Genomic DNA, 288,358 nt, shown 5'->3' on the forward strand with positions numbered 1-288,358 from the left:
TTTCACATAATCCATCCCAGTATGACAAGTATTTATAGTGCTGATTCAGCAAGGTATTTCTAGCTTCTGCTGAATGTGTATGACAGGAATACCCAGAGCAGGTCATCATTATAAAAATGGATTAAAAGTAGACCCTAGGATGGCTGAAAACTTCAGTCAATAGAAGCTTCACCCCGTAGTTGCACTTGTGAGCTAATCAAAGTCCATATTTTCAGAAACATGTTTTTCTATGTATGCCACCACAAGCAGAAGTGTGTTTCTGAAAATCTGACCCCAAATTGTTCCGCCCCACTCCCTAATGATAATGCCTATTGCTCTGTACCAATGCTAAATATATTTAAGGCCTGGAAAAAGAAAACATGCTATAATTCCCAAGAGTGCTAAACCAATAATGTTGTGAAATTGGCATAGGAAGGCAAGGTAGTGATCTCTGTCAGCTACTGCTGCACTGTGTCTTCTGAGAAGTGAATGCAGCTCCTTAGCAACTTCAATGAGTACACAAAATGCTAAAAAAGGCTTTGCTTTGGTATTGAGTATCTCATTTGCAAATCCCAACCACCTTTACAGGCATTAATTTAATTAATTTAGTTGCACATTTATATGATACTTCTGTTAACCCTGTCAAACAACTTTGAGTTCACTGCAAGTCCTAACACATGTTCCCATTAAAAATAATGAGCATGACTCAGATCTGAAAGATTCCCATTTTTCCAGGGGTTCATCAACTGAAAGAGCCCGCCTGGCAACATCACCCACAATCCCTCCTCTGCCAGAGTGCCTGGAGCTGGCCTATCTGCCCCAGCAATTGGCACTGCTGCTTGAGTGTGGTTACCAATGCACCTGAAGTTTACTTGGATTCAGCAGGTGGAGCCCTTGTTGCCCTTTCAAGCTGCCAACCACAAGTGAACCCACAGGGTAGTTCAGTGCTGCAAATGCTTCCTGGGCTCACCTGGTGACGGCACCATTTATTGGGAGGTAGGGGGCCAGTAGTCCCACCCCCTAGTTTGAACCCCCTGGATTTCATACTTGAGGTCTGCTTAAATCTAAGTACCCTGATTCCAGAGACAGCTCTTAAATGCAACAGAGTTTGAGCTGCTTGCAGCTTTGCCTTTGGGGCAGGGAGTTTGTTATAAAAAGTGGGAGGCAGGTGATTAAGTTCCTTTTGTGTTTTTTGTAGAAAGGAATCTTTATATACTGTTGTCTCAGTCTAAATCCCACCAAAACCAATTGAAAGTCCACCAGTGATTCTAGGAGTTTAATTCTGCTCTCGCTGAAGTGGCAACACAACTCTGAGTGCAGACTCCTTTTAAGCCTCTTGACTGAGGCCATATCTCCCTTTACCAGAGGATTGATGCTCTGCGGTTTGATTTAAGGGGTCTAGTAAGGACCCACTAAGTCAAACACTGAGGGCTTCCCTGTCAGCATTTCTCCCATCAACATCCCACTGTGGAGACAGTGCCAAGCTCAGCTTAAGATATGTCAATTCCAGCTACATTATTTACATAGCTGGAATTTGTACTTTAAGCCAACCTTCCCCCCACAGTATAGGCCTGGCCTGAGACTGACAGCAATATGTAGGTTCCAGACTATACCATTCAGCACCTCTCCTTAGAAGTTCCAGGATTCTCCAGCTCTTTGAGGTCTGCCTGAAATTACCTGCCCAACAATCTTTGGAAAAAAATAGAATGAAAAAAGAAACAATTTGCTTCTCCCACCTGAATTTACTGTTCTCAAAAGCTAAAGTACATAAGGTATCTTCAGCTTTAGTTATGGGGAAAATAATGAATTGGTTTCATTCTTTGAAAACACTCCATTCACCTTCTTTTGTGTGTGTGCGCTCCTTTCCCTTCTCCCCGCCAAATTCTGATTAGCTTGTCAATATTGTGCAGTCTAAATAGAAAATCTCCTGTCCCCATCCCTAGTTTTCAACTGATCTACCCATCCATTTACATAACTATACATCCTGCTTCTTGCTGTCTGTGACTTTCCGTTATAAGCATCCATTAAATCCATCAAAGTGAGGTTTCATTAGCATTTACGCAAAAGACTGATTAGGAGTTTTGTTTAGGGGGAAGGCCACAGGACCATTATCTAATCACTTCTGCAAGCTCCTCCCCAAGAAAGAGATTGAACTTTTTATCTTAAAATAACAAATTATTGACAGACCCTTGATCCTCTCTCACAAGTACATAATGTACATTTTAGGACACAGATGTGAGAAGTGGCCACTTTTCATGTTCAGTTCCAAATGTATTAAAAAGGTTGAGTTGCAGGAAATTTGAAAAAAGTATCGAACTCGCCTCGGAAATATGGTGGGGGTTTTTGTTTGGTTTCTTTTTTTTCTTCTTTTTTTGCATAGACGTAAGGACTCTAGGGAAAGCGGAAAGAAATGCAGGAGAAGAAAATATAACTAAATCAAAACTACATTGCATTTCTGTACACTAGTTGTCCAAAGTCATGCTGGGTAGGTCTTCCTGGTACTGTCACATCAGTACACCAATGCCCATCTGTGAAGGGCATGGAATGTACAGAATACCAGAAGTGAACACTGTCTTGGGCATCTGCTAGCATAAGGGGCACAGCTTTCCCAAACCACCAGACATGGCCCCTCCCACACTGCCCCCAGAATACCTGCTGTAGGCATTCTGGGGGCGGAGCATTATTCTCAGCACAGCATTATTATCCTGTGCTCTAGGGCAGGGAGGCTTGGGCCACATGCCCTCCCCCTCTCTGGTGTTCCAGGCTGGTGAGGCTGGGTATGTGTCTCTCTTCCCCTCCTAGCAGAGGGGGCAGAGTTGTAGGTGGGTTTAGGTCTCCCCCAGACCAAGCTGCATTTACCCTTGGACACCGTGCTTTACAACATACATAAAAGGGCAACATAATTGTTCTAAGAGGCCTTAAATGTTGATTAGCAGTGTTCTTGCAGCCAGTTAATCCCAGGATATTAGACACACAAGGTGGGTGAGGTTTTATCTTTCATTAGAGTATTGTGTGCAGTTCTGGGCACCACATTTCAAGAAAGATGTAGAGAAATATGAGAAGGTCCAGAGAGGAGCAACAAGAATGATTAAAAGTCTGCATGACCTATGAAGGAAGTCTGAAAGAATTGGGCTTGTTTAGTTTGGAAGGGAGAAGACTGAGAGGGAACACGATAGCGGTTTTTGGGTATCTAAAAGGGTGTCACAAGGAAGAGGGAGAAAAATTGTTCTTTGACCTCTGAGGATAGGACAAGAAGCAATGAGCTTAAACTGCAGCAAGAAAGGTTTAGGCTGGACATTAGGAAAAACTTTCTAACTGTCAGGGTGGTTAAACACTGGAATAAATTGCCTAGGGAGGTCATGGAATCTCCCTCACTGGAGATATTTAAGAGCAGGCTAGACAAACATCTATCAGGAATGGTGTAGTGGTACTGGATCCTGCCGTGAGGGCAGTGGACTGGACTCGATGATCTCTCGAGGTCGCTTCCAGTTCTAGTGTTCTATGATTCTATGATTGGGACTTCTGCTGGTGACAGAGACAGGTCTGTAATCAGAGGGCCACCATTAACTACAGTGTGAAACAGATTGCTTAGTGTAATCCACATACTTAGGCTACAGCTATACTGTAGCCTTCTTCCAGAGAAGCTTATGCAAATGAAGCATGGCATGGAATATTGCTGCACTTCATTTGCATAATTAATGAGCAGCCGCTTTTGCACACATTTTTTCAGGAAGAACAGCTATTGTGCGGGGGGGGGGGGGGCTGTGCAAAAAGGAGCCGTCTACGCAGCTCCTTTTTGCGCAAAAGCCTCTGGCACAAAAATAGCTGCTAATCAATTATGCGAATGAAGCACAGCGATATTTCAGGCCATGCTTAATTTGCATAAGCTTTTCCAGAAGAAGGCTACAGTGTAGCTGTAGCCCTAGTATGGTTCACCGTCCCATGCAGTGGCACCTAGACAACAGCAATAGATAAGAACAAGAGACCTTTACAGCCTGGGCTAAAAGCCACCTGGCTTTTAGCTCAAAGGATAGAGGCTCCTATACTAAGCTCCCAAGATCCCAGGTTCAAATCTCCTGGATGCGGTTGCATTAGCGTTATTTGTTAACATATATTTCAAGGGTCCATTCATGGTGACGTGGCCGATGTTGAAAAGAGACACTAGATATATGAGGGTATGTCTATATTACAGAGTTTTGTCAGAAAAACAGCCATTTTTACTTCCTCACTGAAATCGCGTTCTTTCGAAAGTAAATCAAAAGAACAGAGGGGGTTTTCTGGCATTGGTAATCCTCTGGCTATGAGGAAGAAGCCCTTTTTTAAAAGAGCTCTTTTGGAAAAAGGCATGTGTGGATGGGGAGGGTTTTTTTTCTGAAAGAAGTGGCCTCCAGGAAACAAAGCAGGTGCTCTGATGGCCACCCCGTCCAAATTATTCAGGACTCTAGAGTTCCTGTCTTCTGGACCCTCTCAAAGCTGTAGGCACCCTGGATAAGCTTTGTGGCAGAAAGCCAGCCTGAGAGCAGCACCTCACCGTGGGGTTCTCCCTGCCACAGGCCTTGCCAACCATGGCAGAGCCTCAAGCCCCCCACGACCTCCCTGGCCCTTGCAGGTAGCAGCCCCAGGGGTCCCAGGACCCACCCAGCGGGACCAAGAGGTGGGCACCCTCCTGGTCTGGAGTGGAGATTCTGTCCCTCCTCAAGCTGTGCAGTGAGGAAGACACCTTGCAGGATCTCCGTTCCAAGCGCCACAATGTGGAGACATTCGAGTGCATGGCCAAGAACCTGGCGGAGCATGGACACCCACCCCGGACCTTGAAACAGGTCCAGAGTAAGGTGAAAGAGCTTCATCCAGGATATGTCTGGGTCAGAGAGCGCAGCTCACACTCAGGAGCAGTACCCCACACCTGCCCCTACTACCAGGAGCTGCACTAGATCCTGGGGGGTGGGGAAACGTGGTGGACCATGGCCTCCAGACCCTCTTTGTCACCAGGTCAGAGGTCACAGAGGAGGAGAACCGGGAAGACCCGGAGGAGGAGGAGGAGGAGACGAATACCATCACCATGTCCCTGGAGCTGGTGCCAGTCAGCCAGGATGTCTCCCAGGCCTCATCAGACACCGGTCAAGGATCTTCAGGGTAGTGGTCTCACTTTGTCACACACACGGCAGGGGAGGTGGGCGCACAGCGGGAGAGATGCGAGTGTTGCTCGGGCTGGACATTGTGCTGCCGTCTGGGCATGTGAAACCACGTGTAGCATTAGTGTGTGGCACGCGGATGCAGCAGGCAGCCCCTGAGCATGGGTGGGATCCTGCTACCAGGCTCAGGGAAGGCCACACACATCTGGCCACGGCGGTGGGGGGCTTTCCAGCACCTGCCAAGGCTGGAAGCAGGCTAGCCACAAGGGCGTAGGCAGACCGAGGAGTGCTTCACACAGCATGCGGGCATGCCTGCACATGCGAGGCAGGTGTGTGTGCGGACAACAGGGAGGGCCAGGCTGCTCCCGGCTCCTCTGATGCCCATGAGGCAATCCCACTGTGGTTGGATACTTCCCTTGCCTGCTTGTCTATGAGCTGGGAGGAAGGGACCACTGGGAAGCAGGCAGCACAGTCCCCTGGGCATCTTGGGGTCCCGTGAGGCATGACCTTGCTCCCAGGACATCCCCCTCCTTTACTAAGAGGACTGTTGGTCGCTGCTCACAGAGGAGGGCACGGCCTCAGGGACAGTGTCTGCAGGATGACTGACCACCTCTCCCTCTTTATGTTCTCCACAGCCGGACCAGCCGGGACTGAAGGCAGAGCCACACCACTCAAGCCAGCCACCAGAGCCTGGGGGACCTGAAGGTGCACCATGGTCAAAGAAGACCTCATGCACCAGCACATCAGCATCCTGCGCTACATGCAGCAGACCCTGGTGCACAAGGTCCGCGAGGACTTGGAGTGGCATAACCGTGCATGAAACCAGCTCATACAGCGGTGTGATAACATATGTGCCATCATGTCACACATGATGTCACACCTGCCTGCTGTCACTGCTCCGGGTTTCTACCTTCCTGCCCTGCCTGCTATGCCCTTTCCCCCTCTGCCTGTCCCCCCGCTATGCCCATGCTCCCTCCCCATGCCATGCCTACACCCCCTTCCCAAGTGATGCCTATGCCCCCTCCTCCAGGCCCCCTTCCATCCCTGACCCTGCTGCAGCCTTTCCTCTTGTCCACCCCCTGGGGTTCCCAGACCCACCCCATGCGGGTGGCACATCTAGCCGCCCTCCTCCCCCTCCATGTTTTGAGCCTCCCTCCCGGTTTTGAGTCCCCCTCCCCCTGCACACCTTTTTTTACTGTAATATAAATGCAGACTTCGTTTTGTTGGCTATAACACAGGAGTTTTTATTGAGAGATCAGGGAAGACGTGAAGGGAGGGGTTGTGGGGAAAGGGATAGGGCAGCAAGCCAGAGGCCCCTATTGGGAGGCCCTGTGGAGAGTTACTGGGGTCTTTGAGAGACTCTCAGGCCCTCCCAGATGTGTACCCCGGCCTGATGGGTCTGGAAAATGGCAGCTGTCCTTGGCTGCTGGAAGGCTTGCCCCTCGTAGCCAACATCTGCCCCCAACCTGGGAGGAAAGCCTCTCCCTTTCTCTCCACAATGTTGTGGAGGACACAACGTGCCACAACCACCTTGGGGATGTTGTGCTTCCCCATGTCCAGGTGGGTCAGAAGGCGCATTGTACTTGGATTCGGGCCTGACTGAGGTGAGCATTAAATTGGTCCCAGCTGGGATCTAGCCTCTGCATCGGGGGGGGGGGAGGGGGGGGCGCAGGCTGCGTCCCCACGATGCACAGTGGCATCTGCAAGTTCCCAATAGCAAGTTCACACCGGGGGAAGAATGTGCCCACCTCCAGCTTGCCGTAGAGGCTTGAGTTCCTGAAGCTGCAGGCGTCGTGTGCCCTGCCCAGCCACCTGACAAAAATGTCCGTGAACTGTCCACAATGGTAGACCAGGGCCTGCAGCACCATTGAGAAGTAGCCCATCCAATTACTGTACTGGGCCGCTTGATGTTCAGGTGCGCGGATCAGGATGTGGGTCCCATCAGTCGCTCCGCCGCAGTTTAGGAACCCCAGGGCAGCAAATCCAGCCACGATTGGGTCCACGTCTCCCAGGTAGATGACCCTCTGCAGCAGGATTGAGGGTATGGCCCTCACCAGCTGCAGAAGGAGACAAACAAACACACAAAATGGAGAATGAGAGAGGGAGTGCCTGAGCCCTTGGGAGGTGCTGCAGGTGGGTGTTACATCTTCGGAGGGCGGGGCCGAGCCAGGCACACAGCTCCCAAAAGAAGGCCTAGGCTTTGGTTGCATACATCAAGAAGTACATTGATCACTTCTAATTATGTGGTATAGTGATGACTGGAAGCTTTTTAGGGTGGCTTTTGGATTATTGTTATCACCCTTCTCCTTCATGTTCTGGTCTGTTTGTATTTCAGATGATGGAGTACTTACATACTTTTTCATGTTTACTAACTTGCCATGACTACCACAATAAAAGGCTATGTAATATAATCAGCGTCATAGCCATTTGAAAACCCATTTGAAAACTTTGGTTCATCATAGAAGGGCATGTGTGTTGATTCCCTGCATGCTCTTCTCATTTGGTCTTCCCTTATGGGGTGGTAGACAATGCTTGTATATGCTAGCTTCTCCTCCCATAGGGATCAGCCGGAATCTGGAAAGGGTCACTCCAGAAACACTTTGCATCAACAAATTGGTAAGGAAGGCAAGATAAATGATGGGAAAAAAATGTACTCAGAAGCATTACTAGTTGACTTATGTCTCCTTCTCTAAATCCTTACTGTAGCCTCCTCAAAGGATCTTTAGGGCATTCAAGAAACATAGCTACCTGTTGATGTTATTTATATGGCCTCCATTATTATAGTGTATGAGAGCCTCACAACCTGTAATGTATTTTATCCTCACAGCACTCCTATGTGGTAGACCTTTGCTATTAACCTCATTTTACAGATGGGGAACTGAGGCTCAGATGCACAGAGATCAATGGAAGTTGGGACCTTAAATATCTCTGTGAATCTGGACCTACATGATTTGCCTGAGGAAACTCAGGCAGTCTTCTGAAGAGCAGGGAATTTAATCTGTTTCCCAGGTTCCAGGATGGCATCCTCCTTTCACTCCCTGAAAACCTGTTGGGTTTCTCCTTGCACACCTGATGTCATCCTTGAAGAAAGCGAGGTGTGAATATGCTTCTAAGAAAACAGAAGCAACTGAAGCCCAGTTAGCTATATACTTCCCAGATATAAGAAGGACCTTGTTCCCTTAATGCGAGCATTTCAAAAGTAATCAGTTTTGAATGGGAGCATCATAAAAAAGCAGGCCTCTAAACAGGCAACCTTATGAACATCTATTTGTTCCAGACAAAGCTCTAAACTCATAGTACAAATGCCCCAAATTGATATGGCAGTGACAAGTGAGAAAAACAAAACAGAAATCCTCATTAGAGGTTTTTTTTTTACCTTAAAGACCTAGGGTCTAATCCTGGCCCAGTGGATGTCAGTGACCCCAGGAAGACTGAAGGAACACTTCAAACAAGCTATGATGCCTCTGCAGCCGATCTCCCATTATTACCTCTGACAGCTGCTTTGCCAGAACAGCTCTGACATTGTGACCAGCTTTAAACATTTCTTTAAGGCCAGCCACAATTATAATTCAACTGTCATAACTATTTCCAGAGGGATAGTTAAATTGGCAAACAAAAAACAGCCATCCTAAAAATCAGCAGCAGTTAAAAATGCTATCCAAGATCCAATTACAAAGTTCTCAGAAAAACTAATGAAAATTCTGAAGAATAAAAATTCATAATGACCTCATTGTACAGGTCAGCCAAAATTACTTCATCAGCCTTCTGTTCCTGGGATGATAAAAATTGTCAAATATATTATGAAAACCTTTTAACTTTGTCTTAATTAAGAAAAATAAACTCAGTTCCATCTAAAATACTATTTAAAACTATCTTTGCTCTAGTCTAGATTAAGACTTCAGAAACTTAAATCTTGAGGCTCCAAAAAACCAAGTCAAAGATCTGAAATTCATTTTCCTTTTGCAAAGGCCTGTCAAATTTTGGAACTAAGATCTTAATCTAGCAAATTAGTCAATGGGACTACCTATGGATTTAAAATCAAGCATGTGCTTATGTGTTTTGCTGAATCGGGGCCTAAAATAATATCTAAAGAGTCTGTCCTGTTACCAAGTGACCGTGGAACTTGAAGCCTTCATAAACAGTGGAGAGCAGAAGAGTTTTTGCTCTGTGATTGTTCTCTAAGACTGTTTTTGCTGCAAAATTGTATTGTCTTTCATAAGGGATTTAGCGTTGCTATCTATTTCTTCAGAGCTTCCCTTTCTTTACTTACAGTTAGCACATATAAAATCTGTTTCTAGTTTGTAATGAGCAAAAGAAGATAAATGTTAAGCACATTACAAGTGCACAGGGCTAGATTTCCAAATGAATGGTGCTGTACCTAGAAAGGCAACAGACTTAAAAAACCCAAAACAAATAGAGTTTATTTTTGTTGCCTGAATCCTTGTGGTGCCATTTCATGGAATACCTGTGGGGTGTTTTATGAGATAATGTAGGGTCTTAATAAAACTTGGGACACTTTGCTAAGTGCGTTCTTCAGCCTGTGGTGTGAATTTCTGCAACTGGGTCAAGTTCATCATCTGTTTTAGCTGACAGTGTGTGTATATAATGTGCATAAGGAAAGACAGGCAGTGGGGAAAGGACTATTACATGAAATACTCAAGAAGAGATATTCCATCAACTCTGACCACTGAGGGATAAATTAATAGACTGCACAAAATATATATATTAGCCACTTTCAAGTAAATAATAAAAATATATTTTTCAAGCTAATACAAATATGATGTGCCCTTTGAGATAATTGACAAGTTTTAAAAATAACAAGATTTGAATTTTTTGTAAAATCAGAAAATGAATCATTCATCTATCTATCTATCTACCTATCTATCTATATCTATCTATCTTTATATATATCGGAGCATGTCTGTCTGTGTGTCTCTATGCAAGTCTGTTTGTTCAAGAACTCCTAAACCATAAGAGCTAGACCATCAAATTTGGTAGGCAGCTTCTTCTTCTAACGCAAAGAAAGGTTGGAGTTTGGTTGTGCCAGGACAACTGGAAGCCCTGGAAAAAGGATGTTTTCCATAACATGCAAAGCGAGGGACCCCTGTTCAGAGAGATGTGATATGAGAGTGTCCACTGGGGTGGCAGCCATACCCCCAATGAAGTAGCCAGTAGGGCTGGGGCTCCACCATCTTGCCTGCCAGCACACCAAGTATGTAGCCCCCCTGCTCCAAACCCTTGCTCCTTGGCCACAGGGGACAGAAAAAGGTCCCGGGTAGCCGGGAGGGATCTGTGAGAGAAAAAGACCCCTGGTAGCTAGAGTGAGAAAAAAGGCCCCTGGCAGCTGTGGGTGCAGTTGAGGGGAGAGAAAAGGCTTGTGTAGAATGGAAGTGGATCCCCCAAGCCTCTCCTCACCCCCAACCCTGATTCCTGAGCTCCCCAGCCTCCTGCACTCCCCTCCCCTCCATATCTCCAGACCCCCTATCCTGACTCCTGCACACTATATATCAGCGGTTCTCAAACTTTTTTGGCTCTGGAGTAAAAATTTATGTGAGTAAAAATGTATGTGGAGCCCCAGCGGTCCACTGATTGTATGTGTTGTACCTATCGATGTTTCCAGTTTGTCAACCTCGCGGAGCCCCTGGAGATGTCTCGCGGAGCCCTGGAGCACAGTTTGAGAAACACTGATATATGAAAGGTAAGAAAAGATAAGAATATATACTTACCTTTTCATATAAAAATTCAGTTGTTAAATGCAGGGGAGATTGGCTTTATAATGCAACATCCAATAATGCCTGTTCAAGTCCAGGGTAACAGTGTCAAATTTGTAGATGCATACCAATACCATACACTCTGTAATTGGCTGGTGAGATTCCTTTGTAGAAGAATGGCTACTTTTAAATCCATGATTGAGTGACCAGGCAGGTTAAAATGTTCCCCTACAGGTTTGTGTGTGTTACCATTTCTGACGTCTGATTTGTGTCTATTTATCCTTTTTTATAGTGACTGTCCAGTTTTGCCAATATACATTGCAGCGGGGCATTGCTGGCACTTGATGGCATAGATCACATTAGAGGATGTGCATTTGTATAAGCCCCTACATTGTGGCTTTTGCGGTTAGATCCTGTGATGGCATATCACATTTATAGATTTGTGGACAGAGTTGGCAATGGCATTTGTTGCAGGGGTAAGTTCCTCGGTGAATGTGTCTGAGGAGTGATGTGTGGTTGTGGGAAAGTAGGAACATTGGGGGGTTCTCTGTAGGCAAGAATTGGCCTCTCTCCCAAGGCCTGTAAGAGTAAATGATCATTTTCCAGGGTAGGTTACAGATTGTCGCTTTCCAGGGTAAGTTGTCAATGATGCACTGAAGGGGTTTAAGCTGTGGGCTATAGGTTTTCTGTTATTTCAATAAGTCCATTCATCTGAAGAAGTGGGTTGTGCCCATGAAAGCTCACTATACCATTTACATGTTTTGTTAGTCTCTAAGGTGCTGCTAGACTGTTAGTTGGTTTTTAAGTTTTTCCAGTTACAGACTAACACGGCTCCCCCTCTGAAGCTTTTGTTATTTTCCTTGTTGGGCCTGTCTTGAAATAGTTAATTTCTGGGTACTTGTCTGGCTCTATCAGTCTATTTCCTTACTTCCTCAGGTAGTTTTAAGAATGACTGCCTGATAATGATCTTGTAAGTGTTTGTCTCTGTAGGACTGGAGCAAATCTGGTTGTGTCTTAGGGCTTGGCTGTAGACAATGGATCATTTGATATGTTCTGGATGGAAGTTAGAGGCATGTAGTTCAGAGTAGCAGTCAATACGTTTCCAGTATAAGGTGATGTTAATGTGACCATCATTTAATTGTACTGTAGAGTCAAGCAAGTGTATCTTTTGTGTGGACTGGTCCAGGGTAAGGTTGATGATGGGGTGGAAATTCTTGAAATCCCTGTGGAATTCTTCAAGGGTCTCTTTCTCATGGGCCTATATGATGTAGATGTCATCAATGGAGCATAAGTAGAGGAAGCATGGTAGGGGACGAGAGCTGCGGAAACATCATTTGAGGTCAACCATATGGTGCCCATAGCAGTGCCACTGACTTGAAGATATAAATGTCCCTAAATTGGACATGGTTGTAGGTTAGGACAAAGTCACATATCACAGTCACCAAGTATGCTGTGGCATCATCAAGGATAGTGTTCCTGACAGCTTTTAGTCCATCCTCGTGGAATATTGGTGTAGAGCGCTTCTACATCCATGGTGGCCAGGATGGTGTTTTCAGGAAGATTACTGATACCCTGTAGTTTCTTCAGGAAGTCAATGGTGTCTTGAAGATATCTAGGAGTGCTGGTTGCACAGAGTATGAGGAGAGAGTCAACATAGCTGGATAATCCTGCTGGGAGGATGCTGATGCCGAGATGATGAGACATCTGGAATTTCCAGGTTTATGGATCTTGGGTGGAAGATAGAATACTCCTGAACAGGGCTCTGGGTGTGTGTTTGTCTAGATTTGGTCCTACTCTGTAGCAGAGAGTTTCTTGAGCAGATGGTGTAGTTTCTTTTGGTATTCCTCAGTGGGATCAGAGGAAAGAAGCCCATAGAATGTAGTGTTGGTGTATTTTCTGGCAGCCTCCTGTTCATAATCTGACCTATTCGTGATGACAAGCACCCCCTTTGTCAGCCTCTTTGATTATAATGTTAGAGTTGTAGGTAGCGTTGCATTCTGCACAACTAAGATTATGTGTCACATGATATTGTTTGTTCATGATGTTAGCCTGTGAACATTTGAGGAAGAAATCAGTGTAGAAGTTCAGAATCTCATTATGGCCATCAGAAGAGGTCCATGTACTTTTTTTTTAAAGGGTTGGTAGGTGGGATCTTGAGGGCCAGTAAGTTGTTCAGTGCTGTTTTGGAAATATTCCTTCAATCTGAGGTGGTGAAGTACGGTGTTTACCTTACATTATTTTTTATTACAAATATTTGCTCTGTAAAAAGAAAAAAATTACACTTTTCAATTCACCTAACACAAGTACTGTAGCACAATTTCTTTTACCATGAAAGTTGAACTTTTAAATGTAGAATTATGTACAAAAAAATCTGTATTCAAAAATAAAACAATGTAAAACTTCAGCACCTGAAAGTCCACTGAGTTTTACTTCTTGTTCAGCCTGTTGTGAAGACAAACAAGTTTGTTTATATTCATGAGAGATAATGCTGTCTACTTCTTATTTATAATGTCACCTGAAAGTGAGAACAGGCAGTCACCTGACACAAGATATTTATGTGCTCGATGTGCTAAAGATTCATATGTCTCTTCATGCTTCAGTCATCATTCCAGAGGACATAGATCCACGTTGATGATGCTTGTTAAAACAATGAGTTAATTAAATTTGCAACTGATCTCCCTGGGGAAGAACTGTATGTTTCCTGATCTATTTTACCCACATGTTGCCATATATTTCATGTTATAGCAGTCTTGGATGATGACTCTGCACATACTCATTTTAAGAACACTTGCACAGCAGATTTGACAAAATACAAACAAGGTACCAATGTGAGATTTCTAATAATAAGTACAGTACTCAACCCAAGGTTTAAGAATCTGAAGTACTTTCCAAAATTTAAAAGGGACGGGATGTGAGCATGCCTTCACAGTTTTTAAAAGAACAGCACTCCAATGTGTAAACTATAACATCCAAAGCACCAAAAAAGAAAATCAACCTTACGCTGGTGGCATCTGATTCAAATGATGAAATTGAATATGCATCAGTCCACTGTGCTTTGGATCATTATTGAACAGAATACATCAGCAGCATGGACACATGTCCATGGAATGGTGGTTGAAGTACGAAGGGACATAGGAATATCTGGCATGTAAAATATCTTGTGGTGCCAACTACAGCAGTGCCATGTGAACACTAGTTCTCACTTCAGGTGAGATTGTAAATTAGAAGCAGGTAGCATTATCTCCCATAAATGTAAACAAACTTGGGTTTGAGCAATTGGCTGAACAAAAGAGCAATTGGCTGAGTGGACTAATAGGCTCAGGGCTGGCCCGAGCCCTTTTGGCACCCTGGGCCCGGGCCCGTGGGCCCACCCCCGGAGTGCACGGCGCATGCACTGCCTAGCCCGGCCTGGTCTGTGCTGCTGGCGTGTGCACCGGGCAATGTAGGGCCCTGCGGCTGTGGGGGGAAGGGCGCTTCTGGCCGGCGCTGTGGGAGCCGGGTGCAAGGTACCTGATGGCAGTTGTAAGGGACGCCGCGTGCCCCTTTCAGCTGCCATCAAGCATCCCCCATTGGTTGGTGCCCTGGGCAGCTGCTGGCTCACCCATGCCTCTGTCTGGCCCTGAATAGGCTATCAGATTTTACAGTGTCTTGGTTGTGAGCATAGTTATGCAACAAAACAATTCTACATTTGGAAATTGCACTTTCATGAGAGAGTGCACTACAATATGTGTATGAGATGAATTGAAAAATACTATTTTATGCTATTTACTATGCAAATATTTAATCAAAAATATAAAGTAAGCTCTATATGCTTTGTATTCTGCATTGAAATAGAAAACAATATATTTGAAAATGTAGAAAATCCAGTAATAGTAAATGCATTACAGTTGCTATTCTATTGTTTAACAGTGTGCTTAATTGTGATTATTTTGAGTTAATCATATGAGTTAACTGTGATTGACATCCCTAACTAGAATATTATTTATTTGCATTACAATAGCATCCATTGGCTCTAGCTCAACTTGGCATCATTGTCTTCAGCACTACCACATAATGACAGACAGTCTGATGACTAGTGAGTATGGGTTTGCCTTCCAGTTTTCTGTTCCTTGTTCCTGTTTTGGTTCCTGGTTCCTGAACTCAGTCCTGTTCCTGTTTAAGTCTCTGTGTCTGTGTGTGGGCGGGTACACGTAACTTTTTTTGAGGGGGGGAGGCGTAGTCCTGCCAATAGGGAAGGCAAAAGGGGGCAACTGACTCGGGGTCTGGGGTGCCCAGATGCCACTTCTGCCACAGCAGCCAGGAGCCTTTAGACCCTTTCAATCATAGAATCATAGCTCACTAGAACTGGAAGGAACCTTAAGATGTCATCAAGTCCAGTCCCCTGCCCTCACGGCAGGACGAAGCACTGTCTGAATCATCCCTGATAGAAGTCTAACCAGCCTCCTCTTAAATATCTCCAGTGATGGAGTTTCCACAACCTCCCTAGGCAATTTATTCCTGTGTTTCATCACCCTGACAGTTTGGAAGTTTTTCCTAATGTCCAACCTAAACCTCCCTTGCTGCAATTTAAGTCTATTGCTTCTTTTCCTGTCATCAGAGGCCAAGGAGAACAATTTTTCTTCTTCGCTCCTTTAATACTCTTTTAGATACTTAAAAACTGCTATCATGTCCCTCCTCAGTCTTCTCTTTTCCAAACTAAACAAGCCCAATTCTCTCAGTTTTCCCTCATAGCTTGTGTTTTCTAAACCTTTAATCATTTTTTCTTGCTCTTCTCTGGACCTTCTCCATGTTCCCCACATCTTTTATATGAAATGTGGTGCCCAGAATTGGACAGAGTACTCCAACTGAGGCCTAATCAGCACAGAGTAGAGCTGAAGAATGACTTCTTGTGTATTTCTCAAAACATTTGTGTTAATGCATCCCAGAATCATGTTCGCTTTTTCTTTTCTTTTTTTTCAACAGCATCACACTGTTGACTCATATTTAGCTTGTGGTGAACGATGACCCATAAATCCGTTTATTCCTTCCTCGACAGTCACTTCCCATTCTGTATGCGTCAAATGGATTGTTCCTTCTTAAATGGAGTACTTTGGATATGTCCTTATTAAACTTCATCCTATTTCTCTCAGACCACTTCTCCAGTTTGTCCAGATGATTTTGAGTTATGACCCTATTCTCCTAAGCAGTTGCAACCCCTCCCAGCTTGGTATCATCTGCAAACTTAATAAGTGTACTCTCTATGCCGTCATCTAAATTGTTGATGAAAATATTGACCAGAACAAATCCCAAAACAGACCCCTATGGAACCCCACTTACTATGCCCTTCCAGCATGACTGTGAAGCATTAATAACTACTCTCTGAGAATGGTTATCCAGCCAGTTATGCACCAGAGGAAAGGCCCATGTGGCACGCTTTAGTTGGAGCAAAGGGCTGGTGGGAAGCATGGCGCAGTCTGGGCAGTGCTAAGGGCTGGCTAGCCCCATCCCTTCTGCTCAGTGCTCTACCTTTTCCAGAAGCACTAACCCACCCCCCTTGTTCAGGGGCCCCTCAAATCTGTTGGACCTCCTGCACGTGTGCAGCTACTGAGAGTCCACTTTTAATTATCTGTTCTTCAGACTGTTGTCATATTTAATTCAGACTACTGCTGAGCTATCTGATTCATGGTTATTGAATGTTTTGACTGAAAACATACCTGTGTGCATTCTTTTGTTTCTTGTGTTTTGGATTGCTATTCTGGGGTACTTCAACACCTAACAGTTCTTGCCCCCAAATAACAGGCAGTCAAAACAGCTAATGGGAACAAGAAAGAGAAGTGCTTAAAAAACAATGACTTTGGCAAAGTTGCAGATCCGGTTAGTGCTCAAATAAGGAACAGAATTAAGGTCTCTCCAGTCCCACCTAAGTATCTGAGTCATTACACCCTGCTGCTGTTTACAACATCTGGCTCTGTAACTAATCGTTAATTCTTTTCAGTACAGTTGTATCTATTTTAAATGCCATTGACTGGAGATTAGAATATAGTTTTATATGTTTCCTTCCATGTTGAATGCCCACCCAAAGGTAATTTAAAATGCAATGAGGGTAGTAACAAATGTAACCCCCTTTCTGCCCAAACTGCTATAGCCCCAGTTACAGAGCTTTTACACATATAGACACTCTTGCTCTGGAGATTCCCTGGTTGCATTTCCAATGCAATGGCCAAAATAGTGGCTGAAAGACAAACCCAGTTAAAATTTGTACTATATATTGAAGTCTTACAGCAGCCATGGAGTAACAAGAGACAGGCTGTGCCTTGAAAAGCTTCCAGTCTGAGTGCTCTGATCTTGGCACACAGCTTAGTCTCCCGAGGCCTGAAATACTTTAGTCTAACTGAAGTCTTAGAGCTTAATATAGCGGTAGCTGGGTGAAAATTAATGGCCTGCGATAAACAGGTCAGACTTGATGATCTAAAGGGCACTGCTGGCGTCTATGAAATACAAAGCCCCATTGAAGTCACTGTTGCTGTGTGCACACAGAGCAACCCTGTAGCACAGGTTACAATGCAGAGTCAGAGACTAAATAAGTATGTGCTTAATGCTAGCTCACACGCAGCCAAAGGATGCATCTCAGTAAACCTGATGGCAGGAAGTGTTGTCCGGAGCTATTTCCATTCTCCTTTGGGGAAATGTCATGACATGTTTTCCTTCCTCCTGGGCAACCATCACAAAGGGGCTTTATATTAACGTGTCATCTAAAGATGGAAATAGCATCCCTGCTTCTGAAGGGCGTGTGGGCCCATTTCTGTGTGGGCCCTTTGCACCCATTGATGTTAATGAGAGTTGTTGGTTCTAGCACCTTGTAGAACTGGGCCCCATGGACACTGGCTGTTGGAGCCCAACTCCTGGTGAGGACCTCAAATCTCTAACCTTCTTGCTTCTAGGAAGCTAACAAGAATGTTTCCGGGAATGATTTATGGTCAGCCAGCCAGCAGAGAAGTTAAGGGAGATCAACTACTGAGGTCTGCCCCTGACTGAAAGGAACTGCTAATACTGCAATGAAAAGGCAGAAAAGGTGCCAAAGCCAGAATCCATTCAAATAATAGCAAACAGGGACGATGGAGGATGCCCCTTCCCACACATGCACACACTGACATTTTAGCTCTAGGCAGTATGTTGTGGGAATACACATGCTGTTGTTACTATATTCTATTTAGATGATGGTAGAGCCAACAGATCACAGTCAGGATTCAGGACCCCCATGGTTCCAACTGCTGAATAGTCCCTGTCCATAATGGCCATACTGGGTCAGACCAGTAGTCCACCTAGCCGAGTATCCTGTCTTTTGAATGTGTCCTCTGCCAGATGTTTTCAAGGGAATGCACAGAACAGGGCAATTACTGAGTGAATGCTCACAGACTAAGGGCCGCATCCTATGAGATGGAGAGGACCCTTAATTCCAGTACCCGTTAAAATGAAAAATAGACAAAAAAGGAGTGGAGAATATAACCAACAAGCAAAAAGAACAATTCAATGGCCTCTTCAGATCTTGTTGGTTCCATGTTGCCCTATAGCTATGTAGTCTCATGCTTAACTGCTTACCAGCTTATTTTTGGTCATACACTTGTGTTTGTGTTTATAGAAAGGATCAGGAATGATGGGAGTGAAGAAGCCTAGAGAGATATCTACATGAATTCTTCATCTTCTGGGCAGCTGTGCTGTTTGTGGCAGCAGAACTGGTTGGTTTGTTTCATTTAATGATACTGACCTTTGTGTTGAATAGGTTGGCCTATTGCAAGCTAGGATCTTTGGCCTTTTGAGACTACAGTTGCTCGGCAGGTTGAGGATATTTTTTGCAATATTGGGTCCTGAGAAACAAGCATTAGGTGACCCCAAACTGCCCTTACAATTCATTTGTCCTTTTTGATAGTCAAAAGATAGACACAATATTGAAAAAAATAACCTTTAATATTTAGTATTTGTTAGATGAAGATATTGAACAGAATGGGTCCCAAAAGGCTGTGTCCTTAAAAAAGTTCAGGAATAAACGGTTTCCTATTCTAAAGAATTGTTTAATATTTTTAAAAAGCCCTTCTTTTTAAAACCACTAATTACTGTGCTGAATTCTTGCAACTCTTTGAGTATTTAGTTAGCATTAGATTTTAACGTGTGCCTTTTGGAAGTGAAACTATTCCTCTTTTCATAAAGTAAACAGGTTTATTTTTAAAAAATGGATTTGCTGGATATTTTTGTGTTCTATAGCTGAATTATCTCCCATAGCAAAAGATTAAATGGAAAAATTGTACTCATTTCTGCTCCTGTGGGAGAAATCAGATTGCCTGTATGAACTTACGATGCATTTTGCTAACATGTAAAGTCCCCGAAAATCATGATTAAAAAAACCAAGCTGCTCTGTATAGACAAGTCCTTTTGAATCCATATAGGCCCAGAAGCCACCGCTCTGGGATAATTTTGCAGAGGATATAGAAATAACCTTGTTTGATTTTTAGACCCCTCGATAATGGTCCTGATCCTGCAAACACTCATCCGTGTGCCTAACTTTAAAGATGTGAGAAGTCCCATTGATTTCATAGGACTACTTTCCCATGAAAAGTTAGACACATATTTACGCATCTGCAAGATCAGAGCCATTGTCTGGGATATAGAAGTCAAGCTGGGTTCTTCTGGCTCACATTTCATCTTCAGTAACAAGGGTTTTGCAGGCGAATACCACCCCCAATTACACCTGTGGAAGCAAGCTGTTTTCAGTTTGTTGTTCAGGTGTAATTGAGGACATAATCTAAAGATGCTGAGATTGTACAGGTGGTCCTGCAAATGGAACTTAGTTAACAGCTATGTAAATGTGCAAGCCAGAAAAGTGTCCAATTAACTCTCCCACAGCTATGGTGATTCTGTAGGGCTGAGAAAGTAGTAAAATCTTACATTTTCCACTAAATTAGAAGCTTCTAACTTCACACAGGGAGGGGGTCTGCTGAGTAAAAAGGTGCTAATTTTACAGTCACTTTTCACAGCAGAGTTACACTTTAAGAGCCAAAATGGATGAGAACAAGTCATTCTTTGATTCTAAGAGTAAAACCAATATAATGAAAAATAGGTTACAATGCTAAATTATGCAAGATGGACTTTTTTTAGATCTAGAACTAGCTCAAACTTACGGCCAGGTCTTCGATGGTGTTAATTGGAATAGCTCCATTGCCTTCAGTGAAGCAGTGTTGATTCACACCAGCTGAGGATCTAGTGCTAAAACAGCACTTGGCAACCTACTGCCCATCAGAGTTTTCTGTGTTGCCTACAAGACATTTTATTTACCATTGCCCGAGTGCAGGTTTGCCTGATTCTGCTGGTTTCCATCCACATTGTTATTTCCTCCACCGGTATTACAAAAATGACTTGCACATAAAGCAAGGGCATATGAAGTATGGTGCTTGCTGATTACACACAACATTGAATGTGAGAGCAGCAATCCAGGTGCTGCTACGGTTCAGTCGGCACACCGTGCAAATTCTAGGTACACCAGCGTAGTTAGCAAAACTACCCTATCCCAGGAGACAGTCTCGGTTACAATAATCCCATGGTCCACTGAGATAGAGTGGCCCACTCACTAGCTTAGGTTGCCTGTCTCTGCTCTAAAACATTACCTACTAATTTGCAACAGATATACCCTCATATAAAAAAGTGTGGCAGACATTTCCTGTCTGATATCCTGGGAAACAGTATTTAGTTTTGACTCTGACATGGTATGGTCTTTCTCTTTGGGTGGTGCCATTTTAAAAGCAACTGAAGTGAGATTATATCTTAGCCCAGATCTGCACTAGGGAGCTATGATGGATAGGAGTGCTGGCCAGTACTCAGGGTACGTCTAGTTTACATGCCTCTGCCAACAGAAGCATGTAAAATAGGCTACCTGACATAGTCAATGAAGCTGGAATTTAAATATCCCCGGCTTCATTAAAATAAAAATGGCCGCCACGTTGTGCTGGCTCAGCTGATTGTCAACACAGTGTGCGAGTCAAGACGCAGATCGGTCGACAAGGAATGCCTTTGTGAACCACTCCCTTATGCCTCGTGAAACGAGGTTTACAGGAGCGGTTGACAAAGGCTTCCCTTGTCGACCGATCCGTGTCTTGACTTGCGCGCTGTGCCAACAATCAGCTGAGCTGGCACAGCACGGTGGCCATTTTTATTTTAATGAAGCTGGAGATATTTAAATCCCTGCTTCATTGATTATATTGGGTAGCCTATTTTACATGCCTCTGTTGGCAGAGGCATGTAATCTAAATGTACCCTCAGTGACTAAAGGATTAAACTCAGATAGCTAACAAGGGTGTTGGCAGGAGGCCAGAAGAACCCATGAGATACAGTGCTGAAATTTGAATTGGATATAACTACCTGGTCTGCTCTTCCTTTGTGTGAATTCCAAGAAGGGCTGGAGGGAGCAGATGCAGTACTCAGAATTACCATGCCTAATTACCAAGGAACATTGGATGTGGGAGTGAACTGGGTCTTGAAGTATGGATCAACATGGATCATGGGTAGAGGGAAAATGTTTATTTAGACATTTTTCTTTGTTTTGTTTTGTTTGTTTGGTTAAACTCTCTGTGTGAATCTATGCCTTCCCTCCACCATTCACTATCTAAGAGCATACCCACAGATGTTCTCTGTGTTTTAATTTGTTTTACTCAGTTGCTCTGTAACACCTAGCAACCAAATATGCTTTATCTAATACAGTAAAACTCCACTGGTCTGGCATCCAATGGTCCGGCACTCCTGATGGTCCGGCACCATCTGGAACCTGGAAGTGCTCCGGGCAGCTGGACCATTGGAGCTGCTCTACCCCCGGCTTCCCCGAGACAGTCTCTGGTCAGTTTCAGCAGCGGCTGACTCAGGGATGCCTGGGGCAGAGCAGCTGGGGTGCTGCTGGGTTGGTCCCCTAGCGTCGCCCCTCGGCACTGTGGGACCAACCCGGCAGCACCCCCCAGATGCTCTGCCCCGGGCTTCCCGGAGTCAGCCACTGGTCAGTTTCAACAATGGCTGACTCAGGGATGCCTGGGGCAGAGCAGCTGGGGTGCTGCCGGGTTGGTCCCCTAGCGCCGAGAGGTGCATCCCCCCCCACTCCATCCCAGTCCCCTCATAGCCCCCCTTCCAATAGTCTGGCAAATTTGACAATATAGCACCCCCCTGGGTACTAAAGGTGCCAGATTATCAGTTTACTGTATATCTTTTTTATTTTGTTAATAAAATCATTGTTTTTAAGGTGATGTTTTGATTCCTGAGTCCTGGAAGGAAACAGGAGGTCTCTGTGCGTGTGCAAGCCTAAGACTAAAAGGTCAGCTACCAGAGACTGCAGTTTGTTTTATCTTTGTTTTTCAAGCTCTCTTGTGGTAAAGGAGCTTGGGGGTACCTCTGTGGAAGAAGTCCAAGTGCTTCTTCATGGCTTCAAGAAAAAAGGGGTTTTCTTTCACTTGGTGGTAACAGCTACCTCCCCAAAGTCAGTGAATCTGTGACTCTGGAGAGTTTTTGTAAGCAGAGCCTATGCAAGCCCCCAGCTTCTGCACTCAGAGTGCCAGACTGGGGAACAGCCCTGACAGCACCTATTTCAAAATAACCCCCCTTCTTTCAAAATAATATGAAGAGTGTCCACACTACGAAGCCCAGTATTTCAAAATAATGGGCTGGTTATTTTGAAATCTGTACTCCTGCTTTCTTCAGGGAATAAACTTATTTCAAAATAATTTTTCTGGGTGTTGTTATTTCAAATTTAGTTATTTCAAAATAATTTTCTAGTGTAGACATGCCCTTAGTCTTTTCAAAGACTTGTGTGTGCTTCTAACTCTGCAGAGACCAGCACACTCCTCCTTCCTTCCAATTTGGTGCTCTGGAGTTCTGGCCACACCTATATGGTAATTTTCCCACCAGCTGCGTGAGGAGGGAACATCCCAGAATGCTGCATGCTTTGCTGACGGCAGGTCAGGAGTCAGATCCACAGCAGCCCTCATCTTCAGGCAGCCTTATCAGTGCAGCTGGCCTACAGCAAGCTGCTTAAATGTCCACAGCACCAGCCGATTGGATAGAGAGGCCAGTAAACTGTTTGGTAGCTGACTCCAGCCCTGACCCTAGTCTTTGGTTCCCAATGTCTGCTCCAGCCACTGGGTCTGACTCTTGCTCGGACATTAGGGCAAGCCTGTCTGATTGACATGGTACTTCTGCCAGACTACGAAGGTGGTATGCTTGTTGCAGGCTGCCTTGCTCACCTGAAAGTGCTGTGAGGAGCTTTGCCAGGAGGAAGCCGGAAGAGAAATGTGCTGTATTGGTTTCTACTGTTTCAGGTGGATTTCCAGTCACATGTTACTTATACTAACATGCCTTTTCTCCAAGACATCATAGTGGAGAGACAGAGTGACAGCTTTCCAAAGGACAAATTTGAAGCTAGAAATTAGAGCAGCCTGTCTCGCTTTAAAAAGGACCTAATGAGGAATCAAAAAAACATATTTTTAAAATGCCAAAATGTCAGGAGCTGGTGTGCAATACCATATTCGAGTTCCAGCCCATGCACACCGAGCAAGTAATTGTCATATGTGACACACAAACCGAAGACAGAGCTGCTCAAAGTAAGCCAGGTCTGCATTGCCTCTGTTTTATTTTAAACTAGAAGATTTACCTGGTGATGCTTGGGTACTAAATTATTTTTTGTATTTTGGAAAATAAAAAGTCAATGTACACACATCATTTGAATCATTGCTCTGGGGGAGGCTGGGGATGGGGGTTGGGGTCAGTACACAGGATGCCTGAGGGACAAAGGAGCAACTCCAGTGAGAAGAGACAAGAGAGGGGTGCATATCCCCTGGCTGGGGCAGGTCGAGGTTTGTTTGTCTCCTTAGATCCCCAGCCCACAGTGAGCAAAGCAACAAATTGTACTCTTTCACCTGGCTCCAATGTTTCTGTATAAATAGTGGGAGTTTCAGCCCCCCCCCCTCCACTGAAGGTCACCTGGGAGTGGGAGGGGCTCAGGGTTGAGGCAGTTCTGGATGTGGGGGGTGGGGTGGAGGGAGCGCTCCCAGCCAGCCCCTTTCACCAGCCTAGTGATTCTGTTCCGTTTTTGTATGGTTTTCTGAGAAGCAATCCCATTCCAGGCACATCCCATTTTCTTAGCACAACCAGCCCTTACCTTACTTTATGTAATGATAAAAGGAATCTGCATAACAAATTGGATGGTCCTAGCTTTTACATTTAGGAGGAGTTCTTGGACAGACGGACAGACAAACTCTCTCCAATATATAGTAGATGTTTCTGTCTGGCAGAGGAATAGATATCAGAAGAGCTGAATTGACCCCTCTTCTCAAGGTGTCTCAGTCAGCTGCCTCTGGGGAAGGGGAGATGTGGATCTGAGGGAGTGACAAGTTTTGCTAAATGATACTTCACATATCAAAAGCTCAATAGCTCCTTATTTAAGTTTCAGCTTTTAGCTGTGTTAATCTATGGAAAATCAAAGTGAAATGAGACTTCTCTGGCAACTGATAACTTTGGGTATGTCTACACTACAAAGTTAGTTCGAACTAACAGTCGTTAGTTCGAACTAACTTTCATAGGCGCTACACTAGCGCTCCGTTAGTTCGAATTTAATTCTAACTAACGGAGCGCTTAGTTCGAACTAGGTAATCCTCATTCCACGAGGATTAAGCCTAGTTCAAACTTACTAGTTCGAATTAAGGGCTGTGTAGACCCTTAATTCGAACTAGTGGGAGGCTAGCCCTTCCCAGCTTGCCCTGGTGGCCACTCTGGCCAACACCAGGCAAACTCTACTGCCCCCCTCCCGGCCCCGGAGCCCTTAAAGGGCCACGGGCTGGCTACACAGTTTGTGCCAGTTGCAAGGCTGCCAGCACCCGTGCCAACACACCCTGCACCTGACACCCCATGAGCCAGCCACCCGATGACACCCAGCCCTCCCCCTCTTCCTGAGACCAGCCTGGCGGGTCCCAGGAGCCTGCCTGGGGGCGCAAAAGGCGGGCACCCGCTTGGTCAAGTGCGGAGATCGTGGACCTCATCGAGGTTTGGGGGGAAGCCTCCAATGTCCACGATCTCCACACTAGCCACAGGAACGCGGCTGTCTACGGCCGCATGGCTGACAGCTTGGCCGCCGGGGACCACCAGCGCAGCCGGGAGCAGGTACGCTGCAAAATCAAGGACCTGTGGCAGTCCTACTCCCAGGCCTGCCTGCCAGGGGCCAACCCGGAAGCGTGCCCCCACTTTCATGCCCTGGACCACCTCCTGGAGGCTCATGCCGTCCCTGCCCCCCGGGACGTGATAGACCCCGGGGCAGAGGGACCGTTGCAAGAGACCGAGGAGGAGGAGGAGGAGGAGGGCTCTGAGAGCCAGGAGCCTGCCGCCAGCCTGCTCAGGACCCGGGACCCCCGAGGCACCCCACAGAGCCGCTCGCCTGTGTCGTCCGAAGCCGGGGAGGTGTCCACATGTGAGTACCATCGTGCTCCCCTTATGTGTATGGTGGGTTAGGGCGAGAAGGAGCCCCGGGACTGTGCGCCTGGGCCTTGCCCACCACGGAGCAGCAGCTGGGGATCCTGCAGGGGCCCTGGCCTTGCAGAGGGGAGCTGGGTTTCACACACCTGGGCCCCTGGGGTAATTGACCGCTGTTCTTGTTGCACCACAGCCGCAACACCTGGGACTGCAGGGCGCACCACCCCGCCTGCAGCAGCCGCCCGCGCCCGGGCCAGCAGGAGAGCCAGGAACTAAGAGGAGTACCAGAAGCGGCACCTCCGGTTCCTGGAGCAACAGATCCGTATCCAGGACCACTGGGTCCAGGAGGACCTGAGGCTGCGCCAGAGGAGTTTGGAGGCCCTGGAGGAGCAGGGCTGTGCCTTGCGAGGCCACCTCCAGAGCCTGCTGGACTGCTTCCCAATTCCTCCTGCTCCCCCTCCTGCTCCTCCTGCTCCCCCTGGTCCCTCAGCTCCCCCTCCTGCTCCCGCTCCTGCTTCCTCCACACCCCCTGTCCCTCCTGCCCCACCCTCCACAACCATTCCCCAACAACGCCCCCGGACCCGCAGTGTTGCGAGACGGGAGAGGCAGCCGGACCCCCACCCCTGAGCTTTCCTTTCCCTTCCTCCCTTCCTTCCCCTTCCTGCTCCCTCGTCCCAGGTTTCCCCCTCCCCTCTCCTACCCTTCTTCCTCCCTCCCCCCACCCCAGTTATGTAAAATAAAAAGACGTTTTTGTTTGAAAAACAGGTGTCTTTATTTGACAGTAGGTAGGGAGGAGAAAGGGGAAGGGGGGTTGGGTGGAAGAAGGCCCCAGTGGGACATGCAAGGAAGAGGTCAGTCCTCCTCCTCCACCAGGAAGCTCTCCCACAGGGCTTCCCGGATCCGGACGGCCCCCCACTGGGCTTCCCAGATGGCGGCGGTGCGGGGCTGACCGTAGTGGCCAGCCATGCGGTCAGCCTCAGCCATCCAGGCTGGCAGGAAAGCCTCCCCCTTTCTCTCACATAAATTGTGGAGCACACAACATGCTGCCACCATGGGAGGGATGTTATGCTCGGCCAGGTCCAGACGGGTGAGGAGGCATCGAAAGCAGGCTTTCAGTCGCCCGAAGGTCCTCTCCACCACGATGCAGGCCCTGGTCAGCCTGGCATTGAAGGCCTGGCGGGAGGGATTGAGGTACCCCGTGTAGGGCTTCATCAGCCACAGCTGCAGTGGGTAGGCAGCATCCCCCACCAGGCAGACGGGCATGTCCACGTCCCCGACCCTGATGTGGCGGTTGGGGAAGAAGGTCCCGTCCTGCAGCCGCTGGCACACGGAGGAGTTGCGGTACACCCGGGCGTCGTGTGCTTTGCCGGACCAGCCCACATTGATGTCCGTGAACTGTCCCCAGTGGTCACACACGGCCTGAAGGAGGATGGAGAAGTACCCCTTGCGGTTCAAGTAACGGGACGCCTGGTGTTCCAGGGCACGGATGGGGATGTGCGTCCCATTGATGCCCCCCCCCCCCGCAGTTGGGGAAGCCGAGGGCGCCGAATTCCCGGATGACGGTGTCCAGGTCGGCGAGGCGGACCACCCTGCGGAGCAGCACCCAGTTGATGGAACTGACCACCTGCGGAGAGAGACACAGCAAAGCGCCAATCAGTGGGGCGCCCGGGTGGCTGGGAGCATTCGTGCCCTGGCAGTACCCCGCGCCCCACTCCCAGAAGCAACCCCCCTGGCGGTGTGTAGTACGGCCGGGACAGACCGACCCCTCCGGTGCGGGGCGTTTTCACCTCCTCCCATCCCCCCTTTGTCCCTGGGGTGGCCCATTCCATCCTTGCAGCCCCCCTCCCCCTCCAGCGCAGTGGCCGACGAGTACCATACCTGCATGAGCACCGCTCCGACGGTGGATCTCCCCACGCCGAACTGGTTCCCGACGGATCGGTAGCTGTCCGGCGTGGAGAGCTTCCAGAGGGCGATGGCCACCCGCTTCTGGAGGGGGATGGCAGGCCTCATGCGAGTGTCCCTTCTGCGCAGGGCAGGGGCGAGCCACTCGCAGAGCTCCAGGAAGGTGTCCCTCCTCATCCTGAAGTTCTGGGTCCACTGTCGGTCTTCCCAGTGCTCCAGGACGATGCGGTCCCACCAGTCGGTGCTGGTGTCCAGACGCCAGATGCGGCGGGGCACACTGGTGCTGGGGCGCTGCCGTGGCTCCTCCACGGCCCCCAGGGCGGCCAGGTGGAGAGGCAGGGGGCTGGCGTGCACCAGGTGGTGCCAGGCAGCCTCGAGCCATTGCTGGCAGGCTTGCAGCAGCAAGTCCAGAAAGTGCACCAGAAGGTGCAGGGCGAGCTCTGGCTCCATGTTGCCACCTGCGGCAGCGTCCCCGAAGGGAAGCACCGACACAGACGGGCATAGAGACCAACGCTTTGCTGTCCCTCGGCGAGGTTGGCAAGCAAGCAGGAAAAGCTGAGAACCGGCTGTCCAGGGGGGTCCCTTTAAGCACGAGCCTCAGATAGCCTCAGACAGCAGCCACACAACGCAACTACTGACCTGGTGCCCTGCCAGAACCGGTTTCAGCTGCCCTTAAATGCCCCCCTGCGTCCAATCAGTGCTCGGCATCTGCGGGGGGCTGTACCAGGAGTGCGCGGTGTGCACACAAGCCGCGCTGGGGCTGGGAACGCTGGCAGCCCCGCCGGCGCGCGGCCACGACGCGGCAGATGGGGAGGGTTAGGGCGGGTAGAGTTTCCCCGCCCTGATGGACGCGTCAGGCAGCCAACCCGGGGCCAGATGGGCGTCACTAGGAACGCCCGGCCGATGCCGAGAGGGGGAGGCGGAAGCCCGGCGGGAAGTTTAAAAAGGGAACCCCTTCCGCCCAGAAAGGGGGGAGAGAGAGGGCAGGCGCTAGCGGGAGGGGGAGTGAGGCCTGGGAGAGGGGAAAGTCGGCGGACCTCCCCGGAGCACAGATCCGGCCGCCACCCAGGCTACCTAGCCCAGCCCCATCGCTAAAGTGCGGGGGCGTACAGGACCGACAGGCTGTCGGACAAACTAAAGGTGACTGACCCCCGGGGGGGGGCACTGAGGGCGGGAAAGGAAGCAGCCCAGGGCAGAGCTCGCTCGAGCTGGCGGGCTGACGAGTTACGGCAGGAGCCCCGTCAGCCGGACCGGAGCCAGACAGTTCCGTGTCCTTAGGGCCCTGGGCTGGGGCCCGTGAGTGAGGGTGGGCCCGGGCCCCCTTTTTCCCCCCCCCCGCAGGCATGGGAGGATTATATTGACGGCCGGGCAGCAGCGAGGCGCCCGAGCACGTAGCCGGGAGCCGAATCCCCGCAGCTGAGTGGGGCAACGAGATACTGTGTGGCGCCGTGCCCACCCCGGGGACGCCCCCAAGTACTCAGGGGACCGACGGGTGCGGGCACACTGGTACAACGCGCTAGCTCGAATTAGCAAAACGCTAATTCGAACTAGTTTTTAGTTCTAGATGCGTTAGTTTGAATTAACTAAGTTAGTTCGAATTAGCGCTGTAGTGTAGACGTACCCTTTGTGAGTGAATCATGGGGAAGAGTACTGTACACAAGGGACATTGTGAGACGAGGTTGTGGTTATAAGCTATTTGCGGGGTAGGCACAAACCTGCCATCTGTCATTAACACATGGAAAATGTTAGCTAGCCCACTCCCTCTTTCTTGTCCATACATGCCTTTTTGCAGAAGAGCTCTTTCGGAAAAAGTCTTCCTCCTCGTAGAAAGAGGTTTACCAGAAAAACCCCTCTGTTCTTTCGAATTTTTTTTTCGAAAGAATGTGATTGCAGAATGGACATAAGTGACGTTTTTTCGGAAAAATGGCTGTTTTTCTGAAAAACTCTGCAGTGTTAACACAGCCCCAGAGAGAAATCCTTTTGATTAATTTAGTCTGATCACCTGAATTTCTCAGAACACCTAACTCCATTGTGATTCTCATTAACCTCATTTAAATATTTGATTTAATTACACCTCGATTGCCTTTGAATCTATTACTAATTATTTTGAGGCTAAATATGAACAAAAAGCTAATTTTTCCTTCTATACGTTCAAGTCATTGCTCCTTTTTGTCACTTCTGAGTCTTGGAATAATTTTTGTCCATCATTTATATAGTTCCCTTGAAGGAAGTTATAACTAAGCTATGATCATCTCTCTCCTGAGTCATCTCTTTTCTACATTAAAAAGCATTAGCTTTCCCAACCCCTTTTCCTGTGTTACTTCCTCTAGTTCATTTTCATTTTTCATCTCTTCTCTGTAATGTTCGTTAGCTTTTCTGCTGCCATTCAGACTTGATAACTTAGCTAGTTTTACACGTCCTTCTCTCACTTACACCTCCCAGGACAGATATACCTAGAGCTAACTCAGCAATGGAAATATATTTCTATAACATTTTCTTTGGCTTTTTTTTATCACAGTTTTAATATTGTTTGATATTGTTCACCTAAGGACAGTCTTAGTTTTGCTGCTTTCCAGTAGCATTTTATATCCAATTCCTTCTGATTCCACATTGGTACTTATTTTGTCCTGCTTCCACGCAGCCCACTTTTTCAATCTTTTTCAATCTTGTCAAGTCTTTATACAGCATGGTTCTCTATCCCTGTGTATTCATTCAGCTTCTGATTGCAGTTTCATCCAAGCAGGTAGTCAGGTTTTATATTAGATAGTGGGAATATGGTCTCTAGTACCGAACTTTGTAATAACTTCCTGTGCTGCTATTTGGTATTCTTGCCTCATAAGAAAGTGGGCCAGATTCCAAAAGATACTTAGTTTTTTAAACATGCAGATAGGCATCAAATGGGAATTTTGAAAGTGCCCAGGTGAGTTAAGTATCTTACTCCCGTTAATTTAATCTTTAGGCCCCTAATTTCCTTTGGGATTCTGGCCCTTTGTATGCTGAGTGGGGTAGGCACTCTCATTTGCATATCTCTGTACCCTGCCCAACACAACAGAGCTCTAAGCTTCTAGTCACTTCTGCCACTTCTCTGGCCTCTAGCCACACAAATGTTGGATAACAGCAATACAAAACAGGAAAGATTCCTGTAAGACTATGTGATAAGAATCACAGTGGTGTTAGAAAAGAGCCATTTGATAAAACTAAAAGCCCTCTTGAAAGACATTTATGCTACTGATGAGAGAGAAAAATGGACTGAGACACAAAAATACCTTAGTTATAATCAGGGGTGGTAAAGCATTTTGTACAGTGAGGGTATGGAGAGCCATTGAACCAAACTGTATCCCTTGTATATAATGGAATCACTTCAAGCTAGTGGGTGCAGCAGCATCCCTAGTTCCAGAAGTGTTGTTTATAATTCAAAATGAGTTGATAATTCTGCTGCTTGATTCTGGACAATTTGTTTGTGCTCCTTGTGCCTCAATCAATTCTTCTGGGAAAATGAGAAAAAAATAGACTTAGTAGACAAGGGAGGGGAAGGGAACAAGAAGTCCGTGTGAACTGAGGTGACCAAGGAAATTATATATTTTTAATTTAATAGCTTTTAAACAGGTGAAGTACCAGAGTTTTCTGACTAGTCTTTTCACCAGTATTACACGTCTCTGCCCTAGAAATGGGCTTGAGTTAAAAGATGTTCAGTCTTAGCAATGACAGGAATCTGCTAAGTTTCTTTCCCAACTGACTGATGCAAAATATGTCTGCTCTGAAAGAGAACCACAAAACAACAAATACAAAAAGAGCTGGTGGAGTTTCAAAGGTGTGTGAGTGAGTCATTTTCCCCTGGAAATTCTAGTTACAGATTCAGCCACTAATAATACATTTTTTCTAACAATGACACAACAGTAAATTACCAATATCTCTGCATCATCAGGTATCAGAGGGATTGCCATATTAGTCTGTATCCACAAAAACAACAAGGAGTCCAGTGGCACCTTAGAGACTAACAGATTTATTTGGGCATCAGCTTTCATGGGTAAAACCCTACATTGCATCTGACAAAATAAATCTCTTAGGGTATGTCTACACTACAGCACTAATTCGAATTAACTTAATTCGAATTAGTTAATTCGAACTAAGCTAATTCGAACTAGTGCATCTAGACCTAAAAACTAGTTCGAATTAGCGTTTTGCTAATTTGAACTAGCATGTCCACATTGAGTGGACCCTGAACCGAGGTTAAGGATGGCCGGAAGCAGTACCGGCAGGGCATCAGATTAGGACTTAGAGTGTGGAGCTGCTGTCTCAGACTAGCCGACGGCGGTGCTTAAAGGGTCCTGACCTCCAACCCAGACAGACAGTTCTCAGGGGTTCCCCGCTCGCTTGTCTAACTCGATGAGGGACAGCAAAGCAGTCCTGTCTTGGAGTGCCCTGAATGCCCACACTCGGCACATCACAGCACTCGGCCATCAGCCCGGCTGCACTTGTCGCAGGCTGCCATCCGGGGTGGGGGGTCAATTGGGGGAGCTGCAGGAGAGGAGCCCGCAGAGCCACCCCAGTCCTCCCCATTGGGGGCTCGTACCCCATTCATCCCTCACCTCCTTCCACTTACCCCTCCCTAGCCCCCCTTCCTGATGTACAAAATAAAGGACACGTGTTCAAAAATAGAAACTCTCTTTATTGAACAAACCTTGGGGAGACTGGGAAAAGGAGGTGGGAGAGGGGAAGAGAGAGGGTGGGAGAGGGGAGGGCAACTAAAATGATCAGGGGTTTGGAACAGGTCCCATATGAAGAGAGGCTAAAGAAACTGAGACTTTTCAGCTTAGAAAAGAGGAGACTAAGGGGGCATATGATAGAGATCTATAAAAGCACGAGTGGTGTGGAGAGGGTGCATAAAGAAAAGTTCTTCATTAGTTCCCATAATAGAAGGACTAGAAGACACCAAGGGAAAGGAATGGGTAGCAGGCTTCAAACTAATAACAGAAAGTTCTTCTTCACAAAGCAAATAGTCAACCTGTGGAACTCCTTGCTGCAGGAGGCTGTGAAGGCTAGAACTAGAACAGAGTTTAAAGAGAAGTTAGATAAATTCATGGAGGCTGGGTCCATGGAGTGGTATTAGCCAGGGGATAGAAATGGTGTCCCGGGCATCTGTTTTGGAAGGCTGGAGATGGATGGCGCAAGACAAATGGCTTGGTCATTGTCTTTGGTCCATCCCCTCCGGGTTATCTGGTGTTGGCTGCTGTCGGCAGACAGGCTACTGGGCTAGATGGACCTTTGGTCTGACCCAGGATGGCCGTTCTAAGCTCAGGACTCAGGGTCGGGTGTGTCACTGGACCACCTTGATTTTCATGCAAACCTGCTCCTGGATGGCCAGGCTGGCAGCTCTCCTGCCCTAGACAGCCACTTTCCTGTGCCTAGTGCGGAGGTCGTGGATGAGGTCCACGATGTCTGCACTAGACCAGGCGGACGCCTGGGAGCCGCGAGCCTGGTCCCAGGAAGAGGCGGAGGGCTGGGTGGCAGTGGGTGGTTGGCTCATGCCGTGCCAGGTGCAGGGTCTGCTGGCTGGGTGCTGGCAGGCTTGCACCTGGCACGGATACCGTGCCCCTTTAAGGGTTCCGGGGCCAGGAGGGGGGCAGAAGAGTTTCCCTGGTAGTGCCCAGAGTGACCACCAGGGCAAGCTGGGGAGGGCTAGCCTCCCACTAGTTTGAATTAAGTGGCTACACAGCCCTTAATTTGAACTACTTAATTCGAACTAGGCGTTAGTCCTTGTAGAATGAGGTTTACCTAGTTCGAATTAAGCGCTCCGCTAGTTTGAATTAAGTTCGAACTAGCGGTTTGCCTGTGTAGCGCCTATCAAAGTTAATTCGAACTAACGTTTGTTAGTTTGAATTAACTTTGTAGTGTAGACATACCAGCTACGTCTACACTGGCCCCTTTTCCAAAAGGGGCATGCTAATTTGACAGGTCGTAATAGGGAAATCCGCGGGGGATTTAAATATCCCCCGCGGCATTTAAATAAAAATGTCCGCGGCTTTTTTCCGGCTTTTAGAAAAGCCGGAAAAGAGCGTCTACACTGGCCCCGATCCTCTGGAAAAAAGCCCTTTTCCGGAGATCTCTTATTCCTACTTAGATCCTTTTTCCGGAGGATCGGGGCCAGTGTAGACGCTCTTTTCCGGCTTTTCTAAAAGCCGGAAAAAAGCGGCGGACATTTTTATTTAAATGCCGCGGGGGATATTTAAATCCCCGCGGATTTCCCTATTACGACCTGTCAAATTAGCATGCCCCTTTCGGAAAAGGGGCCAGTGTAGACGTAGCCGGTACCCTGAATCTTTAAGGAGTTACGGGACTCTTTGTTGTTTCTGCATGGCTTAGTGCATTTGTAATTGGGAATTCAGGGAGCAGATTCTGAAGTCAACGAGAACTGAATTGTCCAAATGTGTAAAGTAACTGAGGGACTCTATGGAAGGTAATCCTGCTGGTTTCTGGGATGATAGTCATTTCAAATCACCTCCTTATTTTCCTCCAGCTGTTACTGGCTGCTATATTGTTTCAATGTTGAGACACCCTAGGCATCGCCACACAATGAGAGAGACTAAATGACAGCCCTGAGATGATTCAGCCAGTGTTTTTGATCAGGGGAACTGTGTGAGAGCACTGTACTTAATTATATTGATTTGTCGCTGTGAGCTCTTTCTGCCACATAAATCTCAAAAATCTTTAAAGATCCTACCCCAGAAGATCACTGTTTTCTTTCTTAGTAAAATGAAGCAGAGTGAGGAATTCATTTCTCAGCATTTCAGCTAGAATATTCCATTTATGAGCCTGCTCTAAATGCATCTCTAATTTTATGTTCAGAGCATTTCAAAACAGCAATATGCTTTATGATTAAGCTTTATATACAAGTAGCACCACAAAGAGCTGTATCCATCTCCTCTTCCTTTTTTCTTACTTCAGGAGGCCTGAATAAAGAAAATTGCCTTTCTTTAACATGATAGAATGTGAGCAGGTATTGTGTTTAGTGTCTCAAGCTTTTGCTATGATGTGCACCACATTTCAGATGCACTTTTTAACTAGAGTGGTGGAAGTGGTATGGCAGTGTTTCCCTGATGAATTGTATTTTCAGATAACTAAACTTTAAAAAAAAATCAGATTAACTGAGGAGTCTATGGCATCAGCTAGAGAAGTATGAATCATATATATTCACTATTAACATAAACAAATTCTCCGTATAACTAAAAACGGATCTTATTCATAAACTGAATTTGTTATCCTTCAGAGACCCATTGGTGTGTAGTTAGCTTTATTATAAGGAAACAAGAAGTTTACATATTAATAACTATCACTATTAACTATTAATGATAAGGAAATGAGATGTAAAATGTCTCTTACATCAATGGCATCATTTTTAGAAAACAGCTATTGTCTGCAGATTAATCAATAACAGAAAACAGCCCGGATCAGGAGGACAAATAAATATGTGAGTATCCAGTATGAGAATGAGCACTCACGTCAGAAGTATCTGCAAGATAAGGTTTTAAGTGTTTCAATAATACGAAATTGTTGGTCTTTTTTTTAAACTTCTTAAATAAGCTTGTAATTATTCCTAACTTTGTCTTTGTGTTCTCTGAGGCAGTATCCCAGTGGCACCTAGCAAGTGGAAACATAGGACTACAAGGGAGCTTGACAGTTCTGGTGACTGAACTATATGACCTGAGGCAAACCAACCCTAACAGGTAGGTGTCTAACCTGCTCTTAAAAACCTCAAATGCCTGAGATTCCCTAGTTAATTTGTCCCAGTACTTAACTACTTTTAAGGCTTGGAAAAATATGCTAACCTAAATCTCTCTTACTGCAGTTTAAACCCATTACTACTTATCCTGCCCTTAGTGGCTAAAGAGAACAGTTTATCACTCTTCTCTTTATAACAACCTTTGGTGTACTTGAAGACTGTTATGTCCCTGCCTCAGGCCTCTCAGATTCAGACTAAACAAATCCAACTTTTTCAATCTTTCCTCATAGGTCATGTTTTCTTGAACTTTAATCATTTTTTGCTGATCTTCTCTGGACTTTCTGGGCACTGTTCTCCAGCTGAGGTCTTATCAGTGCTGAGCGGAGTGGAATTTTTACTGTCTTATTTACAACACTCTCCCTAAGCCTGTGTCTAGATTCAGGCTTCTTTTGGAAGAAGCTTTTTGGGAAGAGATCTTCCAAAAAATCATCTTCCAAAAGAGAGTGTCCACACTGCCAAAGCGCATTGAAAAAACTATCTGCTTTTTCGAAAGATAGCGTTGACACTTAATGGACGGTATCTCTCATTTAAGCTGTGATTACTATGGATGGAGTGGCCACCAGGGTACCTGTGATTTTTCCTCTTTCCTCTTCTTTCAAAAGAACTTCCTTTTCCCCATCCACAGAAGCCTTTTTCCAAAAGAGCTTTCAGAAAAAGGCTTCTTCCTCATAGAACGAGCTTTACCAATGTCGGGAAAAAAAACCTCTGTACTTTTGATTTTTTTTTCAAAAGAACGCAATTGCAATGTGGACGTCAGAGAAGTTTTTTTGGAAAAACAGCTGTTTTTCTGAAAAAATCTGCAGTGTAGACATACCCTAAAACACCCTGTTCGCTTTTTTGCAACAGCATTTCACTGCTGGTTCATTTAGTTTGTGATCTACAACAACCCTCAGATCCTTTTCTCCAGTACTCTTTCTTAGGCAATCATTTTCCATATTGTATTTATATTCTTTACTAAGTGGAGCACTTTATATTCATCCTCATTTAATTTAGTTCAGACCATTTCTCTAGTTTGTCTAGATCATAATGAATTTCAAACCAGTTGTGTATACACATTCATCTAAGCTATATTTTTCTATTTTGTTTATAAGAAGGTCAAGTGAGATGGAATCAAAAGTTGATGAGTTGATAAAGTTGAAGTATTCCTTCATATCCACAAGGGATGTTACTCTGACAAAGAAGTATATTAGGTCGGGTTGTTGTGATTTGTTCTTGACAAATGCATGTTGGCTATTATTTGTCACCTTATTTTCTTTAAGGTTCATCGAAATTAGTTTTTTATTATTTTTTCCAGTATCTTTCCAGGTACTGAAGTTAAACTGACTAGTGTATAATTCTCTGGTTTGTCCTTATTCCCCTTTTATGAATAGGTATGATATTCATCCTTTTCCAGTCCTCTGGGATCTCTCATGGCCTCCCCAAGCTCTCAAAAATAATTGCTAATAGTTGCTTGAGGGCCTCCAAACAGGATGTGTCTAGACCAGTGGTCCCCAACCATTTGAGGTTGCCGGGTGCCAGGGGGCGTGCGCCCGGGGCCAGCGCTCTCCCTCCCCAAGCACTGCGCATTCGGGGCCGGTGCTCTCCCCCCCCCCAAGCGCTGCGCACCCGGAGCCGGCGCCCCCTGCAACTGCCCTGCGCCCAGAGCGCGGGGGGCCAATCCACGGCGCTCCCGGGGCCGGCGCTCATTGTGCGCCATGTGCCCGGGGCCAGGCCAGCCCCGAGCACTTGGCGGGCGCATACAAATGCCCCCGTGGGCGCCATGGCGCCCGCGGGCACTGTGTTGGGGACCACGGGTCTAGACTACAGGGATTTTTTGAATAAAGTAGCCTTTTTTTGAAAAATCTTTACCTGCATCTAGACTGCAGTTTTTTCGACTGCGGAAAACCTCATTTTACGAGGAAGAACGCCTTTTTTCAAAAGAGCTCTTTTGCAAAAAGGCTCCTTCCTCATAGAATGAGGATTACCAATGCCAGAACAACCCCTCTGTTCTTTTAATTTTCTTGTAGAAGAATGCAACTGTAGTGTGCAAATTCCTCAAGTTTTGTCGGGAAAATTCTGTGATGTAGAAATACCCTTATCTCCTTGCACACTGGAAGACAGAGGAAGGCCATGCATGCAAGACAGACTGCTCTGAGCTCCTTGATGTTTATGTGCAGCATCATCTCTTCTGGAGACTACAGGCTAGCAGTCTTGACTTCCACAAGTCTTGACTTCTGAGGTCTGATGCATCCAACACTAGCTCTGCAGGGGGAGGGCAACTCTGGAATGGGATGTCTTGAAGGGTATTCAGTACATTGACCCACCACAAAGAGAAAGAAGTACTGTTGCAGGAAGCATGAGAACCTTGTCCAAGCAATCTCTGGACTGGGAAAAGACTGAAGCCAGCCACATTTGTAGAGGAAGCAGACAAAGTCTGGCATAGTAAATGACATGAACATGAGTGCATGCCACCATGTGTTCTAAGATATGCAGCCACACCTTGGCTGTCATCAGGGGAAACTTGGAAACCTCACTGATGAGGTCTGTTAGGGCTCTGAACTTCACCCTGAGGAGGAATGCCCTGGCAAACATGGCATTGAGTACCACGCCAATTAATTCTATTCTGTGTACTGGTATCAATATGGACTTTTGGCATTTACTAATAGGTCTTGAGCATGGCAAGTGGACAGCAGGCACATGATGCGACTCTGCACCTGGGAACTGGAGCTTCCCTTGACCAGCCAGTCAAAGTAGGGGAAGATCTGGACATCCTGAAGCCTGAGGTAAGCTGCCACCACCAACATGGATTTGGTGAAAACCCTGGGAGCTATGGATAGGCCAAACAGGAGGGCTGCAAACTGGTCATGCTCTTGACCTACCATTAAGCAGTGGAAGCATCTGTGGCCTTAGAAGATGGAAATATGTAAGTAGGCATCTGAAGAGTGAGGATAGCATAGCAGTCTTCAAAGCTAGAGAGCAGTGCCTGGACCCTGCTCTCGATGGATTGTGGCATGGTTAACGTATCAGTGGTTTAAACAGTAAAGCAAGTGTGGCCTTCTTGTATCTGGATTCCTCGTACCTTCTATTTATGCTTCCATCTTTTCTTAGAGAGAGACCTGAATGATAAAGTCTGATGGGATGTTTGGGGCCAGGCGGTCTCATTCCATCCACTAGGAGGATGGGCCTAGGGTTCTGTGGTTTAGAGCCTAGGTTCCAAAGGTTTTTTCAATGAATGCTTTCTTGAAAGACTAGTAAAGAACGTTTTTAAAAAAATATATTTCTATTAGAGGAGGTTTGAGGGTTTGTTTGTTCTTACAGACTGGAGCCATAATTAGGAAATGGGTTAAGTTTGTTACCAATTAAGATAATTGGCATGAAAAAAAATTGATTGTGTCTTGAGAGAAAGAAGTTCCCCAGCTGAGCTGCAGACAGAGCTGCTTTGTGTAAGGATATAGGTAGAAACAGATGTTTAGAAAAACATGTAAAGGCAACCGCGAGCAAATGTTTTTGTTTGTTTATTAATTAAGATGCATGGATGAGCAGACAGCCAAGAAAGTTCTGAATTAAGAAAAGGAAAAGCTTCAGCAGGGAATTCAGACAAAATTGTGAACAGGCTACTGTTGGTATTTTTAATGAGAGATAAAGGAATAAGTCATCTCAGGCCCTTAGGAAGTTTCAGATAAGTGTACCCCCATGTGTACACTCTTCCTCTTTCTGTCCCTGTATCCACAGGTCTCTTTACATTTGCTGATACATTTCAAGATGCATAGTGGGAACTTAGTGGGTTGAGAGAGTGAATATCTGCAAATATTTGTGTGTTACTTTAGGTCAGAAGTGCATAATGTATGCTGGAACAATTCTGACAAGGAGGAGAAGGGATTTGAAGTCTGCAGTCAAGACTAGACCTGCTTAAAGCCCACCTTTGGTTTGGTGGGATTTCAGAAAAAAATGGGCAGCTGAAAGGTGGACAGACAGCTGTTGAGTATCTAATTACTTGACTTGGATCAGGTTGGGGAATGTAAAGAAGACAAAGGGTATGGATGTGTGCTAAGCAGCTGATTGCTCTCACTCTAATCATGCCAACTCCTCTTTTCCTCCTTTCTATTGCAATGTGAAACAGAAAACATCTATTGATTTCAGATAAAGATGTATGATGATTGTTTTACATCCAATCCAAATGTTCTGAAGTAAACTGTGCCTACTGTTAGCACTAATAGCACCAAACATTTGTAACTTCTCTTCACAGGTTACCAGCAGTAAGAAAAAAGAAATTTGTGACGTGGAGGTGTTGGTGTTTAATACAATGACTTGTGAATAGCTTTGTAATCTGAAGTCTTGAAATCATGATTTGAAGACCCCAGGAACTCAGCTAGAGGTTGGGTTGGGGTTTATTACAAGAAAGGATTGGTGAAGTCTGGGGCCTGCAATGTGCAGGACGTTAAACTAGATTTTCATAATGGTCCCTTTTAGCCTTAAAGTCTGTCTATCCAGTGTTTTGAAACATCTACCAAAGAATGGGAGATCACGGTGATTCTCCAAGAGAACCCCAGAAAGGTTTGGCTCTTGCTGAAAGTGCTGTATTTAATGTGAAAATACGACTGGTCTACATTTGAGAATGCATAAGGAGGAGATGGAAAGAGATGTCCTCATCAATACAAAAGTGAGAAAAAGCAGTGTGTGGTCAATCTAGCTCCTGAAGAATAGGGTCAAATGTTGGCCACTTCCATTAGTCACCTGCACAATAGGTCTTAGATAGAGATTAAAAAGTGTGTGAAATCTATTGCTGTTTTGAATTACTGTATCTCTCCAATAATCAGAAAGTAGAAGAATTTTGTTTAGTTAACTTGTCCCTGTGATAACCTGGATGGGCGCAAGGAGGCATGAGTGTGATTTGATTTGAGTTTGGTTACTACACAGATAAAATGGTGACTGCAAGTCTGGGAACAGAGCATTTTACTGTTGGGATGCCTTCTGTTAGGGGTTTCGTTCGTGATGAGGATGTTCCCTGGTAAGTGAGGTTTAATGGAATGGGAACGAAGTGTGAGCTAATGGAAACAACTGCTAGCTGGGATTTCACTCCCGAGGCACAGAAAAACTGGCCCCGCCATATTGACCCATCAGCCTGAACATCTTTTTCTCCTCTTAGGTGCACCAGCAGCCTCACCTCCCTGGTCCATGACTCCCACCCTATCCCCACCAGATTGAAAATGGGACAAACCAGAGGCTTTACCAGGAGGGAGGGATAAGGAGCAGGGGAGGGGAGGCAGCCATCCTGCTTTCCTTACCCCTCCCCACTGGTAAGCCTCATCCATCTGGCTTCCTGGATCCCTCAAGGGAGTCCCTCTACCTCAGAGCCCCTCTCTTGATGCTAATAAGCATGATTCATAGGTGACAGATTTTTCTCACTTCCTCGGTGGTTCCCACTGCTAAAGAGGAGCCACAGTGGTTTCAGCAGCCAGTGGGCAAAGGCCTAGCACACAGAGAGGGACTTCAGCATTGTCCAGGCTGCCGCACCCTCCCATCCATGACGTGTACCTCCTATAGCTAAGATTCTCTGTGCATAGCAGCATGTGTACAGATGGCATGGTACATCTTTTGAACTGCTATAATGAAATATTTCCTTTAAGGGAAATTCTGCTTGTATAAAATGTGTCAGTTGAGGTTTGTGTTCATCTTCAATATATGGTCATCCTAGGCCTTATGCCAAAATTCTCTGAGACTGTCTTCTAATGAAAGAGAAATAACCAAGGAGTAGCATGTATAAGTGTATTACATATGACTGCTCTGCTATGATCTTCATACGCTTCCAGAAGAGGGACATTCCACACCCATTACTGAAGCAAAACTCCTACTGACTTCAATGAAAACTTTTTCTACCTGAAGTCATCTATAAACATAAGTTGCTGTTTCAAACCTTATACTTTTGACCATATGATGGTCATTCCTGTCTTCTTCTTCTAGTGAGGGTCCCTAAGGGAAAATGACTCCTTATTGAATTACATCATTCTTCCTTGGGGCCCACCAATCACAAGAACAGCCTACTTGCTCTCTGTGTGTTAGAAGCCAGGCATTTTCCAATAAAATTTGATGGGTTGAGGCAACTGGCAGCAATATCAGGATGGTGGGGACACATAATTATTTTAGAAGATTTATACTATTATTTTATGTTAGCTTTGTAAATACAGACTGTAAACTGAGAGAATAAAAAAGGCACATTAGAAAAAAAAACAATTTATTTAGTATCATATAAATAACTTGTTACAAAAATTGATTTGCAAAAAGGCAAATTCACTCCTCCTGTGAGAAATCGCTGTTCAAATTGGTTTCTCATTAAATCTTAACAACAACAAAAAAAGCCATTACAGTGAATAGAAATATAAGGGGGGAAAGAATGCACATTTGCCAGCTGACTGTAACAAATGGCCCAGCCATGCTGAGATAAAAGTAATTGTTCCAGCATGGGGCTCTTTGTAATACAGAGAACTTTCCAGATGTAAACTTTTAAATGATGAAAATCTTATCACCCACAAATGTTCCTCTATGCTGAGCAGTGACTACTTCCATCTGATTCCACGCTCTCTCTGCAGAACAAGGGAATGACAACTGAGAGTAACTGCATGACTGGAGCACTCCAGCTAGTAAATCTTCCTGGGCAATGGCATCAATTTCAATTTATGCTTGGAAGTATTTTTAATTAAAAAAAATCAATACCGAAAAATGTTTATTTTAGGGGTTGAAAAAAATCACAAATCACAATAGGAGTTTGCCAGATTGACTTAGCTCGGCAGCACAGTTAGAATGCACATAGCATTTATTATAAGGCCCATTTTTTAAAGTTTAATTTGCAAAGCAATGAATGTAATCACAGAAATAAAATAGTACAGTGGTTTTGAAGAGGTTTGGGGAATATTTTTGTCAAAAACAAGAACAATGTTGTGTTTGCTATGTTGTTCTTGTGTTCACCGAATGTCTAATAAGTCTATACAATTTGTTTCTTTATTAAACAGTAAACTAATAGTTTATAGAAAACTAAAAGCTTATAGAAAGTGTCTCCAGATGTATTTACATCAATAGTGCAGTCTTGTAGGAAAGGCTAAACAGGCCACGGCTGTGGAAAAGATTTCCCTAAATGCTGGGTTCATGCATTATTTGTCTAATCAAACCTGTTGAAGGAGAAATTGAAGTCTGAAGTCCTCCTTTAAAATAAATACTTGCCAAAAATTATAGTTATTGTAAAACCTCATATGGAATCTAATAACTCTAAGTTTAATGTGGTAGCTCTGCTTTTAGTGTCACCATGGTCCTGCTTAGCATGCAACTGACTACTTAGTTTTTCTCCCCATTTTCTACCACCCCAGCTGCAGCTCCCCCACTCTCCATCTTATTAAAAAACAAAACAACCTCCCTAAACATTCATCATGACCACCTGTTGCTGAATTCCCTGACGAGCCAGTCAATCTCCCTTTGACTTCAACCCTGCCATCGAGGAAAGTTTTGCATGTACACAGAATGCAGGACCAGACCATGCTATTGGTATTGCAAAATGGTGTGCAGCTTAAAGATTGTCTCAGCTATGCCTAAATTAAACTGAAAAGAGAGGGACCATAAACCAATCTTTATTTTTAAGATCCTTTGCTGTATTAATTTTTAATAAGTGAGCTAGCTACTGTATTTTCCTCCTAATAGAATAAGTCATGAAGCCACAGACATTAAATATGGTGTGTTTTACCTTTTTTAAATGGAAAAATCCTCTTAGAAAATTTCCGTTTCTAACTACTGAAAGGAAATTTAAGATGTTGCGGCATCAGTATTCATTGGAGTGGAAGGAAGCTGCTGCATCATAATTCTTGAAGGGCCGAAAGGAAAATAGCCCTTTCAACATTTATGAAACAGTTTTCACCAGACAGGATAAACACAGCAACTATTAATCTGTCAGGTCTCATAATTTGATAAAGAAGTCCAGATTGCAGTATTAATTTAAACACAATGGACCATTGGGACTTTGGACCACCTGTTAGCAAGGCAGCATCCAGATAAGAGATTACAGAGCCAGAGGTGATGTTTAAAATTAAACCATAATTAAAAAAAAGTAAATGTTGTCTTACAGAAGTTTAAACATTCTAGTGGTGGGTTTTTTTTTTTTTTTTTTTTGGCTAGAGCTTTGCACTACAATGGCACTGATTCTGAGTTATTTTTCCTGTACAAGACAGCTAGGAGTCTGTTTTGGTCTTTGCACATGCAGAACTCCTATTGGAATTCTGAAAGTGTAAGATCGGGCTCCAAGGAATTAACTAAGCATTCATTACTGTCCTCAATGAAGATAGAAATAACTAACTTACAAATGTGCCTTCTTTTTAAAATGTTTGTTATTTCTTCGCTCTCACACATAGCAATACACAGACTTCCATACCCAATTCTACCTAATTGCCTATTAATATGTAGCTTATTATTTGCTACAACCATGAGAACTATAAACACCAAATTTCTTTCTTTCTGCATAAATCAGTATGAGAGAGAGATGCCAACTCTGTGTCTCAAGATGTAGCTTGGTACTTGAAAATTTAGGAGAGCTGAAAATGGCTTTTTTAAATGTCTTCATGGTTAACAAATATGAAATGTGTGTGTATGTAATCAGGAAAGACCTGGTAGCAAACAAACAAACAAAAAAAGTTTGCCCCCCTTTTAAAGTTTATTTAGGAAATGTTGCTTTTGGCATTGATGGCCTTTTAATAGGGATCTCAAAACACTTTCTATAGGGGTGTGAATAGTATTCATCCTACCTTGCAGAAAAGCAAATGGAAATAACCAAAATCACGTGACTTTCTCATGATCAGGCAGCATACATCAGCAATGAAGTTCATGGGGTTCTATTTGGTCAGTGTGATACATCCTGCACTGAGCTCATCCTGCACTGGTCTCCTCCTAGGGCTTGTCCACATGGGAAATTTCCTTCCTAGCTGTAGCAGAATAATTATTCTACTATAGATATTCCTGTTTGTTTCCCCATGTGGGCACTCTTCTGGAATCAAAATTACATTCTGCTGGAATAAGTACTCCAGTAATTTTTTCTGATCTTGCTATGCCACATTCCTCCTTTCCTTTCACACTTACCTCATTAAACTATTTGATTCCATTCAACACTTTGACTGTTATCAGGTCATCTAGCTTGTCACTAGCCAGACTAAAAGCTGATTGTGTAGCAGCTCTTCACCTTGTGTCGTGTCATCTCCTAGCATCATTTCAGGGGTTCTTTCCACTTGAACAGGTATCCTACGGCAATGTCTACACTACCCCGCTAGTTCGAACTAGGAGGGTAATGTAGGCATACTGCACTTGCAAATGAAGCCCGGGATTTGAATTTCCCGGGCTTCATTTGCATAAGCCGGGCGCCGCCATTTTTAAATCCCGGCTAGTTCGAACCCCGTGCCGCGCGGCTACACATGTCACGGAGTAACTAGTTCGGATTAGGCTTCTAATCCGAACTAGGTGTACTCCTCATTCCACGAGGAGTACAGCTAGTTCGGATTAGAAGCCTAATCCGAACTAGTTACTCCATGCCGCGTGTAGCCGCGCGGCACGGGGTTCTAACTAGCCGGGATTTAAAAATGGCGGCGCCCGGCTTATGCAAATGAAGCCCGGGAAATTCAAATCCCGGGCTTCATTAGCAAGTGCGGTATGCCTACATTACCCCGCTAGTTCGAATTAGGAGGGTAGTGTAGACATACCCCTAGTGGTCGGGGCACAGTCTACTTCCTTAATGCAGTCCAGAAACCCATTTTGCAGTCTATAATCTGATATTTCTTTGTCTATAATGGACAATTTTAACATCCCAGCCATTCAATAAAAATTGTGTGGTGCAGTGGTTTCCATCTTCTGCCAATACAGCTCACAAGATGCAGTAAAAATATTACTGCAAATATTTTATTTACTGCAATATGGCAATTTAAATGGCCCTGTTTTCTTTTAATTGCACTTTGTGGTGCTACAGAGGAAGAAGACAAGACTGAATTGTAACCTTCTTTGCTATGTGTGAGTGATGGTAAATGAATCTCATTTGTGCAAAATTCAGCACTTATAAGCTGGATGGATAAACTAATTCAGACATGAGCAATAATGCACGTGCCTCATGAGAATTTCTTACAGGAATTCATTTGCTATTCAGTTTGTCACCATCATTTTGGTGTCAGTAGATTACATATTTTTATACATATTTACACCACAGGTTTGTATGGCCCATTCTCTGTACACTATGTCAAGTTCCTGACAAGATAAAGCCATTGGTCAATAAAACGCAAAATTCTAGTCTGAACTGCTACTAAGAATCACTAATTTAAGAAAAACGTCTTAACAAGAGAATAGGAAACACACTTCAACAGAACAGACAAATAGCTTGTTCTCTGCCTCACTCACTGCCATACCATTTAAAGGAAGACATAAAGGGACAGATCTATAAAGGTGCTTAAAGATACAGATAGGCACCTGGTGGGATTTTTCAAAAGGGCCTAATTGCTTAATTCTCAATTGTGCAGGGCTAGACAAGGGGAAGTAGATGCCTTCCTGATGTAATCTTATGACTTCATTTGCTGCCATTTAATGTTTGTCTTGCCCTTATATTATTGGAAAGGGTAAACTAGAGCTATGGACTGGTGTTTAAACTAACTTCTTTATGGTTTGAAGGAAAGAACACCAATACCTAACAATTGCAACAGATTACATAACATTCTACTATGCAAATCATACTGCTTATACAGAATAAGATGGGCTGTATATGATCTATAAGAAGAAACTTCGCTCTTTCCTGATAAGGTGTCATAACACTATCAATAATATTAGGGTTGTGAAAGCTTTAACTCTATTTCAAAATAATCTATTTCAAATTACCTCTTCTGAAACATAATTCAAGACATATTCCTCTTGTCACTGTAAAACAAATAATACACTGCTGATTACGATTGTGTCATGTGTGAGAGTTGTAAAGAAGAGACGCTGGCCTATACGGAGTTCTATGGCACCACTGTTTTGGCTTGGGCAAAAATGGCAGATACGGCAAGGAAATTAAGAAAACCAGCTAAAAGTTCCATGTTTAAAATACCATCTCTTGGTGTAACTGGAACCTTTGGTTCTAGCAACCAGAATAATTAAAGTTTCTAATTTACCTGGGCATTTAGGACTCAAATCACACATATACACCCCACACTCACCTACCCCCCCCAAATTAGGAACAACTTACTGTGATAAGAGTTTAGCACATTCCTCCTCAAAGCAATGTTCAAATTCACTCTCTCTAACCCTTGCAACATCCCTGTGAGGTAGGCATTATTTTACCATCGTACAGATGGCAAAACTGAGATAGTGACCCACACTATCCACACTTGCAGGGGAGTAAAGGGTGCAAGGTATCTCCTTTCTCCTTTGCCCTTGCTACCAATGTCACAAGGAAGATGGTTGCTTCCTTATTGCTGCTACTCCCCTTCCATGTGTGGGGTGGGCAGAAGCAGAAGAATGGGTGGAGTCTCACTCTATCTCCCTACACAGAGCTGAGCTGGTATGCCAGGTGAAAGAGATCTATGTCAGAATAAGATTATGCACAACTACATTCTGCTCCTTGATCGAGTCTTGTTTCAAAACCACAGTCTAATCCAGAGTGATTAGTGACTTGCCCAATGGTACAAAGTGAGTCAGTGTTAAAACTTGGATAGTACTTAGCAATTCTGTGCTCTGATCTACAGACCGCACACATCGCTCTGTGAATGCTGGGTAAGAAGGATACTGGGAGCGTGGTCCACACGGAATTTTATACATGGTGTTGGTATGATTTTATGTGTTGGGGATCAATAACAGGTTCAAGAAAAATATTTATAGTTAAATGGCAATTAGACATTTTTAAATTAATGAAAAAAAATTACTCTCATGTTGTCTTATAGCCTTGCCAGCTGATTCTATTAATTTTATAATAAATTCCTCCCCCACTACTTTTTACTATAATATTTAGGTTAAACCATAATACCTCAGTACATTAGGATGTGCAATACAAAATGGACAGAGCAATCATCTGAGTTGAATAATCTGAATACAGTAAGAAGATTAAGTGAGCTGGAACAGTAATATACTCCAATTTACAATATAAGCAGAACAAGTACAAATATTGCTTCCCACCATTCCTGTTGCCCTCCCCTACCACTGTGTCTGTAAGACTGGCTTGGTAAACTGGATGCATTAAAAAATGGAAAAAAAATGCCTCTTGGAAGCTCATAAAATTATACTAGAAAAAAAGTTTTCTGACATTTGATCCACACAGACTGCAGTCATTAGACAACTGGAACTGATAGAATAGAGAGCCCTATCACAGAGCCATGGATAAATAGAAAGAAATAGCTACTTCACATATCTCAATGCTGTTTCTGGAAATCAACAAAGGCAACATATTAAGAGTCTTTATCACTGTCCACGCTGCCATACATATCCGCCAGCTTTTTAAACCGAGGGCCCCAGTCACTGAGGTAATCGTAGTCCTGATCTCCATCTGTAGTCACCGACTCTAAGGAGCTGAGGGATTCTGCCACAGAGCCATTACCTTCATATGCGTAGGTCGCTAACGAGTCATATGGGGGAGCAGTAGGATCTGTATCATTTTCCTTTAACCTTTGGTTAATGAAATCTCTGACATCGGTGTTATCTCGTACCGCAGGAGTCCGGCGCGGCACCAAAAGTGCTTCTGGCATAATGTCTCTGCGTAATTTATTGTCTTCTATGGCTTCAGGATTTCTCAATGTGCCAATATCAAAAGCTTGAGTGTCTTCCTCTCCACCTCCTTCATCATTGTAACTGACAATGTTGTCTCTGATGTCCTCTTTGGAAATTATCAAAGGTTCTTTCTTCCGCTGCCGTCTCAGAGCTGCAAATAGTACCACTGTAACTGGGGGAAAAATGGAGACACAGAGTTGGGGGGGGGGGGGAAGGGAGAGTTAATTTGGCACTCAATTAAATCAAGAAAGAAATATTGTGTTGCTTGAACTCTTAATTTGTAGAAGTTGTACTGCAAATTAGAATTTGGAGATTTTCTGATTGTGCCTTGTCTGCCTCTGATCACTTTGGGAGCTGAGAGTGGGATAAATATTAGAAGAAAGAGGATTTTAAGCTAGCACAAGAGTCATATTTTCTCAGTGGTTGCATTTTTCCTTAGTGGCATAGCAGCTTTGCTCACTTGAAATTGCCAGCCTAGTCTCAAGGCAAACCCCTTCCACAAAATATTGTAATAGAGAGTGCAAATTAGTCTGAGCACCTAAAATGCTACAAAACTTGCTAAAAGGACAAGGCTAGTACCATGTGATGAAAGGTTAATAAAAGCTACATAGCTAAACTTTTTTTTCCAGCAGTTTTTTTCTTTTCCTGGAAAGAAGTGAAGAATGCGGGGAAGATGCTCAGCTAGTGTAAATTGTAATAGCTCTCTTGACTTCATGGAGCTGTGGCTCAGTCCCCAAAGAACATTTTTTAAAATTAATATTTAGCCACCCCAAAAATGCCATGACATTTCTGAAACTCCGTGTGCATTTTTTAACGCTTTGGTGAATAATTTTTTTGTTTGTACCTAAGGCCCTGATACTGCAAAATTCTTTATATGGGTAGAGTCCTGAACCAGCATACTATCACCTTAGCATCATTGCAGTTCTTCAGTGGCGCAAAGGTCCATTAGTACAGCACTAATTGCAGTGCTGCAGCCTAAGACAAACATTTCTATTATCTTCTGAAGACAAATTTCAGTTATTCATCTGGACTCTGCTTTTCTTTTTTAAAAATGTTTACCACTGAATACATACCAACACTAACAATCTCACACTGTATTCTTACTTGTATTCTAGGATGCTGTCATGGACCAGGGCCCCATTGTGTTAGGTGCTGTACAAATATGTTACAGAAAGATGGTTCTTACTTCAGTGCTTATATATGCATGTTCAAAAATACAGGTGGGCAAATCACAGATTTTTCAGGTAATTGGCACTTCTGAAAACTTGGGAAATACTTTGTGGTTGAACAAACCATTTTTTACTTCAGCAAATTGAGAAATAAAAAAATGATTTCAGTCAAATGTTTTATTTTACCCCCAAATGAAAATTTATGTTTTCAAGCTTTTTAAAAAGTGTTTACATTTTCCAAAACAGAATTAAAGGAATTCTGTAAACTATCATTCTGAATTGAAAAATCAAAATGTATCAGTTGGAAAATGCTAGAACAAAATGTTACAATTTTTTAGTTTTGCCTTTTAAAAAATGAAGTGCAATGAAATCAACATGAATCTGTGAAATATTTTGGTGCCATTGAATCAGTTGTAAAAAATGCAGTTGAAAATTTTTGTCCAGCTCTATTAAATACTATGCCATACTTAAAAAACCCAACCTTTTATATAACGTACCCTTCTGGGACTGACTCTGAAATCATTTATTGACTCATTATTGTGTATGCAAGCACTTCAGGGATCCAGTCCTTATTTTGTGGATCATCTTTCAGGCCAGCTGTATTCTATGATGTTTTACATATCTAAAGGACATAATACAAGAGTCCATTTCTGCAGCCCTTGTGCTACACTCCCATCAGAGTCAGTGGCAACTCTATCCACCATATAGGTACAGGCTCAATTTAAAAAAAAACAAACCCTGTTATGTCTTTACTATCTAAGTGGTGTTGGTAACAGAGGATAGTATCAACCGTGATTTGAAAAGAACTGGGTTAGCTTATGAAACTGGGAGAAGTGCTATTGATGAAGGCTGGCTTCAGTGGAAGAAACTGCAGACTCTCACATATCATGATGATGACAAAGACTTATTTATATTATGGTAGCCCCTAGAGGTCCTAATCCACTCTGGGAACCCCTGTAGGTGCCACAGAAATGTATCATTAGGGATAGTTCCTGTCCTAAAGAGGATGCAGTCTAAAGGCATGTCTACACAGCAGGGCTAAAGTCAAATTAAGTTTTGCAACTTCAGCTAAGTTAATTGCGTAGCTGAAGTCAAAATAGCTTAACTCAGCATTAGGCATTGTCTACATTGCAGGAAGTTGAAGGAAGTACACATCTCAACATTATTTTGAAGTAAAGGCTTGTCGTGTAGATGCGCTCTTTGTTATTTTGGAATAATGTCAGTTATTCCGAAATAATACTGCTGTGTAGACGTACCCTAAGAGACTATGTGGAAGGTGATGTTTGATGAAAGAAGCAATGCGGTGGTCTAGGGGAAACCAGGAAGGATTTGAAAAACAAGGAGATCAGTTTTTGAATGGGATTCTGAAATGGAAACTAATGGAATTTCTGAGGAGAGGGATAATGTTGTCTTTATTCTTTGTAGTTTATATATATATATATAAATATTATTGGGCATCTGGTAACAAAATATTACTACACAAAGGGATAGCAGAATGATACATTCATTAAGAAGAAATAATACCAGGTGAAATAATACCAGGCACTCCAAGAATTTTCTTCTATGCTGAAAATACAAATAAAAACCTCAGGAACAGTTAGACACTAAAATCAAAGTGCAGTCGAGCTATCCAAACCAATTTTAACATTATCTGGGAGCTTCTAGGAAGTTGTCTGCACTTTCTCAAACTGCAATTAAAATCACCAATGTGGAGGCACTTTGGTTAAGATATAAATGTTTGAAATTGGGGTTTGGATCTGCCCAGGTCATTGCATCACATGGAGTAATGTTTGCACATACAAACCCTGCAGCTACATGGAAAACAGAAAATGATAGAGTCTAGTTAATTGAAAATCTGCTGATGCTGCATGATGGCATATGCAATAATTGACATAAAGTGCTGCTGAGAGCAGGAAATCAATTATTTTCAATTGACATTAAACTGGAAATCGTTTAATGTCAGATTGATATTCCTGAATGCAGTTGTACCAAACTCATGCAAAATGGTTTGTAGCATAGGGTATTTTTTTTCTGTTCAAGTAGGTTGATATTACTCCACCGTTAAAAGTAATGACATCAAGTTTAAAAGAAAAACTTGAATAGCAAATTAAGGGCAAGTCGGTCATTTAATAATCTGTCCTGAATAAGGGGTAGTGCATATTTGTGAAGACCATGTGGAGATCTACCATGTGGTCTGTGGGTTCCCTCCCATCCTCCTGCTCTAGAAAGGACACATTTGCAGGTTACTTCCTTGGCTAAGGTGATTCAACTGTGCTGTCCAACATTTTTGAAGGGGACAGGTCTGAGCACTAGTGCCATCTACTTCCCACCCACTCCTGTCCATTTTCAGACCTCTTTCCCACCCTCTCCCATGCGAATGAGGGGTTATTTCCCTGCAGGTGGGTAGAGCATTTGACAATGTCTCCCTAAGAGTCAACGTTTTAAAATTGCATCAATTTTCAAAATTCCTCATATTTCTGAGGTTGGCACTGAGGGCAGTGAAAGACTAAAGGTATGTCTAGGCTACAAGCCTCTTTCGAAAGAAAGCATCTGGACAGCAGCCTCTTTTTTCGAAAAAGCAAGTTGCTTTTTTGAAAGAGAGCCCCCAGCCTGGATGCTCTCTTTCGAAAAAGCACAGTTTGCATTATATAGCGCCTTTTTCCGAAAGAGCACTTTTGAAAAAAAGGAGTTCTTCCTCGTAAAATGAGGTTTTCCGCGGTCGAAAAAACTGCCGCGTTCTTTTGATTTACTTTCGAAAGAACGTGGCAGCAGTCTAGATGCAGGGGAAGTTTTTTCAAAAAAAGGCCACTTTTTTTGAAAAAATCCTGTAATCTAGACACACCCTAAGGGACAAAGTGTTCCTGGGTTTGTGTGGAGTGTACTGTACAAGGAATGTACTGTACAAGGAAAGGAAAAGTTATAAGACGAGGTTTTTTCTCTTCCAGCACTACTGTTTTGCAGGGGATAGCCAGAATTTCAGTCCTCATCTGGAAGGGAAAAGGGGTTTCATGCCCCGAAAGCCAGCTAGGGCCTCCCCCTCCGCCTCATTTGTATCTACTAGTGCTGGAAGGAGAACCCCCACTCAATGTTTCTCTAGAACCCCCACAGGTGTCTACTTTAGCATGCTCAGAATCTACAACGCAGTACTGTAAAAGCAGCATGATATACCTGAGGGCTTTGAATTGTATATACCGTTTTGCAGTGCACCTTGTTTAGTCATTCGCATCTGCCCAAAGTTGGTATAAAATGCTACTGCCTATGCAAGTGAAGGATTGAGATCTGGTATTGACTTCCATCTATTGGGCACTGATTTTATAGGCTTTTCTTTTTTACAGAATAATTCAGGAGAGATCTCCTCAATGCGTCTTTAATGTGTAATGCTCCCTCTGCCTCCCTGCAACCCCCACAATTCTATTACCTAGCAATATAATGATGCAGAGAAGAATAGCAATCAAAGCCCCAGTGCTAAGGCCAGTTGGATGGATCAAGGCTTCTGCATTACAAGACTGCATCTTCCCCCGATGGTCACAGGCGCACACTCGGATTGTCACTGTTTCCGTACTGCTCTGGACTGGGTAGTCACTGTCCGATATCACCACAGGCAGGAGATAAGTACTAATTTCATGTCGGTTATATCTGTTTTTTCTGGTAAAGATCCCTGCCGTGTTGTCTGAAAACACAAAGCAAATGGTACAGGAGATCTCAACTGAGTGCTGAAAAAAAACAAAGAATAAATAACTAAATAAAGTCATCCTAGGAATTCACCTCTGTTGTCCTGGACTGTAAAGTTTGAACCACTGGTTGCCTCGGGTGCCAAGGAGAATGAAAACTGATGTCCATTGAAAGAGTCATCCTTATCAACCGCACTTAGGGTCTGTATCAGCTGAAATGATAACAGCAAAATTACTCTACAGTGACTGTGGGCCTGATTCTCATTTACATTGAGGCTGCACGCTCCAGAACTTTTAAGTGGTCTTACAATAGGGGTAGATATAGTTTTCTTCCACTTTAAGGCCCCTGAGGCTGCCAGAGGGGCCTTCCATGAATGAAAACTGGGCGTCTGAATGTATCACCACGCTATCGTACTGCAGCTCAGAGGACTTGGGCAGTGGCACAAAAATTCTCCAGAGTTGCCCTCCCAAAAGGATGGAAAATCCCCAGTGGCAACAAGCTGCAGAAATGACGGCTGAGACAGCAAAGCTGATTAGCCTATTTAGAAATACAAATCCTATTAATTTTAAGCAGGAGTTATACGGCTGAATCCTCTGAATCAAGCAATTGGTCTTGCAGCTGAGAACTAGACCAATGTGGCAGCCTGGAGCTTTTTTAAAAGGCAGGACTTTTGTCCAGACCTGTAACCGTTCTTCAAGAGAGATGATGGAAGCACCATCACAAACAGATGCAGAATCCCATATTCAAGGGAAGAATTGGGAAAGTAATTTATTGCTAGCTCGACACACTACAAGAAGCAACCACATTTAACTATGTAAAACACACTGACACTTCAGATACAAGAATGCTAAATATAATCAGATATGACACAGTCGCTGTTTAATTTAATTTTGCATGGTGACAGTCCATGGCAACACAAAGTACACCTCCTGACGAGGTGATGCACAAAGTAATGCCTAAACAGAATTCATTTTTAATAGGTTTTATATTGTGGAATGCAAAGAATCAACACACCTGTTCTGCCTTTGCATTTTCACAGACAAAGGTTTCGTAAAACATAGCAAATTCTGGGGCATTGTCGTTTACATCCAGAACCTTAATGAACACAGGGACACGACTGCTTTGTTTTGGGTTATCTGCAATGATAAAAACAGAAAGAAAGGGGAAATTGTACAGTGTGTATAAGACTCATTGCTAGGAAGAAAAAGGGCTAAATCCTTACTCATACAGGGCAATGTTGTTCATGCAATCTGTTGGCATCAGTGGGACTAAAGATGAGGTCACTCCTTTAAGCATGTGAATATTATGTGTAAATAGGTCCATGGTATTAGGACCTATTGGATAGATTAGTTGGGTGAGTAGTGAAGGTGTAGGAATGGGCCTCGTGTTTGTTTATGAAGTGCTTTCAAATAAAGTGCTATATAAACACCAACTATTCTTATGACAAAAGGTTTCTGATCTTTTGTGGATTGATCTTTGTTTGCTGCTATTCCAAAGTTTGTACTAAAACACATCAGCTGAGGAACCTAAACCTTATGCAGTAGATTGTTTACTGCTCTCATAGGAGCTGAATAAGGCAGCAAAAGTGATAGACTGAAATATACTCTTAAAAATTCTTGAGTTTAAAATATTTACAGAAATACTGTTTACTTCATAAAAAAGAAGCAATTGGAAAATTCTTATGCATCCAAATCCACTTAAATGATAAAAAAGAAGAGCAAGCAATGAATTCGGCTCTGCTAGTTTTAAAATAATAAATACAATATTTTGTTTTAATGAGAACATCATCACAACCAAAATAAAAATCTGCGACTACAAATTATCATTTATTTTATTGGGATTTCTCCATTTCCTGAATTGGTTTACAAAGACCTGCACTATGCATAATAGTGACCATAGAGACCATGAATCTGAAACAAGGCTCAAATGCAAAAATATTCTAATAAGCCAGATGAATAAAGTACAGCAATTATTGAGCCTTTTGTATATCTAAAAGCATGCACTGGTTCTGGTAGAATTTGATTTTAATAGTCACTTGCTATTTTATTTCTTTATATTCATAACATTAGAACTGCTTGCTCTGTACTGTATTAAACTTAATGATTTGCGCCAAACACTGTGCTTTAAACCTCTACAGTTGCAGCGAAGATAATATGATTAAATTGGATGTAACACTTTTTTTAAATTTAGACCATTGGACTAAATTCATCCCATGTGTAAAATAACACACAGAGTCTGAGAATATAGACTAAGCTGAAATCCACACTAAAATGTAGAGACAAGCGTTAGAATTGGCAAAATCCCAGCTCCTATTTTTAATTTGCATGGCTATGAAGGTTGAACACTAACATATATTTTCTTGGAATTCACCCAAATATATGTGAGGGTTTTCCTAGCAAGCTTAATTATAGTTATTTGGCATGCTGCATTGTATAAATAACTATACAATTTTTTTTTGTTTCTAGTTGTCTCTGAATAAAAAATAATGCAAAATAACAATACAGTAAATAGAAAAAGTTCCATGAAAAGTATATCATTCAAAAGCACACACATTTTCTTCAGAAATACATAACAGGTATGCAGATCCAACATATTTATGCAATCTTCAAGTGTCTCTGCTTTCTTTTCTCCTTCCAAACCCTTGTACATTAATGAATAGGAGGTGTAGCTATTTGTTGACAATCACTTAATTGGTATTAGACTATCCAGTAAACAGTGTTACTGTATTGCATAACGTTAACACATCTCCTTAGTTTTGGATGTAGCTTCAGCCAATCCACAGACTGAAATCCTAGAGCTGGAGATGCTATTCATCTGTAAACAACAGGTCCAAAGGCCCAGATCCTCAGTATTTAAGGGTATGTCTACACTACAAAGTTAGTTCGAACTAACAGACGTTAGTTCGAACTAACTTTCATAGGCGCTACACTAGCGCTCTCTTAGTTCGAATTTAATTCGAACTATCAAAGCGCTTAGTTCGAACTAGGTAATCCTCATTCCACGAGGATTAAGCCTAGTTTGAACTTACTAGATCGAATTATGGGCTGTGTAGCCCCTTAATTCGAACTAGTGGGAGGCTAGCCCTCCCCAGGTTTCTCTGGTGGCCACTCTGGCCAACACCAGGGAAACTCTATTGCCCCCCTCCCGGCCCCGGACCCCTTAAAGGGGCACAGGCTGGCTACGGTGCCCGTGCCAGGTGCAAGCCTGCCAGCACCCAGCCAGCAGACCCTGCACCTGGCACGGATCGAGCCACCCACCCCATGTCCCCCAGCCCTCCCCCTCTTCCCGGGACCAGGCTGGCGGCTCCCGGGAGCTTGCCCGGGACCGCAAGAGGTGGGCACCCGCCTGGGCTAGTGCGGACATCATGGACCTCATCCACGATCTCCGCACTGGGCACAGGAAAGTGGCTGCCTAGGGTAGGAGAGCTGCCAGCCTGGCCACCCAGGAGCAGGAGTGCATGAAAATCAGAGTGGTCCAGTGAGACCCCTGAGCCCTGAGCTTAGAATGTCCGTACTGGGTCAGACCAAAGGTCCATCTAGCCCAGTAGCCTGTCTGCCGACAGCGGCCAACTCTAGGAACCCTGGAGGGGATGGACCGAAACAATGACCAAGCCATTTGTCTCGTGCCATCCCTCTCCAGCCTTCCACAAACCTTGGGCAGGGACACCACTCCTACCCCCTGGCTAATACCACTCCATGGACCCAACCTCCATGACTTGATCTCACTTCCTTTTAAACTCTGTTCTAGTTCTAGCCTTCGCAGCCTCCTGCAGCAAGGAGTTCCACAGGTTAACTATTTGCTTTGGGAAGAACAACTTTCTGTTACTAGTTTGAAGCCTGCTACCCATTCCTTTCCTTTGGTGTCCTCTAGTCCTTCTTTATGGGAACTAATGAAGAACTTTTCTGTATGCACCCTCTCCACCCAACTCCTGCTTTTAGAGACCTCTATCCTGTCCCCTCCCCCCCCGTCTCATCTTTTCTAAGCTGAAAAGTCCCAGTCTCTTTAGCCTCTCTTCATATGGGACCTGTTCCCAACCCCTGATCATTTTAGTTGCCCTCCCCTCTCCCAGCCTCTCTCTTCCCCTCTCGCACCTGCTTTTCCCAGTCTCCCCCAGTTTTGTTCAATAAAGACAGATTTCATTTTTGAACACAATTGTCCTTTATTTTGTACGTCAAGAAGAGGGGCTAGGGAAGGATAAGTGGAAGGAGGTGAGGGAGGAATGGGGCACGAGCTCCCGATGGGGAGGACTGGGCTGGCTCTGCAGGCTTTTGGGGTGGAAGCTCTCCTGCAGCCCCCCTGATTGCCCCCTCTCCCCAGATGGCAGCCTGCGGCAAGTGCAGTCGGGCTGATGGCCGAGTGCTGTGATGTGCCCAGTGTGGGTACTCTGGGCACTCCAAACCAGGACTGCTTTGCAAGCGGGGCACCCCTGAGAACTGTCTGTCCGGGGTGGGGGTCGGGACCCTTTAAGCGCAGCCCTCGGCTAGCCTGAGACAGCATCTCCACGCTCGAAGTCCTCCTCTGATGCCCTGCTGGCACTGCTTCCGGCCATCCTTAAGCCTGGTTCAGGGTCCACTTAATGTGGACATGCTAGTTCGAATTAGCAAAACGCTAATTCAAACTAGTTTTTTAGTCTGGATCCGTTAGTTCGAATTAGCTTAGTTCGAATTAACGTTGTAGTGTAGACGTACCCTAAGTACCTAACTTCTATTGATTTCCATTGCCTAAATATCTTTGACTACCTGGGTCAGAGTGTTTTCAGGGGACTACTCCAAAATTGACACACCCAAGCTTATCGGATATTTTAGAAAATATTGTCCGTAATCATTCTGGACCTCTATGGTTCTCTCCCTCCCTTCCCCCTGTAAAATGAGGATAACTATACTCTGCATTGTAAAGTGTTTCTCGCTATTGGTTTACAAATGGACTGGTAATTGATGTGAAGGGAGTACACTTCAGTGGGAATGTACTTGCTTACACTAATTTGTCTCAATATTTCTTTTAGTTTAGCTCAATGAACTGCATTAGCAATTTGATGGAACAGTCTGTCACTAGCGCCAATTGCTGATTTGCTTTAGTGGGGACTGGGTTGAGGAGTTGTAAAGCTTGCCGCCTTTGAAAGAGTTGGCCCTGCCTTGGAGCCTGGACAGAGATCCTTTTCAGCTACATATCTACATGTGTACGACATATGAGAAAGTAGGGCCTATAGTTGCTTTGTGCCGAGTTAAAAATGAGTGCTTTGAAGCTTGCCAGTGGCATCCAAACTTTTGAACATTTCTACAGCCAGTGATCCATCAATTTCATCATGATTCAATCAAATCCAGCCCTACTGTAAGGGGATTCAACTCCACAGAAATGAACAGGCTTGTACCCACTGATGCCAGTGTTTGCAGCATGCCTCAGGAGGAAAGGAGACATGTAATTAAAATATTAGTACCGAAGGTATGTTTGTTTTGAGATTGCCTCTCCCACCCACAGCTGGTATGCTTCTCTGGCTTTCTAGCTTGCAAAACAACACACACGGTGTCACCAGAGATACAGACTCTCTAAATCTGGGCCTGAAATAATGGAATGGGTTAGTATCTGTGGATCAGAATTTCAAAGGTTTCTATGGGAGTTGGATTTGGCACCTTTTCATTCACATGAAAACTCCTTGGCAGTGCTACAGAACTGATTTTGGCCACACTGTATTTTCCACTAAACTTCTTTGCTGTATACAACTTTTCAGAAGTCAGCAAATCCTACTGTAATTAAAGAATGGCTATGAGCATTTTTCCAGTGAGGTTGATTCAGAAATATAGAAGCATTAACTTTCTGCCTGCTTAGGTACAAAAGTGGTCTCTTCAGAAGCTGTAGCCCTAGAAAAAAGAAAAGGAAGTACAGAGCATCATCTTCAGCCTTTCTTCTTGCTTGATGAGTATTGAGCGAACCCATCCATACAGCCTGACATCTTCCCAGCAGTAGTTTACACACACTCAGCTAGAAGGCTAAATTCATTACATCAGGGACAGTGGTGGTATTTAGGTTTGACTTACTGATCTCTGCTGCTATTACTGTAATGTTGTGCCATAGCAATGTTTCCCGGTCAAGGGGTTTTGAAGTAAATATTGAACCATTTCCAGAATTGATGTTGAATACTCTGTCCATATCAGTATGCCGATCCACAGAATATCTGAAAATACAGAGACCCTCGTTAGAAAAAGGCCTTTACTTTTAATTTCTGTTTTTAAACTGTTTCCTAAGACTAGTCATCAATACCTAGAAAATGAGCTGCCTTTTTGTTTTCAATGAAGACTTTGGCATCTTGATATATTCACACAAAGAGTCTTTTCTGAGCTGTTGGATAATGACATGTTGGAGGGTTTGCTTTAGAGGGTGGGGCATTGTCACTGAATAAATGATTTACTGTAGGATTTATAGACTTCTGAGAAGCATCAAAGGTTTGCCTTTTAATGAGAAATGTGGAGTCTGTATCTTGAAAGATATGACATTCATTTATTTTAAGACTGGATTGACTTTCCCATTATAAATCCAGCCTTCCCCAAATGTACTGGTTAAAAAAATAACCCAGAAAAGATACAAAGATCAGTGTAGTTGATGGTTCATTCCTTGGCAAATGCTATGCAAATGTAAGATCTAGTACATTAAAAGCTAATCCAACTTATTTCCTTGGCAATAGAGATGGATTTGAACACCACTGAACTTTGGGGGCATTAAGAATCTGAATATGGATTTGAATTTCTTACCTAGCCTCTTTCTCTTTTTTTTATTCTGAGCTCAATCTAAACCTCGGAGATGAATGTCCCTGAGGCTTGTGAGAGAGTTCTGACATCTAGATCCAAATGTTGTTGCTCAGATCCATCTCTTGTTGAAATGAAATTGCCACATAACAAAGATGTGGCAGGAAAAATTCCATTCATATCACATTCTGCTCTTGCTCTGGGCTCAGTCATGAGCCAGCCTATATACTTATGCATGTGAATGAAAAGGTCTTACGCTCCTTTGTGGGATACTTGTAACACAGGTCACCACAATCCAAGGAAAGGAACCACAGTGGTATTTCCTCTGCAGTGGAGAAGATAGAGGTATGGAGAGAGTGCGCAGAGCCTTAGCTGAGCCAGCGTGTTAAGGGAAGTAAGTTGTGCCAGGAAAATGGCTGATAAAGTTTACTTCTCTTATAGATTCAGAATTTCCAGCACACAGAAAATGTTGACCTTTCATTTTGATTTGGAATTTCAAAAATTGGAATTTTACAAAGAACAGAAACTCCCTTTTTTATACCAGTGATAGTAAAATGGCCCAGTTTCAGCAAGAATCTTAAGTATGTGCTTAGATTTAAGCCTTTGTTTCCCACCCTACCTCATGCTTACAGTTAGGCATGTGCTTAAGTATACTGCTCAGCTGGGGCTTTAGTGTAGTGGGACACACTGATCATGCTCCTTACTCTAGCAAAACTTCCAGGATTTAGTCCTACATGAGGCACAGTATCTGGGAACAATAGAGAAACCTTTTGTATCCAATTTTTGAGCTTTTCTGAATTTAGCACAGCCATCACACTAAGGCTTCCTTCAGTATATTCATATTTATTATTTCAAAATATGTCCCAAGTCTCTACACATATTAGGTAGTTTGTACAGCAGGAGGTTAAACTCAATACAACAATAATAGAGAACACAGTGTCTTGATAAAATACTAATTTTATTTCTTCATAGCCAAGCAAAAATACATTCAAGACCAGTGCAGTTACAAATGTATTCTAATTATGCCATTAACCCTGACCTAGAAGTTTGTTTTTAATAAGCTAGACTGTCATTTCTGTCTCTCAGTTTACATAAGCCTGGGTCTCTTTTGATCAGGAACTGCTAATTATGTGGAATTGGTGGTGATATTCTGATTTATGGATCATAACCTACTATGAATTAAGCAGACAACATCAAACTCATTTTTACATTTATTTAATGAAATTACTGATGTGTATATGTCATGTTTCAGGATTTTAAACCCTTCAAACTGTGAGTAACTGACAAGTTAGAAGGTTAATGAATATATGTATATTCCACTGTACCCTTAAACATACATGTTGGGAGGAAGATGGAGAGAAATACCAATATATGCAAATAAACTGTCAGTAAAATAAACAAAATAAAGTCTTGCATTTATTTGCAGATTATTTTAGATAAATCAGCCACAGCACGGAGGCATTCCCAATACATGATGAACTACATTATGCCTCTGAGGCGTTACAACAGCAAAAAACTCAATCAGAGATTTAAAGAAAGATCCGATAATGCATGAAGCTGCACAATTTATTTATTTTTTATATGGGAAGAATTCAGAGGTACAAAATATTATTTCTTTTTATTCTTACTGTAAGCACTATGGAAACAACACATTTCCACTAACAACTGGTTGATGGAATGTTACGTAATACTATCATGATTTTCTGTGTATCAGTATTGGAATAGCTATGCATACATTAAAGGTATAATTTTGTCCTTTCAAAATGTAATGCAGCTAGCACACCTATTGGTTAGGTCTAGGCTGATGAAAGTTCACTTCTTCAGTTTTCTTTTGCTTTATTGTCTTCTGATACTCAACAGCTTGCTGTCTAATGCAACCACAAGTCAAGCAGATTTGTGGGTCAGGAAGGTATGTGTGTGAATTTTTCATAATGCATTTTCATTACGATATGATGAAGGATTCTGTAATGGAAAATCAAAGAGTCTTTCAGCTAACTGAGTTAGGGCTCATTTTATTTAAAAGGGAAAATTCTGCACTCAGATGGGGAAAATGTAAGCTTTTCACTGTAACATCAAGTGTCTGCAGATTTTATTTCTGACTGTCAAGGGCAATTGACAAGAAAGTGACAAGTCATACACATACAGTAAAATTGCATCCTCCCCCAACTCAAAGTGGAAGTCAGATTTAGCATCTATACTTGTGATGGGGAAAAAATCACCCTGTCAAAAATATGGAACCTCATCCTGTCCTCCCACATCCTGGGAGATCCCACAAGATATCAGTGCCATAAAAGCCCCATTAGGATCACTCCTTACTGACAGTCCCACATTTCTTAGGCTAGTGGTTCTTTGGTTTCCTCTTCCTCCCTTGCTCTTCTTTTTGTTCCTCCCTCATTTCCTTCCAGTGTCTCATTCTCTTCTTCATTTCTCTTTTTCCTCTTGTTGTTTTCAGTTCAGACAAATCAGTAAGATGTTTAGTGATTTTCATTACCCTATTCTCTAATAAGGGGATACCCTACCTTTGCAAATTAAATGCTCTTTCATCTACATAACAGTCACCAGCAGCTGCACTGTAAATTTAAATATTTCCCTTTGATATTTTCAATCCATTGTTATATTTGCACATAGTATTAGTGGGTCAGGCCCTCTGCTGGCACGAGCCAATTCTCCTTCTGCAGGCTCTGCTATGGAACAAATCATGGTTTGGCTTGCCAGGGCATGCATGGGAGTGAGGACATTTCTACCCCTTTATGCAAGTTATCCATGCCACAGAGTTACAAGAATGGTTTATAAAACAGTTATGTTTCAGTTATAGATAGAGCTCAAAACTATGCAGCATAATTCCTGGTGTTTGTAGGGCAAATATAACTTGGTGGTGTGTGCTGCAAATGGCTTTGTACGTGAAGCACTTAACATACAGCAAGGAGAGTCCACAGAAGCACTACCACAGGGTGGGAGATGATTAGAGGAGATGGGGACTGGGTGGGTTCTTCCACAAGCCAGTAAGTCTGTCTGCTGACATGCTGGAGAACATACACTGTGTCAGGTACAGACCCAGTGCAGTGTATTTCTCCCAGGGGTCTTCCAGGACCAGCACAACAGTGCACTGCCCCTTACAACAGGCAGAGTGTATTGTTACATTGTAGCTTTCTTGAAGCTTGTATACTGTAAGATTTCATAAACCAAAATACACCTTTATTTTAAAAAATGGATCAGCAACATGGTATTAGAGGGTTTGGCACAATGGTGACGGAGGACAAAGGGCCTGTGTAGTACCATTCTTTCATCATGAGGTGGTGCTGATTACAATTTTTTTCTCTAGTACATTTTTATTTTTGTCTTCATTTACCTTGTCACTTTATTCTCCTTGGACAAAATTCAGAAAAAAAATTAGAATTGCAATTAGAATTGCAAATTACAGAGAAGGGCAACAAATATCCTATGGGATATGGAACAGCTTCTGTATGAGGAGAGAATTAAAACAAAAGGTGACTGTTCAGCTTGGAAAAGAAAGAACTGAAGTAGGATATGATAGTGATATATAAAATCATGATTGGTGCAGAGAAAGTGAATAAGAGACTTGTTATTTATCTTCTTGTGCAACACAAGAATCAGGGGTCAACCTATGAAATCAATAGGCAGTAGGTTTAAAACAAACATAAGGAAGTACTTCTTCACGCAATACTGGGCAATTCATTGCCAGGGAATGTTGTGAAGGCTAAATGTATAACTGGGGTCAAAAGAGCATTAGTGATAGTTTCATGGTGAAGAGTTCCATCAGTGGCTATTAGCTAAGATTGTCAGGGATGTGGAAACTCCATGCTCTCAGTGCACCTAAGCCTCTGACTGTCAGATGCTGAAACTTGATGACAAGAGCTTGATCGCTTGATAATAGCCCAGCTATGGTTACTCTCTCTCTGAAGCATCTGGCACTGGCCACTGGATACTGAGCTAGATGAACCATTGGTCTGACCTAGTATGACTGTTGCTATGTAAAATTTGTCATATAATAGGAAGGATTGTCTGGGTGGTTAAAACAAGTGTGGGAATTAGCCTCAGACATAATTACTATTTTACCATATTATTATTTATTCATATTGCAATAGTACCTAGGAACTCCAATGCAAAGCAGGATCCCCTTGTGCTGGGTGCTGTATAAACACAGAACAAAAAGATCTCACAATCTCTTTTGCCTTAGTTTTCTCATCAGTAAAATGGAGAAAATATTTACCTCTCTCACAAGGTTGGCTGAAACTTATTAATATTTTAAAAGTACTCTGAGATGTGTGACTGGATGGTACTAGTAGAAGTACAGTGTATTATCCATAAACTTTAATTTTATAACCTCTTCTTTTATTTCCCTGACAGTTTTAGGAAAATATTGAATGTTCCCACCCATGATAGCTATAAAATCAACATGCGCTTATATTTTAAATGCTGGTGCCAATGTACCTTGCTATAGCCTGTAACTACAGAACATCTTTTCTATGACCCATCCCGACTGGTGACATATTATAATGAACTAACAAGAGCGTGTCACTTTGAAATATTCCTCTCTTGTCACATGTAATATAAGAGTCTGATACATTTTTAAAAACTGATCTCTTTTCTTAAAAAGACCTTCATAGTATAAACTACTACTCTATAGTTGTATTCTTGTTCATACCATGTAATGGTTCATGAAGAACAGAGGCTCAGCTTTAATGACTCTGAATTTCAAATTTCCTCTAGTATTCAATAGCCTAGTGACTTACATAATTTACAACATCTGTGAGGCTGATTGCAAACTTATGTACTAAAGTGAATAACATCACTGCCGTGAACTGAATTGAGTGGATATAAATGGGGTCAAATTCTGTGACATTATGTAAATCTAAGTTTGTACACATAGTGTACCAGAACTATTCAGTTTTGCCTTTCTGCAACTGGAAAATGGAATTGTGGTATCCTTTAAAATTTCTCTTTTTGTCAGTTAGTGTAGCTAAATCTTACAGAGCAATAAGTAGTTATGAAATCAACTGAAATACAAATCAAGTGTTATGTAATGAGCATGCACACACGTCCATGTATATACAATGTGTGCATGATTAATGCCATGTACAGTATATAACAAAACACTTGATTATTAAAGGCAATGTTTTTCGCATGCAGATGTTCACATTAGAAACAAATGTAAAGAATTAAAAAAAACAGCAACAGTAAGCTGAAATAGTCTATGCTTACTTGACAGGATTTTTCGCAACATCAGGATCTTGAGCTGTTACAGTTCCTATAACGCTGTTTATGTGCACATCTTCTTTCACTTCCAATATGTATGCTGGTCGGCTGAACATGGGGGGTTCATCCACATCCTCCACCAGAATTCTGACTGTAGTGGAGTCCTTGAATGGTCCCAAGTAGAGGAATCGGGGATCCACATGGGTGTTGGTAGCCTCTACTTTTAGAGTATACAGCTTTTTCTTTTCAAAATCTAAAGCCTTGTAAAATAAATAAGAATCGTGAAACAAAACCCGATGAGACCAATCATTTAAAGCCACTTCAGGCAGCATATAAATATATCAAATGAATTGCTGATGTACTGAAGAGGGTTTTGAGAGTTCAAGGATGGGCCCCCTCCCCCACTTCTTAACATTCTATTACTAGACAAAAGGGGAAGGTTGGTATGAGGTGCTTTTATTAATCCCTGCTACTTCTGGAGGCATGCTATGCCTGAGACTCATAAAATTGTAGGTCAAGCCAATACAGAACACTGACATCCTACCGGGTTGTGCCAGCTGTCAGGTATTTTCCATTCGATTCCAGGAGGATGCCCCTGACTCTCATCACCGATTAATGGTTTCTCTGTCTCTCTCACATGTACCCAAACACCCTTCTCAAATTAAACTCTTCAGGAGCAGTGAATGTGTCTTGCTTCATGTTTGTATAAGGCCCACCAGAAGGGAGCCATGATCTTGATGAGGATCTCAGACTACTACCACTGGACAAATATTGTAACATATGATGATAATACTGCACAATATATAGTTGTACCTCATTATTTTTATTATGGTAGCTCACAAAAGTCCCAGGCCATGTCTACACGAGGAGATTAGTCCAAATTTATGAAGTTAGACTTCTGGGCACCTGATTTTACAAATTCTAAGTTCTGTGTCCTTATTACAGGGAAGAATCAAATGTAGATCAAGGCAGGCTCCGTTAATGTGGATGCACTACCTCAGAGCCACAGGAAGCTCTCTGGAGACTGGGGGGGCCTCATGGAGGCCAATTAATTCGAATTAGTGGCACTAGAGCATCCACAGTAATGATATTTTGAACCTAAACGTTCAGGAATAGTGTTATTCCTCAGGAAAAGCAGGTCTACAGAGTTTGCATTCCGTGGCCCCTTATTCTGGAATAATGAGCTTGGTAGTGTGGACACATCGCTTACAAATTCAACCTTGGGAGGCTAATTTCGGACTAAGGTCCCAGTGTAGGCCAGGTCCCAGTCAGGTTGTGGCACACCGTGTTAGAAGTTGGGAGTGGACACAGTCTTGCCCTGAAACACTTAGTATCTAAGCATCAGATTGTTGGTATAAATAAGTATAGTTCCACTGAAATCTCCAGAAGTAACCAGTTGAAGCAATAGCATAGTGCTGATTTGTTCAAGCTGAGAATCTAGCTTTGAATATTTGTCAGGAACAGTACACTTCATATACATTCTTTTGTCAAATTAATTTGCCTCTGGATCATTCTTGATATGAGACATAATTATTGGAAAACAAATTCCTTAATCTGGAACAGCTTCACCATATTTACTGTTTTTTCCCTCCTGCTCCTCACATACCACAGACTCAGGGCAAAAGTCTTTGTGAGAGTGCAGTGCTAAAAAAATTGGCTGCTTATTACTGAAATGTAACACTGTGTCATGTGGTGGCATAAGTGATTTAGGGTGACTGATCAAATGGAGTATCATGCTATGCAATTCGAATGCCTTAAAATTACCAAAGAAACAATATTTGGGGGACCATGCGGGTGCACACAGCAACTTCCGCAGAAAGTAGTCATCCCATTTTTTTTTCCATTTTGTTTAACAAGACTAACAGAAACAAAGCTGCTGTCTGAAACAGATAGTGTCATGAATAGAATGAGATTGATATCAGTGATCAGCCGCTAAATGGCATTTCTTAAGGGACATGTAATGACGGGTGTCATCCTGATATTAACAAGCAAAGTGCATGTTTTGAAAATTCACAAAATGTCTATTTCATGTTGAATGAACTTGAACTGATAGAAGTTGGTATCTGTAACCTTATCGAGCTTGCCTGATAACTCTCTAAAAACACGATCATCCAAATCCTTTCTGACAGCCAAAGTGCAATCTATTAGATGATGGATATTGTAATCTAATAAGGCACTGTGATTTTTTAAAAAAGAAACCTGAATGTACACTAATGGGATTATTAATTAAATTATATGCAAAATGTACAGCAATAAATAATGTGCTTTGATTTATAAAAGCCTATATAATTCAACGCCTTTCAAGAGGTCAAAGATAATTTAAATAGGAAAAAGGGACCCCGATTATTTCTGTTGGCTACCCTGGACCTTTCCTAATAAGTAGAGCAAATGTTTGGGGACAAAAAGCACAACGTGAAGATACCTTCTTCAGCTTTTGCGATGTAGAACTTTCTCTTTGGCCTGTTCCACTTTATGAGCTAAATGCTGGGCCTTCCCATTCAAAATCTGTGCAAGCAGGCTTTGTGAAGGGGTTCTAAGAGGAAATGGGACTGGGGAAGGGTGGGAAGAGGAAGGAACCTTAACTGATTTGGTAAAAGGGACTTTGAATGGAACATTTAAGGGAAATTCCTAATAAATAATGTGTTAACTGCATGACAAAGTAAACATATATCACATAAGGCTCTTAAAGGGACTCTAAATTTATTAAAATGCACACCTTTTTGACTGTTACAATTCCCTCCTGTGTGTCCTTGTCAGTCATAATCCCAAACATGTCTGAGCCATCTCCTTCAGTGATGCTATATTCGATCTCAGCATTTTCACCCACATCAGCATCATTTGCTTTTATCCTGCCAATTGGTGATTCAGGTGGAGCAGACTCAGGTGTTTTGAACTGGTATGTGCCTACAGGAAATGAGAAAGATGATTCTGTCATCCAGGACCATAGTATATTGGAATCTATATATAAAAGCGGCATTTGCTTGTGAGACAGAGACGCAGTAATATTCTGATCAGTAGATTTAAATAGTTGCTGATCTCCAGGCCTTTAGCAAGAAATAAACTTCACCCTATGTCTTAGTTTCATAAAAATACATCTTTTGACAATGAACATTTATTTTTCTACTTGCAAGTGATGTCAGAAATGTATGATCTTTTCAGACATTATTTTGGGTTCCTTTTGGCCAGCTGAAGATAGAATAGGAACAGAAAACCCCCCAGCAACTTCTAGATGTGAAAAGAAGCACAAAAATATAGAGAACTGCCAGTAGCCTGTGTGATACAGTGACATTAAAATCGAATCCAGGCCAGTCCTTTGTGCAAATGTGCCGCACTGCAAACTGCGCCTAAAACACCTAAGAGAAGTTACTTGTGAAATTGGGAATGCATTGATGTAGCACTGATTCAGACATTAGAGATGCCGATGTGCAAAGGTGTGCCATAGACATTATGGGGCAGAGTTATATTTGAACTTAAGAGCACCAAGTTAAATGAGAGCTGCTGACCCACAGCTAAAGGCACACTTTGGTCCTAAACAACAAGTTGCTTTCAATAACATTTTTGTTGACTTAATAGTCAAAACTTTCAAATTTCTCTGATAGTATCTAGAGTTAATTCCTCAAATAGCTGCTCCTGCTCTTGGCTCAAATGGCAAAGGTTAGGTAAAGCAAAAAAAAAAAAAAAAAAAAAAAAAAAGGGAGATTTTTGAATCAGTTTATGCTCATAATCAGTCAATAATACTGTACAAAGGAATGTTTCTTCTAAGGGCTTGTCTAGGTAGTGGGGTAATGCACTTTATGGTGGTGTAATTTCTAAAGCACACAACTGTGTTGCATATTAAGGCTACATCTACAATACAAGGTTTTTGTGCAGAAACCGGCAGAGCATCCACACCACAAGTGTACTTTTGTGCAAGAAAACTGAAAGATCAGAGGGCTTTTTCCAGTAGACTTATTCCTCTCACCATAAGGAATAACTCCTTTTTGCGCTACAGCTCTTGAGCAAAAAGGCAGGTGTGGACGCTCTTTCTTGCGCAAGAAACCCCAAACGGAAAAAGCACAGGTGCTCTGATGGCCATTCTGTGAATGGCCATCAGAGCTTTCTTGCACAAGAGAATCCACGCAGTGTGGACGCTGTCTTGCGCAAAAGCACATCGCTTTTGTGATGCACTTTGAGGTCTGGACGTGCTTTTGTGCAACAAGTTTTTGCGCAAAAACTCTTGCGCAAAAGGCTTCTTCTGCAAAAACCCTGCAGTGTAGACAAAGCCTAATTGATAGTGTAGACATGCTGGTACACACTAACAGTTTCCTAGTGCACTTTCACGTAATACTATTTCAAGTAGCCCAATGTAAAAGCACACCACAGCAGGGAAATTCCACTGATTTAAGTGGAATTACTCCAGGGATAGATTTGACTCATTAAATTAATATTGTTCAAAAAAGTTAGTAGAACAGAGCAGAAAAATGTGCTAAAATAATTGCAGACACATGGTAACACAAAGTGTATGTCAGGAGGACCCCAGAAGTACTGTTTAATGAGAAGAAAAAAAAAAGGATGGTTTCTGTATCATAATGCTCATATCAGATGAGCTCTAGCAGTGAAAACATTACAAAAATATTTTCTATCCACTGGAGTTAAGCACTAGTATCAAGACACTGCTCTCTCTCTCTCTCGGAAGCCCTATACTCAGTAGGCAACAGTTTAGGACAGCAGAAATAACTGAGAAGAAAAAAATCAATTTCTCTCTAAACTCCCTTGAAGATTTTCAAAGAAATAAAAATGTTCCATACTTTGTGGGAATCGCGGTGGGTTGTCATTGACATCAGTCAATGTGATGTTCACTGTGGTAGTTCCTGAGAGTCCACCCATCTGGCCACCCATGTCCTTGGCTTGTATGACCACTTGGTACTGCTCCCTGTTTTCTCGGTCCATGTTGAGCAAAGCAGTTTTGATAATGCCTGGAAAGATGAGAAATAAGGAGGGGAACATAGCTGGTAGTGTACTGCTTTTGACAGAAATGATTATTAAAAAAAAAAAAGACTCTCTTTGTGTACTCAGTAAACTTTGCCCAGTATAAATATTTACTGTTACAAGATTGCACATTAAATTACTGACTTGTCATACAGTACCTCAAGCTGCTGCCTGTGTGACAGACACAATATTAACAACATCCCCAGAAAGATGTTAAAGTGATTTGCATGAATTGTTATTTTATATGACTATTTATCCCTCTTTAACTCAGTGTGAAAGTCTCTTGTTGAACTGGAAGAAGGGTTGTCTCTCATTATAAGGTACGTCAGTTATTTTCCACATCCCATCAACTTTTATTTTGACAGACATGGTAAAAACACGCAAACTTCAGCAAGGCATCATTAAGAGGCAGAACAGCAACACTAAATGGCAGGGAAATTAATTATGAAAGCAGTAAGCACCCAAGCATACACTATCTATTTCTATTTATACAGTGATTGAAATGCTCCTCCTAAAAACTTTCTTATTCATAAGTATAAATGTCAGTTAGGCACCTAACTCCCACTGAAATTCAGTCGTTTCTATTTATAATAAAGTGAAATGTTTATATTTATCTGTGCAGACACCAACTCAAAGCAACACTAGACTCTGCCAGAACAACAGATGCAAAACCTGCAGGTAGATCTTCTTTGCTACAACAATCAATGCCCACACAACACAACTTTCAAGATCCATGGCTCCTACACATGCCTATCACAACATGTGGTGTATTTCAACCAGCTCACTAAATATCTCCAATAAACATTATGTGCATGAAACCAAACAATCGTAACACTTGAACTAACACAGGACAATGATAAAGGACAAAAACACTCTGTCATCTATGGTGAACACCTTTTCACAAAGCGTCACTAGATTTGACCTATCAGTCCTCATCCTTGAAGGAAGCCTGCAGAACACTTTCAAAAGAAAAGCCTGGGAGTTTAAATTCATAACTCTTCTAGCAAAATACAGGACTATGTAGCACTTTAAAGACTAACAAGATGGTTTATTAGATGATGAGCTTTCATGGGCCAGACCCACTTCCTCATATCAAATAGTGGAAGAAAATAGTCACAACCATATGTGTTCTCTCTTTTTTTTTTAATTGTATCCTTTCGTATATATGGTTGTGACTATTTTCTTCCACTATTTGATCTGAGGAAGTGGGTCTGGCCCACAAAAGCTCATCATCTAATAAACCATCTTGTTAGTCTTTAAAGTGCTACATAAACCTGTATGTTGTTTCAGCTACACCAGACTAACACAGCTACATTTCTAGACACTAAAAATCATGGACTGAAAAGAGATCCTGGATTTATGGATTATTGCAACAATCTGTAACTCACTAACTCCTCTCTTTTTGTCCTATGACTAGAGCTGTTAATGAGACACTCCACCTTGAATAGTCTCTTATGAGATGTGTTAACTACTTATTCTAAACAATCTCTTCCAACTTGAGCTTAGGTGTGACATTGGGGCTATGTCTACACTGGCGGGTTCTTGCGCAAGAACGGCCGTTCTTCCACAGAGCGTCCACACTGCCCATTCGCTCTTGCGCACAGGGGTGGATGAGAGTTTTGCAGGGCCCAGAGCGCAGGGCCTATTGAAGAGCGGGGCTCAGGGCAGCACAATTTCGTGCATGCATCACAGCCACAGCCGACAGGTAGTAGTAGTGCGTGCACGGGGCCTATTGAAGCGTGGGGCCCAGGGCAGCTACCCTGCGAGCCCTGCCCTATATCTGCTGCTGCTTGCACAAGAAGATTTACAGTAAAGCGTGGTAAGAGAGTGTTTCTTGCACAAGAGCTGCGCTCTTTTCTAACAAGTGTAAGCTCTCTTGCGCATGGATGCTCTTGCGCCAAAGCACATGGCAGTGTTGACATGTTCTTCCACAAGAGTTCTTGCACAGTGTAGACATAGCCTGGGGGTTGCTTTCCGAGGCCCGAAGAAGAGCCCTGTGTGGCTTAAAGCTTGTGTTTTTCACCAACTGAACTTGATCCATTAAAAGGTGTTATCTCACCCATCCTGTGTCTCTATATTTATCTGGTCTCTTAAGACCAGATAATTTCCTCTTTTGTAGTCAGTGGGGATGAAATTGTAGTCCCACTAAAATCAATACCAAAGCTCCTATGCGACATCTACACTGCAGCACTATTTTGGGATACCAGATGTATCCCAAAATTGCTATTCCACGTCTTTTGAGAGCACCCATTATTTTGAAATATAACAGGCTTGCTATTCCAACATCCCTGTAAACCTCATTCCATGAGGACTAAGGGACGTTTTGGAATAGCGATTTATTTTTAAATACGTTCGGTATAGATAGTGCCAAATTTCAAAATAAGCTATTTCGAAATAATATTGAAATAAGATACACAATTTGAGCTATGCAAATTGTATATCTTATTTCCACCCTCGGTGCAGTGGAGATGCACCTTTACTGACTCCAGCGGACCCAGATTTTACCCTAATTTTGCTGTTGACTTCAGTAGGACCAGGGTCAAACCTTTGCTGTATCTATTTTGCCCTATACACTGTGTCTGCCAAGAAACCACTGCACTATCAGCTATGGCATATGATCCCTCCTCTTTATTATCCGTTTGGATAGAAGAATGGAAGATGTACTATTCCAGATCAGAACCATTGGTCCATCAAGAGAAGAATCCTACCTCCTTCAGGAGCCAATACTTTATGCTTCAGAGAAAAGGGAGCCCACAGCCTCCTACAACTACAAGGGCTATTGGACGTATGATTATCTGACCAGTCATGTTACAGAAGAACTATACAACTTTTCTTTTTTTTAATTTTGGGGAGAAGGTGCCTATAATTAAAAATAGCAAAATAATTGCTGAATATTATGTGTACACTCATCCACTTCTAATAATAGAGATAAATGAGTTTTTGTTCCAAACTTGGTGTTTCCTTTATTTATGCAAGCCGTAATTTGTTTGGGGGTGAGGATATTTATTCCTATGCTGAATTGATATCCCTCAGAGGACAGAATTAAGGCTCACCAGGAAAAAAAAGAATTCCGTTTTATGAACAATTTTGAGGTATCAAAATTTGTTTTTGTTACTCATCAGAATGATACCAAAACTTTTCAGAATTTTGCATGAAGAAAATGAGAGAGACCCCTGCTAGAACAGCCAAAATCCCAGTGACTTCAGCACCCACCTAGGTTTCCCATGAACCCCTGAGCTAGTCTGTGGTGTATGTGAGTCTCTCTCTCTCTCTCTCTCGATATAGATATAGATATACACACACACACACAGCAATTCCATCTTGGATTTGAGAAACCTTAGTAACAAAAGTACCATTGAGATGGATACATTTCTACAAAAAGTTTCAGTTCTGAAAAATCAGGATTTTCTGATGAAAATCTCCCAACAAGCTCTAGACAGAACTCAAAAAAGCTGGGTCATGAGAAATATTATGGTGGGTGGAGAAACGCCAAATACACCTGTTCTATTATTATTAATTATTATTATTATTATTTCCCTCCAAAAGATTACCATAGAATGTATATATACATTGCAGATGTACAGAAAAATCAATTTAATCATGTTATTGGCACAAGTTTTAAGTAAGCTCCAAGAAGAAAAGAAAACGTAATTTAATTCAGCAGTTATGATAATCCATGTCCTCCCTTCTCCTTTCCCCATTACAGCCAAACTTACGAACTGAACAACACTTGGATTAATGTAAGGCTCTGCAAATTGTCCGTGCCGACATGGACAATGACTGAAAACTAGTTCACATCCAGTTCTAATTATATTTATTAGGAGTTGATGTTAAGATTAAAATAATGTAGGTGTCATGTTTACAGATGTATCGCTCTATTGGGTTTGTCAGATTTTGCACTTAGTAAAATGTAATCTCTTTGAAGTTTTTGTTTAATATGTCCTAGCTTGGCTTAACATGTCATTTTAAATTACAGACACTGTCAGAGAATGACAGATAAGGTCTCCTGACCTGACTCAGACTCCACTGAGAAATACGGCTGTCCCTGGAGAATGCTGTACACAACTTTAGCGCTGTTTCCATAGGTAGGATCATCGGCATCGGTCGCAGTGACTTGTACAACAAATGAACCTGCAATGATAAATAAAAGCCTTCATTGTTTTGTCAGTGGACAGAACAATTTATAGTATAGATGCCTGTACATTCATCCAGCTGGATGTGCTTTCATGTTCCTGCTCTTTTTGTAGTTAGATTGCTACTCTGACAGGGGTCAAAAATGCTTTTAAAAAATTTCAACAACCACCAATTTCTGTGGGTGAATAATATTCCTTCTTTGTACCTGCTGCTTGCTTGTTTATTTATAGAAAACATTTGGTATGAATGTAGCATGTTTACTGCAATGCAAATTCACAAACAAGAATAATACTGTGATATTGGCCTTTTAGAAATCTGTCTCCCTGTCCACATGAGCATTAAAGTAACTTGACTCTTCCATTAAGGAGGATAATTTTTTAAGGATGGGATATTGTGCATATAGAGCTTGTCTTTCCCAGTTGGGATGGAATAATTAGTCATTTCTGAGGTTCCTCTGGTGTGGAAAGGACTTTGAAATGGGTGAGACACGATTTCTGTGGTTAATCTCCTAAAACTGTAATTCAACCTTATGCTGTATGATGATGATGATTTATTTTATTTATTATGTGCAAGTGAAATTCCCTTCATGGGGATTCTAGAAGTATCTTGTAGCTGATAAAACCTCCAGGGGGCCATGGAGGGACCTAATATGAATGGAATTGCACAAATGGCTCTCTGCCTCCAGGGCCTTCTGTGATTTCTACAAAGCTTGGGGATTGGAGTGCTGGTGAGAATCACCATGTCTCCCATGAAAGAATTTGGGCAAACCACATATGACCTTTCAAATACCCACTTGTGGATATTTTAATTGGGAGCCAAAATATCAAGCCCCGTTGCATTTAATGTATTTATCATAAAGCATTGAACAGCTCCTTCTCTATCTGCAATCCAGAAAAATAGTTTAAAGTAGTCCTGAAGGAATCTCAAAAAGATCAAAGTTGGATATATATTATAACTAGATGGGTATCATAGACCTGGAAAACTGCTCTGGGAATTAAAAAAAAAGCCTCTATTTATTTGTGACACTTTGGCAGTTCCCCTTCAAGTTCCAGTAAGAACCTGGGAGTGTAGCAATATGGAAAAAAGGAAAGAAAAACAATTACATTTGTAAACACAGATTTTTTTATTTTTTAAATATGAAGTTCTGGTTAAAGAACTTAACCTGGTTAAAAAACTTAATCTTTGACCGAAACATCAAGTTTCGGTCAAAGATTAAGCTACCTTCTTACTGTATCTAAGTTTCTGTATCCATTCCTCTATTTAAAGGACAGCAGCCCAATACTGTAGTGAAAGAAACTCCAATTGCTTTCAGAGCCATAAAACGTCCAATGGTCTAAACTCTTAAGCTTAAATTCTGTTTAATATTTTCTACAGTTTGTACAGTTGTACCAAATCCAAGGATCTGAACATCCTCATGCTGGTGGATATTTCACATTTGAACTGAGTCAAGAACTGAATTTTGCAAAGTGTAATGGATCAAGCCAAAACCTTGGACCTGAACAAGCCTGGTGTTTGAGGGGTTTATCCAAATTTGGAATTCTGACTCCATCTGCCTTAGAAAAATAACCACCATTCAGTTCTAAAGGGATTGTTTAGAACAAAGGGACTGAGAAGAGATTTTTGAACAACGTATCCACTCCACAGATTACATAATGCCATATACTTATGTAAAATGTTAGGAGTATGCTCCAACTTTAATGGGGTTAAGATTGCATTCATATGACAAACTCCATGACTGAGCTGAGAGAAGATGCCTGGTAGTTCTTTTTTTTGCATATTGCTTGAGGTTTATTTTAATACTTTACTTCAGGGCTACTCAACTTTGAAAGCCCCAAGGGCCACACTGATACACACAGCACATGCAGAGGGCCACAACTTAAGTGTGGTTGCATATACATGCAAATATATATATATACAAATATATGCAAATAGCTTCTTTCACACTGATGGGCATGAATATAAAGCACTTTCCACAATGCTCCGGCGCTCCCCGCACCTCCTACCTGGGGGCTAGAAACACCAACGCCTGTAACCCTCCTGTTCCAGCCAGCCTGTCTGCTTGCATTTTTCAGTGCTCACCTGGACTGGGAGACGCCTCGCCATTGTAGAGCATGTTCCTAATGGAAGCCACATTCAAAGGATCCTACCTCCAGGCCCTGTGTAAACCCAAACCATACCGTGGGCCATAAACAAATGAGCTGCGGGCCACATGCGGCCCGTGGGCCATGTGTTGAGTAGCCCTGCTTTACTTGGTACTGCTTAATTAATGTTTCTGTCACTGGACATTGTTTCAGATTAGCATTGCGCTGTGTTGCTATTCAATCACTTAGCTCTCTCTAAAAAGAAACAAGGAAAAAAATTAAACCCCTGAGACCCTCTAAACTCCTGAGTCTCTAGAGGTGAATTTTTAATCCATTCATCTGAAATCAGTGGAAAGATATGGATTCACTTCTGCAGGCAATGACGCATACCCTTTGTGTTCAATTAGAAACAAAAGATTATGAAGGAACAAAGGGAATTTAACAAAATATCACAAAATGAAGGACGAGCTGATAGGTACAGTGACTTTCTCTTATTCATGTCCCTTCCCCCCACTATTTTCCCAGGGTATGTCTACATTGCATTCCTCTTTTGAGAAAGGAATGCAAATGAAGCACGAATTTGAATTTCCCGTGCTTCATTTGCATAATTGCATCCAGCCGCTTTTTCGAAATGCCCAGTTTTGAAAAAGAAACGCTGTCTAGATGCAGTTATTTTGAAAGAAAACCCTTCTTTTGAAATAACCCTTACCCCTTATAAAATGAGGTTTAAGGGTTATTTCGAAAGAAGGGTTTTCTTTCAAAATAACCGCGTCTAGACAGTGTTTATTTTTTCTAAATAGGGTATTTCGAAAAAGTGTCTGGACGCGATTATGCAAATGAAGCGTGGGAAATTCAAATCCGTGCTTCATTTGCAACTTCTCTCTGCATTTGCATTCCTCTCTCAAAAGAGGAATGCAGTGTAGATAGAACCCCAGTCTGTTTCTGTCCTAAACCAAAAACAAGCATAGCTGAACAGCAATAGGAATTCTGTTCCAAGTCCAGACCATATTCTTTTCAGAGGATCTGAGTTCTCCATAACTCCAAATGAACTCAATAGCAGGTATTTTCCCAACACTTCTGAATAATGAACACTGAATCAATTCCTCCAAAAGAACCCAGAACACAGTGAGCTTCCACCTACCGACGTCTGACATTTCTGGGACACTGGCGTTGTAAACATCCTTTGTAAACATTGGCTCATTGTCATTGATGTCATGGATCTTAATGATGAACTCAGACTCTGGCTCCACTGGTCGTCCAGTCCTCCTGTTTACAGCCTGGGCACGAAGTATATAAACAGGCTTCTCTTCCCTGTCTAGTCTCTTTGTGGCCTGTATGTCTCCAGTGTTTTCGTTGATAATGAAGAGATCTCCTGCACCATCTCCAGAAAGGATGTACTTAAGTGAGCCATCTCCTCTGTCCTGGTCTGAATGCAGCTAGTAATGAAATGGGAATAATAATAATAAAAAAAGGAAAAATAAATAATTGAGACACTATTATATGGTCTATATCTGTCATTATGAGGCATGATTTAACAGCATTCATTTAATGTCTAAGTGATCTATATGACTTCTGTATTGTATTATTCATTTGTATCCTCTTTAGTCCTTTCTCCATAAAGCCCTAAAAAGTATGTCAGATCAGCCAAACTTCAGTAGGGTGATATTTATTTTGAAGGGCATTGTTCTAGAAAGAAAGTGGCTAATGCAAGATCCAGGAAAATGCATAACTCCTAAAAAGAGGAGCAATCTCACAGAAATGTTACATGGAAAGAGGCTAGCATATTGCTGGGGTTCACTTTAGCTGAAGGTAAGTGATACATATTCCAGGAGTTTTCACGGTGCAGCCTACAACATGACAGAGCGAACTGCAGCAATGCGCCATCAATGCTTCACATGGGGGCAAGGGGACTGCAGCTTCAGATGGGAATTAGTGAGCCAGATGCACTGCTGCTTTGAATTCAACAGGATCGAACCGAATTATACCAGCAGTGAATTTGGTCCCATTTCTTAACTATGATAGTTGGTAGGTAGTGACACTAAAGAGTACAGGGGACCACAGTGTACTTTCCCCCAAAGAAAGACTCATGGAGTGACAACTGGCTAACTGGCCAAGAATGCTGGAGGGCTGCAGAAGAGGCAAGAAATCCTCTGGGAAGGAAATTCCCCAACCTCTGCCCCTCAGCCCTGTTTGTCTCTTCCTTTGGTATCATGCTACTGTTGCTGCTTCTGTGGCCCCTCTCACAGGAACCATGCTGCCATTGAGCCACCAACTCATACCATTGCAAGATCCTCTCTTTCCGAGGAATGGTCAGGTGGAGAAACCTGCTTAATTGTGCTTTTAATATTTTATCATTAAGACTTCCTATCCAGTACTAGGATACCTTCAAAAGAAAGAATGCTCTGGTGTACTACAGGAGGATCAAGGGAGTGGCGATGATGCAACAGTGGGGGAAAAATCATATTTTGCTGTTTACTTCTTTCTCAACATCTTTAGACTTTGTATGGCTACAGAACTATAGGAAACTTTCAGGGAAGCAACAGAACTTGAAACCACAGCTCCAACATCAAAAGGCTTTAAAAGAGTGGCAAGCGAAACACAGGTCACACTAAATTGTATCCTTGCTGGTAAGCAGATCTGGAGTACAAATAAGCAAACAAACAAACTACATTATTGCAGCATCTGTTTGAAGAGGGGTACCTTAATGCAACCTATAAACCCTATAGCTCATGCTCACAGAATCCACACAGGGACATTACCGTACAGCACTTTCATGTGCACTGCTGTTGACAGTAAGAATGTAAATGGGTAACCAGTTTATATTCCTACTATAGCAGGTCCAGCCCAGCCGGAGCAGCTCCCATCTACGATACGGCTGGGGAGGTGGGTACGCTGCACCATGTCATGTGTGTGTGTGTGTGTGTGTGTGTGTGTGTGTGTGTGTGTGTGTGTGTGTGTGTGTGTGTGTGTGTGTGTGGCGGGTAAGCTCCCTGCTCACCTCCATTTAAGTAGTTAACTGGTTAAACATAATGTGATGCTCACAGGTTATGGTTAACCGGCACGGTGGATGGGCCGGAACAGCCAGCCACATCGTGGGTGAGGGGCACTCCAGCATGGCTGGAGCAGCCTCCCACCCATCCCTGTTTAAGCAGTTACCTGGTTACCAGACATTTAGCTGGTTAACTGATTAGATGGAATTTTACATCCCTAATTCACAACCTCCTAGTCCAGTGGTCACCAACCAGTAGCTCGGGATCCATTGGTAGATCTTGGAGCCCCTGACAGGTGATCCTGACTGGTTTGGCCAAGAGGCTATCAAGTGCCAGCACTCCAATTGTCCTTCATCCTGCTACTGTGCATCTCCTGTTCTTTGCCTTAGAGCTTGTCCCCCACCCTTCCCCCGGAGCCTCCTGTACAGAGCAGGGAAGGGAGAGGAGGGGGCACGGATGTCAGGGTGGTGGCCCCTCTCCCACCTTGTATTCTTTCTTCACAGAATGGAGCGGGGAGGGGAGAGCACAACAGGGCTTGGGATGGTGGGAGTTTGCTGGCTGCTTTGGAGAGTGGTGCAGAGCCCCGGCTGGGGTGAGCCTGCCTTAGCCAGGAGCCACCTGAGGCAAGCAGTACCCAGCTACAGCCAGCTCCAAAACCCTGCCCCAGTCATGAACCCCCTCCTGCACTCCAAGCCCCTGCTCTAGCCCTGAGCCCCCTTGACCCAAACTCCCTCACTGAGCCTTTAGTCTGAACCCACTCCTGCACCTCAACCACTGCCCCAGGCTCAGCACAGAGACCTTATCACATTCCAAATCCCTTAACCCAAGACCAGAGCTTGTGTCCTAACCCTTTGCCCCTGCCTGGTGAAAAAGAGGGAGGATGGGAAGGGAGGGAGGGAGGATGCAGTGAGCAGGGGTGGGGCCTCAGAGAGGCGGGGCACAAAGGAGGTAGTGTAGGGTATTTGGATTGAGATAGATCCTGGATTGTACTTCAAAAAATGATCTTGTGCTTAAAAAGGTTGGAAACCCCTGTCCTAGTCCAAAGTGTGGGACACTGTAAGACAAGCTTTAAAACACCATATAATGTCCAATATTCCAACAAGAGAAGCAACAAATAACAAGAAGTCAGCACACATGGCAGGCGGAACACTGAGGCATCTTGGGTCATTGGTGCATGCCAACATGAAAGGTCAGAAATGGGTATTCCAACATCTTTATTTGAAGAGAAATGAGACCGCTAGACCCTTGGGCTGCATCTAGACTGGCATGATTTTCTAGAAATGCTTTTAACGGAAAAGTTTTCCATTAAAAGCATTTTCGGAACAGAGTGTCTAGATTGGCATGGACGCTTTTCCGCAAAAGCACTTTTTGCGGAAAAGCATCCATGCCAATCTAGACGCGCTTTTGCGCAAAAAAGCCCCAATCGCCATTTTCGCCACTGGGGCTTTTTTGCAGAAAACAAATCTGAGCTGTCTACACTGGGCCTTATGCGCAAAAGCTTTGCACAAAAGGACTTTTGCTTGAATGGGAGCAGCATAGTATTTCCACAAGAAGCACTGATTTCAGACAGTAGGAAGTCAGTGTTTTTGTGGAAATTCAAGTGGCCAGTGTAGACAGCTGGCAAGTTTTTCCGCAAAAGCAAATGCTTTTGCGGAAAAACTTGCCAGTCTAGACAGAGCCTTGGAGAATCAAAGGGTGATGGCAGATATCAGAGTACACAGTATAAGCTACTGTTGCCCAAATCATCCTCGTTTCCCTAGAATTTGCCTTTCCAGTCAGAAGATGAGTTAAAAAAAAAAAAAAAGCCCTCCTGCTATAGTACAACCACCAGTTGAGCTGAATTGCTAGTAGCGCTAGGAGGAGCCCTAATGCAGACCGGGCTAAAGGAACTAGTCTCACTTTTATCTTATTGATTAAGCATGGTTTTAACCATTGTCGTGGTAAAAATAAATCTGGTCATGGAAAATTGATCTATGACTGGGCTCCCATTATTCCATTGGGATTTTTTCTTAACATTCCCTAGTATAAATATAGCCTGTAATGACTGGAGAACTAGTGAAAACAGAATATTCCCAAGAATGAAGAGAGTGAACATTTAAAATGTGAGCTATTTTGTCACAATGTAAAATTTTTGTTGGCGTGTGGGTTTTTGTTAATGCCTGCAATGATATGCTCATCTTGATATGTTATTCCCCTATTAGATATCTCTATCTACTATAGAGATCAGTATCAGTAGAGCCCTCCAAGTCACAGATATCCACTTTATACCCATGGGTATCTGCATCCATAGATACGGATGCAGCTATCTGTGACTCATTTTTGCAGCTACAAATCAGGTCTCTACAGTCTTGACTGCACATGAGAAGACAATGCAACCTCATTTTTTCCTTTTCAATAGTTGTTTAGTTTTCTTTAATAAATCCCTCCTGTTTACAATGGACTGTGATCCCATACACCAGTACAACACATATTTGAATTCAATAATTAAATTGTTTCATGTCTTAGTTAAGGATTCAGTACCTCTACCCCCTCAGCTAAAGTATTAAAGCTCAAAATGAACATGTTCTGAAACTGCCAACAGGTTCCCTTGCAAAGCTAGGAAAGACAAGACGAGTTGTGACATGCCTGTTTCTTCCAAGGTAACAAAATAAGCATGAAAAAGAAGAATCTTTGATCATGTAAATGACTGACATTCTATACTATTCAGATTCTGGTGCATCAAGCAATATCCAACCAGCATATGTTAAGGATGAATTATTTCAGGAGACCTGTTTTTGTTTAAAATTTAAACACACACATTTATGACTAAGCCAGATTTGTAATTGCATCCAGTCTTGAAACTTTCCCAAAGACCCGAGAGAATATTAAATAGTACCAGTTTGTTGGCAACAGAGAAGAGCAACAGATTACAATCCATACAACAATGCAAATTGCGACAGGGACATGTAGATTAGACTACCCAGCATAGGAAAATGAAGCGGCAATTTAAATAATCGCTGCTTCATTTACATTTAAATGGCTGCCGCACTGAGCCGATCAGCTGTTTGTTGGCTCAGCGCGGTAGTCTGGACGCTCCGCGATCAACATCAAAGGCATTTGTCGACCTCCCAGGTAAACCTCATCCTAGGAGGCATACCTGGAAGGTTGACAAATGCCTTTGATGTCGACCGCGGAGTGTCCAGACTACCGCGCTGAGCTGACAAACAGCTGATCGGCTCAGCGTAGCTGCCATTTAAATTTAAATGAAGCGGCGATTATTTAAATCACCACTTCATTTTCCTATGCTGGGTAGTCTAATCTACATGCCTCTGTCGCCAGAGGTATGTAGTCTAGACGTACCCTCAGTCTTCCCTTTTCTAAACTAAGCAAGCCCAATTCTTTCAGTCTTCCCTAATAGGTCATGTTTTCTAGTCTTTTAATAATTTTTGTTGATCTTCTCTGGACTTTCTCTGATTTCTGCACATCTTTCTTGAAATGTGGTGCCCAGAAATGGACACAATACTCCAACTGAGGTCTAATGTTCATTTTTAATGCAGCTACTGAAGACTGAGCTTTCTACTATGAGTAGTCTCCTTGAATCTCATTCATAATATTCTAAATCTAAAAGATTCTATAGTAATCTCTTTAATTCAGTAAATTGGGACATTTCCCTAAAACCTTGATATCAGGAATTTGAGGGACATTTCTGTAAAATAAGTCTTGCATCAATTTTCTCACAGCAGTCAGGATCCTGAATGATGGAAGGCATGACTGGTAACAGGATTTTTGGGAGGCCAGAACTGAAGCCAGGCGCCAGAGCCAATATCAGGGTCAAACACCAAGCTAAGGATCAAGCCAGGTGTTAGAGCTACAGCATCAGGATCAGGCTGAGGGTCTATACCAAGTATCAGATTCTGTGTTGGGGGGTTTCAGGGGTAGATCAGGAGTCAAAATTCCAAGCTAAAGGCAAAATCAGTGCTCGGGGTTCAGAAACAGAAGTAGGGCAGTAGTGAAAGCTAGCTATTCACATTGTTGACTGGGCACTTTGTACTATGCCCCATGGTCTTATATAGTCTCAAGGAGTCAATCAGGGATCTCTAAGACAACCACCAATCAGATCACTCAAAGAGCAGTGTCCCATGGCATACACTTGTTACTGTGGCTTGTGAGTTGCATAGAGAAGCCAGGTTATGACACTGTGGGGCTGTTAACTATCTAGTAGCTGTGTAAACCTGCATTCGATTTCTGATGACCTTTAGAGCATCAAAACAGAATTTTAATTATGTATCTTTGATATTGTTACATTTGTTTAATAAAATACACTTGCATATATTAGAAAATAATAATAAAAAAACCCTCTCTAGAAAAGAAAACTTGCTACAGAGGCTACATTTGTAACGTTCTCTTTTGGGAAGAATGTCTGAAAACCTGATGTGTTATTCTAGATTCTGTTATCTACATTTGTCCTTGACTATTTCTTTGGTAGAGAAGTTTTATTCAGGCAAAAACAATCTGTTTCTTTTTTTCTTATGTGTCAAGATGTCCTAACAGTGATATGCTGTTTAGATGACCTATATGATGAGGAAAATTGCTACTATAACCATGAAGAAGAGCTGTAAAAATAAAACTTCAAAGGAAGCCAAAGGAGTATGTCTGAACATGCAAGTATAACATCAAAGGACATTCTGTGCCCACACATTGCCTAGCATAATTGCTGGTATGCAGAGAATAACATTAATAAATAATAAAATATACTTCTTAACATGAAGTCATTTTCCCCTATGGAAGACTCACTGTAGGAGGTAGTTCACTATACCAGATGTGCTTATTCACCATCATCAAATGCACATAGTCTACTGAGGGCCATTGTGCTAGCATTGTACCTGGCATCCTACAATGAAGTTCCCAGTTCTCCCTCAATCATGAGAGTTTCTGTTGTGGTCCCACTGGTGTCGCCAGGTCTGGTCAAAACGTGCACCACTTTGCATGTGGATGGAGAGTTTGAGGCATGGCATGTTGAGGTGTTTTTGCTCCATCCTGGCAACATGCCTGAAAAGCATGCAAAGCTAATTTTGACTGTAGTGAGTGATTGGAAGAAGGCCAGAATACTGTAAGGTTTTGTCATTTTGAAACACTTTCTGTTCAGAATTTGGCACTGATAGTGCATATGGAATGCCTCTAGCTTCTCCAAATCTGCCTTGAAATGAGTCCAGACTTCTGACCCATATAGCAGTGTGTACAGAACACAGTTTGACAGACTCTAAACTTTTTCTCAGTGCAGAAACATTCACAGCCATGGGCAAGACATGGACTCCATCAGGAGGCAGTGAAAGCTATTCATCAGAGGACAGCTGCTTTACTGTGACTGATTGAACTCTGCTTGCACAGATGTAGATGAAAGTGTCAAAGCCCTGCATTACATTTGATCCAACCTGAACTGAGAGTTCTGATCTTGGGCTTTTGCCAAGAGATGTTTAGCTTGTTACTGTGGTGGAAAACTTGAAGGACGTAGCTGAAATACTCTGGTTTTTCCACAAGAAAGATTGTGTCATTGACATAGTCTGGTTGATGAACCAACCTTGAATCTGACATGTGGAGCAGAAAGTCCTAATATTCAGTCAATAGCCAAACAGAATAGTGCCTGAGCAAAAATGCATCCCTGCCACACACCTGAGAATGTGCAAAAATATGGCAAAAGTACACGAACCAACACACACACACCCTTGTATCATTAAAGGTCTGAAGACTGCATACCAGATTTAGAAGAACACCTGGGATGCCAACTCCTTTCAGTGCAGCTGAAACAAAAGCTGTTTTGATGTCAATGTATACCACAATTAAATTTTCAGTGCAGTTTGGCCAGAACCCAAAGGTTAAGAGCAGTGAAACCTGATTATGGTGAATGAGGATGTCCGTAAATGAATGGCTGCATCCTACCAAGAAGAATATGAGTGACGACCTTTATAGGGAATTATAGCAAGGAGATCAGCCTGTGATTGCTACACTTGATGACAGATCTTTTACTTTTGCATAGGGACCGTAAAATGCCATCTTTCCATTCTGCTTGTACTCTTCTTGATGCCCATCTGTGATTGGATGGACTAGATCATGATGCCCCCTGCTGGAGGCCTTGCTGCTCTGTCTCATTCTACCACAGAGAAGAGGAGAGGTTGTGTATGTCCTTCAGACAATCTAAAGTGTCTTCAGGGAACAGTCACTCTGAAGGACTGCTAGTGTAGCAAATCAGGGGCTTGAAGGGCCACAGTAAAAGAAACAGCAGAGTAAGTAATTGATTGCTGCATGGAGCTTGAACAGGGAAATACCAGAAGCCTGGGGAGTTAAAAGAGCAGAAGGACTGCAGATGACTCATGGCAAGCCGGACTGAGCTCAGGGAAAGCTGCTGAAGACCAGCTGCCTGGCTGGCTGGAAGAGCAGCAGGACCATGGACAGGTCAATTTGGGAAGGCTAAGCCCAGAGGACTGAGCCCAGAACCAAGGCAGACTGGATGACTATACCATGATTGACCCTGCTAGTCTTACTGAAGTCTGAGCCCAGGGAGGGCTGCTGAAAGGGCACTGAGATGGATACCTGTTTGGCTGTTAAAGAACAGAATGTATATTAGAGAAGGAAGCTTTGGTGTTAAGGCCCCATACAACACGGTGGGAAAGAACTAGTGACTGAATACCCTGGGGGAGAAGAAGGGAGGCAGCATGTCTGAGTAAGCCAGAGGGCTGAGCCAGAGAACACTCAATCACAAAGGGGGTGCCAACAAGAGGTGGGTTCTGCCTTGGTCAAAATTGAGTGATTGCAGGCACACATTGGCCAGGTACTGACCCCGTTACACTGCTCTTTTCAGAACAGATAATGCAGGCCAACACTCATTGGTTCCTGGGTACCCTTGAACAGCTACAGTGGAATATCAATAGGACCCACAGCATGTCTATTCCACAACTTTTGGATGTCTTTTTGTACTTGCTAGTAATGGAGATCAGTGTCCATCCATGGGTTGGCCAAGTCACATAGCTCAGAACACTCATCAGCAGATGCATGGTTCATTACATTTTCATACTGTGTTTTCTGTCTGTTCAGGACCTCATCCACTGGTGAGCAGGGAGAGAATGTTTGAAGGCTGTTTATGGTTTCCAGCCAGGCACATGATAGTTCTGGAGGCAGAGCACAGATTGTTGTGCTTTAGGCAGTCATCTGCTTCATTGACCACAGAGTTGATGAAGATTTTATGGTCACATTTTTTGCCATGGCCCAGAAAATGCCTTTCAACTGTTTGTGTTCTTGGACATCTCACTGTTTGGATGCCTGTGTCTTTTTGTTAATATATCAAAGGCTCTTCAGAAAGCCAATGTTTCTGGTGTGACCGTCTGTAGCTAATTGTTTCAGGAGCCGCATGTGATAGTGTTACCTATATCACTCTGTTATCAGAGTGGGTACCTAAGTTACATATGAGATTCTCAATGGCCTGCATGTATTGCACCAGGAGCTACAGAAAGACATTGCACATTTTACTGTTGATGGACATCTGCCTTGTGAGGAGTTGGAAGATGCAGTGAGAACTGAGTAGCAATTAGTTTATGGGCTCGAGTTTGCTGGAGCTACTCTGTGCCACTGAAGACCCAGTGAGATTACATGATGGAACAATTTATGATAAGAATATTTTTTTCCATGGCACAGCCATTGTTCGAAATTCAGGTCCATCAGTGGCCATTGAGACATCTGAACCAGGAGCCCATGACAGACGAATTGTCAGTAGCACACAATGTCAAAAGCTGAGGGGTAGTATCACTTGGGGAACCCATACCTAAAGGGCCTATCAAGTTTTCATAGCCAGTTCAATCATAGCCACTTGTGCCACTGAAATCTCTGAGCACTAGCAATGTGCCATGTGGTGACGTTTCCTGCCAGTTGATGGTAGAATGAGCATTACAGTGCACGATAGCATCCTCACAATAAAACAGATTCTTGACTGGTGTAACTTGCCATCACTCCATTCAATATGGTGACTTTAATGAAGCTGTGGCAGTTTCAACCAGCTGAGGATCCACCTCTAGAAGAGAACGTCCGTTAGCAGTTGTGCATTAGAAGAATTTGGAACTTTCATTTTGGTTCACCCTGAACTGGATTGTGTGAGTGCTTAGAGCCCCCAGGAGCTGCCATTCAGCACCTTCAATTAAGTCAGTAGGAGCTGATGTTGCTCAGCTCCTCCCAAAGCTGGGCCATACCTACCCAGGTTCATTTTAAGGGTATGCTGTATAAACTTACTCTAAAATTACCTAGGTAAGTGGAAATGAACTCAGAATATATCATCACCTCATTCTACAATTTATCCTTCTTAACTGCATGGTTTATCCTTCTCAGTCCTTAGAGATGTGTCATCTCCTATGTCCCCTGGTCCAGTTTCTAAGAGGACATGTATATGCATGTAAGACCAAACACAATGGAAACAACCCTGTTGGTCCTATAAAAGGTATTATCTCACCCAGTTTGTCTCTCTAATACCTTGGGTCCGATATTTTTACAACAAAACCAAATAGTTCTGTTGTGTCAAACACCCAAGCATATAGAGCTACTTGGGAAGTTCTAGGGTCTGCATGGTTTCTATACTCTGTGGGATTCTATATCTCCATGCATATTGTGATGGATTCTATGGCACTCTAGGGAGTGGAAGGTGCGAAAGTTAAGGGTGGGATGGCAAATGAGTTGGAGTTGTGCATCACATGAAGAGTTAAGTAACATGCTGGAGAAGTGTATTCATTATTTGCCTCATACCCTGCTCAGCTATGCGGTATCTCATTATTGTTTCTTTAGTGCAAAGCCATTTCAGCCCAAGCCCTTTGTAACTCTTCTTCCTCTATATAACTTTTTTACAGGAAGTCAATGTTACTTATCAGTATTCACTTCTCAGTGCAAATGAACTGGATATGACAAAGGAAGCCAAGGGGTGAGAATCTCTGCCAATGGTGTTGCAGTGAAAAGTGAATGAGGAAGCAAGTATATCTTACTCATATTACAGTAAATTAATTTGCATAATATTCAAACTTTAATGGGATTTTTTCACTAAATCACCAGTCATAGTCAGTAGAAAAGATTGAGGATGAACAACAAATACAAGATTATATGATATGACAGGCACACTTTCACCTAATTTTACTTTAAAACTATGGTTACATTAAACTATCTTGTTCACTTTTCATGATTCACTGTCAAATAAAAACTATTTACCCTTTCATCTTACCCAGAATTCTGCAGGGCCAAAAAGTTCAAATGTGGGTGCTTAAAGTTTAGGCTCTTTGATCCAGATTTAGCCACCCCAATTAGATAATTCTATAGTTGTTTAAATATGGATTGAGGAACCTAACTTTAAGCAACTACATTTGAACTTTTTTCCTTGTGAGGTGAAAAACTATTTAAAAAAGTAGTACCATTTCAAAAGTGACTGCAATCTGAGATAACGAACAGCTTCCTCCTCAGAAATGTCACTGGCAATTTTTGCCCTACAGCAAAAGTAATGACAATGACATATGCACAGAGATACAAAGAATGCAAGAAAAAAAAGACAAAATTTGACCAAAGTATCTTTGCTACTTTTTTCAGAGGCATGAATATATTTACAGCTTGTCTATTTATCTTGAATAATTTCACTTAACACAAAAATTCAAACAACTTTAATGAGATTTTAATGAGATTTCCACCAAGCACAAATGGAAAATATTGCAGCAAAGTATGTGGAAAGAGTTTAAATGTGCCTTTCATATACTTGTGGGAATAAGATAACCCTATTCTAATATGTTAAACCGCTCCTTGTATGTTAAAAACCAATGTGAAAAACCCTAAAAAAATCATAAGAATGGACTCTGAGCTGCCAGGATCATTCTGCTCCCTCCACTTGCAAGCTGAGGAAGAGGCTCCTTTCTCTTTCCCCATCTCCTAGTATAAAAACTCTTGGCTGCATCTAGACTGGCATGATTTTCCGCAAATGCTTTTAACGGAAAAGTTTTCCATTAAAAGCATTTGCGGAAAAGAGCATCTAGATTGGCACGGACGCTTTTCCGCAAAAGCACTTTTTGCGGAAAAGCGTCCAGGCCAATCTAGACGCGCTTTTGCGCAAAAAAACCTCGATCGCCATTTTCGCGATTGGGGCTTTTTTGCACAAAACAAATCTGAGCTGTCTATGCTGGCCCTTTTGCGCAAAAGCTCAGCAGTCCCGCCACCTCGACCTCCGGGGCGAGAAAAGCTGCTCCGGGTGCCCCTGGTCTGCTGGGGACCATCTCCAGCAGACCAGGGACACCTGGAGCAAAGCCGGGGAGGTGGAGGGGTCCCGCGCCTCTGAGGCTTTGCTCTGGCAAAGCCGGAGAGGCGCGGCACGACGCTGCCGCTGCCGCTTTGCTCCCAGTGTCCCATGTCTGCTGGAGACAGTCCCCAGCAGACCAGAGGCACGGGGAGCAAAGCCGGGGAGGCGGAGGGGTCCCGCGCCTCTGAGGCTTTGCTCTGGCAAAGTCAGGGAGGCGCGGGACTCCGCCGCCGCTGCAGCTTTGCTCCCGGTGTCCCTGGTCTGCTGGAGATGGTCCCCAGCAGACCAGAGGCACCGGGAACAAAGCCGGGGAGGCGGAGGGGTCTCGCGCCTCCCTGGCTTTGCCAGAGCTGTGGCTTTGCTCCCTGTGTCCCTGGTCTGCTGGGGGGGGGGGGGGGGGGAGCGCAGACCAGGCTTTTGTTGTGGACCCTGGGGTAGAGCAGCTGGGGTGCTGCCGGGTTGGTCCTGCAGGGACCTACCTGGCAGCCCAGCTGTTCTGTCCCAGGCTCGAGATTCAGCCGCTGTTGAAACTGATCAGTGGCTGATTCCAGGAAGCTGGGGGCAGAGCAATTCTGCCTCCAGCTTCCTGTAGTCAGCCCCTGGTCAGTTTCAGCAGCAGCGGCTGAATCTGGAGCCAGTTCCGACTTACATACAAATTCAACTTAAGAACAAACCTATAGTCCCTATCTTGTACGTAACCCGGGGACTGCCTGTATTAGGATGGTCCCTAGGAGCCCTGGACATGGACACACGTGCTAGCTACTGTATGAACACAAAACAAAAAGACAGTCCTTGCCCCAGAGAGCTTAAATCCCAAGTTCAAATCTGCCAATGGGGAGTGTGTGGGGAGAAAGAAGGCAATTGCCCCTGGTGACTCAAAAGGACTAAGGGCTCCCAGCCACCACCACTACCACAGGAAGAGTGGCAGCAGGTCCTTTAAAGAGCCTCTGTAGTGCTGAGGGCTGGCAGGGGTGGGTAAGGCACTGTGGTGTGACATGCTCCAGGTGGCCCCATCCATTCCATTCCACCCGAGCCCCCGTCCATTCTGGAGCCATACCTCCCCCACTTGTCCTGGGGCCTGGCAAGCCTGTCAGCCCTCTCCCATGCTAATGGCATATTCAGGTGTCGAGTAGCAAACAATTTGTGCCACGCTCTGTTCTAAACAGTGTAGCTTATCACATTTTTAAAATGGGTTTAAATTGCATGGCAGCTTCCTGTTTAACTGTCACTAGTGCCATATACTGCTTTACATTTACATTGCCTGGGAACTTTATAGGTAATGTTGTTTTCCACCCTTTTATGTGAAACCAAATTCAATTTCTTCTTCCAGTCTTCTCATTAAATCTCAGAGCAGTTTCTGCACTTCTTGAAAGGTCAAAGTCGGTCCTTCTAGGACACCACCACCTAGAAATCCAGAAATATATTGCAGATTATGTCTTATTACTTACTTACCTTTATCACATATAGTTACTACTGTAGTTCTGCTGTAATCTAATATTTTGTCTCTCTACTAACCTGAGAGTGAAGATGTGCCCAACTACTTGAAATATTAACAAGACAATAAGTAGGCAGATAGAATCATTGGTTCATTCATAGCAGGACTTGGAGTCACTTGTGCACTTGATTTTCCAGCTGATGCCATCATTTCAAATGGGATAGTTACAGAGCAACAGACTGCTGTCTAGCTATGAACTGATTTAACCCTGTGTGTAAGATGAGGTTCCATGGCATTCAGAAAATTCAAATATTCAAAGTGAGATCTGCTAGCACTATGAACATAAGACGGCCATACTGGGTCAGATCAAAGGTCCATCTAGCCCAGTATCCTGTCTGCCAACAGTGGCCAATACCAGATGCCCCAGAGAGAGGAAACACAACAGGTAATCCTCATGTGATCCCTTGCACTCATTTCCAGGCAAACAAAGACTAGGGACACCATTCCTACCCATCCTGGCTAATAGCCATTGATGGACCTAACCTCCATGGATCTATCTAGCTCTTTTTTGAACCCTGTTAAAGTCCTAGTCTTCAAACCTTTCCTCTGGCAAGGAGTTCCACAGGTTGACTGTGTGCTGAGTGAAGAAAAAAATATAGGCAATTATACCTGCTTTCTATTTAAAAACCATAAACTCTTCCCAACATTCTCTTGCTCCCTTGATGCTTGGCACCCAGGCAAGCATTAACCCTTCCCTGCCATGAATCACTTCAGCCAGCATAGATTCCTTTCTTCCAATTTGGCAGCTGGAAGGGATTTCTACTAAACCCTTGAAAATCCATAAATGCTTCTGTATTGCCTGCCAAATACATGCAAATACCTAAAAAACTCATTTAAATACTTGATTCCCAATCATGTAAGATTGATTCTCCCTACTAAGGTGAGTTTGTCTCCTTCTCAGAGCATAGGACCACTAGACTCCTATATTCTGGGGTTATCTTGACCCAATTTATGCTACTGGAGCCAGGAAATAAGTTCATCCTCTTTTCATCATAGAGTTATTACACAGTATCTGGAGAAAATGGCAGCCAATGTATAAAATAGGGTGTTTACAGACTGGGGATCTGAGAAGCCACTGAGTATTCAGAATTTTTAAAAACCAGACTGTATATTTAAGTGACCTTATATAAACTTAGGAGCCTAACTGCAGGCACCCAGTTTTGAATATTTTGGTTTAAATCTTCAGCAAACATGGAACAGATGGCATGGATTTGGGTAGCGAAAGGGAGGAAGTTACTGCTCTGCTTCCACATGTTTCTGTAGCAAATGGCATTGCAGAGAAACACTGGAATATGTGGACAGTGTGGAAGCATTAGACAGTTGCAGGAACAGGGTTTGAAGTAAACAAGACTCAAGTGTTACTTATTTCCTCATTATTTAAAAAAAAAAACCCTGGCAAGCTCAAATGGGAAATGCCAAATGACCCAACCTTCCAAGAGCTTGAAAAAAAGAGCTAAATTAATGGCCATCAGACAAAGATGGGCCTAAAGAGATGGGGCTGCTGCATATGAGGGTGTGACAGAGTGTTTAGCCCTTTCAAAGGGGGAGTTAGGGCCTGTGCACCTATAACTAGTCAGCTACTCCCTAACTGGGGGTATGTCTACACTACCCCGCTAGTTCGAACTAGGGGGGGTAATGTAGTCATCCGCAGTTGCAAATGAAGCCCGGGATTTGAATTTCCCGGGCTTCATTTGCATGAAACCGGCCGGCGCCATTTTTAAATGCCGGCTAGTTCGGACTCCGTGCCGCGCGGCTACACGCGGCACGGGCTAGATAGTTCGGATTAGGTTTCTAATCCGAACTAGCTGTACACCTCATTAGAAGCCTAATCCAAACTAGCTAGTCCGTGCCGCGTGGAGCTGTGCGGCACGGAGTCCGAACTAGCCGGCATTTAAAAATGGCGCCGGCCGGCTTCATGCAAATGAAGCCCGGGAAATTCAAATCCCGGGCTTCATTTGCACCGGCGGATGACTACATTACCCCCGCTAGTTCGAACTAGCAGGGTAGTGTAGACATACCCTGGGTTTTAAGAGAAGGCATCTGGGCCATACAGGTGGGAAAACAGAGTGGATCATTCAGGAAACTGATGGGGGAGAGCCAGAAAGCAGGGGATTGGGGGAGGTTTTTTGGGGAAGCTACAGGAACAGGAAAGCTCTGTAGATCCTTCCTGCCAATAAGGAGGACCTGTCCAAAAGCCAGTGGGTCTTCCTAAGCTGGGAAGCTTGTGATGGAGGCTGGAAAGGACTGAGTTGTTGGCCTGCGTTTCGGTCATCAAACTGGCCACTGTCACTGGTTGACTGGCTTGGAGAGTGCTGCTCTGGAACAAGGGCAGAAAGGAATTGGGTACCAAGTACTGAAATGATTCCCAGGTGATTGACATGGAAGTGAAATCTTTGGAGAGGTAAACCAAAAATGTCTGTATTTTGAAATGTTTTTAATGCGGCATAGAAAAATAACTCTTTATCAAAAGGGCTCAATGGATTACTGGAACAATACATAAATTAGTCATGCCTAAAGGCAGGCCTTTGAATTGGACAGTGGGAGAATGCTCTCTTTATAGCTGGACCAAAAGAAAACTGAAGCAGACACACCTGTTGTGCAAAAGCCTGCAGCAGGATGGCTAACATTTCCCTCCTCCCTCCCCCGCAAAATAAAAAGCTATCATAGCATACCACCACACTGCATGATGTCAGAAAAGCTAAAGGTGCTTGACAGTGCTGATGTGGGTTTGTGAAGTATAAAAACAGAGCTCAGAATGTACTACAGGTTGAACCTCTATAGCCTGGCACCCTTGGGACCTGACTGGTGCCAAACCAGAGAATTTGTTGGACCACGGGAGATCAATATTATTTATCAGCATTCCCAACACTGTCACTGCTTACTGGGCTCTTAGAAGACATTTAGGAGTAAATTAGAGCTAAATAACAGCACCGAACACTGAGAGCCAGGACTGGTGGCTGTAAACAAACTTTAAGGGACCACGGGAAACTTGGCCATATCCATGATAAGTGGACATCAGGCTAACTAAAATCATGCCAGACTATGGATGTTGCCGGACCAGAGAGAGCCAGACTAGAGGGCTGTGTCTACACTGGCATGAATTTCCGGAAATGCTTAAAACGGAATACTATTCCCAAGATATTCAACCTGTATCCTGGTCACGTATGAATGTCACTATTTAATACAAGGGTTGTATGTGTGAATTCTGTAACAAACACAGTAAACAGAATGAAGGAAACAGAGACTATAATATTCCTGTTTGTTTTTGGTGCAAGTTTGACACAGCTGTTTGAAGTTAACAGAAAAGATTTGTGAACTAGTGCTTAGTTTTGTTGTGTTTAAACTGACCTGCTGTCCAGAAAATCAAATAGTAATATTAACAACTAACTGTAGGTAACAGGTAAGTGAATTCCCTTAACAGAGAATGACTTACAATTCTGGAGTGACTCAGTTCGGCAAGTCTAAAACGTACCACATCAGACTCTGAGTCTGCGGAGTCAGATGGGTTGGTAGAAAAATCAGTGCAAAAACTACATTAAAAAACAAACAGAAGAAGAAAAGAAAAATAGTTTTTAGAACTGCATATGTACAATACAACTGAAAATGCTTTACTAGGATCATCACTTCGGAGAGCAGCAATAGGTTATAATAAGAAACATTAGTACTAAGAAGCAAAAAAATGACAGACCAGCCTCAACAGTTGAACAGTACAGAGAAGAAAGATAGCTTTGAGGCCATGACACGGCTATGTGATTAGAAGGGAAAATCAAATATGGCAACATTTGAGTTTCAAAAGAAAGAAAGTGGAAGAAGAGAAAAAGGGAGCAGTAACAGTAGCCATTTGGAATTAGAAATGCTCGTGACTTTTGCAATGTGATAGGGATAGTAGTCCTGTCATGTGACTGGGGCAAGGAAATAGACAGAAGTCTCTCAAAGTCCAGCTTTGTTATAGCTTCTGGGCACACTGAAAAGCCTACTCCTTTTGTTCAGGCTGCTGAGGAGGTTGAGGGCTGAGAGAGAAGGGTAAGGAAAATTTTTGTTTATGATGTGTTTGTAGGGTTGCCATCTTTCTAATTGCAGAAAACCAAACACCCTTGCCCTGCCTCCTGCCCTGCCCCTTTCCCAAGGCCCACCCCTACACTCCATTCCCTCCCCCCCCCCCATCACGTGCTCTCTCCCACCCTTGTTCACTCACTTTTTTTGAGCAGGCAGGTGCAGAGGTTGGGATGTGGGAGGGGCTGAGGGCTCTGGAGTCGGGGGGATGGGGATGGGCACCTATAGCTCAGCTTAAGAATTTGAATCAATCAGTAAATATTAGTATAGGTTGCACCTCCCCTAAACCAGGACTCTCTGGTTTGGCAACATCCATGGTGCAGCAGGATGTTCCTGGATGAAAGAACCCCAGGGCAAGAAGGCCAGTAGCTGAGAGTCCCACACAGGGTAAGCCTGGTGGAAGCAAGCCGGGGCCTTGGCAGCCCAGAGCAGGAGCGGAGCTGTGGCAGTGGGGCAGTGGTAGCTGGGATGGGGCCTCAGCAATCTAGCTGGGGCAGCCCAGCAGCCTGATTGGAGCTGCCTGATTGCCCAGCTGAGGCTGCATGCTGCCCAGACACCAGCAGGGCCAGGTCAGCTGTGCTTCAGTGCTGGCAGTGGGGCTGAAGCACCCATTCTGGCAGCAAGGCCAGGGCAGCCATGTTGCCCTGGCAGCAAAGTGGCCCAAGATGCCAGTGGCAGGGAGGAGTGGCAGGCTGAGGTGCCTGTGGCAGGGGAGCTCTCATGTTCCAGCAAATTCCTTCATCCAGGACTGCTCATGTCCCAAAGTTGACAGATCAGGGAGGTCCAATCTGTATTCTGCTGTGTCACACCTTTATCACATCCTTCCCTCAGCATCACAGCAACAAATTGGCCTCAACACTCCTCCTATTCCTATTTCCGTACGTGAAATCCAACACGTACGTGCATTTCACTGTGAATTTTGCTGTTGTTTCTATACATTATAAAACTTAAACTTACTCGGTCAAAGGCATCCCTAGTGCTACTGTGCTAGACCCTGGATGAATCTGGCCGATTTTCTTTCCCTTGTGTTTCCTCTTCCTCTTCTTTCTCATTTTCCCTTCCATCTATTGTGCATCTTGGGGTATTGTTCTTGGTTTTTTCAGAGTGCTTTTCTTCTGTCAATAATCTTTTCAAGGTAAAATAACAGTACTTGGCTCTTAAATAATGTTTTATAGCTTCAGTCTCAAAGTGCAGTGCAAACATTAACTTATCCTCACATCTCCCCTGTAAGAAAGGCAGGTATTATTCAGATGTTTGTTTTCTCCACAAGATTATTCTTCCTTCATGTTGCCTTTCTCTCCAAATGCTCTTCTCTTTTACTATTCTGCCTGCCTCCAGCATAAACCTCAGGTTCCTCGTTTTCCAGTCTCTCTATTTTGTTCTTTCCTCTTTTCTTTAATTACACTTCTTTCATTGCCATTACCTCCCACTTTCCTTGCATCACATCCTTTCCTTTTTTTGCCTTCCCTTTCTGTGTCACCCTAAATCTTTCCCTTTTGTCACATCACCTTCCTCTCCATTCGTGCCTAGGCCTTCATCCTGTCTTCCTCCTCTCTCTTCTTCCTTTTCCATCCCTTTCTCTCCCCCTTACTATGTTTCCTCTGTTGACCTCATGCAGCCTCCTTTGTTTACCCTATGACTCTGGAATACTAGGTCCTGAGAGGGTAGCAAATTAAGAGGAAGGATGGCCTAGTGATGTGGGTTCAAGTCCCTGCTCTGTCACAGACTTCTTGTGTTACCTTAGGCAAATCATAAAATGCCCCTGTACCACAGGTCTCTTACCTCACAGGGACATTTTTAGGATTCATGCTTTAGCTGTTCCAATATAATGGCAGGTGTGAGGGTCATATAAGTACCTCAGACCCAAAGGTAAAATTTTCTCTTGGGAATACTGCTTTTGATTTGATGGGTAGCTGTTGTTCTTTCAACCCCTCCACCCAATAATTAGTGGTTGATGTAGGTGTTTTTATCCCTTTTCCCATGGAGTGCTGTGCATAGGTGAGGAGGAGCTACCTGCCTCTCAATTCTTCCTGGTTTCCCATGGCACTGCACTGAATTTGTCTAACCTACACCTCTGCAATGAATGTCATGATTCCTTAGGCAGAGGCAGGCCATCCTGTCTTTTCACCTTCGGTTGTGCTCTTGAGAGCCCATCTATGCCCAGAAAGTTCAACAGCTACTCAGGGTTACTAGGATAGGGCAAGAAAGCAATTAGGAGGTGTCAGCACTCTCACTTCCCTACTCTTTTCTCTCTCTTGGCTCAGTACCTGGTGTGATTTAAGCAGTGACATCACCCGGGAGTTTTCTGTTCTGCACAGCCCAGTGCTGATGCTGTGCTCATATGTACTCCGTAACTGATGAGACTAAACCGGTGTTACATTCTAATTGGCTGCCTCTGGTGGGCCAGATCCTCACCTGTACACAAAGAATGTTTGGCATGGCTGAATTTTGACCCACAAAACCATCTTTGTGTTCTCCTGATCCTAGGGCTGCTTTGCGCTGTTGTGTTTTCCTGTGATCTGTTCCAGCTAACAACAGCCCTGAGCTACTGTAAGAGCCATTATAAGTGGGTTATCCAAGCCATGCCCCATTGGCTAAGAGCCTTTCCCCCTCCAGGGTTTCACAGATTGTAAAAGCAGAAGGAATTGTTGAGATTATCTGGTCTCCCTTCTTGCTTGCACAGGCCACAGTCATTCACCCAATAATATATCACAACAAAAGCTACTGATGGAGTTATTACATATTTTTTAGAAAGACATTCAATCTTCCTGTAGACTGCAAGCGACAGTGAGTACACCACATCCTTCTATTCTGAATTTGTCTAGCTTCAATTGTCCAGCCACTAGCTCTTATTATCCCTTTGTCTGCTAGTTTAAACAGTCCTCTACCATTATACATCTTCTTCTCTTGAAGATACATTTAGATCATGATTAAATTACCTCTTAACCTTCTCCTGGATAAACTAAATAGATTGAGTTTCTTCTATGGGGTTCTATAACCCCAGGGTTCATGGGCCAGGACCCCATTGTGCTAGGTTCTGGACAAGTGAATGAGGGAGGTTAAAGTTAGCCAATCAAAGGGTGCAGCTGACCTCTGGATGCCAAATTATAAATAGGGTAGGGATAGGTCATGAAGGTCCCTGAAAGTGAAGACAAGTTCTGTTTGCTACAACAAAGGTGATACAGCGATGGAAAGAGGGTGACCTCGTCAGAGCAACAGGCCAGGAGAATGATCTCTGCTCTGCCACAGATTTTCTTTGTGACCTAGGACAGTTACATAATCCCTCTATACCTCAGTTCCCTTATTTCATAGGGTATGTGTGGGCTAGGACTGCATTTGTCACAGCCAGAAGGCAGAATGTTACAGTAACTGAGGGTGTGTCTAGACTACATGCCTCCTTCGACGGAGGCATGTAGATTAGCCAGATCGGAAGAGGGAAATGAAGCCGCGATTAAAATAATCGCGGCTTCATTTAAATTTAAATGGCTGCCCCGATCTGCCGATCAGCTGTTTGTCGGCAGATCGGGGGAGTCTGGACGCGATGCCCCGACAAAGAAGCCTTTCTTCATCGACACAGGTAAGCCTCGTGAAACCAGGCTTACCTGTGTCGATGAAGAAAGGCTTCTTTGTCGGGGCATCGCGTCCAGACTCCCCCGATCTGCCGACAAACAGCTGATCGGCAGATCGGGGCAGCCATTTAAATTTAAATGAAGCCGCGATTATTTTAATCGCGGCTTCATTTCCCTCTTCCGATCTGGCTAATCTACATGCCTCCGTCGAAGGAGGCATGTAGTCTAGACACACCCTGAGATGTGATGAGATCCTCTATGTTTTTTTTTCTTTCTGAATGGATGAGAAAGCAATATCATGGAGTTGTTATGTAGAAGGAATTGACAAGATCTAGATATAGGCTAGATATGAGGACCTTGAAAGATCTGAGATGACAGGCAGGATAATGGTTGAGAGAGGAGCTAATGGGGAGGGAATGGAGTGTGTGTGTGTGTGTGGAGGGGAGAGATGTAGAGCTCTCATTGACCTTGAGCTGCTGGCTAGACTTTCACAAGGTGATGTCAAAGTGACAGGCTGAGGTTGTTATTTGGTCAGCAGGAACAAATATCGACTAGCGAAGTAGGTCCGTGTGGCGTCAGCATACAGATGGTGGTTGAATTGTGTTTGTGGATGAGATTAACCTGAGATAAAATGAAGAGGGAAAAGAAAAAGGGGATAATGAATGGCAGATGAAGAGTTCCTCCAGAACATAGACTGAACTTGAAATCAGAGCAGTTAGAGAAGAACCTGGAGAGGACAGATCCATGGAAGTCAAAGGAGGAAAAGATTTCAAGAAAAATCTTTGTTGACGGTGTTGAAGGTGGTTGATAGATTAAAAAGGGATGAGGATGGAACACTGGTTCTGAGCTTTGGCTAGAAAGAGATACAGTGCACGTTGTTCAAGTAAGCTCAATTCACCTTGTGACTTTGATTGCTCTAGTGTATAAAATTGGCCTTTTTATTATTAATTACTATTCCACCAATTTGTGTCATCTGTAAACCATAGCAGCAATGATTTTACATTTCCTTTATAGATTATCAAATAACATTGGACAAAACAGAGTAGACTTGAGTGGGCATCAACTAGAAATGGGCCCATAGGATAACGGTTCCCCATTTACAGTCACTTTTGGAAATCTATCAGTTAGCCAAGTTTTAACTGAATTCGGAGAGTTCCTCCAGAACAGGGATCCACCAGATTTAGCAATGCTTTACATTGTTAAACAGCAAGAGTGCAGGTCAGATTCAGGGCTACTATATTTAAATGGTTGATGTGTATTTTGACACTTTATGCTCTGTGGCTATATATTTCATATGACTTGGCATGTTACTGTAATTTTGAGTGATATCCCTTTTTCATTTTAATACTGCATTTGTAGAAGTAGTACCAATTATCAATGAGTTTTAATAAAGGCACCAGTGTTCACTTGCTAACCATGTATAAAAGCAGAGCTATGATGTCATCCCCAAACTCATGAAACAACCCTTGGCTATTAAGTATTCTCTCTTATAGATATATATGAGGGGGAAGAAAGGGTGAGATTAAAAATGATTGTATTACATAGTGTATACACCTCAGTGGTCAACAATTAAAATCCAAGCCTCTGAAGACTTGAAAACCATAAAAAGCACACAAGTCATCTGTTATTATTCTATGATTCTATGAGACAGAGAGATTTTCTCATCATGCAAATTTAGTATCACAATCCAACAGTCAGATTCATTCAAGTATGATTTTTCAAGGCTAACTAGGAAAATTAGTTTGAAGTCTATTAACAACAAAAACATACATGCGTAATAAAACACATTTTTGTATGTCTCCCTGAAAAAATACAAAGTATATGCGGGGGGAGATAAGCTTGTAGCTAAAATATAGGACTGCTGGGCTACGTCTACATTGGCCCCTTTTCCGAAGGGGCATGTTAATTTCACAAGTCGTAATAGGGAAATCCGCGGGGGATTTAAATATCCCCCGCGGCATTTAAATAAAAATGTCCGCCGCTTTTTTCCGGCTTTTAGAAAAGCTGGAAAAGAGCGTCTACACTGGCCCCGATCCTCCGGAAAAAAAGCCCTTTTCCGGAGGATCTTATTCCTACTTTGAAAGCGGCAGACATTTTTATTTAAATGCCGCGGGGGATATTTAAATCCCCCGCGGATTTCCCTATTACGACTTGTGAAATTAACATGCCCCTTCCGGAAAAGGGGCCAATGTAGACGAGCCCCTGGGATTTATTGCTATGAACTGCCTGCATGCAGGGTTGCTGGAACAATATTTATAGTGTGCATGCTGATGGTGGAAGCCATGTATTTGATATTTGTTTTTACTGCTTCAAGCCAGGGGCTACGATAGCATTCCCAGCATCTCTGCAAAATATTTGTTAGGGTATGTCTACGCTACCACCCTAGTTCGAACTAGGGTGGTAATGTAGGCAACCGGAGTTGCAATGAAGCCCGGGATTTGAATTTCCCGGGCTTCATTTGCATAAAGCCGGGCGCCGCCATTTTTAAATGTCCGCTAGTGCGGACTCCATGCCGCACGGCACAGACTAGGTAGTTCGGACTAGGCTTCCTAGTCTGAACTACTGTTACTCCTCGAGGAGTAACTACCGTTTCACGAGGAGTAACGGTAGTTCGGACTAGGAAGCCTAGTCCGAACTACCTAGTCCATGCCACGTGTAGCCGCGCGGTACGGAGTCCGCACTAGCGGACATTTAAAAATGGTGGCGCCCAGCTTTATGAAAATGAAGCCCGGGAAATTCAAATCCCGGGCTTCATTGTAACTCCGGTTGCCTACATTACCACCCTAGTTCGAACTAGGGTGGTAGTGTAGACATACCCTGAGTGCCTTTATTTCCATATCTGTAAAATGAGGATAAATTAGCAGTGCCAAACTGATAGAGGAGCTGTATTAATGTTTCCAAAAACCTTGACTAGAAAGGGCGCTGTTTGAATTTGCAGAAAGAATACTTGCATGACCACGTTGCAGGACTGGACTACAGTAAGAGCTGAACTGTGACTTTGACACAACACCATGCATTGGACAGCATGTAGTTCTGTTGCCACAAAGCAGATCAGGAAACAGATTGACTCTGTGAATCACAATCTGCCATATATTTTCCTTCCTTCTTCTAAAGAAACACACCCTGAACCATCCCTGTAACTGGTCTCCATTTCTATTCATTTCTACTACTGACCTCCTGGGTGACTGTGGGCAAGTCACTTCAGCTCCTGGAGCCTCCATTGTTCTCCTTCTGTAAAATGGGTATAATTATAAACTTCCTGTGTAAAGTGTTTTGAGATCTACTGATAAAAAGCATTATATAAGAACTAGGTATTGCTATTAATTATTATTAATATTATGTGTTTATTTGTTATGATTTAATAATATTCCTCCTGGCTTGTCAGCAAAACTGTGCTGGCCAGCACATTGGAGAAGTTCAGTCAAGTCTCCCTGCCCATTTCCGGCCTATGCAGGAGGGATATTAGAAGATCTGTGAAGGCTGCAGAACCCTCTGTGACAGCCATTCAGCCCAAGGTCATAAGCAAGTGCCTTGCAGTCACTCACTTTCCTGTGGCAAAGCAACTGATGAACAACACTCTAGGTCTGAATTGCACAAACCTCCTGCATGCCATTTAGGAATGCTTAAATAATTTAAAACTAGGCTGGGCAAATTACTGAAGGAAAATTTGCTACACTGTCCATCCAGAGGATGGACAGCATATACGCTAATAGATTTTCCCTGGCTCAATTCTAGAGGTTGTAATTGCTCTCTCTCTCTCTCTCTCTCTCTCTCTCTCTCTCTCTTTCTTTGTATTTATAAGATTTTACAAAACGTGTACAATATGCAATGCCTCAGTCCTCAAAAGAGAAGTGCTGGAACACACTTCGATCCAGAAAGAAGAGATGCTGGAATGTACTTCCAGTAACTGACAAGTACTAGAAGGATGGGAATGCCACTGTAGTTCCACAGCCAAGTGCCAGAATGTCATTGTGGAGTGTTCCAGCATGATGACATGGATCATTACTAAAGCAGACTAATGCCCCCAGGGAGTATTTTTTTGACAACACGGTAACTAGCTAGGAGATTTTCCTAAAGTCAGTGCTCAAGGCATCAGAGGTAAAATGTGTGCTCAGTTACAAAGAAAGAAATGAATACACATGCACATCTGGGGCATGTTGTACTCTAATGGGAAGAAATCTCAGAGAGGTAACCATGTTAGTCTGTAACTTTAAAAACACATCCTCAAATGAGCTTTTTGCCCACGAAAACTCATAATACTATGTATATATTTTCTCTAAGGTGTTACAGAACTGCTCCTTGTTTCTAATGGGATTATTTTTCCGAGACCCAAGTGACAGTTAATTGCCTATCTCCCAAAGACTTTTCATAGGAATTCAAAGGGTGCCAACCCATCATTTCTGCCTTAGAAAAATCTGTCCCTTAAATCCACAGGTACTGCTTCAATGCACATTGTTCATACTCCTCAAGAATGCCTAACTTTTGTATTACATTTTTCCAAGTCAGAGCACAAATAGTCATCGTTATTGACATCTTTATATAACTCAAAGGCAAGCATATGGGTTGACATACACAAGAAGAAATATCTAACTGCATGGTCATATTTATATTTAATCTCTCTAGGTATTTTAGTGTGTGCCTGTGTGTCTGTTTGCTGAAGAACTCCTCCTAAACAGTAAAAGTTAGGACCACCAAACTTGATATACAGCTTCCTCTTATCATAACTTAAAGCAAGGTCAGGGTTTGGTTGTAACAGGAAAATGGGAAGTGCCTAGAACAGGACTGTTTTCTATAATATGGAAAGGGAGGAAACAGAGAAGGGGGAAGCTATACTGCAAAGTGACCTCTGTGGGCAGTGAGCATGGGGGATAGCTGAACTGTAGAGTGACCACTGGGGCTAGGTGAGGACAGGGCTTTCAGCATTGCCAGCCACTGGAGTGGGTAAGTGGCCCCCCTATCCCAAACAGTATTGGATGGAGGGAGAACCCTTATCCACTGGTCCCACCCTTGCAGCCCCCCTCCCCGGGAGCACCCCCATGGCTGGGCAACACAGCCTGGCCCTCATCCAGGAGATGCCTCCTCCTGACAGGCAGGGTATCGTAGCCAGGCCTCTCCCAGAAAAGATGCCTCCCACCAAAAGGAGAAGATTGGTGGGTGCATACATTTAGCTCACTTGACAAAGTATAAACAGGATCTGCAGCACAGCCTTGGACCAGCTGTTGGATGGGGCCAGCTCCTGGAACCCTGCCCCCACCCAAAAGCAGGCCCAAGGTGGAGGGAGGGAAGGCCACTAGAGGCAGGGACCAACCTCCAGAGTTTTGCCTCTCCCACAGCAGTTTCAAGTTGGGGGAGGGCCGCTGGAGACCAGGGCTGCTCCCTGGAGCCCTGCTTCCCCCTGGACCAACTTCAGGGGCGGAGAGGCCCTTGGAGACTGGGACTGGCCCCCAGAGCCTCCCCAGACAGACTGGAGCCTGGGGGGCATCTGGAAGCCAGGACTGGCCTGCAAAGCCCCAGCTCTCCACACTGTAGTTGAAGGGGGAGGGACTGGAGACCACTGCCAGAACCACAGATCCCTGCCTCCCCGCAAACAAGCTGGAGGCTGGCACCAGCCCCTGCAGCTCCAGCACCTTGAGATAAGCTACTGGTTGGAGAGAGAGAAGCTCTGGCCTCCCGGGAGAAGTCACTACTGGAGAAGCCCCACCTCACCACCACAGGCAGCCCCAGTAAGCTAACCCCGGCTGCTCAGACCCCTGCCCATAACCCCTGTCTTAAGTTCTGTACCTCCCAACCCCCTCCCGACTCCTACATCTCTATGCCCTCCCACAAAACCCCAACACCTAACCCTGTGCCCTCTATTCCTGCCTTCACTCCAGCATCTTCCATCCCCTGACCTGAGCCCCAATCCTCACAGGTCTTGCCTTGACTCCTGTACCCCCACTCCCTGCCCTGCATCCCATAATTTAAATAAAGCATGTACAATTTCCTTTTCATTAAAAAAACATTACCATAGTTGAGGACCCGAGCAATGCCAGGTACATCTACCAGTGAAATATTCCATTGTTTTCTCCATTAGAAGCTCCACTAGATAAAAGACACAGGTAGTATATTCCTGAATTTTTAAAATCCCAAAGAAGCCAAAATACACTGACCAGAATAAAACGTGTACCAAAGCATGCTACTTGGTGGATTTGATCGAAAGTTTACTCAAGTAAGTAGAATGTCTCCCACTGCCCTCATTGGGTTCTATGTCTGGCCCTATGTTATCCAAGCTGTCCCTGAAGATAGGAAGTAGTAGTAGGAAACTGTTTCATTAAGAAATGAGTGTCTTTCTTTAGTCACAGAGTCTGCAAACGATTATCCACACGACTAATTAATAAACGTATTCAGAATCTAGCACTAATTCTAATTAAATGTAAGTGGCAAAACAATTTGTGCTGTAGCCTCAGGCCTGGTCTATGCTAAGCTGTCTTATGTCTTCCTAATTATGTCAGTGTCTATAGTACTGCTTTGTTCCTGCCAATATAAATGTCCTAAATGCACCAATATAATAATTCCCCTTCATGAGAGATGCAGGGCTTGTGTTGCTGTGATTAGGGTGATGCAGTGTGTAGACACTGTGTGTATGTCTAGACTGCATCCCTCTGTTAGCAGAGGGATGCAGATTAGGCAGGTCTACATTGCAAGTAAGGCAGGGATTTAAATATCCCGTGCCTAATTTGCATAAAAATGGCCACCACGTTTTGCCGACTCAGCACTTTGTCAGCAAAAAGCGGAAGTCTAGAAGGGGATCTGTTGAGAAAGAAAGCTTTTTTTTGACAGATCCTTTACGCCTCCAGCAAGGAGGTTTACAGGATTTGTCAAAAAAGGCTTTCTTTCTCGATAGATCCTCCTCTAGATTGCTGCTTTTTGCTGACAAAGTGCTGAGTCAACAAAACACAGCGGCCATTTTTATGCAAATTAGGCCCGGGATATTTAAATCCCTGCCTTACTTGCAATGTCGACCTGACTAATCTGCATCCCTCTGCTGACAGAGGGATGCAGTATAGACGTGGGGGCTGTCTCTAGACTGGCCAGTTTTTCCGGAAAATCAGCTACTTTTCCGGAAAAACTTGCCAGCTGTCTACACTGGCCGCTTGAATTTCCGCAAAAGCACTGACTTCCTACTGTAAGAAATCAGTGCTTTTTGCAGAAATACTATGCTGCTCCCGTTGGGGCAAAAGTCCCTTTTGCGCAAAACTTTTGCGCAAAAGTGCCAGTGTAGACACTTGAGATTTGTTTTATGCAAAAAATCCTCAATCAGAAAAATGGCGATCGGGGCTTTTTTGCAGAAAAGAGCATCTAGATTGGCACGGACGCTTTTCCGCAAAAAGTGCTTTTGCGGAAAAGCGTCCGTGCCAATCTAGACGCTCTGTTCTAAAAATGCTTTTGACGGAAAAATTTCCATTAAAAGCATTTCCGTAAAATCATGCCAATCTAGACGTAGCCACTCTGTGTTACTTACATCAGCTATTGGCTACCATTCTTGTCAATTTCATAGTTCTGTGCAGGAGCCCCAAAATTGACAAGTAAGGCTGGTAGTCTTTTTGCTGAGAACCACACATCCAGCTCACGGCTCAAGCTGTCACTCCAGGGTGGTTGGAGGGTTCAGCTAGAGACTGGCTTTCCCCTGCTTCCCAGATCCCAGCTGGGCTGCTGCCTGGTATCCATGCTGGTAACCCATATGCTCCCCAGGATTCCCAGCTCCCCTCTAGGGCTATGTCTACACTCGCAGCTTCTTGAGCGAGAAATATGCAAATGAGGATAAGCATGGAATATTGCCGAGCCTCATTTGCATGCCTAATGAGCCACAATTTTTACAGAAGAGGCTCTTGCGCCAGAAGGAGCTGTCTACACTGCCCCTTCTTGCTCAAAAAAAACCCTCTTGCACAATGCCGTTACGCCAATTATTTTCAGGAATAACGGCACTGTGCAAGAGGGTTTTTCTTGGCCAAGAAGGGGCAGTGTAGACAGCTCCTTCTGGTGCAAGAGCCTCTTTTGCAAAGATGGTGGCTCATTAGGTATGCAAATGAGGCTCCGCGATATTCCATGCTTAGCCTCATTTGCATATTTCTCACTCAAGTAGCCGCGAGCGTAGATGCAGCCTAAGAGCCTGACAGCCACCCTACAGAGAGCTCCTCACCCAAGCCAGGTATGCTGCTGTGCTCTCAGCAGGGAGCTGTATGCAGAGCTGAATGCCTGGGCTCTCAGCTCCTCACATTACCCCTCTGAAGTCACTGGAAGTGCTCCTGGTAAGAGTGTGCACCACCAGCAGAAAGAAGGTGGTGTGGACATGAAAAAGCACAGTAATTACTGCGGTGGCTGTATGCTAACCTAACAGGTCCATTTAAGTTAGAAATGCAGACATACCCTTACATCAACGGGAGCAAGGCTGTAGTGGAGACATAATTAGGTCAATATAAGACCACTTATGTCGAACTAACTCTGTAGTTAGAAGGCCTTAGGCTGTTCTGCTGTCTCAACAGACGTACCTGTGAATCTTTTCAGTGCTTATCAGATGTCAAAATTGCTCTTTGAATCATTCAATTGAAGTAACTTTTTCTTGATTTATGTAATTCCAAAATAATGTTAGGTTTGCTAGTGAATTCCCCATCCTCTGAAAGCCCCAACAGTCAGTCAAAAATGGGAAAACATAGTACCTTAGTTTTAAATACAATTGCATCAATAATGATCTTACTTCTCCATGGAGTATCATGGCTTCAGGGGTTAGATGAAATATATATTCATTAAGAACTTCTGTCCTCCTGGGGAGATCCACTTATAAAGCTGAACTATAAATAAAAAGCAATCCCTTGGTCTAAAAAAATCCAGAAATGTTTTTACTGGAAGATGGTTGAATAAAACATTATGCTTCTTCAGCAGGTAACAGCCTCTTACTACTCTCTGATGGATGGGCTTGAAAGCAAATTTTCAATCTTTGCTTACTGTCAAAGGTGACCCCTTGATAGTCTGAATGCTTGATGCTGGCAATCATGTCCGGCTGCATGTGTGTGTATTTTATGTAATATATAAACACAGAGATTGAGCCAAAAAAGTGAGAAAGCACAATTAGGGAGCTTGAAAGTACACTGCACCCGGAGCTCGAAATAAACTACGTAATTTGAGCTATGCAAATTGTGTAACTTATTTCAAGCTAGTCTATTTCAAAATTTGGCATTGTTCAAAATAAATTGTTATTCCAAAATGTCCGCATGGAATGAGGTTTACAGGGACAGCAGAATAGCGAGCCTTTTATATTTCAAAATAACAGGTACGCTCCTAAGACGCAGAATAGCTATTTCAGGATACCCGAGATATCCTGAAATAGCTCTTCAGTGTAGACATAGCCTTAGATTCAAATCCAAACATTTCCAGTGTTGTAAAAGAGAGGGAGTGTTCAGATTGCCAGTTCTGGTTCACTTCCGTTTCTAATGTGTCTGTTTACATGAACACACCTTAAACCAGACTTACATTAAAAGCTGGGGAAGAAGAGTCTGGTAGAGGAAATCCCTGCAAGGGTTCTCTTGGGAAAAGTCCACCATGACATCATATTCCACAATGTGGACCCCTGCCTTCAAAGGCCTTGTATTTCCACTTAAGCTCTGGTCCCTAAAATTCCCCTGCCCAGGCAAGTGTCTCAATTACAGCTGTGTTAACAATGGTCCCCCTAGCCAAAGCTGCCCTTTCTTACAATCTCCTACCTCCCAAATATTCCCAAATTACATTAGAGTGCAGAATGAGTGATATTTGGTCCTAGCCTACTGACAGCTTAGGAGCCAATATTTCATGAATTAGGAACTTTTTCCAACCTTCTCAGTGGGACCACAGCATTTGGGTTGTGCAGTATCCAGTACTGGATTTCATTATGTTATTTTGTACAATACATTTTTGGAGGTGCATAATGCTTATGATCTATACTGTTTCTCTCGCTCTGATGTCTCTGTTTGAACAATAGAAAACCAAGCACCAATAGAGCACCCTAACTCATTTTTAATAAACTAATCTGAAAAATATTTTCCAGAAGCAGTATAGTAAATGATGGCATGAAGTGATTAAAAGGTCTTACCAGCGCTCACTTGGCCTGTATCTCTCACTAAGGTACATGAGTAATGCAGCCAGGCACAAACTCATGCTAACAAAAAATTGTACTGCAGCCAACACCACCTTGTATTTACCAGAGTTCCTCTAAAGGGCTCTGGTGGATTGACTTCCAAGGGGTGTCAGCTAGGAGGAAATAAGGCATAGGGCCAAAGGTTCCAGATATTTTGTCCTCCCCCTCTATTTCTGGAACTTCATCTTTTATTACTAATACAGCTGCTGCATTTCTATTCTATCCACACACAAAGGATATTACAAGTTATTTTGCTTGACATCCTTTTGCCCTCCAGCATAAATAGATAAAATGGACCAAGCAGGGAGGCCATCCCAAAAGAGACCCTGGGCAGATCATGTGAACATGAGTGAGTGCATGGCTAATGACATCAGTCAAATAGCCTCTTCCTTCCAACAGGCATCTTCTGGTGAATGACAAAACCTCAGGTCCAGTGAAGGGAGAGAGTGGGGCTCACATCCTACAGGGTTGAGTATCAGATAGACAGAAATCATTCTCATGTGCAGTAACCAATCCAGCAAGACTTCTGTACCATGCTCTGAGTCATACTCCTCAGTAAGACGCAGTGAAAAGCTTTGATCCCTATGGGTATGTCTACACTACCACCCTAGTTCGAACTAGGGTGGTAATGTAGGCAACCGGAGTTGCAAATGAAGCCCGGGATTTGAATTTCCTGGGCTTCATTTGCATCTCGCTGGGCGCCGCCATTTTTAAATGTCCACTAGTGCGGACTCCGTGCCGCGCGGCTACACGCGGCACGGACTAGGTAGTTCGGACTAGGCTTCCTAGTCTGAACTACTGTTACTCCTCGTTTCACGAGTAACAGTAGTTCGGAATAGGAAGCCTAGTCCGAACTACCTAGTCCGTGCCGCGTGTAGCCGTGCGGCACGGAGTCCACACTAGCGGACATTTAAAAGTGGTGGCACCCGGCGAGATGCAAATGAAGCCCGGGAAATTCAAATCCCGGGCTTCGTTTGCAACTCCGGTTGCCTACATTACCACCCTAGTTCGAACTAGGGTGGTAGTGTAGACATACCCTATGTTTCACCAGTAAGTCTGGGTGTGGAAGGGGTGTGGCTATCTTTTAGATATAAACAGTGAAACCCAAAGCAGAGTAAATGCTGGTTCCACCAAGCACTGTTCCTCCTCCTATGACTTACATTTTTACCCTCAGCCCCCACAAGCACTTTATTCCTTCACAACCTTTTGTTGTTCTTGTTTCTCAAGCAAGCAAACAAAAAACAAAATAAAACAAAAATCCAGGGGGACTAGTGCTCCCTTTGCCACTATTCTGAGGGGGATTCATTTTCCTTCATCTGCCATCTCAGAGTCTCCCTAGAAATACAAGTTCTGTTGAACACTGAAACATGTTCAGTGCATGCTGAGGTTTCTGTTTCATCGCACGAAAACAAAGAGGAGTCAGCAAGTTGCTGTCAGCATTAGTACAATGAGATTGACAGCAGCGAGTCACATTACAACACATTTTTTCAAGTTTATGTTTTGAAATGTTATGCTGAATGGCCATGGTTCTCAAACTATTCTTGCCCCCATGTCAACCATGGTCCCCAAAGGAGAAAACCAGAAACCACAAAAGTAAAGGCGGTAGCTGGAAATACTGGGTTATTTTTGAACAAAGTTTCCCTAAGCCTCATGGTGAAATATTTCAGGAGAATACATTACAGCCATTAACAGTCTAAGGGCTGCCATGTTAGCATGTATCCACATAAACAATGAGTCCAGTGACACCTTTGGGGATGTCCATATAGCTGGGCTAAAGTTGAATTGAGCTAAGCAATTTGAACTACGTTAATTGCGTAGCTTAAGTCGAAGTAGCTTAACTCAGCTTTTGGCACTGTCCACACAGCAGGAAGTTGAAGGAAGAATGCCCTTCCTTTGACTTCCCTTACTCCTCATGAAATAAAGGTTACCATGAGTCAGAGTAAGAAGTGTTCCAACTTGACATTATTTTGAAATAAAGGCTTGTTGTGTAGATGCGCACTATGTTAGTTCAGAATAATGTCAGTTACTCCAAAATAACGCTGCTGTGTAACAATTTGGGCTAATAATTTGGGCATAAGCTTTCATGAGCAAAAATATGCATCTGACAATGTAGGCCTATGAAAGCTTATGTCTAAATAAACGTGGGTATGTCTACACTACCCCACTAGTTCGAACTAGCAGGGTAATGTAGGCATACTGCACTTGCAAATGAAGCCCGGGATTTGAATTTCCCGGGCTTCATTTGCATAAGCGGGGAGCCGCCATTTTTAAAACCCTACTGGTTCGAACCCTGTGCAGCGCGGCTACACGGGGCTCGAACTAGGTAGTTTGGACTAGGTGTACCGGTAGTTCAGAATAGGAAGCCTAGTCCAAACTACCTAGTTCGAGCCCCATGTAGCTGCGCTGCACGGGGTTCGAACCAGCGGGGTTTTAAAAATGGCGGCTCCCTGCTTATGCAAATGAAGCCCGGGAAATTCAAATCCCGGGCTTCATTTGCAAGTGCGGTATGCCTACATTACCCTGCTAGTTCGAACTAGTGGGGTAGTGTAGACATACCCTGTGTTAGTCTTTACGGAGCCACAGGGCTCCTCATTGTTTCAGCCATTAACAATGGAATAACAGTTGCCAATGGAGGGAATTTGAAACCTGAAATCAGGGACTCTTTACAAATTAGTAACTTTCATTTATTGCATTTATTACATTATGACTAATTTATTATTTGTATTTGTGGTAGTCAGCAGGATCCCTAATCAGGATGCAAGACACTAGTGTGCTTGGTGGTATACAAACAGAACAAAAAGATGGCTCCTGCCCCTAAGAGATTACCTAAGACTTTGATGTCATGCCGGGTTTTTTTTTTCTTTTGTTTTGCAGCGTGTGATGTTGAGTATGGTCTTTGTGGCTGGAAGTGTAGAGGAGAGGCAGTACCTTATGACTAGCTAGCTCAATGCAAAACACCAACAAGAGGGAGGCAGAAATGTACCGCCGTTAGGGTACTAACCTAGGATTTAGGAACCACCAGTTTTATTCTCTGTTCTGCCACAAACCTTCTATGTGATTTTGGGCAAGTCACCGTAAGGTGAACAGTACTTAATGTGTGCCAGGTCTGAGCCCCGGCACCTTTAGGCTTGGCAATTTATAGCCTTGGTGCCTCTGTGAAAGCTTGCTGCACCAGTTATTAGTGTAAAAAATTGATCAAGCCCCAGCACCTCTGTCACCACTATATATTTAAGAGATTTGTGTATCTGTTTGTTTGTGAATCCATCTGCCTGTGTGTCTGTCTGTGAGGCCATTTATTCAAGAACTCATCCTAAGTAAAGGCTGCACAGGAAGGGACAGGGCCTCAAGAGGAAGAGTGGGGCCAGGATACTTCCCTGTTTCCCTACCCACAGACCGGGGCACCTTTGCCCCACCCTCCCAAGGTTCCCCCTGGGCACCCATGCCCCTGGCGGTGGGAGGAAACTTTGCATGCTCCTCCTTCTGTCACCAGGCCAATCAGGGCTTGGAGGTAGGGAAGCACGCTAAGTCTCCTCCTGCCCTTCCAGGAGTGCACACTGTGTTCTGGCCTGCAGAGGCCCTTTTGCCCGCCCCTGTACTCAGTGGTCAGAGTTAGGCCCACCAAATTTGGTATGCACCTATGCCTTCTCCTAACTTAAGGAAAGGTCAGGAGAGTGGCCAGCAGAACTGGGGCTCTGCCATCTTGCCTGCTACCAGACCCCCTCCCCAGCATCCATCCTCATCCCAGCCCTCACTCTCTCAGCCCCCCATATCTCCAGACTCACTCCCCCTCCCCCCATATCCCCAAGGCCCTGCCCTGATTCCTGCACCACCCACACCACCAACACCTTGCCCTAAAAGACCCATGCAACACTGGGTTAGTCTTCTAGTTACAAAATAAGCTCTCAGGGTGAGATTCACAAAGGTGCTTAAGCCTACTTCCTATACAAAATGATGGGAATTAGACTGTTAAATATCCTTGTGGATTCCAGCCTAGTCTCTTTCTGCTTCAATTCCCCATCAGGGTCCTTATATAACTAGGGTCTTGAGAAGAAAAGAACAGAGAGGATGCGACATTACAGTAACGGCGCCACCTAAGTACCTAAAATAAATACTCAGAGATACTCTGCACAACACCAGTAGCCTGGGAACTACACTTTGTACATCTTGCTATATATGATTCATGGCAACACTATAGCACTTTTGCAGGGCCTAGGAGATTTTTTTAAGAAGTTTTGAGTAGGATGTGGCTGTACATGTGAGTAATGTAATGAGTGGCTCATTAGCATGGGGCAGGTGGAAATAATTTAGTTCAAAAGATAAAAAGCAAGGAACTAAGTCAATAATGGCACTAGGCCACATATTTAACAGAGAAAATATTAAACCACTCTCAGATCTGTTTGCTAAGCTTTTCTAGGTTGAGAAGGCTGTTGAGGAGAATAGGGAAGTGGTGTTGCAAAATGCTTTTTGGAGTTGGAGGAGCTATGGTTTGTTTAATATGGTGTGTGTGTGGGGGGGGAAGGGGGCTAATAATGTGCCGAAATTGCTTTTACACGATGATGTAATGCACCCAGAGTCTAGGATGGCTGCAGTACACAAATTGATGTAGATCAATAAGAAGCTAGATCTGATATAAGTGAACGAGTTTCATTTCCTGTCCTGTCATTTTCTGAACCACATTTCCACCTGCTCCACTCTTTGTCTCTTTATTCACTTTCTCAGCACAACTGGGACAGTTTGGAATTTGCAAACTGTTTCTAGATTCTCTGCCTGAGCCTCTGTCCTCTCAAGTGCCCCTTATTTCACAAGTTATCTCCTTTCCACAGGAGCTGATGATGCAGAGAGTTTCTTTCGATACTAGTAAATCTTTGAAAGAGGAATATGCGTCAAAGGTGCATACGTGCGAATGTGTGCAGTTCAATGTGGGAATGAAGGGCAGTTGGGAAAGTCAAATAGAACATAAAATATGAATGATGGATGTGATGAATAAAGGGAGAGCAAAAGTGTCCCTGGCATTTGTTCTATCTCTGCCCAGCCTGTTGTAGCAAAACACAGGCACGTTCGCCAGAATAAATGCCTCAGTGGTGAAGAACTTCTAATTTCTAATCCTGGCTCTGCTGCTCATTTGCTCCATGATTGTAGGCAAAGCAGTTAAACCTCTGTGTGAATCTGTTTCTCTTTCAGAAAAGAGATTGATGGCAACACGTACTTCACAAGGGTGCCATCATTTAACAGACGTTTGTATGCTGCACTGCATGCACATAAAACCCGATGTGCAAGATCTCCACCAGAGACAAGGATTAGAGTGGTGTAGAGAGGCCTTAAAACCCCTATAGTCAGACAAGGGAGGATTCCCTCAGGCACTGAGATATTCGGCCATAAGGCTGCATTACGAGGATCCCCCCCTTCATCCTCCCTTTTAAGCCCTGACATAGGTAAGTAAGTGTGCAGGGTGCTAATGGTAGGAGGGGTGTTCATAGGCAAAGCTGCAGCACTAGGAGATTCCAGGGAACTCTGTCACCCCTAAGGCAGCCTCGAGGAGGCTACCGTGATATAGACGGGCTCCCAGTGCTACTCACCTTCCATTGGACACCTTTCCACCTCTCAGAACAGCTCCCTAAGCTTAGGTTGTGAGTTCTGTGCTTCACCTCCTTAAGCCCTTCATGAATGCTCACAGTAATCTTTTTCACTTTTTAAAATATGGCTTAAATGCTATCTGCAATGTGGTTTGGATACATCAGTTGTTAAAATTTTTGCCTTTCCTTCCAGTTCAGCAAGTAAGTCTTGAGTTTATGGAACTGGATGCTTATTATACTCCAATCAGGGGTTAATGCTGACTGCTTCTAAGCCCTGGAAAATCTTACATTGCCACCATTTTTGGAGACACAAAGTTGGAACAGCACTTTTTTTTTTGGTGTGTGTGAGTGAAATTCCTTAGAACATAAGAATGACCACACTAGATAAGACCAACAGTCCATCTAGCCCAGTATCCTGTCTGCCAACAGTGGCCAATACCAGATGCCCCAGAGGGAGGAACACAACAGGTAATCCCCTCTCCTGTCACCCATCCTTGCATCTAATCTGCTTTTAGTGTATTACTGCAAAACAAAAGGGTAAGGTACATGTCTTCAGGGGAACATGCTATTCCAATTGTCTCTGAAAGAGACAGCCAAAGATGAACTCATTATAGTATCTCTCTTTCCTAGCAGTACTTTCTATTATAGCCAAAGAGGTAGAAATTGAGCCTAAACAAAATGATTCTTGTTTTGGCCAAAGTTATGCTATACTCTTTCTGCATTGTCAAACCACAGTGCAGAGGAGAGTCTTTAACTTTATTTTTCTAGAAAAACAGAGATGTCAGTAGAAGATGATTTTTTATGATGGGCTGTATGGATAGCAACATCCACTAGCTTACAGGCAAACATGATGCTTGAATTAGAGGAACATCAGTAAGACACAGCACTGATGAAAAGCAAGGCTAGGAGTACTTTTGAGTGCCAGACTGTGACAAGGCAATTCCACCACTGACCTCCATGTTATCAAAAAATCAACAAATGCTGGGAGCTATTATGTGGTGGATAAATCAGATTTAAGATTTGTTCAGACCTTTCTTCAGTCAAAAAAGAGGAATCCAATTCCCTTATTAGACAATAACTTGCAAAGATAAGCTTTGCCAGATCTACTTTTATCCTGTAAATGAATGGACATATGTTGCAGATATTTTTTGATGGCCATCAGGTAGCCCAAGATACTGTTTTGTTAAAGGCATAAATAATGTGTACTTTGAATGACACAGTATCTATATATTATCTCATTCTCATCCTGTAGTTTAATCTTAAAAAAATGTATATGTCCTTGACTGCACGCACATTCCAAGTTCCCTCTGGGTTTTAAAGAAACATTTCCCCCTAACCCTGTTTAATTTCATTAAGGAGGTACCTGTACATTCAGTTTCCTTTGTAAACATAACTCAAAGTTATGCTGATTTATGCTTTAGGCAATAAAGTGGCACTGGGCACATCTGTATTTTATGCTCACATACTCCTTTTATTTTATTTTGGGACTGAGCCCCTGAGAAATGTTGTATTACTTGAACTAGAAGAAAGGACATCTTCAGGTCAAAGTGTCATCCTACCCATCAATCACCTTCCAGCAAATAGCCACAGCTTGCAAGTTAATCAGCAGTGCAATGAATAATTCCAGCCCCAAACTTTTTAAAAAGTGCCTTCTGTGATTATATCTGGGACTAACCTATAGTGGAATACACGGGAATGAAAGGTGGAAGTGAAGTAACTAGATAATAAAAGCTGTTGTAGCCAGAAAGGAACCCCCCTTGTAACATCCATTTTTGCTTGCCTGGAGCATGCAGGGCACACAGAGCAGAAGGCCCAGGCTGTGTGACCGTGAATGGTTGTAAACAGAGATATGCCAATTGCTGACCAAGAGGCTGCCAAGGAGTGTCCTTGACTTAACCCATATTGATACGAACACACAGCCGTCCGCAGGGGGAGGAATCTCTCGCCCAGTAAAAAAAGTCTAGTACTCACAATTTAGTTATCTCTCTTGCAAGTGTAAATTAACTTGAAACTTGCTTGTAAGAACTGGTGCCACAAAACGGACCAGTACAATTTGGCATCTTAGATAAGAAAGAGGATACGGGCCCCCAGGGGTATAAAGAAGGGTCCAGCAGCATATTTACTCTGAGTGTCAATTTACCATCTATCTGCTGGTCGGGTTAGGTGTTTGATCTCCCGAGGTTCCAAGGGGACGCCCACCTCGTATTAGTCTTTCCTAGGAATTGAGAGACCGACCCTGGCCTGACACGCTGGAGTCGAGAGGCACAGAAGGGGGTAAAAATTGTACCTGGATGTGGTCCTTTGTTTAAGTATATATATACATAGTGTTAGAGTATATATATACACATAGTGTTCTATTTTCTATCTTTACCTTTTTCCTGTAACCACTTTTTAAGATCTATATATATATTTGCTAGCATTTAAGAAATAGAGCAATAGCCATTGTAACCATATGATTTATAAGTTCCTTTAATAAACCTGTAACTGTTTAAGCTTTGACCTGACTCCTTCAGTTGCTGTAATAGAACCAAGCACAATTTAAAAGAACTTCAGCCGGTCATAAAGGGACAGTTATAGGAAGAGCTTGGCGTTTGGATCTGTGTCACTCCCAGGTGACAGGGTCCGCTGGGGCACCTTTCAGCCTTTCCTGGGCTGCCCGCTGCGAAGGAACCCTGTGTTCTAGCAGCTAAAATCTTAGGTGTAATAAGCTCTTCCTACAAACCGGGGCGTCTGTTGGTCTGCTGGCCACCCTCTGTGACGGGACCCCGGTCCTAGCAGTAAAGACATGGACGTTAAACTCTCGGGGCTCCTTTCAGCCTTCTGGCTGCCCACTGCTACGAGACTTCGTGTCTTAGCAGTTAAAGACTTAGGACACACACACACACACACACACACACACACACACACACACACACAACCGTTTCACGAGGAGTAACGGTAGTTTGGACTAGGAAGTCTAGTCCGAACTACCTAGTCCATGCAGCGTGTAGCCGCGCGGCACGGAGTCCGCAATAGCGGACATTTAAAAATGGCGGCGCCCGGCTTTATGCAAATGAAGCCTGGGAAATTCAAATCCCGGGCTTCATTTGAAACTCCGGTTGCCTACATTACCACCCTAGTTCGAACTAGGGTGGTAGTGTAGACATACCCTGAGTGCCTTTATTTCCATATCTGTAAAATGAGGATAAATTAGCAGTGCCAAACTGATAGAGGAGCTGTATTAATGTTTCCAAAAAACTTGGAAACTCATGGAAAAAATATTAGTGGGTGCTTAATACGCACTGGCAGCCAGCTACCTCCAGCTCCCCAGCACCTCCCACCACATGGCAGCCCTACTGATCAACTCCCGCCCTTCTCTCCAAGGGCCACACACCCACAGCAATCAGCTGTTTCACAGTGTGGAGAAAGTGGGAGGAGTGGGGGACAGGGTGTGCTCAGAGGAAAGGAAGGAAAGATGCTGGCGGGATGAGAAGGGGTGAGGTGGGGGCAGGATCTGGGGCAGAATTCAAGGTTTGCAGGAAAGGATCTGGTAAGAGCAGGGCCTGGGGAGAGTGGGTGGAGCACTGTCAGGCTCAGAGGAAGCTGTCACCTAATCTTTCAGACAAGTGAACAGCCAGATTATCACAAGAGCTCAGCATCCACCATCAGGGGCAGTGTTGAAAAGTGTTTAACTTCCACCTCCTCACCAAAATTTGCCCCTGATTCTGGATGTTGAGTTCTTGTCAAAATCTGGACCCAAAGCAACCTATAATATCCTTACTGCTCCCTGATTTCTATCTTCTCCCTCTCTCACATGTAGACTTTTATCTTAATCTCAATGTTGATGTAAAAGAGAATCCATTCCTGACTCATTAAAGTCAGTGGCAACGTTTTCAGGGCAGGATTTCACCCTATGTATTTTTGATTTGTAGAATATGTACAGCATGGTTAGAGGCTGTGCATGCTTCCTACCATCCCTCTCATATGTCTTAACATGTTCTTGGAAGGATTGCTTTGGTGTTCCTTTCCCAAAGCACCCATGGCCAGCTAGTAGCTAGAGGTAAATAAAGGTCTTCCAGTTTCCCTTGACCTTCCTCCCACTAGGCCAGATGGACCCACCTGGAGTAGAGTAGCTGGGGCTATGTCTAGATTGTAGGTTTCTTTCAGAAGAAGCTTTCCCAGAAGAGATCTTCCAGAAAAACTTCTTCCGAAAGAGAGCATCTATACAGCAAAAGCGCATCAAAAAAGCAATCTGCTTTTTCGAAAGATAGCATTCACACTTAATGGATCTATCTTGCATTTCAGCTGTGATTACTATGGATGGAGAGTGGCCACCAGGGCACCTGTGTTTTTTTCTCTTTCCTCTTCTTTTGAAAGAACTCCTTCTTTCCCATCCATACATGCCTTTTTCCAAAAGCTCTTTCAGAAAAAGGCTTCTTCCTGGTAGAATGAGGATTACCAATGTCGGAAAAAAACTCTGTTCTTTTGATTTTTTTTTAAAGAACATGATTGCAGTGTGGACATAACTCTGCTGTGTAGAATCAGCTCTGACATTTGGGGTCTGGATGTATTATTACTTCAGTTGCTGCAATATTATTGGTGATTGGGTTTCCCTTCATCTCGCCCATCTCTCACCCTTAGACTTTTAGCTATGCGGCCTCAGTCTCAATATGCTTTTCCCTTTCTAACTCCTTTTTCATAGAATCATAGGGCTGGGCCCTCTCCAATACAACCACATCCTTTCTATAGTGAGGGAACCCAGAACTGGACAAAATACTCCAGGGCTGTGTCTAGAATGGCATGATTTTCCAGAAATGCTTTTAACGGAAAAGTTTTCTGTTAAAAGCATTTTCGGAACAGAGCGTCTAGATTGGCACAGATGCTTTTTCGCAAAAGCACTTTTTGCGGAAAAGCATCTGTGCCAATCTAGACGCGCTTTTCCGCAAAAAAGCCCTGGTCGCCATTTTCGTGATCGGGGCTTTTTTGCGGTTAACAAATTTGAGCTGTCTACACAGGCCCTTTTCCACAAAAGGACTTTTGCCCGAAGGGGAGCAGCATAGTATTTTCGCAAGAACACTGACAATCTTACATGAGATCGTCAGTGCTTTTGCGGAAATTCAAGCGGCCAGTGTAGACAGCTGGCAAGTTTTTCTGAAAAAGCGGCTGATTTTCCGGAAAAAAACTGGCCAGTCTAGACATAGCCCAGATGTGGCCTCACCAGAGCTGAATAAAGGGGAATAATCACTTCTCTATATCTGCTGGCAATGCTCCTCCTAATGCACCCTAATATTCCATTCACCTTCCTGGCTACAAGGACACACTGTTGACTTATATCCAACTTCTCATCCACTGTAATCTCCAGGTCCTTTTCTGCTGAACTGCTACTTACCCAGTCGGTACCCAGCCTGTAACAATGCTTGGGATTCTTCTGTTCCAAGTGCAGGACTCTACACTTGTCCTTGTTGAACATCCTCAATTTTTTTTTATGTTTTCTCTCTGTTTTTCTTCTACTTCAAAACTCCTTTCTTGTCTCCCACCACAATCCCAAGTAATCTGTTCTTTGCCCACAAAACCACTCTGCTCCTATAATGATGATCTTGTAGCATGTAGCGATAAATGAAGGGGCAGAAGTGTGGAATGACAGCTTTTTATTCAGGTGTTTGAATTAGATAGATGATAAACATAAAGAGCTCTTCAAACAGTTTTAGTAAAACTAGCTTTTCCTTTCAGTTAAATCAGATGTAATGTGCAAGATGTCTGTGATGTCAAAGCTCAATCGGTTCCACAGCCATCAGTGGTCTCCCAGGAAAACAGAATAGAAAGAATTGAATTTTAAACCTAAAATACAAGCCAATTCTTCCCATGTACACCTTGTGCTGTTGTTGACTTTATACAGCATAAAGAAGCAAACATTTTTTTAAATCTATTTTTTACCTTTTACAGATCATTGGTTAAGGCTTCCACTCTTTGAGATAAAACATATTAAATAAAAGTAAGCTGGTTAATCTTCATTAGTCCACACTGGTCAAAATTATCTGTTCAGTAAAACTGCATGGTTACTTTGTAGCCATTCAGCTATTTCTTTTCTTTATCCTTACTCAAACACACAACTATGTCTGATAACAAATGGCTGCTCTTTCATGCCTCTTGGCTAATTGTTCAAAGACAAGGGCGTGAGCAGCTCTGGCACTCCAAAGATGTGTGAAAGGCCACTTCTGAACAGCCCAGGGACACAGAATCAATGACATTTATATATCATGTGTCATCTCCATGCTTTGCCACAGTAAGTATAACAAAGTGCAAATCACAGACATAAGAGTAACTCTAAAAATAACATTCTGGCCCTCCACATTTATTCTCTCTCAGTGAGTTCACATCAGACTTGCTTGTTTTATAGGTCCATAGAGGGTTTTTTCCCACAATGTTATGGCTCTATCAAAAAAAAAAAAAAAAACAACCTTACTATTTACTTTGCATTTTCATTCTTTTCCCCTTTCTCATCATTAGTCTTTTCATTTTTGGTTCTCTCTATGAGTATCTTCTCCTTCTCTACTTTTTGCTCCCCATTTCTTCATTTCTAACTTCCCTCTCATTCTCCCTCTTAAGTCTTTCTTCCTCCAAGCTGCTGCCTCATCCTCCTTTTTTCCTTGCTGTCCGCTCTCCTAGCTTCTTCTTATCATAGAATCAAAGAATCATAAGGTTGGAAGAGACCTCAAGAGGTCATCAAGTCCAACCCTCTGCCAAAAAGCAGGACCAATCCCAACTATATCATCCCACAGGGGCAGATGACCATTTTGCGGGGCCCCGGGAAGCATAATTCCGCGGGGCCCCCCCTTTGCCACGGCGCATGCGCAGTGACACCATACGCATTCGCAGCGGCGCCACGGCGCATGTGCGGGGCTTTCTGAAGCACGGGGCCCGGGGCGGCCGCCCCATTCGCCCTGCCCTTTATCCGCCCGTCATCCCAGACAGGGCTTTGTCAAGCCAGGACTTATTTATCCTCTCTCTCTTTCTCTCTCCCCCTCCTCCAACCTCTCTCTATTTAGCTCACTCCTTCTGGGGAGGAGCTCTCTAGTCTCAGTGAAAGGTGTAGCTGTGACTCTACAACACAAGGGGAGCAGCATAGTCAAGAAGAAGAGGCTAGCTATTGCCATTCTTTGATCACACAAAATGTCCGAAGTGTTTGTCACTTACTAACGTGCCAAGCTTGGCATGGCAAATGTTCTTCCAGTAGTGCCCTTCATACTGCATGTGCCACAGCATTGAGATTTCAGTGGACCCCCCAAACATCATAAGAAAATGGCAGTGGCAGAGAAGATGAAGTGAAGAATGAGCATTGAAATATGGTAGCTACTTTTTGACAAATGGAAAGAACTCTTGTCAAAATAAGGGCACGTCAAGTGTATAGTGTACGCTAATTTTAGCCTCTTTATAATCTTGACACAGGTGTTGACTTACTTCATGGAGATCACACACACATTCATTATGCATTTAGTTAAAATACCATGGACCACATACTCATTTGGTATATTCTAGTATGACTCCATTAAAGTCAATGGAGAGATGGGTTACATCAGCTGAGAATCTAGCCCAGAATTTCCTAAGGTATATAAGTCTGCATTCCTCATTTCAAGGCAAAAAAGTTTTAGAACAAATAAATGGGAATAGCTGTGGGCCTCAATTGTGAGACTGGTGGATTTTCTTTTCTCTCTGTTGTTTTTAATGTAGCTCAGCTTCATGTTGCATTTGCCTCACCTGAACTGTTCGTCATAACAAAGTGACCATATAAGAAGCAGCACTTGAAATATACAGTACATCAGTCCTGCCCAATCATTACAACTGGCATCCAAAAGACTTCAAAATCAGAACATAACTGTGTTGAAAAAACTCCTACCTTTCCAACATACTGATAGTCAGAGCCCGTGTATTCCTCCAAGAGAAAGAACTGATTCCACATCCAGCTCCTTTTGGAACGAATAAGTTCCTTCTTGTTATTTCCAGACAGTTCCAAAATCTTTTCCTTTTCCAGAAAACCCCTAGTCCTTTTGGATAAAGGAGTTGAAAAACTTTGATGAGGCTGACCAACCCATAGCAGCAGCCAGAAGCAATGGTAAGTTATCATCATGACAGCACAAACACGTCTCTGTGTCTCTATGCAGTGATTTCTTTCTTGGCCTCAAAGCAATCTACTTTACTGCACTGAATCCAGATTCATTCCTTCTTCCTTCTTTAATGTTCTCTGCAGTCTCAAGGGGTCTCTGGAAGGAAAAATGACAACATATCAAGCATTTGCAGAAGTACTTAAGATTCAGAGCTGCAGTAAATAAGCCAAAAGGGTAGATCAGTAATTGTAATTGCTGAAAAGCTCTAAGTTGCTTTCAGTTCTAAAATACTGCAAGTGGTCCTTCAGATAAACTGACTATAATATCTGAGCTGAGTAGGAGGAAGCAGTTCTGCTACTTATTTTCTCTCTCTCTTCCGTTACTTAAAAATACTAGTTTGGGTTACTATCTTGATGAGCTGAAGTGAGTTATTTCACTGTCTGTTTCATGTCTGGATATCAGGATCCAACTGAGTTTGGTGGTCTCAGTCAGATCACACTTCATGTGAGAGATTGTGGTCACATCACAAAACACACTACTGGGAAGAGTACAGAAACCATAAAGATGGAAGTGTCTGAAGAACATGACTGGACAGAATCACTATATCAGAGGTGAAATCTTGTTCACATTCCAGTTGATGAGAGTTTTGCCATCAACTTCACTTGTGCCAGGATTTCACCCCAGGGTACCAGTCCAGGTGAAAGGGTTAGTGAAATAATTGGATAAATTGGTACAGTTGTTAGGCTCTCCCAAGTACTAGAAATGTGTGAAACTCTTTTGCTTTTCAGAGTGATGGCTGAATATTTTGATTTACCTATTTTACTGCCTAAGCTTAATTTTGAATTTTAGGTACAAATTAGTGCTAGTTAAATATCTGTATTTATATCTAGCTATACATATGAATAAAAGCATGGAGATAGTTCATTATGATTTGTGAGGTATTAGTAGCCATTATTTGGTACTATCTTTGTTAAAATGATCAAAAACCCTAAAAATTGCATGAATTTCAGAATGAATAATTTTGTGTCCTTCAAAAATGGGTTCCAGTTTTTAAATGTGTCTGTTATTTCCTAGGTTTAAGTTTCAGACATTCAATCCAGGAGCAGAAATGATATCATGTGACTTAGGCGACCAACCATGCAACATGAATAATGAACATTGAACATTTAGGAATACTGAATACAAATGAGAAAGACATGAATTTCCTACAAAATGTTTTTAGTTTGTCCAGTTCTAGCTCAAACAAATCCAGAACAAACCTTGGATGAAACAGCTGAATTTCACCTATTTTTGAAAATGAACTGCAAGAACTTATTTTGTTCAGTCGCAATATAAATCACAAATCATTCTGAGTTTGTTTAAAATTCAGTGTGGCATTCCCAAAATGTTTGCACAGGAAGATTTTTATGATGACATTGTATCAAAATCCCAGAGCAGAAGAGAATATAGTTTTTGGGTTTTGTTGTAAATATTTCACCAATTTCTGGTCAGGTAATAATATCTATCAAGAGTCCCATTCTGCCCTGAATTGAAATCTCTTTGCTTCCAAACATGTACGCAGGGCAGAATTTGATCCTTGAGATTCAGTTACTGTGTTGGGTGGAAAACCATACACTGTGTCTTATGTTAGCCACTCTTTTCATTCTGTCACTGTTCATGAAATAACCTCAAATCTCTTAACATTTCTTTGTGACTAAACCATTTTCTATATAAAAATACCATTTAACTCTTTTAGAGGCATACCTAGTAATGGAATAATACTGTTTAAATTAATGCCCTTTTACAACTCTGCAAGATACAATACAATAAACAGTTAACCTATAAAAAGTCTATGTTGGGCTAAAACATTTTTAACAGGAGAAATGAAAAGGGCATGTTTAATACTGAGATGCCGTGTCTAGTTCCCTCTTGACGCATAGGGGATTTTTGCACTTAGCTCTTACTAACATTCATTAGAGAAATAAGAACACTATAGCCTTGCTGTCCTTTGGGAGTTGTGTCAGCTGGGGCTGAATTTACTCCATCAATTGCAGATGTAGCAATCAGAGAATAAGTCCACTGAACATATATCACCTCTCTACAATTGCAAAGAAAGATGTCTGACTGACTGGAGGAATGGATAGCGAGAAATAAATAATCCTGTGTCTTTTGTAATGTGTAAGACATTTGAATGAATAATAGTAAGTGCAATATTTATATAAGTGCTGCGGCAGTTAGCTAGGCAGACAGACAGACTGAAACTGGTATACTTTATACCTTCTTCCAGTCCGCACCATTTTTATGTTACACCCCTTTAAACGCCCTCTAGACTCAGTATAGACATATCTACTCTGCAGCTGAAGGTGTGATTGCAGCTCAAGTAGCTTTAATCTACCTAGAAGGGCTAAAAATAGCAGGGAAGATATGGCAGCTTGTGCTTCAGTGCATACTAAGAATGCAAGTAAGATTCTAAGTGGGCCTATACAGCCCATGCTTACCCTTTGGCCTCTCATAGTGTCACTCCTGTTTTTAGCTGCATGGGTTAGATTGCAGCTGGTGTAGCTATGCCTACTTGAGCTATAATCACCTCTTCAGTTGCAGCACAGATATACCCTAAGACTCCTCCTGCTCACCGCTGTTCCAAGGTACACGCCTTCTCATGCACAACCTCAGTGTTTGGTCCCTTCAAATGGGTCAGTTCTCCAGTGTGGTAAGAAGTAGACTATTCCATCTCCCACAGTACTTGCAATTCTCATTTCCTGTTCAGGAGTCTTCCTGACAGCAAGCTTTAGAGTGTGACTGCAAATTCTACAGGTGAGTTAATTAATACCCTGGCTGTGTGCAGCCCTGGCAAGCGGCCATTCGACAGCATGCTTGTCATGATATTTGCTTTGAGTGCAGATGTGAAATGACTGATGATAAGTTAGTTCTGGCTGTGTGCACATGGGTCCCCTTATGGGGGAGGAAAGGTCTGAGGTATGGCACACAGAATATGAGTAAACCTATTATTTACCCATTAGTGCAGTCTGGATGTGACATTGGGGCACAGGATAGTGGAAATCATCATTGTGTCAGGCATCCCCATCACTCTTTTCATTACCCCTGTGGACAAATCCTGCAGACGGGCATTATCTCTGTGCTCCTGTACATAACATTTCCTCAGCAGTGCTGGCAAGAGCAGAACAACATGGACAGGGCTCGCACCAGTCATTTAAAGGAACAGTCCTCCGTCAATTGCCAGGAAACAATTATTCCTGCGGGGGAGTTTTCTGCACTTGAAGCCAGTTATATTTCACAACTGTAGTGTCATGGGAGAGATTTTAGAGCAGCTCTTGCTGAAATATAGCTTGTGGGGATGATATCACAGCTGTGAAATATACCCTTTTATTTTTCCCTGCTGAGATGTGCCAGAAATGATGCAGTAAGGGTAGGATCCTGAAAGGATCTATGTAGCTATCAATACTTTGTAAATCTTAGCCCCCAATGACTTTTGCATTGGTGGTAACTTCTGAGCAGTATCTTTACAGTCAGGTCTCAAATGTGGAATATATGTAAAAATCTTAAATCTAAGACCTTTCTGCCCTAGAGATGCTGTATTTTCAGACTTGTACCATCCAGTGCTCTCTGAGGGCATGTCTACACTAGGAAATGATTTTGAAATAGTAACTACCGAAATAACTATTTTTGAAATAGCGTCGTCACGCTACAAGGCACCATCGAAATAGCGCAGAATTATTTTGAAATAGCACATCCACACCGATTACAGCCGGCATCACATTTAAAGCCCCTGGAAGCACTCTGGGGAGGACACCAGGAGAACAGTCATTTCCTGCAATTGTTGGCTGAGGCTAGCTAAGACTTGTACTTGAAAGGGCTTGTCTCCACAACCACATCTCACAAGTCACCTCTCCTCCGCTTACACACTCCTGGCACACCAAACTCACACTGTGTGCTCTTGTTGCCCTTGCAGACACCATAGCACTGACTACATGGAGCCGGAGCTGCTGCAAAGCAGTGCCAGGCTCACGGGGCTCATGGTGCAGTTCATCTACACTGCCCGCATGGTGATTCAGGAGCATGACAACCAGCCCAGATGGGGGGGACCTCTTCACCCAGGGCCTGGTGCTCCTGATGCACCAAATGCCCCATATCCCCTGGACACTGTGGAATGCCGCTTCTGGTGGAAGTAGACCAGTTCCCATTGGTGGGGCCACATCATCATGCAACGATGAGATGACCAGAAGTGTATGCAGAACTTCTGCATGTGGAAGACCACCTTCCTGGAGCTCTGTGAATGGCTCACCTCTGCCCACCTTCCCCTCTAGACCAAATAAAGAAATCTTTTCTGTTTGAAAAAAAAAAAACAACCCATCATATTTTATTTGGGGGATATTAAACAAAGGAGGGACTGGAGAAAGAACCTGAGAGAGGGAAGGAGGAGAGAGAGGGGCTCAGGAATGGGCCAGGACTGGTGCCTGCCTCGGCTACCTGTTCGGGAGGTCCACTGCCACGTGTTCAGGGACCCCAGTGGCACCTGGGGGGCTAGGAGAAGCCAGGGAGTGGGGTGCAGTGTGGGGAGTTGGGGGGAGAGCAGGGAGTTGGGGAGGTGGGTGCAGGGAGTTGGGTGAATTGGCAGGGAGTCGGGGGGTAGGGGTGGGGAGGTGGCTGGTGGCCCACTCTATACACGAGGCCATGCACTCCATGACAGATATTATTGAGGAGCACATGGCCTTGTGCTGGCATGACGGCTGCTCCCACCTGGCCTTCCTCAGCTGGCCTTCCTCAGCTCCCAGTTAGTCTGGCACTCCTCGTAGTCGGTGGCTCCCTCCTGGTGCTCCTCTTCAAAGTTCTGGATGAGGGACTGGAGGATGGCCATCTGTTCCTGCAGCAGGTCCTCGTGGCTTCTTTCCTGCCTGCATATCTCACGGAGTCATGCTGATGGCGTTAGAGGTGGTGGACATGCCACCTTTGCAGCTGGGCCAGCTGTGATAAAAAGTGACAAGGTTTGTCATCCCAGGAGACACTGTGCATGAAACCTAGCCCTAGTCTCTGAGCTGGCACCAAAGGTCTTGGTTCAGACGATGGTGATGTGCTTTGAGCAAGGCCATCTGTTGCTTACACAGCGGGCACTTTCCTGCAGAGGCACAGATGTCCCGGGGAGCCTTGCTTCCCCCAAATGCCAGCAACAAGCAAGTATGGGAAAGTGCTAGCTAGGCCAGGAGCTTGCTGGTAGGAGGGGGGGATAGAGCATCTTGGCTTCCTTCCGAGTCCCACACACAGTAGGTCTGGCACTGGCAGCATCCAATAGAGAGAGAACTTCTATCCCTGCCCACCTGGAGAGGAGGAGGTGTGTGTGAGTGGCAGTGGCTGCTTCCCAGAGAGAGTGCTACTGGGATTTCCTTCTTTTCCTCCTCCTGGAAGGATCCCTTGCGAGGAATCAGTCTCCTCCGCTTCTCTGCACTTGGATGGGAGCAGATGCTACCCAAATGCGGGCGTCAATCTGTGCTATGTGTGGAACTTCTGTGTGTTTCCATGACCTCAGCCTCTTTAGTGGTGACTTGTCATGGGAAGTTGTCCCACTACGGAGTCAGGAGTAAGGCAGGCCTGTGCAGAAACCTTCTGAGAAGGAGCAAAGGGTTCCTGTGTGAGAGTGTCATGGGGATGAGTGCTCTGGACTGGTGCTCCTTGTGCATAAGCTGTTGTGTGAGCCCCAGGCTGAGAAGGTCAAGTGAGGAGTACCCAGCTCCTCACAGCCCACTGCCTGCCCCACACATGTGGATAGGGAAAGTTATGGAACTCACCTGCAGTCCCTTTGCTGGGTTTGTCTGAGCCCCGGGAGACATCCTGAGATGGGGGGAGATTGGCTCCAGATTGATGATGACCTCCTGGTTGGTGGGCATGGTGCTCTAGCTAGCCTGCTCCTCCTCCTGCTCCTCTACAAACCCCCCCTTGTGAAGGCTGATGCTGGGAGTATCCTGGCTGGAGCTGACGACGACAGGTGTATGCGTGTGTATCTGACATGCCTCCCTCCCAGGATGGCATCCAGCTGCTCATAAAAGCGGCAGGTGTGTGGCACCGCCCAATAGTGGGAACTTTGCTCTCTGGCCTTTGTGTAGGCCTGCCAGAGTCCCTTAATTTTCATTCGGACCTGGTCCAGAGTCCTGGTGTGCTCTCTGTTTGCAAGGCTGGCGGCCATCCTGCTGTAGAACTTGGCATTGTGCTTCTTGGTGTGGAGATCCTGGATAGTGGTCTCTTCGCCCCAGACCTTGATGAGATCCAAGATCTCCGCACCATTCCAGCCTGGTGCCCTCTTTCACCCCTGGCCAGGGGCATCAGAAGATGCTATGGACATGCTGGCAGCCTACAGGGGTGCAGAGGGAGCACTGGGGTTGCTCATCGTTCCACTCAGGGGTGCTGTTTGGCACGGGGATAGCAGGTCTCTTCTGATGCCACATCCCCTTTCCCTTCTTTAGAGAAGGGGAGCAGTGGAGTTATCTGGCGTAAGGGCATCTGTGAGAGGTCTCTGGAGACCAATCATTTTGAAATAGCAGGAGTTGAGCGTCCACTGTAGCGCTATTTTGAAATAACAAGCCTGTTATTTTGAAATAACTATGGGCTTGGCAGTGTGAACGCTCCGCTAGTTATTTCAAAATAAGGGGAGTTATTTTGAAATCACTCTGTAGTGTAGAGCAGGGCTTACCAACTAGGTCATAGTTATGTACCTAGCTAAGTAACTGAAGTAAGATGTGATTATTCTCTATTCTTGATCCTGCACCTTTATGTACCGATGAGTTTCCGTGCTGGTGGTTGTGTGGCAGCTGACATTTTGTTTATCAATTCCGATGCAGAATGTTTCAGACACTGTGTTCTGAATTTCTTTCCCGCATGAGATTTTATAGTTATAGTTTGTTTTGTCTGTTGTTTCTTTAATCCAAAAAAATAAATAAATAAAAAAAATCAGTCATTCAGCAGAGGAGTATTTTGCTTTGTGGTGTAGGAAAATGTAAGTGATTTCCTTATTTTTTCCCAAAATAATACAAAAACAGACAAAACAATAATCAGGACACTTAGTGTCCATTTCTCAACTTCCAACTGATAGGTGTTTGGATACTCAGGTGTATTCACTAGCTAAAATATCAGAACAGAACTGTTTTACTCTATTTCATCTGACTGCCTCAAACAACTGGATTGGCTCTGTGAGACCAAATGTACAGTAAGTAAGCTGGGATTTTCATAGGCACCTTCAAGGAGTTAGATGTCTGAACCCTGAAAAATCCAAAAATTGGAGTGTTTTCATGACTTCAGTGTCACTGCACATGAAGTACAGTCTCAGAGAGATTATTCACACACTTAAGTAAAGAACATGCATAATTACTGGATAAGAACATAAGAACAGCCATACTGGGTCAGACCAAAGGTCCATCTAGCCCAGTATCCTGTCTGCCGACAGTGGCCAGTGCCAGGTGCCCCAGAGGGTGTGGACCGAAGACTATGATCAAGCAATTTGTCTCCTGCCATCCTTCTCCAGCCTTTGACAAACAGAGTCCAGAGGCACTATTCCTTACCCCCTGGCTAATAGCCTTTTATGGACCTAACCTCCATGAATTTATCTAGCTCTTTTTTAAATTCTGTTGTAGTCCTAGCCTTCACAGCCTTCTCTGGCAAGGAGTTCCACAGGTTGACTGTGCGCTCTGTGAAGAACTTTCTTTTATTAGTTTTAAACCTGCTACCCATTAATCTTAGACAATTGCTTAATAACTAAAAGTGCCAACTCAATTCAAAACTATCTCTTGCAGATCTTTTCATCTATACACTTACCAATATAACAAGTGTGAAGTCTTACATATACAGATAATGTCTTACATATACAGATAATGTCACCTGTGCTATAGACACATGCACATATTTACATACTTCTTGGAAAGTAATTTAATTAATGGAACAATTGCCTAACAAAAGAAAGTACATGCACTGCAGTCACTGTCATTAATCATGGAGAGCTGGCATGGGGATGGATTCCTCAGCTCAGACTGAGGGTGGCTAGTTCCGGACATAAAAAGTTCATTTGAGGTTTCATCTCAAGTGGTATTTACAGCTATGTTGTTTTGTTTTTTCCAGACTGTGTTAAAGGAAATTGAAATGGAGAAAGGAGTTCTCATCAGATCAGTCAAGACGGAGTGGAATCTTCGCTCCTCTCAACTCTCCTTTGCTTGAACCACAGCTCATATGTAGTCCCCCTTAAACAGGACTTTGGGAGGAGTAAGCCCCACTGGAGCCTGCTGCTGCACTGGCCCCTGCCACCACCAAGCCAGATTACCACAGCAGGGCTCCCAGCTGACAGCTCCACTGGGACACTCTGGGCCAGGAACATCCATGGTCCAGATGTTGCTGGATCAGAGCATCCCGGTTTGGAGAGGTGCAACCTATAGTTCAATAAAACAATTCAGTAAATTCATAAAGAATAGAGGCATCAATGGCTGTTACGCAAGATGGTCAGGGCTATTATGCAAGAGCTCATGCTCTGGGTGATCCTAAACCAGGGAGTCTCACAACAAAATTTTGGTAGCCCCAGAGTGTGGCCACAAACTCTTGCAGGTGACTGCTCTGACAATTTTCCCTAAAATACCTAATTAACTTTAAGAAAAAAATATTCACATATACACATCCAAATCATTGTAATTTCTTTATGGAGGGTGTGGATTTTTTGCAAATTCAAAATTAAAGTACTGTTGTATTTACTCTTTACTGGACCAAAACAGAACAGAAACACAGATAAGGTGCTTTTTATATTCTTGTATTTTATCGCCTCCTTTGCATTTTGGTTTCATTTTCTTTTTTAGATTTGCAAGTTAGCTGGGAGGCAATGAAAATATGATATCAACAAACATACAAATATCTATTTTCACAGATTTACTCAATCCCAGCAAGCTAGTGGATAAATTCAGCCCTGGATGGGGAGGTAAGTAGGGAGGTACAAGACCTAACCTGGAGAACGAAACTTAAAGCCAGGGACTGTAGCTTTCTGATGTGCAGCCAAAGCCCAGGGATATAGGACACAGTGTGGGCCCAAGTCAATGGAGACTGGGGGAAGAAGGGTAAGGTTAGCAGGAGCCAGAGCTCAAAGTCCAATGGCTGGACCCAGGGAGCCGGCAGCCACACTGGACTCTGGTGCAGGGGGTCAGCTCCATGCACCCAGAAAGGGTGGAGCCTCAGATGGAAGGAGCAGAGCTGGAGCAAGAAGCTGTCAATGCTTCCCAGGATGCACCATTAAGCTATTTAAAGAGCCCAGGGCTCCAGGCACTGCCGATGCTGCAATAGTGGCAACAGCAGCCGGGAACCCCAGGTCCTTTAGAATTGCTGCTATCAAATCCCCCCTCACTCTTCGCTTCTGCAGACTAAATAGACCCAACTCCCTCAGCCTCTCCTCATAGGTCATGTGCTTCAGCCCCCTAATCATTTTGGTTGCCCTCTGCTGGACCCTCTCCAATGTGTCCACATCCTTTTTGTAGTGGGGGGCCCAGAACTGGACACAATACTCTAGATGTGGCCTCACCAGAGCCAAATAAAGGGGAATAATCACTTATCTGGATCTGCTGGCAATGCTCCTCCTACTGCACCCTAATATGCCATTAGCCTTCTTGGCTACAAGGGCACATGGTTGACTCATATCCAGCTTCTCATCCACTGTAACCTCCAGGTCCTTTTCTGCAGAACTACTACTTAGCTGGTCGGTAGTACATACACTTTAAATCATACACTTTAAATCTCTGATAAACATTCATTATTCCCTGTGAATGAGTAAGGTGATTCATATTCCCAGCAATTGGTGAATCCCAATTGTTCTCAAGGTAGAAAATCAAATGGGTAGAATGCTTGGCACGCTGCAGAGTGGGTGTAAGCTGGGGAGCAGTGCGCAGGGAGCGGATATAAATGTGTGCTTTTGGAGTTCTGTAGAGTGGGTCTGAATCCACTCTTGAATTAATCATTTCTTTTTTAGATTTTGTGTTTTACGTGAAACAAAAGGAAATATTTCTCCCTGTTATTTCAATCAGCAAGGCCAGTGTTCAGCCTTTGTTGGAATAAAATGATGGTTTTCTGCTCTGGCTGTTTAATTCAAGAAGTCAATGCTCTGCATGTGGCCTGTATGCAGCTCTATTTGACCTCACCATCGGGCTCAATTTGCCCTCACTGGGGCAAGAATGAGCCAAATTGTCCCCTTGCAAGATTGACAGCTGTATCACCTGGAGAAGTCAGAAGAGTGCCTTCCACCAGCCTCCCACTGGGTTCTACCAGGGCATTTTTAATTTATATATAGAACATCATGGGAGATGTGCAATGGGGTACTGCACTGGGGATTACCTAATTAGCATATCTAGTAGGTGCCCTGGCCATATCTTCCTTTCAGCCAACAACAGCAGAGGTTCTGGGTGTTTAGGAAAACTAGGTCACTTGCATGTGGAAAATCCACTCACATCCCTGGGTTACACTGTCAGAAAGTGGCATAAAAATCAAGAGTTTGAATATAACCTATGCTGTCTCTAAGACTTTATAAATTCTATGGGACAGATCCTTAGCTGGTGCAAACTGATGCAGCCAAAGATTTGCCCCTATTTTGCTCACATGCATAAGTCTAGTGGTGTTCAGAGCCCTACCCATCCACACAGTTCAGGGCATACAAATGGATAGAAAGCTACTTAGAATGTGCGCACGCGCGCGCACACACACACACACACACACACACACACACACACACACTACCTATTTCTACTAAAGCAAACCTCAGATACAAAGACCTCAATAGAACTATCTTTTCATGAGCGAGAAAGGGGTGAAGTGACAATCACTGAAGCAAAAGGAAGGTATTGCAGCTCTTCTGAGAAAATGAAGGTCTCCAAATATATCGTTTTTGTGGGTATTAAATAATTATTTGAGAGTTAGTTTGGGTAATGGCTAAGTTTCAGTTGTTCAGGTGTTCTGGCATTGCAGACTTGTCCATAAAAGACTTGGACTTCAATGGAGGTTGTTGAGTTTTAGCTCACTTTAGAACTTAGGCACAGTTAGATCTGAAAGGCTTACTCTAATAATGTTCTTGTGTGAATTAGTTTTTACAGCTCTGAAATCCAAATGCCTTTTCCTTTCATTCTCTATCCTTTGTAAATAACAACCACAAATAAGGAAAGCATCATTTTCTTTTAGAGAACAGATATTTTGTTGAAAGTTTAATCTTTGCAGTGTTATGAGATCTTTATAACACAAATCTCTATGTCTGTTTTTTTCCAGAAACACATTGAAATCATGATTCAGGGAAGGGCTAAGAGAAAATGAAAATGAAGCAGTGTATGTTTTTAAATGATAGGTGCATTGTTAAGATCCCAAATACATAATGTTATTGCAGCCATCAATAGTTGTCTCTCAATGTAATTTTTTACTCAGTTCACTCAGAAGGAAGAAGATACATAACTTCTAATAAATCAGTGTACCAGAAACATCAGGAAAACCACAGCACCATATCTGTCCTCAGGATCTGATAGTATGGACTCTCTGACCCCAGGAGAAGCCCTGTTGGCTTAATGCCAGTGATCCTGAACACATGCCAGAGCCCCTCTGGTCCTAACATGAAAACAAATGTAAAAGAAAAACAATAAGGGAAAAAAACATGTTTCCTCGGTTACTGGGATAGGTTTGGCAGGGTAGATAATTGCATGACCAAGGAGTATGAGAACATGAAGTAGTTGACAAGTGGATCAAATGGCGGTGTTGCTGTTAAAATATTTTCAACATTTAATAGGCTTTTAAATACCATTATTATTCAGAATAATTATTTTTGATTTTTGTCCAAAGGATGCATTGTGTGAGGCACTGTACATACACATCATGATGGACCACTGCTGCCCTGAGAAGCTACAGTCTAAATTGACAAGAGACAAAAGATGAGAAAGAGAAGTATTACTTCCATTGTACAGAAGGGAATCTGAGGCAAAGAGCTATTATGTGACTTGCCCAAGTTCGCAAAAGAACATCTATTGAAGAAAAGGGACTCGAATCTGAGTCACAATCCACTATCATAATCATAAAGCAATTGTTCCTTCCTAAGAAATGGTGTGCTAAACACTAATATTTGTGTTTAGCCAATGAAATTCTCCTTGACTGCATGTGCAGTGTTGAAGGGTGCCCGGCAGGAGTTACTGAGATGTGTGGGTGTGTTTCTCACAGCAGTGGGTCCACCTTCTTTATGGTAGTTTGCCATTCATTCTATAGTTACTGAAGTAGATAGGGGTGGCACAGACTATGATTCTTCTGTTACCTAATCCCATCACACTTCTTTTGGGAAGTTAGCTCTGGATAGCTTGAGTAGGAAGCAGGAACGGGATTGACCAAAGGATTTTTGCCAAACCCTGTGCAGCAGAGCCTGGCTCTTGTGCACGACATGTCACACCATTCTGGCCATGCAACAGGAACTTCTAGAATCTATCTTATTATGTTAGCAGTGTTGTCTGGATGCAATGTTTCCCGAATGCATTATAAACTAAATCAACAGAGGGTCTGGTATGTTATTAATATGTAGTAAAGATGAATCCTTTAAATAACATCATTAACTGATTCCTTGATAGTGAGTAGACTAAAAGTTCAGGAATCAACTATGTTTAATAGAAAAACAAATCAGTAGTACTTATAGAACTGTATATATCTGGTGCGTGGGTCTTTTATCTTCAATCAATATTGCTAGTAATATAGGAGCAGATGTGGGTGAAATAAGGTCTGGCTTTCAATTTGTGAACAGTTTGCAGCAGGATGAAAAAAGATCCTTTCAGTGATATGAATGCTGCAGAAAAAGCTTCCAAGCATCATTTCATGAAATTTTCCAACTTTGTCATCACTCTGTGAATGGTACAGCCATTTTCAAACATGCAATAAATAACCACAGTACTTATGTATCTTTTTTAAAGGGTTGGCTTTTTCACTCCTATTTCTTTGACAATATAGTGGGAAATCAGTGAGTTAGCTTTAAAAAAAAACCAGGAGGTTCAGCCCACCCCAGGACTGTAGATACCTTGTGTTTCTAGCAGGCTATTATGTCCTACTATGTCCTATAACAGCAATAAGCATTGGCTAAGATATGCAAACATTATGAGTGATTTTGCACTTAATTTTCAGGGTATTCAGGTAGGACAATCTGAAAATCGGATCTCTTAAAGGTCTTTTAAATTGGGGTTCCAATGACGGAAACACTTTAATTCATGAGGCACTTTTGGAAAATGTTGGTTGGAAGCCTTTTGCAGATTTCCTGATGAGCATTTCCAGAAAGATCACGGTGGTCTATAAGCACCGTGTCTCCTCCATATGCAAACTGGGCTTATAAATGTTTCAACAAATTCTACTGAGGCACCCTCAGGGTGTTAGTGAAAACAAAGGCTAGAACATTAGGTATGTGTCTGACCAATTGAACACCAGGACAGAAGAAAGAGCTTTTGCTACCAAAACTAATAACTACTCTGGCCCTACTATGTAGCTGGCTCACTAACATACAGAAAAAATGTAGTCAAAAGTAACTTCTTTGATAAGAATAATAAACATATAAGAGGCATTTATCATCTTTTGTCTGCATCCTTCTTTTTGCCAGCTGGTAAGTAATCATTATGTTTTTCTTTTCTTATTGTTAAGGGGAACAATAGATAGAGGGAGCGCGAGTCATCAAATTGGTGAAAGAACAAGGATTGTTCTTCAAACTGGTTCTCTGCCTGATTTGTCTTGGCCTTTGTGGAGTCACACCAATGAGAATAGATCTAGAATACTACAAAGGCAGGTTTCACCACCTACACCAGGAGTAGCATTTTGCACCCACTTTGCTCAGGTGTAGGTGACCACACCAGAGTAAAAAAATAGGAAATCCCGTTAAATTCAGCTCTACTGCAAATATACTATTAAAATTGTAAGACCTATATGAGCAGTACCCCAGTTATTAGTTCAGACAATCTTTATGAGAACAGGGCCTTAGTTCCCAGGCACCAACATGAACTGGCTGTACTAACAATAGTGTAGCTCCATGAAATACCTGCTAATGTAGACCAGCTGCCTCTGTTTTCTCTTTTTAACCACACTGTGCTGTAACCAGCACAAAGTAGGGCTAGACCCTATGGAAATAAAATCACCTGTGGGTAATCCTCATTGCGCACAATGGCTAGTGCAAATGAACCTGCAGCAGTATTATAGATGGTGTGAAAGTATCCTAATAACCTCAGTGTAGGCAGATCTACATGGAAAATAGTAAATGGGAATAAGCCACACATATTGTTCACAGAGAGTGATTACATACATTCCTATTCAACCAGGTGTGTGCTAAACATCTAAACACAACAATTAAAGATGGGAAGTATTAATAATGCAAGTTTATACTATCATTTTTTGAGATTTTGGTCAAGTTACTTAACTCTTCTGTGTCAGTCTATAAATTGATGATTACAACATTTTCATTGGTCAGGTAAGTTAAGAGCAATTGACATGTTTCTGAAGCTTTTTAAAGGTATGAAGTATTATTTGATGCAGGTGTAGGCAATAAGCAGCCTGCAGGTTTGACACAGTCTTCCAGGGTTCACCATTGCTGGGCTGCCAGAAACTTTGCTTACCTGCAGATGCACAGGTAAATAAAGCACCCCATGGCTTGCAAGAGGTGAACCTTGGCAAACTGCATCCAGGCCACAAATTGCTTATTGCCTACCTCTGATTTAATGTGATACTTATATATTTGCTTTCCAAATTACATTTTACTTAATTTTTTAGGTATGATATCATACTCATTAAAGTTTGGAAATCCACAAATGAATAAAAATAAGAACAACATTACTCTTTGACAAATAACTTTTGAAAGAGAAATAAGAAGCATTAATAAATACCAGTACATTAGAAAGTCCTTTACAAGTCACTTCGAAATACTGTGGAAAATCTAATGCAGGGTGTGGTATCTCTCGTAAAGTGTGGGGGAGGTGAATTTATATATTTAACCTGCTTTCTTGCCTCCAGATATATAGTCTTATAGATTCATTATTTCCTTATGGCGTTGATTATATGTTTATTATAATAAGTTACAGTAGGTTTATATTAAAGTAGCTTGGCAGTTATACGGTATAATGACCACAAGGGACAGCAAGGGGCCAGAGATGGGAACCAGGATAGCTATAACCCCATTATGGGAGGAGGCAGGGCTGGAGAATCGGAGAACTATCAGAGCTATCTACTATATATATCTGAGTGAGAGAGAGGACTGGGGTAATCCTTTATTCCCTGGGCATCCTGCATACCAAATTCCTCATCCCCAAACCCACCCTAGAGCAATGATTCAAATGAAGCATGTACATTTTCATTTTATTTTCCAAAAAACAAGAATTGATTAAGGTCCCAAGCAATCCACGTAAATCTTCTACTTAACTGTATTTTTGAATATATAAGAGTTCTTACATTGTGAGTGTTACAACTGTGCACAAGAAGATTCCCAACCATAAAATGTAAATACTGGACCTGACCTGGAACAAGGACCTGTCAGCCCTCGAGGTGGTAACTGGAAATGCATAAGTAATCTATATAATTATACTCAGTCTAAAGGTCAGACAATAGATTTGGTACCTGCAGATGGGACCCTGAGAGGCACACAGGAACAACCTCCTTCTTGGGAACAGGAAACTCTTCGTAAAGATCTAAACTGAAATTCAACTGATCTCTCAGTCAGAATTTGATGCCGATCGGGAACATTGCATATCTCACCAGGGACTTCCTCTTTCTCCACAGTTGTTTTATTTCTGTTAATAAGTTAAGTAAAAGTAATTTTGCTGCATCATGGGTGGGGTATTGCTCTGGCTGGCCAGAGTCTTGCCATGCCACGGGACTGCTCTGGTTGGCTGGGGTTCCGCAGCACTGTGAGTGGAGGACTGCTCTGACTGGCCAGGGTTCCTAGTATGACATCACCCTTGTTTTTTACCCCTTTTAGCCTAACCCAGAGACTCTCAACCCATCCGTCTCCTACGTCCATCTCCACCTCAGTCCAAGTGTGTACGAAGTGTGCATCCAAACAGAAAGCTGTTATTTCAAAATAAATCAAAGATGGTGGACTTCTTACTCCAACTCATGGTAATCCTCATTTCATGAGGAGTAAGGGAAGTTGAAGAAAGAGTGTTTCTCCTTTGACTTCCTGTTATGTAGATAGCGCCAAAAGCCAAGTTAAGGTACTTTGACTTCAGCTATGCAACTGATGTCACTCAAGTTGCGTAGCTTAATGAGACTTTTGCTCTGCATTGTAGACGTGCCCATACAGACAAAAAAGTTAGTTGATCTATGTAATTAATTCTATGCATTTGTAGTCAGATAGGGCATGATTCTTTGGCCATTGAAGCCCATTGGAAAACTCCTATTTGCTTTGATGAATAACCAAGTCCTAATTAACAGTTTGATCTTCTAATATTATGGACATTTTTCGAAATTCTGATCTCAGTTTTACCAGGCTGCATTCAGACTATTACTTGTTTTGTTTTCAGCAGCATGTGCACTGTTCGGTGTGTACACTCATTTGTAAACTTGGGGGCAGAGCAGGGAAAGAATAACTTCAGTGGAATTATTATGGATTTTCTTTTCCTTGTGTAATTGAGACCAAATCCAGATCTGCCTCTTTAAATCTAATATACCAGACTCCCTGCTGAATGTTCTTGATGGAAAAAAAAAATCAGAAATATGTCAACTTTCTTAATGCTAACTAACTGTGAGCACATCACATGTGGCAAACTGGGGATTAGACACTTCCAAGACAAGCTCTACTCTTAGGATAAGCTTCTCAGATGTCTGAAACATAAGTCCTCAAAGTACGTGATGCAAGTGGTTGCTCTTTGCTCAGGACTTAAAGGCACATTAGTCCATGTAAACCACCAAAGACTAGGAAATTGGCCTTCTTAGCTCAAGGGAGGGATGTTTTTGATTCTGAATTAATTCAGTGGAGTAGACAGGGTGGGCAAGCAAGATCAAAGAAACTGCTGAAGCAGTTCGAAGGCCAGGAATAAAAGAAATTCTATTTCTGCATAACTTCACTCCAGTAAACAGAGCTTTTACTTCTTAAAGAACAACAACATTGATTTATATGAGGAGGACTTTCTTCTGGTTTAAAAAACTCTTTTGTATAAAGAGTGTTCTGCTATAATGGCAGCAGTATATAAAGCTGTCATTTACAAAGCAAATCCTTAATCAAAGGGGAAACTAACTCATATCCTTGAATCCTACAAATAATTGCCATTAGAATCACAGGTGTAGCCATTCTCTAGAACAGTAACTGCAGAAAGCAATATAGCTTGACCCATACAGGTGTGTTTAATGGAATTTCATTCAGCTGCTCTTTTCCCCACAAAAGGGAAAAGGCTAGTCTTTTTCTTTTTTTTTCCATTGTGAAAAAGACTAACCTAACCGTCTTACTTTTCTTTAAAAATTCAGAATCTCTTTATCTGTTTGAGCCAAACCCAAACTTCATGGGTATTTCTGAGTTTCTCTCTAATGCTATTCCCTCGCCCTAAGAGTTCTAATGTAAAATCCTGGTCCCACTGAAATCAATAAGGGTTTTTTGTCATTGACTTTGCTGGAGCCAAGATTTCACCACGGCTACGTCTAGATTGCATCCCTTTTTCGTAAAAGGGATGCAAAGTAGACGTATTGCAGTTGCTAATGAAGTGGGGATTCATTGGAATAAAAATGGCTGCCACTTTTTTTCGGCACGGAGCTTTGCCGGAAAAAAGCGCCAGTCTAGACGCGGATCTTTCGGAAAATAAAGCCTTTTCCAAAAGATCCCTTATTACTCTTAAAATAAGGGATCTTTTGGAAAAGGCTTTATTTTCCAAAAGATCTGCGTTTAGACTGGCGCTTTTTTCCGGCAAAGCTCCGTGCCTAAAAAAAGTGGCAGCCATTTTTATGCTAATGAAGCGGGGGATATTTAAATCCCCGCTTCATTAGCAATTGCGATACGTCTAATTTGCATCCCTTTTACAAATAAGGGATGCAATCTAGACGTAGCCCACTGGTATTTTAATTGATTATTGCTATCTCTAGTAACTCCTGGTTTTTTCCCAGTATTGGAACTTAATATCCCTCTCCTCCCCCCAGATACACACGTAATTTTTTCCTGTATTCATAGGGGTAGGACAATTAATACAAACAGATTTCCTACAGAAAATGAATAAGCCTTGTCAGTTTGTTACTAATCTTTTGCTGCATATGTTTGCAATAAATTGAGATTTGAGAGGGAGTCCTAAAGGGTAAGGTCTAGCATATATCATAACAATATTTGCTCCATTTAAAGACAGAAAATGTTATACAATGAAGAGATTTCCCTTTGTGTTCAATGAGCAATTTATCAGGGAAACCTTTTATTAAGGCTGTTTGGTGAGTGGGATGAAAATGAGACAGCTTACTGACATGCACTCTTTCTAAAAGTGTGGGATGTTGGGGGGGAGAATAGAACAATAAACAGACTGATAATTCATGTTCCAAATTTCTTAACTTGTTCGTTGAGAGATTGTGACTACATTAATTTCTTTTCTGCCTCTTTCTATGCAAAGCTGTGAGCTAAATTCTGCAGGGTTTGAAGTCAGAGGTAACTGCACTGCAAACCCTAAAGGACAGTTAAGTCAACTTTCAAATTGCCAAAATTTAAGTGCAATATTTTTAGGGATGGAGAGGAAATAACATGGACAATTTTTTTGATGGGGGGAAGCAATTGTTCCTTCTTTCCTTCCACACAATACTGCCCAGTGGGAATTATCGCAGAGTCAGCTAGAAAAATTCCTGTGGCTAGTATATGCTGTCGAAATAGCTCCATCACCCACTGTCATAGGTGCTGCATAAACTCCTTAGAACTGGTCAGCTTGCCGGTTGGGATGCAGCCACATCCCTGCTCTTTGTCTCTTCCTCATGGGTAGCATTGACAGCAGTGCTAGCAAGGAGCGGAGCCAGTGCTTCCAGTATCTGACCAGTGAAGCAGTGTGAATCCTTGGGCCTGCTTCCTACCCCTTCATATATAGAGTCCAGCATAATTAGGACCATTATGTTTGTGGAGGCTTGATTTTGGTTTTTTTTTCCTGGATGACTTATAGCTGCACTTGAAGGCAATTATATTTATTTGTTGTTTCGCTCTCCCAGAAAAGAACAAATCTTAGGGTGGGATAAATATATTTTCAGATTTATGTATTTTTAATAAAAAAAACTATTTGTAAGTCTTGCACTAGCTGTAAACCTTTTATTTATTGGCTTGACCTCCCTTTTCCTCTGACCCCCATGAAACTGCATTAAACCTTAATGAGAAAATCTTTTAGAATAAGATTGTCACTAATTGGAGTCACATTACTTTTTGCTATTGTTTTTCTTTCTTTGTTAGGGTGCGTCTACTCAGCAGGGCTAAAGCTGTGAGCTATGCAATTTGAGCTACGCAACTTGAGCTACATCAATTGCAGAGCTTAAGTTGAAATAGCATAGTTTGGCTTTTGGCGCTGTCTAGTCTGCAGGAAGTCTGAGCGTGCACTCTTCCTTGGACTTCTCTTCGTGAAATGAGGGTTTCACGAATCGGAGTAAGAAATGTTCCAGTTCAACATTATTTCGAAATAAAGGCTTGTAGTGTCGATGCGCACTATGTTATTTCAGAATAATATGAGTTATTCCAAAATTACACTGCTGTGTAAATGTACCTTTATTGAATTTCCTGCTGAGGATTGATTTGATCAGAGTTATCTGGAATTTTGGTCATGTAATTAAATATCGGCTATGTGCAGATTTCTTAAATTCAACAATACAAGGAGACATAAAGGAAACATTTAGCTTCAATGCCCGTTATAGATGTACTCGGTATAGGAAGAAATAGAGCTACATAAATAACGTTTGATAAGATTCAGAGTGCTAGAGAGCTCCTCCTGAAGTCTTTGATTCACTGCCACAGTTTTTATTTTTTCTACTGGTTGTGCATGAACACAACTAGGGAGATAATCCTGCTTCAAGATTATAGACCTCTAATGTACATATTTTTTAAAAGTGAAGTTAGTTTTAGGAGTAAAGGACTGCTGCTTTGTGTGTGTGTGTGTATGTGTGTGTGTGTTGAGAATCACAATAACACTGCAAGAGTTAGTGATATTGGATTTCTTTTAAAGCCCTCAATCCTGGAGACAAGTGATTATGTGAAAATCTCAGCTTTCATTTAAGATTTTTTTAAAGCAACATTCTAGCACATTTTGTGCTAGAAAAATTTGAAAATATGTGCTTGAGTACATTCTAACCCCTCTCAAAATGCAAAAAGCAATTTAAGAATCTAACACATCTATTTAAAAAAATCCGCATGACTTTTAAAGCAAGTTGCATGACTTTTTGGAACTTGACTCACTTTTGGAGGTTTTGGACACTGTAAGTGTATGTGCAGGAGGACCTCAGAGGAATTGATATTAATGAAAGGGAAGAACTGTGATGGACCATAATATGGCTGAAAAGTTAAGAAAATTCTGCTAACCTCTTGAAGAGCAACAGAAAAGAATATTTAATATATTGCTCCTATCAAAAGGAGCAAAGGTGACTATAGAAGGACATGTGACAGATGGAGAAAAGCTACTGTTCTCTCTTCTGAGCTCAGAAAACAGCTTTCTACCAACACTGATTTGCTTAACTGTATTGTCACCTTATTGTCATTCTGAAACTGCTCAGACAAAAGTTGTGTGTGACTTACTGACTTGGCAGATTTTTTTTTATTTATGGCAATTTTCCCTTACCTGTGTGCACACAAGCTCTCAGTCCACCAGACACCTTCAGCCCATAGTGACTACCTTACTTTTTTTCCTTTCCCTGGATGATTACCTCAAGTTTTGTTCCCTCTGACCTTCTCCTTTCCGCTGTTCTACCATCAGTGCTGTTTGTATCTCCCACAAACCAATCTGTATCCCAGGCTATCTTCTAGACCCCTGCACCTGGCTGACATTCCACCCACTCATCTCACTAGCCATCTCCTCATATCAGTGCTGCTCAAGGGGCCCCTCCTACTGCTTATTTTACAGCCATGGGAATCTGTAATTGCAGAGGAACTAGTTGTGCTTCAAATATCCAGGAGCTGGGCAGAATTGAGCAGGTCAGCATTTCAGATCCACGAACTTGTTTGTGTCTCTAGAAATGACAGTTTTGTGGAGGCCCCTGCATTGCCTCAGATCTCTAGCAAATGAGGTCACTGTGAAGAGTTTCCATTTTTTACATAAGTACTCTGGTGAACGTTTGATACCCTTTGGAAAATCACCATTGTAAGATCAGTTTTAAATTCCTGAAAAAAGAAACAGACTTTCCACAACAGATTTCAAGCTCATTTTAATGTGCCTTTAAAGTAATGGTATTTTGGCTCCATGCCAACCACACTGAGAAGAAATGGAACGGAAGCTCTTTTGGCATATTAAACATTACACACTGGATTAAGGATAATTAAACAATGTTTGTTTTTAAAGGGACATTCATGTCAAGAGCTCTTTCTACAGCTTTTGTGTTTGTCACACCATATAATTTTAGTAACAGCCTCTCAAAGGCTTGAAAATAATATTTCATTCCCTTTCAGTTTTTGGCCCTGGTCTTGCAGCTCCTGAAATCAAAGGGATTTTTCAACTTATTGCCACTTCATCAGGAGAATGATTGGGCATTTGATCTATTTCCACTTGCAAATATTTGTTTTTCTCTTCCTTCTGTTCTTTTTATTTATTACAGGGCATGGTGCCATGCACAGAGCCCTGAGCCTCTGACTGGGCGGGGTTGATTAGTCACCTGTGAAGCTGTGCTGCCCCTGCAGCTTCGAGGGAATGCACCAATTTGACATTGGGTTCCAAAATATTCTCACAACTAGCTGAAAGGGACGCAGCATCACTTTAATCAATGGATTTGCATTTCCTGACACTATGTAGGTAAATCTAGCCCCTTTCCCTTTTTTTCCCTCCTAAGAATAATTGATAATAGAATTGGCAGAATTCTGGGAACAAGTTTTAGTATGCGTTGAAAGCTATAAAGAATACAGTAAGAAAATATTGCGTTAAGGATGGTTGTTGTATGGCTTCTTAATATATTGATTACTGTGGGTAATATTACCTAGATTTTTATATAACATTTCATCAGGAGATCTCAAAGTCAGTACAATTATCCTCATTTTACAAGTGGCGAAACTGAGGCATGTAGAAGAAAGTGTCTGGCCCAAAGTGATTGAGGCAAGCAGCAGCAAATAGGAAGGTAAAATTGAAAAGAGATGCTTAAAGACTTGTTTCACGAGCTGATACAACTTAAGGCCACCTTGCTGACTTCTGCTTTTATTCCAGGGTGTGTGTAAATCTAACATTTTCCACAGCTCTGCTCTCCAATTTGCTGTTCTTCATCTTTCTGGGTGTGTCTAAACTACATGGCTCCATCGATGGAGCCATGTAGATTAGACTGATCGGCAAATGGCTGCTGCGCTGAGCTGACAAACAGCTGATCAGCTGTTCGTCAGCTCAGTGCACTAGTTTGGACGCTCCCGCACCGACCTGAAAGCCCTTTATCGACCTCCCCGTTATGCCACACGGAAAAGCGTCCATGCCAATCTAGACGCTCTTTTCCAAAAATGCTTTTATGGAAAACTTTTCTGTTAAAAGCATTTCTGGAAAATCATGACAGTCTAGTCATAGCCCCAGAGTTGTCTGAAGTGGAGGCTTAGATTTCATATAACAGCTCCTAGCCCCCACTGCTAACTAGAGGTCTGGCAGCTGCCCAGCAGGCACAAGCCCTTGGAATAGAAGCAATTGAAAGGGCTTGTGCCTCCGGGCAGTTCCCAGGCAATGGGCCAGTGGAGCAGAGCTGTGAGCTCTTTTCAATGCTTGTTTAAATGGCTTGTGTCTGCTGGGTCTTCTGCAATCTGCGCTAGCTGTGCAGGGAACTGTGAGCCCTTTCAGCTGTTTCTATTTATAGGGCTCTTGTGTTCCCCATGGCTGCTAGGCAACACATTGCCTGACAGGCACAGGGAAGGTGCCAGCCTTTTAAATAGAAGCACTTAAAAGGGCTTGCAGCTCCCCGTACCTCTAGCGCATTGCTAGGGAGCTAGAGACGCCAGCTCTTTCAACTGTTTCTATTTAAAGTGCTTGTGCCTTCCCCGCAGCTGCTAGGCAAGGCAGGGGGAAGACATAAGCCCTTTAAATAGAAGCAGTTAGAAGGGCTTACGCCGCTCTGGGGCAGTGCACTAAGGAGTGAGGCCTGGAATTGCCTCGTAGGCCAGATCAAAGCCCGAGGCGGGCCGGATTCAGCCCGCTGAGAGGCTTTTGCCCACCCTTGACATAACGTATGTGTAGCTATGTGCTGCAATGCAATGCAAAGCAAAGCCTTTTAACCACTGCAAAGAGAAGGTCTTGCAACAGATAGTTGCTGGCCAAAAGAAGAGAGCTACCAGAGCCCTTTTCCTGTCATGGCTCCAGGTTGCTGCTGCCACATCTCCTCCTTGCCTGCTCTTCACCCTCTGCACAAGTTGATGGGGATTGGAGAAAATTTTGGTTGCCCTTGCCCACACCAATCAATGTACTAGCCAGCAAATTTGAACCAGTACTGAGGGGGAAATAAATTGTACCATAAAGATCTGGTGCATCTTACATCACTCATGCAACCTGAGGATCAAACAATCTCACTATCTGTTCTTGCTCGTAGTTACTGGGTATGGATTTTACAATGCCAATTTAGTCCGCAATGTCTAATAATAATAATAATAATAATAATAATATAGAGTCCAATTGCTGCTTGATGCCAGGTCCCATTAGGGGTTAATGGAGCATCTGATACAAGATGTGGCATTTCTTAGTACTATTGACAAGATACCATTTTATCAAACATACATTTCCCCCATTTCTTTGTATAATCTTTTTATCTGTAATGTGTTTGTTTGTAGAAGTAATCTACCATTTTTGAAGATAGAAAATCATAAGTAAAAAAAGAACGAGTCTTATTCATTCAATTAAAAGACCTGCTGTTTTACCCCAAAACTAGATCTCTTACTTCAGTCACACAGAACCAATGAAATAGGAACTGAGCTAATCACAATGCCAAAAACATGTAAAGCCCAAGGGATTCCATACCTTCTCAGCCCAACCAGCATTAAAATTTCATGGTTACTTTTATGTGAATATATCACCTTCCACCTGAGGAGTTAAAAGCACTGAGTAAAGCCCTAACATTCCTTTCAGCCATTTTAAAGATGGGGAAACATTGGTATGGAAGGACATATTTACAAGATAAATTAGGTGCCAAAAGATGCCTAGAGCTAACTCTTTCCTTAATTTACAAAAGAAGAACTTGTTAAAAAACAAGGCATAATTTATCTTTTGAACCTGTAAATCCTCCAAACTACACCCAAATGGACTTCCAGCAAACAGCAGCAATACATAGCAAGAACAAGGAAACAAAACAGATACAATAGGGAGGAAAGTTGCTGGTTTGTTACTTGCATGCACAGTCGTCTACTACTATTTTCACAGGTGCTGAAGGCCCTGATTTAGCAAAGCACTCAAGCACCTACTTAATCTGAAATATATGTGTAGTCCTTTTGGTGTCAATGAGAGTACTCATATGCTAATGTTAAGCACATGCTTGAGTGCTCTGCTGAACTGCAGTCTCTGTTGTTACAAATCTCTGCTCTGAAGAGCACACTCTACCCATTGTCCAGTGAGTGAGAAGATGACGTGACACTCATAGACATTTTTTTAATGCACATACAAGCAGTGGGGATTGCAAGTCGTATCTGTCACTCGCGGATGAAAATGGCTACTTTTTAAAGGATTTTTTTTTTATGACCATGCCTCCACTCGTGATTTTATTCAGGTACTAAAGTCTACGAGTAAGGATTGCAGATTGTACTGAAAATTGAAAGATGGCCCTCCTTTTTGGTTCAGGTGCTCCGAAATATGCCATCCCAATAAATGATTTTACAGTAGAAATATCAGTTGCTTGGATTTATCTCCAATCATCTATACTTGTGACATTTGAAAGGGAATATGTAAGGAGCAAATCCAGGTCCTATTAAAAAGGAGTGCGGGGGAATCACACAAATCCAAATGCCTCCCATATGTTTAAAAAAAAAAAAAAAAGCAACCCCATCCCAACTAGTGTTATGAAATGTGGCCAGATTAATTAACAGGATTTTGTAGGAATTTTCCCTTCATATCTCAGTTCTGTGGTTTCTGCCTTGATTCTTCTGCTTTGAACTAAGTAAAAAACTTTGAAATGACAAAGTTTAAGCAATCTGTCTTCCAGATGACTAAAGTTATAAGCTCTTCATAAATGTATGCAAATAACCTATTTCAGAACTGAGGATGCTGAAACTACAGAGTTGATAGGGTGTTATTTTTAACCAAAAAGAAAAACCAAACAAGCTATGCTGTTTACAACACTGATTCTATGCTAACTTCAGGTTTTTAGAAACCATCTGGAATAAGGCAAAGGAAGTTACAGAGGGTGGCGCTGCTAGATTGCTATGTGAGTTACATCAGGACCTCTTCCCAGATGCAGGTGTTGGGTAGTAAACCTGAAATTAAATCCAACTGTGATGTTTTTTCTTGTTCCATGGAAACAAATGGAATGGCAGCTTGCAGCTGACTCCCTCTCAAAGTGTGGTCTATGATAGTAATCTTGGAAACAGGTCTGTGAGCAGAGCTCTCTTGTTCCTGTTCTGAAGGGCTCTAGCAGATTAAAAACAGTAGGCTGGAGAGGGAGCGGTTGCTGAGTATTTAATGGCCCTAGAACTGGGAGATTGCATGTTGTGATGAACATTGCTACAGTTCACGACCTTGCCTGGCTCATGCAGTGATGATTATACTAAAGAATCAAGCAGATGTGAAGGAAAATTGAGCTTCCTCTCCTCCCAGCTATCATAACTCCTTTTTGGTAAGTGGAGGATTATGATACTTTAGGGACATAATGTACATATCTGTGTGTGGCTGCAGTAATGATGGATTTTTTTTTTGTCAGCTGAAGAAATTATGATTGATGCAGCTGGCTGCAACCTCTAACGAACACTGAGGTTAATTGGAGCCAAAGGCACAGCAGTGGTCGAGTAGTATTATTTTGTGGTACACTCATATTCTGTCATTAATTTTCCTATTTGTTTGACTTGCAAAAACATAAACCAGCTAGAAGAAGAAAAGCAAAGGGGCCAATTATGCCTCTTATGAGCCAGAGATGCACTGCAGATGGGGAGGAGCAGCATTGCCCAAGTGCTTGAGGACACTATGCTTGTTTTAAGGCAACACTCCTTCAGGAGAACTGGGGTGGAGCACACTGTGCAGTGTCACTAGCTGAATCTGGGTTTGTTGCAGCAAGCTGTCCCCATAATCCTCTCCTCTAGCTGGTTTGTAGAAGACCCCTCTGACACCCTCGGGCCATTGCTGCTTATTTCTATTACAGCAGTGATTAGCCTGAGTCAGAGTTTGGTCCTCATTGTGCTGGGCACCGAGGTTTGCTCTAAGCTACACAGTAGCATGGTCCTGCAGCTGCTTAATGAGCCCTGCTCAGCCACAGGCTCAGTGCTCCATGCACAGACAGTCCCCTACTAGCTGGCGGAGACTTGCTGCTCTGTCCTCAGCAGGGAGGCTGCTGCTGTAGCTGAGGGAGATGTGCCCTTCCCCAGCCAGGCAACTCTGTGCACAGAGCCCTGAGACTCTGGGTGGGGCTCATTAAGTAGTTGTGGGGTTGTGCTACTGCGCAGCTTAGAGGGAACCTTGCTGGGCACTATACATAAACAACATGGAGATAGGTGAACCTGAGGTCCATTTAGTCCAGCGCCCTGTCTGTTCTCAAACTCATTTGATCAGGTGCCCTTTGCTTATAGCCTGCTCCCCCCACAAGTGTATATGTCACCACCCAGCTCTGAAAGCAGAGTGGAGAGCAGCTGTAGTCAGACAGGAACCCCCCTGTAACATCCATTTTTGCTTGCCTGGAGCATACAGGGCGCACAGAGCAGAAGGCCCAGGCTGTGTGACCATGAATGGCTGTAAACAGAGATATGCCGATTGCTGACCAAGAGACTGCCAAGGAGTTTCCTTGACTCAAACCCATATTGATACGAACACACAGCCGTCCGCGGGGGGCGGGGAGGAATCTCTCGCCCAGTAAAAAAAAAAAAAAAAAAAAAGTCTAGTAATCATAATTTAGTTCTCTCTCTTTCAAGTGTAAATTAACTTGACACTTGCTTGTAAGAACTGGCACCACAAAACGGACCAGTACAATTCGGCATCTTGGATAAGAAAGAGGATACGGGCCCCCAGGGGTATAAAGATGGGTCCAGCAGCACATTTACTCTGAGTGTCAATCTACCATCTATCTGCTGGTCGGGTTAGGTGTTTGATCTCCCGAGGTTCCAGAGGGGATGCCCACCTCATATTCATCTTTCCTAGAAATTGAGAGACCGGCCCTGGCTTGACCCGCTGGAGTCGAGAGGCACAGAAGGGGGTAAAAATTGTACCTGGATGTGGTCCTTTGTCTTAAGTGTACACATAGACTTAGAGCTCTTTAAAGATTAAGCTGTCACTTGGTACCATTATTTCTATTTTCTATCTTTATTTTCTTTGTAACCATTTTTAAAATCTGTATTTGTTAACAGTTAAAGAGAACAATAGCCATTGTAACCATATGCTTTTATAAAGTCTTTTAATAAACCTGTAAATGTTTAAGCTTTAGCCTGACTCCTTCAGTTGCTGTAATAGAACCAAGCACAATTTAAAAGAACTTCAGCCGGTCATAAAGGGACAGGCATAGGAAGAGCTTGGGTGTTTGGATCTGTGTCACTCCCAGGTGACAGATCCGTTGGGGCACCTTTCAGCCTTTCCCAGGCTGCCCGCTGCGAAGGAACCCTGTGTTCTAACAGCTAAAATCTAAGGTGTAATAAGCTCTTCCTATATAAAAGGGCGTCTGTTGGCCTGCTGGCCACCCTCTGCGACGGGACCCCGGTCCTAGCAGTAAAGACATAGACGTTAAACCTTTTCTCGGAAACATACACACACACACACTGCCCTGACCATCGGCTGACAGCAGCGGCTGCTGGCCCGTCTGACAGTGCTGTGTCAGTAGCAGCAGCACAGAAGTTAGGAAGGCAGTGTGAACAGTGATATTTGTCAATATGCAGGGCTGCCGCCTAGTGAGGCAGTGAGTCCAGTTGCCAGGGCTCTGACTGCCCCATTTATCCCTGCCTACTGGGTGTGCACAGTCCCAAACATCTGGGCCTGACGGCCAGGGCTCGTGGGCAGGGGGAGGCACACAGCTCACACTTTCTTTGCCACATTCCCACTCCACCTTTGGGAGACCTGCCACATAATACAAGAACTGCTGATTTAGAGGAAAAAAGCAAGAAACTCCTCTCCTCTGTCCCCATGTAATATTTAATCCTACCTGTAACAGAAATACATTTGAAGTACTATCAAACCTCAGGCTATTACTTCTGATTATACCTTCTCCATGGCTATGTCCAATCCCTCTTTGAGTTTGCTGAAGCCAAGAACTTAGCAAATGTACTGAAGCAACAGGTTCCACATGTAATTTACATGTTGTATGGAAAAAAACAACATCCTCTTATCGGTTTTGATAAGCCTTCCGAACTGGATAATGCAGCTTTGTGTTGTGGGAGTAATGCAAAACTACCATAACACAAGACGCTGTAGGTAAACCAACAACAATCAAATTGAATAAGGGGAAGCATTGACAGATTACATATCTGGAAGGTGCTTTTTTGTACATTCTTTTTCAATCATTTAGAAGGAATAATTGATCCTATGGTGTTGAACTATGTACAAGTCAACTATACAAAACTTGTAATATTATACATGTCAGTGGTGGGCAACCTGCGGGCCATCAGGGTTATATGGGCCTCAAGACATTTTGTTTACCATTGCCCACTCTCAGGGATTCCAAATTACACTAGTTTCTGTACATGTAGTATCCCCACCTCCCCGACCCCCGGTATTACTGACGTGACACACACATAAAGCAACAGCATGTGAAGTGAGGTACATGCTGATTGCATACAACATTGACTGTGACAGCCGTGTACTCCCTCTGCATCCAACCAAAGCGCTGCAACACTTTCATCTGCACACTGCACAAATTCTGCAAACGAAGTTCACAAAACTACCCTATCCCAGGAGGCTGTCACTCTTGAGTCCCATTGAGAAAGAGGGCCACTCACACATCCCACTCACTAGCCTAGTTGCTCATTGCTGATACACATGGTTTCATCAGATGCTAACAGATTTTTGGCTGTATGAGTGTTCTCTATGTATGCCATCCCAGCAGACATCAAGTGAACCACTCAATGACTAAAAGATCTGTGAAGGTGCCTGGCCAGGTTTATTGTTGATGAAACACAGTACTGGTATCCCACGAACTCTACCGGACCGCTAGTGCATGCATGCTTCTAACAATGGACACAATGCAGTCAATGGCAGGACTTTCCATTGCCTCCCAGGCTGGATACAGATACAGGCAGTCCCCGACTTACGCGGATCCAACTTATGTCAGATCCGCAGTTACAAACGGGGCTCCCCCGGAGGACACGGACTGCGGGACCTCGCGGTCCTGCCGCCCGTGTACGCCGGGGCTTTCTCCGCGTCTCCCTGGTCTGCAGACCAGGAAGACACGGAGCAAAGCCGCGGGGGGGGGGGAGGGCTCGGGCAGCGAGGCAGCCCAGGCGCGCCTGGGCTGCTCCGCTGCCCGCTTCCCCGAGGCTTTGCAAAGCCGAGGGGGGGGGGGGGGTTTGGGCAGCAAGGCAGCCCAGGCGCACATGGGCTGCTCCGCTGCCGGCTTCCCCACGGCTTTGCAAAGCCTCGGGGAAGCCAGCAGCGGGACAGCCCAGACGCCCCGCGGCTGTCCCGCTGCTGGCGTCCTCAGAGGCTTTGCTCCCCGTCTCCCTGGCAGACCAGGGAGACGGGGAGCAAAGCCGTCGATGACCCAGGTGGCGGGACCGCAGCTAGTACGCCCCTCCCCCCCCCCAGCAGACTAGGCTTTTCTCCAGACGCCTGTGGCAGAGCAGCTGGGGCGCTGCCGGTTGGTCCCGCAGCGCCGCTCTGGGCGCTACTGGACCAACCCGGCAGCACCCCAGCTGTTCTGCCCCAGGTTTCCTGATTCAGCCGCTGCTGGTCAGTTTCAGCAGCGGCTGAATCAGGACGCCTGGGGCAGAGCAGATGGGGTGCTGCTGGGTTGGTCCAGTAGCGCCGAAGAGCGGCGCTACTGGAACAACCCAGCAGCACCCCATCTGCTCTGCCCCAGGCGTCCCCAAGTCAGCTTCTGCTGAAACTGACCAGCGCTGACTACAGGAAGCCCGAGGCAGAGTTGCTCTGCCCCGGGCTTTCTGGAATCAGCGCTGATCAGTTTCAGCAGCAGCTGACTTGGGGACGCTTGGGGTTCTTAAGTTGATTCTGTATGTAAGTCGGAACTGGCAGTCAGTTTCAGCAGCGGCTGAATCTTTACGCCAGTTCCTACTTACATACAGATTCAACTTAAGAACAAACCTACAGTCCCTATCTTGTACGTAACCCGGGGACTGCCTGTACTCCCTGTAGAATAGTGATAGAAATGTAGCCATGTTAGTCTGGGGTAGCTGAAGCAAAATGCAGGACAATGTAGTACTCCCTGTGCAATGCACCTTTTAACACCGATACAAACAAGTTACATACCACCCTCTGACTTTTCTAGGTACCACTCTCTGACATATCTAGATGCCACCTATTACCCTGTACACATTGGTTTGATCAAAACATCTCTATCCATCATGCTGTCATTCTGATCTCATCTTTAGGATGGGCCACTATGTTCTGTTATCTGAGGGGAATGTGCTGGTATCTGAGGTGTCCTGGTAGCACCCTTCTGGAATGTGCATGCATGCACGACTGTTCTGTGCCTAGCCCCTCTTAGGAATATCTGTGCAGTATCAGCTTTGTGTCTGGCTCTTGCTCACAACTTTGCTGATATAAAGCAAAGCTAAGTTTTGACTGCTTTAGCTCAGACCTCACATGTAGCCTCTGATACATGGTTTTATGGGCTTTCTACAATACACTCATCGGATTAATATAGTCAGAGCATCCCCTTAAAAATCCTGATAGCTTATAATACAAAATTTAGCAAGTCTGTTGTCCTAAAAATTATGTGCAACAGTATTTGTTGTAGGACTTGCATAATTAAAGAGGTGGGATATGGATTTTTTTTGATTCATCAATGTCTGGAGAAGAAAGGGAGGTTTACATGTAGCTGATGAATATCCAAGGACACAATCTAAATTTAGATAACAGATGTTGGCTAAGATGTTGTTCTCCTATCTATTTAACCTTTTTACACATTTTAAGCCACCTTTAAAAATTATCCATTAATGTGTACCATTCCAGGACCAGTGCACTCTTGTCTACCCATTTGATCATGACTGGGGGAGAGGTGACATGAAAATTATCTTTGATGGGTGATAAAAATATTTATGCACACCAGGAGAAATGGCAAGAAAAATGTTATAGGATGGCATTATTGTGAGTATTGCACATCAAGAGTTATTACTCTATTGGAGCATCTAGACTGGCAATAACTTGCCAGCTGTCTACACTGGCCACTTGAATTTGCGCAAGAGCACTGACTTTGTAATGTACAAAATCAGTGCTTCTTGCGCAAATACTTTCACGCTCCCGCTAAGGGAAAAAGCCCTCTTGCACAAGAGTACTTGCTCAAAAGGGCCAGTGTAGACAGGGAAGAATTGTTTTGCGCAAAAAAGCCCCGATGGCTAAAATGGCGATCGGGGCTTTCTTGCGCAAAATCGCATCTAGACTAGCCACAGATGCTTTTGTGCAAAAGCACTTTTTGCGCAAAAGCATCAGTTCCAATTTAGTGGTGCTTTTGCAGAAATATTTTTAACGGAAAACCTTTTCCGTTAAAAGTATTTCCGCAAAATCATGCCAGTCTAGACGCAGCCTATCTGTCTTGAAGATTTCACTAAATCCTTGTGATCTTTTTATTCTGTAAATAAAAAGATATAATACCTGAGCGTGACCTTGATATGATTCCCACAAAGAGCTATCTGCATCTTTCTTTGATTTTTTTTTTGCATTTTTTATTGGTGCTCTGAAATACATATTTCAATGCCTATCATTCATATAAACTGCATATACAATGAAAATGAGATCACTGTTTTCAAAGCTCTTGGAAAAATCTAAATAAATTGTGTATTTCTTTAGGTTCACTTCTTTGAAAGGGAAGAATCTAATGAATCACTCAAAAAACTTTACACCTTTCCATTCGGTCCACAATATGCATGAGAGATTAACAGCATGATCAATAACGTGTCACTGTCATCAGATAAGAATGAAGAGATGGAGGAGGTAAATAAAATTCAAAGAGAATATTTGTGAATATACTTCACATCCACAGTTTTACATATTCATTAAAAGACATTGCAGTGACTTACAGAAATGTGATATTTTCCCCATAGGCCTGTAAAACCAATCAAGGTATTAAATTACAGAGTGGTGTCTTTTAGTGGAAAATATAATAGGAGAGCAGAACTATTGGGGACTCATTTTGAAACATCACATTTTAGGTCGTTATTTTTAGGCAATAAAATATGCCATCTATTTATCTATAATTTGGAGCAGTTGGGTCAAAATGCCACATGAAATATATCGTCGGGTGGTGGGGGGATTCCTGCTTATTTGAATAGTATAAAATTCCCAAGGATTTCAATGGACATTTTATTTTAACAATGTGAGTGTGCCCTCATGAAATATATACAGTAGATGCCAGTACATTAAAAATGGTGGCTAAAAAACACTGGACATAGTATTGGGAGGAAGGATAGGGTAAAAAAGTGGCTTAGCCATTTGAATGGACCCTAGTTCATGGGTCACTCTCTGACAATTGATCAAAACTTAAGAGTAGTCTGAAGGCAGCTTTGCTACATAAGGATAAAAGGACACTTTACTCTATGCCTTCATCTCTCTGCATTGGCTGCAAAGAATGGGGGTGTAAGAGATGCTATGATGGCTCTATGCCACCTGACAATTTACCAACTTGGGGAAATGCCTTACAGATAAGGGAGGAAGAGGCACTGAAATCACACCAGGGCAGAACTTTTCCCTGTAAGCAGAATACCAATATCATAATTAGTTTAATACAGCTGAGGAGTGATAACATATTTGACCGGCATTTTGGTAAATGCTTTTGCACTTATTCAAAATGATCAGGACCAATTATGGTTACCTTAACCATAAAATGATGTAGCCCAGACTGTTTGTTCTGTTGTGTATTAAGCCAGTGAAAGAAAAGGTGTAGAGAGAACTGCTTGGTAAGAGAAGATGGGCAAAATAGCAGCACTGTTACTTTGCCTTTGTGTGTAATATAATGAGTGCCATCTAGGACCTCAGCTGCATTCTAGCCATGTGCAGTGCTAAGCAAGCAGGAACAGATGGAGGAAAAGGTGTGGTTAGAGAAAAACTAGCTATGGTCTGTGCTTCAATGTATGTTTCAGAGCAGAGTGCTCTAATCAGGCTAACAGAGCATTAACTGAAGCAGCCAGAGGCAAGTGGAGAAAGCACCGCTTTGTTGTATATATTTGAAAGAGGGATGCTGAAATGTTTGGAGCAAGAGTTTCTACTATCAGCACTGGCCCTTGTGACTCCTTGTGCTTGGTGCCTGCACAAAGCTTTCTGTTCACCAGAGAATCCTTATGGGCTGGTCTTTCACTGTGTCCTGTACATGGCACTAACATTTCTGGGCTGTGAGGGGCCTACCTGCCTCAGCCAGCTTGATAATAAGGCATATTTGAAACTGGTTCTGTGTCCTCACAGCTGCTATTGTGCACTAACATTAGAAAGACTGATGCTGAGAGCCCCATGCCCTATCCTGGGTGCTGTAGTAGAGTTCTTCATACTCCTACCTCTACAGTGTGCTATCAGTTTAACACACCAGAATCTTTTCTCTCGCATGACTTACATTATCCTGTAAGTGTACATTACCAGGCAGGACCCCAGAGTCACCCAAGGGATTTTTATGTTTTTTACTCTGTGTTCTGTTATATTTCATGCGTTGTTCTTGGTTGGAAATTCCCTATGCTTTGCCACCTCTGCTTTACATGGTAGGCATCCATCTGAGGGAGAATCTGAGGGTTTGAATTTCCTTCCTGCACAGGATGAGTAACACCAACTAAATAGCCTTGGGCGGCTAATATCCTATTGGGAGAAATTCAGAGAGTGGGCATTTTTCCTCTTTCATGCTGGTCATTAGGTTGAACTATACTGCAGATTTCAAAGTGTCTGTATTGAGAACCATACAGCCTTTAATGCCCTGCATATATACCACCTGCCACAGTTACACTTGCTAGAAACTGTATGTCTCTACCCCTCCTCCCCTTCTCACTTATACTTCTTCATCCAAATATACATAGCATGCATGCTTGGGTTGGGGAGAATATACTTACATATTGCAATAAACTAGCAAAAAAAATTGGCTTTTACTTAAGTGAAATAAAAGGAAAAGACTCACATCTTTAGTTTGTGTAAAAGTGCAAAAGAAGAAACTCTCAAAATTTAATTTCTTTGTGCAAAGCTTCAGGCATGTACTTACAAGCATTTTCCCACTGAGTAAGAGGACAAATAGATGCTTCAGTTCATTAAGGCACCAATATGTGTCCACTTGAGGGAGCTCCAGGATTTCCAAACAGCTATGCTTGAAGTCCAAGCCTTGTCAGAGCCTGTCCACTGGTATTTCGAGAATCAGAGCTTCAGAGGGACACACAGTTACACAAATAATTTTATTATGGATGTGAAATGACTGTTAATCTTAAATAAAGAATCGAATCCCTCACTGAGCTATAATATACACACTTAAATGTGACAGCACATTTCACTCTTTTTTTTTTTAGTTATGCATTTAATTGTGAACAAAAAAGCTTTTTTGAGCACTTCAAACAACTCAGCTGGAAGCACTGAAATTAGCATGAAGTGAAATATTTATGGAAGCTTAGTACTGCTTAAGACTCATTATTTTCCCTGCCGTAAGACACCCAGGCCAATTAACTATTTCCAATTAAATAGCCTAAAACAAAAGTGAGCAGCCAGAAATAACTGATAAATGGTAATGAGTGGACTCTGAAAAGCAGAAAAAAAATCGTCTTTGGTGTCGAGGTCAATAATTGTAAGAGGCCAGAACAGACGTTACTATACAATGAAAAGGCATATACTGTACAAGAGAATTAAGAGGCAAAATTATATGCCCCCAAAACTAACTTTAGCATTACCGAAAATACTTTTCTGCAGCTGTTTGTCTAATTACATATGTATCTTTTCTGTTACACTTTCTTATTAAATGCATATGCACACCTTCCTCTTTAAATGTCATGATCTTGTGTTCAACCATTTTTAAGTTACCTGTCAAAGAAAAAATGGTTTCAGTAAATTTAACACTGGGAAAATAAATGTTTCCTTTTAGCCTTGCATGATGGAAAAATTACACATGCACTGGAACTGTCAGTCAAGTTTTTTTATTTCCTGATTTTTTTTAAATTACTTTGTACAACCTTAACACTGACTGACATAGTTCTTTGCCTTTGTGTTTTAGTGTTCTGAAAGGATGCATACGGTTACTATTGTGAGCATTTATCTGATCAAAATTAGGCTTGGAAGTTCACTCTGTATAGAGGGATGGGAATCCGTTTGACTAAAATGCATGCAACATGGAGTGGACTGATTCATTCTGTTGCTTACACAGTTTGGCTGGATATGCACTGCAATGTTGGGTTAACAGCACAATTATCATGGTGACTGATATTCTGGGAACAGAGATCTAGGAAAGGGTCATAGCACCTCTATGGTTAAGTCACCTCTGTGGTAACTTAACTCAAAAACTGAGAAACTTCAAAAGTAAACTTATGGATTACTGCATAACACAATCAAAACTATGGAAAAAGTATACAAGAAAATGCATTTTTCTATGCTCATGACGTTTTTCCTTTTCCTAATATTACCTTATGTAAAATTGTCCAATCAGTAACCAGTAAGTTAGTGATAATGGACAACAGAAGTTGCACTGTGATCTCACAAAAAAAGTGGAGAGGGAGGGAAAGATAGGGTAAGGTGTCACTTATAAATGTATTACTAACTAGCAAATTCTCTTCAGATTTTATTATAGACATACAGCTCAATGTTTAACTGCAATATTTCAAAGTTCAGCCATTCTTAAGCTATCTGTAGGGAAAGAACAGTGATTTTATTTTAAGCCTGCATCATTCAAATTGACTAAACAGATTATCTTCAAACCTGTTAGAAATTAACTTTAGTGCCACATCCTACAAATACTTGTGCATGTAAGCAGTTGCAATGGGACCATTTGTGCAGAAATATACTTGGATGCGGACATACTACCAAGACGAAGGACAGTCATGGTCATTTGGGGATCAACAGATGTTTTGAAAGGTTTTTTTTCTAAGTTACGTTATAAAACAGCTTTGCATCTGTAACTGTTTGCTATCACATGAATATAACAACGTATCTTCTTTGTGTTACTATGCAATAACATGTTTGTAACTGTAATTCAATCTGAAATTATTTCCAAATTTAGAGGAGTGAAAGAGATAGTATTAATGTTTCATAGAAAACTAGAGATCTATTCATCTTTCTCCCTTCTGGTCTGGTCTGAGTCCTATTCAAACTAATAGCAAAACATCTACTGGCTTTTCAATCATATAGGCTTGAGTTCTGTGTTTTTTGTGTTAGAAAGCCCTAGGGTACCTATCACCTTGGTATCTACGTCAATAGTGCCACTAGCAAACATTCCATGGAAGAGACATGAGCAATTAAATGTATTGCACCATTCAAAGGAGGCTGAAAGTACAGGAAAAGTACAATTTTCTCTTATAATTATTTTAACAGGTTATCTCTGTGTTAACAAGATAGCTTTAAACATCTTGCCGAAGTTGACATATTCTTTAATTATAATAGTCACACTGCTGAACATACCTTCACACTGGCAAATGCCCCACTGGTAAAAAAAAAAAAAAAAAAAAACCACACACTGATTCAATCTGCTTCTTATTTCATGGTGATATTTCTATTCATAATTATTTTTGTTTGCCCACATTTTTTTTAAAATTTGGGGTTTTCCTCTTTTTGTACTGCTGTTTCATTTGAAAACATTAGAATTAGCATACAGATGTGGTTTTGATCATAGATTTTTTTAATCATCCCCATTTTGTATAGCATATTTATATTCTTTTACCTCCTCTTTAGGTTTTCTTTCTTAAAAAATGTGTTACCCTAGTCTCATTGATGTATACACCTTCTGTTTACCACAGGTTTAAGATTGTTTTAGAAAGCTAACAATTTATTTCTTTCAGGTAGCATAATACATACCTTATCCATCCACCCACCTAACTACAGCTTTTATGGTGTATATTTATATGATAGTTTCCATGGTTTTAGGACAGTATCAAGCATAAAAATTTTATTTTAAAAAGGCTGTTTCAGAAAGCTGTGAGTAAAAACCAGGGGGTTAGCACAGCAGTTGGTGTGCAGACTAAACTGCACTATCCACTACTACACAAAATACATACTGACATAAACTTCAGCAAATACAAATTACTTGTAGAATTCTCATAAGTTACAGCACTGACAGGACTCTGAATGTCGACATTAGAGCTGGATGAAAACATTCCAAATTCTCTATGGTAGAACAACAACAAAAAAAGAACCTGCATCCCATTTTTCACTCTATTCCAGACCCCATTCCAGCTACATCATAACATAAAAGGCCAGACTCACAAGAATTTGCATGTCCTTAATTCTTATTGATGCTTGTGGACACAATGGAGGCTCAGTATTTTGCAGGATTGGGCCAATGACATTACCCCAATCTCAAAAAATTGGCAACATTTGTCTGCAATGTCTGAATTAAAAATACAGAAGAGGATCAGAAGCCCCTTCTCTTCTACAGTAAAACAAAAATAATCATATTAGAATGTAATATTGTAGAATTGCTTTATCAAGTAATTGTGATTTTGGGGAGGGAGGTAGATTTATTATATCCCACTGGATACTACCAATAACTTGAGTTTCTACCTCTACCTCCTTTAAAAATAATAAGGAATGATTAATCAGACACACTGGAAGTATACATTAGGAGGTGAAGGCTCACCTGTGTGCAATCCTCACCATGAAAAGTCTTACATTTAGTTCACTCTGGCCAAGCACATCTTAGTCATGGGGGGTGTGCAAGCACAAAAAGGCTGTAGATTTTAGCTTTAGATCATTTGGATGAATAAGCCAGCTCCACCTGTTTTCAAAATCTGTTTAATATCGAGGAGCTCAGTGGCTAATTATCTTGATCCCTTGTATGGGATGCTCAAGCTCCTTTTTCATATAGAAGCACTCTGTTGTGGCCTAGCCTAAGCCTGAGGAAAAGCCAAGTCAGCCCAAAGAGATCTATAGGATTCAGATCAAGGAGCTGATGCTCCCAACTCCTCCTGCATGCATCGCTGCTACAGGACCCACAGAGAGCATAGGGATTATGTAGCTTAGTCACAGCCTCTTTGTTTTCTAGCCCTCTACCCACAAGTTGGGGAGACCATACCAAGAGATGAGTATTTGAGGAGGTCTGCTATTCCACCTGGTATCTCACAAGATTAGAAGTATTACATATACTGTAATTTGAACCAAATATCACTCTACCATTTTATTACAGGTCTTTAAAATGTGTATATTTAGCCAAAGATGCCACCATTTCATTTTAGGTTATCAGCTAATTTTTTAAACCTGATCACTGAAATGTGGATCATCGCAGTACATTTACAAATCCAAGGCAAAGGAGTACTAATTTTTCAAGATTTTTTTTCGCTTAAAAACCTCAATGACACACAAAAGATTCTTGTTCCATTCCAGGGAGAAGAGAAAATTGTAATCAGGCTAATGTTATGAAACTGCTTCTGCAGTCCTAATTTGTATTAGTGTTTATACCAGTTAATTTGTGTGACATCACATTCTTCAGGAGAAAAAACAAGATGACTCTACTAAAGCAATATGAGAACATCAGAGACAGAAATTTGATCTTTATATCCTGAAATGTGCAATAGAAAATTCTATCACTGGCAATCAACTTTCTTCAAACACAGGTCTGTTTCAAAAGTTCTCTAGTCCTCCCTCTCCTACCCCCCTCCTTGGCTTACGAACATATAATAGCCATGATTTGCTGTTGCCCTTCTGCAGCAGCCCCCACTGGTTAACTAGGCATCACCTGGTTAACCATTCATATCCCTAACAAAGACCCTGCAATTTAATGTGCATCAGACAAAATTTGTTGTGCACTAGCAGATACTACTACACTGACCCATTTATGTACAACATTAGCACACATTACTTGTCCCCCCACATATAGATGAGCCCTTAGAGAAGAAGAATCTTTCAAGCAACACCAAAAACCTTCTGAAATAGGTTGTATTTTAAAGTTCTACATGGAGAAGAGCCTAAACATCATATAAACAAAGAGTAGGTCTGTGTGTCCTTAGAGACTAACTAAAACATATAGAATCATGAGTTTTCATGGGTGCCACAGGACTAGTTGTTTTTAAAGTTACAGACTAACAAGAGATTTTATAAGCAGCATATAATTGGTAACAGGAGTCAGTATTTTACAGGTGGTCTTAACGCTGATTTTAAATACTACTTGTAGATCTATACTGCAAATAAGAGTATTATGTAGAATAGAAATGGATTGGATTTCATGCCTTCCTATTAGAATACAACATAATCAATATATGAAACCCAATGTTCCTCTTATGAACAAACTATATACTGGGTGAACTTTTTTCCTCTATGGGAATTCCATATTACATTTATTGTTACAGGGTTCAAAGGGCAAATACAGGGCCGAAATCCTCTCATTTGCACCTTGGCATTTCCCTATACATATAAGCCAAAGACCCATTTTCTTTCCAAAAGAATGGACTCAGGATGATTTATTTGTGAAATGTGCAACTTCTTCCAAATTTGAACATGTCATGATTGCAATAATATTTTTTTAAAACCCAAATCCCTGAGTGCTTGTCTATAAGAGACCAACACTTATCACTATACAGTACATTGAAAGTGTCCATTGACATCTTGAAAATTCTTTCCTCCTACTTAACCAGCACCCTTTATTTTTACAAATCCTAATATATATTTTATTTAGCATGTGCATAGTAGTTTAGCCTAGTATAATAATTAGCTGCTGTTTGAAAAGCGCTTGGACTATGCGGAGTGATGTAAGTATAGGTTGAACCTCTCTAAACCAGGACTCTCTGGTCTAGCAACATCTGTGGTCCCGGTGGAGGACAGACATATGGTGCCCTCCAAGCTGGCAGAGCAGAGGGCTGTCGGCAGCAAGCTGTCAGTGGGGTTGGGAGTCCAGCACATGCCCGTTGGAGATGTTAGCCTGATGCGTGGTAGTGGGGCTGGGGGGGGGGGGGGGGGGGGGGAGGGGAGTAGCTGGCTGGGAGGCTGGTGGTAGAAGGGCCAGAAATGACTTCCCTGTCAGGCAAAATCCCTTCTCTGACACCAGTCAGTTTCCAAAAATGCTGTGCTAAGTGTTATTGCTACTAGCATTCATCTTTCTTTGCTACACTTTCATCCTTGCTAACAACTTGTGACCATGAAATCCAGGTGTCTGGAACACAAGTGTAAATCTATATGCACAAGACAATCAAAATGAAGACTGCAATATTACACATTCTTTCAATTTGTCAGTTCAAAAGAAACCTTGCTATAATACTACTATGGCTTAGGCAGGAATTCATCAGTGATAAAAAATTAACAGGATTGCCAACCCATGTGCTAAAAGATCAGGAGTTAGGCCTTAAAAATCCCTCAAATCAAAATGAACAAAACCCCTTCTACCATGAGATTGTTTTAAATAATAAATGTTAGGTTCTTTTTATTTGCTACTTTAGGGCTTTCAATTAATCATAGTTAGCTCACCTGGTTAGTTCAAAATTAATTGTGATTAAAAATGAATCACAGTTTTAAATTGTACTGTTTAAAAATAGAATATCAATTGAAATTAAGTCTGGATATTTTGCTACATTTTCAAATATATTTATTTCAATTACAACAGGGACTAAAAAGTGTACAGTGCTCATTTTATATTTTGCTAGAAGATTCATCCAGTTTTGCTTGGGTCCTTAACTCAATGTTTGTTTTTGGAAAATAAAATGAAATATACATATTTCAATTAAATCTTTGCTCTGGGGTGGGGCTGGGGATGAAGGGTTCAGTGTGCAGGCTGCCTTGGGGAGAAAGGACTACCCCAGCCCTCTCACTGCAGCAGCTTGAGCCAGGTGAGAAGTGCCTCTCCATAGCCTCTGTAGCTGTAGCAGGCATAACCAAGGGATGGGTGCATGTCCCTTGACTGGGCAGGTGCAGGTTAATCTGTCTCCTTGGCTTCCCTGCCAGAGTGAGGAATGCAGCAAACTCTGCACTTCCTCCTGGCTCCCTGACAAAGGAAAGCAGACAACAATGTTCCCGTATGAATTGATGGAGGGAGAGCTTCAGCCCCCACCCTGCCCTGCCTAAGGGGCATCTAAGGATAGGAGCCTCAGGACTAATGTGTAGTAGATTACAAATATTTACGTTATAAAGATAAATGAGAAATAGCATTTTTCAAATCATCTCACAGAACTATTGCAGTTAAATCTCTTAATTGTGAAATTGCAACTTACATAAATATTGTGGGTTTTATATTTTGATACAATACTGCACTCAAAAGCAAAATAGTCTAACATTTAAAAGCCTACAAATCCACTCAGTCCTACTTTCTGTTCCGCCACTTGCTTAGAGAAATAAGTTTGTTTGCATATGTGGGAGATAATGGTACCTGCTTGTTATTTACAATCTCATCTGAAAGTGAGAACAAGCATTTCCGGTTTTGTACCAGACAGTCTGGTATTTGAGGGTTCTGTCTGGGAAACAAATTGAGAAAATATCAGACATATAAAATGTCTGGTATTTTCTAATTAGGTAAGTTTTATTATTACAGTAGACTTCCGATAATCCGGAACCTATGGGACCTAGGTGGTGCCGGATTATCAAATATGCCAGACTATCAGGAGGTACTATAAACTGGTTATATATATATATATACTCTATACATTATATACTGTATATAAAGTGTTCTTAACCCTTTTTATTGTACATACTGTATACAGTATACTGTAATGTTTTCGTCTTTTTAAGCCTCTTTTACCCTTTTTGCTCAGTTCAGCTGCTGCCGCTGTTACCTTGTGACTAATTTTTTGCCGAAGCTCACTCACTAGGCTCTTGCCATTTTGGTGCCGGACTATCAGGAGTGCCGGACTATTGGAGTTTTACTGTATTAGGTGTATCAGTCCGTAGCTGCGAACTGCCTGGCTGGTAGATGTGCTCACGCTGCATGAGTGTGTCTACCAGCCAGGCAGTGCGCAACTACTCGAGGGAGAGTATGGGAGGAGAGGGGGGGAATCCCCGGGGCCTGACTCACTTGTGTGCCTGGGTCTGCATGTGCCCGGGTCAGTCCTGTTTCCTGCCAGCTAATTTGCTGCCCCCTCTCCCCCCGCTTCTCCTCCCAATTTCTCTTGTCCAGCCCTGATTCCAGCAACCAGATCCCCCCTGTCCCCCAACCTCCCCCGGTCAGCCCCACTCCCCCCAACCATCCCCGCTGCCCCCCGTCCAGCCCTGCTTCCAATGGCTTGTTCTCCCATCCTCCTCTTCCTTCTGATCTCCCCCGTCCAGTCCCCCCACCCCTGGCCCCTGGCCAGCCCCACTGCCCCCCATCCAGCCCTGCTTCTATTGGACGCCCGCCCATCCTCCTCCCCCAATCTATGCCAGACAGCCCTGCTGTCCCCAACCCTTCTTCCCGGAGGCTGGTTCCCCCCCCCCCCACACACACACCTCCCAGCCTGCCCCACCCTTTTCTCCTCCTGGCAGCCACACCGAGGCCCAGTATTTTTTTCCCACGGCCCATAGTTTGGGAAATGCTGCATTAAGAAATAGACTGAAACCACTTTCATATATTCCTTGAGTAGCCATCAGCTGGTAGCAGCTTTTGGTCATCTGCCCCTGAACTGAGCTGTATGTGAGCAGGGTGGTAAATGGTAAAATACTTTGTATGATCTCTTCCTACTCCCCATACTGATATCAGTATAAGAAAGAAAATACCAGCCAGCAAGTCAGGGGCTGCCATGTCATCATGGAGGCAGAAGAATGACAGCCTAGTAAAACTAAAGATTGACAGGAGAAAGCAGGCTGTGAGGTAAGGATGAGAAACTGCTCCTGAAATGGGTTTTAAACAACATGGCTGTAAATTTTAACAACGTCGTTTAAGAGCCTTTAAAGTGTGGGGGTTCCCCCTCCCCCAGCTTCTGTCAGTTGATAGCACTACGGAGAAGTAACTGCTCTCTAAAAGCCCTTCAAAAGACTTATAAAAAGAAATATAAAATCACATTCCTTATAAACCTGTTTAAATAGCAGTTTACACTTTTGTCCACCTCTACAGGTGTTCCCAACAGTCTCTCGTATTTTTTCTTCTGTGCTGGCAGACTGAATGTTGCACAATGGTATGAAGCAGGTTAGTGCCATAATTACTTGGATTGCACCCACATTTGGGAGGCTCTGAATTCCAGATGTACACTTTGCAAATCCAAACTGACCCCACAAAAGAAAGTCTGGCACTCTGAAAAATATGTTCTAGAACTTTCTGGGTATTTTCAGTGAGGAAGAAACAATGAGTGGGCCAAAGTTTCCAAAATATCTTCTTTGCAACTGCAGGGTCAAATCCTCAGATGGTATCACTCAGTGTATTCTTCCAATGATGTCAACAGAACAATACATTGAGTTAACCAGCTGAAGATCTGACCCATAACTTTTTTTCATGTAATTATCAGCACACTCATAATGTGCATAGGTCAACTGCTTAGTTTTAAGAGGCAATGGCTGCTTGACTGCTAATTTGACAGCTTATGTCTATGCATGTTAAATTGCAAGCACAAATTTTAAAACTGGGTTGAGACTTGAAGAAAGCTTCAAACGAGAAGTCATAATTTGATTTCAAATCTCCATCCCCTCTTAAAAACTCTGAGGTTGTTTGGATCGAGAGCAGAGCTGAGCAACCTGTGGCCCACAGGCCAAATGCAGCCCATTGGGGTTCAATATGTGGCCCAAAAGACATTTTGTTTACACATAGGGTTGCCAGATTCCGCTGGGTTCTACCCATGTAATTTTTTTCCTACCCGTATTACTAAAGTAACATGCACATAAAGCAAGGGCACGTGAAGTGAGATGTGTTGCCCACTGCACACAACATTGATCGTGAGAGCCATCTGCTCCCTCTGCATCCTATCGAAGCGCTGCTCCGGTTTAATTGACATCTCCTACAAATTCTAGATATACAAGCAAAGTTAGCAAAACTACCCTATCGCAGGAAACTGTCCTGGTCATGGCAATCTTGTATCCTAATGAGATAAAAGAGGGCCACTCGTGTGGCCCACTCACTAGCCTACATTGCCCATTGCTAATCTAGGGGTTCCTTTCTGCCCATTATAACAATGTGATAGGGCTGTCTGCGTACTTTATACCCAGGATCAGATTTTGGTATTTCAAATGAGGGTTTTGATTTAAGCTCATCTCTAGCTAAGACTCAACTGGAGATCAGGCCCATTATGTTGCAACTTCTATGAACATGTGGCCCATATTGGACATTTAAATGTACTGGTGTATGACCAGTAGCCAAAACTTGGGACAATCTGTGGAAAGCAAGTGTTCTCAAAATTTTTTATCTAATAGTTGTTCTGCTTGGAGCAAAATGGATGTGTCTGTGACTCAAAATGTAAGCTATTATCAGGGCCTGCTGAAGAATGAGGTCAAAACTTGTCACAGGATTCGTTTCTCCTTGCCGCAAAAATCAGCCAGAGAGAGCTATAAAATACCTAGGGATGTGCGTTAGAGAAACCTACTGTCTGATGCGGAATGTATATGAGTGAAACAGGAATGCAGCCTGGTTTCAAACACTTTGCAGTTTGAAGATTAACAAAATATGGGACTTTTTCTAACCTCAGTTCTACCCATGAAGACAATGGAGAGTGTAACTGAGGGCAGAGTTTAGCCTGAAGAGCTCTATAGGCACATTTCTTCACCTTCACAGTTTCCCAAAGACTCTTTTTATGACCTTCTTGCTTCTTTCTCATTTTATAGTATAAATGCAGTTTGCAATGCAGTGTTCTGCTTTTATCCTGTGCAGTATGATGTCCTTACACTGGGGTTCATCCTGCAGCCCCTCCGTATCAGGCATTCTCATATACTGCTACAAGCATCTCATGTACTTTGGGTCACGCTTGATTAAAGGGAACTTAAAATCTCCCTGAGTGTGAAAATCCCATTGACTTCAATTCGGAGTTGCACACAGCAGACTTGCTGGATCAGGCCCATTAAGAAGGAATTAACTAAATACATAATTACATTTACAACTATGCCTTGGTCAATTTGAAATGCATATACATGTTCAGCATGTGTTGCTTACATGCTACAATTAAACAACAGTTAATTTAGCCAGTCTTTTTCTAATAACATTTTGGGGTCAGCTAATAATCCATGCGCCAACCTCAATTTCTGAGGATATATCTCTTTGGACTAGGGCAGTGGTCCCCAACCTTTTGAGGTTGTCGGGCGCCAAGGGGCGGGCCCACCCCAGCCGCGCGCCCGGGGGCAGGGCCCCCTCCAAGGGCCACGCGCCCGGGGCCGGCGCTCCCCCCCTCCCGCCGAGTGCCGCGTGCCCGGAGCCGGCGCTCCCCCCTGCCGCGTGCCCGGGGCTGGCGCTCCCCCCCGCCCCTCCGCCGAGTGCCGCGCGCCCGGCGCTCCCCCGCCAAGCGCGCTCCCCCCGCAAGCACACATGTGCGCCATGTGCCCGGGGCCAGACCAGCCCCGAGCACCTGGCGGGCACATTGAAATGCCCCCGCGGGCGCAATGGCGCCCGCGGGCACCGTGTTGGGGACCACGGGACTAGGGACTCTATTTTTCTCGTCTACTGCCATACACAATCACTACTAGGACATGTGAGCACTCATGTAATATAAATAATAAATATCTGCAGAACAGTTTGGGCAAATAATTCATCCTGCAGGTTGATCATAAACTGTTGACCGGGGCTGTTTGTTCATGTTGTGCAATGGGTCAATGAAGTCACATGATATTGCTTCTGCTCAACTACTGAGAATTTTTAAACTGGAGACTACAGAACAAAAATAAATCACATCACTAACCTTTTCAAAAAGAACAGAACACAACATACTAATGGCAACTAATATGAAAATTGCTACGAATACTAAGATTTTTTTTTTTTTTGTGTGACTGGAAAGGGAGCTTGTCCCCAGAATCATGCATAGGAGGCAAATTGGTCTGAGCCATAACAAATGGGAGGGGAGATTAAGGAGAATCTCTATTAAGATCTGGTCCATGTTATGAAAATGATTGGGAATTTCAATACTAGATAACTTTTATATAAGCAATTCCTGTTGCCGTTTTATTTTATAAAAAGTAGAGTTTGAGGTGGTTTAAATCAACACAACTCTCTAGTAATCAGTTGAACTACATTAATTTATGCCAGTTGGGGCTGACTGTCATTTGATTAAAAAAAATTATTCAGAAGCAATAAGAAAAACAAACTCTTGAGCTTTGCTAAATTCTGAATCCAAAGAACTTAGCACTCGCAGATATGCATAAAGTTCCCGATTTCAAAGCACTTAAGTGCTAAGTTTCAGTGAAGTCAGTAGAAGACAACAGCATTTAAGCATGTGCTTAAATAGAGGACACAGAAGAGACTACTCTGATTGCAGTGCATGGAGATACTCACTTGACAGCACTACGAAAGGAGAATATAGACCAAAGAAGACAACAAAAATGAAAGCAGTTAATTGATCTTTTTCGGGAAGCCAGAAAAAATGAGGAATGTCCTTTATAATGTGCTTAATATTCATTTCTTCTTTGAAGAACTAGCCACTTTCAGACCATAGATTTAGTGTTGTTTAGAACTTAAAGCCTTTGAGCTCAAGACAAAACTGTTGATTAAAAGAGAAGCTACAGAGTCAAAGCCAGAGAAGTTAGAGTTCAATCAGGGCCATAGAAAGCATCAGTGATGCTTAAATAACAGCATCTCCTTTGAATCTTTTAGTATTTCACTGAGTAGTGATACTCAAGCGAACAAAATATCTTTCTTACTGCAATCCAGTTAACTACCAAACTCAAGTGAACACTCTTTTCCCTTAGCACTGCAGGGTATGACCACTCTGTCTAACCCCTAAAATAAACATGAGCGTGAACTCCATTGAAGGATAACTCAGATGTAGAAATAAATCTTTCTGTTAAGGATATGCATTTGAGGGTGTCTGGGACATGGGGACACTAAGGGCACTTTGAAATAAAGATCTGTACAACTGGACATAAAATTGTAGCATTTTTCTCTTTGTTTTTAAAAACACGTACAAAAATAGCCTGGAAGCAAATGGGGCAGATTCTGCTGTTACAGAGCTGTAAATGTAGAGTCCTTCCTTTATCACATCTGTGGAATTACTTTGGTTTTCTGCTAATGCAAATGAGCAGAATTTCACCTAATACCTGTTCTTCGGTTCATTCCTAGTCCTTCCCTCTCCTCCTAGCAGCGGATTGCCACCTATGGTGGGACCAGAGGCCGCGGGGTCCAGTTTATTTCCTCCCCACTCCTTCCTGGCTGAGGCAGCAGTGTTCTCCCAAACAGAGTATACATATAAATACAAATTATGACCAAAGAAGCAGAGAATTGCTCTCTAGAATTGTCTGCCAAGTAAATTTTAGTCATAGCTGTCTAGATTCCACTCTCTCTTAGGCATGCAAAACTGGGACCCAACCCTGCTATGTACCTAGCACTTTCAATTCCTATTAACTTCAGCAGTGGTGATGTGTTTGGCACCTAGCAAAAGGCAATCCTCATTTTGCAGAATGTGGCCCATCCCAGGGGGACAGGGGCCAATTCCTCCCTCACCCGAGGCCATACAGGAGCTCTCATTTACTTCAAAATCCCAGGGCCTGGGATTAAGTCCTGAAAGAGCAGTAAAACAAAGCATGCTTGAAATGTGCAGATGAGTATTTGTTTCAGATACAGCATAAAATAAATAATAAATGAAACTGTAAACCTGAATAAGGTCTATCTTTTTCCTAGATGCAAATTAAGATTTAAATATCAAAATGATAGGCTTCTGCTAATCCTTCTTAGGCAGACATAAATTGTTAATCAGACTCTAGGCAGTGTTGTTTAATACCAACTTTAATAAAATAGACGCCTAGAGCAGAAAGACAGTTGGGATTCTGACTCTAAAAGTTTGGTAGCCTCTTCCACATTTTTGTAGCCTGAGGCTCTGACTAACATTGATAGCAACCCCTTTGAAATATGCTTATTTTTTAGGCTTCTAAATTATTAAACACCTTATTAGTGGAAAGATTAGATGTGGGGGAGGGGGGGAATCATTTCCGTATGAAGGAAATGGACTGGAAAAGGAAGAAAAAGTTGAGGGAATATTATATTTACATAAAAAAAAATCCAGCTCTGTTGTTGATATACAGAGGTAATGTATAATTCATTTAAGAAATGATCCCATCAAATTATATCACAATGCATGACAAACTGCTATTGTTGAGCTATCCTGCAATAAATTACAGAGACTCATTCCTGTCATAGTGAAACTTCTTTGTGACTTAACCTTGTAATGACATTGTTTTTTATTATAATTATTATCCCCTATTGTTCCAGAGGACTTGCCTATCATGAAAAATCTCTCTCACTAACATCATACACTAATAGGGTGGGAAAAGTTTTACCATGTGACATAATCACGATGCCCATCCAAAAGAAGCTGTTTTGAATATTGAATAAAAAAAACTCTTCCCTTTATATACTTGTCAGTAGGGTGAACAGATTTTTGGATTAAAAAACAAACAAACCCCAAGTAAAAAGCATTTTTGCTCTATATCCAGAGCTGCTTGTTAGCATGCTAATTGGTTGGTTTAATATGCAACACAAAGCATACTCATTGCTTTGAAGGGCTTATTTATGATGTCATGGATATTAGTGTGTATTTCTTACTTGCAAAACAGCAACACAAGACAATGCCCACTCTTCCACACATACACATGTTCTGTGGCTCTGACTGTTTTCCTTAACTAGCAAGATAATCGTTTTTCCACAGAGAAGCAGATAAGAAAAAAATGTAAACAATCTAAAAAGCCACTTTAATTTAGTTACAAATTGGGAGCTGTACTTTGCACTAAATTAGCACTGAGAGCCTCATATCCATGCATGGCAAGGTTCCTTGTTCATTACTGCTTAATTAATCAGTCATGTTTCCATCTAAATGAAAGTTTTCTCTCTCTCCCTATAATCTTTAATATCTCATTGCAGACAGCACATCAAGTTAATCTTGCTTGCATTAGAAAGTTACTTCTGATGGCCCAACTCTGTTATTGACGATAACTCATTTTAGAGCTCTGTGCAGAGACAAAATTTGTATCTGCCTCCAATCTACATTCCTCAATAACGGTCCCTGCATATACCATTATTAACTTCATCCCAGCTTGTGGCTGAATCCTGTTTATGCAGCTTTTGTGAGTCATCCTGCTTGAATCAATGGGCCAAGAGCCTCAGTGAGGCAAGCAGTATATGGAACATAAGGGCTATATAAGGACAAGCAGTTTAGTTCTCAAGAATGAGAAAAGATGAAGGGGCCAGTGATTGAAAACATGTACTTCGTTCCTTTTTAAATCCTTCATTCCTAAGGAATATTGTGTTCCCCTTCATAGAAGTGAGAAACGGAAAAGACCTGTTTGGTCATCTAGTCTTTTCGGACCATAATGACCTGGCTCCAGTCAAACACAGTGTTATGCTACCCTTTCTGAATGTGCAGTCCCTCTGACTGCAACTTACATTACGTGCTGTACATTTATGGGCTCAAACTCTAGGGAGTGGTTTCAGATTGCCTTGTATCACTGAGAGCCCTACATTCATCTGAAGCTTGTTACTGAAGTCTTCCTCCTAGATGGCACCACAGATTAACTAATGCTCTTGTGTGTTCTGACCATCAGGGACTGTCCCAGGCAGCAGACAGACAGCAAGGAGTACGGGGAAGCAAGCTACCGCTGAAATGCTAATCTTGGATACAAGGCTATTTTTAAAGTTTGTTTTGTTAAATTTGAATACATCAGTAAACACACACAATATACTTGTCTATTAACATTAAATGAGCAGTCATAAACAGCTATAAGTAACTCCTGAGAAACCCTGTGTAATATTTCCCATGAAAATGAGGCTGAGTGCAATATTTTAACCTCCAAGATTTGTGACATTCAGCTTCTGACCTCACACTTACCAGCTAGGTTGAAATTACAACCTGTTGCTAAGGAAAACTATGGTACCTTAAAGTGAATGAGATACTTGACAGCTTGAAGCATATCTGGCAAATGCATTGCAGTAAACTAATGAGGGACCATTTAAAAATCCTGCAAAAGACATCCCAAAAGTTTTAAAATAAGATAATACAATTTCATTTCACAGCAATTTCATTTCACAGCAGAATAAATTATGTGCAGAAACAAGAGGAAGCCTTGACTTTTCTAGAAAGGAAAAAGAAAGCCCTTTTCAGAAATCAAAAGGGCACCCTTTTATATCTGACAGGGAAGCATTGCCCAAAGGCACCCTTTCAAGGATCCTGCGATTATCGGTGTCTGAGAAATAATGCCATCGCTTGTAAACATTAATAAATAAAACACACCAGGCCCAATTTTTCTCTTGGATGTGTTATTCCTGGGGGAATTCTGTACTGCTGCACAATGCAGAAATTGTGCAGAAATTAATGGTGTATGTGCTCAGAATTTCCTTTCCCCTTACAGAAATGGGCTTCAGTACTTCTGGTCACCACTAGGAGCTGTTAGACCAGCAGTGGTGCTGAGTTCACACATAGAAGACACTCTCTGGGGCAGGGAAGAGGGAGAGAACGAAAAGGTTGTTGGCAGCTTCATTTCCCAGCTTGGCAGTATAAGAATGTTAAGTATCAGGTAACTGACTAATCGAATAGTCGATGCATTTTTGCATTGACCATTCAATTAGTTGATTGGGCACATCTGCCTTTGAAGTGTAGCAACAGCCCCAAGGCCGAAGACTGGCCCCGGGCTCCATGCAGCACTGTCACTTTGAAATGCCATGGAGAGCCTAGAGTCGGGGCTCAACTAATCGCTTCCCCCTTCCTTGATGCATGGGGCCCAGAGTCAGCTGTTCAGTGCAGCGCTGCCGCTTTGAATGCTGCAGGGAACCAGGTGTCAGTCAGGCTCCTTGTGGCATTTCAAAGCGGCAGCACCACTGATCCTGGGTTCCATATAATTCCCAAAAGGATTATTTTGAAATAGCATGTCCACACTACAGGGTAGCCTCAAAATTAGTCCGAGGCAGGCTCCATTAATGTGGATTCTACCTCGTAAGTCTACCTCGAATTAGAGCCTCAAAGAACTGGGGAGTAATTACTCTGATGACTCTGGGGAGTAGTTATTTCGAAATAGTGGCAGCAGAGCATTTGCACTACCACTATTTCAAAATAACTATTTTGGAATTAGCGTTATTCCTTGTGGAAAAACAGGAGTAGTTATTTCAAATAACCAGCCCGTTATTTTGAAATAAATGGCTTGGTAGTATGGAAGCTCCACTTTGTTATTTCAAAATAACTCCCTATTGTAGACCATGTCTGGGAGAAGGAGGTGTGGGCGTGCATATCTGGGCAAGAGAAGGTTCAACAGCTGGGCTCAGGAGAAAAGGGGTGCAGGGTTTGAGGCAAGGAAGGGCTTTGTGGCTGGGCTCAAGAGAGGAGGGATTGTGGGTATCTGGCCCCCTCTGGCTGGGCTGTGGGAAGGAAAGGGGCCAGAGAAACAGGGACTTGGTTGTTACAGAGTTGTTAAAGAAACTCACTGCTCCTGGGAAACTTTTGTGTCTTTGTTTTTGCTGACAGATATTTTGACATAATTTATGAAAATAATTGAAACTGGCATGATTATATTATTTTGACAAAATTTGCAGAATTTTAATGTACTGTACACAGAATTTATTTTTTTGGCGGAGAAGATCCCTAGGAGTAATATGTGTACACAGCTTCCACTGAAGTCTAGATTCAGGGTATGTCTACACTACCCTCCTAGTTCGAACTAGGAGGGTAATGTAGGCATACCGCACTTGCAACTGAAGCCTGGGATTTGAATTTCCCGGGCTTCATTTGCATAAACTGGGCGCCATTTTTAAATCCCTGCTCGTTCGAACCCCGTGCCGCGCGGCTACACACGGCACGAACTAGGTAGTTCGGACTAGGCTTCCTAGTCCGAACTACCGTTACTCCTCATGGAATGAGGAAGCCTAGTCCGAACTACCTAGTTCGTGCCGCGTGGCACGGGGTTCAAACGAGCAGGGATTTAAAAATGGCGGCGCCCAGTTTATGCAAATGAAGCCTGGGAAATTCAAATCCCGGGCTTCATTTGCAAGTGCGGTATGCCTACATTACCTCGCTAGTTCGAACTAGTGGGGTAGTGTAGACATACCCTCAGACATGGGAATCTAAAGACCAAATCTTGAAGGCTTCATACATATGTCTAAACTTCTAGCACCTGCATATGCAAGAATGGAATGCCTGTGGCAGTCAGACAAACCCTCATAGTGTATTGCTGTACCCACACTCAAATATTCTCGATCTCTTCAATATTTCCATTTCCTACCTCATCGCTGTTAATTAACAAAGGTCACCTCATCCTTGCAGAGCTGTGGTGAGGATTCTGACCCTAGGCGCTGCAAGTTGTTCAGTGCAAAGTTTTCAATGAGTGGTGGTGAATGACCCCCTCCCTCCATCCCAGTTGTTAGCTGTCATTTATAAAAAAAAATGAATTTTCTCCTCTATTCTGTGTTATTTAGGGATACCACGCCTAGCTTTTTGGAGGTCACAATCTCATCGCCATAGAAGCAATTGTGATTTCCTGTGAGAACCCTCCAGTAAAACAGTGAAGCAAATGAATAGCCCTGTCAACTTCATGCACTTAGTGTTGTTCCAGATCTGGGCCTGGCTGAAAGAGGCCAGCAACATGAAGGAAAAGTTCCCTTGTTTACCAAAAAATAGCTCATTCACTATCAATGATAGAAAATACATTAATGGTTACTTGCACTTAAAGGAGTTTTGACAAAATATACAATTCTTAAAAATTCTTTGGTACGTCTTTGATTGTCTAAAAGAGCCAGGTTAGTGGACTCAATTTTTTCTGCATTTTTTTCCTTCAAGCAATGACAGCTAAAGTGAGCACTCAGTCCAGAAAAAGGAAATTGTCATTTCATGAACGGGATTCTAAATGTGTATATTCCTCCTCTGTGATCTTGCTAAATGCTAGCTGTAACTGAGCACAGGAGGAAGTGGGCTTTATCTAGCATTCATTACTACCAATCTGTTCATCCATTAGATGGAGCACACAGTTGAGAGGCAAGTATGTCTGTGAACTAACCAGTTCTACCACTGTCACAGTTAGATCTCTATCTGCATTTACACCACCTTCAGTGCCACAGAACCTGAGGCTAATGACACACTGGTTCTGAACAACTAACCTCCCTGTTGCTCAGTTTCCCTACTTGAGCAATGGAAGTAATGTATGCAGCGTTGTATCCATGTCAATCCTACGATTTTGGACAGACCAGGCAGGTAGACCAACTACCTTACTCACCTTGTTTCTCCAAGGGAACTAATAACACGGACCTATATTACAGGGATGGCTCCTGTACATTAAAACAATCACACTTCCAGAAAAGTAAGGGATCATAATATGACTCCTGGTCTGCTGCACTGGGTGCCCATAATATAACCTGGGGGAAGGAGCTGCCTCTATGGGGCTAATACACATGTAGGCAGGAAGAGGAAAGAGCCTCGGCTTCCCCACCCATTCTGCTGGTCAGGACAGCTGAGGCAGCACAGACAGAGAGATAATCAGAATCCTGTAGAGGACTGACTCAGATCGCTACCTTTGGAAGTAAAGGGGGAATAGATTGTGACTCATTCTAGTTCCTGGTCTACTCTAAATCTGCTCTACAAACAGGAAACAGTTTTTCTTAGATACAACTTTCACAACAATCTGTATTTTTCAGCCACTGCTAGAGCTAGTTAACATAATTAAAGTTTTTTTGTGAAAAAAATTAGTCCACCCCCGCTATTTTTTAACCTTGAATTCTGAAGTTTTTTGACCAGAGCCAGTTTACAGAACAGCGCAAATGAGCAGAAAAGAGAGAGGATGTTTTGTTGGTTTTGCTACCATGGGATTCTGCTGTCCAAGTTCAGACCCACACTCTGTCACAGACTTCCTCTATAACCTTGCCATTGCATTGCCTATCTCCCAGGTTTGTTACTAGAATGAACAGATACTATCATCATGAGAGCAATCTTGGAATAGAACTATGCATTGTCCATTACACAGAGCAATGCCAAAAATGACTCCTTGGTATCCATCCAGCATTGCAAAAATACAAAGCAAACAATTTGTTAGAGGATAGTACTAATTCTCTCTTCTTATATTTATAAATAAATTACTAATTTGTCATCATTCAAACCAGCAAGATTGAATTTATCAGAAACTTTACAATAACAAAGTCATGTGCACAGAGAAAAAAAATCATTAGGAAACAGATTTCACTTGCAAGCTTCAGGAGGAAATTAAAGGCAGCAAGCAGCATGCTGTTTAAAAATATGATGGAGAATATCTTGATTCCTTTCAAGATGTAAGTAAGAACATGTCCCCTTAGGCTACTGCTTCTGTGTTTTGTACCTGGGCTCAACCTCATTTAGGCTTAGAATCCTGATTCAGATCCTCTTGATCACAGCAGAGTTTATGCAGCCTAGCCAACTTTAATGCAGAATAGATTTTTGTTCCCATCTCTTTATGGAATACAAAAAGCAGGCTCCTTCCAAGACAGATTTTTGCATCCCAATTTTATTTCTCTTCATGTTTGGTCTTAACCCTCACACTAAAGCAAAGCTCCATGCTAATGATCACGTTGATTGAACAGCATTTGTTTTTGCAGTAGCTATTGACTGGTGGTTGAAGTGCAGCATTTGTGAAGTAGGATTTCTATCTTCTAATCAGACACATATACACCTGCAATACCTGTGGAAGATAGGCTAGTGTTTCATTTCTGAGATAACTTTCAGTCCCCACTCACCCTTCTTGTAGGTTCTCCGGCTCTGGTTCCATCATTAGGTGCAAAAGTGGAAATGCTGGAAAGAAACACTACCTATTACCTCTTGCACAGTTGTAAACATTACTGCAAAATTACTGTTGTGGCGTGTCCCTGGGGAAGGTTTGGGAGGAGATGGCGAATATTTATATTACAGATTAAATGTAAATCTCAGTCCAACTACAATTGAACATTTTCTGCGTGCATATATAATCTGGCAAGGCAACCTAAATAATCCATAATATATCTGACCAGTATGCCAATCAAGTGACTTGTTACACAGGTTACTTAAGGTAATCACAGGTCCTGAATGGGGGCAGATGGAAATGAACAGGCTGTGTGTATGTAATGGGGGGAGGAGATGTTTGGCATATGTCTTTCAGGGTTGTGTGTAAGGCGAAGGAATGTAGTATCAGTGTAATCCTGGATTGTTCACCTGACTGCCATCAAGTGTCTGGCCCTGTTACAATTAAATCATCACTTCTTTGCTAACAGACCGCTTTGGGATTCATAGTAGTGGTCTTGCAATAACTCAGAAAGGAGTCCTAAATTCAGACTCTACATGCTGGGACAGCAACCCCTGCCAGCTAGAAGAATCTCTTGCATCACTCAGCATTACCCCTTCTTAGTGGATTTAAAGAGATCATGGGTTCCCAAAAGTTAGACCTGCTCACTCTTCTAATGCAAGGCATGACTGCTAGGATGTAGGTTCCTGAAGGAGAATAATGGCTGACAGTGTGGGAAGATCCTTTAAGTTGTAAGAGGCCTCCACTAAAATGCATTAGGGGTTTGGGATCATTTTAATGAACAATCCATATAATGTGAGACATTCTCAGTATGGGACCACCTTTGCCAAAAAATAAGTCACATTTTTTATTATAAATATGGCCTTCGACACGCAGTGCTGGACAAGACTTACAAAGAAACCAGAGCTATACCAATCAACTGGAAAAAAGAGAATACTGACAATTGTAGAGACACTGGCTAATTCTAATGTCAATCTGTCATAAATTAAAATTAATGGAGCAATGCTGATAAGGGCATGATCAAAATTAAGCTGAATATTGGCTACAGAGGGACAAACGGGAGGATTGTCAATGCACTAGAGAAGCTTGTTCTTATGCTCACTGAAGACAAGAGAAGTGCTGCCATTGATTCTAATAGGAGTGCAATGGGCCACGGAAGGAGAAGTTTTTAAAATTAGACTTACCGCGAGAAAAGCGTAATGGGATGGGTGAAAAAAAATCTCAAAACAAACCTTTTTGTATTGTTTTCAGGCACTAGTTTCTAATCAAGTTTGAATGTAATGTTGCAAACAACACAACAGCCAGATAACTATTTCTTCAGCAGTTCCCTTGTTAGCATAATGCTCCTGATGCTTTGCATTTATTATGCATTATTCAATTTTTTTTATTTTACTGAAATAGGGGCTGATAATCTGCTTTTGTGTCTTATTGTTAGGCAAATAAGGCAGACAGTAGCTGAGTTGAAACATTATTAAAAAAGAAAACCCTACTTTCCAGACTGAGTCAATTCTCTGTCTTTACAAACCAGGGCTCCTGATTTCTCCAGAGCTTCAGAACACACTGCCATGACTAAGCAAACGAGCTTCTGCCAGATTTTATCTTGCCTGGAACACATTTCAAACTTCAGAACCAATGGTTAAAATGCAAGTCAAATCCCGCACGGAGGCTGCAGAAAGACTGATTCACCAGCATGCAGAGGTGTTCATCTATTATAATTCATAGTTTAAGGGACTTATCCTACAGATAGTAAGGTATACAGCAAAGGAACAGCACAGGGCACTGCACAGCAGGAAAGATTAATCACAGCTGAAGCTAACTGGCTAGTTTTTGAGAGTTGTGTGGCCAAGTAATTAGAAAAACTAAAAACCCCTGAGCAAAGCCTCACAACAACACTAGCTATCCTAATGTTCAGTGGGTTAATGTAGGAAATCTATCTCTACAATAGCTTTGGTGCTGTAGTTCCTCCATGCTCCCTCTCATGCATAATAATGTTAATCAAAAGACACCTTAAACCATTTCTGCTTTATTTTTTGCATTATTGTAGCAGACCCTTTGAAGAATTACCATCCTTATGCAACATGCTATGTACCATCCCAACAGGCGGCTATCACAGTATTTTACCAACTTTGTTTAGATTTTATTTAGCTTTCATATTAGTACTTAGTCATGATTTATAGTGAGATTCATCTTGAACTTTGGCATTGGGAAATTGTAACAAAAACCAAATGTCAACATAAACAGCCCACCAACAAGTCAGGCAAGATCTGGACACTATCATTTAAATATGAACAGAATAGCAGTGCTCTCCTAGGCATGGACTATTAAAGCTATCCTGCTATTACCATGTAGGCAGACATGGATTAAGTGATCCAGCAGAGATCCTATCTGAATCCCACCATTCCTCATATTTATAAGTAGGAGAAAGTCAACATGCTGACATCATCTTCACTCACAAGACGAAAATATATGTAATGAGCTGAGGGGAAGGGGGATCAGGGAGGCTCATGACTTGAGGGATGCATCATATCCTTGAGTTGCACATTAACTTCATCACTTGTAGGAGCTGCAGTCTGAGCTTATTCTGCTAACTATTCAGAAGTTCTATAAAGTTTCCATTAGTGGAGACACTTGGAACAGAGAAAAATATTTTCTTTCATGTGAGTTCTTAGTTTCAAGGAAATCTCTTGACTGAATATATTCTCATCAGCAGTGTGTAAATTGCAAACTTTTCTTTTAAAAAAAAAGACTTATCTTTAGCAATAGGTTACTGTTCGCATAGGGAGCTGTGCAGGTGGAGGAGGCAGAAATTATGTCATATTTCTAACAGTGAACAACCTGATAGAAAATGAAGATTGTCCCTATAAATGTAACCTTTGGAGGACATATACTGAACTAAATGAGAGCCATAAACTGTGAAATCTAAAATACTTAGAGCAGCATTTCTCTGTGGAACAGCACCAGTCCCTGAAATCTCCCTGACCATTTAGGAAGGCAGCAAGCCCCTCCTTAGTATCAAAAAAGGTTGAGAAACATTGAGCTAGAGAGAGAGAATAATAAATCCCTTGCAGGGACCCAGGTTGCCCGATCCTGAAATGACTGCAAATGATAATTGTAAGGAATTACAGCTAGACTAGTACCATTTTCTTTGAAAATGTATTGCTGCTTCTGATCATGTTTCTTCCCCCTCCCCTATTCCCATCATACCCAATAGGTCTAGAAAGGATTGCAATGCAGTGTAATGCCAAAAGCATATGAGATTTTATGTTTACAGTTACCCTGGCAAATAACACTGGAGAGAAGGAGAAGGGATTTCCTGAAATATTTATTACCACATTACTATTGGCTAGTTTAAGGAATATATCCAATTAGATCTCCACTGTTAGGCCTATTAAAATTGTTTATATCAGTGAAGAAAGAATCTGCTTGATTTAGATCCTCAGCCTTCCACACTTTTCACACATGCAAACTTACTGCTTCAACTGCCTTTACAAGGTTTTGTTCTTTTTTTTATAGGGAAGCACAATTACCCATAGCATTATACTGCTCATGAACAGATGTTAATCAAATTTATGGAATACTTAAACTAATATGCAAGCACTTTCACAAAGGAACTGAGGGCACAACAGAGATTGCACTCCAGAAAATGCATGGAATAAGCCTTTTTCTTAATGGGGAGAGTTATGTTTATTTTCATTAAAACTAGAAACTCTACCCAAACTCCATCCTGAAAGAATGAACAGAAATAATGCTACATATGTATTTTGGACACAGACTGTGCGTGTACATGTGTTGTCATTAAGTATTCCTGAATTGGCATCCTCTCCTTTCCAGTTTTGTTGCAATAACTGTAAATTAAAGAAAGGGCTGACTTGACACTTAAGCAATTTGGCTACCTGGCTCCTCTTTTAGAGTGTAGGCAAAGCCTTACATCCTAGGCATCAATACAAAAGTACCTCTCTTCTCATTTTGGATGAAAGTAGCAGAGCTGGTGTCAGGGAGGGCATAATTCAGGGCATTAAACTTCTTGATCCTTGAATGTCAGCAGGAGTTATTTAGGCGAGCATCCCCTTGGCACTACAAAGGACTGCATTTAGCTCGCCATAAAATATGGATTTTATTGCAGCAGTGACCGGACTTCTTTGCACAGCCCCTGACCGCTGCAGGACCCGCTTGTTTCCTGATCCAACTCTTGGCACACGACTCCTCTCAGCCAGCTCGCCGTTTCCATAGCACGTAGCGACAGGGTGACACCAGTGCCTCATTCACGGCTAACTCTGAATTCAGGGTCTCTCCCTCGCTCTACAACTTCCCTCTGCAAATCGCCTTGCCCGCCCCATGATCCCATACAGACTCCCACGACGGGTCCGCTTCTGGACGGCTCCAGCACGATGCCCCTTCCCGCAGCCCGGTGTATCTTTCCAAGACGCCCCTAGTTGCCACCGCGCGCCGCGCTCAGCTCCGAGCCTTCTTGCCCCGCGTTCCCTGCCACCTGCTCTGTGCTCCCAGGCACTTTAGTAACAAGCTGCTGCGCGGGTCCCCTCTCCATCCCCGCCCCCCCCCCCGCCCCACACCCCGCGCCTTCCTGCGCCCAAAGTGCCGCGCATTGGCAGCAGGGCGCTGCGCCCTTTGCCCCACTTAAAATGTCACCCAATGCACGCCCCGCGAGCCACGCGTCGTGTGGCAGAGCCCTGCCCAAGCTGTGCCCCCCCCCAGCGCGCCCGCCCAGCGGCCCCTTCCAGCGCGGAGCTGGCAACTTTGCAAAGAAGTGGCTTTCCTTCTCATTCACCAGCGAGCCAGCCAGAAGGGGAGGCAGCTGCTCGCCGGCTGCTCCCCTGCGCAACTTGCGCGGAGCCGGTCCAACGCCTGAGCTTACCGGTAAGAAGAGAAGGGGGAGGGCGAGCGCTCAGCCCGAGGCAGGCGTACAAGCGGTCAGTGGGGAAAGAGCGCTGCTTCTCCGCCTGCTACCTCCACGGCTGGATCTACTCGCATCTAACTGGGGCTCGCTCGCTCCCCAGCATCACTTTTAACTCTGGCATGCAGGAAGCCGAAGCCGAGGGGGCTCTCTATCTGATTGGTTTCCATTCAGTGCTCCTGATTAAAAAAAAAAAAAAGGCACCCTCCCTCTTTCACACACACACACACACACACACACACAGTGCTCTGCTGCTGCTGCTGCTGCTGCAGCAGCTCTCAGTATGGGAAGGTTAAGGGCTGGGGGAAAGCAGGCACTTCCAGGCACACAGTGATTTGCAAGTGAATGCGGTGGGAGGGTACACAGGGGAGGGCTTTGTTAAAGACTCTCCCCCCCCTCCCAATCCCATATTCTGACTCTGGGTTTGAAGCCTAAAGCAATCAACTCTGCCTAATCTGCTGGTGGTGATAGTAAAAGCAGAAAACGGAAAGGAGGTTAAGACATGCTAATAACTTATATTTGTGTGTGTGTGTTAGGGGCTAGGAGGTGTTTAATACTTCAGTGAAATTTCTTTTGGTCATCAAAAATGACTGTGCACTTTTTTTTCCCGTGCTAACTTCCTAACCTTCAAATCAAGAATTCCCAGTGAAAGACTACCTTGCATGACAGTATGTAGATGTGGTAGCAGGTGTGTACATGCATGCAGCTTCTGCCTAGGTTACATGGAAAGCTCATAGAATCATAAAACTGCCTGCCTTATGGGAGTTGAGGCAGATGTGTTTGTACAGCACCTAGCTCAGTGTTGCCCAGAAAGGATCTTAAATGTAAATATTAAATATTGTCAAGAGTCTAGTGCAATCCCCCCTCTATGTATTATTGTTCTTTATAATCGTGTTTTTTCTCATGCTTTGAACAGTTTCATTGTTAAAGTTGTCTTTGAAAGGGTTCCACAGCCCAGAGTAGGTTTATTATGAATCTTTTCCTGATTATTCAGTCTGTAATTTTGCTTTTCTCAATTTTTCCCTGTTACTCCTCATTATGCTCCCTCCTCCCCCAAGTAATTTTTTTCTCCTCCTAGGGGGAAATTGTGTGCCAAGCTTCTTGGAGGCAGTCCTCAGCTCAGGGGAGGTGGGACTGAAATGGTGTTAAACCACCTTAGTGCCCTATTCCAGGGACTCAGGAATAATTTAGATACTGTTGGGGCCCTTAGTTTCAGCAATCTCTTTGTATAGGTCACACCACAACCTGGAAACACTTCAGTGTTGAGGCCTGGCCGCTAACATGTTCCTACTGTTCCTGGTCTCATTGCTCTCTCAGCATTGTGAAAGGATCCTTGAACACAGCTTTAAAGCTGTCCTTCCAAATCACTTTGCTCAAGGTGTCCTTCCTCAGCTAGTCACACTGCTTTTAGGGCTCCTTTAGCTAGGTAAAAAGATTGAGAACAGCATGAAGTGGCCAAAGCGAGATTGAAAATGTCATCCTTAGAGTCTACCTTTCAAATATTTGTAGAGCATGTTTATGCAAAACAGCTATAGCAATTACCACTTAGCCATCCTGTACCTGTTTAGGCCTTTACATTTTCCTCATAGATCATTCCTCTCAGTATGTGGATCTTTGTGGTCATTCTTCTTTGATTTTCCTCCAGTTTCCCAATATCATTTTGTTAATGAAAAGCCCAGAACTAGATGCAATATTCCAAGTTCAATTACACCAGAACTTTCTAGGGAGACAATACTGTTTTTGACATAAAGATATGCAGCCTCTGTCTTTTGCTGCCATTTCACATTGTAAATGTCTAATTTGCTGCCCACAGTGACTGTAAGATCTCTTTTTGTTATTAGACCTTCCCTCATGTTGAATCAATGTCATCACATTGTTTTTCCCAGTATCCTCAGACCACTCTTCATTTTTTCAAGATGGATTTCTGCACTGTAGTGTACTTTGTGTGTACTCAAAGGAATCTGCATATAGATTATGTAGATATGGAATAATAACTAACAATTGTACTTTCATGGATATGTTAAGAGTATTTTCTTTTTGTTTTCAAAGTGACATTGTCAAGGTTGTGTTCTTTTCCCTCGCCATTTATCTTTTAAATACCATAATGATATTAGAATTCCCATACTGGATCAGATCATTAGTCCATGAAGTGTCCTGTACCTGACACCTTAGCTGAGTAAAATGTTCAGCTAGCCTTATAAAAATTACTCCTAAGTCAGCATTGTCTGAAATTGACAGCACTGTCACTGAGGCCAAGAATTTAGCACGAGTCTAAGAAGGGTTGGCTGTTTATACAGCTAACAAGAGTAGCCTGAGTTGTTACAGTTAACATTAACTAAAAATGTAGTGAATGGGAGATTAAAAAGTTCATTTTCCACATCTTAAATCAATCACCAGCTAACAGTGAAACCTTTGTTATCCAGCACTCTGTTAACCAGAAAACTTCGTTAACCGGCATTGCTCCCAGCCACAATACTGTCACATATTCAGGAGCACGGGCCTGGCTTAGTTTACCATGATTGGCTTAACAATTTTTTATTTAAGAAGTACTAATCATCTTTAACTCAAAATAGAAATGTGAGACCAACTGCCTCACACTACAAAACTACCAATATTAAAAAGCTTGAGTTTTACTATTATTGTCCATTGCTTTTTCCTAGGTTTATGGGCACCCTCAGATAACCGGAATTTTTAGATAACTGGAACACCCTAATCCCCGAGTGTGTCATGTAACACAGGTTTTACAGTATTAAGGATTAGGATGACCTTCATTAGGGGCCTATTAGAGGTTTTCCCATATCTGCCTATTACAGGGTTCCTACATCTTCCTCTAAAACAGCTTGTGTGGGCACGTCTACACAGCAGGGCTAAATTTGAAATAAGCGATGCAACTTGAGCTACGTCAATTGTGTACCGTAAATCGAAACAGCTTATTTCGGCTTTTGGCACTGTCTACACAGCAGGAAGTCCGAGTTAGAGCACTCTTCCTTCGGCTTCCCTTACTCCTCATAAAATGAAGATTGGAGAAGTCAGAGTAAGAAGTCCCTCAGCTCGACACTATTTTGACATTATGTTGAAATAACTGCTTTCTGTGTAGATAACGTCCATTATTCTGAAATAATGCTGCTGTGTAGACATAGCCTGTCAAAGATAGGAACGTGGAATAGATAGACCATGGTCCTGATCCATGATGATAGTTCTTATGTTCCTATGGTTTTAATCAGCCATTGTCTCTCAAGTTAAATGTGGGTTAGCTGTCCTGTGAATTTTCCTCCACTCAGCATCTTCCATAGTCAGTGTATGTGCCAAGCAAGCCCCAAGAAATCCTGGCAACCCAATTCAAAAGAATCTAAGATAAGAAAATGGGATCTAATGCTGATTTTGGGTGAAGGAGTGTCTCTGGGTAGGTGGAGGCCAGCTGTGCTTCTCTGTAAGTTCCTGGCCCAATAAACCAATCTGTAGATCATTTTCAAATCCTTATCTTAATTGAGTGCTGCAGTGTTCTCACTGCCATACCCAATAAGCAGTTTAATATCTAAGGGTACATCTACACTAGCCCCCTAGATTGATCTAGGGAGGCTAATGAGGGCGACCGGAATTGCAAATCAAGCCCAGGATTAACTATCCCGTGCTTGATTTGCATCTTCCCGGCCGGTCGCCATTTTAGAAATTGACTAGCCCGAAGTAACTGCCCACGTGTATATGCGGCAGTGAAATGGGATTCCGATTTAAAGCCCCTAATTCAAATTAGCTGGTAAACCTCATTGCAGGAATGATCTAGTATAGACGTACCCTACTACATCCACTATCTTGGCATGCATCAAACTTTTTAAAGGGATGGCCTTTTCTATCACTATTTTCTGTGATCCTTCAAAGGAAGTCAGAAACCTTCCCTGACACACAGCTTCAGTTTCCTTTGGTGCCAAACAGGAAGGGGAAGAGATTTGTGGTTTAACTCTGTAAGTAATCAGCTGATGCTAGGGATTATATTATCTTTGTGTAGCATACCTACTAGTATTATTAATGGCCACAAAGTTATCCAGATAGTTAAAAAGCCAGGCAGGCTGTTTGACCCATTGACCTCTTGGTTTAATGAGTTCCACAAGTAGGCTGGTATATGGCATTAAAATTTCCTTTTATATGTTTATAGTCTTAAATATGTTTCAAAGAGTATCTCCATGTTATTGTATTGGGGAACAAGTGAAAGGGAGCACCTGGCCAATTTTCACTGTATCTTTCATCATGGTAGGTATCTTTAATTAAGTTTGTAGTTTTCTCCTTCCCGCACTAATTAACTTCAATCTTTCAAATCTTTAAACCCAATTCTGTGAACAGTTACTCAAGTGCATATGAAACCCTATTGGACTATATATGGTAATAACAATTTGCCGATTGAGCCCAGTATTGTCATGTGAATCCCACTCAGAATTTTTATTACTCTTTTCTGAACATTTCGCCTTTCTGTTGTGTTTCTTGAACAGATGTAAACAAAGTTGGGCACCAAAGTAAGTCTGATGAATTATAATGTGTCATTCTGTTTTGATATCTTTTGCATTGTTGTCCCTTTAGAAGAGAAATCTTTAACATAACACTAAATGGTGGGTTACTTTGCATCCTCCCAAAGCTTCACAAACCTTTCCTAGTGATGCATCCTCCCAAACCTTCACCATTCCCACTGTAGGTAGGACTATGTGGTAGACTGGTCAGAAATTTGCAGATGGAACAGTTTTATACCGGAAAGTTCATGGAGTTGAAATATTCTACAATATTATTTTAAATCCATTAAAACTTCTAATGAAAACCTGCCTAGATCTTCACCAGCCTGCTCAGTGGGGATCTTCAGGTTCCTGAACCCCCACGCTTCATGGCTCCCTATGTTTCCACACTCTCCATATCCATGGCAGCTGGCAAATCACCAGGCAGCTAGATTCCCAAGGAACCAGGTAGGCTAGAAGCAAGACAAAACATTCCATTTTGTTTCTCCCAAAAAGAGCCAATAGGCTCTTAATACATTTAAAAGGAAGCCCCGCAGCTGGATTAGCTCTGCGTCTCCCCCACTTATCGACTAATTGATTAGTTAATTAACAATCTTTAACATCTCTAGGGCAAGGCATCATGAAATGTATTTATTTATTCATTCCTTTATTACATAATTGCCACTTCAAAAACTGAACAATCCTCATCTGAACATCTCTTTCTCCACCCTCCTAAATTCTTCCTCTGCCTTCTCACGATGACATTTGTGTAGGGATCGGAAAACAAATCCCAACCTTTTCATGAAACTCATACTGACTTGGGTATTTTTCAAAAAAATGTCAAACATGTCCAAATTTCCTGTTTGTCTCAATTCCAGTAGTATTAAAATATCACAAGAAAAGTTTTCTTTGTGGTGTTTGTCATTCCATTAATTCAGGATATCTCATGAGAGTATCAGCTAAGGAGATGCTTCTATGCTTCACATAAACACACACACATTTTGGGTTGTTTATATGAACTAACATTAAAGGTTCATCTCGCACCAATTTCAAATTTCTGTTTATAAGATTTACCTTCATATTCTTAGATCTGATTCATTGCTCCCGACAGACCCAGGAGAGTGTGGACATCACAAATACAATGGAGCAAAGACATTGAGTATTTTAGTGCCAAGGCAGGTCAATGAAGTTATAATGGCTCTCATCAGCATTCCAGGAGCCGGTTGGCATTTCCACTTTCAGTAGAACGGCTCTTAGAATGCAAAAACTTTTCTTGCCTTTTAAAACACCATGAAATCAAATAAATCTTTTCAAGTTTGATCTTTAAAACCAAAAGCATCTACTGATCAGGATAAGCAAGGGGCACATGCATCTGCACTAATGGGACAGTAGCTGGCTGCATGTCAAATTAAATTCTTATAGCTAAATAATGATTACGAGTCACAATCAGTTTATGACCAAATTCCTTCATATGTCCTTAGGCTACACTTAGAATCTTGATGGTTTTCTCTCATTGACAACACATTTGTCAGTGATTCTCTAATTCTGATATTATAGTAGCTATTAGTCATAGGCACGAGAACAGAGAGGATGAACTGAAGATGCCATTCCTTCCCCAGGTAAAATTTGGTTTTCTCTTTGTGAACTTATTGCAATGAAGTTAAAGTACTGTGAATTTTTGCTAGCTTAGTCAAACATTAAGGGTTTGGGAACATTTTTGTGATTTTTTTCATTTATTTTCATGAAATGTTTCATTTTCTAAAATTTTCATTTATTGAAAAACTCTCAAAATAATACTGCAAAGATAGTCTGTTGGCGGGCATGACAGGTGGGGAAGGGGAAGAGGGGCATTGAGCCTATTATTCACAGAATACCTGAAGCTAGCAGAAAAGCAAGAAAATAATTATTTTGTTTTTTAAATGCATTTTATTGTTACCATTATTTATTTGTGGTATAGCAATGTCTAGAGGTCCCAAGTGAGTTCAGAGTCCCATTATGCTGGTCACTGAAACACAATAAAAGAGAGTCTCTGCTCCCAAAAGCTAGCAGTCTAAACAGATGAGATAGAAAGTGGTTGAGAGGGGAAACAGCAAAGTTTAGTGATTTATCCACATAAGGTGACAGTGTCTGTCCATGAGAGCTCAGTTAGGGTATGTCTACACTACCCTCCTAGTTCGAACTAGGAGGGTAATGTATGCATACCGCACTTGCTAATGAAGCCCGGGATTTGAATTTCCCGGGCTTCATTAGCATAAGCGGGGAGCCGCCATTTTTAAATCCCCGCTGCTTTGAACTCCGTGCAGCGCGGCTACACGGGGCTCGAACTAGGTAGTTCGGACTAGGGTGCCTATTCAGAACTACCGGTACACCTCATTTCACGAGGAGTAACGGTAGTTCGGAATAGAAACCTAGTCCGAACTACCTAGTTCGAGCCCCGTGTAGCCGCGCTGCACGGGGTTCGAAGCAGCGGGGATTTAAAAATGGTGGCTCCCCGCTTATGTTAATGAAGCCCGGGAAATTCAAATCCCGGGCTTCATTAGCAACTGCGGTATGCATACATTACCCCGCTAGTTCGAACTAGCGGGGTAGTGTAGACATACCCTTAGATCCTTCCTTCTCAAGACTATTACATAAACAAAACTTACATGGAAAAAACTACTAACCTGTATGTGTATGAGCGATAGAGAAAGAGAATAAGAGAGAGAGAGATTAGTGTGTAAAAACAAACTATTTTAGATAATTTCAAGAGTTTTCTAAAATGTAACACAGAAGGTTTCTGGGGCACTGGTGAGAAGGTCAAATCAGGGAGAATTGCTGAGAGACAGGGCTACTTACAACCCATTATTGGGGATCCTCCAATAAGACACTTCAAGCCAGTCACAAAGAGCACTGCTTTTTACCACATTGGCTAGCTGAAAGCCATAAAAGCAATTTCCTTTGGAGACTCCAGCTCTCCTGTGCCTCCACCAGTTCCACTCATTTTAGAGGGTTATGTATACACTACAGAGTTTTTCCAGGATACTGGAGGTATGATCCAGGGGTAAAAGTAACTTAAATTTCTAATAGATACCTCTGTATCACAACTTGGGGGGCTCAGGAAACAGAGTTATGTGTGGTTATGACAGTACCTGTAAGAAATTGAAGTGTGGGATAGAGTGCAGGGGGCTTAGGGCAAGGGGTTGGGGTTTGTATAGACTTGGGGGGGGGGGGGCTATGGCAGAAGGTTGGGGGTATGGATGGGCACAGATGCAGGGATGTAGAGGGTGCAGGAATTAGGGCAGAAGCTTGCAGGTGTGGGGGCTCAGGGCAGGGGACTGGTATGTGTGGAGTGTAGGAGTCAGAGTTCAGAGGGGAGGAGGAGCTCAGGACAGGGGATTGGAGTGTGTGCAGAGGGTGAAGAAGTCAGGACAAGGGGCTGGCGGTATAGGGGTGAGGCTCAGGGCAGGGATTTGGAGTATAGGGAGATTGTGGGGGCAAGGACACCATATAGGAAGGGCAGGAGGGCTGAAGTCCTCCAAGATTTATACCAAGAAGCTGATTGCTCTTTCACTTCCTGTCACTATCAGGGAGCAAGTACTCAGTTTGGGTCACTCACTCCTTTGCTTCCTGCTGAGAATGAGAGGAATGCACACACACACACATGGGAAGGGAGGGTACGTCTACACTACAGCGCTAGTTCGAACTAACTTAGTTCGAATTAGTTAATTCGAACTAAGCTAATTCGAACTAACGCGTCTAGAACTAAAATCTAGTTCGAATTAGCGTTTTGCTAATTCGAACTAGCAAGTCCACATTGAGTGGACTCTGAACAGGGCTTAAGGATGGCCGGAAGCAGTGCCAGCAGGGCATCAGAGGAGGACTTAGAGCATGGAGATGCTGTCTCAGGCTAGCCGAGGGCTGCGCTTAAAGGGTCCCGACCCCCACCCCGGACACACAGTTCTACGGGGTGCCCCGCTTGCAAAGAAGTTCTGGCTTGGAGTGCCCGGAGTACCCACACAACACACCACTTGGCCATCAGCCTGGCTGCACTTGCCACAGGCTGCCATCTGGGGAGAGGGGGCAATTGGGGGGCTGCAGGAGAGTTTCCACCCCCAGAAGCCCGCAGAGCCAGCCCAGTCCTCCCCATTGGGGGCTCATACCCCATTCCTCCCTCACTTCCTTCCACTTACCCTTCCCTAGCCCCCCTCTTCTTGATGTACAAAATAAAGATAAAGTTTCTTCCAACATTGACTCTGTCTTTATTGAACAAAACTGGGGGAGACTGGGAAAAGGAGGTGGGAGAGGGGAAGAGAAAGGCTGGGAGAGGGGAGGGCAACTAACATGATCAGGGGTTGGGAACTGGTCCCAGATGAAGAAAGGCTACAGAGACTGGGACTGTTCAGCTTAGAAAAGAGGAGACGGAGAGGGGACAGGATAGAGGTCTCTAAAAGCAGGGGTTGGGTGGAGAGGGAGCATTCATAAAAGTTCTTCCTGAGTTCCCATAAAGAAGGACTAGAGGACACCAAAGGAAAGGAATGGGTAGAAGGCTTCAAACTAGTAAGAGAAAGTTGTTGTTCTTCACAAAGCAAATAGTTAACCTGCGGAACTCCTTGCTGCAGGAGGCTGTGAAGGCTACAACTAGAACAGAGTTTAAAGGGAAGTGAGATCAAGTCATGGAGGTTGGGTCCATGGAGTAGTCTTAGCCAGGGGGTAGGAGTGGTGTCCCTGCCCAAAGTTTGTGGAAGGCTGGAGAGGGCTGGCACGAGACAAATGGCTTGGTCACTGTCTTCGGTCCATCCCCTCCAGGGTCCCTAAGGTTGGCCGCTGTCGGCAGACAGGCTACTGGGCTAGATGGACCTTTGGTCTGACCCAGGACGGCCATTGTAAGCTCAGGGCTCAGGGTCGGGGGTCTCAGTGGACCCCCTTGATTTTCATGCACACCTGCTCCTGGGTGGCCAGGCTGGCAGCTCTCCTGCCCTAGACGGCCACTTTCCTGTGCCTAGTGCGGAGATCGTGGACGAGGTCCACGATGTCCGCACTAGCCCAGGAAGGTGCCCGCCTCTTGCGGTCCACGGCAAGCTCCCGGGAGCTGCCAGCCTGGTCCCGGCAAGAGGGGGTGGGCTGGGGGGCATCGGGTGGGTGGCTCTGTGCCGTGCCAGGTGCAGGGTCTGCTAGCTGGGTGCTGGCAGGCTTGCACCTGGCACGGGCACCGTAGCCAGCCCGTGCCCCTTTAAGGAGTCCGGGGCCCGGAGGGGGGCATAGAGTTTCCCTGGTGTTGGCCAGAGTGGCCACCAGGGAAACCTGGGGAGGGCTAGCTTCCCACTAGTTCGAATCAAAGGGCTACACAGCCCTTAGTTCGAACTAGCTAGTTCGAACTAGGCGTTAGTCGTCGTAAAATGAGGTTTACCTAGTTCGAACTAAGCGCTCCGCTAGTTCGATTCAAATTCGAACTAGCGGAGCGCTAGTGTAGCGCCTTTTAAAGTTAGTTCGAACTAACGTCCGTTAGTTCGAACTAACGTCCGTTAGTTCGAACTAACTTTGTAGTGTAGACATACCCGGAGAGAGTAAGCAGCATCCTGTAGGAATCTGGAGTGGGGGGGGAGGGCTGAAGCACCCAGGGGAGTTCACGGTCAGGGCAATCCTGGACAGTCGGTGAGGGTGCGCCTCCAGCCAGCCTCTTTAACTTGCTTGGATGCCTGCTGCATGGCAACCTGCAGGAAAGCCCCAGGATTCTGGCTGGGACTGGGAGAGTGCCATGCCACCTCCTGCAGTGGATCGCCCCAGTGCCCACCAGTTTCTTCTTGCTGGACAGGTGCACCAGTGTGCACCTTCTCACTTTCACTTCTGTTTTCATCTGAAAGGACCAGCCACATTACTACGTCTGTTTAAAATCTTACCCAAAAAAGGATACTGTAAGCCAATCCTTTAGAATCTAATATCTAAAGGTTTATTTATAAAAAGAAAGGGTGAGAGTTAAAATAGTTAAATGAATCAAATACATACACCATTTGCAAAGTTGTTGGTGTAGGCTTGTAGTAGAAGTAGAATAATCTGGTGTCTTAAATCAAGGGTGAAATACATCTGGGCTACGTCTACACTGGCCCCTCTTCCGGAAGGGGCATGTAAATTTCACTAGTCGTCGTAGGGAAATCCGCGGGGGATTAAATAAAAATGTCCGCCGCTTTTTTCCGGCTTTTAAAAAAGCCGGAAAAGAGCGTCTAGACTGGCCCCGATCCTCCGGAAAAAGTGCCCTTTTCCGGAGGCTCTTATTCTTACTTTGAATAAGAGCCTCCGGAAAAGGGCACTTTTTCCGGAGGATCGGGGCCAGTCTAGACGCTCTTTTCCGGCTTTTTTAAAAGCCGGAAAAAAGCGGCGGACATTTTTATTTAAATGCCGCGGGGGATATTTAAATCCCCCGCGGATTTCCCTACGACGACTAGTGAAATTTACATGCCCCTTCCGGAAGAGGGGCCAGTGTAGACGTAGCCCTGCTGTTAGGATAGGTCATTGCTCCTTTGTTTGAAACTTCAGTTCATAGCAAAGATCTTCAGAGGTGAGAAATTGGATAGAAGAAAAATGGAGGAACCGTCAGGACCCTTTTTATATCCTCGGCCAGGTGGAGGGACACCCATTGTTCTCTGTGGGAAAAAACGAGCTACAAAATGAAGTTTGTCGCATGAGCTAGTCACCTGTCATGCATGAATCAGTCCTTTTTTAGATAGCAACCATTGTTCCTATTCACAGCTCAGATGTGGATGGCACTACCTGAGGCTCAGTATTAGTCAAGAACTTCTATTTCACTTAGCCAGCAGCCCTTTCACAATAGGTTGAAAAAGCCTCCTTTTGATGTCAGCCAGAAGCAAACATTTGAAATACAAGCACATAGCCAATGCGCTCATAACTTCAAATATAAAAATGATACAGGCAAATGAATAATGTCAACAGAATCTGTGAATTACAGGCTTTTCATAGATATCTAATTTGGCACACTTTGTACAAGACTTAGTGGAAACATATAACAGTGGGTGCAACAATGCTTTGTATGTTCATATTACAGTCCAATAATGTCACAATATTACGTCCATGAGGGATGGACGTTGGGTTATGAATCCAGATCCAAGAAGAAAAAAAATGTAACTCCACTGAATTCAGATGAATTCATGATAACCAAGAAAACCTGGCAGAGGGAAGATATTTAAAATAGAACCAATGCAAATTTTAGAACATCTCAAGATATTTCTGAAAGATTTTTCTGTAAAATATCTAGCTCTATGCAGATTACATGAGGGTGAAGTTGTTTTTTATTTGCATTTACTTGAGACGATCTGCAAAATTCACCCATGTTTGGTCCTCTAGTTAGGAATGCAATCATTGAAAATTCATGCCAACATAATCTTTATACCACATCAGCAGTTATTCTGTATATATAGATGTGTATGTGCAATTTGCTTTATTTTTAATTACAGTGCTGAATATGTTATAATATAAATATATCTGGTTTTGTATGCTCCTTTGTGTCACTTTTTGAGGACAATTCTGTATTTTTTTATGAAGAAGATGCAGATACTTTGTGTTGTTATCAAACTAGTGACTATAATTAATGTCTGTGTGAAGCTGCTTAAAGAATTACAGTGATGAACTCATCAAAGCGTTATGGTGAAGGCAACACATAACCTAGTTCTACAATTTGTCACTTGAATATCTTTGGCAATTATGCTGTATGTTTATATACAGAGTCTGTCCCAAAGTAATTCCTGGGTTAATTCTGGAATACATCACAAAAATGAAAACGGAAGACCTGATCACATAGCATGTGCTGGACATGCTATCCTTGACTATTTTTTTGGTGGAATTAGGCTCCAGCACAAGGGCTGGAAAACTCTCCCTTAACATAAAGATGAGAGTTTATGTGAGGCATGTTAAGTATTCTAGAGCTACCTTTTCTCCTTCCTCACCAGGTGACTGTTCTTCTTGTTTGCTTTTATGGTGAAATGGGGGAGGGAGCATAATGCTATTTCTCTGGACATTCCAGCCATTTAGTTAGCTAAAATCTTTTCTCAGTAGTTGTTAACTCTTTAGACCAAACGCTAATTGACTTGAAAGTGCTAAAGCCATATACAGTGAGTTCTAGAGAGCCAATGAAAACAGAGTATGGGCTTTTGAATTGGAAGCAACAGCTCTTCCTGTTTCTTGTTGTCCAAGGAAGACCTCCTGGAAGGATTTGTAAGAAGTCAGGAAGCAAGGCATGGAGAACCCAGTGACATCCATGCCTAAAGGACAAGTCTTAAAACTACAGATATGTGAATAGAATAGTGAGTGTTTAATCAAATACAATCATGCTTATTCTTTATATCTGGGTTTGTTGGACTTCTCGGTGCTGCACACATCTAACTTCCCCATTATACAGTAGCTTTCCAAGCTGAATCCCAGGGGAGAAATTCTTTGTGTTTTTAATTTTATTTTGTGTTGCTCTGTAACACCTCGTAATCAAGTAATGTTTCACAAAGTGGGTATTCCTTTTTAAGAATAAAAATCACTGTTTTAAGAACATGATATGATTCCTGTGTCCTAGAATGCTGGAGGTTCTCTGTGCATATGCCTTAGACTGCACAGCCAAGCTACTAAGCGAAACTAAAGTTACCCCTTTCAGCTGATCTCGGCAGCTGGGTTTCAATCTCTCTTTAGAGGGAGTGATAAAAGAGCTTAATGGTACCTCACAGGAAGGAATTCCCAAGTGTGCCTTCCTTGGTTCTCAAAAGGGGTTTTGCATGTGGGTGGTGGCAGTGATACCAATCAAAGGCTGGAGAATCTGGAACTTTGGGGAGTTTTAGAACAAGCCTTTAGTCGCAAGGTATTTTAAAATCTTTTTGCAGGCCCCTACCTTCTTTCTGCACTCAAAATGCCAGAGTGGGGAAACAGCTTTGACAACTTTCATGACTTTATCAATGGCATCATCCACCAGAAGCACTGAAATCACAATGAACTTTGCCTAAAATTTGGGGCTGGCTTAAAGCATAGTCACTGTGAAGCTGTGCATGGGTGGCTGAGGTCCTACAAATACATGAGACCAGAATCTCAGTTTTCCTTTAATTAAAAAAATGCCTAACTTCCATGAATGCAGAGGCCTGATTATAATGAGAAAGATGTGTTGATTTACATTTGTTTAGCTAAATGTGTGCAGAGCCCTTGAGTGGGCACTCTTATTTATATTTAAGAGTCTCTTATTATTGACTTAGCTAAATTGAGATACAGCAAACTAAATCAGTATAAGGCATTCTAAAAATGAAGTGTCTATCCAAGGGGGATTGTTCCCATTGAACTAGTTACTAAGATGACTTTGTTAATAGGTACAGGTTGAACCTCTCTGGTCCTGAACTCTCTGGTCCAGCAACTTCCATGCTCCATGGTGGCTGAGATTCCATTAGCCAGGAGATTGGTGGCGGAGATGCTGGGAGCTCAGCACCGAAGGCTGTCCTCAGGGCAGGGAACCCAACAGCTGGGCCTCTTCGTGGAGCCATGCCTGGTGTCTCACCTGCAGCAGAGTCTGGGAGCAGTGGAGCCCAGCAGACTGGGGTTGGCCTCAGAGACTCAAGGGCAACGGTGTCTGGGACAGCAAAGCCAAGTGGCCCAGAGACAGCAAAGCCAAGTGGCTGGGGCTGGCCACGGAGCCAGGAGCCTGGAAACTGAGGGCTGACCGCAGGGCAGGGATACCAGCAGCTAGGGCTGGCAACCTGGAAGCTGCAGAGCGCAGGTGTCCAGGAGGGAAGCCCAGCCAGGTCTGCTGATGGAATCTGGGAGACCTTGAAGTCCACCAGCAAAGTGTCCAGAATTGACCTTCTTTGGTCCAGCAAACTCCCTCATTTGGGACTGGTCAGGTCCTGTGGGTGCTAGACCAAACAGGTCCAATGTGTGCAACTTTCTTCTATATTCAAGACCAAAAGAAAAAGCTTAAATATGTGAGAGTATACCTGATGCTAGTCTGAGTCTGTAGGCAGCCTGAAACAGCAACACCAGGGCTAGCCAGAAAACACAAATTCTGTTTTGCAAAAAAACGAGGATTCAGCATTTGTTTTGTTTTGCATCAGAGTGAAACCAACACCTTTTGAATTTTTCTGTGAAAAGAAAAACACCCATTCCCTCAAGAAGGCATGCCCTTGGGATGTGGAGGGGGGGAGGGAAGCCCTCAACCCACAACTTACTTTGCTTTTAATGAGAATGGCCTATAATTGAAAACTTGTTGTCAGGACCCCGCTTTATTTACTTTCACAATTAGCAGCAAACTGTGATCGTTTTCTTGAAAATTACTATCACTCTGTTTTCTCCCATTTCACTATCTCCTGTCCTTATACTTATTCTAAGAACTGCCACCTTGTGAAATATACCTGGTTCTCATTAAATTGTCTTGTTATCAAAGCACAACAACATTCTCAGCTCCCCTTACTCAGTGAGTATACTTGCAGAATAAGCCACATTCTGAGTAGAGTGGTAGACTCAGGTCTTACAAGAAAAAGACTATCTTGAATTTGGTTGGCAATATCTAAAATAGCAAAGTACCCAGCAAAAAGAAACATCAGACTCAAGCTACAACTGAGCTTTTTGGCTTCTCACAAGGCTCAGTTGTTCACAATACTGCCAGTGAGGCTTCAGTTCCCCTGGGTGTAGGTGCCAACTGTGTGGTAGCTCTGGGGGTGGAGTAGTCATGGAAAAAATAGTGAGCACTCAGAACAACCAGCCATCACTATTCAGCAGTGCCAGCAATCGACTGTTTGGTGGTGCTTCAGATCAGCTCCTCAGGGACCCTGCCGAATAGCTGATTTGAGATGCTGCCACACAGCTGATAGGCAGCCCAAGGAGGTGTATGGGGGAAGATGGAGACCAGCGAGTGATGAGGCCTTGCGGAGAGGGGTGGGTGGGAGTTTTGAGGAGGGAATGGAGTGGGGGAAAGCAGATGAAAGGCAAATCTCAGGGGAGGGAGCAGAGCAGGGGCAGGAAAAGGTGAAGCAAAGCTGGGGCCTTGTGGGAAGGGACAGAGTTGGGGTGGGATGTAGCAACTGTGGGGAAAGTAACAGTCAATGTCTATGCCCCTAGGATAATATAAGCTAAAGGTCAAGATTTTTAAATATAGGTGCCTCTGTGCAGACTCCCATATTGATATTTAGAGACCTAAATAAGTGGTGTATTTTTTTTAAGTGCTGAAGACTCATAAACTCCCATTAAAATCTTGGCCAAAGTGCTTAAGCCACATGAGTAGGTCTGAGTGAAGTTAATGGGTCTGCTCACATGCTTAAAATTAGCTATGTGCTCTAGGTACCCTGCTGAAGCAGGGCTTTCAATTTTATTTGAATGAGTACTATAGAAAATCCCAAGATATGTAAAGAGCTAGAAAATCTTATTTGCAAATTTTCCCTCTAAGTAGGCGAAGAAATCATTTCTGGATACATGGTTCGGTGCTATATTTGAAATATTAATTATGCCCTGTTTGAATAGCCCTATTGTTTCCTATCACAACTCTTGTTAAGAAACTATTCATTCCTACTTTAATGGAAAGGTGCATGGAATCCAGACTGGGAATAGTTTGCAGTAGATTTTTAGGTTTCTTATTGAGTCATTTGTATATTTTTATACATGCAGGCATATAGATGCAATTTATAGTTTATTACAGGTTGAACCTCCTAAATCTGGGACTCTCTGGTCTGGCAACATCCAGGGTCCAGCAAGACTACAGATGTTGCTGGATTAAAGTGCCCCACGGCTGGGAGCAGGTGCTGGCCGGGAATCCAGCTACTGGGAGCGCCAGCCTGGGCCTGCATCACTAGCAGTGGCAGTGGTCAGGGAGTCCTTGCCACAGGGAACTCCAGCCCACCCAATGGCAAGGGAGCTGGGGCCTGGCAGCAGTGGCTGGAGTCCAGCGGTAATGGGATCCAAGGCCAAAAGTGGAGCCAACAGTAGGGAAGGGCAGCAGGCTGAGAGGCTGGTGGCAGAGAATCTCAGCTGGTCCGGCAAATTCCTTCATTCAGGATGGGTCAGATCCCAAGCGTGCTGAATCAGGGAGGTCCAATTGGTACTTAGAAATGCAATAAAATATGCCCTATGGATCAGATCCTCAGCTGCTATAGATCATTGGCATATCATGAAGTCCGTCTGACCCTCTATAAATCCAGCAGAAATAGGTTGGTATGCCTTTGGGATTGTTACTTACTGTAAACACTCCCCAATCTGTGTAGTCTGACACTAATTCTGACAGATAAACAACATACCAGAGAAAATAATCCACCAACTATTTAGACACGGCACAGCACAAAAAGTGAATTTCACTCGAAGCTGCGGTGGCTATGGAGAGAGTAGGAGCTTCTCCCTTCCCATATTTTATAATCAACCATTGTTAATGATGCAAGAAAGAGAGAGATTCCGAGTTCAAAGAGGACTTCAAAATGTGAACCTGTCAGAGCTGCTGCATTATATTTGCTTTGGATGGTGCATTAGCATCTCTAACACAGCATATGCTATTCTAAGTGATAGCTATCCTACTGCGTAAGTCTGGGGAAGAAAAAAACTAAAGTTTTGTATTAGTGAGAATGTGACTCAAAAAAGCAATTATCTCATTCTTTAAGGGCTGCAAAGTATAGTTGTAACTTCTGATGAGAGTAAACTAGATGTGCACAGCTTAAAGGCAGACTGAGGACTTACAGATGAAAAGTTCAAATCTCTATTCCTTCCCCCTCCCTTTCTCACCACCCTATGATCTCCTGCAATAGTTTGAGAAAAAATCTGGGGCACTTGTTTTTCTTATTTCTTCTGGGTTGCTGGTTTTTCTCCATTTTTGGTAGAGCAGTAATGATATCCAGTGGCTGCTGAGATGAATCCCTGACGGGTATTCCTTAGGGATATCCAAAAAAAAAAATAAAAAATAAAAAAAAAAAAAAAGAAAGAAAGAAAACCCCATCTTCAGTGTGAATTTGAAACATACATGCTGCCAGCAGTGATCAGCTTGTTACTGGTCAAGTTTCTATTATTGTTTCTGTATGGTCCACTTTTTCTACCTTTTCATTCCCTTCACCACCAACTAATCATGGAAATGAATCTTCACTTAAGCTGTGACTACACTACAAAAAAAAGTCAGAAAAAGGTACGCAAATTGCGAAGTACAATTTGCATATCTTTTTCTGCTTTTCTTCGAAAGAGGATTTTCCAACATTTGGCCCATCTAGATGGTACCAAATATAGGGAAAAAAATCCTCTTTCAGAACATCCCTTTTTCCTCGTAAAACGATGTTTACAGGGATGCTGAAAAAACACGTCTGCTATTCCCAATTTTTTTTTTTTTTGGAAAAGCAGACACGTTCCTTTGACATGGCAGAGCTTTTCCAGGATACCTCTCTAGTCTAGACGTATTCTTACTATGGTGGGTGAAGAGGGAGAAGAACAAACAAGAATTCTTTCTCACCTTTGCATTGTATGTGCAGAATGTTCCAATTCCTTTACTTTTTATACAAGTGCTGGCTTATGCTGTGTTGATTTTTTATTTAAAAAAAAAAAAGCATTTACAGGATTTTTTTTCTTTCTGGGGTATTTTGCAAGAGAAAAAGCAGCCATACATTTAATTTTTAAAAACCTGGGAAGAATGGAGGCATAAACCACTGAAAAATAGAGGATAAAGAAGATTTGTAAAGGGGAGGACACAGAAGGAGGAGGGAGTCAGGTGTTCTTCCTGGATTCCAAAATCTTCACATTGAAAAAATATATTTAATAAAGGTTCAGAACTGTGATTAGGGTGGGTACTTTTGTATCTGTAATTTTTTTTCTTTAAAATGTTCAAAGTAATGTCCCCAAAGATTGCCGATAGAGATTGAGCTATTCCCTGTTTTCACTTCTAGGCTAGTGTTTTTGATCTGGTTCATCCTGATAATGGCCGAAATTTGTTTCCATCTACGATCTAGCGGTGCCAGAAAAAAATACCCAGGCTAGGATTTTTTTCCAGCCGAGGATCACTTATTTTCTAATTCAAAGTCTTTATCTCCAGATGTGTTTCCAGGTGTGGAGTTGTGGTAGGAATGAGGCTAAGTGATAATATCACTTCCTTTTTTTATAGTATCTTTCAGCTTATTGGAAAGATGTTTTGCTATGATGTGGGTAACAGCTGGTTTTCATTGGTCAAGTAGTCTCCATTGCGTATGTGCTCTCTCTGTGAAGTCTCCATTGTATACAGCTTCTTGGATAGTGAAGTCTTTTCTGGATGAGTGTTGATGAACCATTAACCACTATTGTTTGGGTACTTCATTGTGGTACCTGAAAGGCTGGTTGCGGGTATTCACACCTCGCAAAAAAATTCAGTAACACACACATAACAAAACTTCATAATGTCACAAACAGTGATTGCACATACACACCAACAGAATATGAATGTTCAACAGATCGAGACTTTTAAAATGATATTTCACAAGACATGACAGTGGTGAATATGGAGGTTCCAGAGTGCACTCTGAGGCATAGAGTATTACAGAAGTGTTATTTGCTCCTTCACATAACAGAGAAACTAGGGGTCACCCAATGAATTTAAAGCAGATTTAAACCAAAAACAAAAAGCACTTCTTCACACAATGCAGGGTTAACCCGTGGAACTCATTGCGAGGGGTTGTTGGGAAGGCTTAAAGTGTGACTGGGTTTAAAAAAGAGCTAGATGTTCATGGAGGATATGTCCAACTATGGCTATTAGCCAGTATGGCCAGGAATGAAATCCCATGTGCTGGGTGTTCCCAAACCTCTGACTGCCAGAAACCTGAACTCAATAACTGCCCTATTTTGTTCACTCCCTCTGAAACATCTAGCAATGGTCGCTGTGGAAAGACAGGATACTAGAGTATTTGTCTGACCCGTATGCTCATTTTTATGTCCTTATGTGACTCTATTTGGCTGTAATAAATAATGTTAAGTAGATGTAAATGAATATAAATACGTAGGTATAATTGGGTGACATGCACTACTTTCATTGGCATATGGGTGCCTAACTGCTCTCTATACTTTGAAAAACTCTATTGATTTAGTACCTGTATTTTGAGAAGTGCTCAGGTTTTATAATGGAGGGATATAGCAAATATTTTACTCTTCTACAAACAGTATCATAGGAAAACCCAATGTAATATGAAAATGGTAATGTCCTTGACAATCCCATAGCAATGCACAAATGAGAAAAGATTGGTGGACCCCAGATAAGTAGGCATTGCAAGGACCTGTGTTCTGATCAGAAACTTCTGTCTTCCCTTTAGGAGGACAATAATGAGGGTCATGTTAAGCTTCCCCCCACTGAGGTTTTCTCTTCTATGTCTCCTTCTCAGGGTTAAAATGATTGTGAAATGAGTGTTCTGTGACCCAAGGAATGAGCCAAAATGTAAGAATACAGTACAGTGATTTTTGCTTATTTTGATAAGCTCTGTACCACTTTGGTTGCTTGTCCTTTGAACAAGAGAATTGTTTATCCCATTTTTCCTATCAGAGCTCAAGTTGCTATCAACCAGAAAAGAAATAGAAATTGACTAAAATAATAAATATATTCATATTTGCTAACATATTTGTAACTTAATTGAAAATTTACCACATCACATTAATATTTAGCAGAAGGTTACCTAATAGGTGAATAAACATTATTTTCATGTGTCTTGTTTTGGTGTTATTATTTAAAACATCCATCTTCAGAATTCTTTTGACTCTGCCTAGCCTTATGCATCTGATGTGCAGAAGGACAAAGGAAACAGACTTGCTTTTTCTTTTCTGTATAGCCTTCACCAGCAACAAATGACATGGTCATAACAAGCATGATACTATTCTTGTCTGGTCTCTCCTGTGATCCCAAAGGTCCATCTAAATATTAACAAGAATCTCAAATTGCTCATGGCATATGTCCAAGGAGAGTTCATTTTCCCTCCTTCCCCTTTTCCCTTCCTCAGCATCTCCCTTAATATTTTTGGATTATGTTGTAATCTTAAAATTGTCCTGGTGGCAGTAGTTCTGAACAATTAATTTTTTGCATGCCGCTTAAACTGTCAGGTCTTTGTTATCCTTTAGTATTTTAATAATCACATGTCAGCACGCTGTCTTTTTGTATTTTGCCTCCAGACACTTTACTAGTGCAGAGGCTTAATCAGAGATGTGGTGTTGATAGGCACAAACTGAAAAATGCATCTATGATGTTTCCTAATAGGCTACCTGGCAAGAGGGTCAAGAATGTGAAGAATTTTTCTTTGTTTCCCCTCAATGGCTTTTCCTTGGTTTATAAATTATAAGCAGAATGCTAGTCATCCATGTTGTTGACTTTGTCCTTTTGGTCAATGTGAAGATGTTCCTAGCCCTTGGTGTGACTAGTTTTCTAATCACAGCCTGTCAGTCTGTCATGTTTGCAGAGAAGAGCACTAAATTCCCTATTTTATTTTTTGTAACTATAAATTACTCAGAAGCAAACATGCCATGATGAAATGTATCCTAGAATATTCAAGGAGCTGATTGAGAAGGTATCTGAGCCATTAGTTATCATCTTTAGGGACATATACACAATAGCAATCATGGAAAATGGAAAAGATTCCTGAAGACTGGAAAAGAGCAAATATGGTGCCCATCTATAAAAAATGGAAATCTGGACAACCCAGAAAACTACAGACCAATCAGCTTAGTTTCCTTAATTATTTGTTCCATTATATTTCCTGGCACGGAAGTTATCTGCAAACTTCTGGAAGATAAAAAGGTGATAAGTAACAATCAGCATGTATTTGTAAGGTACAAATCATGTCAATCCAACCTGATAACTTTATTTAATAGGATAGGAAGCCTTATGAATGGGGGAAGCGGTAGACATGGTATATCTAGACTTTAATAAAGCATTTGATACAGTCTAACATGACCTTCTTATCAATAAACTAGGGAAATACAAGGTAGATAGGGCTACTATAAGATGGTGCAAAATTGTTTGGATAACCATTCTCAGAGAGTAGTTATCAATGGTTCATAGTCATACTGGAGTGGCATAATAAGTGGGGTTCTGCAAGGATTAGCTTTGAGACCAGTTCTATTCAACATCTTCACCAACTATTTAAATAATGGCATAAAGAGTATGCTTATAAAGTCTGTGGATGATACCAAGCTTGGGGGGGAGGGAGGAGTTTGCAAGTATTTTGGAGGATAGAGTTATAATTTTCTGGACAAAATGATCTGGACAAACTGGAGAAATGGTCTGAGATAAATAGGGTGAAGTTTAATAAGGACAAATGCAAAGTACTCCACTTAGGAAGTTTCACACATACAGAATGGAAAGCGACTGTCTAGGAAGGAGTTCTGCAGAAAGGGATCTAGGGGTCATAGTGGACCACAAGCTAAATATAAGTCAACAGTGTGACACTGTTGCACAAAAAGCAAACATCATTATGGCATACTGTAATAGTTCCTATCAGTGGGAAGCCATCCTGACTCACTATAAGCCGATGAAGTTTGGGGCCTCAGGCCTGACTGAGGCTGAATATCAGTTACAGAGGTCATACCCTTGTTCAGTGCCTGGCAGCAAATAAACAGTTAAGTAGTATTTTTGGTAATCCAAGGGGCAGTATATAGGCCCAGGCCCTGGGTCAGGGCGGGGCAGCAAATAAACAGGTAAGTAGAACCCTTATAAGCTGAGCCTCAATTATGAACCAAGGCCTTTGATCAGGGTGGGGTAGCAAACACACAGTTAATTCACAGGTTTTAAGGCTCAGGCCAGACTGCAGGCCTAGCCACGGTTTAGAAGGCTGGGCCTGGCGTACAGGCAGGCCAGCAACTCATAAACAAATAGTCCCTAAACAGTTAAACAGTCCATACAGTTCAAAACCCAGGACTGTCTGCAGGCTAAGCCCAGGGTCTGGTCTCCTTGCTGGCAGAGAGCCAACAAGCATGGGGGTTTCTCTCCCTATAGGGGGAACCTGCCCCCCAAAGGGACGGATGGCAGGGGGGACACAGGCCCACCAGCTCCCCTGTGCCCCAGCCCAGGGTCCTGACAGTGGCAGCGTGGTGGCCACTGGGTCGGCAGGTATCCGGGCCGCAACACTCCGATCAGGTCTCTGGGTCAGCGGGGATCTGAGCCATAACACGCTGCCCAACTGACCTCTATCTCCTCAGCCGCCCCGGGGCCAGCTGTTCCTGGGCCACTGCCAAGTTCCTCCTGGGGCCTATCTGGCTCAGCTGCTGCTCCTCGGGGTCAGCTGGGGACAGAGGTGCTGGCAGTGTTTCCATAGGCTCCGATCCGGCTCAGGTAAGGGTCCCAATGGTCCAACCCAGTCTTCTGAGCCTAGTCAAGGTCCCGGGGATCCGGGTAAATCCACGTGCCAGGGCAGTGGTCTCCGTGGCCTTGTCCAGTCATTAGAGCCCGGCATCAGGGCCGGGCCTGTTCTCGGAGTCCAGCAGTGGCCCTGGCAGCCCAACCCAGTCCTCCTTCCAAGGGCAGCATGGCATAGTCTTTCTCTTCTGTGGCTGGGGTAGAGTCGCTGGCCTGCTCAGCAGCCAGGTTCCAACTGAGCTTGGAGCTCCTCTTTTTATACCTCCAGCCCTGCCTTTCTGTTTCCTGTGGGTGGGGCTGGGTTGTTCTGGCACTGCCCACCCAGGGGTCTTTGGGAGAGTTTCCTCATCCAGGTCAGCAGGAGGCCACGCTGACTCACTACACAATCATTAACAGGAATGTCAGCAAGACAAGAGAGGTAATTCTTCTGCTTATTCTGCACCGTTTAAGCCTCCACTGGAATATTGTGTCCAGTTCTGGGCACCACATTTTAGGAAAGATGTGGACAGATTGGAGACGGTCCAGAAAAGAGCAACAAAAATTATTAAAGGCCTAGAAAAGGCCTAGAAAACATGACCTATGTAGGAAGACTGAAAGAAATAGTTTTGTTTAGACTGAGAGAGGATATGATAATAGCTTTCAAGTACCTATAAGGGCGTTACAAGGAGGAGGGAGAAAAATTATTCTCCTTAACGTCTTATGATAGGACAACAGACAATGAACTGAAATTCCAGCAAGGGACATGAGGAAAAACTCTCTAACTGTCATGCTTGTGTTGTGATTTCAAAGATTACAATCTGCTTTAATTAGACACAAAAGCAGAATAGCACAATTTCTCAGAAATGTTGTGATCATTTCCTTTGAGAATCACAGAGGAAATTACCCCCCAGACACCTCCACACATAAAGAGAGAGAGTATTTTACATCAACATCATTTCCTAATGTTTGTGGTTTGCACTGGTTACTCTGCTGGAGTAGCCTTGAAGAATCACGTTTTTGTTCTTTCACAAGATACTAACAATAAATTGGTCTAATTTGTAGCGTACAGCCAGTTTGCACTGAGCTAAAGATCTTCCAGAATATTGAGTGAGAGAACACCAAAGGAATACTTTTGTCTTCTCTTTCAATAGTAGCCTTTTGTTTCACTTCTCGGTCAACATTTTATGCATGAAAGAGATCCAGCGAATACTTACTATGGGATTAAGCTTTAGTTCTTAATGAATCTTTGGAATTTCTTGACTCTATATAATACATTAAATACATTTTATATATTGTTTAAAAAATAAAACATTATATATGTATTCCAGTCTGTTTTTTTTTATTTTATAAACAAAGTCAAAAAGGAAAAAAAAATGATATTGAATTCCTAAAAGTAACTTAGTTCCAAAGGTGATAAGTGAAATAAAAGGAGTGAGTTTAGTAGTTGTCAGATTAAGTGTATCTTACCGAAATATGCATACATCAAAAAAAAATCTTATATCTATCCACTGAATTACCTATATGGCCCATATCACCAGAGTATTTGAGTACCTTATATAGTGTGGACTTTTTCTATTATTTTTCTCTTCCCCACAGCTTACTAAATTGGGGAAAGAAATGTTTTGTGTGCTGCAGAGAGAGTAATATCTAGCACGTGAGAGGATCAGTTGTGCTCCCCTTAAAGTTTATGCAAATTTTGCCATCTATAACATTGTCTGTTATCCCACCATTTTGAATTTGACTAGCCTGAAACCAGCTTTTTTTAGGGAGGTAAGAGGAAAAGGAAGAGAGGTTGGGATGAGGTTGGTTAGCAGGAACAAAAAATCCACTGACACAAATAATATTTTAAATTTTCTTTCACAACAGAGCTACTTGCAACATGCATCTGTTGGATCTATTCCTGTCTGTTGTTCCACCCCATTACACAAATCCAAATAGCTTTCAGATCACAGTGTTGTTCTCTGGAAGGTGCTTTTTGGATTCAGAAAAGTATTAACATTAAATACAGCTGCATCTCAGGAAGCATGAGCAACATCAAGCTACTACAGCTAATTGCTGGTTGATGTTTTAGAGTTCATGGAGCATGGGCTGCATTCATTGCCCTTCTCTTTTTTTCCAACAAGAATGAACAAGAATGAACTTTGCTCTGAATTAAGTAGCCTATGATAGTGGTATGGAGGAAATGTACAGTAAGGTACACTACGCAGAAAAAGGACTGTTGTGAAAAACTGCATAGACAAGGATGTGTTTGTGAATTTGGCAATGTGAAGAGATTTTTCACCTGGTGATCATGGTGACACGCAATTTTCATAGTTCATAATGATTCATAGTTTGATTTTCAGCCAGGCTAAGTCTTCATTTTAGTAGAAAGCTTATTGATCCCTCGGAGAGTAGAGATGAGGAAGACATTAGAAATTACAAACCAATTTCAGTACACCAGCAACTCACCATTTCCCCCTTCTTTCTCCCTCACTAATAACATGAAGTTTCTCTGAATTATCAGGGCTTTTGAGGTTTGTAAAATTGGTCTGGAAATGTGCGTCTTTCTTGTGAGATTTCTGGTATTTTCTCTTCAAGTTCAGCATAAGAACAGCTTCTCTCTTTGTATTTTGGCATTTCCATTTCCAGTCCCAGCTGGAACTAAGAAGTCAGCTAGCAAATGAGAATGAACAATAATTAGGACAAGGAAGAAATTTAAAGCAAAATGACTCGGAGAAGTTTCATGGGGTGTGTTATCTGTGTCTTTATTTTCTGAGATGGGTCCTGATTCTGCCAGACACCTGTGAATAATCTCACTGAGTTCAGAGTTACTTACCTACATAGTTGATTGCAGGGTTTGAGCCATAGTTTGCAGTTCCTATTTAAAAGGAGATATAATAATGAATTTACTTTGTTCTGAACATTGCGGGGTTGAAGAGGGTGAGTAGGTAAGATGAATACTTTACTCTTTTAGCCTGGGTCTACACTAGACCATGCACGTCGGCCCAAGGTACACCATCCAGCTATGCAAATGCTCCCATCAACTTCCCTTACTCCTCTCAGAATGAGGAGTACAGGATACCAGCAGGGGTTGCCCTCAGCAGTCAATTTGGGGGACTACACTAGCCCCACTAAATTGAACACTAGAAGATCGACCTCCGGAGGGTCAATCTTCTCCGTAGTGTAGACATGCCCTTATTGTGAGAAGAACAGGTGACCTGCAAGCCATGTGATTTTCAGCCATTATTTTATCAGATTGGTGAGTTTGGAATTGCTTGTTTTCTAGGAATTGAAATCCCACATAGAAAAGCTCACCGCAGCTCTAAATTGTTTAAATGTTTAAGTGGTATTATTCATGGCATAATACACTATTCTGGTGTGTGCTTCATAGCTGTGCCACTGTATCTTCTGTCAAACAATTTCCAAAAGTCCTGCATCTGCAAATTTATATTCAAAGAAACTACTGTAACATAGTGAAATTAAGTACTAATTGAAGTAGATACTAGCCTCTTCAGCACAAAGGGTCTTATTGGGGTATATTTTTAGCAGTTGGTGTACCACATTGATACAATAATACTAAATCACATAAAGGAAGGGAAGGCAATGTTGCAGAGGATGTGAGAAGGGAGAAGAACAAAGGGGACTTTTCTCCAATCAAATGCAAATGAAAATGACCCTAAAGATTCTGGGCACACACAGTCTTTCTCCTGACAATGAACATTTTCATGCAGAGAAATCCATTTTTGGAGACTCATTAGCAAATGCTGTGATCTTGCTTATTTTCTATAGCAAGGTCTGGTTATTTCAAATTGATTAGGAAGTCTCTGATGTGTGAGAGCGAATCACTGAGTGATTCTAGGTATTTCTGTAATTGGTTACCATGCTTAATTACAAATGTTTCAACACAACAAATTCTTTCGGAAAGATTTTCGCTGTCTTTCAATTGTTGCTCTTAGTATATATATGGTGGCGCGGAAAAAGAAGACAGTAAAAGTAAATTAAAACTTCTAGAATGTGTGCTTTTGTTCTAAAAGAGGTGAAGATATACCTATTGATGGATTAATTTAAGATGTAATATCAATAAAGATTTTAAAACAGAAGAACTAGACTAACTATTGATCAATTATTTCAAGGTAATTCACTACTAGTGTTACCAGTCCATTGTGGGTATAATTAAGGCTCCTTCCACACAGCACATTTTTATTGTTTCACTAACTGATTAGGGCTATGCTTAGCTAAAAACACAAGGCATGATTATCTTCTATTTTAAATTTATGTGCCATTTCTGTGCTGATGTGCATGTCAAACAGTGTAATCCAGACAACGTCAGTGGGATCTCCATGATGGCAAATGGCCATTGTGACTTGTGAGGTAGGGGATTGTGTGGTTTGAGTAGAAAACACCATAATCCTAGGTGAAAGAGGAGGCACTCTAAAGCATAGTCTTGGTACGGACAGCTGCCTCTGCTGAGAGTCAGTGTACAGTTTCTAGGAAGGCAAAGCACTAGGACACTGGTAGGGATGCAAATTGACCAGTGTAATTTGTTTAAGTTGATTGCGCCCATCACTGATTACAAAATCACACTTCCAGCTGTCATGTGGAATGGGGGTGAATTGTTCCAGGTTCTCATCTTTCTCCCAGGCTATCTGACCTTGGTGTTCTGAAACAGCTTTTTTCTGGGCTCACCAAAGAAGAAAATCAAAAGAAGAAAATACAATGCATTAGGTATAGAGTGTTTCATATGTAAGGGCTATATCAAAGTGCTTTGCAATAATGTAAAATATTATAGCAAGGAGGCAAATTGGGCTTCCATTACATGCTCAGCTCAGCTATGCTCACTCATATCTTCGGACATGAATATCTGTTTAATTTAGAAGGGTAATGTTGTGCTATGAGAATTTTTTTTTAAGTTTTTCACAGCTACACCTGGTAGGCAGAAAGGTCCTCTTTAATAGCTTAGCAAAGGGACAAAATTTAAAGTGAATTTGATCCAGTAGACCTGACACTACCAACCCCCTGGAGACTCACATGCTTGGATGCCTTTTCTTTAGCTAAGCAATCTGACTAGAGCTGTGCAATGCATTCAGGATGTGATTTGCAACTGTCATCCCCAAATGAGCTCTGCCATTTTGTTCTCCCATTGAAAGAGAACCAATTCTAATAGCACTGTGTAGACACTTATTTAGAAATAGGGGGCCTCAAGCCCTTCCCACGGTGCCCTGGTGGCCACTCTGGGCACAACCAAGAAAACTCCTCTCCCCCCCCCCGGAACCCTTAAAGGGGTAGGCTCTGGCCACAGTGCCTGTGCCAGCTCCAAGCCTGCCAGCCCAGAGCCAGCAGTTGTTGCACCTGACCCAGTGGCCCCAGCATGAGCCAGGCAGCCAGTGCCAGCCAGCCCTCCATCGCTCCCCAGGTCCAGTCTGCCAGCTCCCAGGAGCCTGCCAGGGGCCAGAAAAGGCCGGCGCCTGCCCGGTCCAGTGGGGAGATCAGGGACCTAATTCAGGTTTGGGGGGGTGCCTCCGACGTCCATGATCTCTGCACTAAACGGAGGAATGCAACCATCTATAGGTGGATGGCTGCCAGCCTGGCCACCGAAGGCCACATGCAAACCCAGGAGCAGGTTCGCATGAAAATAAAGGAGCTGCAGCAGGCCTATGCCAGGGTCACAGGGGGCAGCTCCCAACCAGGGACAGACCCAGACCCCTGCCCCTATTTTGATGCCGTGGACCGCATCCTGAGTGGTCAGGATGGTCCGTGCCCCCTAAGTGGTCATCAACCCTGGGGCAGAGCTTGCTGCCTCCTGCTACTCCAGCCCCTGCTACTTCCTCAGCTACCGCTCCTCCTCCCACTCCTTCTCCCCCTCTTGCTTCTTCCTCCCTACCTTCCCCACACCCCCAGGGATGCCGAGGCCCCCTCACCCACGGTGCTGGGAGACAGTTGGGCCAGTGAGACCCCCCAACCCTGAGCCCTGAGCATCTCCTCCCCCTTCCTCCTCTTGCCTCTCCCTACCAGCTCCGTCCTCCCAGGTTTCCCCCTCCCATCTCCTCCCTTCTCCCACCTTCTTTCCCCAGTCTCACCTCAGTTTCATTCTTCCCCCACTCTAGTTTTGTTCAATAAAGAGTCTTTGTTGGAACGAACACCTGTCTTTTATTGTACAGCAGGAAGGGGGGTTAGGGAGGGGTAAGTGGAAGGACATGAGGGAGGAATAAGATGAAAGCCCCCAGTAAGGCACACCAGGGAGACTGTAACTGCCTGCAGAACGTACTGCTAGGCTCGCAATAACACGTCCAGGAGAAGCACCAGAGTGCCCAGGGGTGGCTTCGGCTGTATACTGCAGAGTGCTGCCGTGTCCTGAGTGAGGGCAATCTGAGCACACAGAGAAAAAAATGTATTGCTGTCCCTCAGCGAGGTAAGCAAGTAAGCGGGGAAACCTTAGAACCGGCTGCCCGGGGGGGTCCCTTTAAGCACAGGTCTCAGACAGCCTCAGGAAGCAGCCACATAAGGTAACTCCTGACCTGATGCCCTGCCAGAACTGGTTTCAGATGGCTTTAAATGTGATTCAGCATCCTATCAGTGTGGAACGCTATTTCGAAATGCATTTTGTGTCTAGACGTGTTATTTCGAAATAAGCTATTTCAAAATAACTATTTCAAAATAAGATATTTTGAAATAATGCTGTAGTGTAGACATACCCGAAGAGAGAAGAAATCATTATACATTGTTTTGATAGCAATTGTAAATTGCCAGTGATACCAGCTCAGAGAACCATAAACCTTAAAACAAAATTCAGAACTTTAACTTAAATTAGAGGCTAATGAAAACTTTCATGCAGGGTTTTGAAGAATAAAAGGAAACCCAGAAAGCTTGTTTTTTTTTCTCTAGCAGAGCTATCTGTTCCTGCTGTCTAAAGTATTCCCTATCAGCCCTTCAGTTAAGCTTCTTTACCTCTGTCTACACTAACATTTTCTTCAAATTGCCTACCATTTCACTATCACAGATTGCACTCTCCTCTAGTGGCAGCAGTAGTGAAAGGACTCTCATACACCAGTTGCAAGCATTTCAACTGCCCTATCATGGTTAAGTCATGGTGAGCATTCTACCATTGACTGATCTATGCTCCTGGTACCATTGGTGGAGCGGTACCATTAAAGTAATTAATTTTCAGGAAGATGCTAAAGGATTCAAGTCCAGTCAGTTATGTAATCAATCATCTTGCAGATAAAGTTAGCTATAAAAAATGGATATGCAAGAAAATGTGCTGACCTGAAAAACACACTCTATTGATTCAGTGGAGTGGTAGCCATTTACTCCAATAAATATGTTGTCCTCCATTTCTTAGTTACATTCATAAACTCATGAATTCTTAGATTACAAATAGGTGTATACTGAGAAAAACTTGCCCTTTAGATGTATTGGAGAATAAAGTTATTAGTTATTACCCTTCTCGTTCAAGAAGCATAACATCCATACAGGAGGAACTTGATCTAAAACTTCCATAATGGATACTGGTGCTTCAGTGATGCTTCTGAAGTCTAACGCACACAATATGATATGGATAGATTTTCTGGATTCTGTTCTTCTCTCACTAAATCTGCATCCACACCATAGACCATCACAGATTGAGCTATTCACATGTAAGACATATGATTTCCATTTATGTTAATGGGAAAGAAGGATAGAACCAGCTTTAGGTTTGGCAGGTAGTCTGTACAAACAAACTTAGAAGCGTCCAAGGAAGACCTTGGTAACCCACGTAGCAAACTTGGGGTTGAGGAAGATGTCTGAGGCTGGTAAGTTAAGACTTCAGCAGCTGCTGTGAAGTATGAAAGTGTTGCATAAGGACATTGGTTACAGAGTAGCTGATAGAGAGGATGGGGCACCACAGCTCATAGAGTGACAATTCCTGTGATTCAGGGGTCCTGAAGGACTTGGTTACTACATTCATCTTTCAAATTGTGTAGGTGCATGATGGGGAAGTCATTGGGTTGCATAGATGCCCACTAAGGAAAATAGTCTCACACTTCACACCATGCCTAAGCTTGTGCTACATGCCAGCATGCTCAGCTCTTAATGGAAATGTAATAGGAGTCAAGGGTTTGGATCAGGGGTAAGAAAAGGACTTTGACACAAGAGCTACAGGACATACACTATGAAAGTCAAGCATAATTCTTATTAAGCGTGAGGGAATGTCGCGCTAAAGCATTGGACCGAGTCAGGAGAACTAGGCTATATCACCAGCATTCTGCAAATAACTTGTTCTGTGACTCTGGGCAAACTGCATCATTGAATACTTTCAGTGGGGGCTACAGATTTTGTGTTCCTTGGTTTTCAAGTGCCCAGCTTACAATAGCTTCGCCTCTGACTTGCTGAGGTGATGAGCACTCATAGCTCCCATGAACTTCAACTGGGCATTCCTGTAAATTAGACCCTAGGTATTTCATGTTAGACATCCAGAAGTGTAGTCACCCCAAATCAGAGGTCCTCTTTAAAAATGTAGCCTCGACTTTTGGTATCTTTGTTTCCACTGTAGAATAGGATGATAACACCTATATAAATGGGGTGTCCTGACACTAAGCTAATTATTATCAGTTTCTTGAATGGAAGGGCTATCTAAGTGCAAAGTATTATATATTTTGTTCGTTGGATTTATTTTCATTAGACAGATAACCTACAAAAAAATAAAATTGCATTTGCAGAAGTGTCCTGACAGTGACCTGTTGGTGATATTAATAAGACTGCAAATGGCAGCAAGAGAGAAAATATTGGAAGCCAAATGTCATTAATAATCACTGCAATATTCTTAGTGTTAACAAATTATCATCTGCATACATTTTTAATTAATAGGAGTATGAACAGCAATTTGGCTGTCAACGGGCATCAGTATTGATGTGTGCGATGAAATAATGCAAGACGGGGAAGATCAAAGGGGGAAGAATAACTGAAACGCAACAAGCAGCTGTGGATGATGAGTCATCATTTTCTGAGAGCATTAGATCTAGACTGCTGAAATGAAAAGTGTGAATGTAGGTGAAGTTAAGAGAACCTTTTGTAGAGCACAGAAAACATTGCATTGGATAGCGGGGGATGTCCCCTCCCCCCCAGGTGCATCACTGGGCCAGGCAGCACAGCCACAGCCACTGCAGGAGGAGCCACAGCCTGCTCACAGCCCAGCCTCTCTGAACAGGCCAGCTGGGGCAGCTTTGCACCATGGTGAGTCCAGGGAGCCCGGAGCACAGAGCGGCCCCTCCAGAGAGCTGGGGAAGTAGTTAGGGTGCAAGACCTGCTCAGCTCGTAGCATGTCCAGGAGAGTGTGGCCCCTAAGCACTGTGGTTGGGCCGGGCATCGCAAGGAGACGGAGCTCCCAGGAGAGCACTCCTGAGCCAGGGGCCTGGCCTGGGTCACTGACACATGCCAGAGCTGCTTGCTCGGGGGGGGGGGGGGAGACCAAGTGCTGTGGCTCAGCTGGGCCACACAGAGGAAAGCCACATAGCAGGCATGTGGACTGGGCCCAGAGGCAGGCAGAAGCTGGTTCAGAGGACATGGGGAGATGGAGCCACTCTACCCTCTCATTTCATGGATCAGTGATGTGGTCAGGGCTCCTGGGATGCAAAGTGACATGATGACATCACTCTGTCATCTCATAGGAAAAGTTTTTTCTTTATACAGAGTGATACAAAGAGGCAGGGTCAACAGCCCTCTGTCCTCAAAATCTGATTCCATTCAGCATATCCAATTAATCTTTAATTTGAAAATATTGTTCTGCCACAGTCTATATTTGGATTTTGTTTTCTGGTCACCCTGCTGGTAGCACTCTTGACTGATAGTAGCCAGATATCTTTTTCCATCATCTCTTTGATTTACACTATCTTCACTCTTGAAACTGGGAGACTGAATTCACTAACACGTACTCTATGTTCTGAATCCCTTCCTTCAACTTGCTGAAGTTGGATACATGTGCCCTGTTCAGAGTGTCCACTAACTCCTGTGATCATCCTGGACAGTATCTGATCTCCTTGTGGTTTTGCTAGATGGAACTGCAAGCTTTTTTTGGAAAATTAAGAAGAGGTTCTGCCATAATTGTCTATCAGGGATTGTGTTCTTACTACACTATTATTTTGTGGCCACAGGTGTTCTAATGGAATTGCTCCACTTCAAATACCACAGACAGAAAGTCCCTTTTCTATTTGTGTGTGTCCCTGTTCAGTCTCTGACAAGGTTCTGCTGGCATGAATGATGTCTATTTCTTCAAAAAAACCAAACAGTCTTTTCTCCAGTGCATGCCCAGTAGCATGTCAGTGGCTCTCCTGCTGGCAGTGCTTCAGGACTAGGCATCCATTCTCATTTGTTTCAGTATGTCAAATGCTTGCTCTTGGGAATCCATCCATTCTCACTCAACATCCTAGCTTCAGAACTGACATATGGGTTTTATTACAGCAGTCAAGTGTGGACAGAACTTGGACAGAAAGTTTATCACTCCTATGAAATGCTATACCCCTTTCACATCCAATGTAGCTGGTATGTCTCTCACTGTCATTCTCTTGGTGGAATTTGCTTTCAGCCCCTCTACTGTGAGCAGATGTCCAATATATGTTACTTCACACAGTTTGAGTTGCATTTTTTCTGGGTTAAATTTTAAGTTCTTGATCCTGCATTGCAACAGGGAAGATTGTAGTTTGCTGTCATAGTCTTGTTCAGCTTCTGTATCATAACTGTCTTCTCATACAATAAGGCTATCATCTGCGATTATTTTCATCTCAGACAGTCCATCCAGCACTTGGGTGAGTCTTCTCTGGAACACTTCCAGTGCTGGCTTTATGCCTATTAGTATACAGCCATCTGTTGCAACCAAATGGTATTGCAAAGCATTCTGGACTTATTATCCAGGCTTCTGTGCTAAAATCTTTTCATTATATCAAAGACTATAAAGATTCTGATTTTGGAGAGTTCTGGCAAGATGTCATCAATTGTGGGCAGTGCATAGTAGCATCTTTTCAAATCCTGATTCAGTAGGTTTTGGTACATGCAGGTGTGTAATTTTTCTGTTGGCTTATTTATCATCATCATGTTGCAAACCGAGGCTGTACTGATTTCTGTTGATCCTAGGATACTCCCTCCTCTGCAGATGTTTGAGATCCTTGAACACTGAAGTATGTGGTGCCACTGTATTTTCCTTCCTGATAAGCACACAAATTCTGTTGTGTCTGTTTCCAGTCAGAGCTTTCCTTCAAGATGCCTGTCCTATTTGAAAGCCTTCTTATACAATTTTACAATTGTTTTTCTTTTCCATGGGACTCACCAATTTGCTTTGTGCCCTGCAGGCATAAAATTCTGATGCTGTGTCCTGATCAGATCCATGGCTTGTATGTTCATGTTCCCTAAGAGGAGTCTGTGGTTCTTATCCAGCACCACAAACTTCAGTTGGTACAACTCATTTTCCAAGTTAATTACAGTGAGTTCACATTTTCCTATAGGCTACATTGTACAGATTGCAACTGCTTTTTGTAATGGGAGTGTTTGACTCCTATTCATCCCAAAGAATCACAGTGCAGCAGAGAATGCTGCTGAAATTGCATGTTGAATTTCTATAACAACATTGCTACATGCATGGGGGTTGTCCCTTTATGCTTTCCTGTCTCAACAGCCTGAACCTGATTTACTCACAGACTCGGGGATAAAGTCATGATCATGACCACAGTCTGATGTGACATATCTCTCTTGAGCAGGATGACTGGATCTTTCTGAGAGCTTCTTCTGTAAATTCTACCAGCTTGCTCTATTCTATGCAATGATGTCCTGTCTCATCCTGTCTCCCATAGAAGATGCATCTCACTGTGAGTAGGGAACCGTGGCCACCTGCTCTCTTTTGCTGTTGTCCCACTGCACACATTTCTGGGAGTGATGTGCCTCTTACGGTCTTTATCCTTTCTCTTGAGGCTTTCTCTGCAGCCCATGTTTAAGCATCTAATGGGAGATCTTGATCCCATATGCCACTGACTACCCAGTAATGTACCATATCCAGGAGTCTGTCAAGTCCTGCAAATTGCATGTAGGAACCAGTGTATGTAAGGGCTACAGGCTGGGGACTGACTGACTAAGCAGCAGTTTGGCAGAAAAGGACCTGGGGATTACAGTGGATGAGAAGCTGGATATGAGTCAACAGGGTTGCTCTTGTAGCCAAGAAGGCTAATGTCATATTGGGCTGCTTTACTAGGAACATTGCCAACAGATCTAGGGAAGTGATTATTGCCTTTATTTGGCTCTGATGAGGCCACTTCTGGAGTATTGCATCCAGTTCTGGACCCTCCCATTATAGAAAGCATGTGAACACATTGGATAGAGACCAGCAGAGGGCAACAAAAGTGATTAGGGGAGCACATGACGTATGAGGAGAGGCTGAGGGATTTGGACTTATTTCATCTGCAGAAGAGAAGATTGAGAGGGGAGTTGATAGCAGCCTTCAACTACCTGAAGAGAGGTTCCAAAGAGGATGTAGAGAGGCTGTTCTTAGCAGTGTCGGATGGTAGAACAAGGAGCAATGGTCTCAAGTTGGAGAGGGGGAGATCTAGGTTGGATATTAGGAAAAACTATTTCAAGAGGAGGGTGGTGAAGCACTGGAATGGGTTACCTAGGAGGGGGTGGAATCTCCATCCCAGAAGTTTTTTTAAGTCCCGGCTTGAGAAATCTCTGGCTGGGATAATTTATTTAGGATTAGTCCTGCTTTTAGCAGGGGGTTGGACTCAGTGATCTCCTGAGATCTCTTCCAACACTATGATTCTATGTTAAGGCAATATATGATCTTTGACCCCTGATTGGTCTTGTGTGTAAAGCATTTATCACTCTACAATTTCATTCTGCTTTTGTGAGCAATAGGTACCCTTTTTCATAGGATTGCTGTGCAGCTTGAGGCATTGGGGAGTTTCAGAATGTGTACCCAAATAAGGGAAAATAACATTTTTATTCTCCTGCTGTTGTCATTATCATCTTCTGCAGGGCCAGATCTGTGTACAGCTCAAATTTAGCTTTCCACCAGGCCCATTGCTGGTTTATGCTTGTGCATTGAACGTCCAGAGATCTGGGAGTCTTTAAACCAAGTTTTTGACTCATGCTGCTAGCTGCAGCACTTCAGAAAACTGACAACTCAATTGCTGCTCCCATGTCTCATTCACAGAGATGCTGAATGCAGGTGATGTTGACCATGTGGAACATTATTAAACCCTGTGCTCTGCTCTGCCACATTTTTGAGTTGCTTCTAGTTCCTTATGTTCCTTTTTTTTCTGGTGTCACATCAAAACAGTCCTCTAGGGAACATGGGCCGTCTGACTCTAGTTCCCACTGATCATGATATAGTGAGGTTAATTTATTACAGAAGAGAAGCTAGTGCACATAACAAATTCTAACAGCATAAGTCAGGCAATGCATCAAGAGCAGCTTTAGCTTTCCAGTGCAAGCACAACATCCCTTGTGTCCTGGCTCTGAGAGCTATCAGGGATACCCTTCAGTTACTCTTAGCCTTCATCTCTGTCCATCCTTCTCTAGCCTTGGCTCTATGGCTCAGGGAGAACAGCTGGGTAGCACCTCCACTGACTTCCTAATCATAGACTCTATTCATTAAGTTTTTTCAGTTACAGACTAACATGGCTACCCCTCTGAAACTTTTAAAGGTGCTAAAGAGCACTCAGGGAAGAAAAAGCTGTAAAAGAGACACTAGACGAATTATTTGCATCAGTCTTCATTGTAGATGGTGTGAGGGACAATCCCTCCCACCCTTTTGTTGACAAGTCTGAGCAATTGACCCATACTGAAGAATCGGGAGAAGAGATTTTGGAATAAATTTGTAAACTGAACAAAAATAAGTCAAGAGTATCAGACGGTATTTACCTACAAGTTCTGAAGGAACTCAGGGTATGTCTACTCTAGCCCCCTAGTTCGAACTAGGGAGGCTAATGTCGGCATTCGAAGTTGCAAATCAAGCCAGGAATTTAAATATCCCACACTTGATTTGCATCTTCCCGGCCGGTCACCATTTTTTGAAATTTACAAGTCTGGACTAACTGCCAGCGTCTACACGCGGCTGGGACCCGGTATTTCGAATTAAAGCCCCTAAATTGAACTACCTATTAAACCTCCTTGCAGGAGGAATAACAGGTAGTTCGATTTAGGGCTTTAATTCGAAATACCAGGTTCCTGCCATGTATAGACGCAGGCAGTTAGTCCAGACTTGTAAATTTCAAAAATTGGTGACCGGCCGGGAAGATGCAAATCAAGTGCGGGATATTTAAACCCTGGCTTGATTTGCAACTTCGAATGCCGACATTAGCCTCCCTAGTTCGAACTAGGGGGCTAGAGTAGACATACCCTCAGATATGAAACTGAAGAACTACTAACTGAGATATGTTATCTAGTGCTTAAATCAACTTCTGACTAGAGTATAATGATGGCTAATTTTTCAAAAAGTCTCCAGAGGCAATCCTAGTCAAGAAAATGGCAGATGAAATTCAGTGCTGATAAGCACAAATTAATACACTTTGAAAAACATAATCCCAACTATGTATATAACATCTGGGCTCTATGCAGCAGTTACCACTCAAGAGCGTCATAATGGATAGTTAACAGAAAATACCCGCTCACTATTAAATATCAGTCAAAAAAAAAGTGAAGAGAATGTTAGGAACCATTAGGAAAAGGATAGATAATAAGAGAGAAAATATCATATTGTAGCTGTATAGATCCATGGTAGTTCCATAACTTGAACACTGTGGGTACAGCTACACTGTGTTTTACTTTTCGGAAGAGGTATGCAAATAGTGCTCCCTTTTGCATACTTTCTTCCATTTTTTTTCCCGGAAGAGGCCTTTCCGCCATTTGGCCCTGTCTACATGGTGCCAAATGTTGGAACCCCCCCTTTTTCGAAAGCCCCCTTCTTCCTTGTAAAACTAGGTTTTTACAGGGGCTTTCGAAAGAGGGTGTTTTTTCTGACATTTGGGCCCATCTAGACAGGGCTAAATGGTGAAAAGCTTCTTTCAGGAAAAAAAATGGAAAAAGGTATGCAAATGCGAATGCTATTTGCATACCTCTTCCAAAAAATAAAACACAGTGTAGCCGTACCCTGTGTAATGTTCTCATCATCACATCTCAAAAATTATATATTAACATTGGAAAAGGCACGGACAAGGGTAACAAAAATGATTAGGCGTATGGAACAGCTTCTATATGAGGAAAGATTTAAAAGACTGGGATTCTTAATCTTAGAAGACAGACAACTATGTGGAGAAAGTAATAAGAAAGTATAATTTACCTCTTCTTATAACACTAAAAAACTAGGGTCATATGGTGAAATTAATAGGCAACAGTTTAAAACAAATATAAGGAAGTACTACTTCACACAACATACAATCAATCTATGGAACACATTAACAGGGTTTGTTTTGAAGGTCAAGGTACAATTAGGTTAAAAAAAGAGTTAGATAAATTCATGGAGGAGAGATCCATCAATGACAAGGGATGCAAGCCCATGCTCTGAATGTCCTAAAACCCTGACTTTCAGAATCTGGGTCTGGATGATGGATACACATTAATCAATAAATTCCTCTATTCTCTTCACTTGAGCTAAGGCACTTAGCACTGACTGGTTGCTGTCAGAAGACAGGATAGTGGGCTAGATGGACCACTATGACCTAGTATTCTAATGTTCTTATAATTGACCAGACTGGAACAGGACAGATGGGCCCACTTCATTTAATGGGGTCCAATCTCTCTGTAACAGGAATGGTTTAGAATTTGACTGTCTTTTCCAGGCAGTACATCCTTGTACCAAGGTCTCGTGGTGGCATAGACAAGGGACCGGTACCAGTTTGCCGACAGCGAGGATATAGGAGTGCTTCCTCAACTGTACTACCTTGGACCAATCTATAGGTAACAGCAGGAGGAGTAAGGATCGTAATTCATGGCTAGTAGTGCCTGTTAATGCCATAAGAGTTAAGCAGCTAGTATTAAAATAACTTCCAGTTTTTATAAGTTTCTAATGAGCTGTTTAAAAAGTCTCTCTTGTTTAAAGATTGGTACGAAGCTTCAGTGCCAAAAAGAAAACTGATTTAATACATTTGGTTTAAATCGAGTCAGGGTATTTTTAAATTACAAAAGTTCCAATAACAACTACCAAAAAAACCCAACCAGGCATTTTCAAAGTTTACTTTGTGTCTCTATAACTTTGAAAGTGGCTTTGATTTAGAAACTTAGAACTGTAATCCTTGTTTAGTGTTCAGTATTTTTTTTATGTCATTACTCCACGGCAACAATTTTTGCTTTTAGGAATCTTGTGGGGAGAGGAAGTATTCTGAAAAGCAAAGTGTTACAAACCATTGACGGCTATATTCCATATGGACTGGAGGAAACCTTTTCTATAATAATATTTAGTATGGAAACTTGGGAATCTGTTTTCCTTCTGATGTGTGTGCATGCTGCCTGTTAATGGTAATACACATGCATTTAGGGAAGATTAGCCCTCTTGCTGTGTAAGAAGTGAAAATGTAATTGTAGATGCTAAACCCACCAAACAATACCTACAGTAACTCCCATTGGCATGGAAGATTGTAATAGTGCCTCTGTTATATCATTAATAATCTAAAAGATTAAGGATTTCATTTTTGTATTTATATAGCATCTTTCATCTGGGGAGATTAGAATGCTTTATGAATATTAGCTAATTCTCCTGTTACCCTTGTGATCATATAGATAAATGTTATGATAAGCCTTTCACAGAAGAATTAACTGAGTCACAGAGAGACTATAAGTGACTTGTTCAGGGTCTCAGAGGTAATCAGTGGCAGAGGTGGTTATCTCTTGGTTCCTTCCTACATATCCCAATCTAACCTCCAGGAAATACGGTGTGTGTGTGTGTGTGTGTTTCCTACTAATCATACACTGTGAAATAACCATTATCGTCTATTGTGTTTATTATAGTAATAATGATTTTATTTATTTAGTGCCTCCCAGGCAAAGCAATCAGGGTGCTCCAAAGACAATTAAAATGTAGTTACTAAAATAAACAAACAACAATTTAAAAAAATCATAAAATAAACAATGTAAAACAACAAACAAAACACTAAAATGGGGAGGCAAATTGGTGTAATTAATAATAGTTCTAAATTAATAATTTGAATCTAATACTTTATCTAATGAGTTTAGCCTCTTTTTCTTGCTTGCTAAAGTATTTGAAATTCTTAGATACTTTTCTGCAGCAATTTTAAATCTTGGATTTGATCAAGAATATTCTGATCAATATTTGATATTTTATTTGCTGGATATTTGATAGTTTATTTGCTGTTTCAGCTATGGAATCTAGTTCTGCTGGGGCAACTAAATCATATGGTGCTGTTTCTTTTTCCTGATGGATGAACTATACATAAATACTTGCACCTACACTTTTAAAATATTGTGCATGCCCTTTTCAAATTCACATCCATCAGTGATCAAGCCAATACATTTAATCACCCAAATGTCCATGGAACATTAACCCAAGTATTATAGTAGCCTACGTGGGAGACTTTGCTCTAAATTTCCTTATGTTCAAATCCACAGGGTCAAATTCTGAGCTCATTTTCTCAGCTGACCTCAGTAAAGCAAAGCACAATGAGGCCACTAACATTATTATTTTTAAAGGGATCCTTCACAGTTCATGCTCACTTTCATTTCCCTCTACCAGCATTCAGAAGGGCTTTATACAAAGCCCATTTAAATCACGAGTTTTTTTTCCCCATTGACTTGAACAGGTTTTAGATTCAATCCCAAGACCCACATTGCAGTGCCTTTGGTGAGTGTGTTTTATAGATGAGTCTGGGAGCACCTCCTATTTTTAGGATTGCCTGATGCTTCCAATGAATTCACCTTGTTCTCAGTTGCTTGTAACTTTTGCCAAACTTTAACAACTTAGGCTGAAATTCTATATGCCAAGTGTCTGAATGAGTCAGCTATTTTCAAGAACAAGGCTAGGAAAAATACATTGTTTTGCCATGTTAATAAAATTATTGCAACTTTTCCTTTAAAGTGCTTTGAGGGGGAAGAGCAGGGACTTAACATTTGACAGGAAGTGACAGGATACCTTTTTCCTGAGAAAATCCACCCAAATTTGGCCAAGTGATAAGCCTTGGAAAAATTAGTTTGCATGTGCTCAATAGAGATGTTTTAAATTTTAGCAGCTAAAATACTCACATGTCTATACTGAGCGGCTACGTCTACACTGGCCCCTTTTCCGGAAGGGGCATGTAAATTTCACTAGTCGTCGTAGGGAAATCCGCGGGGGATTTAAATATCCCCCGCGGCATTTAAATAAAAACGTCCGCCGCTTTTTTCCGGCTTTTAAAAAAGCCGGAAAAGAGCGTCTAGACTGGCCCCGATCCTCCGGAAAAAGTGCCCTTTTCCGGAGGCTCTTATTCCTGTGGACCTGATCTAAAAGTTCCAATTGTGCTGATAATGCTTGTTGGTACGTATGTGAGGCCACCGGATAAAATTGATGTATTTTTCACTTTACTTTTTAAAACCTAGGCAATTGCACACATAAAACTGTGTGAAAAGAGCATTATTAAGATTGCAAATTCAAACATTCACACTTTAGGAGCCATGAGCCCTGCCTACAACACACACAGAAGGAAAGTCACTTCCCCAAAGTCACCTAGAAGGGAAGGCTCTATCTAGAAGCAATCTAGACTGCAGAATTTTTCCGCGATACCAGAGATAGCTCATAAAAACTCTGCCGTGACCAAGGAAAAAAATTCAGAAAAGCAGAAGTGTTTTTTCGGCATCCCTGTAAACCTCATTTTACAAGGAAGAAGGTATGTTCCAAAAAAGGCTTTTTTCCTGACATTTGGCTCAGTGTAGATGGGCCAAATGTTGGAAAAGCCTCTTTCGAAAAAAGAATTGGAAAAAGATAAGCAAATTGTGGTTCGCAATTTGCGTATCTTTTTCCGATAGAACTGTGTAGTCTAGACACAGCCTAAGTGACAGAACAGAGACATGAAGCCAGGTTTTTTGGGCCCTCATCATCTTCATTAACCAAAGTTGGGCTAAAACAGTCCTGTGAAAGCAGAGGGAGACCGATAAAGGTGCTGTGTTGGAAGATTAGATTCAAACCCCCAGCTCTTCCATCCTATTTTCCAGTGGGCTTTATCTCTGGGGCATACAGCCTCTGCTTTTGCTTGGTGGGGCACTGTAAAAGATCTTACCAAGCCAGGTGAAAGTAAAGTCCATTTACCAGGCAAGATGCTTTCAAGGATGCATCCCAAGAATTTTAAATCCATTTGCCGTTTTCCCCAGCCCACCCATGAAGTTTATTCAGCAATCTGGATGGAATCACTAGAGTATACCAGGAGAGATATGTGAAGCTGAGCACTGTGCCTTTGTATTGTGTACTAGGAGGTGAGCAATCTGAACTCTGAATCCCCATTTATTGGGACCAGGCTCTTCTTGAGTGTTCCCTTAATCTAACTTACTTTTGTATTTAATCAAAATATAAGGGTCTTGATTTTTTTTTATTTCCTTTAAAAAAGCAACAGAGAAAAACTCTTGTATTTGATCCTGCTGATGTTCACTTTCCGACACCTGCCACCAGCACTGCTTGGACACATCCCTTTTATTTTCTATTCCCTTTTAAGTGCCTAGGTGGCTTTGATATATTTCTGTCTCACTGTCTGTAATGGCGACAGGGTAGGTGGTGTTCTCAAACCAGGCTTGGCAGGATGTGCCTTTTATTTCATTTAAATCATGTTGCTCTGCAAACACCAGCCTGAATTAGGATTATGTTACTTGTATTAAGCATGTTTTTATCATAGTGATGATATAAAGTATGAGCAGCTATAGGAGCAACTTTAATTGCATGCAAAATTCATGCACAAAATTAAATATATGATTAAGTAAACGGAGGGTAGAGACAGTCAGATTGAAGGCTGTATGGTTTAGAGTCCACCTATAACATTTTACGCTAAGGAATTTAAGCAATGAAATTCCAGCACACATATTTCATAAAGGGATTTGTGTATGTGTGTGTATTTACTATATATTTTAGAAATGTGCATCTGTCTGTCTGTCTGTCTTTCTGAGAGTCTATTTGTTCAAGAACTCCTGCACTCCCCAGCCCTCTGTCATGAACCACTCCTCACCCTTGAACTCTCCCTTCAGCCCCCCTATAGATCAACCCTTTTCCCTGAGCCCCCCTCACTCCTAAACCCTCACCCCTTCACTCCCCAAATCCCTACCCCTTAACTCTGACTCCTGCACCCTCCGCACCATGTCCTGACTCCTGCATCCCCTGCAAATTTCCATCCATTTTAATAACTTCTAATTCAACAGCCTCTGCCAGGATTACATATCATTTTCTGGAGGCACCAGTGAAATTATGCTGACAATTTGAGCCCTGGGAAGCTGTTTGCTCAGTGGGGACTATCACTATCGTCACACAGCTTTGCCATTGGATTAACTATCTGCTACTTTACAAGGAGAACAGCTTTCTGGGGGTACGTCTAGACTACATCTTTCTTTCGACAGAGGGATGTTAAATAGACATTTCAAAATTGCAAATGAAGCCGGGATTTGAATTTCCCATGCTTCATTTGCATATTCACGTCATTGCACTCTTTTGAAAAAGCGCTATTTCGAAAGTGAAACTGCAGTCTAGATGCAGTCCTTTCGAAAATAGAAGCTTTTTTTTGGAAAGATCCTATAAATCTCTATTTTCAAAAGAACCGCGTCTAGACTGTAGTTTCATTTTCGAAATAGCGCTTTTTCGAAAGACCGCCATGACATGAATATGCAAATGAAGCATGGGAAATTCAAATCCCAGCTTCATTTGCAATTTCAAAGTGTCTAATTTATGTCCCTCTGTCAAAAGAGTGATGTAATCTAGACGTATCCGTAAGATTCTAATATCACTTCTCTAAGAGCACACCTTACTCTCATATACCTGCAAAAATGACAGGAGAGACACAGGGTTTGGCTAACATGCTCCTCACAAACCAGATTCTGTAGTGTCTGCAGAGACTGGCTCTGGGCAACTCCTGGGCTGCGTCTAGACTGGCAAGTTTTTCTGCAAAAGCAGCTGTCTACACTGGCCGCTTGAATTTCTGCAAGAACACTGATAATCTCATGTAAGATTGTCAGTGTTCTTGCGGAAATACTATGCTGCTCCCGTTCAGGCAAAAGCCCTGTTGCGCAATGCTTTTGCGCAAGAGGTCCAGTGTAGACAACGCGGTATTGTTTTGTACAAAAAAGCCCCAATGGCGAAAATGGCGATCGGGGCTTTCTTGTGCAAAACTGTGTCTAGATTGGCACGGACACTTTTCCGCAAAAAGATGCTCTTTTCCGCAAATGCTTTTAATGGAAAAACTTTTCCGTTAAAAGCATTTGCAGAAAATCATTCCAGTCTAGACGTAGCCCTGAAGGCTTACTTGGAGAGTGCAAATCAGTCCTTTATCTTTCCCCCACCCTCCTGCACATACCATCATAATCAATCCTTCTCCACCCAAAAAACTAGTATTCTTCCAATTTATTGCAGGAGTCTTTGGAGTTTGAGGCTGACCTTACTTCTGTGCTAGCAGTGGGGACTTTGGGGGTGATTTTCATGGGTTCAGTTGTCACCAAAGAAATCCCCAAACTCCACTAAAGCTGCAGCCTGAGTGGACATGTGCTTGGTCATAATGCCACTCTCAGAAATTCAGTCTGGGTGTCTCTTTGTCAGGATGTTAATGCCTGTGACGAGTAGCTGGGCCTACGTCTGTGGGACAGAAGCTACTGCTCCATCCTGTGTCCAGAGCAGGGTCACACTGCACCCTTTCTCTCTCACTTGCCCAGGCCATACCCTCCACACTGGGTCGGTTGCCTCATGGTGGGACAGAGGGTGCTGCTCTGGGTAGTCTATAAACATCATCTGAGGTTAAGCAATCAAACCTCCATTCTTTGGAAAGAACTGGGTTGGTGTATCCCCATTCAGTGTAAGCGCTGTAGAACGACAACACCAACCTTATTCAAGGTGCGTATGAGTTCTGAGGAAACCCTAACAAGCATCCCTTATTTCTTGAAGCAAAATGCAGGACAATGTAGCACTTTAAAGACTAACAAGATGGTTTATTAGATGATGAGCTTTTGTGGGCCAGACCCACTTCCTCAGATCAAATAGTGGAAGAAAATAGTCACAACCATATATACCAAAGGATACAATTAAAAAAAAATGAACACATATGAAAAGGACAAATCACATTTCAGAACAAGAGGGGGATGCGGGGGGGGAGGGGAGGAAGGAAGGTAAGTGTCTGTGAATTGACGATATTAGAGGTGGGGAGAGTGGGATGTTTGTGAGTTAATGGTATTAGAGGTGATAATTGGGAAAGCTATCTTGATAGTGTAATCCTCCCTGACTCTCACTCATTACACGTGTTGATTCCTCCCTTCCTCCCAATGCTGACACAGACCACACAGTGATTTTCCTTTAATCTTTCATGGTTTTTTTTTTATCCAAACTGGCTAAGAACTAAGTGGTAGCTGCATGGCTTTACTCCAGCTGGGAAAAGATGTAGCATATGGTCAGCTCACGAAGCTCTGGAAACGTCTCCTTGGCATGCAGTGACTACGATCTGTGCAAATGGTTCCCTCTGCTCTGGAGATTAAGGACCAGATGCTGCTTTGGGAATAAAAGTAAATAAGTAATGATTTAACTGAAAACATTGGCTGATCTGTGCTGTTGGAAGTGCAGCAGAACTTGCAGCCTGCTTTGCTTTTTGACTAATGTTCAACTCAGTGTGGGGATTTGCATTGAGGCAAGGCAAAGGACTGTGGAGAAGTTGTTTGCAGAGCTGCATTGCCTATGTTCAAATAGTATTTGGGGCTGCATTTATGGATTCCTCTTTCATGCCCTGTGAATTATTCTAGCTTTTAAATACAGACCTTGTCCTTGGTAATTTTCTTACCTGGCACTGCACTAAAACAGCTGACACTTTCAGATGTGAGTATCTACCTTAAGCAACTTAATCCAATTTTAAGGTAAGGACTCGTAAGTATGTGGCCTCAGTTTTCAACCCTCAGCTTCCTGGCAATGAGAAGTGGCTTGTATACCTGTCATAGTCATCCTTTCTGTGCCTCACTTTCTCCATCCTTACTCTGCCGAGAGTTGCTTGCCCCTCTCTCGCAGGGCACCTTGGATGGAACGTATTATAGATGTGTCATGCATTATCATTAATATAATACTATCTGAAGTGGAGACAGAATGAATCAAAAGCTTGTTCATTTCACTTTCCAGCATCCTTGAAAAATGTCAGTCGAGGAGCGACACAGAACTTGGCAGCTGTGTCAGAGGATAGCCTGAAAGATTGTTGAGAAAGAGTTATCCTAGTGCTCGCTACACATGTCACACAGTGAAAATATGGGCCAGGCATATGTAACGGGCACAGTCTTGTGTGCCTGAGGCTATAAAACGCTTTTATAGACTTAGAGATAGTACCTCTGTGCCTCCTGTATAACACAGCAGCAGGACCTTATAAAGGGAGCCAGCTATAGAAGAACTCTCCCTACAGTGCTTATGAGGTCTCCTTTCTCAGTGCAAACCCTAGCATAGTGACTGGAGGGAGTGGGCCTGTCAAAATAATACTGAAGACATGTCCAGTGGTGCAGCTGCCTGTAGAGCAGCCACCACACTACCCAGCTGCCCAAATTATCCCAAGGGCCAAACTTCCTACTGGAGCAATCTGGAATCAGGAGGGAGCAAAGGAAGGTTACAATCATCTTTTCACTTATCATTCCTGGGCTGGAAGTTATGAGCTCCTAGGAGAAGCTCACACAATCTCCATCTTTGCCCTCGCATCAGCCTTATGCCCCATTCCTGCTTTCTGCATCACATTATTGGGACATCTCCAAACACTGAATTATATATACCTCAGCAATACAATATGCCTGACCTTTTGCAGTGCAGTACTCTGCAATAGTGGTTATGGCTCTCTGCTGCAAGCTGCAGCGTGTCAATGAAGCGAGAGGAATTATCACAGACCTGCTTTTCAGCTGTGGCAAGTCGTTTCCTGCATAATGACACTGCTGGCAGAGCTGTGAAGTACCCCGTAGGAAACATAGGGGTGGAGCTAAGTAGGTTTGAATGTGCCACCTCAGGCAGGATTCCTATGTGCAAAATGGTGTGTAAATTGGCACCGCTGGTTAACCTCATCATCCAAGCAAAACACTTTGGAATATCCAGGGTAAAACCAATTGGTTTTGTGTTCCCACAAGTCCCAGCACATATTACAATTTTCTCCTTGTTACTGTGCCCTGGAGGCAACACACACACACACACACACACACACACACACACACACACACACTGTGCACATATATCCAGATTGGTCTTTTGTATGACTGTTTTAGGGAACACATCCCTTCCCATAATACATGGCTGTTGGTGAATCAGATCCTGTTGCTGCAATATTCAGCTATTTCCATTGGTGATGGTGGTGGTGGTGGGTGTTTTCCTGAGTGACCTTAGAACTGCACAGCACCTATTACTCCAGCTTCTGGGCTGGAGTGACTATCCTGTTTGGCACCTCCTACACTAGAGCAGGATCCTGACCTGATGTTAATTTGCACCATTTAAGGATCTGCTGCATTGTGCACATCAACTGCGGGGTGGTAGTGAACAGGGAAGAAGGAGGCCAGGATAAGGACAACTAACTCTTGGTACAAGACCAGACCATTTTGCCCTGCTTTGTAGCTAAGAACAAGTCTTCCTGCTCAGGTGATGCAGAGGTGTCTGTATCACTGCGTGGAGTAAGGTATGCTGGCTTTAAAACAACTTACCGTAAAACAACCCTATAGCTGCCTGCAACAGAGTTTCTCTACAGGAAGCCCATCACTCTTCCTACCACTGCTGTACATCAGTGTCTTCAGGGCTGGGTACAAAGCCCATAGAAGTCAGTGGAAAGATTCCCATTAACTTTACTGTGCCTCGAATCAGAGTCTTAATGCATGTGGTGATGTTGACTTTTTATTTGCTTGTATTATATTTGATATAATTTGAGTGGCTGGTTAGTGACACATTTCTAAACTGAAAAATACAAGATAGTTAATCTTTAATTGCCATTAAGCTCTCGAGTCTATTATTTGCTATTAGGAGAGCGAGCTGGTTTCTAAAACCACTGTTAGTCTCAAAGCCATGGATTATTTTGTTCTAAATTCCATTTTTTTTTAAAGAGCAGTAACAATTGCTTCTTCACTTACATGAGCTTATGTTAAACTTCAGAACCAAGAGGCTATGATAGATCTTGATTGCTTTTCAGAACTAAATATATCTGTAAAATGTAGTTTTATTTTTCCTCCCTCTGGATTAGTATTATTAATGAAAACAAAAATGTGTGTGTGTGCATGTTGTGTGTAAATGCTGCATCTTATAGTGCTTTCTTTTCCTGGTTTCAGAACAAATTAGTTAGTGAATGTTTCCTATCTTTGCAGCATCAGATTTTTTTTTATATGTAGTGCCTTTAAAATTATCTTTCTCTTGCACTGTTGTATTAAAATGAGTGTCTAGCAATGTATCATTGGGGGGAGGGAGAACGTGTAACTGTGTTACGTAGGTGGAAGTATAGAATTTTATCCTTTTTTTCAGTTTAGTGCCTGCTTCTACTTTTATTTTATTTCTGGGTGTAATAGGATGTTGATACTGCATACGAGTGCATGTTAGAACAAATGTATGTGTACAATCTGTTTTGAAGTACTGTAGTTGAGCAATTTTAGCATTAGCTGCAGTAGCAAATGTATAAATGGACAATCTCTTATAGGTAAACAGTGAAGGTTTGCATTAAATCACCCACATTTTAAAGAATTTATTGGAATGTAATTAATAGCATGGTAGGAAATATGCCTTGTGTTGTAAACTGTTTCTCCAAGAAATGAGAATGGACTTTGTTCCATTTAATCCATCTGACTCCTAATTCTTACTGTAGTGCTCATCAAAGCAAGTACAAGGGAAAATGATAGTATGTCTTGGTTCTAACTCTTCTTACTGCAAACATAACAAAGCTATTCTTTAACTTATATCGTTGTATATCTTGTTAAAAGTTTATTACTGTCTTTGAATCTGTGTTTTGTAGCCTCAGGGCTGTGTGCCTTTGTTTGTATGACACATTCCCTGTGTGTTTATTAACATGCTGTTAAGCTATATTCCCAGCATGAGTAGATATCATTTCAATCCATTGATGACAGGACCAGGTCTGAGCATGCTCATTCAGCAGAGATAATCACCAGAACCAAACTGACTTCTCACATAGAATGTGGCTCTACTCACAGTAAGACAGCAAATAGGAAATGACTTGGGGCAAGTCTTACTAAGCTGGAAAAAATGAATTAGACACACTCCTAACAGAATCTGAAAACATTACATTCAGTGAAGAAGGAGGAAAGGTTAGAGCAAGAGGTTGCTTGCCATTCCCATTTGGGAACTGAAACCCACTGATGCATGTATTATACCTTCTTACGATTTGCCTTTCAGTTGTGTCACACGGGAAGAAATCTATGCATTGAAAAAATATTTCTGTTTCATTCATTCATGTATATGTATATTCAAGTTATGAAAAAGCAGGTTGTGATGGAGGTAAATCTCAACATCTTTCTGTGAGATAAAGGTTTTTCACTTAAAAAATTTGGAAATAAAATTGTGGAAATTGCACTGGCTTTTGAGATAAAAAAATCCTTTATAATATGCATCAAAAAAAATTGGGGGAACTCAGGCGTATATCAGGTTTACAGTAACATAAATTGCCACAATTGAGCTGCAAGTTTTATGGTCCTAAATCGCATCATTATTTTTCAGGATATTGGAAGGGAAGCTAGAAAACAGCAGATTGCATCCATCTTGGGAAATAATAACAGTCTTACTGATTACTTTCAGTATTTTGCTGCACTGTATTAGGTCATTTTTAACCCTCTCATTTGAAGGAAAATGTCATATTTGCCACTCAAGATAAATCACAACATGGAGTATTTATTTGCCTGATAAGGCAAATCTACTATGTTCATTTATTTTGTTTTGTATGTTTAACCCCCTGATGGACAGATCTCTGGTATAAACTGGTGAAATCAATATCTTTGTGTTGATTTACATCGGGTGAGGAACTGGCCCCAAAAGTTCAATGTTCAGCAAATCTTTGGGTTGAAATGAGAGGGAAGTTTGAATAAGGCAAACAACTGCATGAAGACAGGCAAAGCATTGGGAAAACAAAGGAAATAAACCCATCATGGAATATAAACTTTGATAAAAACAGCCTACTCATCTTAACAGTTACAAGGTTAAAAGTGAACAAACAAAAATCAGATGAACACACTGAAGCATCTCCTCCAATAAATGAGTAGTTTTCAAACTTTTTTTCTCCTGATCCAGATGAAGAAAATGGTTGATGCCCATATCCCAATGTAATTTAACTAGAATGTGGGCTTCATGGTAGAGCTGAGGATGAGTACTTTGTGGTATTGGAGGGCGCTCCAGCTTTGGGGGGACAGGGTTGGGGTAGGAGGGGTTTACCTTGAGTGGCTCCCAGTCAGTGGTGCAGTGGGGGGGCTTCCTGCCTCTCCTGGCACCGCAGGTCATGTTGTACCGCAGAAGCTGCCAGCAGCAGGTCCCCAGCCAATGGGAGTGCAGAGCTAGTGCTCAGAGCAGGGGCAGTTCACAGAGCCCTGTGCGTTCTTCCCTCCCCTTTCCCTCACCTAGCAGCCAGTCCTGTTGCCGGCCACTTCTCGCATGCAGCACAGTCTCAGGATATGCAGATAGCTTGCTTTAGCACCCCCACTGGTCACCTGATCACCTGCAGCAACAAGACCCACTGCCTGACATTCTACCACCCAGTACTGGGTTGCGACCTGTAGTTTGAAAACCACTGCAATAAATGATGGAAATTTGGATTTATGAAAAAAGAAGAAACAATTATCTTTTTCTTTCAATTACATTTTCTAGTTTCCTACAGAATTAAATAAATTTATTCTACCAGAAATTCTCCCAAAGCAGAAGCCTAGCATGAGTACCAACCAACTGAGATCAGAGTTTATGTGGCATTTAAGCAGTGTGGGCTGGACCTTTTGCAATGGGATGACTTTCACTTAGGGTTGCCAGGTGTCCAGTATTCACCTGGACAGTCCAGTATTTTCACCCCCTGTCTAGTAAAAAAATTCACAGAATACCGGACTCCTAAAATGTCCGGTATTTTCTGATTTTTTTTCCCCAGGCAGGAAGCGAAAATGCTGGGCACTTGGCAACCCTACAAACAGTTAATTCCCAGCCTCCCACCCTGAGCCTTCCTCTGGCTCCCAACACCCCCAACCCCTGTCCCCAGCCCCCATGCTTACCTGGTTCCGCAAGGCTGCTGGTACAAAATGGCTGCCGACCAAGGGCAGCCCCTGTTCCTATCCCTGCACTCACTCTTAAAGGGGACATGCTGTTTTAAAGCTGTTTTATTTTAATTTTAATTTTTTTTCTTAATAAGTCTTGGAGTCTTTTTTTTTTTTTTTTTTCTGAATATTTTGGTCTCCTCCTCCCCTTTTTTTCTTCAATGGAATTTTTTCCCGGTGTTCTTTTGGGGGGCGGTGTATGGTATTTTTGTTTCAACCATCTGGCAATCCTACTTTCACTCTCATTGCAAAATTCCCAATGATATGGGTGAGTGATTTGGGAGCACAAAGAATGCAAAAAATTCCCTCTGATTTGGGTACACAAGAAATGCAGAAACTCAGGGCCCAGTGCTGCCAACCCTACTCATGTTGAGTACTGCCTTGCTTCCTAACATGCCTTTATTAATTTACAGATGAAATGCCTAGGGTGAGGGAAGCTCAAGACCCAGGTCAAGAATATGTCAGAATAAAGTTAGCAAATAACAATGCAAAATATATAGAGAAGAGGGAAATACGTTCCCTGCAGGAGAAATTATGGAAGGATCCAAGGGTAAGAGGTTGCATCTTAAATTCTTATAAAGCAGCTTCATACTACTCTGGCAGTGCAGAACAGCTTTAAACCCATCTTAAATTGCACTGGAGGATACTGTTTGTAGAATCAAATCCTCTGGTGCCAAATGACCAATGTAGGGGTTGTAACAAAAGAGAAGTATGGCTAAGGTGATCCCTTTTGCTGATGATCCCTGAAGGTGGTTTCAAGTTACCTTTGCCTCCACCTTCCCCTTAAATTGCAGCAAGAACAGCTTTGATGCAGACAAGGATATAGACATGTGTGTGTGAGAGAGATTCACTTATTTTATAAGAAAATAACACTAGTTTTCTCCTCTATAAATAAATGCCAGAATATACTAGTCATTTGCTTTTATAAGACAAAAATTAAAAAGTCACTACGAAAGGCTGATTGCTGATGTGAATTTTTATTGTTAGAATTTTTTTTAAATAGCCCAATCAACATCATTTCTGAAAATTTTCATAACTATTAACAAATATGTATCTAAAAGTGCTGTTCAAAATATGCCTGAGTCAGTTTGTTCCCGAGGACAGCAAGTCTTTTGAATTGGGTAAAATCTTTAAGGGGTAAAATTCCCCCTCCCCAACTTCAGCACATAGTACTAGTATTTAGGTTATTATCAGTATAGTAGCTAAGCACCTCACTATCTGTAACACATCCCCCTCTCAACTTCTCTATTAAATGGAGACAAAGGGGGCTGACAGAAATACCATGCAACTGGGTTAGCTGGGGAGGACAGCCGTGCACTCCCAGACCAGGCGGGATCTCAGGCAGCAGGGGCAGAGCTGCCGACTAGCCTTCAGCACCACCTGGAGGGTTGCAGCTGCTGCTACAGTAGTGGCGGTGGCCATGGCCTCCAGGAGCTCTAGGCTCTTTTGAATCACTGGGACCCTGTGCAGTTGCCACACCCACTACCCCTGTCAGCAGGCCTAGGTAGAGAAGTGTTTTACACATGGGAACTGAGGCATAGAGAGCCTTAAGTCTAGACCAGCAAAGAGGTTCAGCATTGAAACTCTTAACTTATGCACACAATGGAATTCACAAGGCATGTATTTTTAACAGTGGCTGTAATTAACCATTAGAACAATTTACCAAGGGTGGTGGTACATTCTCCATGTCTTTTTAAAATATCTCTAGAAATTATTTTGAGAAAATTCTATGGTTTGTGTTATATAACAGGTCAGGCTAAATGACCACCACCATCTTTTCCAGGCCTTGGAATCCATGACCTCCAGTCTCCCATCTCCCAGATGAATGCCCTAGTCACAGGGCCATACATTAGTTAGTGGGGGGACCTTTCTCTCATTGAAACAATTTTACTTTACGTAAAATATTTAAGTATTCATTTAGCCAGATAGTGCAAGACTTTCTCTGTAGTCCAGTGGTTAGAGAAGTAAGCTGGGAGATGGAAGTCTCAGGCCAGGTCTATACTAGAAAATTGGGTTAAAGTATGAAACACTAGCTACATAAAATACGTATTTTACATAGCTGGAATCAGCATACCTTTGTTCAAGTTTGACACCATCTTCACAGAGGAAGGCCAATGGGAGCAAATGCTCTCATCGGCTTCCCTTACTTCTCGCAAATCAAGAAGTACTGGCAGTGACTGGAGCCACCCTCAGTGTTTGATTTAGTGAGTCTTAACTAGACCCACTAAATTGAATGGCAGAAGATCAACCTCCAGCATAGCAAGTGGATATGTGGCCCCAGATACTAATCTCCCTACTCCAGTGAATGAAGGGGGACTCTGAATGCATGTACTGGCTTGGGTCTAAGAGTTAGGTGGGAAAATGTTTATTTTTTTGTATCATGCTAGAGTTTTGGCATTAAGTCCAAAGACTTAGCTGGTGGGGGTGCACAGAAACAGAATTTTAGTAATTTGGGGGATATTTTCAGCATCTAAATCCCCTTGGGTTCAAGTGCTAAATGCCTTGCCCAAAGTCATGCAAGAAATCTGTAGCAGAGCAAGGAATAGAACCTAGCTCTACTGAAGACCAGGGTGGTATCCTAACTGCCTCACCTCCCACTCAGCATCCCATCTCTATATGCTAAGCTACCCTTGTGATAGCCTTCTGTCTACATTGCATAAACATTATTTCCTTAAAACACTGCAGGTCTGAATTGCTATTACATTTTTCCATCAAAAGCCTCCCAAACAAAGGCATATTGATTCTTGAAGATTAAACTGATTGGTGGTATCAAAATGGGCCCTTCAAGACTGCAGAAAAGACAGGACTAGAGGTTGTATATGTCAATTTTCTTCTCCATTCGATATCTTTAAAAAGAGATCAAGGTAGATTAAGAATATATTTGACTCTTGACCTGCACCCAAAGTTCACCAAGTAAATATATGTTACTAAATTACATGTTGCCTTAAGGAACTCTGAGAAGAGGAACAAATTACAATATCATCAAGCTCGAGTACACTATTGCCTGTGTGTCTCCTTCTCATTAAGAATAGTCATCCTGGCTCAAAACTTACACAATACAATAACACTTCTGGAAGTTTTCTCTCTTAGAGCTGATAAGTCAGATGGAAAAAATATCAGGTAATATTTTATAACATAATTTACTTTCTGTTGTTTCCATGCTATCAGGAAGTCAAAATTAAAATAATATTTTTCATTTCTGTGTGGTTTTTTCATTTGTAAAACATAGTGATTTTGTCTATGTTTTGAAATTAACAATATTCTGTGTTGCTTGTTTAACAGAAGCCATATCTTCATTTTATTACTTTGCCTTTTTCCTGTTCATTGGAACCATGCTAACAGATTCTGTAGAGCAGGCAAACACTTTGATTTATTTTGGAAATCATTTACCTGCTTTTGTATGTTTAGTTTCTCTGTGATTCAAGTGCTGCTTCACTCTTAAAAAGAGACTGTAGACACTCATCATGAGGTTGTATAATGGTTGTTTCTCAATAATTTACACATCAAATATTCTTACTGTTCAAGCAAAAAAGATACTATGCTTTACCATGCTTGTAAACTTATCCTGTGATCTGAGAGTCAAGCTGGTTTTATTATTCCTTAGGCATCATCATCAGTAGTAAAGATTCTGCATTCTATTCCCACAAAGATGTTTGTGCAACCAGTTATATACATGTGTAGCTGTGTGAAATTTAGCACACAAGTATTGTTGATGCACAAGATTAAATATTATCCATCTCACTGTTTCTCAGCCATGTTGGGTCTGCAGGTTTAATGGGAGTAAAAAATAGTTAAATTTATGTATGGCACTAAAATCAGCAGATACGATTCAGAAATTGGAATCCACTTTCCACTATAAATGTAAAGCATATTTTTTGCGTACGTCTTGTGTAACACACACATACATCACCTGGGGGGGGGGGGTGCCAAAGGGGGCAGTTGCCCTGGGGCCCATCAATCCTACCATAGGAACAGTGGCAGCTAGAGCCCCAGACACTTTAAATCACCGCCGGAGTACTGCGCACCACACTCTGGGTGGCTTTCAGACCTTTGGCTCCCCAGATAGCCTGCAGGCCATAGGAAGGAGCATTGCAGGCCAGAATCAGCCCATGGAGCCTCACCCCTGCCACTCCAGACAGTCTGCAGGCTGCAGAGTGGGGGAGCGCTGGCGGAAGGGGCAGCTCCTAAAGACTGGTTGCCCAGAGACTGAGTGCAGGCCACGGGGGGCTGTTGGAGGGGAGGACAACCCCCCAGAGCCTGCCCCCCCCCCAGACAGCTTGCAGGCCTTTGGGGGCTTCTGGTGGGGATTGAATCCTCAGAGCCTACCCACCCCCAGAAATCCTGCAGACCATGGGGGGCTGTGGAGGCCATGGGGCAGCCCATGTAGCCTAGCCAGCCCTTGGAGCATGCTCCCCAGAGAGGCTGCAGAATGGAGAGGGGCCACTGAATGCTGGGGGTAGCCTCCCAAGTGCCATACCTGACAGACCAGCTGTGGGGGAGGGAGGAGGGAGGCACCTGGAGGCCAGGGCCAGCCTGTGGAGTGCTGCCCCCCCAACAGACTGCAAGATGGGGGGGGCGCTTCCCCAAGCAAGGCCCCCCCAGAGCAGCTGCAGGTGAGAGGTCAGCAGCAGGCCCAGGGCTTCACCAGAGCACTGCCATCTTGAGACTGGCTGAAGTCTGGGGCATAGTAGCTGAAGGCTGTAGCCATCCCACAGAGCCCCAGCTCCCATCCAAACTTCCAAAACTGCATGTGCTGTTCCCTACAGGGAGAGCATGAGTGAATAAGCACATGACATATATGAGTCACATAGCTTTATCCACTACTGAAAGGGGTCAGATATTCTGGTGATGAAGATGTTATACGAACCTATATTGAATACAATGGAATCTCCACAGGATATAGAATTGTTCAGCAAGAAAAAAGTGATTACATTATCCTTTTTGGTATTAGAACCACTCTTTAAACAAAATTACAAAATTTCCAAATTTAGAGATTTAAGTATAGGTGTAACCCAGACTAACTTGTATTCACTTTGAAAAAAATTACTCTAAAGTGCTTATGTGGCTAAGGGTATGTCTACACTACAGCATTATTTCGAAATATCTTATTTCGAAATAGTTAATTTGAAATAAGTTCTTTCAAAATAACTCATCTATACACAAAATGCAATTCAAAATAGCTTTTTGCTAAATTGAAATAGCGTGTCCATACTGATTGGCTGCTGAATCGCATTTAAGGCCAGCTGAAACCGGTTCCGTCAGGGCATCAGGTCAGTAGTTGCTTTGTGTGGCTGCTGCCTGAGGCTGTTTGAGGCTTGTGCTTAAAGAGATCCCACTGGACAGCCAGTTCTCAGGTTTTCCTGCTTTCTTGCCTACCTCGCTAAGGGACATTTTTTCTCTGATTGCTTTGGTTGCCCTGACTCGGGACACCACAGCACTCAGCACCATGGAGACAGAGCTGCCTCTTGGCACTCTGGTGCTCATTTTGGATGTCTTGCTGCAAGCCTGGCAGCAAGTGCTGCAGACTGCCTGGCAGCTTCTGTGGCAGCCCAACCCCCAGGTCCTGTTCCGGACCCTCCTGGAGTTGATGGAAAAGCAGCGCACGGATGCCAGTGTGCCCCACTGCATCTGACGTCTGGACACCAGCAGCGACTGGTGGGACCACATCGTCGTGGAGCACTGGGGAGACCAACAGTGGACCCACGCCGGATAGCTACCGATCCGTTGGCAACCAGTTTGACATGGGGAAATCCACCATCAAAGCAGTGCTCATCCAGGTATGGCAGACTCTGTGCTGGGGGGGAGGAGGGGGCGGGGCAAGGAGTGGATGGGCTGCCCTAGGGAAAAGGGGGAGAGGGGGTGCAAGTCCCCTCCATGGGAGGGTTTTTTCTGTCCCAGCTGCACTTCGGACTGCCTGCGGTGGCCAGGATTGTTAAGGGGAGGCAGGTTTCTCCTGGGGACCTGGGGCGTTGAGCAGTGCTGGGGAAGGAGCATTCTCACAACCACACTGACACCCCAGGGACTCTTGGTGGTTTCTGTGTCCCTCTGCAGGTGGTCAAAGCCATCAAGAGAGTGCTGCTCTGCAGAGTCGTCCGCCTCACCGATGTGGACGCGATCATCGAGGGGTATGGCACCCTGGGCTTCCCCAACTGTGGGGGGGGGGCAATCGACAGGACGCACATCCCCATCCATGCCCTGGAACATCAGGCCTCCATCTACATTAACCAGAAGGGGTACTTCTTGGTCATCCTGAAGGCCATGTCTGATCACCGGGGCCGCTTCCTGGACATCAACGTGGGCTGGTCGGGCAAAGCACACGATGCGCGGGTGTACCGCAACTCCTCCGTGTACCAGGGCTGCACTCCGGGACCTTCTTCTCCGACCGCCACTTCAGGGTCAGGGACATGGACATGTCTGTGTGCCTGGTGGGAATGCGGTCTACCCGCTACAACCCTGGCTCATGAAGCCCTACACGGGATACCTTAACCCCTCCCGGCAGGCCTTTAATGCCAGGCCTTTAGTGCCTGCATTGTGGTGGAGGGTGCCTTCGGCCAGCTGAAGGCCCGATTTTAATGCCTCCTCACCTGCCTTGACCTCTCTAAGAGGAATATTCCGCACATGGCGGTGGCGTGCTATGTGCTGCACAATATGTGTGAGCGGAATGGGAAAGGCTTTCCTGACAGCATGGATGGTAGAGGCCGACCACGTGGCTGGCCTGTATGTGCAGCCCCGCATGGCTGCCAGCCAGGAGGCCCATCGGGGAGCTATCCATATCCAGGAGGCCCTGCAGGAGAGCTTCAACACAGAACAGATCTGAAGTCTCCCTGGCATGCTCCACTGGAGCCTTGTGCCTTATTCCTCCCTCACATCCTTCCACTTACCCCTCCTTAGCCCCCCTTCCTGATGTCAAATAAAATACACCTATTTTCAAAAATATAAACTTTGTTTATTTAACAAAACTGGGGAGGGTGTATGAAACTCCAGGGAGACTGGGGAAAGGAGGCAGGAGAGGAGAGGAGAAGAGAGGAAAGCGGGTGAGAGAGGGGAGGGGGAAACTGGGAGGAGGGAGCTGGAAGGGGGAAGCAAAGGGAAGAAAGGGGAAGGGAAGCTCAGGGCTCAGGGGTGGGGGGGTCTCACCGGGCCAACTGTCTCCCAGCATGGTGAGTGCGGGGGCCTCAGCATCCCCGGGGGCATGGAGAGGAGGGTGCAGAGGTTGAGACGGAGGGTGTGTAGGCTGAGGAGGCAGAGGCAGGAGGGGGAGAAGGAATGGGAGGAGGAGCGGGAACTGGGGAGGAAGCAGGTGCTGGAGCAGCAGGAGGCAGCACACTCAGAACCAGAGTCTGCAGATGGGCACAGATGGCACAACCCTGGGAAAGCTGCTCCTGCTGGAGCTCCAAATCTAGTTCCACCCAGCGGTCAAGGGTGCAGTGCAGGACTCGCAGGGCCCCCAGGTACTGCTCTCGGTACCCCTGCAGTGTTTGTCTGGTCCTCCTGTGGAGCCCTTGTGTGTGGAAGCGTGTCTCAGGTGGGGTGGTGTGCTCTGCACGTACAGCTGGTACGGCTGTGGATAAAGAAGAGAAGTGGTCAGTTCTCCTTGGAGACACAGGGTATGTCTACACTACAGAGTTAGGGTACGTCTACACTACAGCGCTAGTTCGAACTAACTTAGTTCGAATTAGTTAATTCGAACTAAGCTAGTTCGAACTAACTTTAATAGGCGCTACACTAGCACTCCCCTAGTTCGAATTTAATTCAAACTAACGGAGCGCTTAGTTCGAACTAGATAAACCTCATTCCACGAGGATTAAGCCTAGTTCGAATTTAACTAGTTCGAATTAAGGGGTGTGTAGCCCCTTAATTCGAACTAGTGGGAGGCTAGCCCTCCCCAGCTTTCCCTGGTGGCCACTCTGGCCAACATCAGGGAAACTCTACTGCCCCCCTCCCGGCCCCGGACCCCTTAAAGGGGCACGGGCTGGCTACGGTGCCCATGCCAGGTGCAAGCCTGCCAGCACCCAGACAGCAGACCCTGCACCTGGCACGGCTCGAGCCACCCACTCAATGCTCCGCAGCCCTCCCCCTCTTCCCGGGACCAGGCTGGCGGCTGCTGGGCACTTGCCCGGGACTGCAAGAGGCGGGCACCCGCCTGGGCTAGTGTGGACATCGTGGACCTTGTCCACGATCTCCACACTAGGCACAGGAAAGTGGCCGTCTACGGCAGGAGAGCTGCCAGCCTGGCCACCCAGGAGCAGGTGTGCAAGAGAATCAAGGGGGTCCACTGAGTCCCCCGACCCTGAGCCCTGAGTTTACAATGGCCGTCCTGGGTCACACCAAAGGTCCATCTAGCCCAGTAGCCTGTCTGCCGACAGTGGCCAACCCTAGGGACCAAGGAGGGGATGGACCGAAGACAGTGACCAAGCCATGTGTCTCGTGCCATCCCTCTCCAGCCTTCCACAAACCTTGGGCAGGGACACCACTCCTACCCCCTGGCTAATACCACTCCATGGACCCAACCTCCATGACTTGATCTCACTTCCCTTTAAACTCTGTTCTAGTTCTAGCCTTCACAACCTCCTGCAGCAAGGAGTTCCACAGGTTGACTCTTTGCTTTGTGAAAAACAACTTTCTGTTACTAGTTTGAAGCCTGCTACCCATTCCTTTCCTTTGGTGTCCTCTAGTCCTTCTTTATGGGAACTAATGAAGAACTTTTCTGTATGCACCCTCTCCACCCAACTCCTGCTTTTAGAGACCTCTATCCTGTCCCCCCTCTGTCTCCTCTTTTCTAATCTGAAAAGTCCCAGTCTCTTTAGCCTCTCTTCATATGGGACCTGTTCCCAACCCCTCATCTTTGTAGTTGCCCTCCCGTCTCCCACCCTCTCTCTTCCCCTCTCCCACCTCCTTTTCCCAGTCTCCCCCAGTTTTGTTCAATAAAGACAGATTCCATTTTGGAAGACACGTTATCTTTATTTTGTACATCAAGAAGAGGGGCTAGAGAAGGGTAAGTGGAAGGAGGTGAGGGAGGAATGGGGTACGAGCCCCCGATGGGGAGGACTGGGCTGGCTCTGCAGGCTTCTGGGGGTGGAAGCTCTCCTGCAGCCCCCCAATTGCCTCCTCTGCCCAGATGGCAGCCTGCGGCAAGTGCAGCCGGGCTGATGGCCGAGTGGTGTGATGTGCCCAGTGTGGGTAGTCCGGGCAATCCAAGCCAGGACTGCTTTGCAAGCGGGGCACCCCTGAGAACTTTCTGTCCGGGGTGGGGGTCGGGTCCTTTTAAGCACAGCCCTCGGCTAGCCTGAGACAGCATCTCCACGCTCTAAGTCCTCCTCTGATGCCCTGCCGGCACTGCTGCCGGCCATCCTTAAGCCCGGTTCAGGGTCCACTTAATGTGGACATGCTAGTTCGAATTAGCAAAACGCTAATTCGAACTAGTTTTTTAGTCTGGATCCGTTAGTTCGAATTAGCTTAGTTCGAATTAACTAATTTGAACTAAGTTAGTTCGAATTAACATTGTAGTGTAGACATACCCAGAGTGGGTGAAGCCCAGCCTCCCTCTGCAAGGTGACGATGACCACGCCCTGCATCGTCAGAGCTGATCTGCTTTCACAGAGGCCATGGTCGGAATGTCCAGCTATCCCCAGGAGTGGGTGCTGCCCTGAGACCGCACCCATGCCCTGTGCTGTTTATAGTGCGGCCGAGGTGGGGGGGAGATGGTCCCATGCCTCTACGTAGAGGGGGCTTGTGAAGGGAGGGTGTCCTGCTGTATCCTGCCCTGGGGTCAGGAGCATGTCAGATCTCTTCACACACACATGTGGCTATTGGGCCACGGCCCCTGTGTGGCACGCAGCTGGATCCATCTGCCCGGGGTGGCACGGCACGTGCTCACACATGCACAGGTTGCTGCGTGATCTGTGGTAGCAAGGCCCATGTGTGCAGTCCCTAGTCTCCCTCCCTAAACCCCCCCCCTGGGAAGGGGACAGTGATAGCACTTACACGGTGTGGCCTCCCCGGATGACCTGGTGACTCCACTGCTGGGACAGCTCGGGGGTCCAGCCGGCATGGCACCCTCCATGATAGCTTCTCCTCCACACCCTGGTCAGGGTCCTCCGGTCCCGGCTCACTGCCCCCCGGGGAGGCACAGACCGTCCCGCCTCCCAGGATGCGGTCCAGGGCCTCAAAATAGGGGCAGGTGTGTGCCTCTGTTGGGGAGCTGCCCCATGTGGACCTGGCATATCCCTGCCGCATTTCTTTAATTTTCATGCACACCTGTTCTTTGGTTCGCATGTGGCCTTTAGTGGCAGCTATGCGGCTGTAGACAGCTGCGTTCCTCCGTCTAGTGAGGAGATCATGAACATTGGAGACCTCCCCCCAAACCTCAATGAGGCTGTTATTTCAAATTAACTTTAATGTGTAGACATACCCTAGGGGACTAAGTCCCATTTACAAAAAGGAGCTAGGCCCTGGTTTTTAAAGATATTTAGGTGCCTAAAGATGCATAAAGGAGCCTCCCCAAACCCTAATTTCCATTGATTCAAGAGGAGTGCCCGAGGGCATTGAACATATCATAAGATACATACTTACATCCTTAGGTGTCCAAATACTTTAAAAAAAAATCTGATACATAGAGGCAACCATTATTTAAGCCATTATTGAAAACTAGCCAATTAGCCCATCATACCATCATAAAATGGGATTTTCAGGTCTCTCCTCCACGTCGGTCTTCTCTCCTGAGCCTCTGGTCTCTCGCTCCGTCTCTCTCTTTCTCTCTCTCTCCTCCTCCTACTGCCTCCCCCCCTCTCTCTCAGCTCTCCTCCGCCTCCTGCCTCTCTCTCTGTCTCTCTCTTTCTCTTCTCCTCCCCTTCCTGCCTCTCACTCGGGGGACCGCAGAGTCCAAATGGCCACTTGGGCTATGCTCACCCCGTGCTGCATGGGGGGGCGTGGAGCCCAAATGGTCGCTTGTGCCACGTGCTCCCACGCAGCGGCCTGGCTGAGTAGCGCAGAAGTCAGCCGAGCGCCACAAAAGGGGGCGGGGCGGTGATGTTCACGTCCTGGAGGCGGGGCCTGGAGCCGCTGTCACGCCACACGTTACTGCCCCACTTCCCTTCACCTCTCGCTATGGCACTCGGCTGACTTCTGCGCTGCTCAGCTGTGCTGCCACGGGGGAGCAAGCAGCGCAAGCAGCCATTTGGGCCCCGCACTCCCCATGCAGCATGGGCCGCCCAGAGGGAACAGCCAGCATTTCAGGCAACAGCGCCCCCGCTCCCCCGAGAGAACAGCCAGCATTTCAGCATTACAGACTTTCAGACACTGGGTTACTATATATATGTTGTGACTTAGAAGCCTTAGACTAAGGATACGTTTATACTACCCCATGTCTACACAAGCCACCCAGTATTTTTAAATATTTTTCAAAATAATGGGTACACTATTTTGGCATTCCAGTAGCCCTTGTTCCACGAGGGTTAAGGGATATCTCAAAATAGCACATTATTTCAAAATTTGGCAATGTGTGGACATGCCAAATTTCAAAATAAGCTATTTTGAAATAGATTTGAAATAAGATATGAAATTTGCATAGCACAAATTGCGTATCTTATTTCAAGTTTAAGGTGCTGTATAGATGCACCTTTAAGAATCTACGGAGAGTTCAGCATTTTTGACCTTTCATCAGTTAGAATCTTTGTAATTTTGTTGATTTCTGAGACTCATGCAGATTCACCTCTGAATTTGGCCTCTGAAATTAACATTTGCTCCATCCAATTAGTATGACTTTAGTTAGGTCAAATTTTAGCCTACTGTAATATTGCTTTGGTATTATTTTGAGACTCTTTATAAATATTTCAAAACGAGTAGCCCTTGGCACCATAGTGACTAACAAAAATACACAGGATCATGAGTTTTCATGGGTAAAACCCACTTCATCATCTGAAAGCAGATGATCCTAACCATTTTGGTTAGTCTCTAAAGGTGCATCTACACAGCACCCTAAACTTGAACCAAGATATGCAATTTGCGCTATGCAAATTGTGTATCTTATTATGATCTATTTCAAAATAGCTTATTTTGAAATTTGGCATATCTACACAGCACCAAATTTCAAAATAGTATGCTATTTCAAGTATCCTTTAACCCTCAGGGAACAAGGATTACTGGGATGCTGAAATAGCGTGCTCATTATTTTGAAAAATAATTTGAAATACTGGGCAGCTTCTGTAGAAATGGGGTAGCTATTTTGGGTTACCTCTGGTATCCCAAAATAGCTGTGCAGTGTAGACATATCTTAAGTTTCCACAAGACTATTCATTGTTTTTAAAGTTACAGACTAACACGGCTAGCCCTCTCAGACTTTATAAATATTTAGACTGTATATAATATGATATTATGCTGTGATGTGCTCTGTTCTCTGAACATCCAGTCACACAGTGCCATTTACTGGATCAGCTAAAAGACAGAAAATAACTGAGGCTTTTCCTGCCACTAAATAAGGTCTTATTTTAAGTGATTAAGGTTAGTTGGGAACAAGGTTGTCTCCCTAGATCCCTCTTTAGCTATTGAGTAACATGATTCAGAGATAGTCATCTATCAGTGTTTTCCTCAGGAATTGGAATTAGAGGAAATGTTCACATTTACAGGGTGAGCTGGAAAACAACTAAATTGGCAACATTGCGATGATGTATCTAGTTGACCACTGCGGTGGGAGGAACGGAAGTTCGGGGGAATGTGACTCATCTAAGACTTAAGTCTCACCTTTTTTTATATTACTAATCCTAATTTAGATAAAATAAAACAGCTTCCATCACTTAAGGGAAAATATCTACAAAAAGTTATTGACAGAGTGTGAAACTGATAAAAGGCTGGGTACAAAAATCAGGAAAGAAGAATCTATTCATTTTGAAGAGAATATTTTAATAAATCACCAAAAGAATCAACAGAGAAGAACAGGAACACCAAGCTGATACAATGTTAAATTATACATGATTGGAACCCAGTTATCTAACTTCATAAAATGAGTTTCTGAAACTCACAATTCCTCTCTTGAGAATTGGTAGCCTCAGTGTCAAACTCAAAATTGAATCTGCCAATTATTTCCTGGGAGGAATGACTGAGTCTTAAAGTACTCAAATCTTTAGTTCACTCACCAGATGAGCTTGGGACTTTGCTTCCACTTGGGTTTACTCAGACTTCACAGCTTTTTTTGTGAACACTATCCACTCTCCAGAAATTCTTACAGAATCTGCCCTTTATGCATTTTGGGGATAACTGGGATGTCCCTAGCAAAATATACTGTGGCATTTGCCCCTTACACTTTCATATGCAACGTTTCTACTTTGCAACAGATGACATTATTTTTGTCTGGTTATTTTCTGATTACTTTAAAATAGTGAAAAGCTCTATAAACATATATTGCTGTATAGCTGAATTGTTATAGATATATTACAAGTGCAATAGAAAAAGTAAAGTCTGACACAGATATGACATGGATTATGACATATATATTACTGTTTAATTTTAATATTGTGGTACCCAAAAGCCCTTTTTATGGACCAGGATCCTGTTGTACTAGGCACTGTACATACACATAATGAAAAAAATAATCCCTGCTCCTTCAATCTAAATATAAGACAAGAGACAATGGGGGCAGGAAGGATACAAGAAAACAGTTATATGATATTGGTCAGCATGAAATGCATTGGTCTTTACACACCAGTTTACTAACCATTGACAAGTTTGTTGTATCACAGCAAATATGAGGCAAATTCTGCAGATCTTGCTCAAGACTCTCACAGAGGGTACATCTAGACTACAGGGTTTTGTCAAAAGAATTTTTGTCGACAGATACTGTCGACAAAGCGTCTGTCGACAAAGAGCATCTAGACTACAGCCAGTTCTGTCGCCAAAGCAAGCCACTTTGTCGACATGACAGTGGAGATGCAAAGGACAGTGGAGATGCAATAACGCCTTCTATCAACAGAACTCTGTCGACAAAAGGCATTATTCCTCGTAGAATGAGGTTTACCGCCATTGACAAAACTGCTGAGTTCTGTTGATGTTATGTCAACAGAACTCAGCAGCAATGTAGACGCAGGTATAGTTTTGTCGACAAAAGTCCACTTTTGTCAACAAAACCCTATAGTCTAGACACACTCTGATTTAAGGAATGCAGGATTGATGTACAGTAAAACCTGTCATATCCGGCATGCTTGGGAATTAAGGCCTTCCAGTTATCTAAAAATTCTGGTTATCTGAGGGTCCCATCAACCTAGGAAAAACCAATGGACAATAATAGTAAAACTCAAGTTTTTTAATATTGATAGTTTTGTAGTGTGAGGCAGTTGGTCTCACATTTCTATTTTGAGTTAAAGATGATTAGTACTTCTTAAATAAAAAATTGTTAAGCCAATCATGGTAAACTAAGCCAAGCCTGTGCGCCTGAAGATGTGACAGTATTGTGACTGGAGGCAATGACAGTTAACAAAGTTTTCTGTTTAACAGAGTGCCAGATAACAAAGGTTTCACTGTATCAGTTTTTACTGGATCAGGGGGTATGAGCAGGACAGCCATGGAAATGGGATTCATGGATGTGCTGATGTGGAGTTGTGCTGAAGTCTTTCTTTGAGCTGTGGGGAGGAATTCAGTGTTCTCACCTCCATAAAGGCCCTAATTTTATGAAGTCCTGAGAAACTCCTGGCAGTTACTGAGCACTCTCAACTTGCAATGAAGTCCCAGAGAGTGAGGGTATTCAGTACCTCTCAGAAAGCTCTAAAGTCTTGCAGGATCAGGCACTCAATTCCCCATAAAATTCTCACCTGTTCAGACTATAAACAAGAGGTAGGTAGGTTGTGAGTTTCACTCATAATGAAATTCCATTTCTAGTAATGTAGCACAGAAATACCTACTGTTTAAAGAAATGAAAATTTGCAAAATGCTGTTCTGCTGTTTGTGGGCTTAATCATTATGCTTTATCCTGCAAACTGGTGTTTGACCTTTAAGAGCCCAATTCTGTAGCTGTCTTGCAAGCCAAACTCCCATGTGAAAATCTGATCTCATGAAAAAAGACCTCTGCTGTATCTGTGAATGCACAGTTGTTTTCATGTAGCTGTGTCTTTCCACTTAAAACTGAAAATGTCTGAAACCTGAGAGTGACTTTCATGATTGAAAGACAAAGACGTCGGAAAACACCATGTCAGCAGATCTAATGCCTCCAAACCAAAGTAATTGCAAGGTGTTTCTCTGCCCTGGAACTCCTCTGATAGCTCAGCTCTTCTATTTTATTTTTGAACTGAGATAAAAATATAATCTCTCCGAACCCAATTGCAATAACTTACTGCCAGCAAAGGAAGAAAGAGATCAGAAAAACAAATGGACTTCCATGGGCATTAAAAAAGTGGTCCTTCTCTCCCATCTACAATATTATGACAATTGTATCCCTTTTCTTCCTCTTCAACAGATTTTCAGCTGATGTGTTAATAATGCAAAAGAATATGCTGGGCACTAGATGCCTTTGATCACCATAGAAATGAGCTAGCCCAAGCCAAATTCTGCAGGAGGCATTTGTTCAAGCAAATGTACCCCTACTGACAGATGCAGAGTGTTAGAAGGAGAGCAGTATCTTGATAAATTGCCACCACAAGTTATTTTTCAGGGAGTGAATCAAAGGAATTTTCAGTTTGGAAATTAGTGTAGCACATTTTGAGTTATTTCTTTTCTCATGGTACTTTTTTGAAATAGGAAAGGATGCCTTGGCCACTCTTACAGAAATAAGCCAGGAAAGGTTCTTCCCCAACCTATGTATTAGAAGGTTTTTCACACCAATTCTTCTTTGAAAATGCACGCATTTAATATAGATACATACTAAAGTAAGATACAAATCTCTATTCACACTGTCACTGTTTCAAAGGTATCTGTAACCTCTGTAATTTTATTTTGAAAATATCTGCAACGTGTTTTTTCTGAATGTCATCTCATCCCAGCTGCTAGATGGCAACTGAGTATATCAGGGAGCATAGACTCTGAGGTCTGGTCTATATACTAGGAAGATTTGCTTAAGGTATGCAACTTCAGCTACATAAAAGCTGGAATTAACTTGCCTTAAGCTGAGCCTTGGAAGCATCCACATTGCGGGAGGCTGATGGGAGCAAATGCTCCTGTTGCCTTCCCTTACTCCTTGCAAAAGGAGGTGTACCAGACACAAGGGGGAGCTGCTCTCTGTTCGATTTATGGATCTATATTAGACCTGCTAAACCAAGTACCAAAAGATCAACCTTTGGAGCATTGATCTTCTGGTAAGTATAGAGGTGCCCTTAGGGAGTGTGAGTCTTTTTCCCCTTATGACTAGAGACCTGCTGGTGTGGAGGGTTAAGGGAGGAAATAAGGCTACTTCTTGGCATCTAATTGAAGCAAAACATAAAGAAAAATAAAATCCTTGATTTGAAAAGGGAATACCTGTACTTTAAAAAAAATGCAGGGACTTAGTTAGGGAAGTGGACCGAAGAACTCAAAGATCTGAATATGGAAGAGTCCTGGAAATGCTTTAGGTCAAAGTTACAGAAACCAACTGAACCCTGCATCCCAAGCAAGGAGAAAAATTGTAGGGAAGGGTTGCAGATAAAACTTTATAAACAAGCATCTAAAACAGGTGATTAAGAGAAAGCAGGAAGCCTAAAAGGAACAGAAGTAAGAATGGATCAGCAAGAAAAGCTGCCTTGTGGAGGTCAGAAAGTGTAGGGGAAAGTGATAACTGACAAAAGCTAAGCAGAATTGGACCTTGCAGAGGAAATTTAAAACCAATAGTAAAAGATTGTTTAGTCATGTAAATAAAAAGAAAATACAGAAAATAAAAGAACTCAGACCACTAAGCACTGAGGGGGGAGGGGAGGTCAGAATATAGATAAGCTAGTTATGGCCCAACATCTAAATTAATAGTTTACCTTAGTTTTAATAAGGATAATGATGAGCTTGTGGGTAGTGGCAAGGTGGCTAGTGTGAACAAGGATATGGAAGAAGAAATTGGCATATCTCATATGAAAGCCAATTTCAAACAGTTTCATAGGATCAAATCAGGGGGCTCAAGGAATTTAAATACAAGTATGTTAAAGGAACTAACACATGCCATTGAATACCCAATAACAGAGTTTTTTGACAAATCTGTAAATTGGGGTTCATTCCCTGTGGTTGAAGAACTATGTTTAAGAAAGGGGGAAAAAGTGATCGGGGAAACTACAGGCCCATTGGTTTGATTTTAATTGTATGAAAGGTCTTAGATCAAATTTTGAAAGAAAGTAGTTAAAGACATAGAGGAAAATGGCAGTAGGGTTACAATACAACACACTTTTACAAAAGATAGATTAGCCAGACCAAAATGATCTCTTTCTTTGAGAAGATAACTGATTTTCTAGACAATGGAAAAAGCAGCAGATCTAGTCATAATGAATTCTGTAAGGGTATGTCTACACTTGCAGCCTAGTTCGAGCTGAGGAGTAATGTTAGTTTGAACCAGGGGGTTAGGTTCGAACTAATGCATCCTGGCGCACACTTTTACTTTCGAAACACCTGGCATTCGGAGTAACGCACCGGCGAGAACGTGCTAATGAAGCGCGGAATATTTAACTCCCCGCTTCATTGACTATTTCGAAAGCATGCATTAGCATCCCTAGTTCGAACTAAGCTGCAAGTGCAGACATACCCTAAGACAAGTGGGAGAGGCAATATCTTTACTGGATTATTGTTATTGGCAGAGACACGTTTTCAGTCTATGCAGAGCTCTTCCTCACATCTGATAATGGTACTAGGAGGGTATGCCTAGACACCCTGTAGGGTCTTAGAACTTGGGCTCCAGATAGGCCCCAATCCCAAAGTCTGCACAGCAATAAAACAGCCCCACAGCCTAAGCCCTGTGAGCCTAAGTGTGCTGGCACAAGCCAGCTGCAGATATCTAGCTGCAGTGTAGATATGCCCAGAGTGTCACAGCTAAATACAAAATGCAGGACAATGTAGCACTTTAAAGACTAACAAGATGGTTTATTAGGTGATGAGCTTTCGCGGGCCAGACCCACTTCCTCAGATCAAATAGTGGAAGAAAATAGTCACAACCATATATACCAAAGGATACAATTAAAAAAATGAACAAATATGAAAAGGACAAATCACATTGCAGAACAGAAGGGGGAAGCGGGGGGGGGGGAGGGGGAGGAAGGAAGGTAAGTGTCTGTGAATTGATGATATTAAAGGTAGGGAGAGTGGGATGTTTGTGAGTTAATGGTATTACAGGTGATAATTGGGGAAACTGTCTTGGTAATGGGTGAGATAGTTCAAATTCACTAAATACAAGTTTGAAAAAGACAGCTCAGCATGAATAGTCAGCACATATCCTCAGACTATTCAAGGTGAGGGATTTTGCTCTGTGGTTATAGCACAAAAACGGGGGCAGGGGTAAGGGTAAGTACCATTAACAGATTGTTGTAACAAGCCATAAATCCAATGTCTTTATTAAGGCCAGGCTCGTCTTTAGAAAAAGGTTTCCCTGAAGTATAAAGAATGATAGGTCAGATATAGAGTGATGGCTTTGTGAAAAGTGTTCACCCATAGGTGACAGAGGGCTTATCTAGACTACGGGGAACAGTCAAGAGAAGATATACAAATTCCACGAGAATTTACATATCTTCTTCTGATCGCACTTTGAAAGCGGAGCTTTCAAAAGTGAAAGTAGTTAAGACGCGGCTTTTTCAGCGAACCCCGCCCCCTTGTCGAAAACCTGCTCCTCCCGCAGAATCTGCATATCCTCTTTCGACCGTTCTATGTAGTCTAGATATGCCCAGAGTTTTTTTTGTTTTACCATTTTCCTTTGTGAGTTCATTTGAGAGCACAGTGATTGTTTGATTTCACCCACATAATCATTATTGGGACATTGAGTGCACTGATAAGATACACCACATGTTGCGATAGGTATGCATAGAACCCTTATATTTTGAAAGGTGTGTTGTAGGGAGTGTTGATCATTGTGGCAATGGAAATATGTTCTGTCAGTTTGGCATCAGTTGTTCTAGCAAGTGCTATTTCCAGTTGTTGTGTCCTGGACTGCAGTCCTACTATACCCTCTCATATAGGAAGAAGCAGAAAATGTGTGTCTTTCCAGCCTGCTTAGAGATGCTGCATTGAAGTAGCCAGAGCCCAACAGGCTTACTTTAATAGGACTTGAGAATGTCAGCTCCTGGATGGGACCAGAGGAGCAAGGAAGATTGTTTCTCGAGAGAGAACCAGAAGCTGTGTTCTGGCAGCATATACATGGCTGTGTCTACATTGGCCCCTATTCCGTAATAGGGATGCTAATGTAGCACTTTGGAATAGGCAAATCCGCGGGGGATTTAAATATCCCCCGCGGCATTTGCACTAACATGGCTGCCGCTTTTTTCCGGCTTGTAGATAAGCCGGAGAAAAGTGCCAGTCTGGACGCGATCCTCCGGAAAATAAGCTCTTGAAAGTAGGAATAAGAGATCCTCCGGAAAAGAGCAGCAGGTGTGCCGTCTGCTGGCTATGTGCTGGCAGGCTTGCAACTGTCACAGGCACTGTGGCCAGAGTCTGCCCCTTTAAGGGGTCTGGGATTGGGGTGGAGCAGACGAGTTTTCCTGGTTGTGCCCAAAGTGGCCACCAGGGCTCCCTGAGAAGGGCTGGAGGCCCCCTAATTCGAAATAAGTGTCTACACAGCACTTATTTTGAATTAGCTATTTTGAATTTGGTGTTATTTCTCGCAGAATGAGGTTTACCAAATTCGAAATAAGTGCTCCACTATTTTGAATTTATTTCGAAATAGTGGTTTGGCTGTGTAGACGCTATTAAAGTTAATTCAAAATAGCTGCTGTTATTTCAAATTAACTTTGTAGTGTAGACATACCCCAAGGGAATAAGCACCAGGGAGAGAGACAAAGTATTTAAATTAAGGGTCAAGGTGACACAAGAACAAATGGGTACGAAGTGTACATTGATAAGTTTAGGCTTGAAATCAGACCAATATTTCCAACCATCAGACAAGATTTTGGGACAACATTCCAAGGAAAGCAGTGGAGCAAAACACCTAATTTGTTTTAAGACTGAGCTTCAAAAGTGTATGTATGCTATAGCTGTCAACAATGGCATATGGCATAGCCACCATCACTACTGAAAAATATCTCCAATTGCTGGATCTGAGTTACTACAGAGTATTCTTTCTCATATGTCTGGCTGCTGGGGTTCACTCACTTGTTTAGAGGCTTTCTGATCATCATATTTGTGGCAAGGAAGAAATTTCCCTGTTGGTAGGAATGGTGGAGACCTCAGGCAGGAGGGGAGGGGCTATTTGTCTTCTTCTATAGAGTGGTGGTTGCTTGTTCATATGAACTAGACTAAATGGTGGATTCTCTGTAACTTGATCTTTTAATGAAGACTTGAGGATGTCAGTGACTCAGACCGAGGTTATGGGTCTATCACAGGAGTTGGTGGGTGAGGTTCTGTGGCCTACCATATTCAAGAGATCAGATGAGATGATCATGAGGGTCCCATCTGGCCTTAAAGTCTATAAGTATGTTGGACACTGAGAAAAGGGAAGCTGGGCTGAGTGCTTGCACCAACATGGCTAGGCTTCACTCATCCCTGCTTGACTGTCGATGTCTCCTAGAAAAGGGCTCTCTAGCCAAGAGAGGTGGGTTATTTGTACGACTCGTGAGGAAGCAAAAGTTCATTTTTTCATGAAAAAGTTCAAGATTTTCACTTTTGCATTGGGGAGGAAAAGAGAGAGTGCAGAAGAAAGACTGCTGGTAGACACCTGTAACTGGCCCATATCAGCTGACTTGGGCTCGATGCTGTTTCATTACTGTGTTGATGTTTGGGTAAGGACTGCAGCCTGAACTATGGAACCGCTCCCCACCTCACAAGCTGGAATGTCTATACCACAATTAAGCAACCACTTAGCCTGAGCCTACAAGTCTGAGGCAGCTGTCACAGGCCAGCTGCATGTTTTTAATTCCAATGTAGACATATCTAGAGCAAGAAAGAAAGAGAGAGAGAGAGAGAGAGAGAGAGAGGACCTATTTCCATCTCGGTGTCTTGTAGACACATATATCACAACCTTGGAGACATGTGGTCTGAGCAGTGTATTATCTTAGTGGGTTCTTATAAACAATCATATGTTATCACAACATAGAATTATTTTCCTAGAGCCTCCAGAAATAAAGGGTGTAAATACCATAGGAACAATACAATTTGTAAAGCCTGCCCTTTAGCATGCCTGCTACCCAGTCTTCTCTCCAAAGCCAATTTCCAAGCTATTGCTTCTTCTTCCACACAGCTTCTGTCTCCCTCCTGAGTCTTCCACCCTCTGCCATCTAGTTATTGCATCCTTTTCCTGTTCACTGGTCATTTTGGGGCCATATACTAGCTAGACATTGAAGTGTGTATCAGCATGCTCTGCTGCCTATGTTCTTTTCCTCTAGCTCAGCCATGGTGGATTGAAAGTATCCAGTAATGAGCCTAGGTTGCAATTTTCTTTATAGGTATTTCTAAAAGACTCAACACTGTAACAGCTGATGATCCGTGATTGTTGGGGCTGATGAGGTAAGAGACCGGCTTGTTTGTGGCAGTTAGTTCAAGCAGAGTCCAATACAATGATGTGTTCTTAGGAAGATGAGTTAAGATGAAAGTTTCCCTGCTGAGACGTGTTTTAATCTCTGGATAGCGGAAGTGCCAGAGCTGCCATGTAAAATGAGTGCACTGGAAACACGTCATTGAAGAAATGGGATGACTGAAAGGGGGAGAAAGGAAACTAAATATCAGTGAAGAGACCATGTAAGGGTGGAAAAAAGTGAGGTAAAAGGATGACTAGAGTAAGAAGGCTCATTGCTACATACGTTGTAGTTACTGAATGTAAGATGCTAACAGGAAATATTGTACAATGCAGGACAGTGCACGAGGGGCCTATGAAGAAGAGTGGAGCATTTTCAGCAGCAAAGTGGATGTTCTGCTTTATGAATAGTCATTGTGCTCATTCTTGATGTAAAGTCTGAGCCAAGGGCACAACTGGAAGCCAGTGCAATTTCTTACAGATACAGCGCATTTCGTTTAATGTGGCTATGGTTAATGGGGAAATATGCTTAACTGGGTCACGTCCCAGGGATCCAATAATGTTCAGTGCTCTAAAATGGTAGTTCAACTTCATTGTGTCTCCAGCTAAAGAGTTTTTAGGCACACTGATGAATTCATAATTTTCAAATTTGAAATTAACTGAAGTTTAAACATCTGGGGTGAAATCCAGGCCATATTGAAGTCAATGGCAAAACATTTATCGAAGTTCAAGGGAAAAGGGGTCCGATCCATAGCTCACTTAGAGCCCTTTGAAAATCCCACTCAGAAGTACTCCATCTGCTATTCTTGCCTCAGTAATGGGCATCGGTGCATCACATTGACTTCACAAGGAAGTCTGATTAAGAATATAGACACTTAACTAGCAAGTGACCGATTCTGACTTGCCCTTGTTTAAAAAAGATGGGATACCTAACCTGAATTTTTAAGAGCTGATTCCTCAGCTGATGTGAGTCAGCATAGATCAGTACCATTATGTTGATTTAAAGTATCTGAGGATCTGTCCCTTAAAATATACAAAACCACCAAAGTAGCAATGAAATGGGGAGAGGCATCTCCTGGCAATCAGAGAGGATGATTAAGGCCAGTCCTGGATCACTGAATTCAAAGGGAGCTTTTTCATTGACTTCAGTCAGAGTGGTATTAAGAGCTCAGTGTTTGAGACTAAAAGGGTATCCCAATAAAGTAACTTCCACTGTATTTCTATGCCTGTTTGTATGTTAGTCAGAAGAACTATGGAGAGTTCAGTTACAATTGCATATGTTGATATAAATACGGAAAGGAGATCAGAGATATTCGAAGAAAAAGGAATTATATATGTATATTTCCTAGCATTGTATAGCATCAGTTGTTGGAAGAAGTGATGAATTCAGAAGCAGGAGTCTTTTGGTGAATGTGCATCTCTATATTAATATTTTATTTTATCTCAGCAGCACTCAGTGGGCCCAGTTAGAATTAGAGCCCCACTGTAGTGAGCACTGTACATACACATACCAAAATACAAGTGAGGTAGGAGAAGACAGAAATATACTCAGTTTTTATAAATATATTCAATTGGTGATCATCAGAAAGTTTGGAAGTTTAACAGCTGTAATCCATTTGGAAGGAGTGTGTGACGTAGTAGAGTGATTGCTAAAGCAGACCCGCATTCTGCCCTTGATTTTGGAGCAAAATTGCTTTTGATTTCAATGATTGTTCATGTAGAATGGGAATGGAATATGGCCCATAGACAGAAATTTCCTCTGCCTTTATTTAAATTACTAGTTATGCAATTAGTTAACATATACTCTGGCTAGGAACGACAGAAACTTAATCAAAGCATGCTTAGAAAGTAAAGCTAAAAATCTTTGTTTAATAGATACTAGGTTATTCAATGGGGTTACGTCTACACTGCAGGATTTTTGTGCAAGAAGTCTTTTGCGGAAGAGTTCTTGTGCAAAATCTTCTCAAAGTTTTTGCAATGCGCTTTTGCGCAAGAGAGCATCCACACTGCATGGACGCTCTTGCACAAGAAAGCTCTGATGGCCATTCACAGAATGGCTATCAGAGCACCTGTTCTTTTTCAGATAGGCTCTTTTTGCACAAGAAACTCCTGCGGAGGTCCACATGTGCCTTTTTGCGCAACAGCTGTAGCGCAAAAAGGAGTTATGCCTCATAGAAGGAGGTTTACCTACACCTCAAAAAGCCCTCTGTTCTGTGGTTTTACTGATTTACTTGCGCAAAAGCACGCTTGAAGTGTGGACACGCTGCTGGGTTTTGTGCAAAACCCACTGTTTTTGTGCAAAAACTCTGCAGTGTAGACGTAGCCTGGGATCACAATTAGAGCTGAGCAAATAATGGATTTTTGTTTCTATTTGGTGGTAGTTCTTAAAAAAATTTTAAAAAATTGAACCAAATCTGAAATGTTTTAAATTTTTGTTGTATTCAAAAAGGTCCATTTGGGTCAAAGCATTTAGTTTCTTGGCATTTTAAAAGAGTTGGATAAGAAGAAGAGGTAGCATAGGCCTTATAACCTATAGCCCTGTGGATGACGGCCCTTACATGGCATGTAGGGGCACGTCTACAGCAGGGCAAAAGTCAAATTAAGCTATGCAACTTCAGCTACATCAATAGTGTAGGGGAAGTCGAAATAGCTTAATTTGGCTTTTGGGTCTGTCTTCACAGCAGGAAGTTGAAGGAAGAATACTCCTCCTTCGACTTCCCTTACTCCTCGTGAAATGAGGGCCACAAGAGTCAGAGTAAGATGTCCTCCAGCTCAACATTATTTTGAAATAAAGGCTTATAGAGTAGACACACATTTTGTTATTTCGAAATAACGCCAGTTATTCCAAAATAACGCTGCTGTATAGATGTACACTGGGAGACCCCAGTACAAAGTCTGGCTCAGAAACAGAACTTGAGGAAAAGTCACCCACCCCAGAGGTTAGTGCTCTAAGCACCAGTTTGTAGAATATTTTAGAGTGGTATCTTTCCTGCTGAGGTACTTCCACTTCATCTAAAGTATTTGAACACTCAATGGGCCAGAGAGAAAGAGAGAGAATCCTCCTTTGTGAATGTTGCCCAAATCCCCTCATGAATCTAAGTCCCTGACCTGCCACCCCAAAATCGGCCAAAATTTGAATTTGTGTTATATTTATGAATAGTTTTAGGTCTGTCGATATTGTGGGTTTTCAATTAATAAAATATTCAACTAAAATTGACTCAGCTCTAGTTACAGTCGTGCTCCTGAGAAGAATATGGGCCAAAGAGTTGAAGCAGGATTGGGGCCTGAAATTGCTGACTATGGGCTACATTGTTTCAAAGATAAGATCTGTATTATTAGAATAACAGAGAGATGACTGAATTGGGAAAATGACTTGGGACTTAATACCACAATACGGCATTTAGTGAAGAGTAAGCAGAATCAAACAGGGATGTGATGATATTGGTGGGTGATGTTATTAAGTCTGTGGAGAGAAATTATAGAAATATATTAGCTGACACAGCCAAGGATAGTAAAAATAGAATAGGTGATTTTTGGATGTTGCTACAGAAATCAGAGCAGAGAAAGGAGATCAGGAAATACTTTTCTAAATTAGAGTGTCCTGTAGGAAGGCTGGAAAATTGATCATGGGAGATTTTAATTAGTGAGCTATTGATTAGGATAATAACTGCACAAATTAACAAGAGGAACATGCTTTAGCGATATAGAACAAGATTGTGTTTTTATGCTGTTTGCTAGCTTGCATTGTCACAAGCTACTTTGGACCTAGCCCTGGGAAACTGAGCCAAGTATGATAATTCTGGCTAAGTATGGAGAGAAGCTAGAATCCATGAATTACCCTAATATTTGAATAGAAAAATGTCAGGAAAAAAAACTGAATACTTGTGGAGAAAACATAGGTATTTGAATTTAGCAAAGCAGATGGAATTGTGACCAGAATTCTTTCTGAGTATAAGAAATCTACAGTAAAACAAGATCCCTTCCGACAGACTGCAATGAAAATGAACCCTGGTTAAATCTCCATAGGTTAAAGGCCAATGGGGGCAAAGTCAGAACAAAATTGGCACAAAATTGTAAAGAGATGCTTTTTTTCAATATTCATTATAATCAACTTAGCAAGGAGGAAGAGATGATGATATAGATAAATAAGAAGACATAAGTTAAAAGCAAAATACAGGACTATGTAGCACTTTAAAGACTAACAAGATGGTTTATTAGATGATGAGCTTTCGTGGGCCAGACCCACTTCCTCAGATCAAATAGTGGAAGAAAATAGTCACAACCATATATACCAAAGGATACAATTAAAAAAAAAGAACACATATGAAAAGGACAAATCAAATTTTAGAACAGAAGGGGGATGCGGGGGGAGGGGGGGGAGAAGGTAAATGTCTGTGAGCTAATGATATTAGAGGTGATAATTGGGGAAGCTATCTTTGTAATGGGTAAGATAACTAGAGTCTTTGTTAAGACCCCTGCGCAAAGTGTTGAATTTTAGCATGAATAACAGTTCAGAGGATTCCCTTTCAAGTGCAGTTTTAAAAGGCTTTTGAAGCAGGATGCAGGTAATTAAGTCATTGAGACAATGTCCTTTCTGGTTGAAATGGCATTTCAACCAGAAAGGACATTGTCTCAATGACTTAATTTGATTTGTCCTTTTCATATGTGTTCTTTTTTTTTAATTGTATCCTTTTGTATATATGGTTGTGACTATTTTCTTCCACTATTTGATCTGAGGAAGTGGGTCTGGCCCACGAAAGCTCATCATCTAATAAACCATCTTGTTAGTCTTTAAAGTGCTACATAGTCCTGTATTTTGCTTCAGCTACACCAGACTAACACGGCTACATTTCTATCAATAAGTTAAAAGGTGACTTTCTAAGGAATAATTTTCATTTTTTATTTTATTCTTGATTATACTTATAGGGCTAGAATATGGCTATGTTTTACTCAGCTAAACAAAGACCATTTCTGTGGATTATCCTACACAGAAAAGAAATCTAGATCTTGTATGTAGGCTAGTTCTTGCTTTCCAGAAACTCTCCTCCCTTAAACAATTGGTTATAGAGAGACTACAGTGGATTGGCGAGCAAGCAGAGACCTAGTTTTTTCCCCTCTGGACAGAATACCTATTCAGGAGAAAGGGGAAGTTAAACTGTACCTTTCAAGAGAAGCAGTAACTTACTCCCTTGGAGAAACAGGAAAACAAGAGACAAATTTCTTTTCAGGGCTGATCCTGAGGTAAGGTAATTACATGCCATCCTTTATTGTGGGCTGAGTGTAAAGGTTCAATATCCACTACAGCCAGGGATTGGCAACCTGTTAGCTGTATTAAATAATTAAAAAATAAGGAGTCACTGGATATATTCACAGTAGATAGAAGGGACAAGAGAGATGTGGAACAATAAGAATGATAGCAGGGAATACGAACAGAGGTAGAGCAGCTTTGTTCAACAATTATTTTGATTATGCCTTTTTGAAAGAGAATGGATGAAGAGCAGTTTTAATCAAGCACCCAGTCCTTCAGTAAAATAAGAAGAGGTGCTAGCGAGGCCAGGTCTATACTAGACCCAGCATCTTGGCTTAAGGTATGCCGCTCCAGCTATGTAGCATACATAACTGGAGTTGGCTCACCTTAAGCCAAAGTTGGCCGTGCCCCTACAGTGGGAGGCCAACAGGAGCCAATGCTCCCGTTGGCTTCTCTTACGTCTCACAAAAGGAGGAATAACAGATGCCAGTGGGGTCCCCTCTGAGTTTGATTTAGCAAATCTTAACTAGACTCACTAAATCAAACTCTTGAAGACTGATTACAGCAGCGGTGATCTTCCTTTTAGTGTAGACATGGCCCTAATTTGCAGAAAACATTTGGAAAACATGCTCTCTTTAAAATATTCCATCCAACAAGACTAATATGCAGCTACAGAAGAAAGAAAGAAAGAAAGAAAGAAAGAAAGAAAGAAAGAAAGAAAGAAAGAAAGAAAGAAAGAAAGAAAGAAAGAAAGAAAGAAAGAAAGAAAGAAAGCATCTTTGATTTCTTAAGGTCCCATTATTTTTAATTTTTTTTTATACATGGGTCAAGTTTCTGAGCACAGGAGCATGACAATTTAGAATCATAGTTCAGAAAAGAGCCCCATAATATTAAAGTAAAAAAATACCATATGGTATACCTCAGGCTCCATCTAGACTATGGGGTTTTTGTGGGATACCCATGTTTGCTCTTCTGTTTTTTTTCACAGAAGAGCAAACGCACTCTTTTGGGAAGCCCTGTATACCTCATTTTACGAGGCATAAGGGCTCTTCCGAAAGAGGAGGCTTTCCTGCCATTTGGCTCCATCTAGATGGGGCCAAATGGTGGAAAAGCCTCTTCAAAAAAAAGTGGAAAAGCTACACAAATTGCAGAGTGCATTTTGAGTAGCTTTTTCTGCAAAAACGTCGCAGTCTAGACCTAGCCTCAGCGTTTCTTAACAAGGAGTCCAGCCCCTCCCGAGCAAGTTTCAGGGTGGTTCACCAAGCAGGCCTGGCATTAGATTTGCTGGGGACCCAGCCAAAGCTGCACTGCCTGGGACTGAAGCTTTGGGGCTCCAAGCTCCACCACCTGAGCTCAAGCCAAAGCCTGTGCAACTTAGCTTCACAGGGTCCAGTGTGGCATGGGGACCTGAGCAACAGTCCTGCTTGCTACTCTGTAACCCTGCCCCTGGCTTCTATATGAAGAAAACCAGTTATGGTACAAGTGGCCCATGGAGATTTTATATCATGTGGGAGGGAGAGGGGGAGGGGGAAGAAGAAGGGATCTTAAAAAGAAAAGGTTGAGAAACCCTGGTATAGCTTAATGTGTATTATGGGAATAAACAAAATAAAAAGGATCCTTATAGTTTTCAAAATTGTATCCATAAATATGAACCAAAATCATAATCCTGGATCCTATCAACCTTGAACTTTGGAGAAGTTATACTCTAGGGATACGTCTACACTTAAAAGTAGGAATAAGAGATCCTCCGGAAAAGGGCTTTATTCCGGAGGATCGCGCCAGTCTAGACGCTTTTTTTCCGGCTTTTCCCCAAGCCGGAAAAAAAGCGGCGGACATGTTTATTTAAATCCGCGAGGGATATTTAAATCCCCCGCGGATTTCCCTATCCTGACTTACCTGATTTGCATGGCTTTTCCGGAAATTGTGGCCAGTGTAGACGTAGCCTAGGGCTGTGTCTAGACTGGCCACTTTTCCGGAAAAGCAGTTGCTTTTCCGGAAAAACTTGCCAGCTGTCTACACTGTCGCTTGAATTTCCGCAAAAGCACTGGCGATCTCATGTAAGATTGTCAGTGCTTTTGCGGAAATACTATGCTGCTCCCGTTCGGGCAAAAGTCATTTTCCGAATAGCTTTTGTGCAAAAGGGTCAGTGTAGACAGCAGAGATTTGTTTTCTGCAAAAAAGCCCCGATCGCGAAAATGGCGATCGGGGCTTTTTTGTGGAAAAGCGCGTCTAGATTGGCCACGGACGCTTTTCTGCAAAAAGTGCTTTTGCGGAAAAGCGTTCTGCCAATCTAGACGCGCTTTTCCGAAAATGCTTTTAACATAAAACTTTTCCGTTAAAAGCATTTCCGGAAAATCATGCCAGTCTAGATGTAAATATCATAGCTGGCACCTATTGTGAGACTGTGGAGAAATTTGACTCTGAACTGTTTAGCTTAGATATCAGTTTGTTGATGATAGCAGCTCTGCCTGTCTGGGAAACAATGAAGAACAATGCAAACAGATTCAAAGAGATTTGAATGTCTTTGGTGAAGAACCAGTAAATCAAAATTTAGTTTAATCAGGTGTAAGATATAAATGATGGAGGCAGCAAACTGAAATAGCAAAATCGTCTTATGCAAAATAAAACCATATGCTCCAGAAGGCAATGTTAGAGCCAAATTTTACTCTGTGATGTTCTGTGGGATGCAGTTGCAATTTATTGACACCAGTGGAGAAGCAGAAAAATAGCTGAGAGCATTCTTTGGCCCCTTGGTGTTTATGATGAAAAATCCTTGAAGCTATCAACTCATGGAATCGTTGTAAGTATTTTTGAAAAAAGATGTATCAATCTAAGATTTTAAGAAGAATATGAGATTCTGTTGCTATAGAATATACCCAATATTATTGCCTGAGGTATGCTTTACAGCAGTGTTTCTCAACCAGTGATACAAGTACCCTTAGGGGTACTCGAGAGAAGTCTGAGGGGTACATCAGCACAACTGAAATTTGGAGAAAACTGAATTTTTGTTTTAAGTTTTACAGCGCTTTATTATTTTTGTACTTTTTCCACCCAAAAATTTCATTGCCTGCCCAGCTACAATTAAGTTGTTTAACAAATGTGTCGCAATGGTAGAAAAAAATGTTGTGTGTCTGAAAACTGTAGGTACTGGGGGTACGTATAATTTGTTTAAAGGGGGTACTTCTTTTAAAAAAAGGTTGAGAAACACTGTTTTACAGGTTGGACCTCCTTGGTCCAGCACCCTCAGGACCTCATTGGTCCCGGATGAGGGATTTTGCCAGACCAGGAAAGGTTATTTCTTGGGCCCCCCACCATGGCTGCTAGCCTCCAACTGGCTTCCTCCTGTTGCTAGCCCCTCTGCAAGCAGGGCTCCTGGCCTCACCATGGCAGCCCTGCCACTGGCATGCACAGGCACACTGTCGGTTTCCCAGTCTCATGGGGCAGCTCCCCTGGTGGGGTCCAGCTGCTCCACAGGGCGACAATCCCACTTGGGCTTCAGCTTCGCTCAGCGGCCCTGCTGCCTCTCAGCCTCACCAAGGAGTTCCACCAGTGGCAGCGGAGCTGCCAGTCTCTTTGCTGCACCACCAGGCAACAGCCCCACTCCCAGGTTCCTAGTCCCGCTACCAGGCATCCCCATAGTAAGGCATCCAGCCCCGCAGGGCAGCTGTGCTGCCTTCTAGTCCCGCTGGGCAGCTGCACTTCTTGGGATTAGTGGGGCTGCCGGCCTCCAGGTTGTGCTGCTGGGTGGTCCCACTGCCTCCCAGTCTTATTAGGGAGTTTTGCTGCTGGACTCCAGCCCTGCTGCCTCCCACCCCCCACTCCTTGTAGGGTTGCCACCGGGCGGCAGCCCTGCTACTGGGCTCCCAGTTTCACTGCCACGGGGCAGCTCTGCTACTACTGGGCTCTAGCCTCTCTGCAGGGCTCCCAGCAACCAGCCCTCTACTGGGACTCTCTGGTCCTGGGATGTCTGTGGTCCTGTCAGGCCAGGGATGTTGCCGGATCAGAGAGTCCCCGTTAAGAGAGGTTCAACCTGTAGAATGAAATAATTATGGTGGTATTTGGTTTTAAGGAACTTGTATCAAGAAAAGCTGGAGGCTTGACCCCCATTTCCCTTACACCGAGGTGAATGAATCAGAAACTATTCATTCCAAAACAAAGTTGAGTGGATTAGCATCTTGACAAGGTATCCTGCTTACAGTAAGGGGCACAAAAACTGTGAAGGGAAAAGGCCTAGTCTGAAAATGAAAGGGCAGATTATTTCAGGATTCTGAACATATGTGAGACCTGGTGTGAACTTTAGGCTAGATTATGCCTGTATTAATGCAGAGCACCTCCAAGAGCAACACAGTATGCTGGGGAAGTGCAATCTGTTGTGCCCCTTTAAGAGCTGGACAGCTTGAATGGCTGGTGCAGAAGGGCAGAATCTTAGCTTCACACACACCCTCCCTGTATTTCCCACCAATGCGATGCTCCCATGGGAGGGGTGTTACAGAATCCTGGGAATCAATAGCTGAGCCAGCATTCTGATCACATAGTTACCAATTAATGCCCTCTGGGGAGGAGCTGACTGTGCCTAATTAGCAGAAATAAGAGTAAAGAGCTAATTAGCCTATTAGCACAGAGTGCGGAAGGCAGCACAGGAAGAAAGTGCTGAAGGGAGAAGCAGGATTGTAAAACCAGAATCAAGAAAGACCTCTGAGATGCTGTAAATGCTGTGGTGTCTGGATTAGTTAAAAGGGTGGGAAGAGCAATATAAATAAGCTACATGGTGGTGTTTATTTGTGCAGACAGAGAAGAAGACAGGAGCAGGACTTCATCCTGTCATTGAGGATAGTGGCGCCTGCATTGCAATTGTTGCTGTTTTCCATGCAGGGTGCACAAGTGAGGTTGGCTCCTTATTACGATCTATCTTCTTCTTCATCGTCATCATGGCAAATCAAAGGCATATGGCCACCTTCCAAATGGAGCACCAAGCATCACTTGGGTCAGTCTTTGGCTAGGGGCTTAAGATGATGTTGTTATATATCCATTTTACATCCATCTGCTCCTGAAACTTTTCACCTCTGTGTGATCACCAGCCATGTACAGTCATTCCTTGGTACGCATGCTTTGGAATTTGTTGACCTTCAATTCTACTAATACAGGAGGCCCCCGACTTGCGACATGATTGGCTCCTGGGGAAGTGTCGCAAGGTGGGGGCGTTGTATCATGAACCCTCATTTACAATAGGAACCATGCACCATTGTAAATTCGGGCCAAGAACGTAGATCGAGGGGTTTCAGCCCTTTCTGCACTTTCAAAAATGGTTGTAAGTGCGGGGAGTTGGAACTCAGGCTGTCACAAGTTGGGGGCCTCCTGTATATCCATACCAAGAAAGCCACTAAAACAAACCAGTGCTGCTGGAGGCAGTTGCTGGGTTGAGCTTTGAATAATCTCATTCCCCACCTCAATATAACTGTAGTTCTATCAGGCTTCATAGGAAGTCTGATGTGAGGATGTCCCCACATAGAGTTCTCAAAGGCCTGAAACATGGCAGTTGCTGCTGCTGAGTGTCAACCTCTTTCAAGCAACCTCCAGTATCATCGATAACAACACCCAAATACATGGCAGTTGTCACCAGTTCAGCATCCCACTTGGACAGATTAAGACAGTTGTTAGTACTTATAGCTGTTTGTTATCTGGAGCTCTATGTTGCTTGATGGTAATGGCCAGAGACTGTTTTATTTTGTCCAATGTGTGCAGCTTCTTACCTGACCATATTGGCCATGAATTGTAACAATGACTGAGATAACAAGACAATGTCGTCCATGTACTCATGTTGTCAAAGCAGAGTGATGTTCATCTTAATGCCACTGACAGCTGCCTCCTCAAACTGATCAATCAACCAACCAATGCCAATACTGAACAACAATGGCAACAGAACACAGCCTTGCTGAACTCCTGTGGAGAAAGGGAATCATGCCATATATCTACCAATGAAAGGATACAAAATCCTGGGCAAGTACTTTCTGCAAGTTTGGTATGGGGCAAAAGAAAAGGAATGAACAGTGGTCAGTGGCATTTGCTGCTGCCAAAGACATGGTAATCACTGATTCACTCTTAGATTCACAAGAAGAACTTGTATAGACCAGACGGTTTCACTAGGCCTGTTAGTGGTTGTGCCCCCATTAACAATGGTTGATGGTCAGTGGTCTCTGATGTGTGAGTTTGCAAAGGGGCTGAACTTGACACTGATCCTCAGCCCCTCCAATTTGGAAGACAGACAGTTAATGGGCTGAAATGAGTCCATTCCAAACAAAAGCTATTAAATACAAGCCATTTAACAGCTTTCTGTTCTAAGCTACTTAAGGCCATTAAAGCACTTCCTTGGATAAGTCATCAGTGCTGACCCCTGTAAGTTTAGTGCTAGTCCTTGGTCCTTCAAACTTTAACTATGGATCAGCAAAGAGAGGCTGCAGCAGTTGGAACTAAATAAAAGGCAAAACTACAATTTTAGTCTTCAAAGGCACATTTGTTGAGGGCTAAGGCTAAAGGCTGAATAGATTTAGCCTTGGCTCCTTATCAAGTCATTGTGTAAGAAAAATAAGGAATTCCAGCAGTTAATTCAGTTACCCAGCTTAGAATAAGAACATGAGAACATAAGGATGACCATACTGGGTCAAATCAAAGGTCCATCTAGCCCAGTATCCTGTGTGCTGACAGTGGCCAATACCAGATGCCCAAGAGGGAGGGAACAAAGCAGGTAATCAGCACGTGATCCCTCTCCTGTCATCCATTTCCAGACAAACAGAGGCTAGGGACACCATTCCTACTCATCCTGGCTAATAGCCATTTATGGACTTAACCTCCATGAATCTATCTAGCTCTTTTTTGAACCATGTTAAAATCCTAAAAAAGTGACGAGGAGTCCTGTGGCACCTTATAGACTAACTGAAGTGTAGGAGCATAAGCTTTTGTGGGCAAAGACCCACTTCGTCAGATGCATGGGAAAGTGGGCAAAGACCCACTTCGTCAGATCCTAGTCTTCACAACATCCTCTGGCAAGGAGTTCCACAGTTTAAAACTGCTGCCTATTGATTTCATTTGGTGACCCCTAGTTCTTATATTTTGAGAATAAGTGAATAACATTTTCTTATTCATTTTTTCCATACCTGTCATGATTTTATAGACCTCTATCAAATCCCCCCTTAATTTTCTCTTTTCTAAGGCTAGGTCTAGACTATAGTCCTTTGTCAGAAAAAGCTACGCAAATTGTGCTCCGCAATTTGTGTAGCTTTTTCCAATTGCAATTTTTGTAGCTTTTTCCAGAGGAGGCTTTCCCGCCATTTGGCCCCATTTGGATGGGACCAAATGGTGGGAAAGCCTCCTCTTTTGGAGGAGCCCTTATTCCTTGTAGAACGAGGTATACAGGGCTCCCTGAAAGAGAGTGTTTGCTCTTCCACAAAGAAAAAGCGGAAGAGCAAGCACATTCTCTGGACACGGCAGAGTTTTTCCGGGATACCTGTGGTATTCCGGAAAAACATGCCAGTCTAGACGTACCCTAAGATGAAAAGTCCAAGTCTTTTTAATCTCTCTTCATATGGGACACGTTCCAAACCCCTAATCATTTTTGTTGCCTTTTTCTGAACCTTTTCCCATACCAATGTATATTTTTTGAGATGAGGTGACCACATCTGTATGCAGTATTCAAGAGGTGGCTGTACCATGGTTTCATATAGAGGCAATAAGATATACTACTCTGTCTTATTCTCTATCCCTTTTTTATTGATTCCTAACGTTCTATTTGCTTTTTTGACTTCCACTACACACTGAGTGTATGTTTTCAGATAACTATCCACAATGACTCCAAGTTCTCTCTCTCTTGAACAGTTGTAGCTAAATTAGTCTCCATCATATTGTATGTATAATTGAGATTCTTTTTTTTCCAGTTTGCATTACTTTATATTTATCAACGTTACATTTCATTTGCCATTTTGTTGCCCAGTCACTTAGTTTGGTGAGATCTCTTTATGTGAGTCCACTTAGGACTAAATCAACAAGTCCTCTTCCCTTGTAGGTTCTGGAAGCAGCTGCTTCAAGAAGCAGCTATTTAAGATATCAATAAATTTTATCTCTGCATCCTATCCAAAGGTGACATGCAGCCAGCCAGCATGGAGATAGTTGAAATCCCCCTCTATTATTGAGGTTTTTAAAATTTTGATGACCTCTCTAATCTCCCTTAGCATTTCATAGTCACTATCAATGTCCTGATCACATGGTTGATAATATATCCCTACTGCTATATTCTTATTACTGGAGCATGGAATTACTAGCCATAGAGATTCTATGAAACATTTACGGTCATTTAAGATTTTTACTTCATTTGATTCTACATTTTCTTCATTCCAACAAGTTTCCTCTTATATCAATATCCTCCTTTAAAATGTGGCATTCTAGTTCACCCATCTTATTATTTAGACTTCTTGCATCTGTATATAAGCACTTAAAAATTGTCACTATTTATCTGTCTGGCATTTCCTGATGTGTTAGACTCTTTTTCATTTGATTGTGTCTCATCTGATTTGACCAGCTTGTCCGATGAAGAAGCTATACAGAATCTACCGAATCAGTTGCATCAAAGGAATGTTCATTTCAATTTACTCCTTAAATGTCCATCTGTGGCAGTCCCTCTTCTATTTGAATAGAGGCAGGAAGTTCCAATACAGCTGCCTGTCTTTAACCAGAAGAGATCCTGATCATAGTCCATAAACTGAAATCTTAATCCAGTCTCCTCCAATCTAAGTTATTGTATACAAAAAGCTATTCCTTTGAAATAGCTAGTTGTGTGTATGAAACAGTCACTTTAACAATGCAACAGCAAAGCAGGAAAGTGAAGCAGTGTTATTGTCCATCAATTACCTCTGTTTTGTGGTCAGTTTAAACTAAAATTAATTTAAATCAGTGGATTTATGCACATTTGGTCTCCATTTTCCAAACAAAATAATGTTAGTCCAGTGTAGACATACATACTATATTAAAGTTCTTTGACTTTCCACATGAAGCTTTTGATGTGGTAGATAATAGATGGAAGTTCTCAGTGAGGCTTTCCTCACCCTCTCCCCCCATGATCTTTTAAACTTAGTAGAAATGCTCAGAAGCAGCAGAGTGATAAAAACAAGTGATAAAATCTTTTCTACTAACCAGAAGTCATGTAATATTTTCCTATTAAAGACAACATTAGCCCAATTTCTGTGTAAACAGTCACAGACGGGTGGCTATTCTAACCCCATAGCATCACCAATGGCAAATAAGGGATTAAAAAGAAAATTGTATCTTAAAATTAAAACTGTAGGTCTGGTAATAGCCAGGTTACCAACACATTCTATAGCTACAGAATCCTTCTTGCCAGCTCTTTTGTGCGTTAATCCAGAGTGTAGGGTTCTCTATAACTAACAGTACTGCTCTAATCCTTTCTTCACGTGCTCTAATGCAAAGCTTGATACTGAATAATCCATTAAGGTTTGCATGTTTGTTAGATCTTTGCTTCATCACATTTTACTGGCAGCAGAAAATGGTGGCAAAACATCAACAGCAGCTTTGCTCAGTCAGGGATTGCTCATTTCTAAAGATGATGAATGTGATCTCTATTAATGTTTTACTTATAAAGTTGCAGGCATTTTTTAAACTGAAAGATGGAAAGGGGAAGGAATTCCCCTCCCCCTCTCTCACACACACACCACTCCTACCAGTGCAGAGGCAGGCTTCAAAGGTCAATAATATATATTTTCTCAACAAGCATATAATCAAGCCTAGAAACCCACAGTTTCAGCTTGCAGGTGCATCAAATCTGTAAGACATCACAGGTAATTTGGGTTTCGTTCTTGGTTTAACTTTACAGAGTGCAAATGACAGTATGTGGCCTTTGAACATTCATCAGTATTGTGCCATCTGATGCCACAAACACATGCCAAAAGAAACAGGGCTTCAAAATAAAACTAAGGGATCTAAGTTGTGGATGTGTTTCTAATGACTGATAAAGCATATTTCTTGAGTCATCTGAATGTCTAATCTGCAAACACTTAATCCCTGGAATTTGATGCTGTCCCTGCTCGCTAATCAGTGTGATACTAGGGGCGTACAGTTCTGGGACTTCATTGGAATGGGGAGGAAGAGCACTATTGTTTAGTGCAACATAACATCATTAGAAGTATCAGGGCTTCTGCTTGATTTACTTAGCATCAACCCTGGTGGGCCTTGGCAGAATTCCAACACTGGATGTAGATCTTTCTAATTTCTGATTCATTGCTTTTGCTATTTTTTCTACCATGTACAGTGAAATATCCGAGTTGACTCAGGGCTATATCCTGCCACACTTGTTCAATCCTTCACTAGGCTATACTCCCAATGACATCAATAAAAAAGTAGCCCTTTAAGGCAATTAAGGCAGACTTCTTTTTAAAAAAGCAACCCCCATGCCTCCCAAACAAGCTACCTGCTGTGAAACACAAAAGAGAAACTTAATTAAGGAATCACTTAAAACCAATAGAAGATGTACTATCCCATGCTGTGACATGACTTTTCTCTGTCTCCGGAACTACTATGGGAAGTCTGATTTTTAACCAGGCTTGAGATGTATCAGGGACAAGGATTTAGTCATGCTTTAGTCACGCTTGCCTTAGTTTTCTCAGAAATCTCTTATTTTAATTAATGCAACTGAGTTGCATTTGTGAAGAAGCAGAACCCATACCTGAATTATACAAAAGGATTCTCAACAGACCTGAAACCAGTTTTACATTTATGGTTTCTGACCTTACAGAAATAATGAGGAATAAATCATGTCAGTCTAAGATGATCTTGGATGGAATTACAGAATTTGTGGGTGAAGGGAATGCAATAGATGTAAAACATATGATCTTTTCTGAAACATTTGTAAATATTCCATAGCATCTTACTTAAAAAGTAATTGCAGTTGAAGTTAACACTGCTGCATAGACTGAGCGACCCATGATTCACAAAGGTCAGTGTATATAAATTACAACATACTGAGTTGGGGAAATTATGCAGAGAGTTGCTACAGGTATTGGTGTCAGATGTGCTAAGGTATCTAAGATTAGGAAGGATAAGCAAGTTCATAAATATGTAAACCTCAAGGAGGGTGAACATAAGATCATAAGAATGACCATAATGGGTCTGACTAAAGACCCACCTAGCCCAGTATTCTATCTTCCGACAGTGGCCAATTCCAGATGCCCCAGAGGGAGTGAACAGAACAGAGAATCATCAAGTGATCCCTCTTCTGTCATCCATTTCCAGCCTCTGACAAACAGAGTCTAGAGACACCATTACTAATCATCCTGGCTAATAAGTATTGATGGAGCTAGCCTCCATGAATGTATCTAGTTCTTTTTGGAACTCTGTTAAAGTCCTGGTCTTCAAAACATCCTCTGACAAGGAGTTCCACAGATTGGCTGTGTGCTGCATGAAAAAAATTCCTTTTGTTTGTTTTAAACTTGATACCTATTAATTTCATTTGAGGAATTATTTAGAATAAAGATGATGTAACTAGTAGTAATGGAATAAAATTAAACAAAGGAGCATTTAGGCTGAATATCCAGAAAAAGTTGAACAGTAGTTCTATAGGCTGTAAAATAGCTTCCAAAGAGACATTGTAGAATTCTATTACTTGGATTGTTTAAAACTGTGTATATGTATATTCTATGTGTGTGTAAGAGAGAGCAAATTTACACATGTACTTTAGATAGATAGATAGATAGATAGATGTAAACAGACGCACAATATGGAACAATCCTGCATAGGAGAACGGAATAAAAATCATCAGTTACCTTTTAATCTCTAATTTCCATGAGTTAAAAAAATTATAAAATACATTACAAGAAAGGTCTCCAGATGATTTCAAACTTCATTTTACATGTCTTCTATTAAAAATACTTAATGAATTTGCTACAGAGTAACTTTTAGGCTATGTGTACACTGGCATGAAAAGTTTTCCGTTAAAAGCATTTTCAGAAAAGCGCGTCTAGATTGGCATGGATGCTTTTCCGCAAAAGCACTTTTTGCAGAAAAGCATCCGTGCCAATCTAGACGCAGTTTTGCGCAAAAAAACCCCAATTGCCATTTTAGCCATCGGGGCTTTTTTGCGCAAAACAGTACTGTGCTGTCTACACTGGCCCTCTTGCGCAAATGATTTGCGCAAGAGGGCTTTTGCCCGAACAGAAGCAGCACAGTATTTCCTCAAGAACACTGATGATCTTACATGAGATCATCAGTGTTCTTGTGGAAATTCAAGCGGCCAGTGTAGACAGCTGGCAAGTTTTTCCACAAAAGCAGATGATTTTGCAGAAAACTTGCCAGTCTAGACACAGCCTTACTGTTTGCTTTCACCAACATTTTTATGAAATCCTGAACTTTGTGAGAAAGCCCTCAACATTTGAATGAGTTATCAGGATATATATAAATGACATTAATGTGTTCGCCTGGGACATTACCAATGAGTGAATCAGCTCATGGTATTTGCAGAGTCACTTTGTGTGCTGAAAATAATCATATTATTTGTAGTATGAAGAGTGCAGGGTTCTCACTGTGCTTGCCAATCTAACACAAACTCAGATATGTTCCCTATAGGACAAACCCATCATATTCCCTCTGGACAGTCCTTGTGAAAGATGGAAGGAGATTTCGGTGCAGTCATGACTTTGCCTCTCAAGACTTCTAGATTATCTCCCTGTGTCATCAGATTTCTGCTTCCCAAGAGGGCTAGAAATCCCATATGAAGCCAAGTTTTTTCTGTATGATAATTTTGGTGGTTTTTTTTCATTATCAAGAAGAAGATGAGACCTGTAGAGATAATAAATCAACACACTTAATACGCATAAAAAAGAACAAAATGCACATTTTCTTAAATAACATAGAATTAACCTTTGTGCCATGCTGCAGCTAGATTCTTTGATGTTGTCATCTTTCCAGGAGTATTCCCCCACCTGCTAGAAACAGTCTAAAAGAAGGCGCAGTCCTTGCACCAAAAAGCTTGCAGTATAAAAGAGCTTACAGCACAGGCAATGAGCTGAGTAGTATTGAAAAAGGGATTTGACCTTACATGTGACTAATAAAAATACCTGCAGTTTCCCTTGCTAGAGTAAAGATTCATAAGGGAAATCAGCCCTCATGCTTCAAGGACATAAGCCAGTCATTTACTGCCTGGGGTTTGGAAGACATGTCCCTCAGTGGGATGTCAGTGCATAATTGCCCGCTACAGGTTTTTTAAACCTTCTGAAGCATCGGGCACTGGCTGCTATCTGAGGCTATTTGCATGCCTTTTTCCAATAGTTTTTTTGGAAGAGGCTTTTCTGAAATTTGGCCCATTTACACTGGCCCAAATTTCAGGAAAAAAACTCTCTTTCGGAAGAACTCGTCTTCATGGAAGGAGGAAGACAGGGTTTCCGAAAGAGCACATCTGCTCTTCTGCAAAAAAAAGCAGAAGAGCAGACGTGTTTCCTGGATGCGGTGGAGTTTTTCTGGGATACCTTCGATATCCCGGAAAAAACCCATAGTGCAGACATAGCCTGAGATGAGATTCTAGCCCTCATAGCCCATTGATCTGATCCAGAATGGCAATTGCTATATGAGCTGTCATAGACATTAACACAGTGCCATTATTTTCACACAGTATCCACTCAAATACACATTTTTGAAGGAGTTTCATTCAGGCAATGTAATCCATTGCAATTCACATGACAGGGCCTGATCCTATGCCCGCTGATGTTAGTGGAAAGACTCTCATTAATTTCAATGGGTTTTGGATCAATCCCCAGTGCAAACACGGCCAGGGCTGAGCAGGCCCAACACAGTGCAACCATGCAAGAGAAGAGCAAGCCTGGTGACTCTGGAGGACTTCAGACCCAGCGTTAATGGACTGCTTTTAAAACTTATCAGCAAAAATCCTGATTTGATTCTCTCTCACCATGGACTAACTTGTAGCAAGACAATCCAGCCTGATTAAAGGCAAATGCCCAGCTGTGGTGCTACAGAAGTAGACCAGACAGGGCATTTGGAGGCGTAGTTACTTCCGTGGTCTTCCCTTGTTCCTTGTGCAGGGAGATAATTAGTTATTGGTCCAAACCAGGAGCAGATTACATCCCCATCCATGTTGCTGCCATTCTGCTATTGGATACATTAGATAGTGATCCACAGTGGGGCACAGTGTCAAGTCTTTGTCTATTTTTTACTCCTGCAATCCGAATGCCAGTGTGCCTGTGCTTTTCTCCCTGTGTAGTTTCCATGATGTGGCTAACATTTTACCTCCCCTTGCCCTTCTATGTAGAGGCATAGGAAAAATGAGGGTTTTCCTGATAGCAGAACTATCTGTTAAAAAGCTAAAGCCAGTCTCCTCCCCTCTATATGTTGGTTATACAACCAGTTAAAGGTGAAAGGCCTGATTCTCTGCTGCTTTACACTTGTATAAAATGTTACCAAATCAAAAAAGCCCAGATCATTCCCCACAAGGTGTGCATGGAAGGGACCATGAAATACACATCAATGTAAATAGGCTTGGAAGGATTAAATGTTTGTCTATTAATATTGATTTTACCATCCATACACAAACAGATGAATAATTAATAATAATTGAATTTTCCATTAATAATAATTGAAATGTATAGACAGACAAAATAAGAGAAATGATGCTTGAGAGCTTGTTAGAATTGGATATACAGATAGTTGTGCTGTATATTTTGAAATGTGATGTTGACAATTTGTGTTTTAATGCTTTAACTTTTTGACTCTCAACATCTACTTTCATTAAATAATTATTGTCCACCCTTCCCCTCCTCATTGTCAGAATCCTCCCATGATTTTCTACTACCATGGCAATTTAAATAGCTATGAATCAAAATAAATGCTTACTACCCATCATTTTGCAAAACCGTGAAAATTTAAATAAACGGAAATTAAAAAAATGTTAATAAACATCAGTAGTATCTGTCAACATGATGAAATTCAAATTCTTTCAAGCCTAACTATAACACAGAGTTTGTGCAGCCAAACAAACAGAAAACATGTTAAGTCAATACAAGTGAAAGATTATGATGTTTGATTTCAAAATAAAATATAAAATCACCTTGGTGACCAGTATTTGTTAACTTGGGTGTTTTGTTTTTTAAATTTTTGTAACAGGCTTTTGAATCCTACTGGAGGCAATTTCGCATTGTGTTCCTCTTTGACATGGATTGGGGACAATTGTTCTCATTGAAGTCCTTCCCAGTAAATCCTTCACTATTGTGATGTGATGCAGTAGAGTTCAGCTTAAAAGGCAAGGACAAAGATGTTCTTCTATGCAGTTCTTTGTGAAGAGTACTGCTAGGGAAAAGCCATTTTGACCTTTTCCCCCACTCTTGTACAGATTAGGAGCTCATATTGAGAATGCTGATGGTGGGTTCTTTTGTTTGTGGAGGTTGGGGGGAGCTAGGTCTGAAGCTAAAGACTCACTAATGTTGCAAACTGAAGTACTCTATTTATTCATAATAAGTCACAAATAATGCCGACAGCAGCAACATGTAAGTCCTCCATCGTGAGAGCTGCACAGCTATTACAGCAAATGGAAACATTTATCATAGACACAGGAGGAAATTCTTCCCTCAGGCACACCTATGCCTCTACATTAACTTCCACAGTGTAAGTGACGGTGGAATTTGGGCTTCAGATTCATGACACATAGTAACTCAGTCCGTGTTATCTGCTGAAAAGGGATTTTTAACATGGCCCCTGTCAGGGGGCTCCGCTCTCGCTTGGGGTTGCCGCCCCGTCCGGGGCATAATTCCGATCACTCGGGTCTAGTTCCACAAGTGCAATGCCCCTTTATTAGGGGAAATAGGGCCCACTGGCCTAGTCTTAAAGTACACAGGCTCTGCGGCCTAGTCCCAAAGTGTAGTGCCCCTTTATTAGGGGAATACGGCCTCCTGGCCTAGTCCTTAGTACCCAGGCCCTGCGGCCTAGTCCTTTAGCCGAGCCCCCACTCGCCGGGGTGCAGGGCAGGAGGGGCGGGGGGCCCAGGCCCTCCCTCTCCACTGGGCCCCGACCCAGGGCCCTATCAGCGGCGGGTGGCTCCCACCACTGGCTCACGGGGGTTCCTCCCCACAACGCGCCGAGCCCTCAGGGGCTTTCCCAGCTCCCTGCCCTGGGTCACTTCCTACCCCAGGCCCCCGGCCCGTCGCGGCCCCACCTGCTGGCGCGAGTCGGGTGGCTGTAGCGGCACTTCCCCGGTCGGCGTCGGGGTTTGCGGTGGCTGGTCCGGTGCCTGGGTCGCGGGGGGTCGGCCGGTGGCTCCGCTGTTGGGGTCAAGCCCGGCTTGGGCCTGGCAGCGGCGCGTTCAGCGGGCCTGGCGACTCCCTCTCTGGCGAGCTGGTTGGTGCCCCGGGCGGTTGGCCGCTAGCCCCAGCTCTGACCGTGGTCTGCCCCTTCTGAGCCTGCAGCCGTTTGTACCCTGGATCCCCTGGGAACATGCCCAGTAGGGCTGCGTGGGTGGGGCCCTCTCTGCCCTCGGTGCCAGGTGGTTTCCCTGGGCTTGAGTGTGGGGTGGGGCTGCCCCATCACAGCCCCCAGTAATTATTTGTCATTGGGCCTGATTCTTCTCTCATCCCAGTTTTGCATGATTTAGCTCCATTGTCTTCAAGGTAGTTATTCCTAATTTACATCAGTATGAGTGACAGTTAGATGTAATTGTCTTTACTATAATTTTGTGAATTTCTTATAGCTGTCTATTTATGAATATAATGCCTTCTTCTACTGCCTTCTATTAATTTAGTTGGGAAAAATATACATGTTCCATTTCTGATCTCTCTTACTCTGGTGTAAAACAGGAAGTCAATATAGTTGCACAGGTATAAACCAGTATAAAGATTTATCCAGCAAAGCATATGAGCATGGGTTAACTTTAAATAAGCTTGAGATCCAATTACTTTTGTTCTGAAGGTTAAGTGCGTGTGCTCAAATGTTCTGCTGGATCAAGGCCCAAGTGAGGTCGGAAGCAAGCTCACATTTTATAAATATATTTGTAAGAGGGGTCTGAACCACTACTTCCAATGCAGCCCGCTGAAAGGTGAGAGCAGTCCTAGGTGTGGTTATTATTGTTCGGTTGTTTAGCCCTGTAAGATAATCAACTGTTGATATGTAAATACAGCTCATGCTGGAATGGGAAAGGAATCCAGGGTGTGGTTATGTAAATACAGTTCATCCAGTGCTATAGGTCTGATGGATGGTTAGTTTTTGGAATAGAATGTTGTGTATTGTAACTAATTTAGCTGTTGTGGGGTCACAAACCATGTTAACCCTAAATGTAGGAATTGTAAAATATGACCAGCAGTGCTTTCAGGAGAGACACTGTCATTGTAAAGAGTCTCAGATGGATAAGCCTTCCCCTTTCAGACTCAAGTGGATTGGACTGGGGGGGAAGGAGTTTGAACCAGCAGACTACATGCCCTCCAGGTGTGAGCTGTAGGACTGGTTAAACCTGTCTCTCCTCCCCTTCCTCCCTCCTCCCCCCCCCATTCTAAGGGTAGACCTAAAACAGATTCCGTAATGAATGTCTTTGTTATTTTGAAATATTATTCTAGTGGGGGTTGGAATCTTTTGGCGAGCCTAGATGGTGGGCCAAGAGCTGAAATCACTGAGGAAACTGACAAAGAGCTGAAATCAATAGGTTTGGACCAGAGCCAGACCCATCATGGAAGCAGCAGCTGGCAGGAGCCAGTGGCCAGCAGGTGGCTGGTAGCAATAGCGGAAGGTGGCCAGCAGGGCAACTGACAGAAGCGGCCAACAGGTGGCCGGTAGGGGTAGTGGCTGGCGGTCAGTGGGGCAGCTGGAAGGAGCAGGCAGCCAGCGGGGCGGCTGGCAGGAGCAGGCAGCCAGCGGGGTAGCTGGTGGGAGCAGGTGGCCAGCGGGGTGGCTGGCAGGAGCAATCGGCAAGCAGCCAGTAGGAGCAGCAGCAGGCGGCCAGCAGGGCAGCTGGCAGAAGCAGCAGCAAGTGGCCAGTGGAGTGAATGAGATGCCTCCTATCCCCACCCCCCACAAGGGTGGGAAGTGAGCTCCGAAAATCACTTCTAAGCTCTTACATGCCTTGACCAAGGGCAGCAACTGTGAGTGGGGTACGGAAAAAGTTCGGCCATGTGAATGGGGCACTTACATTGCTGGACTTGTAGGCCTGAGAGGCAAAGGACATTGCTCAATCCACTTGAGCTCATGGTTTGGATATGAACTCTAGTTGTGGTATTTTCCCAAGTTAGTGCCATGTTACTTCTCTCCTGCTGTCATTAAAAGTTTCTTTTCTACGCTCAGACTCTGTGCTTGTGAGTGGAGAAGCATTGCCTCTTGGAGATGCCCAGAGGTGTGTGTGGATTTCCCAGGCTAGTGGGTGGAGGCTCGAGCCAGTTCTGTGTGAGATGGATGTAAAGGAACCCCTAGATATTGTACCTGTCCTTGGCTGCTGCCGGTGGTACCTGGCAGAAGGGTTACATATTTTTGAAAGACTAATATTTTATCCCATCCCCACATTAATAAATGGAAAAACACCATCACCAAATTCCTGTTATGAGTGTAGTAATTTATTTGAATCCTCAATCAGTCCAGCCCTAGAATCTCCCTATTGGGTCAGAGGGATAAAATGGGAGAAGACGTTCATTTAAAAATGTAGTATTGAACTCAACATCTTTTCTTTTTCAATTTTCATTCAACTTCTACTATTTTTTTCTGCAAAAAGCATGTATTTTTTAAAAGTTCTTTCCAAGCTTCTTAAATGCTGCTGCTTCTTATTCCATGCTTCAAAGTGCAACAGACATGCCATCTCTCCTTTCAACTTCAAACTGTGTTCTTCCATTGGTCCAGCCCAGCAAGGGTGCTTTGAACATGGGGAGAGAATCTAGTTCTCCTTCTTGAACCTTGAGAAGGACTTTTGAAAAGATCAGCAATTAGCATTTCCCTTTGACCCAAACTATCTTTTTCTGCCTTTTGTATAAAATATACATTTCCCGGTGGTCTGTTATTTCATTCACATTGGATAATTATGAGATTATTCTTTGGATAATTGGACAGCTACCTCGCCCAGCCAGAAAACTTTACACATGTTACTGACTTCACTTTCTGCAGGTTAAATGATTTTAAGTGTTTGCTTAATTTGCTTTTAGCAGTCGCTAATGATGGAGATTCTTCAACCTCCCTAGGTAATTTATCCCAAGCTAATCATCCTGACAGGAAACCTAAACCTCTCTTCCTGAAATTTGAGCCCACTGCTTCTTGTCCTATTGTCAGAGGTTAAGAAGAACAATTTTTATTCCTCCTTCTTGTAACAAACTGTCTATATATTTGAAAACTATTGTCATGTTCCCTCAGTCTTCTCTTTTCCAGATTGAAAAATCAATTTTTTTCAATCTTCCTCCGGGGGTCATTTTTTTTAGAACTTTAGTCATTTTTGTTGCTCTTCTCCGGACTTTTCCCAATTTGTTCACATCTCTTCTGAAATGTCACCCAGAACTAGACCTTACACTCCAGCTGAGGCCTACCCAGCATGGAGTAAGTGGAAGAATTACTCCTCGAATCTTACTTACAACACCTCAGTCACTTGCTCCTGCCATAGGCATTCTGTAAGGAAACCCCAGCAACTGATTGTAAACCTTGTTATCCTCATTGTTTTAGTTGCTGGGAATCAGAAAAAAAGGAGTCTTCTCTCTCTTGCTGCTTCTGAGGAGAAGGATAGGCTTCTTTCTGGCTCCACGGAAGTCTATGAAAGAATGTAGCAGAGAAGAGAAACTGAGATGCTCCAAAAGACTCTTTTGTTTCTCTATGTTGCAGGAAAGATCGTAGGGCTAGTGGCAGACAGAAGATTGCAGAAATGAGAACTGGGGCTTGAGAACCATCGAGGTAGTCCACTGCTAACAGACCCCCACAGGTCTGCAACATTTCCTCTGAACTAGATGTTGCAGAGTTATTGTCTTTCTCTATATTTAAAAAGGTTTTTCCTGTGGGACGACAGAGTGATGTAATCATGTCACTCTGAGTCCATCAGTCCCTCCCTCCTCAGCTGCCCCGCGTCCTCCCTTCCACCCTGCTGCTAACCCTGCAGGGATCAGCAACCCATGGATTCCGAGCAACAGCAGCATACAAGGTAAACTGCTGCTGGTGGTGGCCTGGGGGAGAGAGGAGAAAATTGCAGTGCTCTGGCAGCGAGGGAGAAGCCTGCTGCAGGGAGAGGCACTGGACTGGGGAATAGCCTGGCCCCTGAGCTGGGCTGGGGCTGGCTGTACCTCCAGCAGCCTCCACTTGATGGCTGCCAGAGTTTTAAATTGTGCTGCTCCAGCAATATGGAGGAGAGGGGGGCAGCGGTGAGACAATGGTGGGGGCAAAACAAGGGGTGGCTGGAATGGGGGACCATGGGAGAGGCCCACTGCAGGGGACAAGGGCAGGATTGGGAGACATCCCCTCCACTATTGGCTGTGCTGTTGGAGCACGTGGCAACTGCTGGAGAAGTGTGGGGCAGGTAGGGTGGCTTTGGGGCCTGGCCTTCACTGGGAGTGCGGGGAAGAGCCAGTGTGGACTTGGACTCTCCGCAGCGGCAGAGGAGAGGGGAAGAACTGCTGGGGTTTGAGCTGTGGAGGTTAGGGATAGGCTGCAATGGGGTGTGGGGAGGGAGAAGGGGCCCTTGGGGGTGCCTCCTGGAGTGTTAACAAGGCCACTGTCACTTGCCTTCCTGTTCTCTGGGGTTCCTCAATGCCCTGTCTTGCTGGGCCAGCTCTCTGGGCTCCCCCAACCAAGACAAAGAGCTGAGATTCTCCCCCTCCCCCCCCACAGAGAAGCAGTGCAGACACTGAAATGCTTTGGGTCCAAGGAAAGTGCAGTTTAGGGCCCAGCTTCCTGAGATATCGCTCCCCAAATGGGATCATAACCACAAATGAATATATAGGTAAGCCCCCTTAAAGAATGAAAGGGGGAATGTGCACACTGATTGCCTTCCCGCCCTCCCCCCACATGACAATTATTTACACTGGGCATGATGGTAAATAAAAGTGATTTTATTAAGTACAAGCAGTGGGATTTAAATGGTAATAACTGAGAACAGGCAGCACAAAGTAGATTACAAACTCAAAATAACAGAAAATGCTTAGCTGACTCTAACACTGAAATCTCAGTACAGAAACTCACTACAAACTCACCCTAAAACGGTTTCTTTTCCAGCTAAGCCTTCCAAACCAGGGCTGTTCCTCCCCCTAGGGTCTTTGGTTCCTTTCTTGGGGTATGTCAGCCAAAGACAAAGACCTGCTAAGCTTCCCATAGTTTTAAAGATTCCATTTTTGCATGGGAAGTTACCTGGCCAATTCCTACTGGTTAGGAAGGTCAAGTGAGTTCTTAAGTCTTAAGGACAAAAGGCTATGATTGCTCTGACAGTGAGGCATCCCAGCCTTGGAAATATTATTGATGGCTTTCATTTACACATTTAAAAACCATAAACTCTTCCATACTCTATATGTCTAATTTTATACACAAGAATGATACATACAGCAAAATAAGATAAACAGATCCAGCAGATTAAGACATTAAGATTGATAGGTTACATGAGGCAATTTGTCCAAAGCATCTTTGAGTTATGCATAGTTGTGCGCATAAGACCATTTCATAAAGCATAGGCGGGGGGGTCCATTACAAAGGGTATAAATATGATCCCAGCAATTGTTAACATATAAAGGAGAAAAGTCAAAGAATCAGCTAAAATCACACCTCCACTTTCCTTGAAACTGCACCTTTTCATCATGGTTGTTCTTGGGATTTCCCACTCCATAAATAGTTTTGTGTTTACAACACACTCTTTCAAAACAAAAAAACAACAACAAATGGTCTGGTAGCACTTTATAGACATGTAGATTGTCTATAAAGTGCTACCAGACCTTTTTTTTTGTCTGTAACAGACTGACTTGGTTACCGCCTGAAGCTTCTTTCAAGGCAGTAACTTGCACAAATATCTTGCAATAATGGGAAACACTTTGGCTGTAATGGCTGTGTTTATGGAAAATTGACTCGGTAAACCTATTTTTCCCTTTTCTCAGAAGCCAGGGAAGACTGAGTGGATTCTTACAGCATCCCTGAAGTAAAGTGGATTTTCAGCTGTTGATAAATAAAAGCAGGTTAACAGTTAACATCAAAGGTTTACCAGATTAAAGTGAAAGGAAGGTGAGATTTTCAAGAGCTTGGGTAACAAAAAGGTTGAGATCCTCACTTGTCTTTAAAATCTCTTTAGTCTAAGCCTCAATAGGCTTAAATGAACACATCCTTGCGTGTGTGCGAACCACAACACTATTGGGTTCCCTGCTGTAGCTCAGTTAGGGCTTGTCAACACTAGGAAATTATTTCAAAATAACTAAATTCAAAATAGGATTATTCCCTGAGGAAAGCAGGAGTACAGATTTCAAAACAACGAGCCTGTTATTTTGAAATAATGGGCTTGGTTGTGTGGACGCTCCACTTATTATTTTGAAATAAGGGAGGTGGTATTTCAAAATAACTCTCTGGTATAAACCAGGGCTTAAGAGCTTCATAGTGTATGAGAGAGAAGGCAAATAGATGTGCTTACTGAATGAAATAAAGAAAAGGTGACTCTAGCTGAGGTGCAGAAAAAGCTGCCTATAGTACAAGTAGCATAGCAGATTTTGAAACACATTACTCTATAGGTCTGCATCTATACTGGATGCAGAGAGTTGAACAGAAGAGGGAACAGGCAGGCAAGAGGAAGCTGTTAAGCATGTTGTTCTCCTGTAACTGCTTTTTACCGCATGAAAGACTTAGGGTACGTCTAGACTACCGCGTTTTGTCGACGGAAGTTTTGTCGACAGATACTGTCGACAAAACTTCCGTCGACAAAGAGCGTCCATACACATTGAATTCTGTCGACAAAGCAAGCTGATTTGTCGACAGAACTCCGTAGTCTGGACGCAATGTTACAGGCAAGAATACCTTCTGTCGACAGAGTTCTGTCGACAGAGTTCTGTCGACAGAACTCAGCGGTAGTGTAGACGCTGGTATAGTTTTGTCGACAAAAGTCCACTTTTGTCGACAAAACTAGGTAGTCTAGACACACCCTCAGGATAGTTCCTTGGAACAAGAGGATGATGAAATTTCAGAGGTATGGCAGGGAAGATAAAATTTAAATGTGTTATCATGGGACAGATACTTAGCCAAATTTTAACCTGATAATACTATGGCAGACTGACAATAACATAAAACTACCACCTGCTTATAACAGATTATTAGGGAGAAAAAGGTGGATGAAGTAACATCTTTTTTTGGACTACTTTTGGTAAAAGAGACAAGCTTTCAAGCTACATAGAACTATTCTTCAGGTCTTCTGAAAAAGAATTCTGTGTAGAACAAACGTTAGTCTTTTTCACAAACAGAAAAATGAACCAATAAAAGATATTGTCTCACCCATCTTGTCTCTTTAATATCTTGGGACTGACATGGTTACAACAAAACTGTGTACCAGATTATGGCACTTTCAATATGGAAATAGTGTGTTGAAGGCATTTACAAAGTGAAATAATTTCATAAGATTCATATCGATCTATCATCATGCTATGTATGAACTCTGTAGAAGGTGACAGAAAAATGAGTCATAAAAGTCAGGGTGTTTTATATTTTTGTCTCTAAAAATTGTGCACTCTTTGTGAAACTGTAAATAAGAAATTACTTGTGAATAAACAAATAGGATAATGAAAACTACATGTATTTTAACATGAATTTTAAAATTGACATATCAGTCTTATAAAACACATATTTTTAAAGGAGTGCTCTTAGAATTTGTTGCATTGGTGATCAAAGAAATAATTGAATTATATGGATGCATTAGTTAATAATACCCAAGGGCATCTTTTATGTATGTATCACAAGATAAGTGGATGTTGAGGTGGTTGTTTAATGTTTACACTTGTGTTCATCTTTAGAAAAAAAAGTGACAGTGCCACAGCCTCTAAACTACCACATGCCTCTCCAAGTTTAACTAAACCTGCAGACTGTACCATTTTTACTGTTGTAGTGGCATAATTTTCCTCGTTCAAATGTAGAGGTGCAGAAAGGGAATAAGCTATAGTAGTATAAGGCACCTTTCTATCAGTATAACTGAGTGCACAGAGTTGTGTTTTACCATTATAACTATTTTGATTAACCTTCACTCCCTCCCCACATTAATGTGAGAATTATGGAAGGCACCACTATTTGTACAGGGAAAGAAGCTAGACTCCATATGATGGGCAAAAGGCAGCACCAAGCAACATTTCAAGATTTTTCACTGATAAAAATCTCAAAAGTTTTGACATTACCAGTGATTAACAGTGGAAGAGACATTCCTCCCCCTCTTTATAATCTTCAATCCTTTTCTTTTTATGTATTTTCCTATGCCCCCTTCATCTGTCTTTTTATCTAGAGTTTTGTACTGGTACCCATTGCTATAAAATCATAGATAAATGTAGAAAAAATATTATTCATATGAATTAGATGGTCATGGTGTTGACTCTTATAAATCAAACATTTATGATAGATTTGCTCTGCTCATGAATTATACAATTGCTATTGATTTGTTTTATCCAGGCCATTTTCATATTTATGTCTATCTGTCAGATGCTGTCCTGTTTGTAAGAAATACAGAGCACCATCCTAAAGATATTTGATCCCATTTCCTGTTAACTCCTTTTAATAAGCATTGTGCTTGCAAAGATTCTATATGTGGATATTTTCTCTTGATAGTTAACCTGTCAAGCTATAAGCTGTAATGAGGTAGAGTGACCTCCCTCTAAGGCTGACTGGGAAGAACCACTCCCATGTTGGGCAGAGCTAGACAATCACTAGCATCAGGGGGGAGGGACAGTAAACATAAGGGCTGTGTCTAGACTGGCAAGTTTTTCTGCAAAATCATCTGCTTTTGTGGAAAAACTTGCCAGCTGTCTACACTGGCCACTTGAATCTCTGCAAGAACACTGACGATCTCATGTAAGATCATCAGTGTTCTTGCGGAAATACTATGCTGCTCCCATTCGGGCAAAAGCCCTCTTGCGCAAATCATTTGCGCAAGAGGGCCAGTGTAGACAGCACAGTACTGTTTTGCGCAAAAAAGCCCCAATGGCGAAAATGGCAATCGGGGCTTTTTTGCGCAAAAGCGCGTCTAGATTGGCCCGGATGCTTTTCCACAAAAAGTGCTTTTGCAGAAACGCGTCCGTGCCAATCTAGATGCTCTTTTCTGAAAATGTTTTTAACAGAAAACTTTTCCATTAAAAGCATTTCCGGAAAATCATGCCAGTGTAGACGTAGCCAAGAAGTGGGGCCTCTGCTTAATTGGCCTCACTGCCAGATTGCAGACCAAGTAATACAGTGATAGACCCAAGACAGAGACCAGCATAGGGAAAGAGCTGCTGGGACTGCCATCCACCAGATACCCAGAGAAGTCTCTGGGATTGCTGTCCACCAAGCACCCCACCAAGCAGACAGAGGGCCCACAAACAATGGAGCTCTATGACTGATGTGGGAAGTGGCATTGGGAACCCAGGGTATGTCTACACTACCCCGCTAGTTCGAACTAGCGGGGTAATGTAGGCATACCGCACTTGCAAATGAAGCCTGGGATTTGAATCTCCCGGGCTTCATTTGCATAAGCGGGGAGCCGCCATTTTTAAAACCCCGCTGGTTCGAACCCCGTGCAGCGCGGCTACACGGGGCACGAACTAGGTAGTTCGAACTAGGCTTCCTAGTTCGAACTACCGTTACTCCTCGTGAAATGAGGAACTACCTAGTTCGTGCCCCGTGTAGCCGCGCTGCACGGGGTTCGAACCAGCGGGGTTTTAAAAATGGCGGCTCCCCGCTTATGCAAATGAAGCCCGGGAGATTCAAATCCCAGGCTTCATTTGCAAGTGCGGTATGCCTACATTACCCTCCAAGCTCGAACTAGGAGGGTAGTGTAGACATACCCCCAGATATTAGTCTGGTTACAGAACTGGAAGTTGTCAGTGTGTTGTAGTGGAATCCCCACTGACCTAGTGGTGGGATCGCGCACCACGGTTAGGGCCCTGGGATGGGAATCAGTGGAATAAGGTGGGCCCATGTCTAGTGTTCCCTCTAAGATTTCCATCCTTGGACAAGCTGAATTTTCTTTTGGTTGGGTTGAGATTTGTTATGTGCAACACCAATATTGAGGTGGTGGGTGGATGTGCACCCACCAATACAAACAAAAACCCTAGATTACACATTCAGGAAAAATCACGGGTTATGCACGGGTGCGGGTTATACACAAGTGTAGGTTATATACCCTAATTTACGGTAAATATATATATTTTAAATATGCAATCAAATCAAAAGAAAATAAACACTTGCCTTGGCTGAAGAAGTGGATTGAGCCCACGAAAGCTCATAACACTATTTATATATTTTATATATATTTGTTAGTTTAAGGAACTACAGAACCAGACAGAACTCTACCAGATAGCAAAGACTTGGCCTTAATGCAGTACAACTTAGGGTATGTCTATACTACAAAGTTAGTTCGAACTAATGGACGTTAGTTCGAACTAACTTTCATAGGCGCTACACTAGCGCTCCGTTAGTTCGAATTTAATTCGAACTAACGGAGCGCTTAGTTCGAACTAGGTAATCCTCATTCCACGAGGATTAAGCCTAGTTCGAACTATCTAGTTCGAATTAAGGGGTGTGTAGCCCCTTAATTCAAACTAGTGGGAGGCTAGCCCTCCCCAGGTTTCCCTGGTGGCCACTCTGGCCAACACCAGGGAAACTCTACTGCCCCCCTCCCGGCCCCGGACCCCTTAAAGGGGCACGGGCTGGCTACAGTGCCCGTGCCAGGTGCAAGCCTGCCAGCACCCAGCCAGCAGACCCTGCACCTGGCACGTATCGAGCCAGCCACCCGATGCCCCCCAGCCCTCCCCCTCTTCCCGGGACCAGGCTGGCGTCTCCCGGGAGCTTGCCCGGGACCGCAAGAGGCGGGTACCCCCCTGGGCTATTGAGGACATCGTGGACCTCCTCCACGATCTCTGCACTAGGCACAGGAAAGTGGCCGGCTTGGGCAGGAGAGCTGCCAGCCTGGCCACCCAGGAGCAGGTGTGCAAGAGAATCAAGGGGGTCCACTGAGACCCCCGACCCTGACCCCTGATCTTACAATGGCTGTCCTGGGTCAGACCAAAGGTACATGTAGCCCAGTAGCCTGTCTGCCGACAGCGGCCAACCCTAGGGACTAAGGAGGGGATAGACCGAAGACAGTGTCCAAGCCATTTGTCTCGTGCCATCCCTCTCCAGCCTTCCACAAACCTTGGGCAGGGACACCACTCCTACCCCCTGGCTAATACCACTCCATGGACCCAACCTCCATGACTTGATCTCACTTCCCTTTAAACTCTGTTCCAGTTCTAGCCTTCACAACCTCCTGCAGCAAGGAGTTCCACAGGTTGACTCTTTGCTTTGTGAAGAACAACTTTCTGTTACTAGTTTGAAGCCTGCTACCCATTCCTTTCCTTTGGTGTCCTCTAGACCTTTTTTATGGGAACTAATAAAGAACTTTTCAGTATACACCCTCTCCACCCAACTCCTGCTTTTAGAGACCTCTATCCTGTCCCCCCTCCGTCTCCTCTTTTCTAAGCTGAAAAGTCCCAGTCTCTTTAGCCTCTCTTCATATGGGACCTGTTCCAAACCCCTCATCATTGTAGTTGCCCTCCCCTCTCCCACCGTCTCTCTTCCCCTCTCCCACCTCCTTTTCCCAGTCTCCCCCAGTTTTGTTCAATAAAGACAGATTCCATTTTGGAAGACACGTTATCTTTATTTTGTACATCAAGAAGAGGGGCTAGGGAAGGGTAAGTGGAAGGAGGTGAGGGAGGAATGGGGCACGAGCCCCCGATGGGGAGGACTGGGCTGGCTCTGCGGGCTTCTGGGGGTGGAAGCTCTCCTGCAGCCCCCCAATTGCTCCCTCTCCCCAGATGGCAGCCTGCAGCAAGTGCAGCCGGACTGATGGCCGAGTGCTGTGATGTGCCCAGTGTGGGCACTCTGGGCACTCCAAGCCAGGACTGCTTTGCAAGCGGGGCACCCCTGAGAACTGTCTGTCCGGGGTGGGGGTCGGGACCCTTTAAGCACAGCCCTCGGCTAGCCCGAGACAGCATCTCCACGCTCTAAGTCCTCCTCTGATGCCCTGCCGGCACTGCTTCCGGCCATCCTTAAGCCTGGTTCAGGGTCCACCTAATGTGGACGCGCTAGTTCGAATTAGCAAAACGCTAATTCGAACTAGTTTTTAGTTCTAGACGCGTTAGTTCGAATTAGCTTAGTTCGAATTAACTAATTT

At 43.0% G+C, this 288,358-nt stretch overlaps 1 protein-coding gene across 2 annotated transcripts; it reads right to left on the reverse strand.

Moving 5' to 3' along the window:
- Window positions 1-44,563: 44,563 nt before the first annotated feature.
- Window positions 44,564-182,375, reverse strand: LOC102444027 (cadherin-6). Of its 2 annotated transcripts, XM_075921412.2 has the most exons (13): window positions 182,045-182,375; window positions 177,131-177,185; window positions 121,654-122,017; window positions 76,813-77,107; window positions 73,468-73,587; window positions 69,276-69,443; window positions 67,205-67,392; window positions 64,495-64,748; window positions 58,567-58,703; window positions 53,549-53,670; window positions 52,628-52,745; window positions 52,281-52,532; window positions 44,564-47,865 (listed from the first exon to the last, which is right to left on the reverse strand). In XM_075921412.2, exons 3-13 carry the CDS (start codon window positions 121,882-121,884, stop codon window positions 47,375-47,377), a joined length of 2,376 nt encoding a protein of 791 aa, XP_075777527.1. In that variant the 5' UTR covers window positions 121,885-122,017; window positions 177,131-177,185; window positions 182,045-182,375; the 3' UTR covers window positions 44,564-47,374. The 2 variants fall into 2 exon arrangements, with proteins under 2 accessions (XP_075777527.1, XP_075777526.1); XM_075921411.2 differs by lacking the exon at window positions 177,131-177,185.
- Between the last annotated feature and the right edge of the window lie 105,983 nt (window positions 182,376-288,358).

Source organism: Pelodiscus sinensis, chromosome 2 (genome assembly GCF_052426305.1).
Source record: "Pelodiscus sinensis isolate ZL-2025 chromosome 2, ASM5242630v1, whole genome shotgun sequence".
Lineage (NCBI taxonomy): Eukaryota > Metazoa > Chordata > Testudines > Trionychidae > Pelodiscus > Pelodiscus sinensis.

What these genes read in the sequence shown, in the direction of transcription:
- LOC102444027 (XM_075921411.2), bottom strand. Translation starts at nt 121,884, where the DNA reads ATGATGATAACTTACCATTGCTTCTGGCTGCTGCTATGGGTTGGTCAG. An exon ending in CCCAGAAATGTCAGACGTCG is followed by an intron (nt 73,588 to 76,812) that starts GTAGGTGGAAGC and finishes TTATCATTGCAG; the next exon opens with GTTCATTTGTTGTACAAGTC. An exon ending in TACAGTCCAGGACAACAGAG is followed by an intron (nt 52,533 to 52,627) that starts GTGAATTCCTAG and finishes TTGTGTTTTCAG; the next exon opens with ACAACACGGCAGGGATCTTT.